The 243,793-nt window shown below is 42.4% G+C and overlaps 1 protein-coding gene across 1 annotated transcript; it reads right to left on the bottom strand.

Moving 5' to 3' along the window:
• Window positions 1-578: 578 nt before the first annotated feature.
• On the bottom strand, window positions 579-167,262 carry MYO10 (myosin X). The gene is given in 42 exon segments (XM_080377795.1): window positions 579-2,015; window positions 2,279-2,470; window positions 2,840-3,292; window positions 5,733-5,853; window positions 6,817-6,953; window positions 7,557-7,764; window positions 9,399-9,696; window positions 11,427-11,550; window positions 12,816-12,973; window positions 14,104-14,298; window positions 14,743-14,885; window positions 17,317-17,372; window positions 18,172-18,265; window positions 21,696-21,791; window positions 24,064-24,307; window positions 25,769-25,892; window positions 27,158-28,060; window positions 28,466-28,505; window positions 28,809-29,018; window positions 30,009-30,115; window positions 31,979-32,093; window positions 32,256-32,380; window positions 56,390-56,470; window positions 59,626-59,734; window positions 61,176-61,258; window positions 61,441-61,509; window positions 62,245-62,337; window positions 63,708-63,774; window positions 64,004-64,104; window positions 64,284-64,430; window positions 65,186-65,304; window positions 66,216-66,345; window positions 68,558-68,661; window positions 69,328-69,412; window positions 69,538-69,551; window positions 70,457-70,581; window positions 71,568-71,702; window positions 78,663-78,850; window positions 95,439-95,597; window positions 132,955-133,053; window positions 166,758-166,781; window positions 166,784-167,262. Coding segments are annotated over 42 exon segments (6,237 nt in total). The 5' UTR covers window positions 166,835-167,262; the 3' UTR covers window positions 579-1,904.
• Window positions 167,263-243,793: the final 76,531 nt, after the last annotated feature.

Here is a 243,793-nt window from a genome sequence, read left to right as displayed (position 1 = left end):
GATATGGAAAAAATCAGAAATGTTACATCTCAGATACTCTCTGTGTGTGTAGCTCTACATATTGGAGTTGTAGTTCTCTCATATTTCTTGTCTTCAATTAAGTTCACCTTTGCTGGGAGGGCAGGGACATGACATTGGTAGTGTGATGTAGCAAGCCTTTAGGGACTGAGGGGCAGTGTCACAGATTAAGGAGGTGGAGGATTCCTCATAGCAAGCCTTGTAGTCTATAAAGGCTATGTACACTTACAAGGGCAGCACGTGCTGCGCTACCATGCTGTGGCTGGCTAGTAAAACCAGGCCATCTTACATCAGAGCTACACAAATAGCAAAAGCTTTACTTGCACATACCTTGTGGAGTGGAATTGCTCAGCAGTCCTTCCTCTCTGTCTTGTTAGTGTAACTGACACACATCACATCATCGAGGAAACCTGTCCCATTACAACGCAAAGCACATGCACCTTTTCGAACAAAAGCATATTATACAGCCTATGCTGTGTTCAGGGCTAGGCTCGGAGAACACAGACAAAATCAGGGCTTTGTTGCAAGTCTAACTCAGCACGAAGTAGAAACACAGCACATCACGTATATTTTTTTATTGCTGGACTTGTTTTTTTTTTCCCAGTAAGTAGGCATGATTCCTTAAAGGCTGAGGTTTTTAATAACAGTACGGTTTTTAAGGTTTCTTTTTTTGCTGTGGATAAAAAGATACCTTTGATCAAAGTCTTGCCTTATATTACAGTATTTCTGTACAAAAATAAAAGTCCAAAATCAGCTTATTATTAGCTGGTATTCCCCAATTTATTTACAGGGTACTGTCAAAAACTTCATCAGGCAACCAGGTAAAATAGAGAACTTTGTATTAAAGCAGTTGCATTGTATAACTTTGCGTTCTCTAGTCCACTCTGAAGGGCTCTGACGTTTGGCAGTCAGTCTGGGTTGGAGAGTCCAGCCAGAATTATAAAAGAGTGATGTCTTTAAAGAAAAAATTAATATTAAGAACTTAAGCTGACATTATGGAGTACTGAACTGATAATTGTATTTCCATATTAGGGTAGTCTATAAATATTCTCAGCTACATCTCTTTATAATACAGCAGATGCAGAATGCAGAATTCTGCTACTTATATGGTAATACATATTTGCAATAGTAAAATCAATGTATGAAAATTTTGGAAATTACTTGTTAATAAAACTGCTTATAAAGTAACCATACAATTGTAACAACTATAACTCTGAACTATTAAAATGTACAGAAAGACTGTTTACACCATTGCACATACTTATTCCCTTTGCTTCAAAAGACTTGTGAAATACAGAATAAAATTAGTCAAATTTGACTGACAGCTCAAATGTGCATGCACAATGTGCACATCTATGGAAGCAAGAGGAAATTTCAAAATGTTGGCATCCATCAGGAAGGCTGCCAGCAGCTCTCCAAACAAATATGCCTTGCTCCTCTTCCCTCTCCCTTCCCACATGTATACAGGCCAGTAGATTAGTGCAGTATGGATGACTATAACTTTGTTTTCAGTGTTCTGAAGGGAAAAAAAAATCCTCTTGACTTTTATCAGCAATTTTAGGTCAATACAAGTTGGGTTTAATATTGTAAGGCACTTATTACTGCTTGTATTGCAGTGGATCAAGTCTTAAGGCATTTGTTACATCAACTGAAGATAATAATGCTTTGGAAAGTTTTGAACGAGCCAGCAGTTCTAGTATGTGACTATTTCAGCTGATTTTCCCCTCCCCGCCCCATGGTCTTTCTAAAACAACGTTTGAAGATATTTTCCATGGAAACTCTGGTTCTTGGTTAGCTTGTCATCAGATGTGATCAGTATCATCAGGTCATTTTGAGGCCAAGCAGCAATATGTTCTATTTAGAGCACAGTAGAACTGGTTTTGTTTTCACCTGGAGCTGCCCTGACTTCCATGACTACTCACGGATCGAGAGGTGCTGTAGCGTTTTTTCACAATCATACTGATGTAAGCTTTCATCAGCTTTGCAATGTCAACCACCTGCCAAGAGAGTATAAAGAGCAAATTCTTGGTAAAGTAACAGCATGCAAATGAGTTTCTTTAGATGCTAACGCTATAAAACTGTCAAACTTTAAACAGAATCCTTTTGTGGTTAAACAAATAAAAATACTTAGCACTTCATCTCATTATGTCTTCCCTTTAGCTTTACAGGGATCTTGAATAAATCTGTAACATTTGCAGCAATTACTAAGTAGCCTGGCTATCGGAACAGGAACAGGAACAAAATTCCTCCTTGCTCTTACCTCAGAAGTTTCAAAAAGAAGTTCTCTCTCATCCACCACAATCTTGTAGGTGTTGGCAAGCGGTGCACCAAATGACAAGATATGTTCATACTGGAACACCTCCAGAGGCCTTCCTTCCCCACGCTTGTAGACAGAAACTGCATCAGCACTGACTCCAAGCCACAACTCTTGTGGGAATCCCCCTTCTTTACACTAGAGGAAAAGATGTAAATTAACAGCAAAGGGAACAGCGGGAGCCACAGAACATTTACTGTTGACATTCTTGTCTGTGACCGTTTTTTAAAAAGCACACGTTGCTTGTTGTCCCTCTTTGAATGTAGCCTTCTACGCTTCGCAAACTTGTTTGCAACCCATCAGGCTAGCATTCTATCCCTCTGTATTTTATGGTTAACGAGTAGATTCGAATAGCTACAGTGCCTGCTAACAGAAGTATGCTTTCAATATCTAACGTTGTATTATATCAGCTGTCTGAGCATTGTGATACCATATTTATGGTTTCACTGGTCTGTAATGAAATGTACGGTACAAAGTGTAGTTTGAATTTCAGGAGGTCTCACTCACCTCTACATCGAAGAGTGTTGAGCCATAGCCAGGCCATTCTTTAATCAAAGCCATATACTTTGCCATCGCCTGCTCCTGGTTCATCCTCTGGAGTTTTTTCCATTTGTCAATAATACTAGTCCTGGCAGCTGAGATTTCCTCTTTGACCCACATGTCTAACATCTGATCCTCCTCAACCTTCTGTTTGCTGACAGAGCCGCTGCGAAAACTCCTTCGCAACGTTCCTTCAAGAAAGCTGGCTCGTTTCTTCTCAGCCTTCTCTGCTGCAGTAAATGTTTTGGTAGACTGTGTAATCCGAGACTTCAGCTTTTGCAGGGGATAGACCTCCTCGATTTCTGGCACGCTGGTGTGCAGGGTGTAATCTCCCTGAAGGTACTGAAGACGCAAAGCTGCAAGGACCTGGAGGGTTTCTTCAGGAGCAGGATAATGTCCTCTAATCAGTGCTTCATGAGCCTACAAATGGGGAAAAAATCAGCTTTTTATGTACAAAACAGCCTTTGAAAGGACTAAGAGAGAAACGGGAAGAAGATTTACTGGCAGGCAAACCCAGGATCTGAAATAAATGATCCATTACATAAATCAAATGCGGTAAATCCCTTGGCAAATTTCTTGAACTGGGTAAGACAGGGTTTACCAGAAGAACTGCAAGGCAATTGAGAAGCTTGCTACATGGGAATTACTGTTTCTAGTACAGCTCTTAGTGAGCTCACATATATAAGAGCAACTGAATTAATAAAGGAAAATAAAATGTGAAGGGGAGAAAATCAGGATCTAAACATCTGATTGGGAGGAAGCATACATGTTCAAGGGCATTAAGAAGAAATGAATACCTAAGTCTTGCTTACTGCTATCAATAACCCAGATGTGAAAACTGACATTTCCACCCAAACAAGCAAAGCTCTAGGGCAGCTTTGTAATAAACCTCACTGAGGGAAAACAGTAACTATCTTCCATGGATCCCACATAAATTAGTAAAATGTTTATGTGTTATAGAGGTCTGTAGCATCAGCTCTGAACCAAGATGACTCTTTCAAATCCTAGCTCTTTTCATACCTATTCAAACCTTTAGAAATGTGCACCAGCTAGGACTCACTTTTTTTTTTTTTTTTTTCCTGCACTAGTACAGGAAACAAACATGCCTCACGTCTGGAGATGCAGGAATTGCAAGCAGTTTAATAAACACACAGAGATAATGCACATGTAAGAGCTAGTTCATTTAGGTGTACGCTTAGGATGGAGATAAAATGTGCCTTTAAACATGCAAGATGGTTTACCTGAGATTGTACACATATGCATGCAGAAGAAAGCGGTGTCTTGTGGAAACAGAAGGACAGTATTTTAATGTGGAAGAACTAAAAGACTTTCTTCAGCGCCTTATGAATTACAGGATTCAGACTTTAAAATAATGGAGCTTACAGAACTAAAACTGATGACAAAAGGGAACTTTCTTAATTGGCTGGTCAATGACTGACATTAAAAGCAGGTAATTCAGAAAAAAGAACAGAACTGATGTTAGAATGTAGTAAATCACAGCTTTAAGGTATTGCTGTAATAATTGCTTTATAACTGAAATACTACTGGCCTTGGCAAGATGTAAAGTATTTGGCTAAACACCAGTCAGAATGCTAAACACTAAACAGAATGCTGCATGAAAACAACCTGCTTCAGTGAACCTGCTTGTTTTAGCTGTTCATATGGAAGACTATCTAAATCTGCCTCTTAAACCAAAAATGTAATGTAAGCTGTCACGGATTTTCTTCTTACTGTCTCAACTTATCCCAAAGCAGAGCCAGTAACTGGCTGACTCCTCTATACGTAGAACCAGACAGACAGAACAGTAATCTACTGCCCAGAACCTTTAGCCGACAGTAAGCGGGTGTGGACTGAGCTACAACAGCAGGCTCTAGAAGGAGACTTTTGGTAGACTCATGATGTAATAGGGCGCCTTAAAACCTAAGCTGTGAACAAGAAGAAACGCTATTACAGTGAAGATGTTTCTGATCCTGTAGAAGGGGAAAAGGCTTCGTATATGCGAAAACTGAAATATGTCAGTTCTCAATTACATCAGGCTTGCTTACCAGCAAGAACGTCAGGTCTTGACAGTGCAAACAGCCTTACATAGAAATCTTTATCATGAAGAAGGTGTCCGCTGGAAGCAGTTTTAGCCATTTGCAATTCAGTAGAAAAGGAGAAGGTTCATAAAACTGCCATCAGTGAGAGTTTCTGAGCAACTACAGGACTTCATATAGTAGAAATCCAACTGCTGACACGTTTGATTTTCATTATAAATAAATTCCACTTATATTGTTTTGCAATATGGCCTCATTCTGAGCTCAGCACATTCATTAAGTGGATTTCTGCTCATCATAGCTGTTCTATGGTTACTGCTGAGGCTGGACAGATTTGTTTTACTATGGTGCCTATGAAATAATCCGTTTTTGAAAAGAGAAAAAGCTATTGTTGGATTACTTCTGTACAGTTGCCAGCATGGGCCTCTAATCATTAACTTGCTTGCCATTTACACATTTTTCACTTTATTTCTTGCACTTCCTTTAGAAAATTGTTTTGTAAGAGCAAAATTAAAAGCGCGTTATCATCCTGTTCTTTTTCATCCAGCTTAGACCCAGTTATCCAGTTTTCTACCACTATACATAAAGCTAATCACAAGTAGTGCAGAAGTAAGAAAAGTTGTAACACTAGGTAATCGTATGTGCTTCACTTATGTCATGATAAGCGTGTTTTGACCACTGAACTGCTTTCTTTGCATTTGATGCTTGAGTAGTGGTGGATTTAGTTAAACAGAAGCATAATCAAAACTCTCTCTGTGCTGCCTAGATCGCTTGCTTTTTTCCTCTTCTTAAAAGTGCTTCGGAATGGAACCTTTGTCCTTTACCTGCTCAAACATAAAGGCAAATTCCACACTATCTTTTGGGACGTTTTCTGTGTCCAGGAAGCAGTAGAGCTTGAAGTAGAACTTCCAGTGCATCTCCCCGGCTTCAGCAGTGGCAGCAAGCCTGCACAATTGTGTGAAGAGGAAAGGAGAGATCAGATCTGTAAAATCAAACTCCTTTCTAAATTGACACCTGAAGAATCTAAGCAAGGCATCAGCTGAGTTTTGCTTTGTTACACCTGCTGTCAGTCTACTGTTGATGGGAGCTGATTTTCAGCAGTATCCCTGACTGGACCGATGTCATTTGGGGAGAGGTGGATGGGTGCGTGTATTCAGAGCCTACAGCAAAATCAAAGAATTACAAATGTTGACTCAGTTCTCAGCCAACTGTTTCTAACCCAAATTCTCTTAATAAACTTTTCCTTGCAGCTCAGTTAGGTGTTGATGAAAGCAACATTCTGAAGTCCTGTTATAAACTGTAATTGCACAACACTTCAGACATTCCTTCTCCCCGCCCCCACTCCCCGTTGTTACATGGATAAAGGAGGCTGATTTCCATGCATACAACATAAGGATGACAAACACTTATTTGAGCTTATATCACATTTTCTTACTACAGTAAGAACCACCTATGGGTGGTTTCAATTTTACTGGTAAGAAAAGTGTTGTGAGCTATACTGTGGTGACTTTCACGTGAAGTTTGGCAACAGGTAATCCAAGTGGCAGTGGCTGCCTGGAGTTCAGTTCTCCCAGTACTGGGGCAGCCACAATGTTAGTAATGGTGGAAAAATCTGTAGCAGTGGAAAAGAAAATGTGGAAATAGTGATGAGAAATAATACTCTACTGGTGTCAAGACAAGAGGAAAATCAAACATAAACGAATAGGTGGCTTATTAATTCCTTTAAAAAAAAAAAAGAAAAAAAGAAAAAAAAAAAAGATGCTTTTCTTCCAGAAATGGTCATGTGTGTAATTCAGCTGCACCATCACAAACAAGCAAGAGAAAGAGAAAATTCAGCATTATCAACATTGAAAATGTATCTAATTGCTACTTATTTGAGTGGTGAGACAGAAGGAGAGGCAGACTCACTTTTCAAACTTTGCCAAGACATCAGCCACAATGGTTCTGCTTTCAATTGCTTTATCAGTAGTTCCATTGTATTCAAACAAAGCAAACATATTTCTACTATCCTCCATGGCCAAGCCACGAATTAACTTCTCAACCACCTAATGAAAAACAGCACATTAAAAACCCATAGCATGGAAAAGCAGCACCACAGAGTAAAACAAATAATTAGAAGAAAATTCAGAGCTCAGTTTTACATTGGGCTAAAAATGTTGCTAACATGTTCTCATTAGCAGTATTAATTGCTGTCAACTTCTACTTTAATTTTTACAGTAAATAATGCTGATTCTTTCAGAATATGTATGTGCTATCATCTGGCCAGATATAAACCCTGTATTTCACTATCTCAGCAAGAGTCTTCCAGTTTTAGGGAGCAAGCTGGCTCTCATATGCACTAAAATCTACTGAAGTTACTCCAATAATGCCTCTACTGAATTGCTTAGTCTTTCCTGTAATTTTTCCTGTAAGAGGGAATTATAGTTGGGTACTCCTCTGCAGAATAAAACCAATTTTTATGGCAGGGATTTCTTCAGAACACACTGGGGAGCTGGAGGGCGAGCTCTGTTAGCCTCCCCTCCCCTGAAATGACAGACTGGTAGAGAAACCCCCAGTGCTTCCAACGCCTAACACTACCACTGTCTGGAACTGGCATGTGAAGGGATGCACTGACTTTGTGCCAAAGCCATTCTGTCACCACTTCTCACCTCTCCGGCTGTAGTGTGCGAGTTGATTGTAATCTTACAGGAGCCACCACCATGGCAATAAACTGTGGATGTCATCTCCTGCCTGCCGATCAGAGCTTCTATTTCGTCCCGTGATGGCACAAACTCTCTGCATTTGGTTTTCTTCAGAGATTCGTAAGTAAAAAGTGCGTATTTCTCCATTTCAGTTCCTGGAAACTGGTCACGAACCCTGTGAGACAAATATTACTACTTTAAGCTTGCCATCTGTGAAATAGAAAGTTTACTTATTTGAGAATGTTTTTTTCCCCTGAAAGTACTTCTGTATCCAGTACACTATTTAATTGACATCCTCAAAGGTTTGTTTTCACTGTCAAGGAAAGTGTTCTAACTTGTGATTTACTGTGGGATAACTTAGATACTTACTTTCTCATTTTGTTCTACAAACCTCCTGTAAAGGAAAAACTGAACTACCTTTATAGCATTAACTACAGGAATCTTGTAATGACTCAGATTTGACAGCAAGATAACTATGAAAAGCTTCTTGTAATCAACTCCCCTTTCTATCAGTAACAGTTGTTGAATGAAGGCTAAACTGCACTAAGGTACTACAGAAAAAAGTAAGAAAACATATTTTGACCGTTTTTGTAGTATTGCCACTTAGGATACTTGATTTCTATTCCTCTTAAAGACTCTCTCTAGATCTTACTGTTCAGCAGCTAGTATTATGCGTATTCGCTAACAACTTCAATGAACTCAACTCTGTAATTATTGAAAACTGTTGAATTTGGGTAGCTTTCAGTACAGAGTGCTTCTGTATTTCCAGTGATAAAATGTCAGCTTCTTAAGAGCTACTGAGGTTTAATTTATGTGAAAAAGTACAGAGATTTGTGATCTACAAGGCAAAAAAAAAAAAAAGATTAATGCAGTATTACAGAAATGCTGTAAGCTGACTATGCATCTACAATCTACAATATTGAAACCAAGCTGCAAATGTTGTATCAGTTGCGTTTTTTTTAACTAGGGGGACAGTTTATGAGCCGAATTAAACTGAGAAAGTGAATCAATGTTGGACTCTTTCGTTTTAATAGTTATATAAAGGGATTGATATTTTTCACTGATCTTACTCTGGTTGAAAGCTGTATCTTCAATACAAGCATTTTAAAAATATTTATAAAATAATTAGACGTAGCAAAGTGATTGACAAAGTCCATGCTCTAGCACAAATAAAGACAAGACTTGTACATTACTGAGAACAGTTTGTTGCCGTTGGACTAACTTTCCTAGTTACACACTGCATTCTTCTGCTGCATCACAGCAAGAGAAACCCCACATTCTGGTTAATGCTGAACTGTAAACAATGATCTATTTTTTTTGAATGGTCACCAATATCTTAAAATTACATCTGCAAACATACATTTTTACCTCCAATACATCTTTAAATATGATGATGGTTTTTTTATATGCATGATGCATACCTCATAAAACTAAGGTAAGGAGGACAAAGAATTTTTAACAGGTTGATTTGGACAGTTGAGAATGGGACCCAGGGGTACAGGCTGCAAGTCATTTAAGCAAGTTTATACAATTACAGAAAGCCACCCTTTTGTCAACACAAACAACTGTGCATTCAATTTTGTGGGATTTTTCTCGATTCTTCAAATGAGAACAATTCCACCTAGATCAGCTCATACACGCTTTTCATACAACGTTTTATTTTTAGATTCGTTGTTTGGCATACATTCACTAAGAGAATGCATGTTCCAATCTCACTTGAAGATATCTAAACACTGCTACAAGTTGTGGTGAAGAAAACAGTAAGTGAAGAAACTTCTTTTCTTGCTTTAGTAGTTCAAAGCTTCTCACCTTTTGAGATGGAACTTGAGATATTTAAGGATGCTGCGACTCGGCAGAAACGTGCAACTCATGCAGGTGAGTATCTGCCAACTATACAGGTTCCCCGCGCTCCCGGGGTTAGGCACTTTATTGGTCTGCTTGATGAGCTGACAGTAGAGCTCATCTCGAAGAGGTCGTAAATCATGTCCTGTTTGGAGGATACCTTGGATTATAGGGATGGGATCAGACATAGACTCCAGCTGCTGTAAGGAATTAAATATCTTGATGGCTTCATCCTGCAGAGTTGTATAGCCTTTGTCTTTCAGCACTAGAAAAGAAAAATATGGAGAAAGGTGCTTAGACGGAGATATGCAAGAGAAAGCACTCAGCCTTAATGTAGGAATTGCTTAATGCTAGTCAGTGACCCTTATGCAGCATATTAGAATGGATCTTTTCCATTCCAAATGTATGATGCAAACTAGTTTTAGGAGCTAATTTGCTGGTAAGTTTTCTTCCAAATTTAATGAAATCCCACTCTGACGTTTTCTGACATCATAACTTGGTAAGTATATCTTGCTTGATTGGTTTTTTTGATGGAGAATCTTCCTTCCAGAGCAATCCACACTGCTGAAGTGTCTTATCACATTTCACTGTCAAAAGTGAAAACCTAATCAGATCATAAGTGAGGTGAAGCACGACCGTGTTATGGAAAGTGACAAAGATACATGGCATCGCTTCTGTTTGCAGCAGTAGCATTTCCATTAAATCCAAACAATATTACTAAACTAAATAATTGCCGTGACACCGCAGCTTGTTTTTTGAGTGCTGGAAAAGGTGGTGATTATTTTTGTACTGCAGGTTATTCAACATGGGCTAACAACTTCTACAATCTACTTAAAAGAACCATGCAGTTCTTGGGTTCAGGAGATGGAAGAGATTGCTCTGATGTCTGAATCAGTTAGCCCTACTAACCATCAAAGCACAAACAGATGTATGTTACGAAGTTTCTAACCTGACATTATACTATTACAGAAAATAACTAGCATCGGTCCATCTGTGGAGCTACATTTATTATGGGAAGATTTTGGCAAGACTTCTGCCTCAGAGGGAACTAGTTGTTCCTGTCCACGGTGGATAGAGAGCAACCGTGCTGCACTCCTGCATGGGACAACCAGCTCAAGTGCCAAGAAGATCAGAACTGTGCCTTGCCACTGTATGGGAGAACGGTGAAGAGAAGGGAAAGGTTTCTCCTAGGATTTTCCTTGTCGTATGAGCAGAAGAGTATCACTTGAGTTGCCAGGAATCCCTGAAATACCTTAGCTTTTAATCAGCTGTGACCTCCCACCCTCCTCCCAAGGATGAAACTTCTGATCTGAGTCATATCTTGTCTAAAATGCAGTTGCAAAATAAGGTAAGCAAATTCATTTAAGGACACCAAATTCACAGCCGTCAATACCTCTGAACCATTCATTCAAAACCAACTTCTAATTTAGTGAACTAATTTAGGGAACAAAGGATATTGGTATATATGATTACATCTGTTTCATGAGTAAATTAACCATTACTTTTTAAAACTGTGTCCACTCAAATATTGTTTCCCACAGATAACACTTCCCACCACAATGGATGAAACTTACACTTGTTAATTGGAAGTTGTGGCTGCTGTCTCTCCCCACATGGGGTAGAAAGCAACACTGATTTGAGAAGGAGAATATGAATCAAGGAGACTGAATGAATTGGGTTTATTTGCTTATTTCAGTGCAAGGCTTTTCAAACTCGGTCTTCTTAGCTGTATTGCTGAGGGTAATAAACTTGTATTAAAGCAGCAAGAGTAACCTTCCCTTCTCTAACATCCACGCGGGAGCACCACAAGTCCATGGCTCTATGCTAGACAAACTGCTATTCTCTAACTCCTGGAAGAGAACAGGGAAACTTGTCTACTTGTATTATGAATATACACTTTGCCTAACGTTAACTTCACTATAGCCCACTGACTAAAAAATCCCGTGCTCTGGTCTAATCTTTCATAAGGAAAAGTGTTTCTATGAAAAAACTTACAGTTGAGATTGATGTCCCCATATGGCAGCGGCAGTAATGGCGAGTGCAAAGGATGATGAGTGTAACGGAGAATAGGGTTTCTTTTATAAATCTGTTCAACCACATCAGCATTCAGGCAGTTTTCCTGTTGGAGTGAGAGAAAAGCAGGATATGGGGTCTGGTGTTAAAAATAACGCAATGCTTTGTGCTCTCAGGCTGGCTGTGAAAAAACTAGTCATCGCTGTTACCAACACTGCTTGGTGCTAAATCCAGTTGTGGGTACTGTGGCTACCCTGGTGCTCTACGGGCTATGAATGCTTAGTACCTGCTAGCCTCCAGCCTTGCATAGCTTACTTTATCTGTGCAGTAAAGAGCAGAGCTGCAGGAGACAGACATGAAGTTTAATAACATTTTTTGAAGTGTGTTTTCATTTTACAATAATTTTTACTCCAGTATTTCATAACTGGAATTAACACATCTATATCCAAGTTTTATATAAAAGTATTTCTCCAGCGTAAGTAATTGGCCTTTTCAGTTAGAATCTACAGATGCTACCACAACAAAATGGTGCAGAAAAACTGCTGCTGTAAACCTTATGCACCCACTCTGATGTCTAAATACTGTTCTTTCTTAGGCCAAGTTTGATTAACGTGTGACCACCGTCTTCTACCAATCCTGAACTTCCACATATGTCTACTGCTCTGAAAACAGCATTCATAGTCTTGGAATTTAGGACTTGATACTACTTTTCCATGAGAGAAGAGGTGGCACTCTCTAAGGGAAAAGATTAGTAGCAGTTCTCCCCTCTTTCCTTTTTTTTTTGGTCTCTTCTGAGAATCATCATCCTCTCTCCAGCAAGCAAAAATCTCCAAGCTGTTCTCTGGCTATGCGCGCAGTGTCTCCAACAGGACTATAAAGCAGTAGAGCATTAACTGAATATGTTTCTCGTTGCGCAGAGACATGAGATGCCTAGCCTATGTTATCATAAAACAAGAAAAGAATCATAATGAAAAAAACACAAGAAGAAATCACAAGAGCTGTCTAGTTCACATACTGGTGTGCTGCCCACTGCAGATGTAGCCAAACAGGTCTGCTGACTCGTGAACTTGCAGGCTGCACTCTACTGCCAGGTATAGCAGTTACATAAACCAGTAAAACTTGTTCCTGTTTTCAGGGAAAAAAGTTACCCCTCTTGCCCTCCAAGTTGCACCTCACACTTTGCTCTTTTACTGTTTAGACAGAAATTCCTTTATCAGGTCAGTGAATACGTTCAGGTCCCACAATTTCAGTCCACATCACTGTATGATTAAAACTTCATTTACTGCTTTAATACTCAACATGGCAAAGCCAACGTGAAAAATATTTAAGCAATCATTCTTTCCCACTCCACGCCCTCCTTTTTGTGCCTACCTTAATATCCTGAATAAGTTGCTGAGTTGGAGTATCAATTGGTGCTTTTGTGTCAATCACATTCTGGATGGCACTTGACCAGCGTGTCGCCTCATTAAGCAATTTTGTATAGAGACGGTAACAATGTTTGCGTCCGTATACAGTTACATTCCAGTAACCTAGCACAACAGTAAAAAGTATTAATCATCGAAAGTGTATCTATGAAAACACCCCAGCTTCTATCTGAAAACAACTGCAGTCCCATCAGACCCCGAGTGCTGCATTCTGCATCACGCTGGCAGTTTCTCAGGACCTAAGAAGCTGTACGAGTAATTATCATAACACAGATACTACGGTACCGAAGGAGATTCTCTCCTTTCAAAAGGCCTAGGTACAGCCACCACCACGCAGCCTCCCATCTCATCCAGTCATCTTGTTAACAGTGACCGTAAGGCTACACTATAGAATACTGTTAGCTATTTGTGGCTTGTGGGCCCTACTTCTCCAGTCCTATCTGTACCAGGAAAATGAGACGGGATTCCTTTATATGCGAGAGTCTTTCATAATCTGTGGCACATGCACAAACAGGTATAAAGCATGAACAACTACTGCTTCTGTAAAAAAGTCATTAATTTCACACCAATGAAATGGCAACTATGGTAGAAAAAGCATTTTAGTTCAAATTCTCTCCCTGTATCACTGTATAAGCTTTTTATGAAGCAGATTCAATTAAAGAAAATCTATTTCATCTTTCACTAGCAAAAGCCTCTTTGAAGTGTCAGTGTCCCCAGTTAGATTGCACAGGACTGTCAACAGTCACTTCTCGTTTGCAAACAGCCACTTCCGAGTTGAAAACCAGTTTTGAAAATGCACAGCGGAGCTGACTCAGGTGTAATATGTAGCTTAGCACAAACTGGACTCTTACTTGAGACCTCACTACACTTGCTCCACCAATGTTAGTCCTTACAGTTCCTCAGCACATAAAATAATGTATGAGGAGAGTGCTATCCCTATGTCCTTCCCCAAGTCTTTGACGTGTAAGCGTAAGCAATCACACATAGCTGCAGTGTCAGCCTATGATAACTTGAATATTAGTGAGAACAAATTTTGCTCTTGTATACATTAGTACCTCTGGTTTTTTGCCAAGTAATTCCCTGTAAAATGGCTCAGAGACTCAGGAACCTGATTTGTTCATCAAACTGCAACCATAATAATCTATTTACAATATTCTTATGCACTGGTTTTTGCATTTCTAGGTAGCAGGACAGAAGGCAACTGAAAGCGTATTTGTACAAAGGCAAACAATTACCTGTCTCTTTGAAGATTTTTTCGTCAGGTGGGACCACTGAGCAGAGGCTGTTCAGGACCAGTGTACCCAATTTCAAAGCATTTTTCTCTGAACTCTTGTAGTAGTCCAAAGAATTGTGCGTCAAAACAAACCAACGCTTCTTTAGTTTTAATGAAGACATCTTTGGGTTGTTCTTTACTTCCTTGTGTAGCCATCCTGTTAAAGACATAATTTGAATCACACTTTTTTTCTTTTAAGAGTTGGACAAAATTAGGTTGCTAAAAGTCATTGTATCGTTTCAACAACAAAAATATGACGTGAATTGTTTAGCTCACGTATTAAACAACGAGTAAAATTGTCAAACAATGAAATGATGAAGATACAATAAAATTAATATGTAAACTTTTCAACTTCAGTTTTTACGTAGAAAAATTCTTTTGTCAGCTTACAAAAATGGTTTTGTCATCATTACTGCATTTTCTTACATGGCACAGCAGGAGTATAATTTCAGCTGTATTTATTTTTGAGTAAACTGCACTGTACAAAGATGAGGCTCCAATACTACCATGCTGGCATATTACCCAGATTGTCTTGTAGGAACAACCTCTTTGAAGCTTAATGGATGTTACTTACTTTGTTACTTCCCCACTCAGTTCTTACCCCTCACAATGAATTCTTGTCCCTCCACTCTAGTGTCCCCCTTTGACCTTTGGAGCAGGGTTATCCAGTGATGCATCTCTTCAGGAGTGTCAGCATTACAGTGAAGAACACGATTAGCAGTGATGATCACAAATGAATTGGGTCTACGAAAATAAATGAAGATTGAAAAAGCCTTTACATTCAACGTACGTGCTGTTTACCTCACTCACCACAACCACAACCACTGTCTGTTGTTTGCATTTTCTATTCTGACAAATACTGTCCACCTCTAAAGCATTTATTTCAACACCGCTATACCTAACCAAAATTAGGCATTTGAAAAGACTCAATTACGTTGGATTCACACCAAAATGCTAGGGCTCTGAACGGTGGGAAAGTTTACATTAAATTGCAACTTGTCCTATCTCAGAATAGATCTGGTGAGAAAAACCTCCAATCTTTAATCAGCTTTGGATGTGAGTCAGAACTCTATTTCAGGGTCAGATCTATTTAGAGTGTCTGCTTCAGTAGTTACATTAGCTAAAACAAACTACAGTTTACAAAGGTCTATAGCGAAGCAGCATGTGAACACAGATTCTTTTATTTTTAACGCACTGCAACCCAATTTGCTGAGAGTACAATCTATTTTTAATGAGAGTCTGGCTTTTACCCAATCCCACACCGGGATTCACTGAAGCATGAAGAACTAGCGCAAGTGAACTGTGCTGATAGCTCTCTGGATTAGAGAGGCAGGTTCTTCAGCCTACAAACACTTGCTTTAACCCTTTAACATTAGTTTTTGTAACTAATTTTTGTAACTAATTTTGTAACTAACCGTAACACACAGTTTTTAAGAACTGTTATCAGATGCAGAAAGTGGGAAAGATGCAGTCAGGGCCGCCCCATGCACGAGAAGCTCATGGGCCTTCTTTTTACAGTTCTTGGAAGAAGGTAACTCGGTAGAAATTAGAACCAATCAAAAAAATCATTTATAGGGATACAGAGGTTCACCCAAATGATACCATTCTCCAAAACCAGGGTGTGCCACATACAAGCTAGATGGATGACAGGATAAAGAAAAAAGTAAATAAAACTATTAGGAGGAAAAATTATAAAACTCTGTGAAGGGAGGTTACAGTAAATCAAGTAACATGAGAAGTGTCTAAGGTATCTTAAAAGTTATCTAAGAGTTATCTACAGCTAGTGCTCACCAGTGCCATAGAAGGGGGTAAGGGAGTGATCAGAATCCAGTGTTTTGGTCACACTCACATGGTGCTGAAGTGCTACGTTATTCAGGAAGTGTGGTGGACGAGGAGACAAGTGGACATGTGAACTGAACAAGAAGAATTTTGTTGACCATGTTTTAAAATGTGTGAGGAGGCGGCAGCTTTAGATTGAGCTACGTGAAGCGCGCTCTAGAAGGCTGGATAATGTGATGTACAGGACAGAAGCTACAGGTGAGCTGTAGCAAGAGAACTGAAAAAGGAGAGTGCTAAGGTATAAACTAAGGGAGATCAAGCCATCAGACAAGATCATTATGAGCAACAGTAGCCAACCTTCCAGGCTTCCCTCTCCTCCTCCCCAGTTCAGGAAAATGACGGAAGCCCTGTTCTTAGGATTCTTTCTGAACACAGATTCAAAGGGCGCTCTGCTCAGTTTCTCTCTTTTGAGCTTTCAGTAGTGGGTTCTTATGTGTCAGGATAAAAATAATCTATTGCCTGTATTAGTAAATTTGTTTCCTAATTGAAAAACCTTCCATCATGGATTTAGATTCAGAGAACTAAAAAAAAAAAAAATACTACAAGGAAAAAAAATATGAGTGAACAATGCTTACAAGACAAGCATATGCTGAAAGCTCTGGATGTTTGTGTTACACTCTTTAGGAAATCTGGGCTTATAATCACTGCTACTTGTGGTATCGGGGTATCGGCAGGCCAAGGACAAACCAGTAACTTAAACCCAGCTGTCTCATATATGTGCAAAGAGGAGACTGGAACGAACTCCTACAGTGCAAGTAACACCACACAGCCAGTAACCTTATAACCAGAGTCATAGCCTGAACCCACATCAGGTTTTATCCCCCCAAAATACTGTTACTAGTTCAAGAACTAAGAAAATGCTGATGGTTATTTTTCACACTGCATCCTCTTCTTTGTTACAAGACATTTTTGTTATGTGAAATAAATCTCATCCCTGCAGAATACAACATTCTTGCATGAGAAGCTGAACAGAAGAATGTTAAAATGATTTTTTCTGCCTAATACATTGTAAAGGACTCAAAAATAAGCTGCTCTTTTTCAGGAGCATTACCTGTATAAATGAAAGAAATATTTAATCTACTTTTGGATCACTTTAGTGGCTGAACAGTTCATATATGAAGCAATGCCAGGAAAGTTAAGAGAAGCCCCCCCAAAGCACACTACCATTCCTGTTCAATGCTTTAACATGTGTTGTTCAGTACTATGAAAAGGGAGGCAACAGTGAATTACTTTAATGCGCAGTTGGTCAGCAGAATATAGAGACTGAAGTATAAAGTATCTGATTTTGGCTAGGTGAAGGAGAAAAAGTCAGTCACAAGGCACGGTTCTGACTTACCTATCTGGATTGTCAGCAGCGCAGACAGAATCAATTAGTCCCACATCTAGTGTTCCCTATAAACAAACATCCAACCAGAAAAGGAGGAAGACATTTACTATTACAATACTCAGAGAACTCTTCTCAGAGACAGGTGAAAGGAGCAGTGGCTTTGATCACGCAAAATGAACTGCAGATTTGGGCATCAGTTTCTTTTAATGATTAAAACTGTTGATGGGAAAACTAAGAGACTCAGGTAAACAGATCCAGTAAAAGATCATATCTACTTAAGCTGGAGGCACCTCAGAACTGCACTTTTTTTCTAAGTTTCCAAACCTGCTTCAATTTTTCACCCAAAAGTGCCATCCCAATATAAATGGCATCCTCTCAGAACAAACACCTGAAGCCATTAAGCAGAAGTTTTTATTTCCCTTTGCTTGATACTAGGTTCCAAATGTATCCCATTTATTCCCAGAGTAGGTTGTACAGAATGATAAATGCAGGACCAAAGAAATCTCAGATTTTCAACTCTTGGGTTTTTAATTTACTCATTAACTGTATCTTTGCAAAATTTCAAACTCAAGCATACACCGTGGTGTGATAGGGAACTGGACCAGAATCCCCCCCCCCCCCCCAAAAAAAAAAAAAAAAAAACAACACTGATTTTTCATCAAGCTGAATGATGGGCCAGGAATCAGAAGTCACACTCTCTTCTTGTACAGCTTCAGGACCGAGGACATGGAGCCTCTAGCCAGTGTCACAGCTACCACTGTGTTTAAGGACATCTAGGTTGTGAGTCTCAGAAGCTGTGACCACCACAGTGCCCCTGTTTTCTAAAAATATTTGCTTTGAAAAGTTCTTTGGATTTACACTTACCACAGCATTCTGTGGATTTGCCTGCTCATCATGCATCTCTCGGATCTCTTGCTCTGTGGACGCATGGACTTGACTCAGTACGCTAAACCACTGGCTGTGGAGAGAAAGGCAGCAGTGTAAGTAAAATGTTGCTTCTGCACATGCCTTCAGTCAGCTTTGTTCTGCAGAGATCTAGCAGGTTCTGCAGGTTTTTGAAATTGCTTAAGATTCTTTTTGTCAACATGCATAAAAGCGGCAGGGCTTTATGTCAGTTCAAGTGACACTGGGTACAAGCGAGCCCCTCCAGACCTCCCCACCCAAGCTCATGCCCGCCCTTCTGCCTGAAGACAAACACCTTGTACACAAAGTGGCATCTCTGAAAAAAACTGGCAGTAAGCACACTGAAACATCTGAGGGCTTAAAGAGAGGATTTGTAACACATTCCACACATCGCATCTGGAAAAAAATACATTACTGGCTACGCACAAGGCCTTTAATGGGAAGCCCAACCTTCAGATTATAAATCCTGCTGCACGGATAGCGTAACAGTTTCTTACAGCGACACTTCTGCAAAGGCTGCCCAAGCCCATCAAGCCCAAGAAGCACAACAGAGAGGGGAGAAAGAATAAAACCCCCACGCGAATACCTCTACAGTTTTTGTTCCCTATGGAGCACTGGAAAACCCAGCTGCTGGAAGGGCCAGTGAAGCTGAAGCAGGGCCCAATCCCTGCGGCTCTGGCGGCCTTGCCTGTACCCACAGCAGGAAAGGTGCCAGGGAGGTCTCCAGCACTTCGGCCCCTAGTGCTGAGCAGCCATTGCAGAAGGATTTCAACCACACCTCCTGCTTCTGGGCAATCTCTACCCTTCCGGCAGTTGGATACCATAAAGCTCAACTGCCCCAAGCAATCCCACTGAAATCCGAGGGCAGAGCCTGGCCTGTTCGGCAGGTTCCTGAATGCCAGTTCTTTGAGATAGGAATTTGCCATTCTAACGAAAACCACCTGGGGCCAAGTTTTCAAAGGGCTCGAAAGCCCAGCCTCTCAAACGGCCTCCTCGCTTTTCTGCAGTCTCCTCCACCACCACCAGGCTGAAGAAACAAATGCAAAACTACTGGATTTAAATATAAAGCTATCTTTAAATGCAATTGCTTATATGCCCAGGACACTGGTTTGATGTCTCCTGACCTCCAGCACCCAGAAGCCAACTGCTGCCCAGAATGCAGGAACCTGGAAACCCAACCGCCAGCGACAGCTTGAGAAAATCTGTGCAGCCTGTCAAACAGTACCATCACCGCCGTATCCTAAATCCTTTCTAACAGCTTATGCTTTCATTACAAACAAGGCAAGGCATGAAGAAAAACAGATTTAAGAGTGCCTGACAATAAAGAAGATGAGAACATAGTTCTCATTCTTTTGTTAAGACTCAGAGATACCCATGGAGGGGTTCTGTGTAATGCTTACGCTGCTGGACGTAAGACAAGGTCACTGAAAACCCCTCTGAACAAGGGGAGGGTCATCTAGACAGAAGGAACCATCAGCTGAAGAAAACTAAAACTCATTTGCCAAAAGATTCTCAAAAATTAAATTCAGCTTTCCTTTTCGGGCTCAGGAATTGTAAATGTATTTAAATGTCAATCTTCTATTTAAAAATGAAAAAAGACTTCACAGCACTGTATGCACAATTAGTAATAATTTATTATTAGATTTTAAAGGACAATTCTGAGTTTTCATTTCATGCAATCTTTGTGTGAACAATGAAAAAGAAATTAACCACGGCACTTTGCAAAAGACAAAGGCAGATTTTACTCTCCTTTTGCCTTCTTCCATGTCGGGACCTCCTTTGTCTTTCAGCTGAGTCCCAGAACCCAGGAAGAAGGAAAAAAGACAGACCAGGGGTTTGAAAGGAATAAACCCTCCGCAACGGCTGCCCACTGAAGCATTTCTTCTTTCCTCAAATACAGTTCTGTGATCAAAACAGTAATTCCTCTTTTTCTCACCCCCCCACCCCCCTTTTTTTTTTTTGGGGGGGGGGAGGGGCAGTAGCTGTTGGGTTTCTCTTCTTTTTTCCCTTCATTTGAATAAAAAGGAACCTCAGATCATGATCTAGCCCATATACAAAATAATTTTTTCAATACCAGATCCACAACCAACACAGCCCAGTAATTCTGCACTTCATTTTTAGCGATGCCAAACTTTACCGAGGCTTTGACTTAAGCCTATCTGCAAATCCTTACACATCTCCCTCATTAAAGTCTGCCGGGGTGACTGAGAAAAAAAAACCCATGAAATACACCGGTAGAAAGTAATTTAATCTGGATGGTATGTTACGTGTACTATACGCAACAATAGCATATAGTGTCTCCTCTTCAACGCTGAAGACAAAAACCGAGAGAGATGCATGACCACAGACAAGTCTTTACGCTGACAATTTCTTACTGTCCGCAGGGCATGTATGCAAATCTAACAGAAGGGACTTTAGCTAAGCCTTCATTTTAAAATATACTCACATCACACAAGAATCTTAACAGCAACTGCTGGAAAGCTCGTAACTTGTTTCAAGGGTAATTTTAAGGATGCTTAAAAAATGAAGAAAGATTCTGCGTTGTAAGCATTGCTAAATTTATACTCGGTGTCCTGTGATATAGGAGGGTATTATACCTTTAAAAAGAACAGAATACGAAGCAACTTTCAAGGCTTCAGAGCAAGGTAGCTCAAGTGGTGTTGACACAGGCATCCTGTATTCTGGCCTTGGGGCAGCAAGACAGTGGGTAATAAGCTTTGATTACTAAGTTCACTTTATTTAAATGCTTGATTTTTATGGGCAAGCATATTATTATCTCGCATGAACTGCAGTGTGGGGATTTTTTTTTATTTTGTTTTTTTTTTAAAAGATGCACTACAACTGATCTGACAAGTCAGGCTTGCTCCTCACGTACCAGCCTCCCCATACAGCTTGACAGGGATAATTTAGCAACAAAAGCAAGACCCTTTTTAAATCAGCAGAAAAGAAAACACTCTCTTGCATGCTCTTCTTATTCATGAACATGCTTTCACCCTAAAATCCAACTTTTATCTGAAAAAAAATTTACAAATTTTATCTGAAAAAAAATCAGGCTGTGCTTAGGCACACAGATTCCAACCGTGAAGAACAGTACTTTATTTCGGACAGATTACAGGGTCTTAAATATTGATTTAATCTATGCAGCTAAACACAGCAGGGTAATGAACAAGACAAGCATCAATGGCTGATCACTGCCACTCTACAGACATACTGTATTTCATAAAGTTGCTAGTAATAAAAGGGTAACAGCCACATTCTAGGCAAATTTTCATTGGCAGTCTTGAGTCTTGCCAGTAATGCTCTGCCTCAAAATTTTCTTCTCAGAAGTCTTTTCGAAAAAGTATTAACATGCAACGTGTTTAGCACAGCTTGAATATTTTCTGACAGCGAGCAAACAAATTAATGAGAAGCACAAGTCAGAATGGCATAGAGGTTAAAAAAAAAAAAAAAGGAAATGAAAAAAAAAGGCGTGATGATTTTCATACCTTGCATCCTCGGGAGACTCAGCAATTAAGTGGTAGGTCCTATCACCCATTATTAGATCAATACCATTTTCTTTGCCTGTATTATCAACGATCTCTCTGAAAAGAAGGAAACACCAAGACGGAGCATTAGAGACTGTCAACATTTTGAAAATTCTGTAATGTTGAGCGGCTCACAACAGCAGTCAACCTTAATCACGTTCATTTGCAAGACTCAGAAGATTTATCAGACAGTGATTTATCAGACAGTATTAATTCACCAAACTTGTGTTTCCTGCCGATACAGTACAAATATTCAAACAAGTATGAATATCACTATACCAAGTTGACTGTTCTGTTATTGTTTTAACAAGAACTAAAGAAGCAGCACTATCAAACCTCAAGAGAGGCAAAGATAACAGAGCTGAGAAATGGATATACTTCTGAACTGGCTGCATACCCAAGTAATTTTTGGAGTGGTAAAAAGAAAGTTCTTGAAGATTAAAACCAAAAAGCAAACAAACCTGGATTAGTAATTCTGTGTGGTTGTGAGTCAGCACAGAGACAATTCCAACCATGACTTCCAGAAAAAGCTGAGCACTCATCTGCTGAAAAATTACATCTTTCCAATTTGTAGTTTGGATATCTAAGTATTGATATATTAATCATGAACCACGAAGTACAAGATTTTTAAGGAGTAATTTGAGTATTCCATCAGGTTTTCCTGAAGCTTAAGAAATCAACTAATTTCCTTTTTGCTGTTTAATATTTGTCTGAAGCTTATTATGTCCTTAACCAGCTATACTTCCTTATCAGCTATACTGTTTTCATCAATGTCTATCCTACAAGCAATATACGCAAGCTCTGCTTATCAGACTCATGACAACAATTTATCTGCTATTAAAACAAAAAGCTGTAATTCTGTACTGTTTCTTTAATTTGGTTTCCTTCCCTCCCAATAACAATGTCCCACACAATACCTCCCTATTCTGTGTTTTAAGTTAATCAGCCTTTATTTAATTTAATTTGAACAGGGTCCCTAATAAGAACTGGTGAAATATGTAAGTTGCACGATTTTAGGAATGCACACAGTGAGTTACCAAGAAAAGCTACTGCTTATTTCTCAAGACATACAGCTCTTTAAGTACAAGTACCCTTTCTTTTAGCTATTTTATACATTTATACAGGAAAAGTAATTGATTGAACCTACAATTCAAGTTAGGCTCAACAACCTTTACCTGACAATTTTAAAGGTACGTTCAGCAAAGTACTTCTATAGGGCACAGTCAGTGAAGAAATGTGGTGACAACAGAAAAAGAAGGTTTAAACGTATTAGAAAAATATGCTAAATGCATGCTATGGTATGTAAGGCAGAGTCAAATTCCGTTTCAACAAAAAAAATCGGGGTAGGAACTTCAGTCTCTGTTCAGAGATTTACTCGACAACCAGCAGCCCACTGGTTTTAGAAGAGCAAGTCAGGATGCTCACTTGAACGGTTTACTTTGTCCTGCTTGAAATCAGGCTCAAGCCAGGACTTCAAAAAAGAGAAGATTAATCTAAGCTTTCGATTTACTCTGTTAAATTAACAAAATAAAATGGATATTGTGGATTACAAGGAGGAGAGCGGAATCAAGTGCTACAGCCATTTCTATTTTTCTTTACCTTGGAAGAAAGCTTAGGTACACTTTTATACAGAAAAAATAAATTTTACACTATCAATACTGGCACACTTTAATTTTTAATTTTGTTAGATAATCCGTGAAGTTCATAAAGCATATTGATGGTTTTAAAGGAAAACCACCACCCCTCAGAGAACTTTTTTGATCCATGCTTCAGGAAGCACAGAATTTTAAGGGGTAAGGAACTTTAGTTAGCAAGACAGAAGTTATTAAGTCAGGTTTAGTAATTCTATTTTTTTGAAATGAAGATAAACATTTTTAAGGCTTTTCTATCGCAATTATTTCAAACATAAAAACCCCTGTAAATGCACACAGAAGATACAGCTGTGACCCACGCTAACTTAAACATATTCAGGACCTATTAATTCCACCCTTTTCATTCAGGGTTTGCCTGCAGCTATGGACTTGGCAACACGCCCCAGATTGCCCTGGGAATCATTACAGACTAAGTAGGGCCTCTGGGAGAATGCATACATGGGTTCATTACAGCAGCACTTTTCTGAAGTATTTGGCACTGGTTAGCTCTGGAGCACTCTGCAGACTTAAAGGAGAGCCAACTGAGGACAACACTCGCTTTCAGTAACTTCATCACACACATTCTCATGCTTGCATTCACACAGTTTGAAGGCAGGGCACTCAACATCTTCCCAGATTAAGCCCCAAGAAGTATTTAGGAGGAACTATGGCCAACATATAAAAAAATATAAACCTACTTGGCTGTTCGGACATCAATGGCACCCTTCAGCTTTTCTTCACTGTCATTTTCAAAGTACATCAACCTGGACTGTCTGAGAACAAACCATCGTTTCTTCCAGTTCCTTCTGGAAAGCGTAGATGATCCACCCCCCTTTTTGTGAAGCCAACCCTGCTTAAGTGCTTCCTGCTTGGAACGAAACCACAGGAAGGTCTCATCTTTCAGGACGCACCAGCGTCGCTTCCATGTGTTTATTAAGCCACCTGGCAAGAGAGACAGATGTGGGTTTAATGTAGTTAAGACAAATAATTACATTATAAATCAGAAGCTGTGACCAAACCAACGCTGGAAGATGCTGACCGACAACGCTGCAGTTAACCTGAGTCTCTGCTGTAAGCCACCAAACCAAAGATCTCATTTTTGCATATCCTTAAGGCCACCAATATCGTTGGCAATCTAACGACCCTTAAAGCATAACAGATCTCTGTATTAAAAATACGTGTAACACATATAATTATATGTGCTTATACCTAATATATATATAATAAAAAATAAATTATTAGAAAGTCTTGCTGCACATAAGAATCAACTTTAATGCTGTTTTCAGTTACATAGAAGAAGGTTAGCATTAAACTCTTTAACTCTCTCTAGCTTATTAGGAGGTAACAATGTTCAACACAAACCCACAAAACCTGAAAAAGCTACACTTTGAGTAGGAAACATACTCAGTCATACCGAAGTGTGGCTATACAGTAAACAACACATCTTGCACTGTAGTTACATCACAGTCAAAAAAAAAATCTTAACCAAACCAATATACATACTCCTGTCATTCCACAAAAACTTACTGCTAATGACGTCAGAAAGTAAAAGGCATGCTAGTGATGACGACTGCATTATTTTTCACACAAAAATAGCTGTGTGCACATTCGTCACTGTTCCTGCTCCAGGAAATAGGTTATGCTAGAGTGATGGGTACCATATAAGGATTCATCTACATTATAATTTACTACCAGTTATCAGAAGGTGATGAAGATGATTGATCATCAACAGGCTGTCCAGGGAGATGATGGAATCACCATCCCTCACAGTGTTTAAAAAAATGTGTAGGTGTGTCCCTTAGGGACACGGTTAGTGATGGATTTGGCAGTGCTGGGTTAATGGTTGGACTTGATGATCTTAAAGGTCTTTTCCAACCTCAATGATCCTATGATTCTATGAAGATAAAGCCAAGAATCTTAACAAGAGAACTCCTGTGTAGTTTCTTTCAGAGTCTCTCACACCCTTTTGCTGCACATACCCTTCTCTGTGTCCGTCAGATCCAAAATCAAAGTTGACTGAGGTCAGTAAAACTGGCCTGCAAGTAGAATGCTGCCTATGTTACAAGGTTTTGGGGGCAGGAATCGGCTCTCCTCAAAATTTCAAAAATTTGACTTGGTGAGTTATTTTGCTATACTTATACTGGATACCCCATTGTTCACGAGCCAGCGGAGATGTAAAATGAAACAGAGGCAGCCCAAAACGCTGGTGTTCCTTTGCAGAGGGGAAAAACACTGCTGGGTGTAAGCCAGTGCAAGTAACGTAACTTGAGCTGCTCTCAATTACTTTTCCATCACCTTTTGAAAAATAAGAAAATAGCTTAACTCTACAGGAACCGGAGTGCGAGGTATAACATACATTTCTGGTTATTTTGTATATTTAGCGGATTCTGATTCACCCAGTACCTTTCATGTACAGAAAGCTGTGAAAGTAGGGCAGGCTGACACAGCTATAGACTGAATCCCTCCGGTAGGAAAGCTCGTCATCTGTATCAAACCTGGAGTCAAAATCTTCTTCACTGTCTTCAAACTACAGAATAAAGGAAATAAAAGTGAAATGATCTCTCAGGAAATAGTTTATATAAACTTGATTTACAGGTCTTTAGCTAAATCATTTTATGATGTATCGGAAGGTGATTCCTCGTCGTTTTTTGTCCAGCTAGCTAAGGAAGGAGGACATCGCAGTAAGTTGCAGCTTGAACCGTTTGCTTACACACTGGCCCTTATGCCACGTAACACGTGAAAACAGATTTGTAGCTGCTCAGGAAAGTTAGCCCTTTGCGAGAGCATGGCCAGGGCGTGCTGCCTCGCACCACATCCCTCCACCACGGAAGTGCTGTGGGTAACAGTTTAGAAAAGTCTTGAAAAAGAAACATATTCCACAAGCTGTGGTAATAGCTTTCCTCTACCCTCACCCCGAATAACCGGAATATCTGTTCTGTATGTGACACACTTCCAGCACCGTGCAACGGGAAGGCGTCCTCAACAGACAGCTAAAAGCGTTTTCCTCTTAGGTAAGTACGGTCAACCTATCCCCATGGTCATGAAGGCTCTTTGACTGGTTTTCACTGCCTCAACTGTAATAGATACTTTAGTGTTCGCATTTTCCTTCTAAATAAATCAGTGTTATTGAAATACTTTTTCACCTTCCCAATCAGACGCTCTCACAGAAGTATTCTGTGAGTGGTAGAGGAAATTATATTGCTCAAAAAAATATTTATAGGAGTAAAGCCCACAGTACACTCAGTAAAAATTACTGAAAAAATGCTCCTGAGTGCCTGCCTCAATAATTTTAACATTTGCCATCAAGCGAAATCTACTCTCCAAGTAATCTTGAAATACACATGGGCATTTCAGGGACTTCTGCAAGCAGCTTATTCCTCCATACGGCTGCAACTTGCACGCATAACTGAATCTGTTCATTCTGAAATCAATTCCCCACCACGCTACCTGATATCCTGACTCCAAACAGACAGACACAGAGGAGAATTTTGCTTATGAATTGCATCCAAGGCCATGCAATGAGCTCCTCACCAAGTAACGTGCACTTCTGCATTAAAACAGAGGCATGTCCTTGCGTAAGCCTAGGACTGCAAGCAGCATCCGAGCTGCCTCGAACTGTAACACACTCACCCCGGCGGCAGCTGGACAGCAGCAGGTAACTGTGCCCGTATGCATTCTGAGCCAGTCAAACTACACAGCGCAGACATTTGTTAAGAACAGAAACTCTGGGGTAAAAAGAATAACCGGAAAGCATGCATCAACTTAATCGATAACAAAACCAACGATACTTACAGAAGACTGAGCTCCTTCGGAGCTAAATCGGTATGCTCCAGAGCTGTTGTACGTCCCCACTGAGCATCGGTAGTCTGGTGACCACTGGCTACTGTGTGAATTGGAAAAGGTAACACTGCTACCAGAAGTAATAGCACCATCTTCATAATCATCTTGGTCGTAATCATAGTCTCCATCAGGAGAAATAGGTTCCACAGAATTTGGAGGTCTACACGATACATTTTCTGGCATGCAGTATGTGGATTCACCACTTGAAGAGTTGTGGAGACTGACTGTATCATGGGTAGGAGGTATAAGCATGGCGTTGCTAGCAGCAGGAATTGTTGGCACCACAGTATCATTCATATACGGATCCTCTTCTGAGGAATCATCGCTTGTCCTGATGCCACTGGTCCTTTGATCAGAATGGCCATGCTCACTTGGGTTGGGCGAATCCTTAAATGCATCATCATCAGCTTCAAAGCCCTCATCTACCTCCTCCTCAGGATATGGTTGGCTGAAGTTAAAATTGGGCTTTTCACTGCAGGCATTTCCAGTCTGTTCAGTCAGCTCAGCAGGATACCCGTTGCCCACAGAGAGGGACCTCTCAATGTTTCGGACGCATTCATCTATCTCATCAAAGTTCAGAGATTCCAGGAACTCCTGGGCTGCTCGACATGCTTCATCCTCGAGCCGCCGGAGTTCCTCGTCTCGAAGCTGCTGCAGCCTCTGTAACGAAGCCTCTGTCAAGGATAGCTCCTGCTGCTTCTTCACGCGCTGCAGGTCCTCAATTTCTTTTTCCAGACGCAGGATTTCTTCTACCTGCCTGCTTTCTTTCTGCTTCTCCACCTCTTGCTTCAGCTCTGCCTCCTTCTGGGCTTTCTGAATGGCTGCCAGTTCCTGTTTCTTTCTCTCTTCTTCAGCCTGCATTCAAAATAAATCATAATAAAATAAAGCCCCTCAATGCAAGTTTCCTTTTCAAAATGTATTTATTTCTAAAGCACTATACTCCCACCACGCTGTTAATTTAAAAGGACCCTTATCCCAACACAAGAAAAAGAAAAATGAAAGCGTGATTACATTTGCTTACAGATACTGCAAAGCTCAAGTATGCGCAGAAAGTTCAATCTTTACCAGAAACTAAATGAAGCATGAGGAGGTGAAAGAAATTTCCATGCAAACAACTGTATCAAGTTTCCTTTGGCTTTATCTGCCAGCTCCTGTAATAACTTTAGTTTAAATGCCACAGATGCCTTTTATTTTTTTTAATGGCTGGGTTTAGATACTCAAATAAACAGGATGGCTGAAAGTATTAAGAACGTAATTTACCTGCTGGGCGAGACGCTCTGCTTCTTGCCTTTGTCTTTCCCTAAAAGTGAGGGAAGAAAAGAAGCTAGTAAATCACGCTCAGCACAAGCTCATCGCATACATTTGCTAGGGCAATAGCTCAACTTACAGACATCATCTGCCACATGGAAAAGACAGCCAAAAGTAAGGTCACCAAGGATATGTTTGTGAATACGAAACTACCACGATAGCTACATTCATCTTGCAGCAAAAGCAGCAAAGGTTTCCAAAATCACTGCATCAAGAATAGCCTGAAACAAAGGGTAGTCAGACCAAAACCTAGTATTGTACAGACGGAGGAGCGATGTAAGACAGCACACTGCACCTTTCTTCCTCCTCCCTTCTTCTTTCCTCCTCTTGTCTCCGCTTCTCCTCTCGTCGCTCCCTGTAAACATGTCGAGCAAGCTGGCCTCGCCACTGCTTCTGAAGGATTATGGCTGCTTTCTTCAGGCACAGGAACTTTTTCCTACCGCTGAACGCTCTGTAGTTCTTCTGTATCACAACCACACAGTAGAGAACCTTTCTATACCGCTTTCTGGGAAAAAAAGAAAAACGCAAATTTCTAAGGAAACAAGGAACTAATGAGCAGCTGCAAGGGGTCTCACCATGGTGACCTGCAATGAGTCCATGGCAGTCAAACAATTTATTACTTCCAGCTCTGTGACGGTTTCCCCATTCTTGTTCAAACTCTCCTCCCTTTAAGAAAGGGATTCTCTCATTTCTATGACAGCACTGTCTGTGTCTTCATTAAGGAAATGCACATTACCCGTCTTACATGTTCTTATGACCCTGACAAGGAGATGCTAAAAGGACGTGCACGCATGCAGAAAAAGAATGTATGTAGATAGTCACCTCACATCTCTGAAAAGAAAGATCGTGAAAAGCAGGATAGCTCTGTCATTAAAAAAGGAATGTAGTTTTTAAGTAACATACTGGTCAGAATATAACACCAGGACTAATATACATGAAGAGAAATTAACTCATATGCAAAAAAAGTTTCCTTAAACTGTCCTCAACTAATTGTAGAAAAAGCAGAGAAATAAACAGATGGGATGAGCAACTCCACCTAATACATAATGTATGAAGCCAGGTAAACAAGTGAAGCATGAATCAGTTACCTAATGTGATGGTGCTTTAACAACCAAACTGAGTAGTTTTATTTGCCTTCTCTTTTCTTGCCGTGACGAAGCAAAGATAAATCTGAATCTCAGCTGGTAACTTGGGGCAGCCTCACTAGGTGCCATTCAGCTAGAGTTCCTACCACGGATCCAATATTATGGATACTGGCTGACCTCCAAAATTCCATGCTGTTCTGTTCATTATATTAAAAAAAATTCGAACTCTATTTTGTTTTATTCATGGGTCTGGCAAAGATACCAGCTGATATTTTCAAAAGCCACTTACAGGATTTGCACACCTGGTCCCTAGGGAAAGTTAAGAATAGTGCCAGAAGGATTTAACTCCATGACACTGCATCCATTTGTTCCAAAGCTTGATTATTAATATTGCTCATCTAGCCACTTACCGGGCTGCATAACCCAAGATGTGCGCTCGGATAATCATTGCTGCCTTGGTGACTTCCACCTCTCGCTGTTTCTCCAACTTGTGTTCCAAGGACTCCCGGAGAAACACCTACACAAGAAAACCTCCAGCTTAACAACTGGCGGAGAACACCGTATCTAAAGGCCAGCCCGGGTGCTGCCGGTGCCAGTCCGAGCAGCACGCCTCAGCTTTGAACCCAGAGACAAACAGACCATTTCATATTGGGGCTGACCTGACTGTGTTGTCCTGCTGTTACACAGGGAGACAGCTGCTGGGGCCAGACATCCCACCAGAGCTGCCCACCTGCCTACAGCCTGCCCACACACCACCCCCCCCGCCTCTCATCCGAGCACTGACCCAGATGTTTGTCCGGACATGGCACTGACATATATTGAGCTAACCCAGCTTATTTTGCCTTAAATGAATGAAACCACTTCCCCAGCCAAGCAGAGGCGCGGAGGATGCAGCCGCCCTCTTCCGACTCCCTTGACGCCTGCTCCTTCCTGCACACCCACAAAGCGACCAGCTACCTGCTGCCAGCACTTTTTCCAGGTCTCCTCAATTTTTCCTTTCTGCAGGCTAAGTCTGCTGGTATCAGCTACAGGAGGCGACAGCCTGGCACGCTGCTGCCTAAGACAGGAGCAGCTGGAAATACCCGGCTCAGTAACACCTTGATCATCCGGGATGCGAGCCGGGCTGCGCACCACAACGTGGCGGTGAGGAAAGTGCACGGGCAGGGTGGGCTCTGCTAAGGGAGCGGGGCTTGAAGACATCTAAAAGCAGGAATGCCTCCTTGAAGAGTTTTGGGTTTTTAGTTGCTGGGGTGGGGGGAGGGAAAAAAGAAAAAAAAAAATAAAAAAAAAATGGACTTTTGGGGGTGTTCAAGTAGAAAAAAGGTAGTTTTCCCTTTTCGTGTTTAAGGTGGTGGTGGAAAAAGGCTGCCATCATCAAAGCCAAAGCAGCAGCTCTCCCGAGGAGAGGCACGGTTGTGAGTTTTGAATGTAGCTAGGAAGGGACTACATTTTACCACAACTTACCCGAAAGTAAGGAACATAGGGAGTCCCACAGAAAGTCTTAAAGTTCCAGTATCAGAGTTGCACTGGGCAGCTCCTTCTGTATAAAGGATTTGCATTTACTCATGGAAAAAGACTTTTCTGTCACTCAGTGGGCAACCTTTCTTTGCTCTGCGCACATAGGCTTTAAAAACACAACAAAATTCTGCTTCAGAAAGGCACTCAGCTACCTCCTGAACAAAAACGGATGTTAAAGACATGCCAAGCCCAGGCTAATGCCTTTTCTGCACACAGCTGTTGTCCAAAATCAAATTTGCAAAAGCAGCATGCAAAACCACCTGGATTGTTTTATTTTTCAAATTAAAATTCCATTATTTTAATTACAATAATTTAATTTTTTTTTTGGAAGAAAAAGAAGTTGTGGGCAAAGTTTAAGTTGTCTGTTAGGACACGTATCAAGGGTTAACTCTGCCACGTGAACACCGGCTAAAATTCCTCTCCCCGATTTCAGCCCCTGAGCAGGTATCATGCATCTGGGTTTACTAGCGTGAGTGGAGCTCTCTAAAGAACAAAGTGCTACCTCACATGCTCGAGACTTCTAAAAATGACAAAATCCAGCTACCGCTTTTTCAATTCTGATCCTTACCAGCACTATCACTTACGGGCAGTGGCAGAAAATCCAAGTGGACTCTTTCTCCATGAGTGAAATCACCAGTCAGTGTCTAGTCTAAGTGCCTCAGACAGCAAATTTCTCAGCCCAATCATTAATTGTTGCTATAAGGTTTTCAAGAGCACCAATAGGCATGCACAGCTTCTTTTAAGGCCAGAAGTAATCACCATTACAACTACATTTCTGCAGCTGCGGAGTCTAAATCTAAAGCTGTCCCCTCATCTTCGTATAAGCACCAGCCCCACAATACGCACAGTCAGGTTATTTTACCTTATTTTTTCCAAGCTGCCATTCAGTGCTTGTGTTGTCATACAGACGAAGCAGGACGGCACATTTCTCATTTAAATCTTCAGGCAGCGTTAAGTTTCTCATGAGGACTTTATACCTGGCAACCAAAAAGTATTTATTACTTTATTGAAGAGACACGTTCTGGTTTTGTCATATGATTTTTTTTGTTGTTGTTATTAGATTTTCACTTTATTCCTCAACATGGGAACACGGATTTGGTACCTGTGATTCATCTGAATGCACAAGTCAGTGTGTTTACCTTTTATAAAAGTCTTGAAAGGGCCTCCGGACTGGGAAACCAGCCCTCCGAATCCTGACCGTCTCCAACATCCCAGAATAGCGCAGCTGGTTAAGCACCACTGTCTGATCAAACTGGTCTGGCATCTAAAACGTGCAGGTGCAAAACAAGGATTTTAATAGCAACAGTTAGAGATGTGAGGGGAAATATACAAAGGGCAAATTATATGAATCTGAAATGCACAAAGGCTAAAAACTGGCTACACAATGCCTCAAAGGCCATTAGCAGTTCTGAGCATATAAAAATGTATCTACAGGATGGATATAAAAAGGTAATTACACAACATCATTTCCATAGACACAACATTTACAGCCATGTAATCCAATCAGCACTCTCTTTCCATTGCTGTACAGGAAGAAATGACAGAAAGCAGAACAGGCAGCTAACAGGTCAACAGCTATTCGCCCAACTAATGTTTTTCTTTAGCAATTGAATTTTCAGTCCCTGTAGGTGACCCCAAATGTTGAAGATACACAAATACAGTGGTTTCAGGGAAAAAAAAAACAAACAAAACCAGAAAGGCAGAAAAGATTTAATTTTTACTGTAGTGATGATGCATCTACTATGGACAGGGATGGAAGATTACCAGTGGTACCTCAAACCTTAAATAAGTGATATTTCAAAGAGTTTCTATTTGCTGCTGTTCTGAATAGCAGAAATATTTTCAGCTCTAAACAAAAATACTCTGCTTATCTGAAATAAGTTCCCTTTAATTTGCATGCAGTTCTTTCAGCATCATTTTTCATTTAGAAAACACATAACCCTACAGATACGCAGTCATGAAAACCTGTGAATACTGATGAGTATGTTCCTGCCCTTCAGAGCTTTGGGAATCCTCTCATCCCATCTCAGAATCCCCTGACTCACCTGTGCTTTCACCACACTTCAAGGCAAACCAGCCACAGCCACGCAAAGCTACTCAGGATAGTGCTAATTGCTGCCTTGCAAAATGCTGCCAACCCCGATACCGAAACAACACCACATGTAAACACACCATTTAATTCATCAGCCTAAACGTCCACTTTAAGCCACCAGCTGACTCTCCTGCACAGTCATTTGCAGGGCTGGAGAGAACAGTGCTGAGTATTTTGCAAGAAGTTCAGAAGATGGGATCTCACAGATACAGTTGATGGTTTATATAAGATCTGAAGATCTTCAGCTGATAGAAATGACAGCAAGATCAAGCCCTGAGCAACTAAATCAGAGAACTCCCTTGGTATTTATTAACTGGCTTTAATCATGCCTCTTGTCCGACTTAGCACATAAATGACTCCCCCAAATTTTAACTTATCAAAAATACTTTCAGGAAAGCACAGGCTCAAAGCTTCATTTAAAATAGCCAGTTTAAATTCTTCCATCAGCACCTTTATCTATAAAACACAATGCTAGTGGTGATACCTCAGAGCTATAAATTAGGTAGCTTCAAAAATACCGATAGATTAGCTTCTACCTCCCCCTCCTTTAAAACAAAACGTCTACACCAAAATGTTGCTATTCTTCCTTTCATTAATTTCTCTTCTGGAGCAGAGGTGAGAGGCTCCTCCGTAGATGCAGCAGCCCTTCTGCACCCAACTGCTGTGGAGCCGCACGGGCAGACGTCTCCTCAGCACCCACTGTTCCCTCAACAGCAAAAGCCTTTCCAACCCCCTCCTTTAGGACAGAGGCTAAAACTCATATGGAAAACCACCACATCATGGCCCTTCCTCCACAGGCAGTAGCACTGAACAAAAATGAAAAAAAAATTGCGTTTTAAACAGTGTCTGGTCACCCTGGTGAGCCCTGTCCGGGCTGGGGTAGGTAGCACTGTGTGTGGGCAGGACCTGATCCCGGTGGGGGCTGCGGAGAAAATCTGCCACCACCAGCAGATGCTTCTGCCTTCCCTTTGAGACGGGTGCTCTGTGTCCCAGGGAGACCCAGGAACTACACCAGCTCTGCACCACTCTGGCTGTGGTTACATTAATGGCCCTGTTACAAATGTGATTTAACATTTTATTTCCATACCCACATGTATAAAAAATTAACGTTCCGGAGGGGAAAAACGCCTCTGCAAATGATGCAAACAGGCTCCTCTTTCTCAACAGTGTGTTTCATTTGGATTTTGCCACCGCCAGTAAAATACACCACCAGCAAAATCTTTGGTGTTTCTGCGACCACGCAGTACGAACGCTTACAATCGAGGTATCGATGCTGTCACGACTGGTGTTGCCTTCCCAAGGCGCCCGCCCCGCGGCAGGCAGGTGTTAGGGAGCTAGCCTTGCAAAGCCACCCTTTGAACGTCGGCCCACACGCCTGCCTGCCTGCCTGCCTGCTTCGGGGCAGGCGGCTGGGGATGTCCTACAGCAAAGGGAGGGAATGAACACAGATGCACACACAAATCCCGAGGAAAAACATACTCACACTTCGACTCATGTAACCCAAGGCTGATGTGTGCCACAAGCGGACGCAGGTCAATGTATCTTCTTTCTTTGCCACTACACCTGCGTTCAGTCCTTTTACCCCACCCATTCACCACTCAGAAGGTGATGCTCTTTACAAGACTTGCACACAAAACTATTTTTGGTGTGTTCAGGTGGGGAGGCAAACGCATGGAGGGGAACGGGGACACGGCAAAGCAGGCAAAATTTTGGTGATGTGACAGGTGACTCTCACCAGGCAGCCTCTCCCTCTGCAAGGGAGCACCTTCTGCTTTGAGAGCCAGATGGCTGCTGCACCACCTCACCTTTTCATTGCCACCCTCAGTCACTTAAAAAGTGAGAAGTCAGCCACGCAGCTGGCTTGAAAGCTCATGTTACTTTTAAAAGAACCCACTTTCTCTTTTTATCCCTGATTTGAGTTGCAGAGGAAGCAACAACGTTTTCCTGACCTTTTTCCTGCAACTACAGAAGTTAGAAACAGCCCTGCTCTGGGGTGGGGGGGATGGACTGTCACACAGTCACCTACTTCAGATACCTACATTTTTAAAGAAAAGCATGAAATGCTGCAAGAGTTGTTAACACGGTATCAAAGCAGGGTAACATAAAGACCATCACAATTTTAATTGCATAAGCCTACTCCTTCACTTTACATTACTGGTTATTTTTAATTACTCACAGACACATGAGGCTATTAAATTGGAGGGTCAAATACTGCCCTGGCGTATCACTGGAATTACGTCTGCAACAAGTCTAGCTGCTTTGAGTAAACCGGGGGTAGTGGTAGAGATGTGCTGGACTCATCTCTTACACTTATCAACATGGAGTATGAGAAGATAGCTCCCGTCACCTGGGGGTCTTTGACTTGAGCCATCACAGCAACTCTTCACCCCTCAGCAAGGAGGAGAGCTGCAGCCAGCCAGAGAGGGAGCTGGAGCCCTAAAATGCATCCAGGGTTTCCTGCATCTAACGAAAAACCCAGAAGAGGTAACACATGCAGTCCTGTGCACACCACAGCATCCAGCATATCCACGTTACAACTCGGCGATACGCTGCACCTCGGGTAGTTCTACTCTGTGGTTGAAGAGGATTTCAGCCTCAGTCGTATAAACATCTACAGGCAGGGACAACCTTAAGCATAACTTCCAGTTGGCAGGCCTCCTCATACATAAACAGATCAACTTTATGTGCATTTATTGAACCAGAGTGCAAGTCCTGTATATACCCCGCTATTAAACGGCAGACCCTTCTGAAATGGAGAATGACGACCACCTCCACTTGAACGATGCTCAGTGCAGCACGAAGGAGTTAAACTTGCAATAGTATAAAACCCCACGCAGATGATACTCAGCCTTTCGTCTTTACTGGTGCTCCTTTAGGCTTCCTGCGGTAAGCAAGCTAACTTTCAGATTTATACCGAAGCGACAGAGGACACGACTCATCTCTGGGGTCTGCTATATTTTCACCAGTGTTGCTGTAAAAACTGGACTTGTTTCACAAATGAACACTTGTGAAGCAATTGTATTCTGTAGGAAAATTTCAGATAGACAACAGACCCACAACTGATTTTAAAACAGTATGTCTTCCAAAGTAAAAACCTGAATTAATTGCTAAAAGTAAGGCTCCTGCGAAATAAGATCAAATTTATAAAAGAGAAGGCAACAGAAAAGGAAGTCAACTGATATCTTCCAAAATTGTCTGAGAGATGCAATCAACTCCAAAACAACTCAATTTTCAATAGATATTTCACTTTTACCAAGGAATGACAGCACTAAACCACTCCAACGTGCAAAATTGCCAAACAACAGCTACACTCACATGGGTCACAGCCACGTTATGGTGCTGAGCAACATCAACGTGAAATTAAGAGCTGTAAGTCAGGTCTGGTTTACTTGATAAAGGTGGTTTTTTGTGGTGTGCTCCTTCATAGCACAACTTGTAATTTACCACTTCCTGAATCCAAAACTCTTCCCTGAATTTGCGCCAGACAGCACCGACCAAGGCTTTCATGCAACATCGAGTCTCTGCTGGCAGAGACTGTGGCTCCTTAAGCTGCTAAATGCTTGCTCTATCTGTTGTGAGCCTCCTAAAGGGCAAAGCTTCTGCCTGCAATCCCAAGAAGCAGCCATGAGGACAGACATCTAACACCTACGCATAATTTTCATGATAAAATAGTTCCTTAGATTACAGTCTGACTAAGGCTCAAAAAAACACCATCCCTTTTCCCTGGACAGCATCCTTAGTGGAGACCCCAAGTATCCAAATAACACACGCACACAGCACAACATTTTTTTTGTTCTGCACATCATTTGCTCCGTTCAAACGCGGAGGATACCTGACTTCCCCCTGGGGAATTCCTTCTCCCCCTGAACTGCTGGCTGCCTCAGAAGAGTACAGGCACAATAATGACAGATTACAGCAGCCTCACAGATTTTATGTAGGCAGGAAGAACTTCACAGGGAGATTGAGGGAAAAAAAAAAAAAAAAAAGAAAATAACCCCAGTCCCTTGTCTCTAGATTTCTCTGTGAGAACTTGATAAGGACTATGCCAGCCTTGCTACTGTGTGTTAAAAGCGTTCCTTTTCCTGGTTTACAAGAGTGTTTTCTGGAAGACAGGTACAGAGCAAGAAAAGATGAAGAACAGGTTAAGAGAATGTGAAAAAGTATTTTTTTATTTAAAAGCCAGTAACTTTTCTCAATGTCTTAGTTTTGGTTTTTTGTTTGTTTTGGGTTTTTTTCGTTTTTTTCTTTTTTTTTTTTTTTATATCGGCTCTTTTACTCCTAAAATGAAGTCTTGGCAATTTTACTTTGGAGAAAAACAGAAATTAAAAAGAAGTCAGTCTTCTCCTGCTTTATAGTGGGTTTTGAACTTGTTTTTACATCTAGACATGTACTGATACTTCTTCAGAAATGGGGGGGCTTACTAAGCCAGATCTTTCTGAAACAGACCCCAGTGTCTTCTGATCTCAAGTCACCAGCTCCACGATTCAAAACCAATGCCAGGCTTTCCTCCCAGATAAATCTGCAAAGCGTAAAACAAATTAACTTCTAACATATAATCTAGCTGAACTGATATGAATATTTCTGCATGCCCATTGTTTGGTTTTTTTAAACCACATTACGCTCAGCGATTCTTATCCATATGTACTGCTCGGCAACCTATACTCGTGCTGAGGATTCAAGACGGACAGTAACCTGAAAGAAATGAAACGCCTGCACCCACAATAAGAAAATGTGCTGGAAACCGAGGACGGGCAGGGCTAGGGCAACCTCCCTGTCAAATCCAGTGCCACGCTGGTCACCTTCCTACCTCCAACAAACCACTTCACCCCCTGCTTTTTCAGCCATCAGTTCTTCGGTCGCTTGCACCGTAAGCTTTGACAGGATGAGCTTATACAAGAGTTTCAACCTCAGAATTGCTGCACTTCCAGCGCAAGGAGCATTAAAACCTGTGCGCATCCTGCCGAAGGACCTGGAACATAAGGTCCCACTGACCTAAGAGCACATTTATTCCAAGGAAGGAAACCACCACGGTCTTTTCCAGCACACAGCTAGCTGTAACTGGAAGAGGTTCAGGTCAAAACGGTTGTGTTTTCTTGTTTTTTTTTTTTTTTTTTTTTTTTTGATGCCTGCTTTGTCTTTGAAGACACTCCCTTACCGTCCCAGAGTATTTGTGTCCACAATTGTACACCCTAAGACTATAGAAGAATAAAACCAAAGAACATGCCACAGCTAAAAAGTTTATTTGGCATTTCTACTGTATGGCACTGCCAAGTCAAGGAAACCTGAAATAACAGCATTTTACACATCCAAAGTTCTCCTGGCCTTTATCCACACACCCACCACAAAAACTCACAAAAAGTCTTTAAAAATTATGAGCACTGCTGGTGGTAACTTGCTAGAGAAAGAGCACGGGTATATTGCAACATTTGTGCCTCAAAAAATTCTGCTGCAAAGTCCAGGCCAGATTTCACTGCAAACTCAGTAATGATATGCTGGCTCTTTTACACAGTCTCTACAGGTCTGAACGTGAAAGTACTGCATTTACCAACAGCAAGTGTTTGCACGATTATCTGATCTTCTCTTAAACTCCAACTACTGCGTATGACCTGCATCGCTCATCTTCCAGACCTAGGTATTTCAGATAAGAGACAGACTTCAGAATTAGCCACTCTCGTGCCACAGGTTAGAGTTGCCTGAGCTAAAAATAATACTGCATAGAAGGACCACTGTAATTTTAGAGTTCTTCCACTGTACCAGAACAGTGAAAGGAGGAGACTCAATAAACGAATGTGAAAATGCTTTGGGATTTATATTCAGCCTGCCACCCAGCTTACTTTACAAGCAAGGGCATCACAAGGATATTTTAAAGACAGCAGCCCATTTAAAAGCTATGAAGCAGCACATGACCACACCGACCATTTGCACTAGTGTTCATAGATTTCAGCTTGGTCAAGACACTGCTGAGTTACATCCATCTACAAAGATGCTGTAGTCATACTTCAGGTCCCGCTTGACTATGTATCGGAAAGATAAGAGCTGGAACCAGCCTCGTTGTTGGAGAAAAGATGCTCAAATGATTCTGACTGGCTTGCTGCGATTTCATGCTCTCATCAACAATGATCAATGCACTCACAGTCCTGGAACTGCTTAATCTACTTTTTATTAGTCATTCTCACCATACCCTTGCATTTCAGAGTAATTTTCTTTTTGTTTGGTTTGTATGGACTAAAAGCTATCCCTGAGTAAGCACACAACAGTCTCTTTATGAACCCTCCTTTCTCAAGGTATACGGAATTTCCTCTCAAGGAAGACAGAATTCGTCCGCCTCTGCCGTCATGTAAGCCCAGAGGAATGTTACCTCCTCAAAATGACACTGCTATTTCTTAGACATAGGTTATAACTTCATGGAATAGGAATGAACTGTTAAAGGCACAGCCTTGAACATCGTTTAAGTTTTGTAAGTGCACATTTAGAGCGCTCTCTGTGACTGCCTGACTTTTCAGCTGAAGCGCTTTAAAGCATTATTCAGGGAGGCCATTGAAATGCATAGCAAGTCTCACTGGCTGTTTGCTCCTGAACAGCAACTGCAGGACCATCCATGTGAGACAGACAATTAAAGAGCATTTAGGAAAAGAGGGATTTAAGGTTTTGAAACCGATCTGGCAGGGTCTCGTGCACTAACAAGGTGGGAGCGGCAGCACGGACCCAGCTGGCACTTCTCATGGGCCCTCCTTCTCCACCTGTGAGTAATCTGTTGCCATCTCATCTGAGGTCATCCTCGCTAAAGCCTCCCGTCCCTGCAGACTAAACCCCAGCCTGGCCTCATTTTCCCCAGCTGTGACAGGTCAGCAGGCTTCTCCTGAAGAAAATCAATCAGGCTGCCTGATAGCCACAGACGTACCATGAAGAAATGTGCTGTGAGGTACCAACTGCAGGGACAGCTGTCCCTCCTTACCAGCCCCATGTCAAGACAGCCCACACCGACGTCACCACTGTGCATCACAACGGCATGAAAACAACCGCACGCACACCTCGGTGTCTGCTGAGGCTGCACGCAGACCAGCTGCAGATGCTGAAACCCTCATCAGCAATGACCAAGTAACTTACATGGACTGAGACCCCATCCTTATTTTTCTCTCTCTCTCCTCCTTTTTTTTTATTTTTCCACTGTACTTTCACTCCTCCATGCAGACTTTTCATCCAGGCCTTACAAGTTTTTTTGCTATTTGACAGTTTATTGGCAGGCTGGGCATATAAATCCACCTCTCTACTAAAAAGCAGTAAATCATGTTTCGAGGATGGCTTCTCTAACATGATTTCTTCAGATAACTGTGTTTAGTATTCAAGCATTTATTCTTGAACGATATTAAGTTTCATCAGGGGATAAAAGATTAGGATGAAAATACCTGAGAGAACCTGTTTAAGATTAATTTAGTCTTGCATCTTAATAGTCTGACACAGTTGTAAAACCTCTTCTTTCAACAATCTGTCTAAGAACCTTCTAATACCTAGTGTAGTGTTACTACAAGTAATCTCACACCTGAATATGTGAAACCTTCCACGTAGCTAGGCCCCACCGAAATGCTAACAGGATCACTTCAGCAGTACACCCTGAAACAGTATTGCAGATAACTTCGATTCACATTATCACAACTATCCTCATTTTCCCTGGTGACACAAAAAACTGAGCAATCTTTTTTTTCAGGCTGCAGCTCCGCTTGGGGGGAAGAGAAGGTAACAGGGATACTGCCTCCTCCCCTCGATTGCAGGTAAGTAGAAAGGAGAAGGTGGAAGAAGCTCATTTCCAGCCACAAGAACCCACGATGCAGGGTTGGAGGGAGCTAGCATTGCACTCCACAGAGGGACAAGAGACATCAACTCGTACAGCACAAGAAGAGCAGAAGAGGACTCTAAATCCAAATCCCACTTTATTCTCTGCTTCAGTCCTGGGCACCCACCTGCTAGTTCTCTAGATCTATAGAGAACAGGTCGCTATTCCTTTAGGACAACACGCCTGGATACCATTAACATCTTGAGACTTTTCTGTTTTGGGGCACTGCTTTAAAGAGAACACTAAAAATTCTCTGATACTTCAGAAGTCAGTTCAGTGATCTGTGGGCAAACCTGTGCTCCTAAGCCATGTGACTGCTAACTGAAGTTTTGCATCCCATTTCAGAGCACAATAAGGGAGACTGCTACGTGGGAAACTACTTTAGGTAAGAGCCGTAAGAACGAACTTCTGAGTAAAAAAAGCGGTAAGGGACTTCACTAAAAGCCCTGAGGAGCTCATCAATGAAAAAGCTGAGAGGCCTTGACAGTAATCTGTGAGTGGCTATAGCAAGAGCATACGTTCCACAACAGTTTCTAGTATACAGCAGATAAAGACATAAAACCCATGAAAATCAAAGCAAGACATATTCAAACCAGAAGGCACACCTTTTAGTCACCGAGTGTATTCATTTGAAGAGCTTACCCATGGTGGTGGGACCATCTAAAGCCACCAGACACTTCAAAGAAAACACGGGATGTCCTCCTTCTTCCAGTAGGCGTTCAGATGGTTTCCTTACAGGTTGCCACACAGCAGGTTAAGACTAAAAGATCTAACTAGTCCCCCTTCAGCACGCCAGTTGTGGAAAAAAATAATTACTTTTATTCATTTGAAGAAGCTTAGGGCTGTATCCTGTAACCTCTGGTACCGGGACTCCCAAAGACAAGCTCTACACCAGAGAGAGGAACAAGACACACAGCTACTGGCCTGCAGTGCATGGTGCAATCCAGAACTGTGCTTCCCACACGCAAGCTTTGCCTTGGCAGGAAGAAAGTTCATTACTTATGCAAGTATTTCATGGTCCACCAAGGGAAATTTGGCCGAGATTTTACTGCTGTTGACTGCCTATGAAGACAGAGGCTGCAGTGCTATGGACTAGCTTAGATGAAGTCATTACAAAGTGTTCACATATTCATCATGAAACAATAAAAAAACCCCTCCGCATTATCAGATCCAATTGTTAATACCGGGAAAAGCCCTGGAACAACCGCGACCTACACCTCTGCAAACTATAAAAAAGTTTGAGTTTGCCTTTAATTAAGTGTGGAGTGTACGTGGAGGGCCAGCGACTTCCTAGCTAAAAGTCAAAATCAGATTCAGGTAAGGTTGACAAGTATTTTATTGTTTATAATAAACGATTAGCAATTGATCGTACCGCTCTTTCAATATCGAGGCCACGAGCAGTTTCTCCTTCTCCAATGCTTTTTGCCCTTGCAGGCGGCTCATTCCCTCAGTGGCCCATAAAAGACGCCTACAAAGCACAAGGCTGATGTAACACGCAGACTTGCTGCTCAGTGCTTTCCCAAGCAAGGAAATCTCCCGGTGCGATTCCTATGCTGAAAAAAATATATGCTTTTATCAAATTATCTCCTAAGGAGCCCTTTCTCCCCTCCTTCCTGTATCGAGCCTTTTGTTTGAAAGCCGTTAACGGGAAATCGGCCAGGCCTATATCACAGCCAATATCTGATACGTGTAAATGAGGAACGCCACAAAATATTCAGCCGAACAGCTTTGGGTTGCTAGGACACTGGAGGTCGGGCAGCACTGAAAGGGCAGATTATTCCCACCCCGGCGTAGGCACAGGGCTCCATTCATGGCAGGGCTGCTGCTGCCTCTGGGCTGCTGCTGCCTGCACGGGTGCCGCTACCCGTCCCTCGCCAGCGCCCCTGCCACCTGGCTCCCCACGCCCACCCCGCCGGAGCGGCCAGCGTGCCGCGCACGCCCCTGCACCAAAAACGCCCCATCGGGCTGCACATGGCCCTTGCTGCTCTTCATCATCTCCGAGGGCTCGTTCCAACCTGGGGGACACCGGCGGGCTGCCCGAGAGCTGCGCTGCAGCAGACTTGCAGCGGGTGGTCTGGAGGTCAGCTTTAAGTTTTAGAAGCGTGAGGAAACCCAGAACACTGCAGTTAAGATACTTTTTACGCCTAAAAAGGGGAAATTCAAGTTTACAGAAGGTGATGGGGATCCCCGTGATCAGCGCAGGTGTCTACCTGGCTGCCAGCGAGAGTTGTGTGATGGCCCAGATAAATGACCCAGCTCAATCCCATGTAAACAGTGTGTTCATTACTCCTACATCTTTTATCTCAGCAAGTCTCAGACAGCGTCTGCCTAACTTTGGCGTTTCTCCTAGAATTTGGTCCTTTCAAGCTGCTGCTCTTGTGTACCTACACATTTTTACATTATAAATTCAGGACCTGCTTTGCAGATCTGCAACTGACTAGACAACAAGACACCAAGACCAGTGAAATGTGTGTGTGTGTTTGCAGGGAAGGGACAGAAAATGAAGGTAGTTGTTTGTTCTTTTGTACATTCATTTCACAGAAAAAGGCAACAAATACCTTCTCCTTGGACTTTGTTATAACACAGCAGTCCCACCCCATCGCCCCATTAAGAGTCAGAAAGTCTCCTGCCGCGGTTCTTTGATGTTTCTGAGAACCACATCAAAATCAAATTTGGTATTTCTGATATACTGAAATTTCCATCGTAACCCAAACAAAAAGCCCCTTTACTGATTTCTTCATATGTTATATAAACACAAGACAGAGGAGCTCTGCACCACGCCAAAGGCACAGGTGAATCAACATCACTTGGCTAGAACAGCAGGTAGCTCCTGTGCTTCCTGCAAGCATTGTAAGTCACTGCATTTAGTAGGTAATAGAAAAAAATAAAAAAAAGGTCATCTTATTGCTATAGACTATATAGTGGCAATCATTAACGCTTGCAATGAAAGTCACCGCATATTTTTCCCCTCACAAAAAACCTGCACAAACTACCGCTTCATTCCAATTCCTATACATCTGTGAAGCAAGAGGTAACTATAGAGCAAATTAACTGTATTAGCCTGGTGCAAGTTACCCAAAACGGATGGCAAGGAACCTCCCTTAACACCAATATGGTTACCAAACTACTAACTGATCTAACGACACACACACATAAACAGAGAGCGAGCGAAACAATGGATTATAATAGATGGTAAAATTACATCAGGACCTAACTAATTTACATTCAACTACCTTCTGAGTGATTTCATTACGATGCCACTGTTCATTTCCACAAAGCCTGCAGAACTGACGGGCAGGGACGCTGGTCAATGGCCCTTTGTTTCACTAAGGCTATTTCCATCTTAGTTATATGACGAACACATTTGGTTGTCTCTATACATTTTTTTTAGATGATCCTGTGGAGAAAAGCTCTGCCCTTACTTCTGGTTTTACAATCTACTGCAGCGCATTTAAGCAAAGATACGGCTCTTCCTGCCCCAGAAGTGGATTTTTCTATCCCTCTTCCCTGTTCTCTGATCACGGTGAAAACAGACCGGTGAGCCTCCATGATCGGTTCCATTGCTGACATACCAGCACTACCTACATTCTCCTGGGACTGGCCAGCAGCATGGACTCCACGCAACTGGAGCGACAGTTGAAACAAGATGACTTGCAACTTCAGGCTGGGTATGCAACTGTAAGGAGCTGCATACATGCCTCACTCCTCTTCAAAGCTGTGGGACAAGAGGCGCTGTGGCTCCAGCTATGCTGGTACGTGCTGGTCAAAGCAGCGTAAAACCAGTAACAACTTAAGCAAAGCATTTAAATGTGTGGTTTGAGCCCATTGAGGCCAATGAGATGTACGTGCCCTCCAAGAATGGGGCCGATTTGAGACATGCTATGTTCTGCACCAGTGGTCACAGAGAAATGGCAATTTTGGATGGCTGAACAGCCACTTCTCCCCTGAGAAATTCCTAGGCTGGCTTAAGTATACAACAAAACATAACCCTTCACGTCTGAATCAGAAAGAGACACTGAAGACAGAATCAACCTTCCTAAACGCAACTTCGTTTGCTATGCAAATTGTTTGCTTATATTAAAAAAATTATGTGAAGTGAATTTAAGCACTAAACCTTTTAACAGAAATAATCATTTCTTCCTTTGAAAGACTACTTAATTTATGAGGCTGGACACTGTTCCTTTTTGGCTAAATATGCACAAATGGTGTGGCTGGCAAGCTGCAGATGGACGTACTCATCCTTTTCATGCTGAATCTGGGGCAGCCATTCATTCGAGAAAGCCAGTATCACAGAGGATTTGGCATTTATCTGGCTTTCTGAAAGTGGATGCCTCTCTCAACCCATCTACTTTATCTCTGCTTGACTATTAGAAGCTTTGAGATCCCCCAAAGCCCCTATGTACCACATACTTCGTGATTATGATGTCTAGATCTACACAGACTGAGTTTCAAAAATGCCATGATAGATTTCATCGTGTAAATGGTGGAAACACAGCACAGCACTATGAGTTAGGTGACAGACTTGTCTTTTCTACACTAAACACTGCACAGTGTTCACAGGTGTATGGGACAATCCAAGGTGGCAGCTACAACAATAAACTTCCCAGTGTCCTGAATGATTTACAGAGCGCATTGGGCTTCCTGGCTCACCAGCAACTTCACAGACCTGAAGAGAGCGTAAGCTCACCCTGTGCTTGGGACTGAACAACAAAAGTAGTAACTGCCCACAGAGCCCGAGGAGTTGTGGTGCTACCACCTCCCTAGCCCAGCTCTCTGTTGCCTGAACACGGAGCGCACATCAGGAACGTGGAGGAGAAAAACCATCAGCAGCAACCTCAAACCTCATCATGCATCAGCCAAAAACCTCCTGTACTTTAGGCTGACTGCCGTCACACAGCTATGACTCAGCTGATGTCCTGAAACATGGACTTTACAGCTACTACATTCCACTCCATACAAATGAAACCACAACCTCACTTCTGTAATTCTAATGACAGTGTTAGGAATGGACCTGTCTTGCTTCCTAGGCTTATAAACTGGCTAAAACCACCAGAAACAGTAAATTCTGGGTGTAAGTTAGACAACAAAGATAAGATGCTTAGATGTGCTTTCAGGAAGCATTTCATGTTTGAAGTTTAATCTTAGGAGGTGATAGCAAATGTTCTGAAGTGTACTTAGTCCTTGCAAATTCATCACAGAGGTTTTCCCCCCATGAAGGCTTTGCTCCTTCTCTGCATCCTGTGACTGAATACAGAAAAGCCACATATATACATATATATATATACATGAACAGACAGATACAGTTAAAAGTAAAAAAAAAATTTAGCAACTGACCCAAACCTACTCTTAGACAATATCACATTCTGCTCTTGACACAGATTCTGTGTTCCGAGGGTAGCTCTGATGAAGATCTGTGAATAGTTGGGACAGTACTGTAACTTTCAGGTAATTCCTATCAGTAATCTAGCTGTATTAGAAAAAAAAATCATTATGCTTCCATTTATGTTACAGCTTGTAAATACATTTTTTGAATATGCGCAAAACAAATTTTACCTTTTTTGAATCTAACAATCTAACCAGTTTTAGCGGAAGAAATACCGAATACGTATATTTGATGTTCCACACAACAAAAATACCTACTTTTTGACCTACTACCACTGTTACCATTAAGGTTTAAGAGGACACCTCTTAACATCAGTGAGGGAAGAACAACTACAAGTTATGAGAACCCCCTTTCCCAGTCCCATAGGCACTTTATCAGATCCTATCTCCTTCATCTAGATTTGCAAGGCAAATCTAGGGTTGCTCTTCTTGAGACCAGAATAAAACTCCCATAGACTTCAATGATTCAGGATCAAGCCCATTCCCTTCATAACAGGTTCTCTCAAGCAATTTTATCCTAATTTTCTACCCTGTGGCTGAATTCTGATGTCTGCAGAGGCAAGCTCTTTAAGTGGGAAAGCAAGAAGTAAAACACAGATCCCAGAAGCAAAGGCAATCAGCGGCGAACAGAGCTATTTTACCTGCTGGGTTGGTTTTGGGGGGTTTATTTCATTAGGGGCAGAAGGGGGGAGCTGACACAGCAAACAAAGTCAAAATATACTTCTGTTGAGGTATCCTTTCCATTACTACTGCAATTATTATTTTTTTCCAGGTGTATTCCATTTCCTGCATTTCTATGGCATAAAAATTACTGTCTCAAATGTGCCCCATCAAGTTTCTCCAGTAAAACTACTAAACTAGTTTAGACTTCTGGGTGCTGCAGGTATCTTGCTGGACTCCCCCCACCCCAAACACACTCATCCCCAGTGTTGCTTTCTTATCATGTAATCAATGCAAAACTACAGCCATGCCTTATGCCTTAATAAATTACAGGAATACTATTGTCTTAAAACTTTACATAGCTGGTTTTCCTGAATCTACACCACAGACTGCTGAACAACAGAAAAGATCTTTCTCCAGAAAGCAGCCCGTCACTGCAACACAGGTCTTCCCCCGGCTCCGCACACACAGCTCTACTTCTGCTGACTTCTTCCCTGCTCTGTGAACAATCGCCCCTTTAACTTTCAAACGGAGTGTGATTTATTAAAGCAGACTGCTTGGCAGCAAAGCTCTCCTGGCATTCGAAAATATGATTAGACCAGTAAATTTTGTCATTTTTTCACAAACTTGATTCTGCGTGCATTTACCCTCTTTAAAAAGAAAATACAAGCCCAGAAACATTTCCAGCACAGCTTCCCTAGCCAAACCCCAGGCACTTTCTTTTCCTACAAGTCCACCACAGCTCCAAGTACGCAAGATTAAAATTATTAAAAAACCTGCATGAATTAAGCCCCTTACCTTTTAAGGCTTTTTCACCCTTCAGCGTTCACCCATTGTGAAAAACTGAATCTTTAGCAGTTGCAGCTATGCACACACACACAGACACACACACAGACACACACAGAACAGGGCTTTCTTCAGCTCACTGGTATTTCAAGTCTTTCATGTGATATCTTTGGCTGTACTTGCTTAATTCATTCCTGCTGCTACTCAAAGGAAGTCAAGCCTAGTGAGGGCTGGCTCTACAGCAATCGCTGTAGATATTCCTGACTAACAGGACACAAGGGCTAATCTCACTTTATAGGCATCAAGAATGTAAATATATTTCACAGCCAACAAATTCCTAAACCTTAAGAGATAAAATACACAAAATGCCCTAAGACACAGTTTAGCAAGGGAGTTACGGACGTTAAAAGTTTTTGCTAGAGAACAATACTCTGTACCCCAGCGATGCTTTTGGAGCTCTAAGGATGTCTATTTATCATGGACTGTGCATATTCCCTTGGAGTAGTTACCATGAGAACACAGCAAACAGGATTTGAATGTAAATTGCCATCTAGAGATGTGGGGGGATTTTTTTTTTTTTTGTAGTTAAAAAAGAAAACTTACAAAGCTTGATAAAGTACACACTGTTTCTGTGCATACATTTGCATGACAATGCTTGCAATTCAAATACTCGGTAGAGTGCACAAGAAGGAAGAAAAGCCAAGTTCTTTGCTCAGTCTTTATAAAAAGCAAAAACTTCAGACTTGGGATCAGTAGCTGCAGTTCTGTGAATGCCCGTCTATGTCACACAATCACACACGAAGGAATTAGTAGAACACAAAAAATCTATCAGGTGGAACAAAATGCAGAATTATTGCAGTACTTGGAAGTCAGCTGGAGGCGGTAAGATCCTCTGCTGCTGACAGTCTGCTGCAGCAGTCAAAATTCTTCTCGCTTCTAAATACTACACCAAACTACATAAATATTGCACTTAGAATGCCTAGGGGTGGGGTATTTTTAATTTTCCCCCAGAATCGTTCTGGTACTTTGCCATTTGGGCCACCTCCTCCCAAGTTCCCCCTGAAGCAGCCTTCGCTCCCCATGCATCCCCCCACCCTGCTCACAAAAGCACACTGCCACAGTTACTACCTGAGATCCAAAAATGACTCCTACCACTTGCGGACAGAGTCCTACCAAACAGTCTTTCTGGGAAACTTGGCCAACTGTGCACGTACGTGCTGCAAAACATGCAAAAATCTGTTTGCTTGCACTGCCTGGAGTTTGATGCAATCTTTACAGCACAGCATCTGCTCCCTCCCCGGCAGCACCCCATCTCAGCTCCATCCCCAGCCTTAAACACCTCAGTTTTAAACTCCTTACTCCACTGAAAGACAAAGGCTAATACACTTAGCAAAGAGATGCCTAGTCAGCCCTGCTTAGTAAACAACAAACCTTGATGAAGAAGAAGAACATGCCTGTCTGGGTGATTGCCTGGAGAGTGGAATGACCTACTTCAGCGCAGCAAGCAGCGACGCTCCGAGGTGGTGACAAAGGGACAACCCAGTGGCTCCCGGGGAGCATAACCGACAGCTGCACTGCAGGAGTGACGGGAGTGATCTTTCGGAGGCGACACCAAAGACAGGCGCTGCCTGTGCAGCATGAAATTCTGTGCAGGAATCGTCTTGTTCTTTCAGCCAGGGATTCAGATTCACACGTAACATTACTGCCGGCACTTTGGGAGCAGGAGCGACTGCTCTCCTCACACCCACTCTCCTTATCACTTTTACCTAAGAAGTCTTCTAGCGCCTGACCTAATTACTCGAGTGATGTGCCAGAAAATGATGCAGCTGGGACATACTCCACAAGTCCCAATTTGAAGCTATGTAATTCTACAAAACCCAAGGCGACAAGATCCAGGTAGCCGAATTAAGCAGCATTGGCCAGGCACGACGCCACACCTTACGACTGCGCCTTCCTGACTACAAACAATAAAGCCTTATGAACTAAAGGGCTAAGGATAAGTAGTTTGCCTTTGGCCCCACGCACTTCTTGGCCTGTGAGATAGGGCCAACACGCTATGTTTTTGGGAAATGGCTGCTCTGCTCCCAAAGGATGAGCCTGAACGGCAGCTCCCGGAGCCTGACCCACACTGCCCCAGCAAGCCCGATCTGTGCTCGGAGCCCGTGGCTCTGCTCCCTCCAGAAGCAACGACAGCAGTAACTGGCAGCCAGAAAGCCTTCTTATAACATGTATTTATTGAGAACAACTGAGATTAAAGAGAGATTTTTCCAACAGGCAAGAAGGATCTCTAATACAGCTTTACAGCTGTAAATGAGCAGTGTTAGACCGTAGCTTTCTACAAACAGCACCAAACACCCCCAGCAGCTGTTCCTGGGCCATATAATCTATTCCCTTCACTTTCGAAGTATGACAGAGTAGCTATTAAAGTGATGATCAGGTTTTCCCTTCCCTTTTTCTTATGGATAGCAAGTCAAATTTACCCTGTGATCTGCTAGCTCCCAGCATCAGAGAACATTTCAGTTTCACTGCAGAAGGGCCACCCCAGGGCTCTGCAACCAAGTGAACAAACCATAAAGGCGCCTCCATTTAGGGCCTGACACTTTTTAGCTTTTAACTGCTGGGCTCAGCATCTTTCAAAACCCACAAAGGCATCTAGTCCCCAGTAAGGAGTCCCAGAGTCTGCCAAGTGACTGAGGCTGGTGTATGAAGCACATACTTGGTATAAACTGCAGTAGGATGTGCATCGAAGTTTGAAGCTGGACTGTTTTATTAAGGATAGTTTTTTAAAATAAAGACACTTAAAAGTAAAGCCTTATCCAGATGCTTAGCAACCCTGTGCTGAAGGTATAGTAAAGTATCCTTGAAGCTCAGTCTCCCTCCCTGCATCTTTTAAGGTCTTACATCGGTGCTGTCCTCAATGCAGCAGCATTAGACTTGCACTGTTCTCATCCATGTATTTCTGCAAAAAAATCTCTCTACAAGTCAAACTCAGTAATTCATACAGTCAGGTCTCAATATGACAATATTGCAATTCCAGCTTGACAACCAGCTCACGTACTGCGTTCACTGAACTCATACCTGCTCCACACCCTGCACACAATCATCCTCACAGATGGGGCCAAGCTGTTTTCTCACTGTTCCTATGTACCCACGTTCCAGAGTTGTACTCCTAAGTGGTGTTTAGGTTGGTATCATGCTATACTTACGTTTGTAATGATTCAGAGCTATTTTAAGAGCACAAGTTTAATTCAGACGCCAAGTGAAATAGGTTTGCATCCTATTTTGTACTAGGGGACATACTGCTTGCTATTCCAGGGCGTCTCATGGCTATTAATGACCTACGCCTCAAAGTACCTTGCAGGTGCCAATAGCCCTGCCTTGATCCCTTTAAACGGCTCTGTCCCCAGAAGCGATGTTAGCAATCTTACTGCCTTGATAGTAATTTTCCCAGAATGAATATGGAGCATGACAGGACTCCTAAGCAGCAGTAAGCCTTACAGGATTTATTACAGATCTTTCTCTACAAGTCTTCCTTTGAATTGCGAAGTTATTACTAGTTTCACTTTTTCTGTTGCTCCCTATAACTCCTACCCTGCAGTAGGTTTAATTTTGTCTTAATTCTTTGCCTTACCTAATTAAATTTTAAGATTAAAACAATTAATATAAAAAAACCCAAACTGCAGAGAAACGAACTGTCCCTTCAGAGTTCACAAGCTTCAGAGACGGCAGCTTTTATCCTGCTCCTGGCAAGACCATCACTGCAACAGAGGAACGAGACAGACAATAAATGAGCAGACAGGGAGGTTAGTAGAGACCTCGTGGTCCTGTTCACGTGGTACACACCAACACAGGTTTCCTAACAAATAAAAAAAAAACACCAAACAACAACAAAAAAGTGACATTCTTGTCTACATCAAACATTTCACGCCAAATCTAACAAAGCCTGGATTTTGCCCGTCATGACCAAACTGGACTTAGATCTGTAACCAAAGAGAAGTGGAAGCACCTATCTACCTGCATGAGAGAACAGTCACGTCTGGACCTGCCAAAGTCTCAAGAACAGGGAATTACAGAAGCAAGCTGTAGTAACTGAGGTTTTAAGAGACCAGCACAGATGAGCCATGCAGATGCTGGAGGCAGGGGCCACTTGCAATGATTATGCCAATGTATTTTCTGAAGAAAAGTCCTAAATGGAGAAGGGACCTTGAGAATGCACTTGAGTCAGTCTGCCTGAGGCTCACTCCTTCTGGTCAACAGGAAAATTTCTGCCTCTGAAACAGCTTGTGTAGGAAGTTCAGATCTCAAATTTACCCTGAACTGTCTCCTGAGCAGCACCAAGGCTTAGCAACTTCATTAATAGCAGCAAGCTGGAAGAAACATCCAGCTAAGCGCTGTAGCAATGCTTGTAGCTTGCTTTAAAAATACAGTCTCTTTTGTTTTGTTGGTGGGGGTTTTTTTGGTTGGTTTTTTTTTGGTTTTTTTTGGGTGGGTGGAGTGGGTGTAGTTGCTGTTATTTTTTGTTTGTTTTCATGTGTTTTTTGGTTTTATTTTATTTTATTAAAGGATAGACGGAGACCAGAAAAGGCAAGGTTGCACGGAGGAATCATCATTGAGTAGAGTAGGAGGCAGGAAAAGAAACATGAGACTAAGAAATAGAGAAAGATGTGTCAAAGTTCAACAGGATGAAACGACACGTTGTTCTGCAAGCTGCACTGAAGATAAGGGGAGCTGAGGAGAAAGACCCTTCATTAGCAGAAAATACTCATTAAGCATACCACGTGGAAAAGTTTCCATGTTATAGCTAGTTCAGAAGAGACTGGAAACTGTGAAAACAGATACACTGATTGTTTGAGGGTCTCCCAAAGATTAATGAGTCCTCTGTTCTTCTGTCTGAGGCCTGCTTGCTGAAATGTCTTGTGACAAAAGGTCATGTACTCTGTGCACTCCCTTTAGGGAACTGCATTAATGAGTGTAGATACTGCTTTGATATGTAGATGTTCAGTGGTTTACTGCGTATGATGAATTGTTTTTGCTTGCCACTGTAACATATTTAAAAATTAAACTTTTGTTCAATTAAAAAATCAAATAATTACTGTAAATCATCACATCTCTTATCCAACATGAATATACTTCAATGCCTAGAAGAGCAGAGAAAGTACTGTCTGATGCATGTTACGCTCTTCAAAGGCTTGAATTTGTCTTCTGTCTGCTCAACCTCATTCACCTACGGAATTCAAACATATTTCCAGAGTAAAACAGCTCTTGAGCACCACCAGCTCCTCCTCTCGAGCTGTTACAGGGTTACAGGGGGTGCTCGATGATAGGTGTGCCACCTATTCGTACCCAACCCAGAGAGCAACGAGTAGCTTCAGTGGCTTTGCTCCTGGTAACACAACTTCAGTGCTCTGCTTACCGAGTCTCTCTGGTCCAGCTCTCCTTTAACACTGCATATTTCAAAAAAACAACTAAAACACCCCTTCCTTTCACACCATCAGAAACAGTGTGGACAGCAGGACAAGGATCATGCCCCTGCACTCGGCACTGGTGAGGCTGCACCTCGAATACTGTTTTCAGGTTTGGGCCCCTCACTGCAAGAGGGACACTGAGGTGCTGGAGTGTGTCCAGAGACGGGCAACAAAGCTGGTGTAGGGTCTGGAGCACCTGAGGGAACTGGGGTTGTTCAGCATGGAGATGAGGAGACTCAGGGGGCACCTTATTGATCTCTACAACTACCAGAAAGGAGGTTGTAGGCAGGTGGGTGTCAGTCTCTTCTCCCAAGTAACAAGCAGTAGGACAAGAAGAAACGGCCTCAAGTTGCACCAGGGGAGGTTTAGATTGGCTATCAGGAAAAATTTCTGCACTGAAAGGGTGGTCAACCATTGGAACTGGCTTCCCAGGGCAGTGGTGGAATCACCATCCCTGGAAGTGTTTAAAAACCATGTAGATGCGGTGCTTAGGGACATGGTTTAATGATGGACTTGGCAGTCCTGGGTTAACGCCTGGACTTGATGATCTGGAAGGTCTTTTCCAACCTAAATGGTTCTATGATTCTATGATTTGTAATTTGGCAAGCACTGCTTTAAGCACTTTTTGAGGAGTGACGTTTTACCATTCTGTATCACCATCACTGCAGAGTAAAACCTATGGACGGAAAACACAGAGGAAAAAGCTCAGTGAACTTTTTTTTTACTTTCTTTCAATCCCAGTTTCTCTGTTTCAGCGGCACATCGAAATTTCTCAAGCAGTTATGCTTCTAACCAACCCTGCACAGTGAGTCACGTACACAGCAATCCCTGGTAGCCCATGCACAGCTAACATGTCTCTGAGCCATGCTGGTTCAGAGCTATGCAAACTGACTCACCTGATTTTCCTGTGTCTAACTGAAAAGAAGCAACAAGTTGTATGACAGGATAAACTATGAAATGTTAAATGTGATGTGCATCCACAGAATGCAGCTGAGCTAGGGAGGAGCCAAATGCCATTCACATGCCTGCTTCTGTACCTGCACTGCTGCAGAAGGAGAAACACCACCAACGTCACAAGACTGGCACTAAAAATCAGTGTCTGTGAGACCTGGGGGGGAACAGAGAGCAGTGTACAGCAGAGGAAACTTAAAATAGTGGATCCCAAAAATGCGCTTTGAGAACACTTTCCTGAGGGAAGAATGCCATCAACAAGTAGTAGATATGCTTTCCTTCTCATTTTCCATCGTCTTCTACTGAATCACCTACGGTAGGTAAGCCGTGTGACCCTTTTCTCTACTCTTGTTCTTCAAACAGGATTTTTTATTTGGTATAGCCACTGAATCAAGTTAAATTTGCAATCATAGTGAAGCAAATGGAAAACAAGGACAAACATTTTTGTGTAAGATTCAGTGACATTTTATAAGTACTTTGAAAGGGATTGTCTACAGGAATTTCCTAATCTGTTCCTGCATGCGCTCCTGCAATTACATGTAGTTTCCTGAGACTGAGGCTGTCTCAAGCTCCTTTTGCTTGCACAGAGCTGCTAATTCTGTGAAAACTTTGTTTTAACGATAGTAAAATGTATGTGGAGATACAGTAGCATATGCCAAATTTGTCAGGGATGGAGCATTCCAGTGGGAATGGACTGGTAAACCAACATAGGGGTGGGAACTCGGTGTTTTCCTTGCTATGGAAATGCAACAAGTGCCTGGTTCTTGCGTCAACTATGGCAAATCCTTGTGACTGGTACTGTGGAGATGAGTCTTACTCGGATGCAAAAGGGCAAATAAGGAAAACGTGAGTTACTGAAGTTCTTCTTCTACTCCAGTGGCAGCAGGTGGGCTTTATAAAGGTCACGGGGCTTCCAGGCAAGAATGGGAGCAGGGAAGACAACAAGCTTTTCAGAAGTGCCCTCCCTCAGTGATCAGGAGCTCTACCACAGACAGACAGGCTCACAGAGAGCAGCTGCTGGCCAAGGCGCTTTGGCGCCTTGTTTGGCGACCAGGTGGCTGCACACCTCAGAGCACTGAACACTCCAGGACACAGAAAGCAGGTCTTATTCGCTTCCAGGCTGTTCCCTCTTGCTAAGGTGTACACAACCTGCATGTTATTTGACACATCACGAGTAACGGTGCAAAAGTGGCGTCAACAGTTACTAACTGAAAACATGTAAAGACAAGGATGTACTGTCCAGATAGCACAAAAATGTGCGATGAAATCTGCCATGTCTGATGTGTTAGTGTCCTGAATAACCAGATGTCCCATACAAACTTAATAAAAACTGGATTTATAGCAGTCACCTATTTCTAAGTTGCCATGTGAAGACCATAAACCAGATCTGTTAGCACCTCTGCCTGTTGCACTTTTGACATAAGTAGACATACCCGAATACCAGCCTATAAAGCCAAAAACAGATGTGCAAACCCCCAAAATATCAGGACCAGGCTAACAATATTAACTTCAGCGACCACTATAGCATTACTGCTTCATTTCTAGAGAGCCCTCCAACATATCTAAGGAAGTCTTGACATTGCCTTTCATTATCTGTGACTCAAAAGGCAAAATTGATACAGTAAGCCTTAGTTTCCAAGTCTGTTTTAAAAAAATAATTCTGTAACAGAACAGCCAGCACGGACACTTAGAATTGTACATAAATGGAAAGACTAAGAGTCTGATTCCCATCAGTTTTGCTATATGCACCACCACTCACTGCCTCTACTGATTTAAAACAAACTGCAGTTTTGACATTTTCTTCCTAAAAAGGCTCTCAGAGTTGTCAAACATGCAGTCCATCCTTTTACCCTCCTCTTATAACCACCCTTAGAACCAGTTATTTATCAGAGTTGTGAGCAATGACTATTAAAGACGTGCCCAAAGACATGAGCCACATGCAAAAAGAAATCAAAAGCTCTTCCCAGTGCCTTCACCTTGCAGAGCCTTTTACAAAGTCAGTGAAGAAAGCTACCCTCTGCTTCACACAGCGGTAAGTAACCAGACAGGCAGCGGACGATTTGGCCTGAGACATACAGAAATGACAGGCACAATTTTAAACCTTACCTTCTGCACGTTGGGTTTGATGCACCGAACAAAGAAAGGATTTGAAGAACTCAGCGTTGCCATTAAAGAATGAAGCGATTCCTAAAACACAGGTAGAAAGAAGACAGCACTTCATAAGCTGACTTACGGTACAAGCAACATAACCCTGGCAAAAGCTCTTGCAGCTTTGCCTTGCAGACAGTATCTAACTGCAACACCTAGTGGTATGCACCAGAAATTACTGTACCATGAACGCTCTTGCATTTCAACATACAGAATGGTTATGTGCACGTTCGTTTCTTCCATCAGCCCCTTTTCTGATCAAAACCATCATCACTGTTTTACAGTGAATGAGATATACAGATTGACATAAAGAAAACTCTTCATAAGGAAACACCAAACTGGGAAGTTGCTGTTTCACAGATCTTTTCAATGACAGCTTAAGACCTAGGATCCACATTCCTAAACTGCTGAACTGAAGCAAGTCAAAAGGAAAGATAAGAGGTCCAAGGTAAAATCGAAATACCCACAAAACCAGATTTCCTCTTTTCATTTCAGCCACCCTGTGTCCACTCATTCACCATTTTCCCTGCCATCAGCAGCATTTTGTGCTCAGGGAGCTCCTTTCTCCTGTGCAGTCTCAAACTTTCTTGCTTAAAAGGACACTCCGATAACATATGCAAGTCAATAAGAGGGTAGAAAAAAATATTACAAAAATCTGAAAAAAGAGTTACTTTAGAATACAGTAGACATTGTTTTATCAGTACTAGATTCTGGAACGCCCCCCTCCTGAAATGAACAAAGATCAAGTAAATGGTAAGAGTGGTACAGAATACACACCTTATTGAATTTTACAATTCTAACAGTGTTTTCAGTTATTTCATGTGACAACTAATTGCATTTAACACAGACTATAAGGTTCAGCTAAAAAAACATAGAAGAAAGCATGGTTTTTTTCTTACTTTTATAACTCTGAATGACCCAATACACATTAGACTATCAGTTATCTGAACCTCAACCTGGAGATAAAAATCACAAAACCCCCTCAGTCCTTTTATGATGATTACTTTAATTACACATCCGCCTCTTTCCCACCTGAGCCATCATTCCATACCTTATTCCAACTTGCCTCATTCTGTATCATTAAGTATGATAAACCTTTTTAAACTTAAGTCTTGTGTTCACTTTGCAGAGATAAAAATGACTGTATAGTGGGGAGCCAAGGCTCTGAAGAGCCCAGAAAGCTAGCAATGGTTACGTCTCACCCCTAAACCATGACACTGTGTGCCAGGCAGCGGACAGAATACAGAGCAGGCTGCTAAAGAGACAGAAAATTCACTTTTAAAAAGGAGCAACACTGTGTGTCCTACCATATGTTTTGGACCAAAACTGCCAATGGCAGTCTGTTACAACAAATTCTTGCTTTAATCTGCAAAATAAGGGCTTTCCTGGTGATTAAACATGAAGTGATAAAGGCAACAGGCAGAGTTGTGGCTGTGCACAGGAGCTGGTATTGAGCAAAGGGAGCAAATGGTGAAGTGACTGGGAACATCAGTGGTAGCTCTTGGTTCGTTGGCCTTTGCCAGCCTACAGACCGAGAGTCAGGAGCAGCAAACATTACACAGCCAGAAGATACAACAACAAATATTTTTGTGTAAAGACAAATATTTACAGCTTCAAAATGTGAAAGCTTCATCTTATTAAACCTGTGTGAACATTACAACATCTACGGACAACTAAGCAAATTCTCTCAGCGCAGGCCGAGACTGTAAAAGTTGATCACTCCAAACAAAACTAATTTCATCTGTTTTCACATCCATCTGTGCTACAGCCAGCCAGAGCCTGCACAGTGTTGCACGCCCCTAAGTCTCTGTCAGGTGACCAGCTAATCTGAAGTTTGCCCTGCTTTAGGCAATAGGCTGAACAGATGGTGTCCAACCTCAGCTGTTCTGCGTGCAACCCCAGGCCCGCGTTAGGCAGGCTGTCAAATGGAAAGAAGAGTTAACCAAACTATCATGAGAATAAAACTGTGAAGTCAAAGTTCTTATCTTCAGTTGAAACGAGATGGACTAATCCCTGGAAGGCTTTAAAACATGGAAAAAAACACCCAACATAATTCTTTGAGGTTGGCATGATGTGAAGGTCAACCTCTTGTAAAGCAGCCCAGCTGGTTAACAGTCATTTACTGCAGCTGCAGATAAGAAGCAACAATGTTTTGAATTCATGTTCTATCATGCTTTACATTGTTCAGGGGCCCTGACGGAGAAGAGAAGGAACTCTATGTTATGTTCTACCCTGCAAAGTGGGCACAATAATAGGGTCACTATATATTTTTATACAGGAACATCTTAAAGGTCTACTTTGCACAGGTCCAAATGACTATGTGGCAACAGTACCTCTGCTGCCCCAGAGAGCTAGCAAATAACACCTCCTCACCACAAGAAATGGGTATTGTCCAAGATGAGAGATGGCAGCACAAAGCAAGTTGTCCAGGGAATATAACGTTAGTGTTTTTTTAATAAAAGACATTCTGTGTATCCCAGCATACACTCCTTGCTGTTCTGTCCAACCCTTAGCAACAGTTTATTAGGATAAAATCTGCCTCAAGGGGTTTGCGTCTGCTCCCTTTTTTAATAAAAAGGGAATGAACAGTACAAATGTATATTAATTCCAAAAAAAATGAAAGACAACTAATCCAGACTTGTACTCATGCAATTTAGAAAAAGTTTTGTGCCAACCCTTCTCTTTCAAATAATTTGCAGATAGACTTTATGCTAGATTTCAATTTCATGCCATTTTTGATGGGAGGGCTATAAAGCCTCATAAAAAGGTGTTTAATAAAAATGCTTTCCAAACTTTAAGTTAAAAACCAAGGCAACACCTTAATGAGGTACTTATTCAGTACTTATTTTTCTTAGCACACAGGCACCACAAAGCTGTAAGGCTTTGTGCAGTTTTGTGGTTGGTTTTAGATTAGAAAGAAACACCAGGACGAGAGAGACCAACTTCATAGATGAGCTTTACAATATGGACAAATACACAAGTGGGAAGCAACAGGAGCCTTGTGTGCACGGTGTGATGCAAAGGTCAGCATCTGCTTGTAGCTAGCTAGCATGGCCCATCAGTTGATAAGAAGTGCAGTTTCATGGCAACAACAGTAATGTTTTGATGTTGAAGTTTTGCCTGTTTTAATCTTTACTGAACAGGGTTTATCTATCACCGATTAGCTACAAAGCAGAGACAACACATTAACTAACCTTGAACTGGAGACTGACAGTGGGTTTTCGGTGCTTGCTTCCACATTTAAGAGTGTCTTGATTGTTGCGACTTGAAACATGTTCAAATAGATCGTAGATGAAATCAAGGCTGGAATGGGAAAGAAAAAGAGTATCTCCAAAGTATTTCTTAACAGACTATGAAGTTTACCACTACAGAAGGCAAAGAAAGCACCGTCTCTTAGAAAGCAGCTCCTCCATCCAAAAAATGCATATTAATTTTCTCAATAACCTTTAATAAGCAATAGATATTGCCTTTGCAGAATGTCTGCAGGGAAGGAAAAAACCCACAAAGCAAAACAAAACAAGGGGGTTCTTTCTTCTCCACTCCCAACACATCATTAGGAAAATGAAGTGTGAAGTCCTAGAGTCTGTACTGCATTTTACTCCACTCACTCAACCAAAACTCCAGCTGACTGTAATGGGAACTGTACCTAAACAAAGACTAAAATACAAGACTTCCAGCTTGTTTGGGGGCATTGCAAACCACCCTCATGAGCGTCATTTTCAGATACCAGCTGTGCGTGCAGTTTTTTCTACCCTATCAGCTGGGTACCCTTGTCTTACACTTCTGCAGAAACCCAGACCTTTTAACTTCAGCTCCAGACAGACGTCGGTGCAAGAGCAAAACCAGGCCCAGCAGCTTTAACTCATTTATTACTTTTACCTACATAGTTCAGTTGACACATGTTATGTCAGACATATCATGAAACTAGAACAGACACAGAGAGGGAAATATTTATTAACCGTTTCCCCTGCACAGAAGGGCTTAAGGAATTTACAAACAAGCAACTTGCACAGCAAGGCAGGATGACAGGACAGGATGGGGGAGGGCAGCAGATGAGATGGCAACACCCGGGCTCAGCTCCTTCCTCTTCAGTCACCCCTCTGTGTGTTCTGCAGTCTCACATATCCCTACGAAAAGGGATGTGGTACTGCTCTGGCTCACAGGGTACCACTGTATATGGATCCTGAGACCTTACACAGCAGAATGACAGGAGGCATGCAGGTACCAAAGATGTCCAAGCTCAGACTTCCAGAAAGATAAATCTTTACAGAAATTCTCCCTTTGAAGCAACTACTATATGGCAATTTGCACTGCAGTAGGTCCCTGGCTCTAAGCTTTCAATCACATCAGGCAATGGCAGAAATACCAGCAAATTGGGCTGTATGTGAAGCAAAAGAACACACATGCACACTGCCTGTGAGACACCCTGAAACAGTTACAAGCCATCACCAGCTTTCAGCATCCTTACCACTGAGTCGCAAGAGAGCACTCTAGCAACCACCTGGACTGAACAGGGGCAAGGTACTGTACGAAAACCTGACTCTGTGAGAACCGATTACAGTCAGATTTGCTTACAGGCACCTCTGGTATTTCCTCCATGCTCATTTCGACTCTGTCAAGGTCTGATGCTATGCAACATCTAACGTATTCAAACCTTGGCAGAATCAGGTGATAAACTCTGGTAGAATTAGGTGATGTGACGCCCCTTAACATCATGCCCTAAATAAAAATTGCAGAAACGTACCTGCTTTCACGTAACAAGTTCAGGAGATCGTCTCTGAAAGTATCTCTGTTCTTCTCCAAGATCCCCCTGACATCATACTGGACCTAGCAGGAAACAGAGCTGTTTCAAACAAGCCAAGCAGTCAGGCACTCCTCACAAGAGCAGTACTTTAAAAAGTGCTGAGGGAACAGAGTTCCTTAGTTAATTTTCAGCAGCCTCAGGGTAAAATTAAGCTAATTAAAACTCCGTTTGGAATAATTTCAGCAAATAAAGAAAAGAAAATTACCTCCCCAGCGTAGTGCTTCACTCCAAAGTTGTGAACGGCAACTCTTGGTTTTACATAAAAAGGATTGTTCTAATTGGAGGGGAAAGAAAAGAGAAAAATATTTGAGGCAGGGGAGTGTCAGGGAGTAGAATGATAAAAAGCATCACATCATCCTCCAAACACAGACCTAAACAAACCATTGTCTTCTAGTGAACTCCCTGAAAGATTAGTGCTCCAAAAGCAAACAACCAACTTATAACGATAATAGGATTTGTTAGTCTGGGCTGCTTCAAATGCAGTAATAACAGATTTACACTATCTAAAAAGGCATTATACTAAACCTGAACCCATCTGGCAGAACCATCTATTACAGGCACTCCGAGAAAAAGGCTCTGTCTTAACCTGGCAGTTATGAAGACTGGTGGGTACGCCTGTATCCCAGAAAATTCTCAAAATTAATTCTAGAATCCCAAACAACAGTAACACTATCTGGACAGAGGAGACAGCAACCTTTCAGTAAATGACATCAAAGTGAATACTTCATTAAATCAAGAGAAACTGATGACCTAAATAATCTGAGTTACTGCAGGCTGTCAGAGCTTTAAGAGCAGAATTTGGTTTATTCACCAATACAGAAATCTTTAACTGGGCAGTAACAAGGGTATGTTCTTCCAGGTAACTGACTCAGACTTGACAGCAAATGATACAGAACACATCCAAAACAGCCTGTACAACTATGCATCCATATATTTGAACCACAAACTGCTACAAAGCAAAGAGACCCTCCATAATTTGCACAGAAAACATGATCAAAATATCACATACAGCATGCTGGGTATTCAGCTTCTCCAGTAAGGTGGAGTCAGTAGCTTGAGGAAAATGGCTCTCTTCGTTGATGAGTGCTAGCAGTCCCAGTTTCTAGAACAGGAAGAAGAGGCAGAAGATGAATTAGTGCCCAGATGGACAGACATTGTCCTCAGTTCGGAAAAATCACCAAGTTCTTAAAACTGTTGTGTGCAGAGAGCCACAAAACCACCCATACATGACTAAAACCCCACTCACAGAGGACTGCAATCCTATTTTTCTGGCAACTCCATTTGACTTATATATAGCATACGACACAGGGGCAAAATAAAGAAGGTACTGGAAGAAGCCACAGTTCTCCTGATGTAGGCAGTTTTTTCGTGCATACAGTGGCACAGTCCCAGAATATATCCCTAGCATCCAAGATCTCCAATAATCAGGAGTCCCTTAAATCTGAGAAGTTTGTGTAAACAACCTTTCAAAATTTTCTCTTCCACAAAATCATCTACTTACTTGTTGAACCAATGCAAACTTTTTGCAGCCACAGTGCCCAGGGGCACAGCAAAAGATACACCATTTAACTACGCACCGCATGAAACACAACCTCCCTTTGCTTTTGCATATGCCTCTGCATGATTTCCTTTGATGTTCCCTACTTCTAATACTAGAAGAGGTGGTGAACAAAGCAAGCTACCCTGCAATTAATGTGTCCAGCAAGCTTCAGGCTGACACAGCCTTTCACAAAAACACAGTTCTCTAAGTGCACATTTTAATAAGCCACTTCCCACCGGGCCGGAGCAGCTCCTGACAAACCACACTATCCTGACTGCAGTCACGTCCTGCCAGCTGGATGCCATCAGCTTCTGTGGCCGTCTAAATTCATGCAGCCATACACCCTGCTACGGAGGTAAACTCACACAGCCTGCTTGCACTGCTGGCATAAGTGAACACGGATGAAACGATAGATAACTTTGGCTTCATCATCCAGTCAGAGTTATCATGTCTGTGCAGTGAACTCAGACTCATCTGCCCCTCACCACTAATGTTCCTACCAGACAGTTGCAGAAACTTCATGACCATCTACATGTTCCTTTAGCACAAATCAGAACGCAAACAAAATTATGGATGAAGCCAAAACTGGCAGGCAACAAATGAAGATTACCTGCATGCCATGAAAAGTCATTACAGGAGCAAGACACTGTCATTCTTTCTGCCCCTCTTTCTATTCCTTTTAATCACCTCTCAACATTGCTTTTGTATATAGCCATACACTGTTAAAAAGTTACTAAAAGATACATATATTGAACTTACAATGTAATCTATAATATATCCACACATGAAAATGATCTGGTTAGAAGTTCACTATTTAAACATGCAAGATCCACCACTCTCTTCACTTGTTCTTTGGGTTGGCAAGTGCTTTATAGACACATTACCTCCCAACAAAAACTAGAAATAGGTACCACTATCAAAACCTTTATTACCTTTTCAATAAGATCCAAGCACTCTCCGTTGTCTGTCCAGTCAATATCCTCCCAAATTAGTCCTTCCCTAAGAAAGATAAGGAGGGCCTTTTTATTGACAACTACAACGAAATTATCTAAATATAGAAATAGAAAGAGCTGATGTATTTTATCAGGCAAATTACAGCAAAACCAGCGTGTTGTAAAAAATACACAGCTCCAGAGAGATTCTCAAAGGAAGCTAAGGTAGCTGGGAACTCAGATTTCAAGTGAATACTGATATTTTAAAAATTTCAAATGTAATCTGTCTCTCTTACCTGCTGTATTCCAGTTGCTCCAAGGAAAAGATGTGCTTGTTGAAATACTCCTGAAGCTTTTCATTTGCATAGTTAATATTGAACTGCTCAAAACGGTTTACCTAAAGAGACAAGACATTTTCAAAAATGCATACACTCCAACTATTTCATTTTGCAAACAAGGCACTGGTTTAATTCGTAACCTGTTCAATAACCAAGTTCCAGTGAAGATGACAAAGCTATGTAGAACAATGAAGCATAAATATCAGACAATGCATTCGAACAAGCTTTTGAAACCTACCTCAAAGTTTTCAAATCCAAATATGTCCAAAATTCCAACAGACTTGAAGTCTTCCTTGCTCCTGATTCTGCTGTTGATTTTCTTAATGACCCAAGCAAAACACTGAGAATAAAGTGCCATAGCCATAGAATCTCTGCTGTCTATTGCCTGCATTAAAGGAGGAATACACAATGGGTCAGTCACCTCTGTAACTGAGAACTTACCAGACTTTGCTGGTCAGCACTCTTGGCACAGCATAAAGCAACGTATAGTGTAAGCAGGTTTGTATTCCTACATACCTTGACAGCAACTGTATTATCAGTTACAGAGCATCACGACTTAAGCTTTAATGGTGTAAGTTGTAACAGGTAGACACCTGTTACATTATATATAATAATACATTATTAAATTTACAATTACGTTTCAAGGCTAATGCACTGAAGAATCAGGAAATGGTAAACTTAAAGTGTGGAGGAAGAAAAGTAGGGTCGGAAATAACACCTTAATTTACCCCTTTCTAGAGGCAAGCATAATGTTATGTATACTTATTTCTAATGCCCTTCTTAATAATAAAATTATTTCTGCTGAAAGTTTTCAAAAATACCCACCTGACACAAATGTCCGTAATAAAAAATATCAGCCTACATGATTAGAAGTTGAAAAAAAATGGTAAGTGATCAGATTTAGTAAGAATAACAAGAGCCAAGCCATAAGCCCTGGCCAGAATGATAGGATAGGATCCACAGAGATTTCTAAAAGTCCAACTATATCCTTCCCCAAAAATGTACACAGTATTTTTGACAGCAACTCAGATGCATGAGCTAAGCTTCTGTTCCTAAGTGACCACTGACTTCCCTGGACTTGAAGACCAAGCCATATATTTTAACAGACCCTAAAAACATGTCAAGACTGAGAAGCCTTACTTGTTGTATACTAAGAGGTGTTAGGATTTCTTCTCCCCTGAGTATCATTGACCTCTGTGTTAATGCTTCAGTTAGCTGTGTAGAGTCCAACCCCAGCAGTTCAGCAGATCTACCCAGAGCTGGCAAAAGAAAGAGACAAATACAAATACATCCTTAAATGTCTAAGGTTACGAAACTAGCTTGTTGTGTTACTATTGTTACTACCACCACCATTTAAGATGCTTCCGAAATTATGGGGATTAGAGATAAAAACACAACTAGAAACCCTAGGATATGTTTTTGCTGCTCATGAAAAGGCACTGTATCATAAATATGCATAACTAAAGGAACTGAGCATTAGAAAGTCATCACAAGTCAGTCACAAATACTTATTTTCTTCTAAATGTTACATGTCAAGGATTCAAACAACCTACTGCTTACACTAACATATTTTTCCAGGTACAAACAGTAATTCACTATTTGTCCACATGAATGCGTTTCAGCTTCCCTCAGGATGCTGAGGATAAAGAAAACCAATGATTTTTTCTTTTTACATGCACACTATAATTTGCAATTTTGCTAGAATACAGTATATAAAGCAGTGTGTAATGCTACTCTTTATTGTCATATTTGAACAAACACTTAAAATGCTTGCCAGCCCAATCTTTACACATACCAGCACATTCACATTTGTAATTGAAGTATTGAAAGCTCTAACAAAAGACACCTTCGGTGGAGATCTGAGTTAAGGAATGTACTTGAGGACTTTTGTTAGAATATTTCAAAGAAAGAATTAGATTAAAATGGAATTTCAGTACTATTAATGGAACAAATGTGTGCCCAAGGTCTTCCCTAATTAAGACTGAGCATCCAGCAGCAGACTAATTTGCCTTATCTGCCAAACCCCTAACATTTTAATCAATATTTACAGATGCTAAAAGGCAGTAAGACCCCTTGACTGTTTGCCTTTGCTATGGTCACGTATACTAGCAATGAATATTGTTTTCGCAACCTCAAGAAACACTTACATTTGGATGCACAGCCTTCTCACCTGTTTTAAAGGACACCTGTGCCCCACCAGCAGTGATGAACTCAACATTTCCTAGATGCAAAATGCCAGCCAACAGCCTCAAAACTTCTCGCACCTCCTCCTTGCTGAACTGCATCACTTCCATTGCAGTCTGGAATGACATGTGAGCTTCTTCAATAACACACACATTGACTCAAAAACGGCGACAAGGACAAACCCACCAAACTGCGTTGTCAGGCCTTAGAAAAACAAGCCAGGACTGACAAGAGGGCTGGCAGGAACAGTTAATTCCTTTGGTTTCATCTCAAATTGAATACACTGGAAGACCTGACGGGGACATCTTGGAACAAGTAAGTATTGCTCTGGTTTTAAGAAATCTCCTCCTTATGCTGTAAGGATGCTGTAATTTGCTTTCAAATTCTTCATTAAAACTGCACAAATATCAGAATGATATGCCCTACTGAGTCGTGCATCAGGCGTGATTTCACTAATTGGCATTAGTAACTGATAACCTCCTCTGTGTTTTTACCAAGTTTTGCCAGTTAGCCTTGTAGGCAACAGGGCACGGGGGAAGAAGCACAGCAACATGTTGGGATTTGCTCATTTGTTGTCTCATCCATGGAGACTTCAGAGCAGCCCTCTGCAGCATATTCTGGGCAAGCTGTGAAGCCCAAACACACACCTTAGTGGTGTGGTCTGACATCTTACAGCAGAATCCAGCAAGCAAAAGAGATCTATATAAAATGTACTGAATTTATGAATAAACAATACGGCAGTGATCAAGGCTCAACTACATAAATGAGAACAGTAATTCTCTGTCTGAAGAAATATTAAAACAAGAGGAGGAACATACATTTTCCTCTTGCACAGAAAGGGTAAGTAATTGTATGCCTCTTGAAATGACCAGAATTTCCCAAATTTGGCTCTAATATGAGCCTGTCTGGGACCAAATCACAGTTTTACCACCCTTACAGTTAGACTCATCACGTTACAGTCACTGCAGGTGTCTGACAGATGACACACGACTCGTTTTATCTTGTACAAATCATCAATCACAAATGGAAAAGCCTCAGACTCATCCCACAATTAAAAGCAGAGAAGAGATAATGGCTGAAGGTTTATTTTGCATAGAAGACCTTTCACAGCAGAGCTCTAAGAAAGGCAGTAGCACTAGGAGTTCTTCTCCACGCTCGCCATTCAGTTCCTCCTTCCTCCCTGCCTCCTACAAAAATTTGCACTTAAATAACGTTTCCGAGACTTAAACCACAATAACAACAGGCAAAGGAGATGACTATAATAGGAAAAGACAGGCGAGGGTGATCGGCGGGGTTTCTGCCCACCTCCTGCTCTGGGAACGCCGCCTGGCAGCCTCAGCCCCTGCTCCAAGCCCCCCGCCGCAGGCAGCACGCAAGCGTCACCTGCCCAGCTGATTTCATGCTCTGCCTACCCTGGGATGATTAGCACAAATTAAATGTCACGCTAATCAACTTAAGCATGTGACTACAATATAGTTAAGTTACCAACTTTTCCAACCTCCTTCCACCACACTAGATGAGTGGGTTTTTACACTAAAAATAACGGTTGCATCCACTATACATTAATTTGTCAATTTGGCAAAGAGATTAACATAGCTAAGCAAAAATAGTCTGGTGAAGGGCATAAAACCAAGTATTTTTTCTGATTTTTAAAATCTAACACGTCACCTCAGTGATATAGTAAGCAAATAGCAATTATCCTAACAGTCAGTATAGACTAATTGCTGTACCTAACTGTTGTGGGTATAAGACAAAGCCATTCAGATAAACATTCCATCAGCATCTATTTTTTAATCTGCGTTTACATTTTCTTCAGCTCAATTGTGAAAGTTACTCCATATAACTGGATTTCCCAGATGCAACATAAAGAGTCACGGAAAGCCAGGTGCTTCACTCCCCATGTGCCGTGCTGCTAACTTGACCCAGTAGATGCTACATTATCTGGACAAAGCTTTAGGATGGAAAAACAACAGAAGTTGACATAGCTCTAATGCAAAGCACTGCAGGGATAGGCAAAGGCATGTAAATGTCTCACTGTCTTCCCAACCGATAATCTTTTCATTCCAAAATGTAATCATTTCAACTAAATTATAGCACAGTTTGATATGATAGAGTAAAAATCAGATATTGGGGGGAGGGTAAAGACATGCTCAAAATGACAGCAAAATTTTACTAGAAAATGTAAGTCCCTGTAAGATTAGTGCCTCAATGAGGGAGCCACACGTGCAGGTAAGCACAAGGGGGCTTTGCCCCCTGCTCTGTCAATGGGCCCCAGCCACCTGAACCTCCAGCATTTTTAAAGCATAAAGAACTAGGGAAACAACTCACAATGACTTCCTTGAAAGAATCTTTGTCACTGATTGTCTTATCCGCTATACATCCAGATTGATTCAGGTAGTGGTAGTTCTCTGGTACAGATAAGTAAAAAGCATCTAACGAGGAGAGAAAAGAGGACGAGTGAAAAAAACCACAACGCATCGCAAAACAAAAGCACTCCACAAGTTACTGTGTCACAGTCTGAAATTTGTTTGCTCAGAAGTTATGAAGATGCACAAAGTTGTATATTAAGATCAGATATGGCATTTCATTTTGCTGGGTTTTGCTTTATTTAGCTGCACAATGGAGTTAACTCTACTTCTTAGCATGCAAAGACAGCAGGCCTAAAGGGAGATGTTGAGACAGCTTTAAGCAATTTTGCAAATATACAAATGTAATTTCCTTTGTTCTGTGGATTTATTCTTTAAGAGAGAGGATTAGAGGAACCAGAATTATTTCTCTTTGTTGCTGTGGAGTTTTTTAGTACCAGCAAAAATATTCAGCTTGAACAGAATGAGGCATGTTTGTCCCCAAATAATTTTTCCAGGGCCAAAGCAGAAGCTGGGAGAAAAATTACCAGCAGCTCAGTGACATTCTTCAACTAAGCAGTTTGCTTTATCAAGTTGAGCTCAAATTCACACACACTGAATCCCAGCTGAATACATAACCTATTTCTCTGCTTGGGTTAGTGGGTTTTGCAGTTAAATTCTCTACGGCTGTCACCATGGCTGACTGCTAACAGAAAGACACTACGGTTGCGCGACTCGCGTTTTGCCACTCACCTTTCTCTCTCTCTTCTATCCCTGCCAGCAGAGCATAGAATATATGATAATTTCTTTCCCCAGGGTTTTGTCTTACTACACGATTCTGTCAAAGTAAAAAATAGTTTCCATTCAAGCAATTGTTTTTAAAGGAGAATTTTTTCATCCGCAATTTCAAAGAAAACATTAAATCAATCAAAATTAACTGAGCAAAAGCAAACGCCAACTTACTTTTTCCAATAAATCTATACCCAGGAAGAAAAAAATTCAGTCAAGGAATAAAGAAGCAATTAACACACGAACTATTCCTAATCTTATTCTTTCATTTGAGACAATAGGAAGAGTGTAATCGTCTTTTCTTACGATGTTCCTACTGCCATAACAAGATGAATAAAGTAGCAACAATGATAATACTGCAGCTGTTCTAATACCAATGCGTTCCCCCACCTCCTTCCCCTCCATCCCAACAAAACTGGGCTTGTCATGTTCTGGATTTTAAACAACATCTGCTTTTCTTTACTTTTTCTTTTCCCTAAAGCTTGGAAACAAGCTTTAAGGATGAAATCTGTCCCACTGCAAAAGCAGCTTATGTTCAAAATGCTAGGTAGGAACCCCTTAGTGTATTCCTCATTCCCACACCTCTGTTGCTCTAGTGGTGCTGGCTCATAATCCAATTTTGCCAAATTCAGGACAAATTCGAGGATTTGTCTCACCAGGCACACTGCAGAAATTCAGCAGCTCTACCCTTCCATGTACTTTTCCAGAAAAGTAAGAGGCTTATCTTCAGACATAATAAATGAGGGAACTAGCTGACAACTGAAGTTATCCCAAAGAACTCAGGCTGTTTTAAGCTCATTATGCGGGAACATGCACATGAGCCACACTAGCAGCAGCAATATAAAATCCTGGTCCTCCAAGAGCATACACACCCCACTTCACCACAAATGCACATGTATGTGTGCATGACCTCATGCAGAATGTGGTGTTACTGCTTCCCTTTCCCACCTGCATCAGCTCAATTTAATTATGTATGTTTCAGAACGGAGGTGAAAGGACAAACAAGACTGAGCCACTTCTCTCCCAGTCCTCCACAGAGGAGGTATGTGGGCGCTGCCCACAAACTGGGGTGAAAATCACTGAATGAGGATACAATCTATAATTCTTCCTCCCTGAATGTTCCCCTTCTGACAGATGTTCAGCTGAATAAACTTCCCAAAGCGACTTGAGTTGTTGTTGTAAACAGTCTTCGCGTTGCCAAAAGCTTCCATTATTGGGCTGTGAAAATACGGAAGAAGAAGAGTGTTAACGTGTGACCAGCATGCCAACGGTTTCACATGGGACTGGTGAATGCAACAGCACTCCAAAAAGTTCATTTCTGGCACCTTCCTCAGCCACAGCCTAAATCCTCAGTATTACCCTCAATTTATTAACAAAGGGCATCTCAATTTTCTATCAAAACACGCAAGTATCCAAACAACAGGAGCACTAATCACATTAAACTACTCTGCAGCTTAATCTCTAAGTGTTCAAAAGATGCACACAATTCTCACTGCAGTACTCAAATTATAGAAATAAGACATCTCAGCACATGCAAATGGCTAGACAGATGTAGGGAAAATAGTCCTTGTCCTACGGCAATTAAAAAAAAATAATTACATCAAGATACAGCAGGTAAAACAGAGATGAAGCATGATAAACAAAAGTAATAGCATCTCTAACTGTCTTTGTTTTCAAATGGTTTAAAACCATGTGCTACTTTATTTGAACATTGATTTTTTTTTTTGCTTGCTTAGTCCAATTTATCTGATGTATGTATTTACTCATCTGTCTTATCAGTTCCCCTTACCCTCCCTTTCCTCAGCATGTTTTTACCACTTGCACACTTTATCTTCACCATGCTGTATCTTGTTCTACCTTATCCCCAGGCTACACAAACCAAAAGCAATCGTTTCTCCCTTCCATCACACATTTCCCTCCCTCTGATTATTTGAATTCAGCCCCAAACAAAAATGAAATCCACCACTAAAGCATCGTCCATTTCAAAACTCTGTATGTTTTTGCTTCATTAAGATATACCACTGCGCTCACAACTCTCTAGAGTAGCCAGGTAATTCTGTTTAATGGAAATTTTCCCCTTTTCCTATTTCATTTTACTGTTTTGTAAATGCACCCACGTCTTTAATTACATTGCAAGCTCTTATTTCAATGACAAGGCTTACGTCTTCTGGAAAAAAATACCTGTGTGCTGAAAGATCTAGTACCTGCTCTCAAGAATAGCTTGCTCCACACAGGAGGTCTTCTCTCTGCAGGACAACTCCAGTGAATGTTGGCTCATTGCAGACAAGAACTTGAGAATCAGCTTTGTGCTTTCTGTCTTACCAGCACCACTTTCACCACTGCAAGACGAGGAAGGAGGAGAAAAGTGTTTGCACAGTTCAAGCTGCCAGTGCAAAAGCTCTCTGTCTGGCCAGCCCTCCATACCCCAAATAACTGGGGGTCAAGAAGATAGGGGTGATTAGAAACGATACTCAAACAGCAGCAGAAGAACCCTTTAAGCTTGCTGAATATGACATTCAACACAAAATGCAAGCTATCTTTAGTCTTCACACCATTGTTCAGACAACACTGCAAGGCATTGATTGCATAAGGATGTACCCAACACCCATGAGGCAACGAAGAGCTCTCTGAATACAAACAGCTATGCAACAATTCTCACCAACATGGAAAAACAAAGTTAGAACAAAGGCATGGCAATGGTCAGGAAGAAAGTCCAGGATATGAATTAAGCTGGGAAAGTTTGTGATTATGTTGCAGCGACCTAGCTAAGGAGGGAGCCCAGCTGTGAGAAGGAGGAGGTCAGAGACATCAGTGCATATTAGAGCACATAAAGGCTACTAATATAATTAATTCTGATATTCTTAGCGAGCTACATATTCTTTAACTAAACTTTTTATATGCTCATCCAAATAAACCAGACTCATGAGTTTGAAATCTACAATTTTCACCTCTCATCACCATCAGAGATGTAAAACCTCTTATCTTCACCCACAGCAGAACAAAGCTATTTGATAATGTTAAATTGACATTTTAAAACCAAACTGTTAATAAGCAATCTTCCTGATACAAACAGGAGGCAATATACTCGCCTTCTCTTCAAAACCAACACTCTAAAAAGGGAAGGTATAGATTTGGCTCATTTCTCCAATGTAATTTCCCTTCAATTATGTAGTCTTATAGCTAAAATCCCACCGTGAGCCATTAAGAAACAAAACCTGTGGTTAAAGTTTGTCTGGCTTGCTTACTTTTCATCTGAAGTCATAGCATTGTATCCTAAGCTGCAGCCTTATTCCTAGTTTTCCTAGTTCTTCATTAAGCTGTGCCTAATTCCAGCTTGCTCCCAAATGAAAGGAGGTACATTTCAGTCTTATCCTACCCTTTTCACTGTAGCAAGTGGGAGTTTTGTCATGGACTTTGATGGAGCACTACCGGGCACATGGAGCAAGTTTAGTGTATTTGACTGTCTTTTGTTGTGCCACTGCGGAGTGGCGAGCCTGGTGATTTTAAGTTATGGCAAAGTATAATGATGCTTTCTAGTAAAAAGTAAAGAAGAAAGGTACAGTCCAAGAAAGCAGCACAACATTTTCCTGCAAATAAATGCCAACGATTAAAAAAAATAATCGGGGAAGAGGCATTCAGAAAACATAACGAGATACAGAGTTTTGTTGCTCAGATTTAAGCATTTCCCAAGAAGAATCAGTGGCTTTAAAATGTTTCATAAAACTTCATACAAGATATGCTATCCACTGATACGTTCCAGCCAGTATGATTCATCCATCATACTTATACCATCTCAAACAAACTCTGTAGTATTTTTAATTTAGTTTTACCTTTGACATCTGGCCTTTTTGGTGTTTGTTCCCATTCTCTTTGCAGGCCCTCACTCATGCTCCTTTGCCAGCAAAGTAAATATTTAATATTCACTGTACGGAATACTTGCTTCTTGTACAAAACACTTCTGCTGCTAGTTTTGAAAGAGCTTCACAAACCCTTGCATCATCCTTGTTTAGTGCAAAAACACTGCAAAAAATCACCAAACGATGCCCGCCTAAATTCTCACCCTCCGAGCAACGTATATGTCAACAGCAAGGATACAGGTGCCAAGGAGAATATGAGCTCTTTCACTGACACCATCCCTCCTCTCCCCCCACTTTCTGTCCCATTTTTATAGAAGCTAAAAGTTACCCCACCATAATCAAGAACAATTCTACAAGTGAGATATTCAAAGCTGATAGAAAAGTATTTCCTGTGCCTATCTCTGGTACAGTTGGTATTATGCACAATTACATGCTCTTGATCTTTTCTTACAACAGGAGAGGCTCAAAACAGGGTCAGGCCAAAGATCTACCTGGTCAGTGTCCTCTGACAGTTGCCACACGGAGATGCCCAGACATGTGATACTTCCCTTCTGTGTTCTTCCAGCTTCCACTTATTTGCTGTTCAGAGGGTTTCTGATCGAAACCTCGTTTACAACCATGTGTCTTGTAACCCTCAATGGATTTATCTTCCATGAGTTTCTAGCCATACTCCCTTTGAAAGCACACAAACACATCGTGGTTTGGATCTGCCTCCTATCGGCTTCATTTGGCGGCTCCCAGCTCTCTTGGAAGGAGAAAACAACAATTCATCCCACTCCTCCCTCTCTCTGTTGCACATGACTTCATGGATAGCTCCCCTAGTTTGAGTTGCCCATCTCCGCTAGCCATTCCCGCGTATGAAACCACACTATTCTTCTGATCGCTCCTTTTTGCTCTCCTCTGAACCACCTCCAGCTCTACAAAGTCCTCCTGGATACCAAGGAATGGAGGGGGAAAGGCTTGTGCAACATACTCAAAATACGAGCGAAGGCTGGATTTGCTCCATGCTCTCTATTAATCTACTAGTAACCTCTCCTATTCTATTCTATTCTGTTCTTTTCACTCCCACAACCACTACTGAGCACTGAGTGGATGGGTTCCCCGAGCCCCCGGCATGACAGTACGGTTTCACCCCTGTACGGTGTGTCTCAGCTCGATGCATGTAAAATTATGGGTCCCAAGTTAGCTCTGCATTTTTCCTTTACAAAAATGCTTTATAAAACCCAGTTACTGATGAGATGAAAATCAAGAACAAGCATGCTAAACTGTAAAGTTGTTTATTTAACCCTACAGCACACATACTAACGGTACACTGAGTGGGATCAGTATTTCAGACTCCGTAGAAAGCCTATGCCTGTAAGAAGTTGCCAAGGTCAGTGCAAGGGTGATTATTTTAGTGCACAGACAACCTTTCCAGCAACCTTTCCACCCTGTGAGTTTAAGTGCCCAGCTCGTTCCACATCGCTACGTTCGGTACTGTGACTATATTAAGTGTGACAGCAACCCACAAGGCCCCCATTTAGGAGATCTTTAGACTTTCTCCGTGACTTGCTCTACGCAGGGCATCTTGCTAAGGGCGCAGCAGCCTAGACTCCAGACTGCTGCAGTGGAAAAAGGGGTCACCCAGACAGACTCCTCATTCTGAAGGACTCTAAATGAGTGAGGCAGTGAGGCACTACTCTAAATCACTTCTCAGTTCCGTCTGCTAGCTTTAAAACCCCAAAGACAGACACACACAGTCCAAACAGGCCTCTTCAGCAAATACAGTCTGTCAAACACACATGTGAATTTTGGTGTGTCAGTCTCATGAGAAGCCTTCCCATCACAGCCTGGGTCTCATCAAAAGAGTACTTTTGGTACTTTTGGTTCACACTGGTTTTCAAGCTGAACAACAACAACAAAAATGCCAGGCCATCTGATGATAACAGAGAGAACAAACTGGTGTCAGACTGTGATTTCCCACTTACGCACCAACTTGAATGTCACTCAGCGTAACTATTGCTGCTCCTTCAAGTGCTTTACACTTCAAGTGCTTAAAGTGCATCAGTTGCTATTGTATCTGAGAGAAGAGCCTGTGTGTGCTTTTACATGGACTAGACCACCTTATAAACAGAGCAGCAACAAATAAACCCCCTACAGATACTCTCCTATTCTTACAATAAGGGGTGGGGGTTTGAACTTGGTCCCAACTTGTGAACACCAGGTAATCGTGGGGGAACTCGGTCCCTTCCCTACATCAGGACAAGCTGTTTGGCTATTCCTTGAGTAACATGGACTCCTTCATGCTCCTGCCAAGGCACCCAGCTGAAGAATCACTAGACGTTAATTATTTAATTTTTTTAATGTGTCTGTTGCAGCATCAAATTTAACTGTGGTAGACTTTTGTGTTGGTTTTTGTTGTGGTTTCCCCCCCCCCCCCCTTCCCCTGTTTTATATGAAACTGGACTTTGCAGTAAGTTCAGCTAAACATGAAACTAAGCACTTGACGTAGATGGTTTTCCCTACATGAAAACTCTAGTTCAGTAGCTAGATGAACCATTTTTAGCATGGGAAAACAAAAATACCATTTCACAATAGTGTAAATATTCTAATGCACAGGTTGTGCACAGCTTCTTCAATGTGTTATTTTGTTGACATTTTAGGCTGCCAAGTCATTTTTATGCAGCACTATCATGAATTAAAATAACCCTATGTAACACAGACTGATAAATAAACATCTCTGGGTGACCCCATTTAATATCATCTTGTCTGTATTTCCTTCCTTTTCACCTCTGGTCCGGGTGGTTACACTGGAAAAATAGTCTCTCATTTATATTACATTTTGAGTCACTACTGATGGCAGTTTTTAATTCAGGTTCTTGCCTTAACCCTCTCATCCTATTCCACCCAGACATCCCAAGCATCTCAAAACAGATTTTTGAACCCGAAGCCTTAAGGAAGCAGCTCCAAAGCCAGGCTGAGCCAGACCCAGGTGCCAGCAGGGGGCACCGCGAGCCCAGAGGATGACAAGGACCCGTTCGGCACCATACGTCTTGGGGGGGGGGGGGGGGGGGGGGGGGAAGGACACACGACAAATTGCTACTGAGCTTTTAGATCCCGAAGTTAGGAGCAGGTAAATCAGAACGTGAAGCCTACACAAACAAGTCACTCGTCTAAACTGGATGTAACTGTTTGTTGTGTTTCGTGATGCAACAACTTTTTCCTTTTTAGCATCTCTTACGTAACATACAAGACCAGGACGTCTACCTGAATCCAGACGCTGCAGAGCTCCACTTGACCTTTTTTTCCAAATGCCGGGAGTAACCAAGAAAGCCTGACAGTGACTTGTTGCAACATCTAATTCTAAGACAGTAAAAGATGCAGGAATAACCAGGATGCCGAATTGGATGAGCACACTGGTATACATCCACTTCTGATGCTCCAAACTAACCGCATGATCACAGGGACCTTCCCAAACCTCGTGAGAGCCATTGAGAACCTTCAGTAATTTAAAAAAAATTCCTGTTCTGAGTCCTTCACAGATACAGCATGTAATACTGTTTTAGGAAAGCAGATTTAACTTTTTATTTTTTTATTTCAATTGCACATTCCCTCAATTTCTGTAGAAACAAGATACCCTTATAAGGTTGCATTGCGGCACTTGTCTGAAACACTGAACTTACACAAATCATTGTTTTAATCTACGACAACAGTAAACAAATTTAAAAGGAACTGCTAATGCAAAACTTCTCCATATTATGGTTTGTCTGTACCAAGGCACATGGTTTACAGAACAGGGACTGCTGGAGACTCCTCTGGAATATCAAGAGAGTTCTGCTTATGTCCTTTTTAGGACACAACCTGCTTTTCTCTTGGCAGCTTGTGGGAAGCTGGAAGGAAAGGTAAAATACTTGGACCAGTACACAATGACAGAAATACCAACAGCCACCTGCTAGGCACTAGAAATTGTTTCCCAATATTTAGGTACAGGGGCTGCTCACAATTAACTACCTGACATTAAAACATGAAATCATGACTCCAGGCCAGCTACCTTCACGTGACAAAGATCTCTGTGCATTTTGGCTTTTTTTTGGAGTGTCACCTGGACTCGGCTATATATGTACAGCACTATGTATTACATAATAAAAAGGAAAAACACAGCTGGAAAAAAAGCTGAAAAACACACTGAATCCCCTCTGCCTTTGTGCCACAGGCAGAACCTGCCTAGAGGCGACGGCAGGCAGGAACCGTGACCTGAGAGCTTGCAGAAAGTTGGAACCAGACCCAGCTGTGTTGCATCTGATCTACATTTCTAACAGCCGTCTGAACAATACTGAACCATGTGTGCCAAATACACCTCTTCGCCAGCAAGCCTTGCAAACTGGCCTGTAATCTTAAATGCCAGTAGAAACTGCCTATTGCTAAAGGTGCTGCCCGCACCCTGAACCACCCCCCCCCCGGCCCACCGGCTGCCCCCATGCTGTGGTTCCACGGCTGTCACAAGGGCTCACATGGAAGTCGGGGGACACCTGAAATTGTGTCACCTTGTTTGAAGAGCTCTCTACACTTAACTTGTGCTGCAAGAAGGCAAGAGCAAACAGGCTTAATCACAAAAACACTGCAAAGGCAGAAGAGGGAGGGGAAACACAAGCTCTCTCACCCCTGCCCGGACCCTGGTGGCTGGTGCCACGCTGCCATTGCCACCGAGCGAGCGGCTGCTCTCGATCCAGCCGGCAAGGCTTCTGCTTCCCTGCCCACATGCGAGCCAAGGCAGCTGAGCTGGCAGGCAGGGGAAAGGGAAAAGAGCTGGCTGTGTTTTCAGCTCTTCTGGAGCAAGAAGGAAGGAGGAGCTGAAAGCAGCGAAAAGCGATTGAAATGCCAACTGCTCTCAACGTACGTTCGGCAGCAGTGAGATCCTGAATACCAGTGACACAGTGGATCAAATGGGAAGCTATTAAATCACCATTAAATTAAACATGATGAGATCAAGCAAGGAAGATGAATCAAGCAGAATTATATGGCTGCAACGTGGAGGGTTTTCTCTTTTGCTATTATTATTTGCCACATTTCTCAAGAGTGGTGTGCTATTTTTTCCTTTCCTCTAGATACAGAGTTCAGGCTCTAGTGGTGACATACTCAGCCGCACGAGGATGTTCAACCGGTGGGGAAAGCACTTGGGGTAACATTTGATAGGCAAGTAGCAAAAAATGCACAAAAACACAATAGATTTTTTCACTTACAGAAATCGTAAGATGCATGAGAAAAATTAACATTTAGTTACAGGTCCACAGAATGATACAGAGTGAGTTCAGAACTCTCTCCCAAAACTCCAATGCTTTAAAGTCTACTTTCTTTTGGAGTTCTGCTCTCCATGTGACCCAAACCTATGGGCCTAAACCATATCTGGAAGGCTCACCAGCAGGGACAGTCAAAGCAGCAGCAGCAGCCACCACCACCATTTACCTGATGAGGATACACTGGTTGTCATGGCGCTTCCAAAGGCAGCGGTAGCACTCGTTCGCCACAGCGAAGATATGAGGTGCAATCTCTCCCATGTGGTGCTTGCTGTATCGCTCCACCGCAGCGCAGTCATACAGTCCCGGGATGCTCTTGTAAGGGTTCACAGAGGCAACTATCGAACCAATGTAGGTCTGCAAAAGCACAGCCCCCCCCCGCCCAGTTTGTTATTACACATGGGGTGGAACAGATTAACACTCTTCCCAAATGAAAGACAACAAATACATTTGCAAAAGCCTAGCAATCCTTTGGATAAAGAAAATCCTTTGGCATTTCCCCCCTGCCTTCTTCCTTTTAACAAAAGCAACAGAAGGGTAAAAGTTGTTTCCACCTCTGCCATGTTTTCAAGCTCACCCCACCTACAGCACAGCTCCTCGGCTGATGCATCGCTGCCTTAAGGCCGCTTACAGCTGCACAGTAATGACTACAAGCACCAGTCTACAGCAGCTTCTCACACGTTCTTAGGGACTCGCTGAAGTTACTAAAAACCTGACTGTCCCCCAGGTATAGGTGCAAAAGTCCATGTTTCTATGTACAGTATTCCAAGTCCATCTTGGCTACTCATTTTTAAAATGGAATTATTATAAATTATGGTATATGCTAGCACGGTTATATAGTAGCAGGCTCTAAGAAAAGCACGTCAACTGGCAGATGCTCCCAAAACACTGGAGTTTTGCAATTTAATTTTTTACTAGTTTGATGCACAATGGCAGCTGACAAGGCATGCCTTTCTATCCCACTGCAATTAGAGAGCACATCAGTTAAAACCACCCAGGTAGCAGCTTATGCCCATTCCCATTCGCCTGAACTCATTAGGCTGTGGTAATGTGATCACTTGCAACAGCCTATTCACACTGCTCTTCACTTTCTGTCACCCTCTCTCTACTTCAATACATTTTTCACATAAAATCAAATTAAGTGAGGTAGGAGATAGTATTAAGCATGGTATCTCCAGAACTTCCAGCACATTTCCTCGGCATGTGAAATTAATTGATTCATCACATGGCGCGTATGGCATTACCACTGTGATGCTAATTTTGTTTTGCTAAGCACCCTTTCTGCAGTTCCAGGCAGGAAGCTGACACCTGGCTTCAACAGCCTCGCTGCGGGCTTGCAAGGAGCCAGGCTGCGAAGCCTCCAGCCTGTAACATGGTCCCCGCGTACAGACAGATGTTTCACCAGCAGCCAACCCCTCTCGCTCCCGACAGCAACCAGCTGTGAAGCTGACAGCAGGACTGAGGCTCTCCTCACCTCCGCAGCACCCTACCCAGAAAGGGCTGGATAAGGCAAGCCACGGGAACACAGCCCCCCCTGCCCCTCCTGCAGCCCCCCTCCGCCCCAGCAAGCCGCCAGCTCCCCTGCGTCTCCTTTCCTCTCTGTCGGTTTCTGCCACAGTGTTCACATTCCACATCTACCTGCCTGCCTCTTCTCCTTAATTAACATGTAATTATCGCTGTGTATCAGCTCTCTGGTCTCACTGTCACCCTGCTGTTACGTTCCCTGTTACCCACCTGTTCCTCCTCCATCAGGCCAATGCAAGCAGCAGCTCTGAGCTCTTGTTAAGGGGGCTGCAGCAGTGTCCTTGAAATTATGATGATTTTATTAGCTGCAAGGGGAATATTCCTCCTCACTGTAACTCAAGTACCTTTTACAGAGCTGTGAAGTTTCGATACATGTGTTTTATAAAAACTCCATGCTGTGGAATAGCTCAGAAGGTTTCATCTAGAGGAAAGATACCATTTCAACACATTTCAACACAAGATCATATCGCAGGGCAATTACAGCACTGAGACAACAGCTTAATTTCCTAGGATCATCCTCTCTTCAGTTCTTAAATAACTAATGAGGAAGTCTCTGAGAACCATATGATATATCAATTAATTTCACATGCCCTGGAAATGTGCTGGAAATTCTGGAGATACCATGCTTAATATTATCTCCTGCCTCACTTAATTTGATTTTATTTGAAAAATGTATTGAAGTGGATAGAGAGTGACTGAGAAAATGAACAAAATTCATCAGTTTGGTGCATATTTCAGCACAGACTGCATGGGCAAAGTTTTAAGATTTTTTTAATTATCTTCTTATATGAATACAGTGCAAGCATGAACAACAAAATAGACTGCTAATCTTCCTCTTTACCTTATTAAAGTTTGACTAAGGCCTTACTAAAATGTAAGAAGAGTAACTTGAGGCATGCCATCACAACAGATGCCATGACAAAGAAGCAAATTTAAAAATCCCTGTGAAACATGATACCATCTAACTTTACAACCGTAAGCATCCACTCTATAGCTTCTGCGTGACCAGGTACCTGACAGAACAACATCACCATGCTCCCCGATCTCCCTGTGATAAAGCAGTGGCAAACCTGCACCACCAACAACTACGGTGTGACTTTTCTTGCTTCTCCTATTTCACACAGTAAATATCATAAAAGGCGACAGCAGCCCACTTCTGCACAGACTTGCTTAACACGAGGCAATCTTTCGCATGACTTAAGCTTATTTTTAAAAAAAAATACATACATGCTTCCAGAATATTAGTCCTTGCTGTGAATAAGAAAAAGGTTTTTATTAAAGAAAGTCAGCTAGCTTAGTTGCCTCATAATTCATGTAAGGCATCTCAGAGGAAAAGGTAGTGTATTATGGCAAGAACAGAAACCCGGTGAATAGCAGAAACAATAGTGGCAAAAACAATTCCTAAATCACCTCATGGAATACCACTTAGAAGACGTCACTATTTTAAAACTTCTTTCTCTCTCTTTTTATTTCAACAAAACCATGAAGAACCACAGCCTCTACTGAAACAGGTCCCATTTTGTGGTTCCAGTCTTCTGGTGCTTTGAGTACGTATCACCTCTTCGCAGAACAAGTTAAATGCGTGCACAAATTGTCACCAAATTACAACGATGCAAGACAGAACAAACTCAGGCCCTCAAAAAACAACTTCCTCATCCCAAGGCAAGGTCACAAAAAAGCTATATTCTTCATACATAAACACAGTGGATCAGATTTACCATCTACCAAGTGTCACAACCCAGCCCAGGTACAACTAGATACCTGCACGGACTAATGGGGAGTTAGCTGGCCCAACCAAGTGGAAGTTCCGCCTTAACCCAAGGCAGTTCAGCAAGGCATCAATGAGCTAAAGCAGCACCGCTGTTAAAAACTATTCCCATTATTAAAACGGTTCCCATTAAAAGACAGATCTTCCCAAAGTCTTTGTAAATTTCCACAGGTCACTCAACAGCAGCAAGATACACTGCAAAAATAATTTCCTACATCACTTCCAAGCTTCTCCCATCCAGTAACTTTCACACGCTCTTACTAGTAGCAGTATGTTACAAACAGTAGATCCTACTTCTGCTAGCCTCTGCCCTGGCACCTCTAAGAGCCACCAAGTCAGGGACCTGAGGTGCAGCATGACCTGCACCCACACACAGAAAAGAACCACCTGACCCTCCCCGTGTGCTGGGCTCCGCTTTTCCACCCCCTGGGGACTGAGCAGCCACCCAACACAACCCCTTTCTTGCAACCCCATTCTCGGAGGGCAGCATTTCCAGTTTCACAAGTGCAAGCATCTTAGCAGCAAGTTAAACCAGTGTAAAGATACACAAAAAGTGCAGGGCTGCTCGGCAGATGGGTATTTTCTCCTGAACGCTGTTTCTGCACCAGGCATCATCACGTGGCAAATTAAAGCAGCTAACAGCCAGAAGTGGGATCTCTGAATTACTTTATTATGCTAACATCACAAGGCAGCCGTTTGGATGAAATTTCATAAAAGGTATTTTCACTTAAGAATGTCACTTCCACTTTGCTTAAAAGAGAGTGCATTACATTTTCTCTTTGTTCTTTGCAGATTCTAATCTGATTCCTGCAGTCAATAATTACTTATTTTAATGAAAGCACTCCAAAGCAGTTATGAATAGGGAAAAATGCTCATACATCTGCTACGGCACTAACAAGCGGACAGGATTTCTGAAGATTTCCAGTTGAAACAGTTTGAGGGGTATTTCAGAGAAAAACTGCGTAGAGCTCCTATCACAAGCCTGATTTTTAAAATCTGTTGCAATGAACCCGACAGTTTACTTTTCTGTTATATGACCAACTCAACACTTCAGAGAGAACCACATAGAAACTCCTGACTTACTTTGTTACAGACTGAACCAGCAACAACTTGTTATCAGATTACTGCTGATACATTTATTTAAACCCAAAAATAAATGAAAGTTGAGTTATTCAGCCTGAATCCAATGTAGTGCTTTGATCACCATATTAGAAGTCCGGGCTTCTTTCCCAATTTCCCAAAATTTTTACTGAAATTTTACATTAACAATGCATCTTCCAAAACACTTTTGGTCATAAACCACAGACAATCCTGCTCCCTGTTCTAGCACAAAAGAGGAAATAAGATTGTTTGCTGATCCTCTAAGAGGACTTTCAAAATTAGAAGTTCAAGCCCTGTCTTCTCAGCTAGACATTCAGTAGGGCAATCGCATCGCAAGAGTCAAAATGAAAGATGTACTTGAGAAAGGAAGGGATTTTTCAACAGTTCTCCTAATGCTTTTTTTGTTTTCCTTGTTGCCTTCTGATAGCAATCAGCTTTCGACCTCTGTAGTGACATCACCCCCTGACTTCTTCAAACACTCAAAACCAATTAGTTCTTTAACAAGGTTCAAGAGCTCAGCTCACAAAGATTTCGGATACCCACAGAAATACTCTAGGAAAACCTGCAATGTCAGAGTAGACCTGTCTAACATGAGAGGGTTTTTTTTTATTTTTTAAGGAAGACACAATCATTTTACTTTGATGCCAAGCAAACGTAAATGATCAAAAAAAAGCGTTACTGATTAAAATACACTTTTTCAAGTTAGCTTAAAAATACAAGAAAGAAGTTTGCAATAGAAGAACTAAATACAGTTTGAAATGTCTGTCTTTCCCATGTAGAAAAGGCTTTCAGACTAGAAGATGAAAAAGTAGAGTAAGAAATTTCCCCTTCAAATCTTTTTTTCAGGTTCAGTACACAGAAAAAGCAACAAAAAAGGAAACTGCCCTAATGCAAGATCACTTAATTAACCCTATAAACCGAACACATTAAACATATCAGGACCACCTTGCTCTCCACCTTCTCCCCTTCACAGGTGCTTTTTTGGGTGTATCCTTTCAGCTTTGCTCCATATCCAGCAACCATCCACCTCCCACTTCTTCCCTTTTACGCCAAGGCTTCTGCACCTCCACAGTAATTGCTCGATTTCTGAGGATCCTTTATGATTTCTGTGGTTTACCCAAGCTTGTTCTTCCCATGTAGGGTCACCAATTTTATCCCACATTGTTTTTCTCATGACCTCCTTACACCCCTCTATGTCAAGGTACCCCTCTGTGCTTCCCAGACTGCTAGCATCTGAGACATCCCATTCCTCCTTCTTTCTTAAATAATTAAATAGGGAACCAAAAGGCGGGAGGGGGGATGAATGGGGAGGACAAAGCCTGTATCTCATGTTACAAGGAGGGTGCAGAGCAGGCTGGAGGACTCTGGAGGACTCAAAGGGCATCATGTGCTGCTCCTGAACTAAGTCTCTGATCAACAATCATAACAGAAAATAAAACTGCACTATTACCACAGGCAGAAGGAGAGTGCATTCCTCAATCTCTATCATTGTGTTTCTTCAGTGATACCAAAAATCAATATATCCTTCAAAACCTCGTATCAGAAATGTTGGAACCAATCAAACATAGAATTAAGATTGTTTTGTTACAGACAGACACATTAATATTGAGAAATACCGTTTTGTCCAACTCTCTTAAGAGCGCTTTTCAGGAAAAGAAAAATCCATCTCATTACAGAAAGAAAAGCATGTTTACAGATGCCTCAAAAAATATGTTTCTGGGTTGTTTTTGAGCGACCCCTGGCTTCCCTGCAGTCAGTCACTTAAGGGACTGATTCTGTGCCAGAAAAGTAAGGGCTTTTTTTTTTTTTTTTTTAAGAGGGTAATAGTATCAATTTAACAATTTATTCAACAAAAACTATTTTCTGGGCTTAGCCTTAATATATGGGAAACTTCAAATCAAACTGCAGTGCAACCGGCTGCCTAGAAAGCCACTTATATGTCACTTTTAGGCAATGTAAGGGAAAATATTTTTACCACTGTTCTACACAACTTACACATCTCCCAGACTTTTAAATCATCACAGCTACAGTAACCTTACTGAATTACACCACCAGCGTTTCCAGAGAACACGCTGAGGACAGGCAAAATTTGAAAGACCACAAAATAGCCACCAAACTTTGTTATACTTTCAACACGAACTTTCAAGGTATCAGGACACAAAACATGGGAACAGAAAAGTTTGCTCCACGCTGCAGATAGAGCTGCTGTTCTCTCCAGGTAAAGAGATTGACAGTAATCATGACCGAGTTTATTCTCAGGCAAAGATAACTAGGTCAACCACCACATGCACATCAGCATAAAAAGGAGAAAGATGGCTGGACCATATTTTGGGGTGCTTTTTATAGGGGAGGCAGCATAAGGGGTAAGGGTATACTATAAACGGGATGATAATTAATGCCCTTGTTCATGGTAGGGCCTGGATTTATCCTCTCTGTGGTAAGCAGACACCATCGTTCAGCTAGTCCCATACTGATTTCAGTGGGATGGAATCCAGTTGTCTCATGTCTGAAGCCAAGCTCCTTTCTTAAAAACCACAATCAAAGTGAAGTACTAAACTACAAGTTTAGATGTTTTCAACCAACCAAGCCATTTCTAAGATGGAAATGTGATACTCTATAATCATCCTTACATGCTTGGGCTTCTGCAGCCCTCAGCATGTTTGGTGACTCATGGTGGGTTTCCAACCACTCAAATTTACATCAGCCTTGCTTTTCTTTATCTCTGTGTTCCTTGCCAATGCGCACAACATTACCCCTAAATCGTCCTTTTTTCTTCTCAAGGTCAGTTGTAGAATTGATTGTAAAATGAGCTGTTTGTAAACGCACAGGTCACACTGCAAATGCGAGAGTTAACATCCACATGAGAAGACCTTCAGAAGGGAACCAGAACACAACAGAGAATGCCATGAAGATGATCAAGTACCAACAGGCAGCTACCTATATCCAAAGCCCACCTGCTGAATGTCCTCCTTGTCATCATTTTTGAAAAGTGTTATCTCAGGCACATTCACACCGCTTAGCTGCACTTTTCCATGTGCATCAGTGCATGATGTAAGCTGCAGCTTACATCTCTTCTACCACCTCCCTCCTTGGTGGTCTTTTCCATTCCCGTCCTTGGCACATATCAGATCCAAGGCGTAACAGACCGAGGCATTTTTAAAGCCAGGCTTTATGCTTGTTTTCACTGGCACAGTTCACAAGATTTTGGAATAATTTTGGATTTTTTTTAAATACATGATTTCAGATGATCAGAGGCAACTTCTGGGCAACAGCATACCCTGCCAGATGCATCCTTGTCTGTTGTATCGACCCTTCAACCCACAACTGTGACCTTAAGCTTTCCTTGGTACAAGAGTATTAAACAACACTGTCCTGTTCCCAAGCCTCTCCAAGTGCAAAGGCTATGGTACCTCTTCCCGAAAAAAAGTGGTACTTTGTAACCCAGCTACCTTCTACATTAGGCAAACCCTTCCCACTCCCTACAGCTTCAACCTTGCACATCCATAGTGCCCTTGTGCTAGGCAGCTAACTGAAGCTGCCTAGATCTATTTCTTGAGCATTAAAAAGTGGGTTTTGGTCACCTTAGTTGCCAGTGTAAATACCCAAAACAGTGCACAGAGGCAGTCAAATCTTTCAGCTTAACCCCACAGAAGGCTGAGAGACGGTGAAGAACCTGTACAAAGCTAAGAGCTCTCCACAGGGTAAGAGAGAAACTCATAATTTAATCTTATTTTATTTCTCCAACAATTTTCCCCTACTGAACAGACTGTTCAATGTGGATGGAGAAACTTAAGGAAACTCTACAAATGTTACCCACAATCTGCACCAAAAGAAAAATCCAGCTGGGAAATATGAAACCAATGTAAAGAAAGGCTGATAAAAGAGCATTGCTATAGCTGAAGGAAAAAAACAAACCAACAGACAGTAACACCGGTGTCAGATAGACATCTTTCGTTACTTAAGAACTTCACAGGTTATGACAGATTTTCTCTTGTACAAAAAGGACTGTGTCTCCTTGGGTTTACTGCACTTTTTTGCTAATACAGTACAATCTCTACCATGTAGAAGCCCTATCCACTGAATGTCAGGATAATGATCTTTTGTGTACGGACTGTTTATATAAACAGTTATGGAAGAGCATGTCTCTTCACCTTGCGAAGTGGAGAGAGGAGGTGACCTCCTGAACAAAAAATGCAATTGATCACAACGAGACATTGATTTTTGTCATTTTCACGGGCTACAATTCAGCATGTGAACGAAGGTTTGCACATCAGACTGCAGCAATCTGTGCGCACAAGTGCACAGCTTAACTCGAACCAGGCAATCTCTAGCTCAAATCAGAAAAAGCCCCACAGAGAGCAGAGACCCCATGGCTCGCCACTTCATTTCAGATGGCCTGTGGCCACACACTAGTTCTTCTTCCTGCTTTGTTATTGCACAGTGCTCAAATGAGTCTTTCAAAGCTGTCTGAAGGTCTAATTCACCCTCCAGCAAGGAAAAAAAAAAAAAAGGTCTTTTTCCTTCCTATAGACTCATCTTGGGAAGATGAAGGGGCTTTTCAGAGAAAACACATGCAAATGAAAACAAAAATGCTGGCAGACGATGCACCAAAAAGCAGTGTTCCTAGAACAGCGGAGAAATACTTTTAACAAGTTTTGGAGATCTGCTTCATTCTCCCTGCGACTATTTTACATACCGATATCCAGATTTTCATAGCTTCCATTTAATGTTTTAAGACCTCTTCTATACAAAGTGCTTTTTTTAGGATGAGAGCAGGAAGAGCAGGAATTACGCTTTAACAGAGCATGAAAACAGAAATAAAAAGCCAGAATAACTGAAATCTAAGTCCATGCCAGGTATTTTCTTGGATGATACCAAACTGCTGCCAAACAGCTGTGGGTCTAGAAATCAGATGACAAATGGTATTAGCAGTCAAAAATCTGCTAAATTGAACTTTTGGACTCCATTTGCTTTTAAAAGGAAAGACTGACAGACATCAAAAGGAAATAGCTGAAACTGCTTGCAAGAGATGGACATCTTTTCAAATAAAAGTAACAGCCTGGCTATGAATCAACAGTCCATTTAGGCAGGTAGACAATAGCTATAAAAGTAATTTAATTCCTTCTCAACTTAAATAGGTTGTCTGTGGTTTTTCTAGTATTAAACTGCTGGAATTTGTGAATAAGGCAGGCGGACAGCGTAGCACAACCAGTAAGTTTTGTGCAGCTCACTTTACAGTCAAAGCCTAACTCATGTTAAGAAAACATGTGCTGGTGAAAGACAAGTGGCTTGAGTTTCGGAGTCCAAATTCCTGCCCTCCTTTAAATGCCTTTGCAGGACTGGGAGCAACAGACCTTACAGAAAGGAGCCAAAACTTACCTATAAGTGAGGCAGAAGAACACGCAGAGACGTTCAGCACCATTTGCAAAAGCTCTGACTGAACAGCACTAAGCTGGTGGCAGTACTTAAGCAACTGACTGAAAAATCTGCCTTTTGATTTTGCACATTTGATTTGCACACAGAACTTTCTGTTCTGAATTCATTGAGTTAGCAGTGACATTGAATGAAAGTGTGGAGAAAATAACATGAAAACAAGCCTTCATATCTGACAAGACATTAGCAATATATACCACCACTGATGACAAAACCTTCACAAGATGATAGATCTCTACATTTTTTATACGAAGTTATCATTAAGTAGGGCTTAGGCATCATTCTAAACTCATGGAAGTCAACGGGAATTGACCCTCTTGACCCTCCATGTATTATTTATTCTCCTACCAATCAACCAAATGAGAAGAAAAATACTATTACAGAGCAGGCAGAAAGAGCAAGTTTACAGAGCAGGCAGAAAGAGCAAGTTTTTTGATGGTTTAATAAAACTTTGACCTGCTCTACCTCCCCATTTGTCTCACTGAAAACAGCCCCCTGATGACAGAGGGTAAGATGCCTACTGCAGCACATACACACAGCAGGCTACCAACAAGTCCCTGATGTGATGCAAACCATAATATAAACTTACGTGTTTGTGCAGCCATTGCATATATGCAGCCACTGCATACATTGCAGTGTGCTTGTGTAGCTGTTGTAAACATGATAGTGTACTCCATTACACAGACCTTTCTGAGCAGCTCCCCTTTTAATGATATCATGTTGATCACACCACCTCAGGCTGAAATATTTGCTAAGATCTGAAAATACACACCTTTAAAATCCCACGTGTTTTCAGTTGTGAGCACAAAATTCAGGCAAACATTCTTTGTTGTTGTTATTATTAGCAGTCCCACAAGTTCTGCAGTACGGAGAAATTCAGAAGCAAAGTCGGTTCACTGGCCAATGGCATTTGTTTACTTCTCATATCATTACACCTATGTTTTTCCTCTAACATATTAAAAAAAACAAATAAAAAATTACGGTAATTGGTCTTTGGCAGTCAACTGTTGATCTATATAACTGACTATCCTTTAGCAATAGCAATCACCAGAAATAAATTCTACTAGATTTCCAATTAAAAGTCTGCTGTGTTTTTACAGATCTTTGTCTTCTGCTCTCTAGTAATAGATGTAAAATGGAAGCTGCAATTAAGGCTTGGAGACAGGAACTCACTTTGAACTGCATTTTGAAAACATTATCTGATGTGTGTAAGCACAACACGCTAATTATGGAGGTAAGTATCTATGTATAGACATCTGCCATGCATTCTTAGCAATGGCGTTCTCTGCTCTCTGCACCACCACTGAAGGAGCTGGTGGAGGGAATCTTCCCCATCTCCCCAGTAGCATAGGAAGGCATGAAAAACACCGTGATTCATCAGCACGCTGTTAGAATTTATTTACTGTAAAAGCAGAGCAATTACACAAACAGCAGTTTCCGCAATGACCATAGAGCAGCTCCTGCAAAGTGGTTATTGGGGCTGCTCTAGAGCACTGGGTGCCTGCGGAGAGGAACTGTGCAACCACAGCTGGGTTGCAGACAAGACCAGGATAAATGTAGTTCGAGGAGCTAGTGTAATAACTAAGGACTTGGCCTAAATGTTCACGTACAATATTTATATATGTTTTATGGTACTAATTAACGACAATTTGTGCGTACCATTGTTTGGTGGGTTTGGGGTTTTTTTAAGTCAATGGCTCACACTTATTTATACTATGAGGCATGACAGGCCAAAGACCAAGGCTGCTGAGCTGTCCAGGATGGCGTATGGGCCCTTGATACACATTCTTTGTATCCAAATGTATCCAAGTTTTTCATTTAAGAAATCAGTCATGACAGCTTTTGTCTTTATAAGCAAACACTTTAGGGCTACTGTTTGCTTCTAATGTTCTTACTTTGTCTCTCTGCCTCCACCTACAACTTCTGTCCATGGTAGATGACATCTGAACAAGAGTGCTTTCTAAGCATATAATGAATTATGTCTGTCTGTATTTAATTAACCATGAATTCAGTGTGCCCTGCTATTTTCTCACTATAACATGCAGCAACATCCACTTCCTGCTGACCAACCTAACGGCACAGAGCAACTGCACCGGTTCCGAAATGAGTTATACTGTACTGAGAAAAAAATGACACGCAAAAACCTAGACAAACAAGTCACAGACAGCAACTGACCCAGATATTAAAGCGTCTGTGTCTGCAAACAGAATTTGAAAAAAACTCGACAGTCATTATTGATTAATACTGCACAAACATCAACTAGTTGCCTCAGGGAACCCTCATGGACTTTGAGGGAGATAAACTATCTAATTACTGCAAGTTTAACAAACTACAACTGAATGTGCTGCTAAAGTAAACAAACACAAATAGATTTAAAAATCGATGCATAAATAACTGAATATGCATTTTAAGAACAGATAGCTGAGCATTCAGTGTAATGAAGTGGCTAGGAGCTCTGCAAGCAACCTCGTCAGGGAAGCGACAACTTTTCCTGTTTAACACCTTTTTTTAAAATCAGAGAAATGTTGTTCTCATCAAAGTTATTCCATGTTTGTTGCTTCAGCTGAAGAGAGAAAGGAAGCCAGCCACAAAAACAGCTCCTAATTACCATCATCCTCCCTCTGATGTGGATGTGGCTGGTACAGCACTACATGTCTACGTGGCTGGTACATAAGGTTTTATACATATGCACATAAATCTAACAGATGGTTACAATTACTGGTGGGCAAGCTGCAGTCCTAACTTGAAAGTGAGCAAAAATAGGTTATGTTCTCTCTCTCCCCCCCTGGCCACCACACCCAACTGCTGGACAACCTGAGGACCACTCTCTTCATCAGGGAAGGGTGGCCAAGGGGCTGCCACAGCCCACCCCATGCAGCATGCCTCTCTAGGCATGGGTACACGTTCTCCACCTAAACAAGGTGGGCACGTGTCAAATCATCACCACTTCAAAGGGGAATGTGCCTACCTGGTACTTTAGAGCTTAATTCAAAATGAAAAACATAATCAGATTTGCTTTGAAACTTGTTTATTGCTTGAACTCAGGCAACCTAGGGTGGATCTGATGATGAAAACCTCCGTATTGACCTGCACAACGTATACTGCAGTTATTTCCACCCTGCCCTTCACCTCAGCAAAAGCTGCTCTCTAATCCTCGTCTGCTCTTTTGAAATTCGCTTGCCTACATCAGTAACTAACCGCTGGCCACAGAGACTCAAACACCATCCATTGGTGTGTCCTGCAGCACAACCCACACCGTGTGGTTTTTACAGCATCCTCTCCAAGGCTAAGCCAGTCTCCTCTGCAATGTGTACTTAACTAAAAGTAAACTGGGATCAACAGCTTTGAGAACAACTTGCCTTTGAACAGGGACAAGAATGGCCACTGCAGCCCTTCCCCTCACCACACTGCGTGCCCTGTGCTGGCCTTGCTTCAGAGGCAACGAAATCCCTCATTCTCATTCACCAAAGGCTCCATTTTCAAATGTGGACGCCTTCCACTTTTAGCACTACTGTTTATCTTTCCATATTCTGCCACATACCAGCCTAGCACACAAGCTAATCTGAGCATTCAAAGATGGGTGTTAAACCTTGTATGCCAATGTCCAGGAGCTGGACCTCCCCTACGAAGTTATTCCTGATGGAGTAAAATGGAGAAGGAAGTAGCAATGAAAACTTTTGCACCACAGGATCACTGCCATCCTAACTCTTCTCCTCCCCTGGACAAAAAAAGTAGTGATAGCCCAGAAGGAAACTTTTAGATAAAAGCAGTATTGATCAAGAAACCTGAAAAAATATCAGACAGGAGCCTGCTTTAAGTAATCCACAAAGAGCTTGTACATCCCATGCTTCTCCCAGGCCAAAAAGGGAAAGCATGCCTGTTTTTCTTTCACAGAAATTCAGACAAAAAGTATCACAAACAGGCGTCAGCAGACTTGACATTGATACAAAAAGATAGTTGCACACAGAGACTAACAATTTTTGTCATTCACCTTCTCCCTAACAGCACAGATTAAGCCAAGAGCTTCAACTCATTGAGTACAGAGCCAGGCATCACTCACACTGCGAACACGGTCTGTATGCTAAACCAGTATTCCTCCATCCCCAAGAAACAGCAAGAAAATACAGAAAATTCTCTGCTGACCCTTTACAGTTGCAGTTGTTGGCAGCAGCAAAGAAAGTCACTGACATGTTTGACACAACTTGGCATTTGTAGCAAGTATCTTTACAGTACTAATTAGGAAGTAGTGAAGAGTTTGGGAACATGGGTATGATTATGCGAGACAAAAATGTTACTAAGTAAAGGAAGATTAAACTGAACTCAAACATCTGAAGGTATTTACTTAAATGCTCACTGCTGGAGAAACAGCTCCTTGAATACAGACAAACGCACAAGTTAACAGTGGAAGATTTGCAAAAATAATTCTCTTCCTGACAAAGCAACTGTTTAAATTTCCTTTTAATTGTTTCTTACATATTTTTGAAATTATATACACTTTACACTACAATTTAGTATACTACGATTCATATAATTTTGCGTGTGTGTGTGAAGAAGCAAGCCCCAAAACTTATGTCCTAATTAAGCACATTCCTCATTAAGGGTACAAAGGTGCTTCCCAGTCTCACTGCCCCTGAAAAAAACTAACAAAAAGCTGCCAGACTCAAGAACCACACTAATATGTTTGTAGTATTACAAGTATTACTCAAAAAATGCCAGCATACACATCTGCATATCTTTTTCCTCTACTCAGGATGTGGACACAGAGCTGAAGTAAAAAGGGACCTGGTAAGCTAAAAGCCAGGACGTGGCAATTATACAGTGGTTTATATTCAGGGATGGCAAGAAGTCTTTCAGTGGGATGATCAGCCCCTAAACTCAGAGGGGAGAGGGGCACACACCTTCCCCATTTATCCTTGATGCAGAAGGGACAGTTACAGCCAAGGTGCCAAGGACACAAGAGACAGTATGTGCACTACACTGATGAAGCAATTCCTAGCCAAGGGAGGGGATTTTTTGGAGGGAAGGGAAAAGGCTAAAGTACAACCTGGGAAGTTTTGATTGCTCCTGGCACAAACTCCAGTGCCTTCTACTGTCCTGTACAAGAACTAACCTGGTCCTGAAACAGAATGAGCAGGAACCCAACTTCTTCACCTGCAAGTGTGCCTTCAACAAAAGTAACCTTAATGCACCTTTCAGTCCTTTTATTATTTTTTTTTAACATCAAACATTAAAATATTGAACTGTTCAACACAGTTAAGAGATTTTGGCTTGAAAAAACGGTTCATATTGCAACGACAACACATCCTCCTATAAGACATGCTCATATATCTATGAAGTTTCATAAAATTAACCAAGCTATTTAATCAGCTTTTCATGGGGTTTCTGTTTCTGGAGCCCTGTCCTGCTAAAACACTACTACTGGCACAGCAGGAGTGGGGTACCAATGAGGAGAAAAGATGCTTCTTACATCAGGTCCTGCTTACATGCAGAGGACAGAGAAGCTTTCATACACATTTCAAAACACTCCTTTTTCCCAACCACCTTCTGCATCATTTTTAAGATGAGGTGGGCTCAAAAGAGTAGGCAGTAAAATCAGCAGAACCGAAGGGACAATGAGTATTCAGCAGCAACTGAAAATCTGTCATCATTAACAGCACACAAACCTGTTTGTCTAGAAACGTATACTGCAGTAAGCACCAAGTATCAGAATACCCTGAACTTGCCTTGACAAGCTAAGGAATAAGCTAAAACATGTCTCCTCAGAACAAAGCTATTCTTTCCCTCTTCAAAAAAATCACTCCCTTTTACACACATGCTTTTTAAAAGGGGGAAGTATCCTCCATCTGAGTACACATAATGGCTCAGAAAACTATTTTTTTTTAATTTTGACTCACATTGAGTATTACATTCCAATCTAATAACACCGATGGAAAACTAAACTCTTATCAAGTAGCTGTTTTTCCCTACACGTGCAGGATTGTTCATATACGCTATTCATCTTTCGTTTACTCATTTTTCTGAAAGGCAAAGTAGTTCATTTGTTTTCAGAAAAATAAATACATAAAGACTTTTATAAAGAGAATATCATCAATTTAGGATTCCCTGTAACAGCCACTTTAAAGGTAATGAGCAAAGGAATGTAATTTCCTTGTATGCTTTTTTGCTTTTTATCATAAATTTCTGAACACAGAGGAAGTTTATTCATACATTAAGATATGTTCATGTTTAAAAATAAAAAGCCAAACTTAATAGATGAAGCATGGAATGAAGCATGTATATGGCCAAATCAAGGGCCTATACAGGTGATGCAAAAAAAACCTATTTATGTTCTGCAGTTATTAATTAAAAAAAACAAACAGAAACCCCAACCCCCCAAACAAATACCAACCATTGAACCACTCAAATATTAGATTTCATAATCTGTAACAGCCACTAATACTCCTTTGTATCTTTCTCACATTTAGGGTAGTTCTAGATCCAGGAAAGATTCCTATCTAGTCAGTTCAAGGTTAATTAAAATATTTAAAGAGCAAGTAATCTAATCCCAAAAACCTTCATTAAAAAGCTGAGAAAAAATAATTTTGTGTGGATTAATTCCTAGTTTTTGAAACAGATGAACAGCTGCCTGTTCTCATACAGCCTGGGCTCCAACTATCTGTATTTAACGGCACACATCCTCAGCTTGATGATCATAATACTTTTTTTGTAATAACCTTTCCACTACAATAGAAAAGAGGAAGCTGATCAGCATTGGATCTTGGCCTGCCAAGATCTCAAACAGCAGGCACAGACTAAGCACCACCACATCCTCTCTGGTGACACACAGAGCACATATTGCTGGGGCAAAGGGAAAGAGTCTAAAGGAAAAGAGAAAAATGAGAGCCCTTTACACAAGACTGCCACTGGACGTGTAAAAGTAGCAAGGTTTTCAAGGTTTCCATGGGACTGCCTGGTCAGCCCTGAGCTCCCTGTTGGTGAGAAGTCACTAGATGAGGCATGCTCACACAAAGAACTGGAGAACATTAGGAGAGATACCACAGAACAGCAAAACACACACAGAATTTATACATTCAAAAACATTCCCTCTGGATATTTTTCTTCATTTTAGAAGAAACTTACATAGATTTTATCTTGCTGATATCGTTGGAATAAGTTGTGCATAATGGAGCCTTCATGGAGATCTACGAGTGCTGCCATGTCTTCCACACTCTCCACGCTTGTTTGATGCATAGGCGTTACTTTTTGGTGTGTGATCGTGCTCTGTTTATAAGTGAATACCTGAAAGAGGGGAAACAAAGAAAATATAATAATCAGAGCACACATTCAAAAACTCCTAGCTGAGAATGGCGTTTTCACACCCATTCATATTCCCTACCCAGTTTAACAATGTGCAGACTTACTTGTGAAATACAATAGCCTGCCAGTCATACCTTCTTCTAAAGCTTCTCTGACAGTAACCGAAGCCCCAAATACGTATGCCAGGGGTCATATGAAATTATCCCATACTGACAATGCATGGAGGACTATAAGGTCTTTTCCTTTTTAAGGGCAAATGTAATTGCATTTCACACTGGACTACTATTAGATGTCATCAGGAGAAAAATAAACCAAGCAATAATCGTTCCCAAAAAGTCCAAAACCAGCCAACTGGAAAAAAAAAAAACCCGACTAAACCCACACCCTTAGAGTAAACCCCAGTTATACTCAAATTACTCTGGAAGAAAATGTTTTACAGTGCAAAACAGCAAATGAAAGTTATTGCTCTAACAGGCTGCAAACATTTTGTATGTTTGATCTGAAATCCACTTAAACTTTGCATTCAGTTCTCAGGCCAGGACTGCTGTTGGGTTAGGTCATTACTCCTAATGTAAAGTAGCACGCTAAGTTCAGTGTGCTGCAGATATTTGGAAATGAATAGGTGAACTGATTTCTAATTAATGAACTTTCGGGACAAATTTCTGAAGCCTGTTCCAAACAGACAGTAAAAGCTCTAAAGAAGAGATAATTTAAATAGTCACAAAACACTTCTACATATCTTCTGTAAAACTGTCACAAGTAAGCTCAAAAGATGTACACATCCCCCATCTAGTTAAAACTTTTCTGAATACTAATGACATCACTAAAGACTATAAAACAATAGCTTTGGAATTCAGATTCCCATTTCCTTTTAATTTACATCTTGGCAGCTTATCCTTATAGACATATACCGGCATCTCACAGCCAATGCCACGCGGACATCATTAGTTCCTGCTAACAGCACTGTTTCAGCGTAAGAAAGTCAAACATGGGGTGAATGCAAATACTTTAATGATGTGGATCATTTAAGAAAAAAAAAAAAACCAAAAACAACACCACCAAAACACCCAAACCTTTTAAGATCCTTTGCAATAATATTTACGAAGCAGATGGAGTAAGTGCAGTAATGGGCAGCCCGAATGCACCACAGGGCTGCCGTTGCGGGCTGGGGATCGCGCAGCACTGCCCGATGGACGGGCAGCCTGCGGGGCTGTGCCTGCACAGAAGGAGAAAAAACCCTTGGAGGTTTTCTGCATAAAAACATATGTATGCTCCTGGTGATGAAAGACTGAACCAGTGCCATTGTAGGAGGCCACTCAGGAAAACAGTGATGTTGTCTGTCTTGCTGAGACAAGTGAGAAAAAGAAGCTGAAGAAGCAAGAGGCTGCAGGCAGACCGGACTTAACACCGAAGCTCTGTACTCAGATATCCCACCAGCTGACAGAGAATTGCCTGATGATATCTGTTGATTAAAATCTTATCCCAGGCATAACAACTGCCGGCACAGGCCACTACACCATTACAGCTGTCACTGGCACTAGCACAAAGCATACTGGGGGAAGGCTGGGCGAGAAAGGAGGTCCAGGAAACAAATTTCTAACAGGTGCTGGAAAGCAGCACAGATGTCAACAGGATATGTGAGTAAACCATCAGAAAGCTCCTACAGATCCAGAGCATCCAAAGCACAATCCCTGCAGGAAAAAGACACTGAGAGACCTGAGCCTTATTTTGTGGCAACCAACCATCAAGATGACAGGACAAGCATTTGTACAGGGCAGAGAGATGCTGACTAGGATGGAGAAAGCAGCCACTTGCCCATGATCCAGGGGTATGCGGTCCAGATATCTAAGAGACAGAACAAATGTGACCAGCATCTACTGATAGCAAAACTGTTGGGACTGAAAACAGTGTTAGTAGTCCTAAGACTAACCACACAAAGTGCAAGTGGAATTAGAGGTAATTACATATGAAGAGCAATAAACCGCAGTTCCTAGTCAGAAGAACCATGCTGAAAAACCCAAAGGTCATACTGCAAAATAAAAATATAAACTGGAAGATCTGGAAACAAAAGGGATTTAAGGAGAGCAAAGCCTAGAAAAGTAAGTAACTCAGAGGCCATGTATCAGCTTGGAATTAAAACAGAAAAATAGACTCGGTAAGGGAATGCGGATACCAAAAAGGGATGGCACATACCCTATGAGTACATCTGGCGAACATGGAGAGGAAACAAAGCATCGCTGCTAGGAGGACAATCTTCATATTTGTTCTTTGTGATACACAGGTTAGTACGGTAGGCAGAGCACCCCATACATCACTTAAACATGTTTATTAACATAAAGAGTTCACAGAAATGCACCAAGAAAAACAATGTGCTGACTGACTACCACATGGCAGGACTGTCGAAGATGGTCTCTGCAGATTCATCCTTCCCACTCAAACTCACTATTTTCTTTTCTTCAGGCTAGCTGTTCTCACACTTCCAGCTCTCCCATACACTGGCTTCTTGTTCGGGTGAGGAGACGGGTCTGTGAGCTGACTCAGAGACAGGCCTGAGTGTCGACCAGCTAGAAAACACACCAACCAGTCATAACGTCTGCCACTCAAATCAGAAAAGAGGACAACCCCTTCCCCAACACTGGGGAGTTATTTTTCTTTTAATTTGAATTTTTACTGGAACCATGCATCCCTCAGGTTTCGTAAACCCACTGTAAAATTGGTCAAAAATCATCGAACAAGATCAAAGTCATCAGACAGGGCAGCAGGATCACATGTGCAGACCTCATTTCTTTAAAATGGGGTGTTTGCAGTCCTGCTGCTCAAGCCCTGAAAGGCCTGCTTTGTTTTATTTCATCTTGACTCACGCCTTTATTAGGATAAGGATGTGAAAAATCTACCTTGAACTTTATTGCTACTAATTAAGATGATCACGTTATGAAATATCACAGCAGTTGAATCCTCAGGAAATGGGACCGAGCCACTCTGCGGGGTCAGCAGGGAGAGGAGGAAGATGAACAAGTTAGCTCCTGAACTTCAAGAGGAGCCTGCTGGCAGAGCACAGGAGTGTCCATCCTCAAGGATCTTCCAGCATGTCTGGAAGGTCAAGTAAAACATGCAGGAAACTTGGAATAAGATTTAAGACAGCCTGAATTAGAATTCAGCAAAAACTTCTTTCCTCTCAAGATATAAATGGTCCAAGATAACAAACATGCTGAATACATGGAAAACTATAAATTAAACCCTGAAAAGCACGCAAAATAAGAACTCGCAAAGTTATTATGGAAGTGAAAATTAGAGGTCGAGATAGGAAGGCACAATGCAAAGAACAACAACAAAAAGAACAAGCTCAAGATACACAAGACAAAACAGCAAACTCAGCTAGATAACAGTAAAGAGCATTTCAGCGGGCAAGGAGAACAACCCTTCAGAACCGCTTACTGTCTGTACCATGGCTTACTACTACTGTCATGAACACACCAAAAAGGGACTCAAATGAGGAGGCAACCTGAAAAGCCAGGGGACCAATCCCCAGGTAACACAGGAAAAAGCTGTAGCAGGCACTCTGGGGTTCGAAAATAACATAGGAAGGAACTATGGGATGGCCAAATGTTAACAGCCTGCTGAAACAGAGAACCCACACCCAAGGGCTGGAGAAGCGTTGTTTAGTGTCAGTCTTGAAGAAGAAAGCAAGTATGACTACAAGAAAGTTAATCACATGCTGCTGAGTCAGATTTCTTTCTCTAGTCAAAAAGGAAAGATTGAAGAGATAGGTACGTGAGGACAGGAATATCTGAATGAACATTAAAACTGGGGTGACATGCAGGAACTGAAAACGAACCATACTGGTGCATTTTTGCCAACCTGGTTCAAAGCTTTGGTGATATGACTCTATGTCCTGATTCACGTCTGTTCAGAAATCCAACAGGATTATTAGCCCTATTCTGTTCTCTCCAGAGCCAGATAAAATTCATCAGTCTTTCTGTGACGGGAACATACTCAAGAGCAGTGTCAATGGCCACCTGCTCAACAACCACACTACCCACCGCACTTGCCAGATCTGCGTTAGGACACAACATCAAACTCTAGACACTGACAGTGAGATCTACACTCATACTTCCCAAAAATGTTACCCAGATGAGAAAGAAGGACACGTAGAGAAACTGAACTCATCATCTCACAACGAGAACATTAGCCTTGGACATGGAACAACGGAAAAAGAAGCTGAAGGGAAGCCTGCGGCAGCACACCAGCATGTGGGCAGGACTGCACTGCACAGACGGGACAGACCCCCATGTCACCCTCTGAAACACCATCCAGGTCCCCAGCCACTGCTGCAGGGAGCACCTTCTCCTTGCAGAAGATGCCAGTCGGACGCTCTCTCACACGCTGTAGGAAGCTGGGTAACCTAAAGCAGCATGCACTGAGATTAAAGGTGAAACTGCAGACGGGCATTGGCTAAACAGGTTTTGGGCAGCTGACCTTTTGTGAAGGGGTTTGCTCTGAAACAGTGAAGCATCATATATAAATAAATAAATAAGTTTATATCAGACTCTATTTGGAACGCCAACAACCCCTAAATCACATACTAGGTCAAAGGCATATAATGAAAATGATGACTTCAGAAAAAAAAGTACGATTTCCCCTATTCATAAATACCATTCTTATTCATAAATATTACTGCATGAGCAGTGCAATATTGTACTCCAAAACGTACAACTATTTGTTAGGTGAGTCTGTATCTGTGTATTTGATTAAGAAAAGCATTTTTTTGTATGCCATGCAATTTAGAATAACTAGTATTTTACATGAATATACACTTTTAAATAGACTAGGGAGCATGTAAAGAAAACAACCCACCAACAATTCAGGAGTTTGAGTCATATGATTGCAATTAAATTCATTTCACTGATGCTTTTAAAAGATCATGAAAACTACCAGCATGAAGATCTTAATATTCCCCAGTTCTTTATATTGAAAATTAAATTTTTAATCTGCATAATTAATCTGGCATAAGAAAAAAAAATGTTTTTTAAGCATTCCGTTTAAGAAGGGTATCACAAAACAATGTCTAATTAATTTCTGCACTGACAAATTATCTCTAAGCTCAAGATCTCATGGAAATTATGTATTAACAAAAGATTTCATTAGTAATACAATTTATTAACACCAGGAAAGAACATCAGAGTGGGCTCTCAATGGCAGGACCACACATGCTTTCTCTCCTACTGTATCATTTTGTGACATGATGCCAAGTGACAAAAACCCTGCTTAAGTAAGGTCATTAAACAGTATCAAGAGATTTCACAACAGCCGAGTCAAGTGAGTTTAGCAGAATACTGAATTAAGTGCTTAGGTAAAGCACATCAAAAAACCCACATAATCCCCACTTCTTGCGAAAGCTAGACGTTACATTCAGTCTTTCCAGTCTGTGCGGAGCCCATGTACAACTGAGTATCTCAGGGTGTTTTTCACAAGGAGATGAGTTTTTGGTCTGATGCTGATGATCCACATTGGATGGGAGGAAGGCAGAAGGTACTCCAAAAGTTTCTTGATCAACTTGATTCAGTGTTTGAATTACAACAATCTTCATAGTGAGATTTCCATGAGATTTTTATTTAAAGGCAGAAACAGGCTTGTCTGCATCTCAGAAGACCTGACCCAAGCTAGATCGTTACTGAACCTGCTCTCTGAAAACGTGCAAGGGTGTCTACTGAGAAGTTTATATATTGTAAGCATTTTTTAAAACAGCCCTTTTATACAGTGACCTGAATGCGCGTCCCTCCCAAACACAACTCCCAGCCAGGGCAGGCTCAGGTCTTTTTCTTTAATCTGAAGATTGAGATTTGAATCAGAGCAAAGGGTGGCAGCAGGCACTGGCTTCCTACCCCTGCTGCTTCCAGACAGGGATGAGATGCCTGCCCATGGCCTCGAGCTGGACCATCCCTCACGGCCATCGCTGACCACGTGGGCAGCAACTGTTTCAGTCAGTCACATGGCATCAGTTTCACCATCAAAAACACACACCAGACACGGCGGCGTCTGACCGATGCCAAGTACTGCGTGCTGTGGTGCTCAGGAATGCTTACATAGATTAGCATGTCCCTGGCCAGTGTTGTTGCAATAAATCAAGAAGAGTTTTTGGTAGCGCTAACAGGAAAGGAGCAACCAACCTCCATCCGCTGCCCTTTTCTACGGAAGGGACTTTTTTATCGACCTTAGGTGTACTTCACAAACTGCAGGTCTTGCAGAAGATAATACTGCTTTGTACAGGGAAAACAGAAATATCAAAGTCCTGTCACCCACTCGATTTAAGTGAAGTTGCTCAATTCCACATGACCAGAGAGATAATGTAAAATATGGTAGTTTAAACATAAAAATCGGTAAGGCTGGGAAAGTTAAGGCAAAGAGGTATTGTGCAGAAGTCATCTGAGAGACTAAGAGGTTTACAAACAAACAACAAATAATATTATATATACAACCAAACTTTTTTTCAATAATGCCTATGATACTAGCCAACCAACTGCTACAGCGTCTGGCCAGCTCACACACACCAGAAAGCAAATTTAATTCTGACCCAACAAGTGAAGCCTATACCCTTGCTGCTGTTGCCCCAGGGACTGCTCTACTTGAGTTTTTCACAGGGTTAATCCCTACGGCTGCTATGGTGATGCCCACGAAAATCCACGACTCAACAGCAACTCCAGAGGACTTGGCTCGTATGTTCAAGGCATCAGCACCCTCAGTTTTCTACGGCATCTTTTTGCTTATGGTCAGTGACCCCACAGTGGAGAAATGAGCACAGCCCAGCAAAGCACACAGGACTGTACAGAGACACATCCACTTCAAAATACCCATATTTTTTTTTTCATTCTCTGCTGTTGGTCTGAACTGAGGATCACCATTTGTGTCTCCCTTGTGTTTAGAAGTTAAAAGAATGCAGTAAATCTTATAAAATGTCTTCATACATGAGTCCAAGCAGAAAAAAGAGGCCTTGGGCTCACATTACAAGCTGTGGAATGCGGCGTTCCAGGGTGAAAAATAAATCACAACAAGCCCAAGGACCCAGAGATTAAAAACAAAAATAAAAATCTACGATTTTACTCTTTTTTTTTTCCTGAAGAGATCTACTGTCTAAGTAAATACTTTAAAAATGGGACAAGGAGGCTCTGTTATAACTCAAAAGCAATTTAAGACCAAAACCAGATGAACTACCAGCATTTCAAATTCTATGGTTAATCATGACAAGAGTAAGACCCAAGTAACTCTTCTGTCCAGTAATTTACTATTTCTCTGTTACAGTTGCCCTTAGATATCCATTCCGTTGTCCCAAAACAGTATTTCAGGCAACAAGATTTACCAGGGACCAAGGCTTGCTTTGATGCAGTTTAATTTAATCTTTTTCAAAGCAACCAAAAAAACCCCCAAAAACCCCAACAAACCAAAAAATCCAACCCCCCCAAAAAACACCCAACAAAACCCGCAGTGAAGTTTCTTATCTATTAAACTATGGAGGAAAACAAAATTAATTTTATGTAAGGCATTTATTGATGTCAAGAAAAAAGTATTACCAACTAAACTGGTATAATTACTACTGTGACTAACGCGGGCCTTCAAGCAAATATCCCATACCCACATCAACCGAGAACCAGCTTATTTCCCACCCGTTTTGTAAAATTCCTCCCCTTTCAGCCCGGCTATCACCCCACTCCCCAGCCTCCCTTCCCAGTTAGATAGTAATCGGCCTCTAACGCAAAACATCTAAATGTCCACTCTGTACGTTAACTGTACCTACCAAATCAGTCGGGTAACGCACGGCCCATACATTGTGTATAACGCTCTATTTCGTCCTTACCCTCTGCTCGCTTTGGTTCCTGCCATTTTCAGTCTTCGTCCCTCCTATCAATCAACCCCCTTCCAAACCCTTCCCCTCAGTCCCCCTTTCCTAACGCTTCCCAGACTTGCCAGCACTTGGGACATCTGAGCTGCTCCCAGGTTCAAGCGTTGGGAGCCTGTCGCGGTGCCTCTCCCCACCCCGTCCCCAGCCTCCAGCAGGGACAGCACCAGCCATAGCTTGCAGCACCTCCTCCTCACGCCTTTCCTACCACACCTTTCAGGCTGTCACACCAACAACTAATAATATCCCTCTTTGCCCCGAGCTCCAGGGTGCGGGGAGGCAGGCTGCCGCGATGGCAATCCTGGCCAGGCCGCAGCAGGGCTCAGCAAACCCACGACTTCACAGCGCTTTGTTGTTCCCCTACGCGCTGACCGCTGTCAGTAAGCTTGTCTGACAAAGACTTCCCACTTAACGCCCATTCCACAAAGAGGTATTTCAAGGAAGTTTATTCCACACACTGGCCTGTTTCTGTTTGTAGACAAGCTCTATCATCAAGTAGGAACAAGCTTCCAATTACAGGTTCAGCACTTATGACCCTTCAATTGTGCTTGCCTGCACAGACAATAAAGAAATTTAATTCAAATTAAGCACATCAGTGTTACCCAGATTATACTACAGTATAATACAGTATATAATAATATAATAATATAATACAGTAAGCCTCTAGGCAGTCCATGCTAATTCTTACAAGAAAAAAAAAAAAAAGTGCATCTTTAATTTAACTTTCTTTGCAAGCGACACTGCATACCATAGTTATACAGCACCTGAAGACACCACAAAGCTCGATTTTTAAGAAGCTCACCTATAAATACCATGACTGCACCTCATTCCCACTGTCAGTTGACTGGTTCCCTGTCCACCCTACCCATGCCCAAGGGAGGACCTGATGTTACAGCGAACACGCAAGTGCTGTCAGACAGCCAAGTAGAGCTACTACTGAAAACAGGAAAGTAAACGTTACATGAGATGTCCTGAACACCTCAGCACAATAAAATAACATAAAGAAAGGGGTACTGGCAGGCGTTACTCATGAATCCAGTGCTGAAGGCCAAAAACACTCACTGCACGGAACATTTTTAAAGCTGTTTGTGAAATAAAGACGTAACAACTTGCATGTATGTAGAGGAAGTTCATATACATGCAATCTCAGCTTTCAGATCTCCTGACAACATTTAACTACAAAACTCTCATAAATTAAGTATGCTCCCCTCCCCCCATCCCCCCCTTTTTTTTTTTTTTTTTAAGTTTCACCAAATCTTGGCTTGGTTTCTCCTAGTGTAGTACTACACACCTCACAGCAGCAATATTCAGTCGTACCTAAATAACTTTTCAATCAAACTTTTTCTTCACAATGGCATTGTTTCTGCTTCAGCAGGACCTTCCTGCCTTAATTTAAAAAACACCTTTTAGATCTTTCCATATTGACAAGTTTACAGAGAAGCAGAATAGACAAAAGGTTAACATGAGAGTGAACTGGTAGAGCTCTGAAATTATCTTTGAGGGACTAATTTCCAAGATCATTTGAGGTAACTCCGGTGAAATTTAGATAGGCATCTACTACAACCTTCGCTTGTTTAAAAAAACAAAAAAAAGTTTTAGGTTTTTTTCTCTTTATGTTACAAGATACACTGAAACAGCTATCAAGCATTGGAACAAGCTGCCCAGGGAAGTGGTTGAGTCACCATCCCAGGAGTTATTTACAGATACGGTACTTAGGGACATGATTTAGTGGTGGACTTAGTGTCAATGGTTAGACTCTATGATCTTAAAGGTTTTTTCCAACCTAAATGATTCTAAAAATAGAAAACCTGAATATGAGAGATTGGTTCAAAGCTCTGTATGAGTTTGCAGAGATCGCAGAGTCACAGCATACCTCAAGTTGGAAGAGACCCATAAGGATAATCGAGTTGCTGCTCACAGGACTACCTAAAACTAAACCATATGACTCACAGCGTCTCTCAGACACTCCTCGAACAGGCTTGGTACCATGACCACCTTCCCTGGGGAGCCTCTTTCAGTGACTGACCACCCTCTCAGTGAAGAACCTTTTCCTTAATGTCCAATCTGAATTTCCCCTGACGCAGCTTCAAGCCACTCCCGATCCTGAAAATGCAAGCCTGAATTGAAGCACGAGCTATTCGCTTGAATAGACAACAAGAGCCAGAGTCACTTTATAGTCTTTTAACTAACTTCTTTTTTTCCTTACAATATCACAGAACAGTATTTCTACAGTATCACTAATTGCCTTGTAAAGACAATCCAACCCCCCTGCCCCTTGATGGGCAACCTGCACGCCACGCTCCTACCCATACCCCCCCCCCCCCCCCAGCACTACTTAGTGTTGCTCGAACCCTGAAAATAGGAACGGGGTAACACGTGATCCCAGCACTGTGCAAACACCTCGGCTTGAACATCAGTCCCTCACTTGCTCTTTTCTAGTTTTTTAAAGGATCAGAGGAGCTCTTCATTAAGCCAGTGTTGTTTTTGCAGGTTGCCTGTGGTGTGAGGTTTTGACACAGTTACATTGCTAACAAGACAGCCAAGAACATAATTTATTTACAGCTCAAAACGTCTTCATTGAAGCAGCCCTTTAATGATGTAACTGTCTATTCAACTCCTGTTTCCCCAAAAATTGTAGGTATATAATGGTAACTTACACCAGGGGGTGGGAGGTAGAAAAAGGAGGAAGTGAAGCCCTGAGTACAGTAAACTCCTCAGGACAACTATCTACGAGAACAAGTAAGAACATGATGACACGTAACACACAATGGAGAATGCTCAAAGCAGAACTGTGGGCAGGTGAACATGAAACATTGGGCATTTTCCCCAAGCCTAAGCATACAGTACAGTTTCTATGGTAGCCTTGTTAACAAGGCTATGCTATTTCAAAGTTAACTTTTATCGTGTGTGCTGATCTCAGAACAATTCATCAGCCTTTCAGGAAAGGACTACCTGAGGAGAAACAGTAGGGCCACTCCCTCTGTCGCTCCAGCTATTAATTCAGTTAAAGAGCAATTGGGATTCTTTTCAGCTCTGACTGAAGGTAACTGGAAGATGCCCTTAGATGACAGTGGAAGGGGTGACCCCTCCTTACCTATGTGCCTGGTTCTGACATGCAGAGGTAATTATAGTGTAGGCAGCAGCATACCAGCACTCCGCAGGTCTCCAAAGCTGCCTTTCAACCTACCCAAGTTAGCGCCAGGTCCCACAACAGCATAGTTTCCCCTGCCCAAGAACACACCTCAAATATCAACAACTTTTTTTTTTTTTTTTTTTTTTTTTCTAATGTGGAAGCAATGTCAGATAAAAAAATAGGTGCAGGTGATTTATCCGCACTCAGAATTAGCCAGTGCCATTTCTGTGGCATGGGGAACCTGTATCAGCATTGGCAGGAGCAGCCCAGTCTAGGGACAGCAGATGCTTTAGCCTTATTTCACAGTCTAGGCTGGAGTTAAGTCCCAGCTGGGTCCACACAGCACAGGTATAGTTTCCTCCCACCAAAATGTGTGAAGCAGGACCCCAGTACATGCGGTCCAGAGACACAGGATAGCCCATGTGTGGAACTAGCCTGGGTCTAGAAAGGGATCAGTCGTTCACTCAGCCTCACTGCCCTTGTCCCTGGTCCCAGCAGTAAAGCTCACTACAGCCTGTGGCAGCACCACAGCAAGGAGGCTGTGACAGAAGGTGGCTTCATGCAGCATGCTGGAAGGATTTCCTGGCTTTGACACAGCACAGCAGACATGAAAAGCTGCTCAGCTTCAGCTCTGCACCCCAGTGAACCAGTCTTGCTGGAGGCTGCGACACTGAACCTCAACACCCCAGCCCACAGTGCTGCTGTCTCCGTGGTTAGGTAGGGCTAACACTGCTCGTCCCGGCACAACCTGCACAAACTTGGGGTGCCTCACACTCCTGCTTCTCCCAGAAGATGCGGAGCTGGCTGTAAACCAGATTTTCAGCTTCAGTCTAGAAATAAAAAGAACCAGACATCCCAGCTTCCACATGCTGGAGACAAACCTGCCAGCGTATGATTACTGCAGGGATGGCTGCCCAAGTCTGCAAATCCTCTAAAATAATAATTATGCAATAATCCTTCCCGAGGGGCACGGCTCTCGCATGCCCTGCTAGCAAGGCCGTGAGAAAGGACTCTGTGTCTGCAGAGGGAAGACACAAGGGACCCTGCTTCCCGGCCAGCGGGCAACCATGGGCCGCTGCGCCAGCCCTGCAGGCAGCATCCACCCTCCCCAGGAGGGCAGGGGTCCCTCCGCTGTTACCGCTGCTCAGGTGACTTGGCAGAAACAACAGATGACAGGTGAAATATGAGGGTAGGGAGCAAGAAGCTGGAGTAATTCTGAATTTCTATACAGCAAGCAAAAAGTTGGGGTTTTTTTAATAACAATTCTGACAGGTTAACTATTTGAGGAGGTTTCATCAAAAATCAGTATAAACGTTATATTCAAAAAGCACAAAGCCATCTTATTTTAAAGTCTTACAGAGTATATTTCACCCTTAGAGCCTTGCTTTTCTCCAGGAGTAGTGTGGTTAGACAACAGCGGCAGGTTCCAGCAGAGAACCATAGGCAGCTCCTGGAAAAGTGCCACCCGTCAGTTAGTATTGCTGCACACCTCAGCCTGTTGCAGCAGGGCCTTTGCTTTCTTCCACCCCAAGGTCCTCCTAAAAAGCTCCCGAGGCACTTTGCTAGCTGTGGCACAGCTGTGGCAAAGGTTAAAGCTTCAACGCAGCCAGGGCTCTCACACTTACACAACATTCTCACAACAAGGCGCCCACCAACACGACTGGTCACGCCGAACTGCCGTTGCCCAAGGACAGCTCTGGTTCAAGTTCAGCAAAAACAACTGAATATTCCACAATGGTTCAATCATCATGAAACCATGGTGAAGAAAAAGGGAAGTAGTGGAGTAAAAAGAAAAGGACAGACACATCCATAAATAAATAAATCCCCCTACCTTATCTTGTTGTGAAAAGGTGTAGAAAGGAAGAGAGCAGACTTGAAATGTGTAAAGTTACAAAAAACTGAGATTTTTCTGTATTTGTTTGGACTGCAAGCCCCCAAGCAACTTCCATTTGCAAGAAGATACTGCTGTAGGCATGAATGCATACTTCTGCTGAAATCCAAAAATCTTTTAAGTTTAGACTAGGAAAAAGAGAAACTGCTTAGTTACAAGCAACGCATCACAGTCATCTTCTAATTTGCACCAAACAGGAGCATTAGTCAGACTGATTACATAGTCAGGCACTAATTATTTAGGTTCTCTCAAATGCATGCTAGTAAATTTGATGATTAGTCAGATAAAGTATACATTGTTAGGTACACCAGAGTGAGCTCTTTATTTGACTGAAAGCTTTTTAGGAAATAAAGCTACCTCTTTGCTATAAAATTTTACTGTGTCTGGCACAAAGACGGAAAGACCTCTTGGAGATACTGAAGTACAAATATGAAAACACTCCTATTTTAATATGTCTGGTTTGGGGGAAAACACTATTATATTCTTTTGCTTGTTTCCATTACAAGGAGCATGGATAAATATACCAGTCACAGGAGCCACAAGAATTCACCAAGCAGCTTAAAACAAGTTTTTATTCTGTCTTAGACTGACTATGAGTTCCCCTTTTTACATCCTTAGAGATAATCCTCCACATATTACCACTTATTTTTTGTTACTGTGCAGGTAAGAACCTCTTTTCATTGCACTCATGAAAAGCCTGTGGATGTTAAATACCTTAAAGCTCTAAAAAAAGAACTGGTAGAAGGTTTGAATATGCCCAGTCTTAGCTATACGCCTGTAGTAGGCTTTTTTTAAGAAAGAGGTAAGTACGTGGCACTGCTAGAACTTGCTGAGGAGACTGGAGCACCCATCAGTCATTGCAGGACATGAATCCACAGGTATGGGCAGATGGAGTGGTCAAGAGATGCAATACTTTTCAAAGCTATGTCATAAGTGTTATTGTATGGCATGGATATCACTTCGATACGTGTGAGAACATGCATTATACACAGATAAGGAAAAGAACTTGCTCTTGGCTGTAAAGGTTTGATAGATCGTTCTGTAAGTTACTCCCATAAAATCAGCACATAAACCAGCTGGTTTGCATTTGACCTATGAATCTCCTGCCTTACAGAAGCAAACAAGCAAATTTAACACATATGAAGGTGGCCTGCTTATTAAAACGTGTGTATGCAATTTAATTTTCCATAGCAAGCCTGTGTTTCCATTTGGAAACCACAGCTGTATTGCTACCAGATAGCGTGTACGTGTGTGTCCTGGAGAAGCCCAACTATAACTGGTTCCCATGATACAAGCAAAGAGCAACTCATAGCATCTTCCCTCTGTCCCTGTCCGTTCCACGTGTGTCCCATCCCCCGCGAATGCAGACAGTATTTCTTCAGCAGTTGTGTCAGAATTATGAAGGAGGACAGACAAGAAAGATGTCTTAAATTCTTATGAGAATTACTTGGTAGCTTTACACATAACCATGAAGTCTGCAGTCCCAGAAAGTAAAACCTAACCTTTTGCTGCAAAGAAAAACACACCAGTATTTTCCTGTCTTTGTAAGGATACTGTTTGTTCTTCAATTTACTTTGACGAACCTCAAGCACATGAAATTGTAAAAACTCTGGTCTATATTCTTCAAAATGAGAGTAAGATATTAGTTCAACATGAAATATGGTGAGATTACCCTGACATGTTACTAAAAAATAATTAGAAGACACAGATTAAAATTGGACCACCTTTTCTGATTGCTTGCACAGGAGGAAAGGTTGTGAGAGAGATACATGGACACCACAGACTACTGTACTGTAAGGCTCCCCTCCACTGACCTTCCCAGGCAACTCTCAACTATCCAAACAGGTCTATTTTACTGTGTTTTCTGATAAACATCACATCCTAAAACTCAGTTTTACAGATCAGTGGGAAAAACCCTCCTGCAAGTGACAAAAGGCTGCCTTTTCCCATACCAAAACCAGTGTTTTCTTCCCCTAAAGATATGACCCCTTCCACCTCCCAAAACAGGCTCAGTTTATTCCATGCACAGTTCTTGCCAAGGGTACAGTCTTCCTGTTAGCACACCAACTACTTGTCATTATTACAGACACTTACAGTGATTAGGGCTTAACGTGAAACAGGCTCAGAGAGTAAGGAATAAAGCAGCATGTCCACCTGGGACAGAGCTGACTGATGGCAAATGAGCCCAGCTGCAAGACCCTGGAGAATGCAGGGGCTGCCTGTCTTTACGCATTCCACCCCCTGTCCCTCTAAATGCCACAATTCACCGTAGATTTCAAGTAGTCTGCAAAGTTTACTGTGTTGTTCATTATGATTTCTGGTGGAATGCAAGATGAGCAAGGATTTTTATTTTTCTCATCTCTCATTTTCTTATTTTTCTCGCCTCATTAGAAGGGAAGCAACTTCTGCTGCAAGCAATGTAGAAGAAAAAAAATACAGCATTGGTCTAAGCATTTTTATCCACGTAACTTACAAGCTGATGGGTATATTTGCCCAAATCTATTGCAGTACAGCAAACAATCTATAACTCTGAAAATTTCTCCTACAGAACAACCAGCACCAGATTAGAAGAAAAAGGATGTATTAAATAACCGTTTTGTTTCGCTACCTGGGGCTTGAGCTAATGTCACCTTATCCTGAGAGTATATACCTAACATTATTCAAGCAATTTCTCTCTGCTCTTCTGTCTCACCTGTGTATGCCAAGACCTTAGCTTAGACTCACTGGCAAAATCCAGTGACTTGGTTCCACACAAACTCCCTTCTGCTCTGATAACGTGATGATTTTTGTTACCTGTAACTTCAGCCTGGCAGTTTAAATTAGAAGTTTCTAGAAACAGAGGCATATTTCAATCCTACAGACAAAGGTTATGAAGTTGGAGAGACCATTTCTATCTTTTAATCTGAGCAGCTGTGTAACACAGAAAACAGACATACCTACATTCAGTATCTATTTAGCAAGTCTCAGCCTGAAATACTGCCATGTCTTTCCTTCCCCCTTAAAGTATCTTGCATTTACTACCATCTGTTTGGATACTGCGTTTTGTTATGCACAGTATTAACTTAAACTAGTTGTAGAAACTTTTCTGCAGGCACAGGCGTTTCTTCTACAAGATTTATGGCTGCCAACTCTTGTCTGACTGATTTTTAAAACCCAGAGGTTAGTGATGTTCTGTGTGGTACCCAGCCTCACCTGTCCTCATCCCAAAGCCATTAAACCCATGACACCAACAATGTACTACAGTATGTATAGTGCAGGAAAATCCACTGTCAGTGGCGTGGAAAGTAAAGATCACAGGGTGGGCATATCTCGACAATTACATAAAGCTGCTGGGACAGAGCTACCACCTAATAACCAAGTCTGAGTGTGGCCGTAGGACTGCAGTTCTTACTATCAAGGGCATCACAGAAACACAACCTCAGCAGTAAAGAAAGATGTTCCATGAAGCTGCAAATGAGCATAGTATATCGGCAGACAGACCACTGTAAGACTGGCTCCCACTATGCCAACACGTGCTGCACTGGTGGACTCTAAAAAAAAGACATCATCTTATCTCAAAACTCAAGTGCTCTGGATTGAAGGTCAGACTTGTGCTTTCAAGTTTACGCTCGCCACAGCTAGGACAAAAAGGTAAAGAAGGAAAACCAATGTGCATCCCATTAGTAGGGCTTCTGTATACTAACATCTCCAACAAGTATTTTATTTGGAGTAATTTTATTGCCCAAACACCGCCTGAAGGTATGGAACTGAGGTGTAATGAGCCAATTCAACAGAGGGTCATACTTCCCGTTAATGAGAAAGCGACAGCAATCAGTGACTTCAGAGTTGCAGTACCAACTATCATTTCAACAGATTATAGAAGAAAAAAAAAGATAACATGACAAATTAGTCATGCAGTATGGAGCTGACTCACCACCAGGTGACACATAAGTAATGACTGACTAAGTCAACTGCAAAATACGGAAAATGCTGTGATCTTACAAAAAAAGAGCCTTAATGTTTGTTTTGCAAGCTCTTTCATCATCAAAACCCACAGCAGCATCACCACTAAAAGCAGGTTTCTTCCACTGCAACAAAAATATACATGAAGTATTTGATCTGTAAAAGAAGAGATTATTTCCTAAAAGAGTCCATTGAGATATATATACATATATTCCTTCCTTTCAGCGTAATAGAACTCTTGCCAGCTATTCAAATAAGAGATCCACTATTTATCTGTCATTCTGCATCACCATAGCTTCAAATACGTATCTTTATACTGGTATGTTCACACATTTTTGTTAACATGCACACTGACAAAGTAGAGGTGATGAGGCAAAGCACACAAAGACCTTCAACATTCAGTTATATTCACAGAAGTTCAACATCAGTGAGGAATCATCCAATGCCTCATTTATTTCAAGACAGGCAGGTACAAGAAAATCATACTTGTTTCTGGTATGATTTGAAAATGTATATAAAGTTATTCTCATGAGACCCCTGTACTGTAGAGAATATAAAAACTACTGCTATATTGGAAGTGCTCAATTCTGGGATTCACCCATCTGAAAAGCTCAGTTAACAAATTTGCTGACAACACCACAAAACCCTGCATGCCCAGTAGATGCCATGGAAATACAAATTCTTGTGCTTCTATGTACAAATACTACTATACTATGGGGAGAAAAAAACACCCCACAGGAGCATACCTGTAGAATGCCCACTTAAAATAACTCCACAGGCATAAATGTGAGTTTCCAATGTACCACATCAAAAGACAGGCCTCATGATTTTTCATTAGCTAGATTCCTTTGTAGCTGAAATATTCAGAGAAGGAAACGGATCGAAAAAGAGAAGGAAGGCTCAAACTCAGGTGCTGGACGTCAAGCACAAGATCTTAGTACGAAATACTGAGCAACTATAAGCTGTTGGGAAGAAACTTAGCATTCGTAAAAACAGGCTATGCAGGTTCCTATCATTATGCAAATTAGAGCACCTGATTTCAATTACCACTATTTATAGGTTTTGATTTAACTGATCTGCCAAGAACAAAATAGGCACCCTTACAAGACATTGAACAAACCCAGAAAATTCCCACCCCACCACAACAGCAGGACCATCAAACACACTTCACATTCCCAGGCAGGGAAAGACAGCACAGGCAGCCCAGGCACCAGTGGAAGAAGTCTGCTGGTGAGGGGAAGGTTTAACCCTGACTACCAGGATGCACTTCTGGAGAAGTCAAGTCAAAGAAAGTGCATAGCAGGCATACAACTCATCAACTGGATTAAGTCAGATAACAAAGCCGAGAAAGCACTCCTTTTGATCCCCTTGGCCTGCTCCAGCTCAGAGCAAGGTAACTCAAGCATCCAGGTATACTGGGTTGCTGACAAAGTATAAGCAAGCACTGGTCTCCAACAAATCCACTTCTCAACAAAAAGAGGCTTTTCCCATTAAGACAAGTCTGCACTAGATCCTGCTGATGCAGCCCTGTGAATCATGAACACAAGGGGTTTTACTAGCAGAGGCCCTTGACCTCAGCACCATTACACTGATGGTGCTTTTCCAGTGAATTTTCTTTTGCTCACAGGGTACTGGGGTTACTTGTTTCAGGGTTAGCAGGCTGTCCCTGCAGCCAGGAAGCGCTAGCCCATCTGCCAATTTTTTTTTTTTCCAGGCCCCTTGGGGCAGAGTTCAATCCAATTAAAACACGAACAAAAGTAATAAAACTCAAAAACTACTCCCTTGGTGCTGTGGCCTCCAGCTGTCCAAAGGCCCTTCACTCTACTATAGCACCAGCAACCGAAGTCAAACTCTTTCCAACAAAGGTTTCACTAACAGCTGAAGCAACACTTGAACCTTAGCCTTTTCTATGTGCATCTGAGATGCAAGCCATGCTGACCAGCCTGGGGTTTTTGGACCTAAACTGGATTTTTATGCCCAGCTGCAAAGGAACTGAGAATGCCTTTGCCTCCACAAAATTCAGTGCTTAACTTCAAGCATGTCCTTCTACTGATACAGCTGCAGCACCGCAGTGAAACCACTCCGCTTCATCAGCTGAAGCTGCAGTGGTATCAGTGCCTACACAAGTACTTTTTATTTTGACTTTGCACAAACCGCTTCCTAGAAAGTGAAAAGTGCAGGGAAGAAAAGGGTGGGTGAGGGGTGTTACATCAAAGTAAAACGCTAATGTCAGAATTTGCATCACTATAGCTAAAACCTTCACAGCCACAATTTGGCTTACAGCTTTCTTCAGACATGCCTCTGGTGTTCAGCAGTTACTCTGTAAAGCATCCCTCCAAAGGAGGTACTTGCGGTTGGCAGCAGCTACCATTCCTCCAGAGAATCAGAGAAAGGGGTGTGTTTCCCTCAGAGATGATGATCGGCCACAAAGGACCAAGAACATGGACGTGTGTTTACCTATCTGATTTGGTGAGAAAGATAAGGTCATTTCCAAACAATGGTGCAAAAACGTGAGTTAGTACACGAAGCCGCCTCAACCCAGTGATCTGAAAGATGTTTTGCACCGTTGGAGAGATGTCTCCCTGGCGCACAGCACTACGGGCAGATGCTTCAAATGGGACACAGACCATGGGGAACAGAGATCTCCCGGTTCAAGCTATTCATACACACAGCAACCTGCCACATAGGAAGGGCGCAGGATGGGCTCCCAAAACACAAGGGAGTTTTAAATGCTAGTAAGACACTGCCATCTCTAGTTAAAGGTTGCAGATGATAACACTGCTGAGGCAAGTTCAAGCAAGCTCATGAATGAATACAAGGGGTTTCACACAACCACAAGCTCTGCCAGATCGTAGGGCGAAGAAGCGCTTTCAGATCAGCCATCAGCAAATCTTTATTGCCAGTGGGAAGCGGCCATCAGGAGCGCAGATTCTGGCTACTCCAGCAACCACACTCCACAAGCTGCGCTCAGATCAGACACACGACTTTCATCCTGGCCGGCTGCTCAACTTCACAAACCGCGGGCTAGACCCGACCTGACCCGCAGGGACGGCCATGGGAGTCTCTGGCTAAACCCAACACACACACCTGAAAACACAGCACAGGTACTGCCCGGGGAACTGCTTGCACATACAGCTGCTAAACTTACCGGGAACTGACAGTTTGTAATGGGGTGCATTTGTCACTATTTTCTATTAAGAAAAATGCTTACGCTCCCCTGATTATAGCCCTGACAAATAGTTTCAGACCATCTGCAACATGAAAAGCTGCAATAATTCTCAAGCAGAACGTAAAAGCAAAGAGCACAGGTTGGATATGGTTTGGGTATTTTTCTCTTTTTACCCATAGGCCTATTTTCAAACGCAAAGCAAGAAGTGAATAACAGGCCTTTTAATACTAACTTTCTAGTCCCAGAAACTAAGTTTTCCATGAGCTCAGAGACCAAAACTCAGACACTTACCACTACCATGTAGTTCAAAATACTTGTAACGGATTCAAGATCTTTTAAAAAGAAAGTTCAAACTCCATTTGTACTCCAACAGTAAGAGGTGACTTTTCTTCCAAACCTCTTCACAAACCTGTTTTTCAATAATGAGCTTTCAAAACTATGTCTTAATAGTAAATTTCACTGGTCCCTTTATATTCATCTCATTAGCCTGGACTCTTGCTGTGCTTGCTCCTTTTAACGGAAGGAGCAAGTATTAGCTTGATTTCCTACCACACATCAAGTTTTCAGCTGAGCTTAGCAATATACATCTGTAACAGCTGATAAGATCTCTATTAATTTACTATTAAATGCATAAAGCCAGAGATTTTATTTTTGCCTTGCATCTGACAGATGGTGGGAGCATACCTTACTTTCCTGACATGCTGTAACTTTTGCGCGCAGACACGACTGATAAGAGGAATTCAAATCAAGGCCAAAACTCAGTTATTATAAAAGAAGTGAAATGAATATATCCATTTGCATTCATACATAGAGGACAAAAAAAAAAAAATCAGAACAAAGTGCCCCAGAAATACTGTAGTTGACGCATAACAAAAGAAAGCTTTAACGCTTGAAGTTAGCAATAGCACTTTTTGATGAGAAAATTAAGTTAAAGCACATGCCTGTTTATAATGCAGCTTGCTGAGAAAGTAAAGAAAAAAAACTCCATTAAAAAATAATTGCATTGCTAAATCTCGCAGGTTATATTCCTGAAACTGTGCACATTCAGACAGGGACAGCCAGGTGCGAGTTCAGGTGAAGCAGCATAAAGGAAAATGTGGAAGGAAGCTGGATGTGGTGCTGACAGATCTGGGAAGTCCCACCACTCCAGGTGACTTCGAACTCGGCAGACGTGCCAGGACTTTGCTAGATGCTTTGCTGTTGGCAAGCCTGTGCCAACACAGACACTGAATGTTTCTCAACTGATAGAGTGGTGTATTTTTTTCCATCACAGAAATGCAGATCACTTCTGAAGTTTCATAACTGGCAATCAGAAGATAGCATTCACAAACTCATTTCTACCTCAGTCACTAAGTGTTCTGCGGTGCCCTCGGCTGAAGGCACCAGTGAGAACCTGCCACCAATGTAAAACCTGGAAAAAGTTAAAATCTCAAGCATGAAAAACCTGGTATTTTCTCTCTAAGGCTAAGGAATCCCTCTCCTGCAAGTCCACCAGAGCAAGAGCTAGCCCCTCTGACAATACGTATACCATACAGCATATAGCATGTTCCCTTAAAGGAAAACGCAAAGGAGGAACTTGCTCCTTATGAGCATGGCTAACGCCAGGGCTGGCTGCCGGAGCCCCAGCCATCCTCACTGCTACAGCTCACCTTCCCAACTGCAACACAGGGAGACGCTGGCCCAAATCTGCCATCGCTTTTCCAGTTCATCTGGCACTATGAGTTTCTCACTTCTGCCATTTGCCTTTATGCACTACTCAGTATAACTGTGTAATAAATGGATGAAGACCTGCAGACTACTGCTCTGCAGTAAATGCAAAGCAGCAGTAGCTGATGCACACATTTACCTGTATTAAAGATGTATTTTTAAGCACCCAAATCTTTTTGAAGAGCGAAAAAGAATCACCACAATCATTTTCAGAATTCCTCCCTACTGCAAGGACAAGTCTGAGCCTATCAGTACCCATCAACCTCATTTTAAATAAACATAACAGCCCCCACAAAATTTGTTTATTTAAATTAACCGTGGGGCTGGGGCTAAGTTTGGTTTATTTGCTGCGGTAATTTGCAAAGACAAAGCTGTATGCTGGAACTTTTAAACAAAGTGCTGCAGTCAGCAGGACCCAAGGTTCTACTCCACCACCAAATCACCATCTGACCTTGAAAAAGTCCATCACCTCGCCATAAATCTGTCCATCCAGCTGCGAAACTGGATGAAAGCACAACTTCCCTGCAAAATGCATGCTGCGTCTAGTTGGCCTTTTGTTAAATAAATATAATGCCCCCTCAAAACAAAACCAAAGAACTAAACAATGTGGGTTTTTTCTATATACAAAGCGCTTTGTACTGTACAGTAATGGAGTACTTTACCAAGTGGGAGGGAAACAGATGTAAATATTTACACATGTACTGCAAAGAGCTGTTACTCACTCTAGGGGTGTGTATGCTGGTAGCTGTATAATTCAAGAACCACATCAGCATACTGGGGGTGCCCTTGACGGCCAGAAATAATGCGTTGGTCTCCGGAAATCATGTGCTGTGTTAAGAAGGCTAAAGAAAAAACCCTGACATTAAGGGGACAGTTCCTGCCAGACTGGAAACTAAATTAGCTTCAAACAAACAGAGATTCAACTAAGCTACAAGTACTCAGAGCTTAATTACAGGAGTAGGTGAAACTACTGGGTTAGCATCCAGATTTTTTTCTCCCCACTTTTCCATCATCTCACAAAGCGTATTTTGGACTGGTAAGTGAGCCTGGAAGCACAGAGGATTGTTATTTCTCCTTATCCAATTTATGCTCGATTGCCCCTTATACCTCCTAAGGAGAAAAGTTCATGCAAAGATCTGAAAGCGAAGGGCCACCTCAGCCAGTAACTCGGCTGCTTCAGCTGTGTCCCGGTGCAAACACAGGACTCTGCCACTATACATCCCTCCATACCTGAGCTCCTATGGAGGTTACAGGACACTGTTTTCAGACTGACACCTCTACTACAGGATTTAGACTGGTGACACCTAAGTACAAATGCAAATTAAAAATGGATTTAAAATCTGTGCTATGCAAGGGAATGAGCTTGACAGGATTCCCTTTCACACGGCAAAGTCTGGCTCCATTAACTCATGGGTACTAACTGCTCAAGACGGCAACTTACAAGTGATGAAAAAAAACCTGGAACAAAGTTCCAAAAGCTTCCTTGTAAGTTAATTTCACCTTCCATGAAAAAATAAATCTGTCTATTCAGAAAATTCTCAAGAGAAGTCGCTAATGTCTTCTGTTGCTATCACTTCAAAGGTGAGCTTGTTTTAAAAGCACCAGTGTGATAACGTTTTCTTCCTAGTTTGCTAATCAGCTGCTCATTTCTAATCAGCCATTTCTTTCAATTTTCATACATAAATAGAGGAAGCATTGCTTGAACCACATCTGATAAACTGCTTAGTATTTACATAACATCCACACTGAAACCAGTAAGTACATCACGTTGCACACAGGTTAAAAGTCATGCAAAAAATGCATGACTCTAGAGCAGCTTCAGCAACTCCGAACCTTTCTGGTGTCTGAATCTTTGTCTACTTCAAGCTGCTCAATCTGCTCTAAGGACATCAGGTACAGTAAACAGTTCCGTTTGTGGGGAGTCAGATCTATCTAAGGATTTCATACTCAAACAGCACTGACTCAAGGTGCAATGTTCAAGGGCTTTTCAAAGTGCAGCTGCGGAGCTTATCAATACCACAAGGTGAATGCTGGTCTACCTAACCGTGTTTTCTTTAGCCAAGGCCTGGCGCTGTGCTTCAGCGTGGCATCAGCACGACATCATCACTGAAAAATCAAGCCTTCGTTTAGAAAACTTCTGTAGGCTACCACTGACTAGGATTTCTTCTACAGAAAAGGACAGGCATGTGATGCAGATTATTGAGTCCAGTGTTTTTGGGAAGCAGTATATGTATACATCTGCGTGAGCTCCTACACGTACATTTCCCCACCTTACTATCTACACAGCATATGTACACATGACTTAATACTTTCCGTAACAGCCATATTAACCTATTAGGGGCATTATGATACTGCATAGCAACAGCTCTGCTCATTTCTGAACGCATTTGAACAAATGCATTTGATACATGCATGTGGACATGCTTGGGATTAACAGATATCTGCAATGATTCAGAGTGACTGAATATGCACAGCAGTGTCTGGTCTGATCCGTTAACATCATCATACATCTGGAATATAAGGCAAGCATGTTACAAAATGGCCAGAGAAGCAACCCAAAAGAAAACAGAGGGTGATGCTTCAGAAAAAGTGGACCCCTAGCAGTCTTCTGCTTCTTGGCCTCCCTTTTGCCTTCTGCAGAGGCTTTGCTGGGTGCAGCCCCTGCCCACATCAAGGGCTTTGTTCATGTAAAAACTCAGTGCAGTAGTCACATTCTCCTTAGAAGTACACATTTGTATGCTGTACTTATCAACCCTTTGTCACACTTCTGTTGCTTTCCTGATGATGCAGAATTACTGCTCCCTCTTCCCCCACCCACCGAGGACATGTGAAAAACATTAACATATCTCAAATGCCTAGCAGTCCTTGAAGTATCCTTGTCAGAACTTTACATTTCCTGGGCAAACCTTGGGGTGACAGAAACCCTGTGTAATTGCATCAAAGCCAATAATGATGCACAGATAATGCCAATGAAGTCTGGCCATCAGATTTCAATGTATATTAAATGTCTGCCTGAAAGCAGCATTAATAATGGATTTTATTATTTACTTCTAATTAGGACTCCTTGCTGATGCTAGTGAAAAAGTGCACTTTCAAAAAGAAATAATCAGCAGCAAAAGACATATCATTATTTTCATGATAGGCTCGTGACACTTCGAGCTATTAAGATTGCTCCCTTCCCAAGTCTGTCTTCAATAGCTTACAATTCTGCTACACATCGAAAGCTTCAGATGAAGCCTTCAATGGCAGGTACACATCTTACTAACTATGCCTGTATTTTCAAATTAGCTTATTTTATCCCCGAAGGCAAAACAGTACTTTTGTCTTGTTCAGGTCTACAATAACTCTGGTGATTTGATCCGTGAACACTCTACCAGACCGTTCTTTAAGGAACGTAAGTTTAATTTAAAAAGGGAATTAATTGTTTCCAAGAAGCAAGATTTTATCTTTCCTGTAAAAGTCATAGTTTTGACTAAGTTGCAAATCACTGGAGAAAAATCCCACAGTGAGTGTTCAGTAAAGCCTCAGAGGTACAGCAGCCAAACACCTTGGGAAAGCCCCTCTGCCCCTGGTGTGCTCCAGCAGCTGCTGCTGAGCGAGACCTCCCCGTGCTCCCCCCTGCAGCTCTGGGATGCCACTATCCATACTAGCCCAGACAGAAGCCATGCGAAAGGAGGCTGAGGAGACCCTCCGACCCTCTGCTGCTCACAAGCCAAAGGAGGCCTGATGTGGTTTTGTGCTCTGCTGAGGTTTGCTGGGTTTACAGGGAGGTGCTCAGTGCCAGGGCTGGGGCTGCCCCTGTGCCCCCCAGCTGCCCTGACCCTGGCTGGGGGTGGGATGGACCCTGGATGCCGGACCCTGCCATCACCCACCCAGGGAGCTATGAGCTACACCTGACAGGGTGCATGCAGCATGTGTGTGTGCACACTGGTGTGTCAGGGAGAAAAGCAGGTAACAGCTGCCAGGCTGTGACGCCGAATGAGCCAGGACATGCTATAGGAACTGAAGCTAAAGCAGAAGCTTGGAGAGACCAAGCATGTAAAAGTGAAGGAGGTCATGCATGGAAGACAGGACAAAGGGCAGGTAGGAGGCATTAAAAAAAAAAAAAAAAGAAAAGAAAAAACTAAACAAAGCAGCACACATCACAAAAGGAAGGACTGTTAGGATGCTTTGAACGAGCAATCCTTACTTCCATTCTCATACATGCTCATCCCCACCACCCTAAAACACCAGAAGTCACTCAGAGCTGACTGGTACTGCTTCCCCTGGCACAGGTCCCTCTCCTCTCCCATGTGTGCCCACCCACCCAGCTGAAGGGGGGCAGCGGCTGCCGCTCCTGCCGTGCAGAAAGAGGCCCCGCAGCATTTCCTAACTCTCCAGGGTTTGACTTCGCAACACAGTGGATTTTTTTCCATGTACATTTTATGATTCTCCTTAGCTAAGTCAGCTTGGATAGATAAATCTCCCTAAATCATCTCTCAGCTTCATCATGTGTATGCTAAACAGGACGTGGCTTGTTTTACAAAAAAAATAAAGTGTGCTGATGAGGAAGAGACACATGACCTACACTAACATTTTCTTCCCCTGGCTTAGCAAACATAAAAGCACCACTATGAAAGTGGCTTTTGCAACTAATATTGAAAGAGTTTATCATCACATTGCAGAAAGGCTTTAGGGGAAATCTCACTCCCATAGCGTTCTCATGAGAAATCTTGATGCTTTCCGACAAGTTGCTTTGAAATGTTCAAGAAGGCAAATGTCACGTGGCTCCTGAAGGTGCAACGACACATTTTATCCCACCGGGAAACTCCCGCGTTCCCTGCTAAAAGAATCTGAAATTCTGCCAGAAGTACGCATCTTTCAAACACAGAGATTATGGACATCAAGCCCTGAAGTACTCTGGCATCAGAACATTAAAGTTAACTTGTGCAGTGACAGACCTGGAGATGCAGAGTACCCCCCTTCATTTCTGTATTTCTCAGGTACACAGGGAAAATGCAGACCTCAAGAACTGCTCGAGCAACCACTGGGGAAAGATCAAACGAGCTTTCCACCTACAGAACTGGTACCGCAGAGCCAAAGGCACCGCAGCCTTCCCCAGAGGACCTGCCAGCAGACACTGCCCGCTTCCCTACACAGTGATCACCCCCACCACACGATACCTGCTAGCCGGCACGTGGGCTGGGACCACCAGCACACCTAACGCAGTACCCTACACACCTGTCAGATGACTGCATTTTTTAAACTAGTCACTTGAAATAGTAACCTAAAAGGATTTTTCACAGCTCACACCCCTGAGCCCAGGTCTCTGTCCCTGATGGGCAGCAGGGTGGGGGCGAGACATGGCTCTTGTGTAAAATTCCACCCAGAATTACCCAGTCATTTCTTTGACTTCTTAATTTTAAAAATAAATAATAGTAATTAGTAAAATAATTAATCTATAATAATAATAAAATAGGGCAGTCTATATTGCTTTGCTCTTGCTCAGCTCCTAATGGGGATAAATTCACACACAAGTTAAGTTGATGGGAGCCTTCTCCGAGTAAAAATCTCAGTGACCATCCACCACTTACCTGCACTGTAAGGTACAAAATCTCACTACAGCAGAACTGAGCAATGCCCTGTCGCAGAGCGAAGTATCTTGGCGTGTAATCGAGCTTAACCTAAACCACGTGTTCCTGAAAACACTGGCAGCACTGAACAATGAGACCGGCCCCACATCCAAGGGAATTTAGGAACAAGGAAACAACTGAAGTGACAAGCTTGCTCGTCATGAAGCTACAGATTCATCGTTGTCGTCGTTTTTTGGCACGATGCAGTCTGAATTCCTTCCCATGTTTTGTGAACAGCTGAACTGTGTTCCCTTACAAAAGAAATTAATATGGCAGTCTGTGTACATCTGCTTTAATCTTAAAACAAAAGCAGTTTTGCTATCTTTAGTACAAGCATAATAAAAGCACCAAAAAAGCACAGATGGTTTGGATTTTCTTTGCAGAAAGCAAGGGAGAAGACTGACATCTCAACTGTTTACGCAGCCACAACCCATTATGTGGCCACAGCAAACCGATGGGACACAAAGTAAGTACCTCTTTGTCAGCATCTCAGATACGGACTGCTTTCAGTCAGGTCTTACAGAAAGCATAGAGAAATGCTTTTGTTCATACAGATTTAATTTATATTGTTAGTAAAACACTTAACAACAGCCACTCTAACGCCAAACAAATGAATTTCAGGAAAGCTAAAGCAAACACTACCATTATGTTTAGGCAACGCAGAACAAAACTCTTGAAAACCCAACATTAAAGGAGTTATTTATGGTCATTTGCTCAGCCCTTCTGCCCCCATCATTTGTACATTAGAAATCTCCGGGCTGCTCACTTGCAAACTCCCTGACTTCTGACAAAATGTGGCTATGCATTGGTAGCCAGAAGGTTCATTTTGCAGGAGTAGTACAGTCAATTTGGTCTGCCACGCACGGACGGTTTCTTTGGTTTGGTGTTTAAGGGTTGGGGTTTTTTGGGGGAGGTTTTTTTGTTTTGGTTTGGGTTTTGTTTTGGGTTTTTTGAGGTAGTTTTGTTTTGGTTGGGTTTGGGTTTGGTTTTTTTGTTTGTTTGTTTGGTTTGGGTTTGGTTTTTGGACTTTTTTTTTTTTTTACAATTCAGCTTTTCTTTTAAAATATCTCACTCTAGGATTAAAATTTTCCCCTTCCTGAATTAATCAAGCTGATAGTGTTTTTTGCAGAAAGGCGAGTAACAGGAAAAAAGTGAAGACAGCACATGTGCAACATATCCACAAAGTACTTCATAACCTGATCTGTATTTTTTATGTAATAAATACACAGTAGTTCAGAGAAAAACACATAGAAAAATGCTTTTCCATATTACTCTTTAACAAATATTCAAAGAATGGCAGTCATGTAAAAATAACACTCGATATAAAACAGCTAAACAGGCAAGCTGAATTAGCTGCTGAATCAGGAAAAAAAGAAAGTTTTCTGTCACAGATTTTACTTCCTTCAGCATTATGAAATGTCTTTCTAATATTTCTATGCTATAGCAATCAGTATTTGGAGAATTTGAGAGACCCAAAGTAATGACTTTTCCAATTAGCAAGTACTTAAAAAGCAAAAAAAGACGGCACATCAGATGAAAAAACTTGTTCAATTTATGAGTGCTTCCACCTGAACCAGTGATCACACATCACACTTTTAAGTAACATTTGGGGTTTTGAAGCAGCATTTCCATCAAGGAAAATGTCTCCTGCCAGGTCCTACAATGGCATGAAATCCTTACTAGGTGCAGGAGGCTTTCACGCATTGCAGTTACGCTCCATTAAACGCTTCACAGGAGAGATGGGACGATGCAGCTCAGTGGGCTTGCAGGACACCTACCGGCTCTGCAGCTTTGTCTGGTTCACTGAAAGCCCTTTCTGAAGGGCACGGGACAGAGAAAGCAGGGGTGAGCAGGGCACAGCCCTCCCTCCTTGCAATCCCTCCCAGGCAATGCCCCACGGGCTGAGGTCCCAAATGCCACCTCCCCAAGCTGGGCAGCACCTGGGACAAGCGTGGCCCGTGCGAGTCACTGAGGCCAGTCTGCCCGCAGATGCTCCCGACGGACGCTCCTGGAGCCCAGCTTGTATCTGTCACCGGCTCTGTTTATGGGTGCCTCAACAGATGCCTGCAGCAAGAGTTGCTGAACTTCGACATCCTGCATAAAGATGTAAATACTTCTGTGCAGAAGATAAATCCCAACTCTGTCTGACTTCTGGCCCTCCCCAACCCCAAAATTCCCATACACATCCCCTAAAAATAGCAATAAAAGAGACCCAAAACATAAAAAAAGAAAACAAGAAGCCAACATGCAAACAGCCACAGCACCAAGCCTTTATAGCCGTACTAGAAATAATTGGGAGAATTATTACAAGCCAAATATAACTCACTGTAGAATAAAATTAACTTTACAGTGTTTAGACAGACGGAATCCAGTTTCCTGGCATAAAGTCGCTGAATTTGGTATTGACCCTGAGCCTCAAAGGCAGGGGATCTGCTGCCCAAAACACGCACAAGCTACCCAGCGGCCAGTCAGTAGTCACTACTCTTCATAAGCATCGTTAAATTAAAAAGCATGAACGTCTTCATAAATAAAGCTTGCAGAAAGAGATGGATTCATTTAATACTAAGAGCAGCCAAGACCAAAGCCCACCGCATGTATCTGTGTATTTTCTTAAGAGGCTGCATATACAAGGGAGCTCACACAGGGCTTCTTTAAAATGCTCCCTTGTAAGGGTGTATTTCCAGGGTAATAGATACTGCATTCAGGGAGAAGTCCAAAAAAACACTACTTGGAAATACTGTCGAGTCTTTACAGGGAAGAGCTAGAAGCAAGCATGACACTTTTCAATGATAACTAAGAAAATCCTTGCCCAGAAGGATTTACTTCTGCGATGCCTGATCCCATGAACCGATGCGGCCAAACACAGCATTTACTGATAAACAGTCCTACTGACTTCAGTAACTTAAGCCAAGTAACTTCAGTGGTGTTATTCATGCCCTGTGAATATGAACGGAAGACTCTTGTTTAAAAGGGCTCCTCACAGTAGCAAAGGCTAGCATGAGACAGTCCCAAGCGAGAGTGAGAAAGGACACAAGGCAAAGGAAAACGTCCTTATATGAAGTGCTTAACCATTGCCTGCAGGTTAGGGATTTTATTTTTCTTTTAAACCAAAAATGAGGAAAACATGAAGTCTCCTGGTATAACCACATGGTATCTTCAACATAATCCTACTGCTAACTCAAAAATCAAACAAAAGGAACCCCCCAAACCAGGCAAAAAGAGAACAAACAAACCCCAAACCTCAAATAAAGCCCATGTCTAACTTTTCTGAATAAGGTCATGATGAGAAACTGTCCCAGCCTTCAAACAAGGGGGGGGGGGGGGGGGGGGGGGGAGATGAAAACCTCCATGGAAAACATACTTGAGTTGTGTTTAACAAGGAACATCTGTAGCCTTCCAATTCTTTAGATGCATAAATGCCTTCAGAAAAGCCACAGTAAGTTAAAATCACAGGAAAAAATACTTTCGTTGCTGAACAAACCATTTACAGGTGCCTCTGATTTGAAGCTAAAGATACTGAGCAGCACTCTGTTTGCTGACATAACACCATGCCGTGAGGACTTCTTTGTAAAGAAAGTTCACAGAAAGCTGGTTTAACTGACAAGAGTCTTCACTGGTGAAATGTGACATCTGTTTTTAAAGAGCCTACATTTTTGGGATATTATTGCTTAGCTGCTTCTATTTAGAACATATTTGATTTAAAAGTTCCTCTCAGTCAACTAAGCGAGCAGGTATGCAATTAAGTATCTTCAAATTTCAGACTCAGGACAGTTTGCAGCAATCGATTCAACTTTTAAATTTCCCTGGATTAACTTCTCCAGAGCAGGTTACTCCTATACAAACTATGTCTTACATTTATGGAAGCTTTCCTTGCACGGGAATAGGCGCTGTTAAAAATGTGTGCTCTTAGGCGCTGTTCTCAAAGTCCCCAACGCTCAAAGGCTTAAACACAGTGCTACTTACACAAACCACCATGACTACATTAATAAATAAATAAATAAGGAAGGGACACACGCCAACTATACATTTATTGGCATTATTTTTATACATATTTGGATGTACAAATGGAAAAAAAAAAGTAGAGTCCTAATTAGCAGACAAGAGAGACGTTCTTGAAATTAATGCCACACAGCTTAAGACCATCTTCTGCAAGATTTTACTCCCCCCCCAGGTTTTTCTATTTGCAATCTATGCTTTCACTGGGGGCGGTTTAAAGTGTGTCTGTGCAAGTCCAGAGCACAAAGCAGTCCTCTTTCATGCATGAGGAAAGTTTACTCTTTTATCTGAAATAGAGTTCACATTATTCAGAAAAGGAGAGAAACTGGAAAGAGACGACTTCTCAACTGAACCACTGATTACCAAACACACACATATCAGTCATTTCAAACAAAGCACACAGTGACAGCAGGGCTTTTAGCATTTTATTAAAACATTCACTTGAATACTTCATAAGCTCACACAACTTCATTAAAAATTTATAGAATATGATGAGGAGGAAATATCTGCTTTACTGTAAATAAAACCCTTAAGGAAGAAATCATTTTAACCCTAAAAACAGAGGCAGCAAAAATACCCTCAAAACAAGAAAAAAAAGATGCAGTAACTGTGATACCAGCTTTTTTATATATATATATATATTTGTGTATATATATGTCTATACACACAAGGAAAGATTAGGACTTTTTTTTTAAGTCTGAGTATCCATAGACTGCACTGACATATTTTATATGTATATTCACAGACACAGTGTTTCCAAAACGTCAGGCACAGCGTCCTTCACCAGCTCCGTGCACACTAATGGAACAAAAGCCAAACCAACCAAGCAACCGACCCACCAACCACCAGAAGAGTACAGCATCTTCTCTTCTGGAAAGCATCTGAGGCACTTACAAAGGGAAACATTTACAATAGGAATTGTCTGCTCATCACAGCTTCTTGAGTCATTGCAGACCCTTGGCTTTGAAGGCCAGCCTGCAGAAGGCTTTTGAAAGGCTCTCCAGAGCCAGCTGCAGCCCAACACCGGGAACACGTGCTGACAGAGATGTTACACCTTTCATCTCCCACTCCTCTGTCGTGAGCTCGGGTGGTGACACATGGCCCTGACGTTCTCTTCCCCTCCCTGTATTTAATGAGATTTTCATCTACCCCCACACAGCGCCACACTTTACTTCATGAAGAGTTAAGATAGTTTCATAGCTATTTGCTCAGGGAAACCCAAACGTACAACCTGAAATTCCCTTTTTTTAGCATACCATATGTACCAGATAACCCACACAGCTTATCAAATTAGCTAGTTTTACAACAATCTCACACAGAGGGTGACAACAGCAGAAGGCAGTACTGCGGTTGTCTTTAATGACAGTTAACTAATGGACTGCTTAATTGAAACATTCAGGACAACAAGAATATTCGAGAAAATTATATCACCACCAGAATGGATTCAATGCCTGATAAGCAACTTGTTAAAATATTAAAAGGTATTCTTGCAAGAATACTGGCTTTGGGTAGGATTCCCTACAACCAATACCCCTTCAGCATATATATGTTGCCGCAGGTTTTTGTGGCAAATTTATTTCCACCCCTCAGAACATAACAGCAAGAAGAAATTAGGAAGTAATGTACTGTGCTATGATATTTCCAATATTCTGCAAACTAATGCTGCCAACAACTTGATAGCCAAACTCATAAAAGTAAAACCTGAGCACAACTCCAGCAAACACTACTTCCTCATCCCACTGCCCCGTTAAGCACATCTTGAGAAGTCACGCAAAATGCTCAGTAGAAAGGTGAGAAGTGCAAAGTCAAGTAGAAACTGTCGAATCAGAGATGAACAGCAATGCTGTGCAATGCTTGATAAGGCCCCCATATTTTCATCAGTTTGTCACCAGACTTGAACACGGGCTGCAGCTGTCAAAAGGGTCTGGGAATCAATAACACTGGCCATGCTTCAAAAGCCATCATCACCCCATACTTCTGCAATCTCACCCCTTGCTTGCCCTGCCTTGGTTTTCGAAGCAATACACAGCATTGCAGGGATCTCCAAGCCATCACAGTTAATTGTTGGGTATTACCTTAGTTCCACTTCACCCACCTGCAACCTTCTGCAGCCTGTAGGTAACCAAAGAGCAAGGGCAGGGGTGGTCTAAAAGTGCATCAGGAAAAGCAATGGGAGAAAAAACATTAATTGGCCAATGTCAGCTGGCACGGTTCTTTTACACGCAAAGTGCACTCCTGAAAACGTAAGCCTTGGAAGGATTAGTTATCAAGCGCGGTGAGTTGCTAGTATGCCTTTGGCTGTGCGGCAGCCAGCTCAGGCCTGCCAAGGAGACAAACCCACATCACGGGTCCGAAGGCTGCTCCCTTCCCATTTTGCACCACCTGCTTTTAACACGCGCTGACCAAACCGAAAGAGGTTTTTTTCCCCAGTGATGTTGATAGCACCAAGGTTTTCTAAGGAAGTGTCATCAGTCAGATGGTATCACAGTAACAACACGAGGCTTTTTCCATATTACCTTAAGTCTCAGCTTGCATTACGTACACCACAGAAAGGCAGCAACATCACATGGAACACGCTCACGTAAGACCACCAGCAAGCAGCCTTTCTGCTGGCGGATGCCAACATTAGCTCTGCCATCCTTTCCCAGGGCACCACAGCAAGCTGTCCATTTACAACAGCGTCTGTGGTTCCTCTAAGGATAAGGGTTCTGAAGCTCAAAACACTTCTAAAAGTCAGGTTCTTCACAGATGTGTCCAATTACAAAATCCTGTAAAAACAATGGGTAGCCCCTCCTATAAGCATGTGGGTCACTCCTACTAGGCACTGGAGAGGGTTTACGTTTAAATGAAAGGCCAGTGCTGGATGCTGCTTGGAGCAGGTTAGTACAACACCACACATGGCAGCCTTCCTACTCCGCACCTCAAATGTAACAGTGATGCTTTAACATGATGGATCCTCCTTTTTACAGCTGCAAAGAGCCAACAGAGTAGACAGTCTCAGCCTCTCCACTTCAATGGACCCCAAATTTCAGTAGGACAGGTCAACCTCCCTGATCCGAGCAACGCTAAACACACAATTTAACATGCAACCCACAGAAAACACACCAGCACATAGGTGGCCTTGTTTCTCTTGTGAGGAGGCTTTACACCTAGTGGTAGTTGCTCTCAGTCTAGTTTTGTTGCTGTCTTCCCCCATACCATGTGTATTAAAGGTCATCTAGTCGAGTCCCCCTGCAGTGAGCAAGGACATCTTCAACTAGATCCAGCTGCTCAAATCCCCATCCAAGCTGGCCTTGAACACTTCCAGGGATGAGGCATCTACCAGCTCTTTGGGCAACCTGTCCCAGTGTTTCACCACCTTCATTGTAAAAAACTTCTCCCTTATATCTATCTGAATCTACCCTTTTTCTGTTGAAAACCATTCCCCCTTGTGCTATCGCTACACACCCTTGTAAAACAAATCCCTCTCCAGCTTTCCTGTAGGTGCCCTTTAGGTACTGGAGGGCTGCTATAAGGTCTCCCCAGAACCTTCTCTTCTCAAGGCTGAACAACCCCGACTCTCTCAGCTTTTCCACAGAGGGGAGGTGCTCCAGCCTGCTGACCATCTTTGTGGCCCTTCTCTGGACTCATTCCAACGGGTCCATGTCCTTTTTATGTTGGGGACCCCAGAGCTGAACACAGTACTGCAGTTGGGCTCTCACAAGAGTGGGTAGAGGGGGACAATCACCTCCCTCGACCTGCTGGCCACGCTTCTTTTGATGCGGCCCAGGATATGGTTGGCTTTCTGGGCTACGAGCACACACCGTCAGGCCACGTTGAGCTTTTTGTCCACCAGAACCCCCAAGTCCTTCTCGTCAGGGCTGTTATAAATCCCTTGACCCCCCAGCTTGTGTTGATACCGGGGCTGCCCCGACCCATGTGCAGGACCCTGCTCTTGGCCTTGTTGAACTTCATGAGGTTCCCATGGGCCCACTTCTCCAGCTTGTCAAGATCCCTCTGGATGGCATCCAGTCTCTCCGGCCTGTCAACCACACCACTGAGCTTGGTGTCATCTGCAAACTTGTTGACGGTTCACTCAATCCCACTGTCTATGCCACTAATGAAGATACTAAACAGTACCGGTCCTATTACAGACCCCTGTGGAACACTGCCCATCACTGATTTCCATCTGGACATTAAGCCCTTAACCACTACCTTCTGAGTGTGACCGTCCAACCAATTCCTCATTCACTGACCAGCCCATCCATCAAATCCCTATCTCTACAATTTAGAGAGAAGGATGTTGCGGGGGACTGTGCCAAAGGCCTGACAGAAATCCAGATAGATGACATGCACAGCTCTTCCCTTGTCCACTGATGTAGTCATTCCATGATAGAAAGCCACTAGGTTGGTCAGGCAAGACTTGCCCTTGGTGAAGCCATGCTGTCTCTAATCCACTCCCTGTCCTCCATGTGTCTTAGGTGTTGGCCTAAGAACCAACCAGTGACGTTAGGAAGGCAGTGGGAGTAGAAACACAACAGCTATCGGGGAGTTGGGCTCCCTGACTACCTCTGAGGACAGCAGTGACTTTCACCCATCTCTCTGCCTCCCCAAGGATGTAAAGCACAACTAAGTTTTGCCACTAGAGACTTGACCAGACAGAGATGCTTGGATGTGACCTCCTCTCTGTCACTCCGCTTCCTTTGCCACATGCCCAGGGACTCTGAAGAGAAGGAAGACATTGTTTTCTTTGCCTCAGACGCTGGTTGTTTCATCCTTGTTTTCATGCCTCACTGCCAGGATAACAGCAATTTAACTTCAAGTAGGTTATATCTTTCCCATCAAAAACCACTTTGCAACTCTATCTGGTTCCTTTCCTGCCTGGAGAAAGGCACACAAGGTAAAGTAAGGGATCCCTGGCTCTCAAAGACGTGCTTTTCCACCAGGCTTACCCAGAAAGACATTAAGCGAAGGCAGCAAGAACAGGCAACATGTTTTCCAGTCTACCATGCTTTTCTCAGCCTTGTTCACTACCTGAAGCTTCCTTCATCTGGTGCAAATAACTAAGAAAAGGAAGCAAAACTGAGGGAACAAACATCCTCCAAAAGTCAAAGGGAGTGTCCTCCAGAGGTTGCCTCAGCATAACTTATACCTGACTCAAGACTGAAATTTCTTCACGGAAGCTGCAAGAAGCTAAGTCTGCATAAACTGTGGCCTAATGGAGAATAGAATAAATAGATAAAGAAAAAGTAAGTGTGTGATGAAACAGAGCACTTCCAAGCCATCAGCAGCTTCAAGGTAACCCAAGCAGACACTGGGACCCACCTCCATCGCTACAGGCAGGCAGGAGGCAGGAGCATGTGACAGCCAGGAAGCAGTTAAAATAATAAATAAAATAACAAGCTTGCAGAAAACCCCGAAGTTAAAATAATAAATAAAATAAATAAAAATAATTTTAAAAGCAGTTAAAATAATAAATAACAAGCTTGCAAAAAAACCCAAAACCCCAAAACCAAAACAAAACCCAAACCAAAACAAACAATGAGAGAGGAGTAACGGTTCCCTTCTTTCACAACCCTCTTTTCAACAGAAGCTGTTGGAGCTGCCCTGATTTTGCTCTGGGAGGTGTGCCTTGCTGCCTCCCATTGAAGCAGTGACATTCCACTACCATCGTACTGCGGTCCCACATGCCAGACCCCCCTTTCCATTACTGTAGGGGAATACAACCGTGGAGAGGCCACCCACCTCCAATAAACTACATAACCACCAACCCACATGGAACCAGCCGCTCACACCTGGCAGGATTGCTTCAGCTCTGTCATGCACCATCACAGCAACGGGCTGGAGAGGCAACGGGAAGAGCTACTAAAACAGAGTTGTGCATTCAGGTCACACAAAGCTAATACTTTATTCACAAACCTAAGGCTTTTCGTTTCCCCTATGCCCTCCCCACAAGGAGAACAGCTTCTTTTCCACAGAGCAGCAAAAAGGAGAAAACACAGAGGAGCAATGCCCATACCTGACCATAGTCTGTCCTGAATACGATGACTCCTTCCGCACATGAATGCACAGTACTGGGATAATGCTGATTATTTTCTCGCAGCCAGACCCGAGACCCCTACAATAAACAAAACAGAGTTACAGATGGCATAACTGAAAACAGAAAAAAGATTTTCACTATTTTTATCTAGAAATACTTATGAAGTAAAAGCAGAGAAAGTTAGAGCAAAATCCAAATATGCAAGTGAAAGAAATAAAATAATCTCTCAGCAAGTATTTGTTGTTTTCTGCTGCAACAGTAAAGACAGGCCTACTCGAAGTTCTGCCTTTTTTTTTTCTTTTTTTTTTTAAAAGTAGAAGTTCCTAACTGCTGGCACGACCGGCTGGAGCCTGAGTCATGTGCCTCATGTTAGCACATGTAAAATTACAAAGCAGTGTTTGAATTTACACTCCATTTAAAGGCTCCTCCTCAAAGCTGGCTGGGGCTGGCTCCCTACCTATTTATTTTCAACCTCTGTTAGGCACTCACAGTACTTCCCCCATCACCACCATCATCTTTCACCTTTTTTTCTAAACCACCTTGCGTTTTATACAGTCCTCTCTTAGTTGCACACCACCACAAAGAATTAAAAAAAAAAATCAAACCAAACAAAAAACCAAACAAAAACTACTAGCAATCAAGGTCACAAAGAAAATGGCATTTGTTTTTTAGAGGTGAGGGAGCAACTTAGACGCTATCAGTGAGACACCTAAGTCAGTCTAGTAAGGCTGGATAGGCACAGACTATTTACATTTTCACCTGGCTGGTAGATCCAGCCCCAGGAAAACAGTAATATCCAGCACTGAGAACAAGGGAGGAGGATGTGGGAGGAGGAACCACAGCTGATGCTGCAGCTGCAACAAAAGCCATGCCATTAACCATAGCCACTCAAGTTGCTCCAGCACAGGAGAAGGCTTCATGGCATGAAAACACTGAGCAGCAGCACCCTGTGGTCTGACCTCCAACCCAAGCTATACTCCTATTCTCTACACACAGACAGCAGGCTCCATATCAAAAATCTGAGTTCTATTTAGAGACAGTATTTCAGTGGTATTTAGAGAACAGAGATTTTTTTCACCTAACAGCCAAATCCTCTCCTAAAGAAAAAGTAAAGCGGTGGCAGAAAAGGGCTAGGGTATTCCCCGATAATCGTAAGGTTGTGACTCGGGTGTATGATCACTGGAAAAAACAATTCAAATAATTAATTTTGCACACCAGCATCCAAAGACCGTCCTTGCCTGAATTTGAATACACAGAAATTAGACTTGTTAAAATTGGTGGTGCCAGGACCCTGATTAACCATTACAAATACAGATTTTAATTTCTGCTACGTATTTAAGGTCAGTGGCCCATGAGTCTACAACAGACTTCAGTCATGTCATGAGTTGCTACGCTTTAGCTTATGTTGAATAAACATTATTCTTGCTTCTACGACGGGAGAACAGCAGCACTGAGACACAAGATAATGTTCACACAGAATGTAAGAATTCTTGCTGCTTGGTTTCTCCGAGTGGTAAGAGCTCAGCTGCACACAGAGGACCACATAAGAGCATCCATCATTATTTTTTCCCCTCCACGTTCTAACAAACTGCTTTCCATTTTAAATGCTGCAAATGCCTGGGGAGGTGTTTGCCCTTTTACCTCCGAAACCTTGAGCCAGATGGTTTCCAGGTTTACAGCAAGTCCAAGGCATTTCAAGTGCAGGATGTGTCAACTCAAAAGCACATGGTGAGGGTAGAGGGGAGCAGAAAGGAGAGTGCTGGTACCTGAGGTGGGCAGGGGGAACAGGGGACTGGGAAACAGCAGGGAGAGTACCCACCAGAAGTGGTAAAAGCAATAAAGAGGATTTGAACATTTAATTCAAAACTCAGTGACAGCAGCAGGAAGAATTCCACCCCTTCCCTTGGGTCTGCATCAGACTCTGGCCATCAGAAAACCCAGGACACTGCTCTGTTTTCAAGCCCCTTGTGTGGCACGAACACCTCCACACTGAGGGGTCCGAGGGCACCTCTCACCCCGCGCTTTCCAGGGGGAGGAAGACCGATGTGAGGGCATCGCTCTTGGGCTTCCTCTGGTACCTCCCCACCAGAGCCAGCAAACAGAAATGTCCTGTGTACACGCCCTTAGCTACAGGCATGATGACAACTTTGAGGGCAACATCCTCTGTATTAAGGAGTATCTACCACAACTTGTGGGGTGGGTTCTTTCCCGTTAACGCAGCTGCTGCCATCAGGTGAGCCCATCATCCCCAAGAGTGCCTGAGAGTGAAAACTCGAGGGTCGGAGCTTCCCGGCAGCCCCAGCAGGGCAGTGCAATGCAGTGCTTGGCTACAGCTGCCACCTGCCCCACCGAGTCCACCGTGCCACAGGTCTGAAGCCATGGGTCCGTACAGCACCAGCACACAGCACTGCATCAGAGAGATGGCATACCCACGCTACACCACGCGATGCACTCCGAGCAAGGTGAGCCGAGTCCTTCCCCTTGGATCCCTGTATGTCCTCAACCACCTCACTTCACCTGTGCATCACAAAAGGCTGAGGTTGGAAGGGACCTGTGGAGGGCATCTAGTCCAACCCTCCTGCTCAAAGCGAGTCACCTAGGGCTGGCTTCCCAGGACCATGTCCAGATGGGTGTTAAATATCCCCAAGGGCAGAGACTCCACAACCTCTCTGGGCAGCCTGTGCCAGTACTGTCACCTTCACAACAAGCACTGTTTCCTGATGCTCAGTGGGAACCTCCTGTGTTTAAGTTTGTGCCCACTGTCTCCAGTTCTGTCACCGGGCACCACTGGGATTTATATGCAGTGATGAGATCTCTCCTGAGCCCTCTCCAGGCTGAACAATCCCAGCTCTCTCAGCCTTTTCCTCATAGGAGAGATGCTCCAGTGCCTTCATCACCTCCATGACCCTTTGTTGGACTTTATGTCAAATGTCCCTCCTGTACTAGGGAGCCCAGAAATGGACACAGCGCTTCAGGTGCTCCAGGCATAGCAAAGCTTCCCACCAACAGTAAATAACCATAGTTTTGTTCACAACTTTTAACAGATATAATGTCAGTGGCTACTGCACCACCATGCTCTGGAGACCTGCTGGCTTGAGGGGTGGAAGCATGTACTACAGTCACCCCAAGCAGTAGAGGTAATTTGGCTCCAGACTTCCCACCACCCAGAGAAATGCTTTTGTCAGCCTGCTGCTGGGCATCAAGCATCTGTACTGGCCCGTCTCCACCTCCTTGTCCTAGACGAACTAAATCCATTTCATCTAAATGCATACATAAACAGCAAAAAAAACTTATTTGTCAAAATGCGGTCAAGTTCAAGTGCTTCAGGACAACCATACCCCTGTTGTTCTGCTGGTTTATTATTTGCCAAAATCTCCATGCTCAAGTAACACGAAGTTTATGCTTTCAAGGGCAATGAAAAGCTTATAAACATTAAGCTGCAATAAAATTTGCCAAAACCTCAGCATTCAAAATAGCCTCTCACAAGGAGGAGAATGTTTTCCATCTTGAAATTAAATTATTCATTCTGCAATTTTTTTTCTGGCTACGAAAGGGAAAAAAAAGGGGGCCCGCACAGAAGCCTTTGCTTGGTTGGGCTGTCCTAAAAGAAGCTTTTTAAAGCACCAAAGGGTTTGCTTTAAACAAACCTACATTGTTAGAGGTCAATAGCTGCTATTCAGGGGAGGCTGGAACAATGCAGTTCACAAAGCCCGAGGCATCTGAAATGCAAATACAACGTGCTCCCTGGCAAGGTAGCTCAACAATATGGTATCTGTCCATGGCCTGGGTGCACTGCGAGGCCTTCCCGTCTGGGGGAGGGAAAAAAACAAAAAAATCTTGGCAAAAGATACCTCACAAGATATGCAAGTTACAGCCACCTCCTGTGCCCAGCTAGCTCTGCAACTGGGCTGCAGTCTCGCGGCAACGTATTAGCTATGCACAAGTGATAGTTTTGAGAACATCGTCTTCACTGGGAGTTAATTCATGGACGAGACTTGTCATACGGGACCCACCTGGAGGAGGACTCCAATCGGCATACACGGTGGCACGTTATATTGATCTGAACCTGCTGGGGGGGTGGGGGGGAGAAGCCTGCTGACTTGGGTTACTCCAGGGCTCCCTGACATGTCACCCTTCTGTGGTAAGGGGGCAAATAAAGCCACGGAGCACTTACTAAAACCCAATGTTGTTTTATTTCTGTAAAGCAAGGTCATAAAAATACTTGGAATAGCATTTGCAGAAGGGCCGTACGCCATCATTTCCACAGCAAATAAGCTTCTCCTAACTGCAAAAGGGAAAGGAAACAGGTTTGCAAATCTCACAGCTGTAAGACCACCTGGAGAAGTCCCTAGTCCTTCTACCTTGCAGATTCTGCTGCTGAAAATGCAAACACTATCTCTTACCTTCCTCCTGCATTCTGTTCTTTGATGATAAAAATCCATTAACTTTTACTTTCTATTGGACATATATGCTGGAAATGACAAAATTAATTAAGAACCTTGCCTCAACTAAGTAAAAATGCTGGAGCATTTGTTGCAAAATAATTAACATGCTACATCGTGTATGCGTACAGGTTGTATGCTAAATGAAATAACTGTCCATACATTAATTACATTTATATATATATTGCACATATATATATGAAAAAGCAGATATTGTATACTAACTGTGCTCTCATCCAAGTGAAAATGCTACTCATTCACATGTTATAAGAGAAAATCCAGTCAACTCATCAATGCAGTTGATTCAAAGCAGTTAAAAGTGCTTTAAATTAAGGGCAACGAACATAGGTTACACTGCATCTGCATTCAAAAAGCATTTCACTACTAGGGCTTGGCACAGCAAAAGGAACAATAAACATTATGGATTTAGAGAACCTTTCATTTACCTACCTCAGTAGCTTGGCTCCAAATACAAAGTATGAGAGACAGGAAGAGATGCTATTAACTAGATCAAGGTGGACATGCCTTTTTAATGCAAAAGATAACCAAAATGACATTTGCCCTCATTCCTCCTCTTTATTAATTCACGCACTGACAAAAAACAACGAAGGTCACAGCAAGAATGAAGCTATCCAGAAAAAAAAAAAAAAACCACAACACAACACACACAAACCAAAACTTTGCTAATTCCGTATTAATGAACAGGTTTTATTCTGAAAACTCAGCCTTTACTGTTAGCTTAGTTTAGGTACTCAAAAACCTTAACATGCCAAGCACATGCCTGGCCAGGCTACTCAGTGGCAAACTCATGAAGTTCACTGGAAGCTGGATATCCCTCACAACTTCAACCCCAAAATGAAACATTCAGCCTCTTAAGCAGAAGATCAGACCTGTTTTTCCAGATTGAAGTCCAGGGAAACAAACAAGTACTAATGTCCATTTGCCTGACTTACTACTCTGTAATTCAGAGTATTGATCTAGATCCGCTCCTTTGCGGCACGCAGCCTCCACAGCACAGCCTTCCTGTGCTCATCGACAAAAGGCTTCCACAACAGCCACCTGTCAGCGGTGCCTGAATATGAAAGCTACTACAGGAGTCTGTGTACACTATTGTCACATAACATACAAAAGGGATACTCCAGAAATCACTCCAAGACAATGCCATACTGCTGGGCTCCTCTCCTCCCCAGCCAGCCTGCCTCCCCTCTGTCAACAGGTGGGAACAGGCAGCTTTTGTCTGGGGATGGTGGGGTTGGAAGGGATGGACAAAGAAGGACTAGTTAAACCCTAAGGCTCTGTAGATAGTGAGAGAAAGCAGAGCTCTGGAAGGTATTTGAGCATGTAATCTAGATTTCAGTACCTTAAACTGAACTTCATGAACTGACTTCATACTTAAATCTAGGCACATACTTAATCCAGCTAAATCAGGTTAAAATCCTTTTCAAAACACAACACCAATCACAATTTCATCAGAGAGCACAGGAGTAAACGACTAACACCGTTCTATCAACAAATCTCATTCCATCTCCTGAACAATATCACTTTGCTTTGCTGTTTTAAATCAGAACAAAGCCATGAAGATGTTTCCATGGGATATAAAGTCAGTTTAGGGGGCTTAGTTTCCTGTAGAACAAAACATCCTTGAAAAGATGTTTCTGTTGTCTGTCCATCCCCCACACCAGATCAAAGCACCAGCTCTCCTGCTCCTGAGGTCTGTGCAACAGCTGCTGATTAACCTTGAACAGGCTCCATCTCCTTCTGTTTCAGTAACTGCAGATAGCGCAGCACCAGCAATGGCATAACACTTTAAAAACAAGAAATCTGATTAAAGCATATATTATTACTACTGCCAACTTGAGAGGGAACGGGAATAAGTTTGTACCTTCCCCAGCCCTTTGAAAGCACCAGCGCTTCTTACAAGACTGATGCTTCATATAATACGGCCTTTTTTTAATAATCAAAAAGAAATCAAACCCAAAACATTTTCTCTTCCAGTTGCGCAACACAGCACACAGAGATTACCCTCTCTATATGCAGGTGGACGCGCACACCCCTCCCCATCTTCTGCTGCTGCTTGTGAAGACACACAGCACTAACAGACCTTGCCAAAAAACCAAAAAGCAATCGCACTTTTCTGCTAGAGCTCTGAAGATGCAGTTGCCAGCTGCTGAGGATGACGAGGTTTCCGCACTGTTAAAAACCAACAGCTTCATCATACCCTCAGAAGCAAATCCAGCAATGAAATGCCATCAGATCTTTTCAGAAGAGTAACTGGTATTGCTACAGTCTGAATTATGACTTTCATGAGAGATTCAAGGGTCACCTTTCTCTTTTGACAAGTTTTGCAAAATACCTTTTTCCCTTTCAAGACTGCGCAACCTATACCATGGCATTGTGGCTGCAAAAACATGACAGTACAGGAATTTGGAAAGCCTATTGTAATTATGGGTTGCAGTCAAGCTAGACAGGCTGCTAGTGGACAACAGCTCTTTCTTGTGCCTGCAAATCTAGGTAAAGAAATAGTTTCTCTGCAGTCAAAGCATTTCTGATTAATTCTGAAACTAAAAGTCTTGGCAACCACCCATGAATAAAACTGCAAAAATGAGAAATGCCCTGGGAAGCAGGGAACACACACACACAGAGCAACTTTTTTCTGTATACTGGATCTCTGCCTACTGGATCCACAGTTTCGGGTCCCACTGTACATCATCAACAGGTACCACAGACTTGCCCCGCACGCCGTATCACCTCCACCACTCTGCTCCTGACACCTTAGCTTGGGGCAGGGGGATTTTAATCTGTTAAAACTCAGTAAGGAAGGTAAGTATTTCAAAAAGACAACACATGTGTGAGGAGGAGGAAGAGGGGGCAGTTACTGATAACAGTGGGGAAATGCAAGGAATACAGGAGGAAAGAGCTTGGGGCCACTATACACCTTTCCATTGGGGCGGGGGCTAGGCAAATGACAGACCTGGTAATCTTCAAAGTAACATGTAATTCTCTCTCCTTATTTGAATTTCTAAAGAAGAATATATAAGATCCTCACAAAAACCTTTAAACTTACCCTAAGAACCAAACAAGCCTTAACTCTGACTTCACAGATTTCAATAGGAGTTGCAGTTCTTTTTTCGGTGACAGCATAGTTTGCCAAGCACTCATATTTTTCCAAAAACACATTTATTAAATACAGTCATGAATGCAAGTGTAAAAACACACCCAAACCCCAACCAAACAACAACCAAAAAAACCCAAACACAAAACTACAAAAAAAAAATCCAAAACCTTTGTTTCCTTTCCTTAAAACCAGCTGAATTTAACCAATTTGTATACATGCACGCACCCCAGTTCTTCACCCATGGGAGTTAATCTCAACATGTATTTTAAGAAAGAACCAAGGGAAAGACAGTGTACATAAAAGCATTCACCAAAGCCTACAGCAGTATAGCAAGAGTCGTTATCTCAGCATGACTGCTCAAACAAGCCAACCGAAATCACCAATAGCTTCTGCTAACGTAGTATTTTCCATATTGTCTAGTAAGCTGTGACACTGCCGTGCAGCTCTACCACTGACTCGGGGACCAGAGGACAGCCTGCCAAATGCCTGTAGCTCATCCACCACGCTCAGCTGGGCTTGGCAGTCCCCAATCCTAAAACTACCAGTTGGCAACTTTCTGCTTATGCTACATGACAAGCTTATAAACTCACATCAAGGTGGAGAAGGATTTCTAAAACCACGTGTGTGAAGTCATGCTAGCACCCTCTTCGCATTCCCTCCTTCACTTACCTCCTGGAACTGGTGTCTTAAAGCCCAATGAGGCAAAGTGGAAACATCATCTTGTCCACCACCCTCTTTACTGGGGCTCAGCCACACAACTGCTCTTCTTGAGAAGCTTTGCCCTTAAAAACTCCCGGGTGCCAAATTAGTCACCTGTCACAAGTTGTAAGGGTCTCAGACTCATTTTTCACAAGTGTTGTAAAACACCCTAGCGTTTTCTTTCACTTTCCTCTTGCCTCTCCTGCCTAAGCAGAACACAAAGCAATGGCCATGGGAGCTGACTCGCAAGCCACCAGACACGTAGTATGCCAGAGACTGACCACTCTGAAACAAGATTTAGTTTGAGACTGAACTTGAAAGATGTTTCTCATTCACCACCTGCAAAGCCCATGGAGAGTCTTGTTTGCAAAATGGAAACTCCTGCTTGCAAAGATCTTATGTTAGGTCTCATTTCAAAACATTCAGTGCAAAAAAAGATGTTTAGGAGAAACATCTTTGAGTCCTTTAAAGCTGATTAAGTGGAAAAAACCCAAAAAAATATTCCTTTGACACATGGGTCCTGAAAAGAGGCATTTACCACTTACTTTCATGAGACATGGTCTATTAGGCTCATCAGTCAAGGAACGTGTTCAGTTCTTACACTGTTCTACATGTACCTGGACATGGACTTATCAGAAGAAAATGTAATACAGGAAAACTATACAGTACTAGCTTTCCCACAGATACTAGTAGTGCTACACAAGCATGGATATGCCTTGTCTAGAGGGACATTTTATTGGTTCAGCCTGATCCGAATTTGAAAAGCAGATGGAATTTCCAATTAAGACACATTTTCTACCATTGACCGCTCTTTGCCAACCATCTGATACTATTCTGGTAGTATTTATCAAAGCCTTCTTGCCTCAAGAAGGATCATGGATAAAATGCTAGTGTTGCACCTGAAGGCTAACAAGGGGAATTGAATTTAGCAAGGCAAAAAACTATTCTTGGTTTCTAGGAAGCTCAGTGCTGTCTTTTTCTCCGCCTCATGCCAACAAAGCAAGCAATTCCAGGAAAACTTACCTCTAGTTAAGTGGGATTCATGTGTGAAAAGGATAATCCATGTTAAGCAGCAGACTGTGCAATGTAACAAGCATACTTAAAAATTACTCCCAAGAATTAATACCACAGCTTTCACTTTGCAAGTTACTGGCATCAAGGCATAAAAGGTTCCATTTTAGCCCTTAACTTCCATATCATCAATTTTCACGATCTTTTTACAGGTGTGACAACATTAGAGGGATTTTTTTTTGTCTCGTTTATGTCTCCCTGCAACTCAAAAATATCAGTTTGCACATGAATCACTACCCTGGCTTAGAGGAGGGATGGGCAAGAAGGGGAAGTATTTCCAGCCTTAACTGTTGCAAAAAACAGCTATAAGATCAGAGCCTTAAGACAAAAACAAACCAGCCCACATTCTTTAGAAGTGTCCTTTCCTGTCCCGTGCCCCATCCCCCCTTATTCCAAGCTCCGTCTTTTCTTGAAATTAAAACTCAGGATCTGGGAGAGACACAATTCACACTTTGATGCCATCAGTATTAGCAAGAATGCATTCCAAAGCTAAAAGACTAAGCGTGAAAAGGAAAGAGAAAAATGGAACCAGCCAGTCCACAGTTCTTTCATTCATTTATTTCACTAATACAAACATTGATTATTGCAAACAGGAGCATTTTAAATACCAGGTCATAACTCTTTTCCTAAGCTGTATTGATTCCCTCACATTAAATTTACAACTGATGATTCAGCAGGCATTTGTCTTTGCAGCTTCACTTTCACAATGTGATCACTACAGATCTCTACTTCACCACAGGAACACAAGTATTTCAAAGCACGTAATTGCACTGAATTATTTCTTTCCATTACTAGTTCATGCTTCAAGGTATTTTTAGCTTTTGGTTAGTTGGTGGGGTTTTTTAATCAATCTTACTTGGCAAGCTACATGGGGTTTGTCCTACAAACACCAGAAAACTCTTCGTTTTGTCCAACTACCGTGTCCTACAGATGTCAACAGGACCCTGCATATGGGTGAACATCCATGGAATAAGGACTTAGATGGTTAACACCTAATGGAATACAGAAACCAGGAGGAGCAGATGAAAAACACTGGATAGTTGGTAAATCAGGATGCACTATTGGACCTTTCAGTAGCATTTCCAACAACTGTTTCAGCCTTGCCTTTCTGAAGGCCCACGTGGACAGTCTGACCGCATGCTGAGGAACAAGTCTCAGTTATGCTTGGACCACAAGCAGTTGACAGGTTTGGGCTGCACCAAGCTTAGCAGATGGAGCTCAGGTCCTCCATTGCCATGAGCCACAGAGATTCCCCAGCAGCTTTCAACAACAGCACCCACTCCACCCTGTTTGCAGGCCTTGTTACAAATCAGGGGCAATATCCTGAACCCAGGACAAGCACTCCTTTGCCACATCACTTCCAACAGCTGAGACTGCTCCGCAGCCCAGCAGCCTGTCCTTTGCACATGTGGTGGGTGCGAGGCAGCACACCACAGCTCAAAGGCAGGGACAGGAGCCCAGAGAAACTCAATGAAGAATAAACACATGCTGTGTCTACACCTAGCCAGGAAAATTTGGTTTTCTGGCCTGGAACAAGTGGCTGCAGCAGCACTGAGGCTGATCTGGGAAGCTCAGGCAGATGTTACCAGACTTGCAGCATCACAAAGAACGAGTCCAACGTGCTACAAAACTTGAGGCAGTGAGGAACCAGTACTACATACCCAAGGCCTGACCATCCTTAAAAATTAATAAAAACTAATTAATCCTAAAAATCCAGGATGTAAGCAACCTGCCTTGGAGAAGTACACCCCTCTACACCCAAAGCCCACCTGTGGTGCCTGGCTTCTACAATCGGGTTTGGAAGATGGGATGATCCTTTGCCAGCGCATGGATGTCCCAGTGAACGGCAGGTAGCACAGCAGCCGTCCATGCTCTCCCTCCTTACCTTTTGCACTTTAGGCAAGCGCAGAAAAAGCCGATCCTGCCACTGAAGTCCTAAAATACAAGGCTAGCATTAGCAACTTCCCACACCAATTTGTACACTGCAAACCACACTAATCACCGAGCAACTCCAAATTGCCTGTCTGGAGATCAGCTGACGAAAACACAACCAATTAAGCGAAACATAATGGCACACTTTATCATTAAAGGGCAGAGCGCTGGCTTATTCCCACGCACCTGAGGCCGAAAGGCTGGCAGGCACAGCTCACGCAGCGCAGGGGATGCAGAGGTGCAGCTCCGTGCCCAGCGAGCATCGCCTGAGCTCAGCCTAGCTCCTCACACAGCACACGTGCGGTCAGCCCCACGGCAGGTGTCCTGGTGGTGCTCAGACAGGGAGGACGCGCAGTCCAGACAACACCTCCACAGAATGGAAAGATTTTGTAACTCAGAAGCACATCTGCACTTTTTATGGTGCGTGATATCCAGTACCTTTTGCCCTCCAACTTCCTGCAACTCACTGCCTTGCACGCAGCAATGAAACACACATCTTAAAGAACAAAAGCAAGCAGACAACAGTATTCTAATTAAATCCCAGCTGCGTAATAAAGCACTCACAGCCCACTAAGTAACAGGTGTTAGAGCTCTACACAGAAAGCGGCAAGCATGTTTATGTTTGCTGGACACTTACGGGAATTTCAACCAACGGGACAGAAGTAAGCACCTAAAGAAAACAGTAGTCAGGGTATATACATTGTTTAAGTAGGTATCCTCTGTTTTCAGAAAGGGGGAGGGGTAGGAAAAGAGCTGAAGGGTGACCCTCGGTTAGGCTCCCTGGCAGACCTGTAAAGAGGCCCGCAGGTCTACACAGATAGAAAAAAAATGTTTATTCCACTTCCCATTTGTTTTAGAATAAAGTATCGTTTTTTTTCAACTGCTGTGAACGCAAACAACAGGACCCTGTGAAATTACTGCACCTGTCTATAACCCTGAAGAGGTGTCTCTTCTTCTGGATTCTGAAGTCCTCTTTTCATTTGTCCTACCTACCCCCACTGACAGCCCGGGATGCTTGGGAGGAACCACCCTCTGAGACTTTGGTGGGCACTTCCTTTGCGTCTGGAGCAGGCAGGAGGCCTGGCTGGCAGCTCTTCCCATCTCCTCCTTCTCCAGTAATTACCTTCTTCTCTTTCCCAGGTCAGACACTCAAGAAAGACTCCCAGCGAATTTTAACGCTCAGCTATGAACTGAGATGTACAACAGATTTGATCACTGTCATATTTTAATGTAAAAGGACCTCCCCAGCACCTTGAAATATGAAAAGAGTGTATTAAAGTGTGAAGGATAAAAACCTATAATCTTAAATAATTTGTTACTCAAGTCAATATCGATTCAGTTTGTAAACTGCTCATCAATAAAATCTAACCTGCCAACCCTGAAACAAACACCCAAGCGTCAGCAAATACAAAATAGCTGCTCATGGGTTACTTCTCAAACCTGAATTAAATGTTTTCAAACAAAAATCAGTTGCAGCAAGCATTTGAAAACACCTAATTCACTTCCCCAACATGGGGAATGAGGAAAATCAGGTGGCAGTAGTGGAAGAGAAACTTAATCCCAGCCCAGTCTCTCCCTCAGCTGTTGGATGGTGTGAGCAGAAGACTGTTGATCAGGGTTAACCTCCACTTTCTCAGAGGCTATGTGACATCAAAGCAGGCTGAAGGGCTGGCTGGCATTTGACACCGCTGTAATGCAAACAGAAGGTGCAACTTAGTAGAAAACAAGTTTGGGATCCATACTGAAGGCGATTTTAGCAACGAAGCTTGTATTTTAGGTAAAGTTAGGAAGCCATGAAGTTCAGATAAAAGGCAGCATTTCCTGCATGCGCTTTGAAGTTCTGTACTTTATCAGCTTTAAACTCCTCTCACAGACCAGGTGATGCCTTGCAAGGCTTCCCACTGCAGAGCCCCGTCAGTGCTGATGAATACCAATGGTATGCAGCGGTTGCAAGGTAAAAAGCCAGCCTGAAACACTACATTCATTATATTCAGCCCCTCAAGGTCACAACCCTCTGAAAAGCAATCTCCTGCTTTTGCTTAGTCCGCTTCTCCCTGACCAGATACATTTCCTTCCAGTAATGCTACTCTTATTAGCATATCTGCTTTGATTTTTCTGCACTTGTGCAACTATAAAATGAAGCATCTACAAGGCGAGTCCCCTGAGCATTATGGCAACTAATATTTTTTTTCTTTTTGGGGGGATTTTTTCATATATAGATTACATATAATAAAAATTTACTCCTTTTAAGTTCATTCACCACTAACCTGCCAGAAGGGAACACCTTTAATACAAAACCCAGAAACAGAGCAGATATTTGTACCAGCAAACCTTCTCTTCTCCCGTCATAGATGCTTTCATGCCATATGCTGGACTAACTCTGTAATTTCACACTGCTTCCCATCTCACATCTATAGACAAATCCCCGAGGCAGGCCATGCAAAACAGCTCACAGATTCCTTGGATTTACAACACCACACCTTTCCTCATGGCTTGTAGCATCTTTCCAAAGCAGCTTAAGTTCTGCACTGCACCTTTCAACAAAAAGGTGTGGCACATTTCCTCACTTGTGGGCATAGCTAGAGATTTGACTCATTCCCATTCTGCATCCTTGTTTTCGTGACAGGGATGAACATTTCCTGCCTCACTTTGGCACTGATATCCACCCCTGCCCCCAGTGCATGTTTACATAGGCTGGTAATTGTTAAAAGGAAGAATGACTACCCTTAACCTAGTACTTATGGCAGGAGCAGAAAAAGCAGAAACACAGAGCAGTTGCTTCTGTAATATCTTTTTTTTTGCATGCATGCATGTTTTATTTTCCTGCAGATTGATAGATTTATTTCGAAACTGAACCACAAAGCAATTAGAAGAACTTAACCAAACAGAAGTGACTTAAAGCATTAATACCTGACAAAAATGGGCATTGGTCTCTGGGATAAACGAGTACAAGGAAATGCATCTGGGCTGAGACTCTTCTAGTTTACAACATCCAGCATGCAAAAGCATAATAAAACCAGGGTTGAACAGCTGCATGGTCTCAGCAGGCAAAGGACCTTCTCAGCCAAGCAATTTTTACTATACATAGTAATCTCCCAGAGGTGCACCATTCATACATCAAGGTGAGAACCCCTTGCACTCAAAACTCTTCCCATGAGCCAAGGGGATTAGCTCAAACTAGAAGCAGAGCATCACCGCAGCAGAGAGGGAGATTCCCCCCACCTCTCCCCACCCACCCACCCACACTTCTCCAGGATCAGGTCTGAAATCAGACCACTCTCTTTACTACCGTGACCTACTTGGGCTGAGATGCTAAACTCAACCCTTTTGGTTTAAATCCAGGGAGGAGATCCTGTTTCCTTCACACAAAGACCTGCCAGCTGTGACTGGCAGCCGCATCACCCCAGCCTGGAACTGCCCACAAGTGCCAGCTGTGGAGAGCTATACCTCCCCAGATTAGAAAATGTGATGCGACACCAGAGATACACCCAGCAAGAACACAGCTGCTTTGAGACAGAAATATTAACAAGTGAAACCCAGCAGACTTTAAGGTCGGTTAAATTAATGAAACAACGGCAGAGACCGAGGGCGTGTGAAATGTGCTTCACACGCAAATACAAGTACCTTTGTGGAGAGCTCAGGATGCAGCAACAGGCAGGGGATCATGCTGCTAGCAGGAGCATACCCAGGAGCAGGCATCTTTTTCCGCTCTGGCCATCTTGTCTTCAAGAAGAGGTCATAAACCACACTACCCAATCCCTTAGGCTACCCATAGACATACCCATACGCATCTATCAGGCAACAGACAGACAACAAAGAGACCATGCAGCAGCTTTACGTCTGACAAAAGCATACTTTTCTCCTGTGAGGAAACTACTCCAGTAGGTTTACATACCCTTGCTCTGCATTCCCCAGCTACCCGCCTCACCCCGCCACCCAAAGCTATGCTGGAAGCTACAAGTCAACACAGTGGACAGCAAGTTTTCACGACGAACCCTTGTTGACCCTAAAGCCCAGGGAGCCATGACTTTTCTCTTAGCTACCTCTGAAAGTATGTCTACTTAGGAGCACAAACCTTCATGGCAATTTATTTTACTTGGCAATGAAATGACAACCAACTCTTTTGCAAAAAATGTCAGCCCAGGTAATTCCATAAATAGCTGCTTCCCACAGCGTGGTGCAAATCCCCAGCCCATGAAACCTGGGAGGACTTTATAGGCTTTCCATCACAAGCCTGTTCCTTTAAATTATTTATAAAAGAAGGTGACTGCACAGTAAGCCCAAGTCATATTATTAAGGTGCCTAAATTAAAATGCAAGTGTAGCACTCAAAATGCAGTATTACTGATTCTTCCCTGTCTGGAGAGGTGCTTTTTCTTAAATACTAAATAAATAAATAAATAACCCTAAAAAACAGGGGTGGAAGGCCAAAAAAACAAACCCCAAAGTATACGTACATCATAGTATTCAAATGCCTGCACGAGCTCAGACTGTGATTTTCCATGACAGCTTGACATAGTGCTATTAAAACACATTAAACTTATTTACTGATAATCAGATTTCTATGGCACTAAAGAATGCAGAAATGTAAACGTCTTCCTCTGCCTAAACACTGCCAGTATCTTTTGCTGCTTTTCACACTAGTAATAAAGTCATCCTGTGAGTCAACAAACAGGTATCTGTTGGGTTTGGGTGGTAGCTTGTTTGGTTTTTTTTTAATAACTCTTAGGTAAAATGAAATGACCTAAACACTGTTGAAAAAACAACTTTTCCACAGACGTTGACACATGGAATTGTGCGAAGTGAAGCATTATTGGCAAATTACTGTAGAACAGAAGAGGATTTAGAAAAGCCTCCTTAGTCAGAAAGAACACACACTTGATTTCAGCTGATATGAATGTGATGTACACCCAAGAATGAATGAGTGCTTCTTCAGTCCAGACCTCCTTTGGGAAGAATACTCAAACTTGGTCACCTGGAGGGATACCTAGCTGCACTGAATTACTTTCAGAAGTGTCAAATAAAAAAAAGTGAATGTTTTTAAGCGTGTTACTAATTATTCAGACTGCTTTAGCCAAAATGGTATTTTTACTCTTCAAAAAAGTCAAAACACCTGCCTGTTATCATTAATCTCAGAGCAACAGAACATCTGAGAAGCATCTTGCTCATTATTACCTGAAAACTCAACCCCATACAACAGTTCTGTGGAAGCTGGTGCCCCTGCAGCACTCCTTAACTCTAGGACAGCAGGAATCACGAAAGGCCACTTAATGCTTTACTGTAAATAGATGTTGCAGTAGCAATGCATTCCTCCATTGCCAGCTCCATATTACCTTCTTCCAAGCTTGGACTTGGCTGGTCAAAAAGACTTGGCCTTAAATAGAACCCCATTTTCTTTTCAAAGTAGTAATAAATAATCTCAAAATGGAACAATATTTTTCTGCTTACTGCACATACTACCTTTAACCCCCTACGCTGCATGTAAAATGCTTCATTCTGCAGGGAGGAACAGAGTTCTCCTCACCTGTAAGGAAATTAATTTTGAGTCCTTGGAGCTCCACACCACTTTCACACATAGAGCCAAAAATACTGCAGACCACGAGGACTACGTGCCTGCTCCTTCTACAAGGAAGTCACCCAGAATCTGGCCCCTTGCTTAGCACGGGCAGTAGATCTGGTTTTATTCACACTGGCGCAAGGACCCAGGGAGAACAAGAGCATTATGCACTACACCTCTACCCAGGACAAGGGAAAAAGATGTTAGAAACTGAAAATCCTTTAGTATTTTGCAACTAGAGAACCAAGGCAAAAGCAGACTGAATTACTTATTGAGGCCTCCAAGTCTCTGGCAGATGCAGCGATGTCATTTGAATCATCCAAATCCCACGACAGCGTTCACATGACATCACCTTCCCTCTTGCTCACGGGCCAGTCTTCCCACAATCTCCCTGTTGTTTCAAGTATCAACTTGTCCTTGTTTTGAAGAAGTTACAGTCACTTCTTCAAAATTCTAGCTGCTCACGCATAGGATGAGCGCAGCTAAACTGTGGCAGTGCTTTTATCACCAGACTGAGATGTTCTGAAGAGAGCCCCTATACAACACTGTTTTGGTCATGTTTTCAGATCCCTTTCATCTTCAGACAGCCACAAGCATGTTTGTTTATGCACAAATGTGACCATCAGAACTTCTGCTTATATTTTCAGATATGTGCGTGCTTTCATAATGTTTTCTTCTCCTAGGAGTTAAATGCCCACCTCATATTCACGTAAGCAAGATCCCATTTATACAGGATATCTACAAAATCTAAGCCCATAGCGAGAAGTATGCAGAGGTACATGCTTCATTTTAATTCCTCCAAATCACGTTAAGACCCATCCTAAACATACCCAACTTTCAGAGATAATACATAACTTCAGCCAACCTGCAAGAAGTTTGTATGTTGGGGTTTTTTTAACCCAACATACTGTACAAATCTCTCCCTCGGATAAAATTGTATCCATTTATTTTTTATCTGAAAATAGTTTATGGACACGTTTACAGCAATAAAAGACGTGATTACATTCAATGGTCCTTCTGTTGCAAAAAAAAAAGCTTCCAGCAGAAATTTTTCCTAGCAAGTTGACTCTAGAACATGTGAGTGATGAACCACCGGCAGTACACACACATCCCCACCCGCTGCTCCTGAGGCAGCTGGGCAAGACAGACAGTGCTGTGCCATAGGTCCTCAACATGACTCGCCCTGTAGAACTCAGTCACTGCTTTACACAGTAACACATAATAGCATGCACAGCTTCTTCCTGCTCGCTTCAAGGAAAGCACAATCTCCATTTCTTTAAGTCTATTTTCTACACACCTCCAGCCTGAGACTTATTTTTTTCCTCCTAACAGCAGCTCTCATGATACCATGTGAGAAGCACACAGGCTGGCGCGTAATTACTCCATACTATGCAGTCCTGATGTAATTCAGTTTCTTCAGCAAAGTTAGGATCTACGAGACAGCCTCTCCTTTACTCTGGATTTCATACACTGCTCTGCCTCCCTTCTGCTAAAGGAAGCATCACGGTAACTCAGCCTTCTGTGGGCCAATATGGTAGCAACAACTGCACTTTTGCCAAGCCAATTGTCTCTTAAGGACAGCTTCCTAAAAAGCAAAAAATACCTCCTACAGAACTTCAGAGTCATTTCTGAACATCTCCACTGCAAAAGTCACCACTGGCAAATATTCTTCCCTCAACGCATGTCATGCGCTGCATCAGTAAGGAGATGGCTTGACGGCTTCATTAAAAAAAAAATAATTAGAAATAAAAACCTCATTTATAGCTTTCCAGGAACGTGTCTGCAATAAAGTCAATGTAGAAATCAATGTTAACAATGATCCCGAGATGGCTTAAAAAAAGGTATGTTAGACAAGCCGTTTGTTAACAAAGCTGCAACTGTGCAGTGCGCACAGAGAGGTGACTGTAGCAGAGGCTCCCTGCCCTTGTCCTTGACAGTACGGACACAGCTGCAGAGGCCGCGCCAGTGCTCCTGAGCACAGGGGTATCGTGGCAGCATGCTTCACGGGGGGCTGTTTCACCCACCGTTACCCACGGGGAACACACAGCAGCAGCGCAGGAGGGCACTCCAGCAAGTAGATTTGCAGAAGCTACGCCTGAACCATGGCCACTACTACTTAAACATAATTTGTACCAAGGCCAGCAGTAGTTACCTATTGGATTTTAGTCATTTTGACTGGTTACTGTTGAGTGGAGTTTTGCCCAAGTCCCAACAGGGATAGCGTTCACAGACTCACAGACTGGTTTGGGTTGGAAGGAACCTTTAAAGACCACCTAGTTCAACCCCCACTCCTCATGGTCAGGGACATCTTTCCCTAGAGGTTTGTTAATTCTCCCATAGCAAGCTGGGGCTGTGATGTCAGCCCCTCACTTCAAGAGGGACGCAGAGGTGCTGGAGCATGCCCAGAGTAGGGCAATTGAGCTAGAAGGGTCTGGAGCACAAGTCTTGTGAGGAGCAGCTGAGGGAACTGGGGTTGTTCAGCCTGGAGAGCGGGTGACTCAGGGGAGACCTTACTGCTCTCTACAGCGCCCTGAAAAGAGGTTGTAGGCAGGTGGAGGCAGGCCTTTCCTCCCAGATAACAAGTGATAGGACAAGAGGAGAAGGCCTCAAGTTATGCCAGGGGAGGTTTAGATTGGATATTAGGAAAAAATTCTTCACAGAAAGGGTGGTCAGGCATTGGAACAGGCTGCCCGGAGAGGCGGCTGATTCACCATCCCTGGAAGTGTTTAAAAACCATGTAGATGCGATGCTTAGGGACATGGTTTAGTGGTGGACTTGGCAGTCCTGGGTTAACACCTGGACATGATAATCTTACAGGTCTTTTCCAAACTAAATGATTCTATGTGTAAGCCAAGTGACTTGTACCCCCCAGCTAGAAGTCAAAACCACAAGATATTTCAGAACTTGCTTGATTTTAAATACATTACCACTCTTGGTAACTCGGGTGGAACCATGTCCCCTATTCATCCTGTGATTACCAGCCTTGCTGAATCAAGATGTCTTTGCTTATTTTAAGCAGAGCAACATCAGCAGCTACACTTCCATTGAAAAAATTACACATCCCAGTATTACGCAAGTCAAGGCACCAAATTTTAGAAACCCAAGCCTCAACACTTTCTCTCAGTGCTTGTTTTGGGTTCATTATCTTTAGCCATAATCACATAGCTTAGCTGTAGATCACCAAACCCCTAAAACTGTCCTGCACCTTTAAACCTACCCACCCACACACCCTTCCTTCCCCAACGGCTTCCCTGTGTCCTGCCCAGCCAGAAGCAGCTATCGCAGCCGCTTGTTTGGAAACTGCCAACATCTGCTGATAAGAGAAGCAAAGCTCACAGATCAGGAACGGTCTGCTCACCTGCATTACCTGTGGCTCCGTAAAGACCTTTGTAACAGCCCTCTCAGCTCCCGGAGAGCTGCTGGGCAAAATGCATGCAGGGAGCTGCAACGAGTAGGACACTCAGCACCACACTTCTGACCCAGGATAAGCCCAAGAGCATTACATCTTTATTACTGCTTTCCAAAGGAGCCTGAGAAGTATGATGTATCCACAAGCACACTCGGCACTAATGGGGAAAAAGGAAATAAGAAGCGTTGATACTTGGTTAGTCAAGGCCAAGGCAAAAGAAATCCAGGTCTGAAGACGAACATCCTAGTTTAGCACCAGTGAGGTCAAAGAGAGATTAATTATTAACTATTTGTGCAAGCCCCCAACTGACTGAGTTAGGCTGAAACACAGCTAAGCATAAAAGGTAGCTGCTTCTTTAAACAAAGACTTTAAACTAAAAATGTAATTTGTGGGATCAAAGGCTGCACAAGGCGCCTCTCTGGAGAAGGTTAATCCCAACACCTGGAGACTAGAACTAGCCTCCCCTCCCCAGTCACTTCCAAACCCCGTGGGAAGACCCTAGGGTCTTCAGGGCTTTTTCAGGGTCCCACCAGGGCAGTCTCAGAGCATCGCTACTTCAAGCTGGTCCACAGCATCCTCATCACCAGAGCCATTGCCCCCAAGGAAGAAAATCAGCCTGCTCCTTTGCAAGGCTGCAAAGCAGATTTTATTTTCCAAAAGACAAGAACCTAGTGACCCACTGGGCACACATTAGTTACTCCCTACGTTGTTTCCATATTGTTCACATGATTACAGATATTAATATTTTTTTCTAAACCAGTGTTTTATCAAAACTGTAAATGTACTGACAAAATAGAGACGCTGCCCTGCAGGGAACACAACTTAATGAGAGTGAAATTATTAATAAATTCATGTATTTATTTCAGACTGGGGCTAAACAGCTTCTGCCATTTATGTAAGTACACTTGAAGACCTTTCTTGAAGCAGAAAACCTCATAAGTGTAGCTAATTTTCAAAGCTATCTAAAAAATGGCAGGGCATGACATACCTTACTTTTTACGACACGATAAAGATGAAAAACTGGAACAACCTCTCTTTCATCCATCTGAGTCTCTAAATGAGTAAACTCTTTATTTATAGCCACTAATGGTTACCGCTTATTTTTTCTCCTCAACAAACTACCTTTCCAGCAGGGAATTTAAGCTTTCAACTATTCAGACTTCTGTGTTATTTTTGCTCCCTATGGCTTTTGAGCTGTCAACAAACTTCCCACGTCACTGAAAAGTAAACAAGCAAATGGCAATTTTTTTTTTAATGTTTCAGTTAATTTCCAACTACGAAAGTCATAAGGATGGAGCAGATACACAAACGAATTGCAATTTATTTGCTTTTAAATAATCCTGGAACAATTTATTGTCATATTTCTTCCTATGCAGGCATTCCCCCAGCTGTGCCAAATCATTTACTTAAATTTAAGAAATGGAAAAAAGCACATGCAATATACAAGAATGTTAGGTAACATCAGCATTAGCACGGAACAACAGGTTAATATAAAAAGGCGGCACAAATATCATATTTAGATCTGTACTGGCAAAGAGTACAAGGTATTATTTTTCTCCACCCTTCTCTGCATTGGTATATAGGGAAAGGAAGCGACAGTGTACAGCATTGCAGCTGGAGGACAATAAAATACAGCAATCTAAATAAATACACATCCCCAAAAAAGAAGCAACAGCTTATACAGCCATACCTTTGAGCTTATTGATATAGCCTTTTCTTTTTTAAAGCACATACAAGAAGCATCCTAGCTTGCAGGTGGTCTTGGACCATTCCATGAGTGAAGATGTAAAAAGTGGACTTCCCAGCTGTCCCAAGCACAGGCTACCTCTGGCAGCCTTGGAAGTAAAGCACTCGCCATGTGACAGGGATCTCTTGAAATTTCTCCCTCTTCTAACAATTACAAAGATCTGACAAAAGTCCAGCAATAGCAAGGAGCAAGTGGTAGCACCACAACTGCTTTTCTGGAGAGCAAGAGCCACTCGCTGATTACTAGTTACTTTGGTACAGCGTCTGGAACAAAATTAGGGGAAAAGATGGGTCACGTGACAAAAGTAGAGATTTCAGTGTCAATAAAACTAAAAGGGGCAATTTTTACTACAATCCTATTGCCACCAACAGAGCAATAGTAACAAATGCTGAAGTCCTGTTTTTTAGGACATACTCTACCACAGCTTTCCTGAGAACAACCCTAAATTTCTCCAATAAACCTATGTGAAACTATCCAGAAGCATGTCATTGCTCAATAATGCCAAAAAACCCATATTAAAAAGACAACCCTAAAAAGCAAAGACTTCCCAAAATGTTAGCATTTATAATCCCAGAGATCTAATGAGAAAAAAAAACACCACACTCAAAACCTACAGCTAGGAAAACTCCAGCCAGCCTCAGTACAGCAACAGAAGGTTATTCTCCCAACTTTGACAGGAATTGCAAAAAAAAAAAAAAAAAAAAAAGCTTCATCTATGCATTTTAAAGCAGTAGCTATCAGACATAGTTGTCCTGTCTGATAAGGAGAGCCCTTTGGGAACCCGTTGTGCTAAAGCATCTGCTCCTGCTCAGAGCCTGACGCCAGCCCCTCTCCTCTGCTTCCCCAGGAGTGCCTCGGGCAATCCCTGCAGCAGCCTGACCCTTGATCTGTTGCTGCAGGTGTCCTGACCTTTGCTGCTTCTTGACCCTTCAATTCAGCCACCGATTAACGTGCACCCACTCTTCTTTCCTGACAAGAGATAACCTCCATCTACATGCAGAGCAGGAGGCACATGCCTGTGCTCTGGGACAGCTGCAGCTCATGCTGCCTACCAAAAATTCTGATGCCTTCCAGCAGCAAAAACAAAAATCCCAGAAAAACAGCAAAGCTTTTGTGGCCTCTCTGACTGCATAAAGCAACTGTGCACTTTTCAAATCAAATATCTGCAAGCAATATAAAAGAGTGCTTCTGTAAGCTGCACGCAAGTTCAAGAAATCAAAAATTCAGGATTACAGTCTGTACTTGCCTGACTCCAGAGCACCTGGAACACAGCAAATGCTGAATCCCACTACCCAAAGGAAAAGGATGCCATGAGTATGAGTATTTTCCCTTTGCACTCACTAAGGACTGCTAAGAACAAGCCACCGGCAAAAGGCCACTGGGCGCTCACAAGCAAACGCACAGACTTGGGTATCACCATCTGTCCTCCACCAGCTACTGATGGCATCTCCACCTTAACTGCAAGGTATGAAGGCATTCTACTGACAAAGGTGTAACTACGCAGTGAAAGTTTAATACAACTAGTTCATTACATTGCTATTACATTTATTCATGGGCTTCCATACAAAAAAACCCTGGGGAGTTTACTACTGCACCAGGGCTGTAGTCATTTAAGGTACTAAATCACCACAGGAAAATGATGGCAGAAATGGTGTGACAGAAACAGAAATTAGGAACAGAGACTCAAAAATAACACAAAACAAGAGAATCACTCTTTTGCTGCGAGCCCTGCACAACTTTATGCCAAAATCCCATCTACCATCTGCTAAAACTCTCAGTTTTGGTGCGCAAAATATTAGAAATGTAATGGCAAGGGGGGGGGGGGGGGGGAGGCTGCTGCACAAATTATATTTGCTAGCTCAGATTTGCTGCGTTTGTTTATTCCTTGAAATAGCTTATCAAGTATCACATGGCAGAATTTGACTCTGGAGTTTCAACAAAGAGCTTGCTTCATCAGACACTGCTCCTGGTACACAGTCTGAAAAGCAGCAGGAAATACCACCCTTCCAAGCCCTGCTCTAAATGCCGCTCTCATTTTCTTCTGATCGCACACACCAAACAAACCTATCCATCGTACCCATCACCAGAAAGCTGTAATGAGGAGATAAATCCTAATCACAAAACCACAGTCTGTATTTAATAAGGGGAAGAGATCCAAGAAGACAACCAACAAAGCAAGAAGTCTGACCTACGGAATCAGCATCTATTCCTTGTCCCGATGTGAACTCCAGCATCCTGCCAATTTGGCTCCTTTCTGAAGCAAATAAAAATATACCCTAACCAAGATACAGTTGTTCTTTGACCCACTAAAGTGGTCAAACAGAAATGATCTCCATTGCTTCTGTAAACCAGATGGGGACATTAAACAAAAGGATTTGACTTTTCCTCAAGATAAACAGCTTCATAAGAAAAACAATTCCATTCTCTTAACAAATATATTTAACTTCATCTAAGTAAACACTTTAATGTCATGCTAAACAACAGCAACTAAAATAGGACCAAATAATCCATTTCCGATAATGCTATAAACATCAATACTTTTTCAAAACAAGGAATAAACTTCTCTTATCTCCTGTCTCCAAAACCAGGGCCAGTTTGGCTGTACACGAAGGGGACGTGTGACCATCTTTCCAGAGAAATCTTACATTACTGTTAGCAAGGTCAGCAAGGAGAACAGACGCATGCAGAGCACAACATCAAAACCATGCAAGGGTTTGCCAGTAATACCACTTTCACAGTCCAACAACCTTTCAAGAACTACAGAAATGTCTACTTCAGATGCTGGAAAGTTCATCAAAATGAGTTTTTTAAAGCCATTTGAAGGTTTGTAAGAGAAAGAGGGCCAAGGGGTTTGGGCATTAACATTGACGACAACTTTCAGAAATCCTCTGCTTTGTAATTCCACCTGCAGTTAATGGCAGCTAGCATTCATCAAATAGAAGAGCCTCAGGCCTCTCCCCGAGGTTACGCTACAGGTACCAAAATCAATCCTGACTTTGAGACTACGATAGCAGGCTTGGGCAGCAGGGTGCCATTCTGCCAGCATTACCATGTCAAGAAGTTAAGAACATAAAAGACAAACAAAAAACCCCCTCGGTTCTTTTTAATGACTACCCCAGTATGGAGGCAGATGTGCCATGATAAAAAGCCCTTGGGTGTACTTGCTCAGGGTGGAAATGTAGTTTTGCCCCCAGGGGAAAAAGCAACAACAATTTTCCTCTTCTAAGGTGTCCTTAGGGCATCTCCAACACAAAAAAGAAACTTCTATTAACACATCCTTGTATCACTGACCTATAATAAAGGTTTATAAATAGTTTCCCAAGAATATATAGGAAAAGGCAACATTAACGCATCAAAGTGCCCTTAGCCTTATATTTATTTATTTATATAGTCTTCCAACACAGCCGTTCACCCTGTGCATGCCATCGGCCAGGATCACATGTGAAAGCACAGCTTGGCTCCTGAAGTCTGCTGCTGAGCTCCCTTCTCTTCCTTCCTCTTTCCCTCATTTGGAACAAACGAAACCAAAACTCAAATAATTTCACACTAAGACACAGGTTAAAGAGAATATTGATTCCTTCAATATTCATCTTTGCTTAATATTCACTCAAAAAATCTCTAGCGAGGCTCACCACAGTTTTACACTTTCAAAGAAAAGAAAGCCTGGTACCACAAACCAGGTGAAGTGTCCCACTGAAGCAATTTAAGTATTTGCTAAAAAGTATTGACATAAAAACATGGGATCCCTATTCAATTCTGAAGTCTGGCAGGCCACTGGATGGTGCGGGAGATTGATAAAGTCTATCCTCCAGGATGTTTTCCTTCAGCATGCCATTAACCCTACTAGGAGTAAAAGGTATTACACCGAGTCCCACATTTGGACTATGCTCCAACACGCCTGTATTTACCCACTGGGGGCAGGACCACTGAGACACATAGGAAATCCAGCTTAAGATACACTGGATCTGAATTTTCAGTGCAAGCTCAGAAAGCCATACGAGTGACCAGTAAGTACCTTTCACTTCTGAAGACTTCCTTCCACACACAGAGGTAAACTGCAGAGTTTCCCTCAGAGCCTTAAAAGGGCTGACATGCTCTTTGGGGTTTTTTCCAGTTACTGACTGGTGGCTGCTCCTCCTTAGTGAAAAATAACTAAGCACAATTGCTCACTAGGCAAAATTTATATATATATATATATATATAGTATACCCATATAGAAACCATGAGCTAAACCCCTCTACAGAAGAGTTTACACAAAATGGAAATGTTAACTTTGGTCAGTATAATGAAATACACACCAGTTTCTGCCATTCTTCAAATACGAAACAAAACAGGGTCTGTTCCTAGTAAGTTACTCAACAAGGTAAAACATGTATTATTAAATTCCTCCATTATCGCTCACATTTGAGATTTCAGTGAAAAAAAAAACAAAACCCAACCCTCTAAACTTTCTACCAAATAATAAGGCTTTTACAGGCTAGACTGAAAAACAGCCATTTGGCCACAAAAGGAAAACAGCACCTAAATAGAGAGCAAGTATTTACATTTATCAGTAAGACAAGCACAGGTGTGACATCCGAAACAACAGCCTTCCCCAGTCACTCACCAGTTTGTAGTGGGAAAGTGTCCTGCCTGTCACAATGTCCATGGAACATTCCCCTGCAGGGAAGCCACCAGACACCCCCATGATCCAGCTCTATACTGGCTGTCCAGCTGAGGACATCAAGCATGGACAACACCTGGACACCTGAGGTACCAGTCTTGCTCACTGACTGCAAAAATGAGTGCAGGAGTGGACAGTACATTCTTCCCCAATATCTTCCTACTTTAGAAATACTAGTAATCTTTACTCATTTCTTCTGTCCTAACGAAACTTTCCCAGTATACTTCTCTAACATAATGCTCGTATTTTCCATGTAACAAAGCAGCAGTTTCTTCTTCAGCACAGATTTAGTTCGTTCACTTCACAAGGCAGATCTGGAGGATAGTTAATATTAGCTCCCGTTCTGCATCCAAACCTTGAAAAGTCCCATCTTTAAAAGAATGGAGTGCTTGTGCTACTTAATGGACTTCTAACCAAAAAGATAATCCTCTTAACCTCTCTTAATTAGGGGGTTGTCCAAACCAAAGTTGCATTACAGTACTTATGACCCATGGGTAATGTTCAAATTTCAGACATACATAGGACGTCCTAGAAAATTTTAAATAAGGGGGGGATCAAAAAACCAATCACTAAGCAAAATTTGAACCAGTAATACCCAAACAACAGTAAACCAGTAACTTGCCCTGAACTGCTGCCCCAGCACCAAGCCACCCTCCTTCATTCCTGCTAATGGTTTAAACGTCACTTGATGACAAGTAACAGGAAGATCAAGAGAAATAAGAACACCAAAGCCATGACCCCCTCACACAAGCCTGAAGACACAATCATCTAGCAAGTTTTGAACTCACATCCCCAAATTTGTAAAGTAGCCACAATTACTGACTTAAGGCTGGTAATTCTCCCCGCACACCTCCTCAGCAAAAGTCTTAATTCACAGTGACTATTTACCTCCTGCCCTTCTGCCAGCACCCCACCCAAAACTATGTTCCTGGCTCTAACCACAGCTGGGGACTGTAATTCACTAAGGAAAAATACCAGCCCTACAGCTGAAGACATTGGTGGGATCAAACTACCCAGAAGACATGGTGCCCTCCAGCACTGCGACAGGCATGCAGTCACACCACCAGGCACGTAAGGATGGAGCTGCTGCTCCTGCCCCTCACAGGAGGCTACAGCACCTTCCACTGGGGCTGCATCCACCCAAGAGTCACAAAAAGACGTTTCTCTTGCTAGTTTTGGGTTGTATTTTTTTTTAAAGTTACATAAATATTCACTCCCTCTATTAAAAAAAAAAAAAAAAAAAAAGAAAAATTGAAAAAACAGCAGGCATGTTAATTCACTTGCTAGGGATTAGGTCTGGATTCATTCTGTGCAAACACAGTGACACTATATAAATACAGGCACATATGCACCCACACACAGAGCCAAGGACCTACCAATTTTCCTTCAGCTGTCTTCTAAAGCAAAAAAACCAGATTCATGAGACTATACTGGTCTTACCAAGCTGAAACCCAAGATTCAGCTAAAATTACCACACCAGAAGTGCCATGTGGTACAACAGAGCAAACTGACAGCATAATTATTGACAAGGGGCCCCAAACCTTACCTTCCATCCTTAGAGGCACACTGGGGTAACAAGAGCACTGAAAGTTTGCAGGGTTTCTCCAGTTACTCACAGGACTAGCACACTAAACTCTCCACATGAACCACAAAGCTCAAGGTCCCCTCTCTCCTCCAAAGTAGTGCTCTCCTGCCTCCACAGAATCACAGCAAAAAATTATGGAGCATTTCTGATAAAAGCCCGTGCCACCTGGCTTCAAAAATAAGTTTAGACCAGCCACGCTTTCAAACACAATTCCCTTTTACTGGGCAGCAGGCTGTGCAACAGGTCCAAAACCAAAAAAGAGCCAAAAAGGTTCACAGCCTTCAGATACACCCATGGCACAGGGCTCACCAAATGAAAATACATATAAAGAAGAAAATCTGGTTAGAGCAAAATAGCTTACACAGAACATGCTGACACAAACATACAATTAGGGGAAAGACAAAAAGAAGAAAAAAAAGTAGCATTTCAGTGAGGTGTCACTAGAAGGTTAAAAAGCAGCCAAGACTCAGAAGCAGCCAGGACTTCTGTAATAGTAGGGGTTTCACAGCACTTCTTTGGTTCGAGTCTGACTGAACATACCTAAAAAAACCACGAGCAGACCCTGCACAATGTAGAGCCTCTACTGCCAATTCCAATAGTTATGTGTTTTTCAGCTTTAAGAGAATTCTTGTGTCATTTTTACGATATTCATGGTGCCAGCAGGGCTGCTAGGCTCCAGCCCAGTGACGACAACTATGCTTCAGTTGCACCGATCTATCTTACAAAAGGCACACGTGAAGCACCTGTAGTAGGCAGCTAAGATGACATGCTACTGATGAGCTGAATGTGATTTCCCGACTTACAGAAATAAACCTGCAAAAACTTTCTTTCCATTCCGACACAGTAAGGTAGTCCTGAGCCTCCATGGAAGTCTTTTCTACTCAAAATGTAATGCTCCCTAATTAACCTAAAAATAACTGTTGACAAAACAAACATCAGCTTTTAAAAAAACCTAAATATGAGGAGTCACAGCTCAGAACCATTGGAAAATAGCCAATGCCAACAGCCAAAAGAGGCGCTGTTGGTGCTTGGCATGGCTTTGGTGCTCAGAAGCCCTCCAGAAATTTAACCTTTATGCCATCACTCATAGGACAACAGTTTTACCCCGCCAGTCTGAAATGCAACCTTGCTGGTGTAAACTACACCGCTTACACCAACATCTCAAGCTGGAACATCAGACCCATACTCATGCTATCAGTAAAACACTTCTAAAGGAAAGCTGGGAAAGTTCCAAGATTGTCCTAAACATGCATGCTATGCTGCACAACACAGCCAGAACCCACGTCCACCAATGCAGGTATTTATTAGCATCACCAGATTTTCACTTTAGAAGCAGAAACTTGACTGTGCCAAGGTCACTTGGTTGCCGGAGATGGTGAACCTTTCAAAGGTCTACATGAAGGACTCTGCACTGGAAGGCAAAGATCTTCCTAACACTGCAGCACGGGAACACCAAGGAAAAGTTTGCCACAATCTGTGTATCCAAAGTAAGAGCTTCCAGGCTCAGCAGATACCGCTCCTTTGGAGAACTCCCTAAAGCAAAGTTCAAAGCCTCAGAATTAATTTTTGCCCCGTATCCTTCCCACAGAGTGAGGTTCAACACTTGTTCCTTCAAGACATATGCTGGGAACCCAGCCCTTAAAATAGGGCACACAGGCAAGCATGCGCAACTGTGGAAAGCAGAAATAAAGGAAACCATTCTGAACTTGAGGTACCAGCAGTACTGCTAAAAATAAAAGCGTCCTGGGCACAAGAGTATCGGCTGTGCCTCAAAGGAGGCTGTCCCATAGTTCCCAATAAACCTCTCTGCAACGTTAGTGAAACATCAGTGGGACCTCTATGATGCTTTTATAACACTCTCCTTCGAGGTCATCAACCCAGACGCACTAGCAAGAAGGCAGGAGACAGAGTTGCTCTCCCCGCTTCTCTCCCAATTGTGGAAACTAAGGCAGGGGTGGGGGAATCCTTTCTCTTTTCAGCTTGGCAGCGGTTAAATGCAATCTATCCCTGGAGCCACTGCTACGCACGCTGTGCTCCAAGCTCCCAGGAGCTGAGCACCAGCTCAGAGGGCAGGTTTGGACAAGATGACTTCCAAAAGTCCCTCCCAACCTCAACCACTCTGACCTCAGCTGGGCCAGTAACTGCCACACTTCTCCCGTGACAAGGACGACCAAGGTTCAGGGCAACACGCAGTATATGCTGGGCACAGTGACTCCCTGTGTGAAGATGAACTTGACTTCTGCAGGCACTTCACCTGCTGCCCTGGTAAACAGCATCTGAAGTTCCCAAGCAGTGAAGAGGCAGTTTGAGCTTCTCTCTCCTGCCTTTTTAATGCAAAGTTTCCTTGTGTTCCTTCTCATCTTGAAATGACCCTTCTCCTTCCCTTATGGCATACATCCCCTTTTAGCAGGGACGCATTCTCACTGGAAAAAAAAAGTCTGACCTCAGCTACCACAGGAGACTGCTCCCTTGTGAGCAGCCTAGCTGTTGGTAAAATATACGGGAACAATTTTATCAGGCTGTTTTGAGCAACATAGTCAAATGGCTCTACTGCACACATCCATACTTTTGAGTATGGATCTCCAGGATTTCTACAGGTTTTAGTTGTTTTTCATGTATAAATGGCTATGTAAATATACTGAAAATGTTACGATTCCACCACTAATCTTCCTTCAAACATCAAAAGTTAGCACGGTTCAATTAACAGCCTGAAATAGTTTTAAAGTGTCTTGGAAAACACTTCTCTGTATTTAGAATGCAGCTTTGTAATTACTTCAATATCTTCCAGCAATAAAAGTATTTTGGGGAGTAAGTTCCAGAGCTGACTCTTCTAGCCCAATAGCCCAATTCTTTACTCAGAGCTTTTTTTTTTTTTTTTTTTTAAAAGAAAAAACCAAAAAAAACCAAAAAAACCAACTGGCTGAGTTAGAAAACTGGGGCAGGGACAGAAATCAAGGCTCCTCTGGAGACGGGTACAACCACTTGTCATCTTGTAAGAATAAAACCTAACTATACTAAGAAATAGTAAAGGAAGGAAACCGGGCAATAAGATGGAGAAGTCAAAAACCTGTTAAGTCACAGTCGACAGCAGCTTCAGCTGATCGGCAGGAGTCTCGTGTTATCCCACACCTCACTTAACCTGGCAAGTCCCAGCAGGAACACCTCCTCTGAGACGCGCGTGTTTCTGCACTCCTCATTTTGTTCCAATGAGTATCATCCTGTACTGAGAGCAGGTTACAATCAGCATCTAGCTAGCTATGGGAAAATATGGGAGAAATACCAATGCAGGGTTTATTTTTCCCTGTTAACACCTTTCAGTGGCATAGTATTTTTCTGCAACGGTCAGACGGAAGACACCCCTGCCTCCTGCGCAGTGAACAGGGGCTTCTTGATGATGTTGAGGAACAACCCCTACAAAGTGCCAGCATATTCCCTTCTCACCTACCAGCTTTTCTCCCAGACCATAATTGTATCCGTGGACTTAAATCCCTGACAAATGACAGCTGAGCAGAACAGGCTTTTTACCTGTGCCTTTCATCCAGCTTCCTCTTTCTTTCACGCACTACAACTTATTTTAATGAGAATAGTAATTCTCTCAGATAAGTCAGCAAATATTTTCATAAAGAGCAGCTGCAGGATGTCTGCCTCACACAAATTAAATTACCCAGCTAGTGGCTCAATCCAGTGCCTTCAACAGACATTTTCCTGTGGTAGCTGGGTCAGACCCTGTGCATTTCTGCTATTGCGCTTTACGTTCCCTATACGCAATTTACATGTGCTCCAGTGTGAGGAAAGGAAAATGTTTATACTTATGGGTGGGACTTTGGATGCAGATTAAAGCCAGGGTGCTATATTTACTGATCTTTTAAAGTAATATCAACATGTTGAAAGGGAGTAAGAGTTCTTAAGAAAGATCAAAGTCTGCATGCAGCAACCACAAATTAACACAAATACATGCTGAAATACTAACACAGACTGGCAAAATTTACTTGCATTTCCCCTGGAGCAAGTAATTTTGGCTAATAGAAGAGTCAAAACCATTAAAACTCTTTTTCACCTTTATGTAGGGCACGCTACAGTACTTTGTGTCAGAGTGAATGACTCTTCAGGTTAATTTTGCAAGGCTAGGCTAATACTACCTATTGCTCATGGCTTGCAAGCTTTTGAAAGGCAAGGGCCACATTCTCTACAGGGGAAAAAAAAAAAAAAGCAATATTATTAACTCAGACTTTTCCAAAGTTAATCCTGTATTTCTTCCTTCTTATTGCACTTGACAGAACTTTTGTTGTCTGACAAATGAAAAGCTAACAAGCCGTAAGGTGTATGACCTTCTTTTGTTTGACTAATTACTCTTCCCATAAACAGATCGCTTATTTTTCTTGTGGGAGCATCAACAGCAGCACCCAGAACGCGAAGGAAGTTTTTCATGAGGGCAAAGGACTGTTTTGCAGCTTAATCACAGTCCTGGAAAACAGATGCCTGGCCTATATTTACAGCCCTGACCGTGCAACTGCTTCAGCAAGGCGTGCGATTAAAGCAATCGTGCAGTCACCAGGAGTCACAACCCCGGTGCAAGCTCTGCCAGCCACCTACAAGCACAACACACACACACACAAGTCACTGCATTAATTACGGACACCTTAGACTCGTAAGGCTGTGTCGCCACGAGGCCAGCTGAACCGATGTGATAAAATACCGCTGCACAAAATTCAGCCAACTTAGACCAGAAGAGCACCCAAGTTTTGACTTTTAGCATGTACCCCGAGTGAGCGGCGAGGTGTCTTTAATGTTGTTTCCCCAGAGGGAGTTGTCAAGATGCACGAGGTAATGGCAAAGCTCAAACCGCTTCCAAGGCTGAGGGCTCCTTACCCTGCATTTTCTATCGGAAGGTTTTGTCTGTATTTAATAACATACACTCAACAAACAAACCTTCAAACGGCCTGCCTAACAGCAGCTCGGGTCCTGGCACCCCCATCACCCGAAGCCGCGCAAGCCCACGCGAGGTGGAGAAAGCAGACCCCCGGGCTCCGCGCAGAGAACCCGTGCGGGGGGAGCCCCCCGCCGCCCCCGGGACGCGGCTCGGAGGCTGCCACGCCGCGGCAGCAGGCGCGGGGGCGGGAGGCCGGGCAGGGGCCGCAGCGGAGCCCCGCAGCCCGCCTCCCGCGGGGCCGACGCAGCGCTGCCGCCGGCGGGCGCGGGGCGGCGGCAGCGGGGGCCCGGCGGGCAGAGCCGCGGCACCGGCGCCTGCAGCCCGGCCCCTGCCCGCCCCGACGAGCCCCGGCCGGGGGCAGCCTCCGCTTCAGCTCGGCGGCCTCCGGTTGCGCCGCCGGCCAGAGCCCCGAAGGCCGGCCGGCGATGCGGGGAGGGGGCGCCGCTCCCTCCCTCCCGCTCCCGGAGCCCCGATCCCCGAGGGGCCGCTCCCGCAAACCCCCCGCAAGCCGGGGCGCTGCGGGGAGCACGCGACACGCGGGCAGCACCCGCCGCCGGCTCCTGCCCCGCACAGCCGCCCCGCGCCGGGGCTGCGGGACGAAGCGGGCAGCCAGACCCACCGGCCCGCGCTCACCTCCGCCAAGAAGTTGTCCATGGCGGCCCCTCGGCCCGCCCGCGGGTGCGCAGCGCCGGGCCCCAGCCGCGCACCATGTGCCGCTGCCGCCTGGCCCGGCCCGGCTCGGCCCCTGCGAGCCGCCTCAGCCGCCGCGCCGCTCCATCGCGCCCCAGCGCCGGCACCAGCCCGCAGCCTTTGTCCGCCCGCCCCCTCAGAGCCGCTCGCCCGGGCGGTCCCGGCAGCGCATAGCCGCCGCTGGGAGCCGGGGGAGGGGGCACGGAGGAGGAGGAGGAGGAAAGCTCCCGCCGCCGCACGCTCCTGCCCGGGGCCGTCCCGTCCCGGCGGGGCAGGGGCAGAGGCGGAGCCGGGGCCGCGCCGCTCCCTGCGCCTCGCCCCCGCCCCGCCCCGCCCCGAGCGCGGGCTGCGACCCCGGCCCGCCCCGGCCGGAGGAGGCAAAGACGGTGACCCCCCCGCCGGGCCGGCGCTGCCCCGGGGGCGCGGGGCGGGGCGGCCGCTCGGGGCACGGGGAGCCACGTCGGAGCGCGGGGCCGCCGGGGCGCGGGGAGCGAGGTGCTCGGCGCCGCTCGGGGCGTGCGCTCCGCTCCCTGTTCGCGACACAAAGCCGTGCAAAGCACCGCCGCCCAGCGCGGCCGGCCGGCAGGTTACGTGTCGTTTGAAGAATATGTACCTGCAGGCTTCCGCTGCGTGCGACAAGCTCCTGCGTAAGTTTGTGGCAAACTTGTGCACGGGCTCCTGCCGGCCGTGCCTTGTTCCTTTAGTCAGTGCACGCTGCAACAGCCATTACTTGGTACTGAGAGAACAGTGCAGGGAGCTGCCCGCGGGCCACCTCCGAGGGGTGCGCTGGGCTCCCCTCAGCACCTGGCTCTATAGCTTTTCCAATCCTTTCCATTTCTGCAAAGCAGGTGTAAAGTGCTTGGTTTTGGAAAAATTTCTGGTTCGTAGTTTTTTGCACTCACCCTACGGTAAGTAACAGCACAAGGAACACGGCAAAGGGGAGCCACATCTTGCAGATACAGGCCTGTGTCATTCACGTTATAGAAAGAAACATACAGAAGGTAAATCACAGCCATGAAGAAAATGAATGCAGTATTCAGTCTTTCGTCCGCAGGCAGAATCCTAATGTTGCTTTGGGAGCTTGGGCATGTGAGGAGTGGTGTGGGAGACCAGCTCTTGATATCAGAAATAGTCACAAGTGTGCGATTCTCACTTTTTTAAGGTGTCACGGGACGTAATGTGTAGCGCAGAACGAGCACCGCTAAGAAAGCAAGTTTAAGAATACATATGCTACACAAGGAAAAACATTCTTCCTTCATCTTTGTGTCCAAAAATATAAAACCTGAATAAAGAGGAGAGCAAGTAAGTGTGGTTTGGCTTTGAGATACATGATGTCCAAAATGGCCTTCTGCTGGTCTTGGAGGGTCACGTGGTGACATCCCAGCAAGCTGCTGTGCCATCAAGGTCAGAACTGGGACAGACCAACACAAGAGGGACTTTCTGTTGAACAGGTACCTGTTAGAGCCTGTGTGGGGGCTGTGGCTGCCCGCCCCATCAGACAGAAACAAGGGAGAGAGAAGCCTTCAGAAAGATGGCATCTGCCTCGGACATGGCCATCTTCTGTGGCTCAGCAGCTCCCCTCAACTCACCTTACCGTGGCCAGCCACAACTACTGGCAGCAAAAGCAAACACTTCCCACCTTACTTGCAGCTCAGCACAGCGTGCCCCAGGCAGCACCCCTGTTGCAGCTTGCCAAGCCCAGCCAGGAGACAACGCAGAAGGGTGCCCTGCAGCCTCCCGGGGGCTGCCGGTGTGTGTGTGGCGTCACTCCTCTTGCCAGCCCCTCCTAGGTCTCCCTCCTCTAGTCTCCAGCTCTACAGGTCGTATCTTCCTACGGTTGCTTTGAAACTCAAGGTTTGCAGAGGATTTCACCTGAATTCACCTGTCCACGCAGTACCAACTTGCAGCGAAGTTAGCTTAAATAGTTATTCCACTGTAGATTATATGGTATAAATGCTGATGTGGAAGCTCTGTAACTCTATTCCAAACTGCCATGCTTCCAAAGTTACTCCAGGGGAATAGTTTTTTTCCACAGTCAGTGTGCCAGAAAACTTCCCCACTCAGACAAGCCCTAATTTGGGGAGGGCTGACTCAGATCAGAGGTATTTATTAAGTTATTTTGACTTCTGATTGAGTACTTTGTTTGACACCACATTATTGGAATGTAACGCGCATGTCTGGCTACTGCATTGCACACGTACTCAGGTCTATGAAGCACAACGCAGGAATTCATTAAAACTTCGAATCCATCATCCAATAAAAGCTGCCTGTGTTTTTTTAAATGGGAATTTCAGTAAATTACAAGAAACCATTACCAATAGAACAGGACCAGATTTATGCAGCCTAAAAATACATTGCAGAAAGAATGAGTATTCTCTTGTGGTGTGGATATATTGCAAAGGACTGTAAAGCTCTTAAGACTTTTCTTAGGGTTTAGAACAACTGCAAAGAAGTATGAGCAGGAATGTTGTAGGAAGAGAGATTTGGGGAGCAGAGGGGAAGGGAAGAGCAGTTTGTACAGCCATTCCAACAAGCGTCTTCCTTTTCTCCTTCTTTGTCTTCTTGTGTCAGTCCCGCTCACAGTTTATAAGTGCTAGCATCTGTGTTTCATAGGAAAGGGGGTTTGAAACATGGTGTTTCCTTTTCCCGCTCTGAAAATGACCCCAAACTAGTTTCTTACTCATTTTATGCAATTGTTTTGGAATTTGGAAACCCCCACAGATACGCTCTACAAAGCCCCATACATCTATGAACATCTGGGGACTTGGCCAGTTCTGTACAGCTCCAATTTTCTTTTAATCGGTAGAAATTCCTTCACTGATTGTGTGCCTAAGGTAAATTACTTCCTTTTGAAGCTGCTCGCATGCATGCCGGCTCAGTTTTCAGCCCAGCTGAGGACCAGGAATGGACCAAAGACTCAGTTCCACTTCCCCAGTGAGACACCCCCTCGCTGGCCATGAAGGTCTTCCCACCTTGTGCGGGTGGTTGGCGGTGGGGTTGCTGGTCAGCAAGCCCCTTTGCCCCAGCCTCTCTCCTGTCCCATGCAGAACAGCTTTGGCATCTGCTAGATTGGCTTTGCCAGTCTCTTAGACCATTTCGATATTCCTCACTGAAATTCACTGCGTTGCATGGGCCAAGCCACACCTTCACCCCGCTTTTCTGACCTTTCTCCCCTCTACCAGCAGTTGCTGAAGTCCGTATTTGACCATAATGTCTGACAAAGGATAGACATCTTTTCCTTCCTTAGCTCCAAAGTAACTGTAGCACCTGCAACTTTCACGAGACCCTGGACTTTCAAGACAGATTTTAACCACTCCTGTCTCTATCAACGACTGGAAACCTCCCACAGCATGCAGCTCTCTCCATTTCTGCTCTGGAGGCCAAACCAACTTACTGACTGAAGCCCACTTATCTATAAATCACGTATTTCACCTGAGCCGTGTTTCTTCACAGGGAATTTCTGCAGACCAAATTTGTAGGACGTTTTTTTAAGATTTATTGCCCCTGCATTTATGACAAATTTCATAGACATGATTGCATCCCAATGAACCATTAACTCATTGAGTACCTCAGGCATGCTTGGCCAAATTCTAGACATCCATTTTTTCAGAGTAACTCTTCCCCCATTCTCATCTACCAAAACTGCTGGGGCGCTGCAGGTGCTGGTGACTCCCCAGGGCCGGGGGTGTCAGGGGCTCCCCGGGTGGGTGATGGCAGGTCTAGCAGCCAGGGCCAGTCCCACCCCCAGCCAGGAGCAGGGAACCTGGGGGCACATGGGGGGAGCCCTCACGGTGGGCAGTGATGGTCAGGGACACAGCGGTATCATTGAACTGAGTGATTTCAGCTTTTGCATGCCTGACATGTATTGCACAAAAACTCTCCCTGTGCGTCACCCTCCGGAGGAGCTTTCCTTTCCCTGCTGGCTGCGCTGAAGCAGGTTATCTGCTTTACCCCATGGCACCACTACCTCTTCTCGGACTTGTGGGTTGTTTTAAGTCAAACAATTAAATGATATATTCAGTTAATTCAATCTTATTCATTAAAAGGAGCCTAAATTGAAGTTCTCTTCTCAACTAAAATGAGGCAACATGTTTCTTTGCTCGCAGCTCAAGGCCTCATTTCATCCAGTGCCATCTCTAAAATTTACTCTCAGATTTTTCCCTTTGGGGTCTTTGTCCATGGCATGCTGAATTTTCAGAGTGGCTTTGCATATGGTCTACATTTCTGGTAAGAATTCCTGTTTCTTTAAACTTATCCTAAAAGAGATTAACAACTACTTGTGTTTATTTTCCAGGGCTGCTATTGCACTTGTGGGCTCCAGTCGGGTTTCAGCTAACTAACATTTTGGTAGACAAAACTCTTGGCATTGACATTGCCCAACCAAATCTCAGAGCTCAAGTGCTAGGCGCTATTGGAGAAGAAAGTATTTCTGCAGTGGGTGACAGTGCACAGGCAGACTGCTAGCACAGAGCACAACTTGCTACCACACAAGTTTTGAAGGATACAATGAAAGAAAAGATTACTGCAGCCAAAACTGTCATGATCTGTGCAGAGCAAAAATCCCAGATTCCTCACGTTCTTGTCCATTGTAACCCCGCAAGGATGTACTCGGGTTTCAAAGCCAGTTCCAGTTCCAGGTGGTGGTCCTAGCTTTCAAAGTAATTAATGGCTGCTCGTCAAAGGAATACCCAACAACAGGGCTGGACAGCCTTTCTCCTTTTCTGAATCTTGCTTGTAGCAAGCCAGCTCTCCCTGGGCATTGTACTGGGAATGAAGCGCCTGACTAGCAGTTGTGAACACCGTGACATAGGAGGCACTTCAGCATTAGGTCCTGTTATGATGAACTACGTCTTGCTGGGATGAGCCCAGCCCTTAAACATGACAAACAATGGATCAAATTAATTATTCATACTCACAGATGAACTCTAATTATTAACTGCTAGGAGTAATAAATAAATAAAAGTGAAGAGCCGGCAGATTTTTGTAACAGCTTCTTTATAGCTTCTGTAACGTAAAGTCATTGCAATGTTTTCTTTTTATGTAAACAACTTCCTGATAGGAATGAAGAAAAAAATCTGGGAGACATTTTCTTGGCTTCTTCAGCCTCCCTCTGTTTCCTGAATCACAACAGCTTCTTCCATCACTTTGACCTCCTTACGCACTAATTCCCCTGACTGTAGTTTCTGTGCAAGTACTTTCATGGAGTCCTGGATGAGAAAAAAATAACAACTGTGAAAGTCCCATGCAAGTCACAGACACCACGGATGTGATACCTTCCATGCTGCTGGGCAGACCACGTATCCAAAACAGCAGGCCTGTTCCTTTTTTAGGATGTACAGATCCAAAACTGTTATTACGGAGCTGAATCACTACATGACAGTGCATTTAACCCTGTCAGCTTGGAGTCTGGTGAAGGCCATTAATTATGTGTTGTTACACTCAGTTTCTGACCAGAACCTCTACCTGGGAGACATCATTTTCCACGTAAGAAAATGGTTTCTATTGCAAGATTTCAAAATATGATTTCACAGACTCCAGCCTTTTTTCCCCCAATGACACAAAGCCACCTCTTGATTTAACAGCTGGCAGCACGCATATGAAGATGAACAACTTTCTAACTCCCCACATATTTTTTCTGTTCCCTGGATTCTACTCAACACCCAGTCATTGCCTTTGCAGAGACTCACTCTCCCTTGCTTATGATCCTTAGGCTGCCTGTTCACTCCATCTCTCATATCGTGAAGCAACCTGCTTCTTTATAAGCCCTTCCAGCAGCATCGCTGCTCATGGTGTCAGGCTAATCCCTGCGTGCAGCTTCTGTCACCCTTGGCTGTCTGAGCCTCACTGACCCTTCATCTCATTTACAATTGCGGCTGCATTTCTTCCTCGCCAGCATCTTTTAATCCAGCTCTTACATTCTCTTCCAATCTCACTCACAACCTATACATTTTAATCCTGTTTATCAGCTTGGAATATAGTTTTTAGAGAAGGTGCCAACAGAGAAAGCTGTATGGTACAAGGGCATTGGTTTATCACATAAGGATATCTGCTGGAAGAAAAACAGAGGAGTGACAGACAAAAACTATCAAAAAAGCTTAAAATCAGTTAAGGGATGAAGACCGTGGGAAAGTGTAACAAAAAGCATAAAAAGAAACAAAAGCGTTTCTCATCTTCTTTGGAATCAGATTGTGAATGTGTTTTCCTTGCCTTCGCCCAGGAAGCCTGTTTAAAGACATGCGTTTAAGGGCAACTTACAGTTGCAAACCCTGCAGTCACAGTTTATGCACGTGTTCATTTCTCAGGTAGTTAGACCTGTGCAAAACATCGCTGTCCTCTCTGAAGGTCCCCACCCCCAGAGCGGAGCCCAGAGGGGAGCCCACCAGGGCACCTTCTGCTGCCTTGGTGCCACGCAAGCCAGGTTAGTTCAAAACACTTCCCCTAGCAATTTGAACTAGGTCATCCTCATTTCTACCAAGGCAAACAAGGAACACCCACACTTTCCTTGCCACTGGCAGTGCTGTGGAAGGAAAAATCTTCAGTATAAGGGCAGCAAACTCCAGCAAGGGCCATTTATATCTTAAGCCACTGCAGCTGTTCAGTCAGCAAACGTAAATCAAAGGCTGCCTTCTCACTTGGGGTGTCAGGCCGGTTTAAACAATGTCCTTGCTCCTTCCCCACCATTTATCACTCCCTCAGCTGTGGATGTGCACAGGGTAAGTCTACCTTGGCACTGTAGCTTGGTGCCTTAGCAGTGAGTTTCCAGGTCTCTCCCACTCCTCACGCTTCAGCTCACGTTGGGGAGCTGTCCCAGAGCCTGCAAACTGCGTGCCCTCCATAGGAAATAAAGCCAAAATATACGCTCCAGAAATGCTCTCACTAGCTAGAGGGTAATTAGGACATAGGGCCAGGTCAGCTAGCCTGACATACAGCCTCCTGAAGTGTGCTTAGGATGGACAATGGATCCCCAGCATGATGTTTCACTCTGCGGATACGCTCCTATTTCCCTGCACTATTCACTTGTGCAGTGTAGCTATTATGTCTCCATGGGTCAGTGCAGCAAATGGGATGGGGGAACTGATCCAACCATTTTGTTTTGGTTTGAGTTCTGGTTTTCTCTAGCAGAAAAAAGTTTTGAATCTGACCCATTCCCTGAGGAGGTTCAGATAAATCCTTGCAAACAAATATTGTCACAACAGAGAGAGGTACATGGACAAGGGTGGTCTGCATCGCTGCTGGCATTTATTCCTCATACCAGGTCACAACTTCAAAGAGCCAGGAGGAACAACCTTCACAGTCTCTTGTGCTTCAGAGAAAGTTTATGCCTTACAGTTATTTAGACTTTATCAGCCTGAGGGATAATTAATACTGTCGGTCAGTGCTTTTCTGTTAGAAGTTTCTTTCCACGCATCTGCTGTGGTAAAAAATATTTTTCCCCTTTGCCTCTAGATTCCTTCCTGTGTTTGAAATCAAGAAATCCCATCATAGCACAGGAGAGCAAAATATTCATTTCAAAGCAGACAGAATTTCCCACAAAATCTGGGAGGGCTTAAATGACAGACACACAGTCTGAGTGAGACAGAATGCTGCAAACCTGCACATTATAGAGGAGGATGCTTTTAAGAAGTGTGTTAAAAACTGCATCTAATAATACAAAAATGAAATGTGGTTGTTGTATCCTTTCATAATCACATTTACAACTTAGTAAATCTTGCCTGAAATCCTCTCAAAACATTTTCTGGTGTTGCATGGATGTCATATGTTCAATTTGGTAGCTTAATTTTTTGCCCAAATACACTTGTATCGCTATAATATCTTACTCATGCATAATTTTAGGATGTGTTTAGGTCTTGGTTGACCTATAACTTTATAGGTTTGCTTATTTACTGAATGCATTCAAGTGAATAAACATGCCATTTCTTTGGTACAAACAAAAGAAAAGTTCCTGGCTTACAACAGCTTGTAGTTCCAGAATAGAATCAAAGGCTGCTGAGGTGGTTTATGTCCCTATTTAGAAATAGGAAAACCTTTGTTTTGTGTACACAGATACTCAGAACTTCAGCTTAAGATGTTAGAGGAAGCTGGGGAAGTTAGCAGGCCCGGTGCTACCTACATTCTTGGCAAGCAGTCTGCCTGTGGCAGTGTTTGGTATTTGTGTTTACTTGCAGCATATGACAATTAGTAGACTGCAAAGACTTGGTAGTGATGTTTAGTGCCAGGCTCGTTAAAGGGTATATGAGACCGTGTGTTCTATTTCCCTTGATTCTTACACCAGCTGCTCTATCGTATACCGTTCCCCTAACACCCATAAAACTAGCAATGCTCATTCTTTTCTTATTCTATGAATTACAGGATTTGCACAGGATGCAGCAGCGAACTGTAAACAGAAAATAAGAGAACAATTCCATAAATACAGTTGTTAGCATTTGAGTAACAAACACGGTAGCAAAACATATTTTTCAACAACGTGACAGTACTGAGCCCCCTAATTCCAATGGGCTTTCAAAGGGAAACTGCGAAATAACTTCATTTGGATCTTGCAAATGCTATCTTGGAACAGTTAACACCTGTGGGAATGCATCCAAGCAAGTGCACTACCAGAACCTCATGCCTTTTCTGTCCAGCTGCAACAAATAGGTAGAAGTCCAGATACAGTGAAACGTAATGACCAGTGACCCTTATTTTCTCTTCCCCTTCCACGCCCCCCCCCCCAACTACTTCAGAATTACACAGCTGGAAAATTTTTTGTGTGTGTTTGTGGGCAGAAGTTTGAATACAACAGTGTGGTACACGTGGGGTTGCCGTTCAGTTGTTGTCATTTTTCCATTAGAAAACTACTGAATCTTTGTGAGAGATTTTTACTGGAAAACATTTCAAAGCCTTCTAGAAACCCTGCAACACAGCTAATCCCTTCTTCTGCATCTAGCGCAAATTCTTCTCCACGTTTAACAGCTTCAAAAGGAAGTGGAAACCTCTTCAGAGAGGAAGCCAAGACCAACGTAGACGACCAAGACATCTGGACGGTGAGCAGAATAGTGGTGTTCTTCCTAGTCACAGTTATCAGGCTAAAAACCGCAGGACATGAAGCTCTTGCTCTGTGCATGGGTAAAGCACTTCAGCTGCTGCTCATCTGCGGGCAGAATGACTCTGCCTTGGCTGGGAGAGGCAATCTCTGAGACTAAATTTCTTGGTGACAACAAATCTGAAGGATATTGTTTCCTGACTAAAAATAAAATTGCCTGGTTGAATTCAGAGCAGCCTTTGCTGCTGAGTGACCTAAATAAACTTTACTCTTTGAAAAGGGACAAGTAGTTCAGCTTTGTAGGTTCATTTAGGGAATCAATTTTTGTCTAGAAGAACTGGGACAAGGTTTCCTCTTATCTGCAGAAAAATAGGTGAATCCCCTCTTGGGGAAAAAGCCAACATAAAAAAATAAACACCAAAATATGAAGGTGAGTATGGTTAAGAACAAAATATGTTCTAAATTAGGGTGTGCATTTTGTCTTTCCTGTTATTAATGGCATCCTCAAAGGATACTGACTCACTCGATGACTGAACTGCTTGTGGTTTGGGACCCATTCTGAGCCAATAAACTTAGAACTAGGGACGCTCTTCCCTTTTCTTTACATAAGGAAGCTTCCAGATCCAGTTGTTATCTGTTGCAACACCAAGAAACATGGGCAGCAAAGCACTCAAGTTAGAACTCTCTGAAAGGGACCAAGTTACCATCTCATGAGGTTATCCAGCTACCAGTGAGATTTTCTAACAGGGAACAAGCAGGGTTTCAGCAGGTTCCGAGTGCTCTTCCCTTCACACCCAGTCAGACCAAGGATTGGTTTTGCAAGTTGTCACTTCATCCTGTCCCTGCAAGGAGGGATTTGTTAGTCCCGGGCACAGACAGACCTCACCCGTGGTCCGAGGAGCAGAGCTGAGGAGCCAGAGGGGTGATTGGTTTGCAGCTATCTAGCCTGCCTTCAGATTCTCCCTCTGACATAAATTCCACTTCTCTTTGTCACTTCTCTTTGCACAATGCTAACACACTTGCGGTTGATTTTCTTTTGTTCCCAGGAAGTGATAGATAAAAGCGCTGCACATCTCAGCCTCGGCACTGTGTTTACACTTGGGTGTTTTAGCTTAATTAAAAATTCAACTCTTCCTATCGCTCAGGTGGCAGGATTACTGCTGTGGAAAGCGCCTGCCTTTAGGGAGAGGAGATAAATAATTCAAACCTTGTACTGAAAGTCACCTTCTTGTACCACTGTGCTTGATGTTTGCCGGGACCCTTGAGCAGTCACAATCATTGCAACACCTCCACCACGTGACCCTGGCACTGTTGAAGCGAGGTGGCATTTGTAAGGCCTTTCTCTTGCCTTCATGCTGCACTAAGCATGTCGCCTGTAGGAAATGGACCTCCCAACAGTAAGATGATAAAGGATTCCCCTTGTCAGAATACTTCCATCAGAATTGTCATTTTACGTTTCTCCAATACTTAGCCTGACCTCAGCAAGATAGCAATCCAGCTTAAAAAGCATAACTAATCCTACAGAAAAAGTAGTTTAATTTTACAGTTAATCATTCTTAATAGACTAAGTGATTTTAAAAGGATGCAAGGTGAAGAAACTTCAGAAACAGAAAACGTTTCCATATTTAGAAGTAAAATGCTAATGCAGTTTGAAAGGTCTGGCCAGGGTTCTGTTGTGCAAATTAGTTACACATGCAGTGAAAGGATGCCCTCACCATGCTCTCAAGCTAGAAACCTGGTGAAGAGCTCATAGGGTTTTCTTCTTATTCCTCACATATTCACCTCTGCCTGTTTGTTACTGTTGCTAATAGGTGCCTTTGGTTTCAGAGTTATTGCTGTGTGAGTGGGCTTTTTGAACTGCCTGGAGTGTTTCCAAGGCAGGGATTCCTGTGAGTATGGAACAGCAGGCAGTCCCAGCAGTGGTTCACAGGCTCACACTTCACCCTACACCTCTGGCTTAGCATGATGCCTCAGCTGCATGAGGATGAGCTTGTGCTCGTCTTCAATGAACTGGACTGAGCGACAGTAATCTTGCCTAAGGTGGCCCTTAAAACACCTACCTACCATTTAGCAATAAAACCCGTGAACCTGAAGTGATGTGTGAGCAATTTAAAATGTTAATTTTCAAATCCTTCCTGTTTTAAACATTTACAGTAGATAACAATGTTTATGGAATACACCCAATGCTATTTTTATCTAATTGGAAGTTACTCCCCCAGTCTCACTAGAAATGTGCTGGGATTTACAGCTGTGTAACTGGAAGACAAATTACACTCAAGCAGTTGGAGTGCACTCTGAACAGCAATGCAGTGGGGAAGTAGCTCCAGTTTCAGCTGAGTAACGGCTGCTTAAGCCTCAGTCTGCAACTGCTCGTTACTACACGCTGCTTCATGGACAGCGCGAATCCATAAATCCTTGCACTTCTGGCTAAACCATGCCTATCTTCTGTGCTGCAGCTTGGAGCCCCTGAAAAGGGAGGGTTTGTGCTACACTCTGGGGTCCTGCAGGTATTCTGGTGTTCTTCTGCATCTATCTGAGCACCGAGAGCTGCTCCCTAACCTGTGCAGTGTGACACTGGGGTGCCACTGCAAAGCGCGATGCTGTGCTGGCACAGCAAGGGAGTGGGTTGCTCTGCAAGCACATACATTTGATGTAAGGCTTCCCAGTTCATATGTATCAAGACTGTTTTCCAATTGAGAGGTCTCTAGTGCTTTAAAACTGCCAGTCAAAATGGGTTTCTTTTCGGTTTGGGGGGAGTGTGTGATTTTGTTTTCTGAGTGACCTTAAATTACCCAGACTATACAATGGGTGGCATGATAAGGGCACTCACAGTGACCACTTCTTCCTCTGTAGTCCTCCCCCAGCATCTTTTGTCCAAACTACATCAGATCCATTCATGAGGTTTTCTTCTTCCAGTCTTACGCTATTCCTAAAAAATTCACAAAGGCAGAATTGATATTCCAAAAAATAATGCCAGCAGGAAACAGAATGGAGACTGGAGCATTCTCATCTTGAGAAACAGGCCAACAAAGAGAATATTGTCTTCATTTTGTAAAAGTTTATTGTCAAATTGCTTTGACCTCAGCTTTAGACTTATCTATATGTTGCTCTGTAGCAAAACTTGAAATGCTGACAGAACAGCATCAGTGTTCACAGTGCAGTAATCTCATGGCATCTTTTGCAGTTGGTCTTTATGTTCACCATGATAAAACAGCAGCCAAAAGGGGCACATTATGTCTAATTACCCTGACTCAAACTTGGATGTTACGCAATAGAAAAATACAAATCAGCAAACGTTTTCTTGACTCAACTGCTGGCAGTATTCAGCTTTTGAAATCTTTCATAATAAAAGTATTTATGAAGCTTTTTCACTTAACCAGGTGCAACCCAGCTTCTAAATATAATCCAGTTTTTGCTTGGAAGCCTGCCATGAAGGGTCAGTACCGAATGTTCCTGATAGCAGTGCCTAAGTACACATGTAGCTTGTGAAGCAGCTAGTATTTCTTTAGAAAGCTCTGTTTTGTCAGGAATGTCACAGTCTGCAAGGATGGCAATGCCAGTGAGGTCTGCAGACATGAATAGGTCATCCAAGCAGCGCCAGTCAAAAATTAGATTTTTAAAGTCTGTAAGTACAGACTTTACATAAGATCAGCAAATGGTCTCTGTTTCTACTGAACTAGGGTGAAATGAAGAAAACACTGCCAATATAGAAATTCTGAAACAGCCCTTAAACACTCACATCTCAAAACTGGTACCACTATACATATACCTAATGACTTGGAGTCCAAATAATTCTGAAGGTAAACTAGGTTTTAAAAGGTCTCTCAAAATCAATAGCTTTAGATACTTTAGTTATGCAGTGATGGAAAATGTGCACTTCAAAGCTGCTTCCTGGGCTGAAACCTACGCAGTGAGAATGGGAGAAGTAGTCTCTGAATATGACTTTTTATGATCATCTAATTTTACTTAAAAAGAAAAGTGATGATGTACAACATGGACCTAGTTTTCTTTCAGTTACACTTTTTTTTCCCTGATGATGATAATAAATCCATTCGGTTGAAGAAGTCATGAAAATAAAAGACACAAGCAAACAGGATTCAATTTATTGAAGATCAAAACTGACACTGGGAGAAACACCACTCTATAGGAAAGCTACAAGATGAACCTCATATAAAATTCTGTGGTAGTTCATAATCTTGTGACATACCTAATGACGGTGTCCTGGGGGACAGGGCAGAATGAACATAACTCTATACACAGGACAGCATGACAGATAAACTATCAGATTTTCATTACAGAACACAGTTATTTTTTTTCTACTGGATTTATTATAGTGGCTAATAAGGTCAATAAAGCACATCATCGACTCCAGGGAAGATGACAAGAGATACACCAAACAAGCTGTTATTGATTTGGCTCAGGGACAATGAAATACCCACTGACCCCTTCCCAGATCAGTTATTTACTACTTTTGCTTATTGCTAGATGACAGCTAGCGTGGCAGATGTACCTTATGTTTGTTATATACATATATATAGTCTAGTCTGCTGGAATACCTAAGTTTGTGATGCTTCATGATGCATAGATGAGATGCCATCATCTGTGCAATGAGATGCACAGACATAGATCTTCAAAAAATAATTAAAGACTCTTTTGGTTAGCACAGAATTATCTTAATAAATGATACTCACCATCAAAGGAATATACCAGGCATGTATGTTTATATGCCTGCCTAATAACTAAATACAAGTTTTCATCTTCCCCATATATTATGAAAATAAATGGATGCCAGTACCTTGTCCAATTGTAAACAATGTCAAGATTGTTATTTTAAATTTTGAACAGTGCTGTTATAGTTCATGGTATCATAGAAAGCCCCTGACAGATTTATATTATGCATTAATTACAACCAGCTGTGAATTATAGCATTGCAGTTCTATCAAAAGCTTCAGGTAATGTCATAAACCACAGGAGAGAAGCCCGATTCACTAAAATCCCAATGTAATCACAGATCTGTAACTCCCACCGCACTTGCAGTTTTGTTTGTTCCAAGTTTGGCTTGGAAGGGACCTTAAAGATCAAGTAGTTGCAACCCCCCTGCCATGGGCAGGGACACCCTCCACCAGACCAGGTTGCTCAAAGCCCCATCCAGCCTGGCCTGAACACTTCCAGGGATGGGGCATCCACAGCTTCTCTGAGAAACCTGGTCCAGTATCTCATCACCCTCACAGTAAAGATTTCTTCCTCATGTCTAGTCTAAATCTACCCTCTTTTTGTTTAAAACCATTCCCCCTTATCCTATCTCTATATGTTCCTGTAAAAAAGTCCCTCTCCAGCTTTCCTGTAGGCCCTCTTTAGGTACTGGAGGGCTGCTATAAGGTCTCTCCAGAACCTTCTCTTCTCAAGGCTGAACAACCCCGACTCTCTCAGCTTTTCCCCATAGGAGAGGTGCTCCAGCCTGCTGACCATCTTTGTGGCCCTTCTCTGGACTCATTCCAACAGGCCCATGTCCTTTTTATGTTGGGGACCCCAGAGCTGAACACAATACTGCAGTTGGGCTCTCACAAGAGTGGGTAGAGGGGGACAATCACCTCCCTCGACCTGCTGGCCACGCTTCTTTTGATGTGGCCCAGGATGTGGTTGGCTTTCTGGGCTGCAAGCCCACATCGTCGGGCCACGTTGAGCTTTTCATCCACGAGTACCCTCAAGTCCTTCTTGGCAGGGTGGCTTTTAATCCCTTCATCCCCCAGTCTGTATGATACTGGGGGCTGCCCCGACCCATGTGCAGGACCTTGCACTTGGCCTTGTTGAACTTCATGAGGTTCCCATGGGCCCGCCTCTCAAGACTGTCAAGGTCCCTCTGGATGGAATCCCTTCCCTCCAGTGTGTTGACTGCACCACCAGCTTGGTGTCATCGGCAAAACTGCTGAGGGTGCACTTGATCCCAGTGTCCATGTCAGCGACAAAGATGTTGAACAGCACTCATCCCAGTGCAGACCCCTGAGGAGTGCCACTCATCACCAGTGTCCACTTGGACATTGAGCATTGAGACATTAACCAGAACTCTTTGAGTGCAGCCATCCAGCCAATTTGTTATCCACCAAGTTGGCAACCCATCAAATTAATGTCTCTCCAGTTTAGAGACAAGGATGTTATGTGTGACAGTGTCAAATCCTTTGCACAAGTCCAGGTAGATGATGTCACTTGCTCTTCCCTGATCCATCAGTGCTGTAACCCCATCATAGAAGGCCACCAAATTTTTCAGGCACGACTTGCCCTTAGTGAAGCAATGCTGGCTGTCACCAATCACCTCCTTATTTCCCGTGTGCCTTAGTGTAGTTTCCAGAGGGATCTGCTCCATGATCTTGCTGGGTACAGAGTTGAGACTGACTGTCCTGTAGTTTCCTGGGTCTTCCTTATTCTCCTTTAAAAAATGGTGGTTACGTTTCCACTTTTACACTCCATGCGAACTTCGTCAGACTGCCATGACTTCTCAAATATGATGGATAGCGGCTTAGCCACTTCATCCGCCAGTTCCCTCAGGACCTAAGGGCGCATCTCATCAGGTCCCATGGACTATACACCTCCTTGCCCAGATTTCCCTCTCTCAACTCATCCTGCTTCATCCTTCCCTCCTTTTTGTGACTCCTCACATCCCTTCATACTGGGCTGTATTTCTTCAAATGGCGACTATAATCACTGGCTCAGCTGGAGTTTTAAGGCTCATGAGTCCTAACCTCTGTTTATTCTATTTCACATTATTACTGAACTGCCCCCCTGCAGAAAAGTCAGCAAAAGCAGATGTGGGACAGTTCATGATACAAGTTTACAGGCCAGTGAACTGGCTTAACCCACCAGTGAAGGTGTCTGTGCTAACCTTCTGAGTGGAGAAAAGATGTATCTAATTGGGATGTGGTATAACCCTTGTCCTGATACTCACACTGATGCAGATTTCCAGGAGGCACTGTCAGTCTGTCTCTGCCCCACCTTGGTCACCACAGCCCTGAGAGAAAGGATTTCTACCTTCTTTAAAGGAGGAGGCAAGCCAGGTCAGTCATAAATCTGGGCCTTTTGATCTAATTTGCATTTTCCTGCCTAATTTGTACTGCATAACACAGCACAGAAGGGAATTTTTCTTCTCAGCAAGGATATATCAGAGTAAGTCTGGACAGTTACCTGCATTCTGACTGTGACATTGGCATCCAGCGTGCCCATGGCTCTGTAGCTTGTGCTTGACAACTTACAAACACGTGGTTCCTTCCATTTGTAACACGGAAAGGAAAGATACCTAACGTACTACTTTTTGTTCACATAGAGTCAGGGGACCTGGAAGCCAAGAGGAAGGACCAGCTAGGTGTCACCACCAGTAGTCTGGTAGGTGCAGCCCAGTGCCAGCAAGTCACCAGGATGCCAGGACTCCAGCTCCTAACCAGCGAAACGGTTTCAAAGGACCACACACTCTTGTCGGTGCAACTCAGTAGTATCACTTAATGCCCACCCACACTTTAACAAAATGTCAACAAATAAAATTGTATGGTTTACATAATGCACACCTGGATGAACTACACCTCAGCTTGTCTTCCCCAATGCTCACAATTTAAGATTTTTGTAGCTTTCTGACCAAGTCATATTGAAAAGGTTAAGTAAATCTAATAGCTAGTAAGGGTTAAATAAATCTAATATCTAGCAATGAAACCCTGGAATCCAGAGCTGCAGAAAGCCAGGACTTGCAGAATTTGGCACTTGAAAAACGCTTGTACAGGTGCAGAAGCATGACAGCTGTGTGTGATCACAGCCAAGGAGCACATTAAAACTGCTCTTGAAATTCCCTTGCAATTAGTGCAGGGACACTGCACATCATCAAAGTCTGTGCTCGCAATTCCAGGATTTCACCAAGTGAAATGAATGCTCATGACACTAGCTGTGTTTCGGTGTGATTAGCAGTAATTAAACTGTGGGGAAAGTCTCTGCAGACAGGAAGATCTTGGACTCCATTTTGAAGTCTGATGTGGAGAAGCATTTCAGAGAACCTTCAGGCCACCACTTTAAGATGGAAGTCACATCAGCCTGATTTACAATTGTAACCTTTCATAGGAAGCACTTTTTGAGACTGTAAACAGCTTGTTGGATGTACCACCTTAGTCCAAGTGGATTAGCAAAGCTGAGATAATTTCCCCCTACTGATAATACACCTTTTTTACCACCAGCTTATCTGGAGATGATTTTTTAAGAGAAAGAACACAAACCGGCATAAGAATAACATAATTTCCGTGAATTAGTTCCTCTGGAGTGTAATAATAAAATAAATAAAAAATAGAATAATAAAAAACCCCAATAAATCTACATTAAAAAATGATCATTTTTATTCTTTGATTTTTTTAGTGTAAACATACATTTGGTGTTAAGCACGTGAACAGTCCCATTTATGGCAATGGGAAATTAAAAAAAATAAAATAATCATGATGCAATTTATGTCAAGCCTTTACAACAATGCTGAAAATTGTGAGCTTTTTTAAGATTTGGTTTTTTTTGAAAATTCAGCTTTTTTGAAAGGATGTCCTTGATGTATCATATACAAAACCTAGACTAATTTATTTTTAAAATAACCAAGTAAGTCAAATCAGAAAATGCAATAATAAAGCTCCCACCCAGATGGTTGTGTGCCATATTAACTTTATTTTTTCTTTAATATAACACTAATCCCATTTATCCAAGAGAAGAAATCAGGAAGATAAAATTTGGAAACTGTATCTATCAAAAATCATTGTATACTGGCATAGACAAGATGAAACACCTCTGAGTGATCACTGTGTCAAGGCAGCATGATAAACACAAATTATGGTAACATTCACAAAATGCATGTTGGAAAAAATCTGTCAGCCTTCTTCCTGCTTCCTGCTTTTTATTTCACGCATTGCAAAGATGTGTAAAATACATATATGAATAGCAAATATGATCTTCAGGTCACAAAAAACTGAAACAAAAGGTTAATTGGTTTGTTGTGTGCAGTTCATAATCTTAAGTTTTCTATGACGGTGCAGAGATTTATGTCCATGCTTAATGTTACACATTGCTCATAATAACATCTACAACACGTCTAATTGAGCATAGTACATGTATTTTTATCAAGATCAGAGACCTACTGTGCTTTTTGAATGGCCTAACCCTAACAGTGCATCTGCATCACCAAAACGAAGCATGCCTACGCGACGTGGGATGTGACCTGAATTCTGCACGCAAATTTACCGGTGATTTTCTTCTTGACCTTAGGCAACTCACTAAGAAGGTCTACTTGCACACTGCCAGACACGCTTGAGTCCTAGGGGACTTAGTAAGATGTGTGGGAGGATTAGGCCTTCAGTGCTGTGTCCCTGCATCCATTTACATAGTCGGATCCTCAAAGAAAAGATCACCTTGTTAGCAAAGGTGTCCCTGATGAACATTTAAGTCCTAATATTTTAGCTGATACTCTTTCCTTCAATTCATCCTAAGCAAAGAAAGACAGAAAAACAACTTCTTTCACTGATAGGCCCTAATCCTTTATTGAATCTTCTCCATAGACTGAGCTTCCCAACACAGCTGCTTTCTGCAGCGCTGGCTCCCCATCTGTGGTGAGAACAGCTGGGAAACTGCTACATGAAAAAAAGACGGGGAGAATTATCTTCGGGGCCTGTGGCGAGACCTTTCACTTCAGGACATAGTTCTGTTTGCAGTGTTAAAGTCCTGAAGCTTACCTACATCCAAGCGCCATATCAAAATGGACAAACGGCAGGGCTGCAGCGCGAAGCAGGCAGCGGGCAGGAAATGCCTGAGGGTAACCCCAGCAACCTTCGTGTTCTCCGTTCCAGCAGCCTTTCATTTTGTCATCACGCAGTAACCACTCTCCTTCAGCAGATTTCTATGCCAGATGTTTATACCAGCACCAGCAGCCACCAAGTTTAAGGTACCTAGGTAGTCTGTGATGGAAAAATAACAAAGAAAACAGTGGTAAAGCCCACACGGAAATGTACTGATCTTCCAGCTCTGACAAGAACCCCATAGTTCCTATGCATTCAGTTTTCACTTGTAAGACAGGGGAAAAACTGAGGCAAAGGAAGCACAAAAACCTCCATAACCAGTCTATCTTATACAGAAATGATACTTTAAGGATGTTGACATGAGTTCATCCAACTTCCCAACACATCTGAAAGCAGCTAGGTTGCCAGAAGCCCCCTCCTGACCACTGCCAAGCTCCATCTCCCAAGGTTTCCTAGCCACTAAGTTTATCAGTCTACAGCTTGTTCACTTAACTGAAAAAAAGAATCATTGTATTAAAATTTTATTTTCAATACACAGCAAAATGTTTTTTTTAATATATAACATCTTCAGAGACAAATCAAATGCCTTCATGAAGTCCCTTTTGGGGGAAATTGTTCCCCTGGAACTCTCACAAACACAGAGGCAGCAGAGGAACAGAAGCTGTTACGCTGTTTGTATAGCTGCTGTTTACAGCAAACGCCATTGCTGATTTTGGATTTTATAGAGAGACTGCAGCTGGAAATGCAGTAAAATTGTTCTCCCCACCCCCACTGGATTAGCTATGCTAGGATTTTGTGTTGAGGAGACTAGCAACTGGAGTTTCCCCCAGTATTAAAACTATAAATGATAATCCCCTCCTCTTTAGCCAGTGGAGCCAGTAATCAGGCTAAGAAGAGCTTCCAGAGCAATTGAGGAATATATGCATTAGCGGTCATGAAATAATAAGTCCTAAAGAGCCAATTGGCTACTAACTTATCTATGATATATACTTCCACATGAAATTACAAAAGTAAAGATAGTGCAGTGGAAAAAAAAGTTTACTCGTGATGTCTAAATGTTAACATTTACTGTGTTCGGGCTGAGTAATCAGCCACCTTATTATTTATTTGTGATCAAATTCACTATTTTTCGGTTATAGGTGTACCAGAGTTGTAAAGCAGAGATCTGTGTTTAACTCAAAAGGCAGTAGGAGGCTGTGGTCTATTACTGTTGAAACAAGCAAAAGGATTGCCTTTGAAAAATGAAACTGGGGTATCTGCCATAGTAAGAAAATGCAAAAGCAGACAAACAAGAGTAATAAGCAAAATAGAAAAGATGAAGTAATAATAAATCAAGTGTAGAAGTCATCTAAGAACCTTGCAAGCTGATGTGCAACTACTGCAACATCTGCAAAATTCCTCTGAATTTCAGTCTCTGGACTTGAAGGCTCTGAAGAACGAGGCAAGCAGACCACAAGCATCCATTAATAATCCTTCACGTCTCTTCTAGGGCCAGTCATCCCTTGCAACAGACCTCATGTTAAAAATGTACCATATTATCCTCAAAACTAAAATCAGGTTATTAAACAGTTTCAGAAGTATTTATGACGATCTCTTTCCCCTATTTTATCTCCCTTACAACAGGATCGATCCAAAGGCTTTCATACCCAAGGGCAAATACAGTCTTGCTGCTTTGAAATAAGAATTTCAGTGTGGGATTTAAAATCAATTGAAAACATCAGTCCGGTCCAAAGCTATTGCATCCATTTAATTAAAACCGTAGGACAGGGGTTATGCATCACCTGATACTGAAGATTTGGTTTGTTGGTTTTTGTGTTTGCAATGTTTGTTTCTAAGTTTTCCAGTAAGGCCAGGGACCTCCCCTGTACAGGGAGGACAAAGGTCTCTCAACTCTCTGCTCCTACTTTTTCTCTTTTAAAATTATGATATGGGCTGGTGTGAGGTGATCATAGATGGGAAGAGGATGGCAAAAAGCATCTTGTGGAGTTTCCCCAGGGTGGGTCTGCCACCACTCACAGAGGTGGTGTTTCCCCTGCCCCACAGTGTCAGGACTGGGGCTGTTACAGATGCCCACTGACCACTCTTGCTCCTCACGCTTTGCCTTCTGCCAGGTCTGGGCTGAAAGAGGCCAGGGGGGATAAGGGCAAGGGGAGAGACCAAGAGGAAGCCAGAAATGTTGGGATTTGAAGGTGAACAGGAGGAACAGCTTGGAGACTGTGGCAGAGACCACAGTGGGGACCTCTGCTGAGGGCTGTGATGGAGCAGATGTGGAGCCCACAGTGCCTGAAGAAGGTGCTTTATGGAGACTGCTGAGCAGCTCCTAGATGATTGCCTTGCCAAAAGGACCCCCCCCCCCAGGCCAAAGGTGTGGCCCCATCTCCAGGTGGGCCTAAGCAAAGCACAGGTAATGGCTGGCATATGGTGGTGTGTTGCTCATCACCGCACACCAGGCATGGGGCAACGCTCCGACAGGGACCCAGGGCAGAGAGCAAATTATGCGCCTTCCCCTGGCCACCAGCTCCATGGGTGGCAGGCTGCTGGGAGCAGACTCTGGACTGGACTTGGTATGGGCATCCTCATGCTCTAACTAGATCTCTGAAGAGGTCATATCTAACTTTGAATTATGATGCACAATTCTTGGAAGAATCCATTATCAGGGTTCCTCTAGAACCCAGATGCCATCTCCATTGGCAGGCACTGCTTCAGCAAGAAGACAGAGTTACTCTGGAAGTATTTCTGGTAGTTTCTATTAAGTACAAGGAAGTGCTAGGGGCTTTGCATTAAAAACAAACAAACAAACCAACCAACCAACAAAGAAACAAACAAACAAACAGATATTTTGCCCAGAGCCACCTAAAAGCATAACTACTCCACTTTTGACGTCTGGTCGGGAAGATGCAGAGTGTTAAATCCAGCTGACCCAATCCATGTCTAGCAGTAGAATGAGGTAGGGGGAGGCTGTGCATTTTCTATGCCCCCAGCCGCTCTCCCAAGTGCTGGTGAGCAGCAGGGGACCTCCCATGGCCGTGTGAAAAACACTGTGCATTTGGGACAGAGGCAAAATCCAGGAAATCGGGATTCGCTTAAGTAGTTCTATTCACAGGATTAGAAACTGGTAAGAGGCTTTAAAAAATATTCTTTGGAGAAAATACTTTTTCTAAAGTGTACAATAAAGGAAAAAGTGTAATGTATTTAATTACATTTTCAGTCCAGAATGAAGTGTCAGTGGAAATGAGGAAGGCGTGCCAAAGAACCAACAGTTTGGTGGTTAAAGCAACTCATCTGCTGTGTGGGATAATAAAGTCCAGATCCTGCTTTAAATTAGGGAATGTGATTTTCTTGTTATTAATTTAATTGTTTTCTTATTCATGCCAGGAGCAAATTCAAATTTACTTTTGGGAGGTCAAAATTTGCTTCATATTCTTGCAGATGGGCTGAATTATTTATAGTGCATAATGTTAGTTAAAAAAAATGGTAAAAAGATGCTTTTTTTGGGGATATTCTAGGTTTGTATTAGCTAACCACCTTTGGGTTTGATCTATCTGGAAACAGATAAATCCAGAAACAATAAGAAATCATTTACTGTCAAGTAGTAATTCTACCCACATTTTTCCAGAGCTATAAGTGCTTGAATAATATTTCCCAGATATGAAATGGCAAAAAAGAACATGGGAAAGTGAATTACCTTCACCATCAAATTTACATCCATATGCATAGCCATCATTTATGTTTCTGCATTCTTCTCATTTCCTCATGAGAATGCAGTAATCCTGCTATTCCCATTCAGGTAAATACATTTTTTTCTTTCTTTATTGTGAAAATAGCAACAGGATTTGGCCCGTAGGGAAATAAAACTTCAGCTATTTTATGCATTCTATCATTAATATATTCTAATAAATAGCTTTAATAGTGGATCTCCCATCCCCACTGCTCCTTCAGGTTCTTGATCTGAACTTGTTCTCCAGATTAGCAATTCAACGTGTCAACACTTTACAGTCTTCATTAACTTTGCTGTTATATGCATTGTTGGTATTTTCATACTCTTACATATCTTAAAGATTTCTCCAAACTTAAATTAAAGCTTAATGGTACTATAAAGCACTTGAATTGGTTTACAACTAGCATAATGGAGTTCTGCTTGTAAGAACAAGGTGATGTTCAGTGGTATGGCATACAAACCAGTTAATACAGGCTAAACACCACATCTCAGCATTTTAGAGAACTGCTTCAATACAAGTTCTCCCTGAAGTTAGCTAGGATTTTAAATTGAGTGTAACTCAATAGCTTGAAGGCAGGGGCTGAAAAAGCCAGTGCTCATCCCCATTTCTGCAGGTCCCACTGGAAGCAACAGGTCATAAACCCCAGCGGGGAGCCAGCGTGGGCACCTGTGTGAGCAGCTCACCAGATACCTGCATGTGTGCACTGCAAGAATGCACTCCAGAGCTGTGGGAAACAGCATGCCACATCCCTGGGGCTCTCTGCCTGGACTGATTTACATGGGCTTCCCAGTGTCTAGCATCAGTTCAGTTATCTCTACATCTCTAACCGTATCTCTGTATAAAACCCCTTTTAATTCAAAACACTTTTAATTCAAAACCATGAAAACCCCTTTTAATTCAAAACCAAGTTTAGCATAAGCTTGGGTAGAGTTGATGATGTATTCAAGGAGACTTAGGGTTGTTTTTTAATTTCAGTTTATAAAATATACTGAAATCAAGGGCTTGTAGTGATGTGACAAGGGAATGGCTTTAAACTGAAAGAGGGTAGATTTAGAGATGAAGAAGAAATTCTTTACTGTGAGAGTGGTCAGGCACTGGAACAGGTTGCCCAGAGAAGCTGTGGCTGCCCCATCCCTGGAAGCGTTCATGCCAGGCTGGATGGGGCTTTGAGCAACCTGGTCTAGTGGGAGGTGTCTCTGCCCATGGTAGGGGGTTGGAACTACTCGATTTATAAGGTCCCTTCCCAGCCAAACCATTCTATGGCTCTATGACATACACAGGTACCTGGAACTCTACAGTATTTTTGGAAATAAACCACTCATGGATAACAACCTATAAAGTGTAATGTTTATAATTTCCTATATCATCTTTCATGCAAGGATCTCAAAACCTTTCCCTAATATTAATATGCCTAACCACTCCATGTGTTATTCCCATTTTAAGGAAAAAGTGACACACACAGAGGTTAAGTAATTTGGCAAAAAGGAACACATAACCCAGACATCCTGGACTCATGCCTTAGTCAGAGAACAATTCTGTTGGGACTAGGTATTTGTCCTGCCCTGCTAAAATTAGCTAATTAATAGGATTATGAAGTGAAAGACTTAATATTCCAGTAAGAGCAGTAAAATGGCTATAGTTTCTGATACTTGAAATACTTGAAACAGTGCTTGGATTGTGATACCATGTGAAGGAGAATATGTTCACCACTCACCAATACAATACCACTGACAACAACAAAAAAAAAAAAAAAAAAAAAAAGAGTAATTTTTTTTATAGTGAACAAATGGACAATAAATAACAAAAAAAAATCATAAATGTTAATCACCAGGGAATCAGAAGAGTTCAGGGAATCCATCTTCCAAAATGTAAGCTTTTATAACAACGTATTTTTTAAGTTAAATTTTCAAATGTGCCTACATTGGATAAATAAAAAATAATATGAACTGATGCATCATGAGAGGTTTACAATAATAGAGATTTACAGCAATACTGACATTTAAGTTTAATAATTAAGTGAATAAAAAGTGTTCAAATTTTAAAACTTGAAAACTAGAATATTATTTAAAAACCCAACAGGTAGCTAACCCATTATAAAAGTTAGGAAAAACGTGCTTCTGTAAATTCAGAGATTAATTTTCAAAGAAGATTTTAAGTTAATAGCAGGTCAAAATACAGCTTAACAATATCTAGAAAAGCATCTCTTCTTTTACTGTGCTATTAACAATGTAAAATTATCCTAACTTACACAAAATACTATTCTGATAAGGTAAATAAACATATTTACTGATAATATTGATTGTCCTGCCTTGCATAAAGTTATTTATTTGTAGATTAGCAATCAAAATGGCTCTGACTTCTGCCTCTGGAAAACCTCTCTCTATTTCTCAGTTCTCTTCAGCAGTGACTTCTAGACATTTTCATTTTTTGTGGCATAAGTGAAATTAAACTAAACATAGCCTTTCTTATGATTACTTTTCATACATACTAAGTTACTCTCCATACTATTGTATTCTGCTCTCTGTACTACCATATTTTTCTATTTCTTATGTTTATCCTATGCTATTTCCTATATTTCCTTGTGCTAAGTACAGTTAAGTGTAAAGGACTGAAGAGTAAACAACAGGTCTACATGAAAGTCTAAAGCTATAAAGCTGTAAAGCCATGGGTTCCTCTATCAATATGAAATGCTTTGCACTTGCTGTTTTTGTGCATCTTGTATTGTTATGCGCAATATACGAAATAATGTGTCTAACTATGCCGTTTGTGCTTTTGAAAGAAAAAGCAAATTACTTACTGAAGAGAATGACATTTGCATGCGTGTCAGCTTTCAAGCCATTTCCTTCTACAAAATATTGCTTTCTACACTTAGAAAATGCATCCATCCATCAGTTACAAACCATTTCAAAGCACTTTATGAATCTACAGAGCAAAATGTACTTATCTTACATTGGCAGTGTCCCAGCTGTTACAAAATTGCTATTGTCCTAATACTTACAAGGCAATTTTAGCAAAGTTATCCTGGATCCAATAAAATCACAGGATGAGGGTAAATTTGCATCTCTGGAAGTGTTCTGATTGCCAGACAGCATACTTTCCACCTAGGTGACTGTACAGCCAAACTTGAATATTGTCTGTGACAAGGCTTAAACGGGTCATCAGGAACTTGAAGGTTGTCCTCCATGGTCAAGGTTTGCCTGAACGCGTCTGCTGGGCTAGCCCTATGGCTGATTCCCTTAGGTCACCGCCAGGCAAAGAATCTTCTATTTTTTTTCCTGTAGCCTGAGCAAACCTCTGTTAAAATTAGGAGGTAGGTTCAGTTACCCTCAGGCTTGCAATTTTGAGGAAATTTAGGATGCTCTTCATTCTAGGAGTCCTTTTGCATAATCAAAACGGAGCAAACAGGCAGTGGGAGGTGACGGGTAAATACAGGCCTGCCAGGCAATACCTTACAGGAAAAGGGTTCTGTAGGAGATGCAAAGCCACCAGTACGGTCTGCTAGTTCTCCCTATCAGAAGGTCCATGAATAGCACAACTCCTTTTCTTCAGCTCTTATTAATCTCAGCTGGCCCTGTGAGTCTTTGGCTATTTTTACACCTCATCATAATTAACATCCAGTACAGGTGACTGGGAATTCTCCAACCAAACTGTGATACCAATGAATAAGAACGGGTTGTGGGAATGTGTTAATATCGATGGAAATTTCATTTGGGAAGACTTCTGATCCAAATTATATACCTTACAATACCTTACAATGGCCAACAAGCTAGGCTTAGGTTTAAGTTACTCCTTGGTCTGCCTCAGCTCTGCAACCTAACCACCAGGCTGCAGGGGAATGCCGAGTGGATTTCCCAGTCCCTGCTGTTGGAACGAATCACTTGTCATGATTTTCATGATATTCTGTGGAGCAAGGACATGAACCTTAGTTCCCACCATCCCAAGTCATAGTCTTCACAGCTGGGCTTGCCAAAATATTCAATGATTAATACGGAAAAGCTTCAAAGGGAGAAATTGAAACATCCTGCCCATTTCTACTCTTTCCAAGAAAAGTCAGCCTGAGGGGGATAACATGTTCCTGTATAAATGAAGACACAAGAACAAGGAGTTAACCCGAGTGGCCTAGAGGATCACCCAGGCACATTAGCTATTCTGGAGCAACTTCCTTCACCATCTTGGTGGACTTGGAATAGTTTTTAACACACAGATTTGTGTGGTATAAGAAAAAAAACATTCCCACCCAGTTCTAGCCCTGTGGCTATATGGAGCTGCACCAAAAGCTCATCTGGCTCCCAGGCCTCTGAATCTAGGCAAATATAAAGTTAGCTTGAAATTGTTTCCTGCACTGAGATTACCCTGAGTTGGTTCTGACCCTTTAAAAATTCTCTTCTGCATCTGCAGTAGAAACTATTCAACTACACGTTTTACTTGATACTAGTTGCTTTGCCCACCTTTGCATGATCCAGGTACAGAATTTTATATATGGCTCTCACACTGCCTATACGTGCAAGAAGGTGTGTACAGCCATAATGCCCAGGAGTGGTGATCTGAGTACAGTCCTACCGTCCTACCCAATGCTGGCCTGTAAAGAAGGTCCCAGTCTGAAAAGCATCCTCCCTCACCTGCATCCTCCAGTACTTACTGTGCCTTCTAAGGGGTTGGGTTTGGGTTTTGTTTTGCTTGTTCATTTGTTTTTAAAGTAGATAAGCTGGGAGACAGCGGAAAAACAGCAACCAGTCAAAAGCACAGTTCTGCATGTTTGGGGGGCTTCTGTGTGGAAATCTGGGCAGGAAGCAATGTCTTTGTGAACCGTAACAGCTCTGCAAGCTTCCTATTCAGCTGTTACCCAGGTGGACCTTGGAGGAATTTCCTTTTAGAAATGAAATAAAAACATATGGTAGTATCTGCATACGCTGCTGAAGAACCTGAATATAAACACAGCATCCTGAATTATCTTTTTATTTAGAACAGATGGTATTTAAAAAGGGAACACAAAGGAAGTGCTTGAAACAGGAGGTACACGGTACAAAACAGGTGAGTCGGAAGAAGGGTTCCAGTCTTGTTTTGCAAATTAAATCTCTTGCTGGAAAAAGAAGGCTACTCACATTCTTAATAGAACAGCAGCAAAAATAATAATAGGTGCCTCATTTCCACCCCTTTGTGCACGTGTCAAACATTGACATTGTTTTTAATTCAGAAACGTGATAGGCAGGACTTGCAGTGATGATGCAAATCATGACTGAAGTGTACTGGCAAAGAGCTGCAGGGGCTGAAGGAAATATGCATAATGACTGTTGAGTCTAGATCTGCTCTGTACTATTAGTTCTGCAAGAACTACTGCTGTAAACTGTCAAAGGATGGGGGATATTGACCTCCTGCAACACTGGCTGGAGGTGGGAGGATGGTTAAGCCTATCTTTCTCGTTTGCTGACACATCATTGCTTCACAGGTCTGTTGTGACAAGTCATCGATAGCTTCTTTTAAATTATCAACTCTTCTAATGTCATCAACTTCCTAAATGTAAAGGCACTCCCTCACTTTTCTTGAGCAACCCAAAAGGGATTGCTATGTTTGCAGTGCAGAACCAGAGGTCTAGTGGTCTGTCTTCTACTTGTAATACTGCTGAGTTCTTGTCTGACCTTGGCTTAGGATATGACCAAGCTATGAGTCGGTTACCTTGTATTTAAAAGAAACTAAAGCTTCCCAGCACCCATACGACTTGTCAATTCTATTTAGTTATGATGACAGAAATGATTATTTTTGTTGCAAATATTTTATACGTCATTATGTTAAAGTCATAACCACAAACGTGACGTGTTGCCCAATACCAGAAGGTAATCAGAAAATGTTTCAACAGAACAGTTCTTAATGGTGCTTCAGCAAAGATACCTCTGCTTCATAATTTTCCTTTTGCAGCAGATGTCACAACAACTAATAAGAGCTTGTCCATTGATATAATCCAGATTTGCATCAGACAATTCAAACTGTTCATCAAAAATATTAATTTGATCCTCAAAGTCCAGGTGATGACCTTATCTTTCAAGAATTCTATAATATTTTTGGACTCCTTTTCCTTTTAGTTTCCTGTTCTTCAGGTTTTTTTCTAATGTTTTCAAGTTTTTTTCTGTAGTTACAAAGACATGCAGTACTTAATTTGAAAACATTTTTTTTTAATTTCTAGTGTTGTCTTTAAAAAGCACCTATCAATTCACCTATGCTTTATAATACCACAAGATTAACCTAATACTAGTCTTAAAACCTGCATGACCTTCAGAATTAAAATTCCAGTGAGCAAAGAGTCACATGATAAAAACATATGTATCATATGCCAGCACATCCTCATCTATGTATCAATAACATGTATTATTGAGATTTAATGGGTTAAGATTTGGGTTTTTTAATTCAGGATATATGAGTGATTTCTGAATTTCCATTCTTGCTGCCATGAAATCAAGAGCCTTGCTCATCAGTTAGCCCACATCTCCTTGTCTGTTTTTTTGCTGCTTATGCAGAGTCTGAAGCTTTTGTCTTGCCCTTGACATCCCTGTCAGTTCAAGTTGAGCTTTGTCTTTCCTAGCCCCACCCCTGCATGCAGGGGCGATATTTCTAAACCCTTCCTTTGTAGTCTGGCCCCACTTCCACCTCCTGTGCACGGCCCTTTTGCAGTGCAGTTGCACCATGAATCATAGAGCCATAGAAGTCAATCAGCTAGCCTAGCACTGCCAAATCCACCACTAAGCCATGTCCCTAAGCACCACACCTACAAATCTTTTGAAAACCTCCACGGACGGTGACTCAACCATCTCCCTGAGTGGCCTGTTCCAATGCTTGACAACCTTTTCAATGAAGAAATTTTTCCTAATACCCAATGTAAACCTCCCCTGGTGCAGCTTTGAGGCCATTTCCTTTTGTTCTATCACTCCTTACTTGGAAGAAAAGACTGATCCCCACCTGTCTACAAGCTCCTCTCAGGCAGTTGAAGAGCAATAAGATCCCCCCTGAGCCTCCTGGAGAGAACCAGACTAAAGAAACACAGTTCCCTTAGCAGCTCCTCACAAGGCTTGTGCTCCAGACCCTTCACCAGCTCCATTGCCCATCTCTGGACACGCTCCAGCGCCTCAGTGTCCCTCTTGCAGTGAGGGGCCCAAAACTGAACACAGTATTCGAGGTGCAGCCTCACCAGTGCCGAGTACAGGGGACAATCCCTTCCCTTGTCCTGCTGGCCACACTGTCTCTGATACCAGCCAGGGTGCTGTTGGCCTTCTTGGCCACCTGGGCACTGCTGGCTCATGTCCCCCCAGCCATCAGCCAGCACCCCCAGGGCCTTTTCCCCCAGGCAGCTTTCCAGCCGCTCTGCCCCAGGCCTGTCACATTGCATGGGGCTGTTGTGACCCAAGGGCAGGACCCGGCACTTCTCCTTATTGAACCTCATACAATTGGCCTTGGTCCATCGGTCCAGCCTGTCCAGACCCCTCTGCAGAGCCTTCCTGCCCTCAGGCAGATCAACACCTCTGCTCAGCTTGGTGTTGTCTGTCAATCCCCTTGTCTGGATCATTGATAAAGATATTAAACAGAGTTCCTGGTTTAGCTGAGCCAGGCAGCTGACGTGTCTGCTTGTTTTCCTAGGTATCAGGATGGACCATTCTCACACTTGGAGGATGCAGTCTGTATAGTCGGGGCAGTCCTCCTCATCTCCACCACCCTTCAGAGATGCTCTCTGTACTAGCCACAAGCTGCTTGCCCGGTGCCCCACATCTGGGCTCTGTGATGCTTCCCCCTCCCTTCCTCCTCTTGGGATCTTCGTCTCTACTCTTTGATGCTCACTACAGCCAAGGCTGCCATGGGTCACAACCTCCTCTGCCAGTGTCTCCTTGGCAAGGACAGCAGATCCATCAGTGTGACCCCTTGGACTGGCTCAGCCAGACCCCAATAAGACGTTGACCCTGACATCCTCCAGAAATCTCTGGGACTGTGTGTGTCCCACTGTGCTGCCCTTCCAACAGGTGACGAGGTTCACAGTCCCCAGGAATGCCTTGCTCAGCCCTCCCCAGACTTCCTTGAGGGGTTTAAAGGAAGGTTTTGTCCCCTCCCTCACCTTATGGTTGGTAACATGGTCCTCGCCCCTACCTACTGCCTGCCCGGGCCTTCCCTTGGTTCTGACCTGTGAGATCTCACCAGACCCTTGTCTGTCCCATAAGAGAACCCCAAAAATCCCAGCTGCTCCTTCACACTGAGGGTATCCTCCCTTTGCTCCTTCCCTGCCTGTCTTTCCTGATGAGTTTGTACCCTCCACTGAGGCACTCCTGCCATACACGCTGTCTTGCATGCTCAAAGGCACATTATTTGATGCATTAGGTGTTCAAGTTCAGCAGTTGTTTCTTCTACATTTTGACCCTACCACATGGTATCAAAAGAACAACAGATTCAACGACCTGTTTATCTGCTGTAGACACAATCACTTCTCACAGATACGTAAGTATTTAGTCTCACTATGGGTCATTTGGATTTGGAGAAAAGCTGGGGCAGTCATACCTGCTCACACTTTAAGAGGCTAATCAGAATGAAGCCCATATAGAACAAGATGCAGTTAGATCCCAAATAGAACCCCAGGGTTCATTTGTTTGTTTGTTTGTTCATTCATTCATTTGTTTGTTCCTTCCTCCCTTCCTTCTTTCCTTCCCTCCCTCTCTCTTTGCCTTTCTCTGCTTTTCCTTTCCTTTCTTTATTTTTTTACTTCCTTTCCTTTTCTCTTTTCTTCTAATTTTCTGCATATACTAAGAAAACAGTACAAATAAAGCTAGGTTTTCCTTGGTGCTGTGAATGGTTTGCTATTTCTGCCAGGGAAAAATCTCTAAATTTTGCAACTGAAACCCATTAGTTTTTCCTTACAGAAGAGATTTTAAAGTAAATTCATATAGACTGGCGATGAACCTAAATTGAAAAATGGTCAAGTCTTGTGCAGAACAACTAGTGTCAGAGTTCTCAGTCTTCCTTAAAGGCTATTAAACCTTCAGTCATCTTGTGAAGAAAAGGCTAACCATAACTAATTTTTGTGCTAACGTGAGTGCAGCAGGAAATAGAAACCTTCACAGAAGCCAGCCATTTTCATTTTCCTGGAGAAATGTATCAACGAACTGGTATTTGCTCATATGTTCAGTAGACACACATAAAAAAGAAAAGAAAAAGAAAAGAGCCAACCTCAGAGAAGAGCCAAAATGATAATATATTTTAATAAATTTCAGTACACAGTTTCCCCAGTAATTTAAATTCCTTGTTCCATGACTTGAAAGTCATGAAAAAGTGTTCAGATCCACAATATTTTTTGAACTCTGTACCTTATGTTCCACACCAGGATTTTGTACTGTCTCAAATTTTTTCTCTCAGCTTTGGCTATGTTGGAAGTCATCTTTTGCTACTGTTGAGTCCAACACACTTGTAACCAAGAAATGAATTATGTAGTAACTACACAAGCTCTACAGCTTTTAATTTATCAGGGTAATACTATGAATGCTTATGAAAAGTTGAGTAACACGAGAGTCAAAGTATTGCTTTTGATTGAAACTACCTAGAAAAGAAGTGAAATTGCAGTGAATGGTAAATTTCCATCATGATGATGGGAGGGTAGCAGAGAGGTCTCAGATACTACAGTTAGTTTCCTAATAGTATCACTGTGTGGGTGGAGAGGAGAAAACAACTAAACTGACATAGTGACGTTTTTCAGGTGTTATGAAAGAAGTCAAGAAGAGACATGTAAGAAAATTTAGGATGGTATCAATAAATGAATGGACTACATGCTGACGAGCGGACTCCAGTACTGACTGGTGGGCAACATTTAGGCTACTCACACCTGCCTCGTGATTTCTGCAAGGACAAGATACATTGCCATTATCATTCAAGCACTGTTTCAGACGTACCTTGCTCCCTGCTGCTACCACACAACCCCTTCCTCCAGAAAATGCTGCCTGAGCTGGTCTTAGGCAACATGAGCTTTCCCCCACCAAGGTTCAAGCGGAAAGCCAGCTATCTCACCCTGCAGGGGAAGGAGACCGCCCCTGTGCCTCTCCCGCTTCCCTTCTCGCAGGGAATGACACACAATTTCCACAGCTGCCCCCCTGCCTACAGCTTTGTAAATCACTGCAGAAAGGGAGCCGGCTGTCACTTGGGCTTCGAGGACAGCATGGTACAGCCTGCACCTGATGGAAGGTATTGGCGGGGCAGTCAGATGTGCAAGGAGCAGGGCAAGCAGTGCCAGGGAGACACGGCTGCCCATAAACTGGGGGTGCAACCTCACCTGGTCATCCTCTCTGAAAAAGAATGCTATTCAACTGGAAGGCTGGAAAACCTTTCAAGGAGCAATATGAGGTGAACATGACAAGAAGTATTTTTAATGAAGTTCTGCAGAAGGCAGATAAGGAGTTCATGTTGTCCCCGATTCCCTTTACTGTGGCAGGGATGGGAAATGTCTGCCAAGATATTCTTGTATTACACTTGACAAGGATCTGGAGGAAATCAACATTTGTTATTTTCATGCCTTTAAGCTAATGTAAAGCAAGGACTGAGGGGACTGCAATTTTGTACAAAAGTTCTCTGAGGGCATGCAACTATATGATGGAGTGGGGCCTGCATATCCGAGAGGCAGTCTCCAGAAAAGGAAGCAGCACTTATGGGTCAGAAAATGTCTATGCTTGAGGTCCAAGAACTTCATGTCCAAGAGGCAGGATTGCTTTGCTTCCAGTCGGTGCAGCTCCAGAGAAGTTACACTGCTCCCAGAGCTTCTTCACTGCATTGCATGGATACATTTGTCTGCTCAGCTAGTTCAGGGCTCCGTATACCTTACCTCATTGTGTGATGAAGGCATTAGCTCTGTGTTCATTACACAGTGGACTTCTGTGTCAAACAAAATAGTTTTAGACTTGGGATTACTCAACAAAAAGCTAAAAGGACATCTTCACTGTGAATACTGCTGCAACTTACTATGCTAGCCTCGTCAAAATGAACAGTGGTATACTGTAAGGCTTGTCCTGCGTAGGAACGCTTACTTGAAAAACTATTTAAGTAATGGGACAATTAATGTGTTCTATGCCCAGTGCAGTCCCAAGCTGCTGTGGTACTCTCGAGCCATACTTCATAGCTATTTCAGTCAGGTCTACATTATACTGTATTCACAGAAGTGGCTGCAACATAGCCTATGAGAAAGGAACCCTCAAAAGGCATTAATGATTTGTCGTTTTCCTTCTGCCATTCAAATTTTGAAAGAGAACACCACATGGGTAAGGCTGGAGGAACAGAACATGCTCACAGACTTCTACAGACCTAGATGTAGGTGCATGTTCAGCACCTGGAGTCGGCAGTTTACGGTCTTCATGACAATTTGGTAATATTAATGACATTTGAGTAAACTTTCCTATCAAAAAGACAACTCACCTATGCTATCAGCAGTTGGTAAATGATTTATAGGATCTGAATCCAATAACTAGGTGCAAAAAACCCCTGGAGTATATTCTGCTGTTAACACTGTCACAGGCAATGTCATATCTAAAATAGATCTTGTCAGTTTTGGTAAAACAAGTGCTCTAGTGAGTAATTTTACCCTTAACTTCTCAATGCAAACACGAATTACAGTTCATAGGAACTTCACAGGATTTTACCATTTTACAAAATACACGGTTAGAAACACACTTCCCTCACCCTCAGGTGAGGGTGTACTTTAACCTCTAAAAAGCTTCACTGGAAAGACACAGCAATTTGCCAGGATTAGTATTTCCAAAATAAGACTTCACTATATATGAATTATGAGTGTTGAAAAGGACCAAGACATACAGAGACATAACCACAGGAAAATATTTGCTCATCCTTTAAAGTCCCAGCTATTGCATAAATTATTTTCTTCCTTTACTCAGCTAATTTAGATTTGGAGGTAAAGTTCATATACATGTTTAATCTAGCATTAGGAAAGCCAATAGAAGAGACCTGTGCTTCAGGACTGAAAATCAGGTAGGACCCATGCTAAAACAAACCAAAACTCAAACTTGTGGAGAACTTTGAAAAACCACACACCATATGTATTTATGCTAATAACAGAGCAGTGGCATTAAAATTCATGTTGGGTTATGCAACATGATGTATTCTAATAGTGAAAACTTGATGCTATCTAGCAGTGCTAATACATGGCATCAGGTAAAAAGAGTTCCTGATGGGAGTTTACGAGCTAAAGTGGACTGATAACATAAAAGTCATAAGCACTGGAAGAAGCTGCTAAAGGTGAGAAAAGGAGAGTCTGACAAACAAGTAGATGCCAGTGGGAAAAAAAAAAAAAAAGATGAGTTCTGTGGTTGTTTCTGGTTAGTTTATTTGCAGCAAGGTTAAGAGGAATCTTGATCCTAGTCAGAAGTGCTGGGATGGAGAGATTTCATGGAGAGCTCATTATTGAGGAAAGGATGTCCAAGATTCAGTGGCCAGAGATGAAGCTCTCAGTAGTGAAGTTCAAGCCACAAACTAGGTACAAGCTTTAAAGTCAGTTTAGCTGTTCATAGTGTTCACTCTTTGTGAACACACGTACAAAGAATGCTGTGCTTTTACAGTATGTTACAGTTTACATAAATTACGGTGCTGGATGGAAATTTCTTGGTGAAGTTGCATGACCTCTTTTAAATGGATAATACAGAAAATAGTAAACACTGACTGCACGAAGTTCAGTCTTGCTTACCAAGATTCGTTTTTGTTTACTTCATTTCCAAAACTGTTTTCTGCAGCTATTAGGAGCTCAGGGCTGGAAGTCCTGCTCTTGCAATCTCCACCAGTGATGAACAGTTGTTTGATCCATACAGGCATGTTTGAATCCCTTCCCACTCCTTCTTTAAAACTGCACATGGCAAATTAGGAATTTTCAGATACCAAGTCAAGAGGTACATAGACGGTTTGGCAGAGAGATGTCATCCCTAATTCCATTTTCCTCTTACCAAACAGGCAGCGGTTCTGAAATGGGGCTCTGTGTGAAATGTCTGGTACAGTGGCGTCCCCAGTGTGCACAGAAGTGGTATAATTTCACACATCCAGGACTCAAAAATGGCGGTGCTGGGCATATTGCAAGAGATTTGGCAGTTTGGGTCAGGACTAGAAGCTTCATAGAAATTGTCAGATTTGTGTTCACTGCTCCAGCCTCTCCTTGCTTTTACAGGTATCTTCTTTACACCCGTGGGTGCAATTGCATCTAAGCATTACTTCTAGGTTTTCCTTCCTGGTTGTGAAATTCTGCTCAAAGGATGAAAGGACAAATCCAAAGGATAGATTTACCACTTTAATTGGTGGTCAAGCATTGGAACAGGCTGCCCAGGGAGATGGTGGAATCGACATCCCTGGAAGTGTTTAAAAAGTGCGTAGATGCGGTGCTCAGGGACACGGTTTAGTGATGCACTTGGCAGTCTCGGGTTAATGGTTGCACTTGATGATCTCAAAGATCTTTTCCAACCTAAATGATTCTATCATTCTATGATTCTAAAACTATGTTTTGTTCATCAGCAAGTAAATTCCAGTACTTAACAAATGAGACTTGCCCACTATCATGTATAACTTCTCTATAATGCGGGCAATTCATCCAGTGTGGCACCATGAAACATTGGCAGAAGCAGAAGAAAAGTAGGAATCTGAGTTCCCTTTTCCCTGACTAATCATGAAACTATACTTCCTTTAGTTTTTCTTTATGATGTCAAGTCTATCACTCTTCACGGAGATTGCATTTATCTTCCCTGGATTGATGAAATAATCCTGTCTTCACTATGCTTGCATCACAGCACAGTGCTAATGCACAAATCTTATTCTTGGGCTATTTAAATGCTGACTGACACAACTTTTAAACAGGTAGCTTTAATAAAAAGCCTTCGGTTTTACAGTTCCCCATTACCTGTGATGTCAGGATTTAAGGCCAGGCTGCAGGTATAAAGGAGCAAAATTCTACAGCCTAAAAAAAGAGGCTAAACAGTGTGACTGTATCATGAATCATCTAAATTCCTTTCTGCTCATGCTCTTTGAAGTTATTTATGACAAATTCAACAAGCTCAACAACAGGAAGAATGAAACAAACAGATGGTGTTGTGTTTAAGCTCTGGCTACTGTCAAACTAGGCTTTTAACCAAGGTGGACCTGCTCTATTCCTCCTTACAGATCGTCAGTGATCTGAGAGTGTGCAGTACCTACAAGTGCAATTGCTCTCCCTTTATTTGCAAGTTATACCTTTGCAAGGCAGAACCATCAAAATGGGAGTTAGGCTTCTTGCGATTACTGTTCTTTAAAATAGAATATATACTGCTTACAAAAGTGAGTAGCATAAAGGAAAATCCATCCAAGTTAATGAAGTTTTTTTTACTTTTACAGGTGGTAAAGTACAGCGTTAAGTCCTTGCTTATGTACAAATTTGAGAAATGACTTTGTCAGAATGTGATTTTGGTAGCGTTTAGTGCTATGACCTACTGACAAGATCAGAAATATTCTCTTGGCAATTTCAAATCAATTGCAGAAGGAAGAAAGCTACCAAAGTAAAAACACTCTTGCAATCATGCAATATATGTCAAGAACATGTTGAGAAAAGAACATATTACAGACTGTCAACTACTGTGAGTGCCCACTTCTCCAGCCATGTGTTCCCAGTCCCCTTCCTGTACAATCTTATGCTAATTTGATCTGGCAGTAAACCAGTCCACAGCAAAAAAGAATACATCCTTTAACTTTTTTGCCAAGTTGGTTTTTAATTGCTTTCATGCCCTAGAACTGTTTTACCAAGAAATCACCAAGTGATATTGTTGTTGCAGATGAGGGGATTGTGGCAGTGCTGGTTTAGATAAATTTGGGCTGCCTTGAAGCCACAACCTGCAGCTAATGTCCCAAATATAGATGACAATATTTCAACTGTGTGCAATCTTAGCTGCCAAGCTCCATTTGATTCTATGTTTAGTTTTGCTTTGCACCAGCATTTATTTTCCTCTGATGGTATCAAAAGCCACCTACCATAAAAGTTTCTGGAGGAGAATAACAAACATGGTATGTATTATTTTCTTCTCTGAGTTCACTATGATGCACAATGGCATGTTATCATGCGATGAGAAACACAGTACTGAGCAGCACCCAGTTCATTTCAATTGTATTGCAGTCCTGAAGGGTTCTACCCAACAATGCCTTTAAAAAAAGTATTTAACTTCTGTGGAAAATGTCACAGACTTCCATTGAAGCTTTTCCTTCCTTAATACAGCAGTCACAAGCTTAATAACTTTAAGCAATACAGCCCTCAAGTTCCCACAAAGGAAGTATTTCAGAGGACTTGCTGGTATGCTGTAGACAAGTATAGCATGAAACCAATGGTAAATGGTATTGTTTTACATTACATGTGTACTTATTGTTTCATAGCACAATGTTCAAAAAGGAAATACCTGACAGCACGCTATGAAATCATGGGATTAGCAGCAGAGTCAGGACTAAATCACATAAAGCAGGATTCTAAACATGTATTCTCTCTTCGGAGGCATCTTTCATTGCAGGTCACTGTGAAGGGACACAAAAGCATAAGACAATTGTCTTATCAGACAAGTTGTTAAATATAGAGAAGAGAAATGTCTAACTGAAAGATGTTATGAGGTTTAGTGGGTGACAAAATAACATGAAATTAAGATTAATGTAAAGCAATCCTAACTTTATATACCCATCAGTATAGAATCAGAACTCAATGCTTCCACCCAGAAATAAGATCTACGGGTTATACTTTCCTGAAAACCTTGGCTCAGGGTCCAGTAGCAAACACAAAACCAACCACATATTAGGAAATTTTAAGTAAGTAATAGAGAACAATGCAGAAGATATCATGTCTATATATAAAATCCTATATATAAATACTCCTACTAAATGTGCTCCTACATTTTAAATAGTTCATACAGCTCTCTTAACATCTCAAAACATATGCAGGACACCTGGAAAAGGTGTAGAGAAGGGAAAACATCTGGAGCAGTTTCCATATGGGCAGAGATTAAATGGGCTAGAATTCTTCAGGCTCAAAGAGAGATGATGGAGGAGTAACAATACTAGTAGATGGCATGTTCAAAACGGGAAGATACGGTCCTCACACAACATGCAGTTAAGCTGTGCAACTATTCCCAGCTTTGCTGTTGATACAGAATTGCAGATAGAATCAAAAAGCCCTGGACATTCCACCCGGGGACAGACCTGGATACTTCAGGAAGGTGTCCCTTATGCCTAGTTATTTTCTCTCCTGGGCATCTACTGTTGGCCTCCATCACAGGCAAGATACTAGATGGACTTCTAGTACGAATCAGCATATTTGTCCTTATGTTCTTAACTAGATCCTGAATCAGATAAAGCTGTCTGCTGCCATGTAGTTGATCCAATTTCGCCCGTGATTGAAGAATGATGGGGTTTTTTTTTGCAGCAATAGGCAATTGTGCAAGGGTTAAATAATGAAGATCTTTTCTACTTTGGAGTATTAGACACCCATAACTGTTTCAAACCCTAGGCACCCTTAGACCATGATAAAGCATGTTGTCTGAATGATTCTCTAATTTTAAGTATATCCTTCATAAACCACAGACTAAATTTGTTTCAGTGCAGATCATTCATTCAAGTCTCCAGACAAGTGCGGTTGATCACAATGATTTATTTTTTTCCTCCTAGAATAACCACAGCGGAAAGCACACAGTGAAGCATGCTCATTGAGAATCCAATACAGACCAAGTGTCCTTCTCCTTCATAACCTCTTCAACAATGGCAATAGACAGATTGCAGTGAAAAGTAAGTATAGGGCATGATGTTTATCTCAAATACTCTTCTAGCTGCCACATATTTTCAGATTGGTGTAGTCTAGGTCTAACATGATTTGTCTGTTTAGCAACCCTGAACAGATCTTTGCTCCAAATACTTATTCTTTTCAACTCATGTAAACTTTCAGTATCCACAAAGTCCTTTGGAAAGGAGTTCTACAAGCCTCCCAGCCACTGTGCCAAAACCACCTTCTTTCATTTGTTTTGGATCCAGTTCCTACTAGAAGCCTCTCCTACACTGCAAGAGACAGCAAACAGTCAATCCTCACCATTACCTCTACAGAATGTCTGATTCTGAAGACCTCTACCGTAGTGCCTTGTAAGCCCTTTCTTTTCCAAACTGAGAAGTCCTACCCTGGTCATTCTTGTGGCATATACTTGATCATGCTTGTTTATCTTCTTTTTTTTTTTATGCTAAGGGAGGCAGAACTGCACGCAGTATTAATGCTGAGGGCAAACAATGCAGTTATGCATGCAAAACAATGGGTTTGCTCTTCATTCCTTTCTAAATCATACCTAACTTTTATTTTGCTTTTTTTTTTTTTTTTACCATTACTGAATAGACATCGAATTGACATTTTCCGTTGAATTGCTGCTCATGATCCAAAGGCTTCATTCCTGAATGTCATTGGTCAGCACAGAGCCCATTATTTTATTTTTCCTCCTTACCTTTACCTGCATTGAATTTTATTTAACTTTTTATTGTCCAGTCACTATTCTCAAAAAGTCCTCTTACATTTTTTAACTGTGCGTCTTCATCCTTACTATCACAACAACTTCATATCCTCTGTAAATTATTTCACTTATCATTCACTCTTCCCTCCCCAGCCATTTCAGCTGCACAGGTTTGGGCATGGAACCCCACAGGCTTCTGTGACTTCTCTCAAATGCTGTAACTGACCTTTTCCTTCCATCACCTGCATTTTACCTTATAGATAATCCATGTCTTACCCCACGGCTCTTTGGATTCATAAGAGCTTTGAAAAAACCCTAGCTTGACTATTGCCAACCAGACATTTTGTCTCTTCCCACATAGATCCCATATGTTGGTATGTCCACTATTTCATTTCTCAGAGTTTTACTGACTTGTGGGTATAAATCTCATGCTATGTACAGATTTGTAGTTTCCTTGACTCTCCCTGGAACCTGATTTGAAGACTGGCATAACATTTGCCATTGATCTAGTCCTCATGTACCAAAGAAGTTAAACTGAGAGGTTACACACTACCCTTGGCAATTCAGCTATTTCATCCTTGACTTCTCTTAAAGCATTTATGTCGACACTGTTCGTCACCGGTTAGTATTTGCATTGTCAATGTTTCCACAACCTCTTTAGCCACTTCAGTCAGGCATACTCTCTGAGGGACATCCTCCCTCTCCAAAGGGATCCAACATGGATCTACAATTTAGTCCATAGTGAAAGCTTATATAAAGAATTCTTTTGGCTTCTCAGCAGTGGTCTTGTCATCTCAGTGCTCCTTTAGTGCCAGGAGTACCATTTGGCTCTACAGCCTCTCTGGTACGCTTCCTGCTTTTGATATGTCAGAAGGGATGTTTAGTATTCATCTCATCCTTTTTGCTCATTGTTCCTTGAGCTCTATTTTGACATGCACTGTTGCATTTATACAATTAATCTGCCAGAGTTTACAATCCTTTGTCTTTTCCTCGTTTGGATACAATTTCAGCTTTTTGAAAGATGCCTTCTTATTCTAATAACCTACTTATTGTGCTGATTAGACACACTTGCTTCCTTTTTACCCTCATTCAAGCCCTTCTTAACAGGTGGTACACACTAGTGCTGGGCTTCCAGTATGCTGTCCTTCAGTAACCTCCTTGAAGCCTGCAAAGATTTACTCCCTTTAGGTTCAGTTTAACAAATCCCTAATTTTCACGTATTTCCCTTTTTTGAAGTTGTGTACCACTGGGGTATTAATGGTGGGGAGGTGAGGCTGACCTTTTTACTTCTTTAAGTATGCTGAATTTGAATTCAGAACATGTTTACACTCCCATTAAAATCAACACTGGTTGTATCTATGGAGGGATAGGTTAAGAACTACAGGTCACGATCTACTGGGTTTTAAAGGAGTAATTTCTTTTGGTGTCTCAAAGCTGCTTAAAAAATGGTAACATAATTAAGACCTACTCAAGGATTTTGGCCTAATGAAAGCCAGAGGTACTAAAAACTTCAAAGCAGGAATGAATTCAACAATGGGCTACATTAGCAGCATTAGCAGCCTTTAAGATAGAGAATAATTTATATAACTAAGAGCAGTGTCCTTTTGACATTCATTTAGTAGTGCCATTTTTAAACTATAATCAACAATCCCCTCTTTATTAATTTTAATATGCCACATATGTTATTCAAAGTATGTCCACCGTAGTTTTAATTAGTTAAAAGATAGGGAGCCACTAAAAATACACAGTAATCAGTGAGAAAGCTGAGACATTAAGCATTCTTTAGCTCATTTTTAAGCTGGTGCTTTACTAAATCCCTACAAGCTCTCTAGATCTTCTGATGTGCTTGCAGAACATGGTAGTTTGAAAGCATCACATTAACTTTTGTAAGAGCCATTTTATGAGATACATTTATGTTTTTATGGGTGACTTCCCTTTTTAAAATCTGAATCCTGTAAGGAAAACAAAGCAATTCTGATTTATTTCACACAGTTAACCCCTTCTTGTGGTTCAATTCAAGATACTATTCTGTAAAGAAATTGGTTACAAATCTGGCTCAGATTTGCATTATGGCATAAGAAATCATTAGTTCTCTAAAGATACTTGTAGTGCCTCCAAAAGGTTTTGCTAATACTTCTCAATATACTGAATAAACCTAAAGTCACTGAAGGTGACATAATTCAAGTTAGGCAAACCTTTGAAGCCATTGCGGGAGAAAAAAAGTCATACTATGCTCTATTTAGAAACTATGTGTCTTGGTTTAACCCCGGCCGGCAACCAAGCCCCGTGCAGCCACTTGCTCACTGCCCCCTCACCCAGAGGGATGGGAAGGAGGATCAGAAGGGAATGTAAAACTCAAGGGTTGGGATAAGAACAATTTAATAGATAAAACAAAAGCTGCACACTCAAGCAAAGCAAAGCAAGGAATCCATTCACCACTCCCCATGGGCAGGCAGGTCCTCGGCCATCCCCAGGACAGCAGGGCTCCAGCACACATAACGGTTACTTGGGAAGACAAATGCCATAATGTTGGATGTCCCCACCTTCCTTCTCTTTCCCCGTTTATATACTGAGCATGACGTCACATGGTATGGAACATCCCTTTGGCCAGTTGGGGTCACCTGCCCTGGCTGTGTCCCCTCCCAATTTCCCGTGCCCCTCCAGCCCTCTCGCTGGCAGGGCCCAAGGAACTGAAAAGTCCTTGATTTACTATAAACATCACCCAGCAACAACTAAAACCATCAGTGTCCTATCAACATTGTTCTCACATCATAGCCAAAACACAGCACTGTAGTAGCTACTAAGAAAGTTAACTCCATCCCAACTGAAACCAGGACACTATAATAACATGATTTAAGATCCACTTAAAACAGTACAGGTAACAATATTTCTGGCATGGTTGAAGAAAGCTTGATTTTACAGACTAATATTCTTCACGTGCAGTATTTTGCATGTCATTTTCCAGGCCTTATGAAAGACAATCCTAGCAATGCCTATCAGCAGAGCTGGAATTTTAATATCATGGCACAGACCTCTGTCATTTGAACCAACGGTTGTATTCACAGCAGACTGTTCAGGCAGATCACTGGAGGAGACACATGTGGCTTTTGTTGAGCCTTTTCAGACAGTGGAGTCCACTCACTAGTTCCTCACAGTCCCTACTGTCTACCTTCTTTTATCCTACTTTTGTAGACCTTTGCTGTTTCTGCCTGCCCACATCAGTCCTTGTCCTCATCCTATCATCTTCACTCTTGTCTCCTTACTATTCCCCAGTTTGCTTTATTTCTCTTGACAAAACTATGTCTTTTTCTCTGGTATTGGTCATAAAAATAACTGCAATATTTAAGCTGATGTTCAAAAACCTTTTCTTCTTAGACAAATACCCAAAGGAAGTTCAATCTCGGTTGCATTTGGATTAATGCAAATATAAGCATTTGGTAAATAGGAGCTTATATAAAACCCTAGCTACCAAGCTGTCTGTAACGGCTAACTAACCTTTTGGCAGTGTCAGAAAAGCCTGTAATCAAGAAGGCTGTCTGAATTTAGCTTGGAATCCAATCATTAAAAATGAAATCTAGGAGCTAACCTTCCCCCTCGCTGTCATGTCTGCATCCCAGCTCTGCCTTCACCCAGCGATGTCTGTGCAATGCATTAGCTTTTGTGGAGAAAGTGGCAATTTGATATTTTTTTCTGAAAATTTCAAAAGGCAAGGACAAACCGTGGCACTCTGCAGGCATACGTTTGCTTGTATGTGCTTCTATTTTCATATCAAAACCACCTCCCAAACCCAAAGCCAATGAATGGCAATTAGATACATGGATAAGGAAACCCACAATTCATGATTATTGCTCTGAATTGAGCATTGCATGACACTGAACATTGCAAAGTCAAAATAGTCATGGACACCCTCCACTCTGGGCAGGCAGCATGAATAACCCAGACTAATGTTGTCTTGGGAAAAAATACTTTGAGAACAAACATGTGACCAATCACATTATCACCCCTTATTAGTTTCTTTCACAACCTCTGGCAACCTGAACATTTCAAATTCTTTCCTAGTGACATCTGTATTCATGAGTCTAACTCAGATTAAAACCCACAGCAACAACACTGCCCTTGTGTAAGTAAACATCACTGTCAGCCCTGTCCCTGTACGGACTGAAACCCATTGCCCTTTGGAGCTCTGCTATCAGCTCTTTCCTATTGATCCACTTTGCGTGAGCAGATACAAAGGATATCCCACAGCCACCTGTAAACCCTGCACCTTCTAGTTTCCAACTGAAAACAGTCCTGCTCCTCATTATTTCTCTGCTCTTTCCTCATCAACTCCTAATACCTATCAAGCGCCCCATTTTCATCATTTGGGAGATGGCTTAAAAACTGCAAGACAAGCAACAAACACAAATGGATGGGAAAGGTTTACTTGCAGTTATACGTACTCCATCTGCACTCTACCTAGGCTGAACAGCACAGTCTGCTTAAAGCGTCTTACACAGCATGGCAAGGAAAATGGGAGAATGAACATCAGCATCTCAGTTATACGGAATGTGTTCCCATCACGCTGACCGACATGTGAATACATTTTCTGTCTGAACTAATACGTTTTTGCCGCAAAGTTAAAATCTTTTTCATATTACACTGACCAACATGCTTAATTTAAATGTTTTATTTGGGTCAGGATTTTAAACTGTCAGCTTTTTTTAGTTGAGACATATCCTTTGGACTTGGTCCAATTAATATTGAAGTAAAGTGTTTTCACCAGCACTTAACCTGAATATCAACTGCAAAATAAAACCACTTGTCAGGAACAAAAGTGCAGACTATGCAAACAAATCCACAAATTTCATCAATTTTTGCAAGAGCAAAATAGCTGTACTGAAGATCACTGGAACTGTTCCAAGAAAAAGGGGATATTTATACTCATTTAAATTCACACTTAACTTCAGAGGTTGAACTTCCCTGGGTAGACTGCATTTTGAAAGTACGATGGAGAAGAACATCAAAGCTAGCAAACCTGCACAGGAAAAGAGGTTTCACAGACTGCTCTGAGGTACTCGGCAGCAAACCTAATTTATCATAATATTCAACAAATAGAAGCACTTGAAGTATGATACAGCTCCGTTCTCCAGCTCTTACGAACATGCCCACATGCCTATTTCATCAGTCGTATGTCAGAGACTATAGCTCTTTTGTCTTCCATGTGGCAGTTTTCAGAAGCTGCCAAAGGTCATAAAAGTAAGAAGGATAGGCAAACAAAGGGAAAACATGTTTTTCTTTTAGGGAAAGGCAGATTCAGAACTCTAGTTTTGAGCTGAGTGACTGGTGGAAAAAAAGAAAAAAAAGAAACGGGAGTGCAACAATTATTACAATTCAGTTTGACTTACCAGATTTAGCAATATTTCCTATTCTTTTCAGTGGCATGGCCACATGCAATCCTAAGTAAATTTTCTAAAATAACTGCTATGAATTATGGCTTTTTGGTATGAGTTCAAAGCTCTCCGTTACAGATCTACAGCCTGACTCATTGTTTTTGGACTAATGATTATCCTGTATAACCTACAAAAACTTTCTCCTTGGGAGATACAATGGAAGGTTTCTCAAGTGCTTAAACCTACTACTGTCACCACTTAAGGATTCACAGAATTAGTTAGTGGGACTTTCTGAAAGTACCCAAAACCTAAACTATTCCTGGAATAAAAGTTCCCCTCAGTATTGACATATAGATGCTCTACCAGGCAACATCCTGCCTTAATTCACTCAGACCTGACCACTCACATACCTTTAAACACAAATACAAATTTTTTTGTATTTCTCTCCATTGCTTTGTGTATTCAGAGGATATTCAAGAAACCTGCCAAGCCACACACTTAAAACGTAAAGTATATTCTTACACCTCAGCAGCTGACTACCTTTTGCTGCTATCTGATCCCTCTAAGTCTTCCTCCTCTCCTTTCATGAAGCTCATTTCCATACGGATTTATCATTCTTCAGACTGAGTCACCATCTCCATTAGGCTTCCTGGTCTTTAGGCTATGTTAGCACTGGAAAGGCCAGAGGCTCTTTTGCAGTGGTAGAAGTATAGATGCGCCTCTTTTAGATTTTTAGTCTGTCCTGTGTTTCTTCCCTGCCCTGAGCTAGTAAGAGAAATTTATGGTCTTTACATGACATGGTATGAAATCCATTTTAGGACAATGGTCCTTGTTCCCTGCCAAATCTGGAATTGGAAAACTTTCCTAGGGATGGGAGGCTTTGAAGAATATGACCATCTACCAGTAAACTTCAGTTAGGCTTTTTTCCTAAAAAAAGAAAAAAAGAAAAAAAGAGTAGATTTCACTTTTTTAGATGTAGATTATTTGCAGAAATGTCAACGTCTAAATAAGATAAACTGTATCTGGCAAAGCAGAACACACACTGCTGAAGCTGCTTTATCTCAGTGGAACAGGGGCAGCTTTGTATTCGTGAAAGTGACCATCAGAAAGGGTGCTGCTCTCTTATTATTTAGTCTAACAACTGAAGGAAGCAAAAGACCAAGCTTTTTTTTTTATTATTTTTTTTTTTAAAGCAACTCTTACACAGATTGTGACGGGAGTATTTTGTGAAAGACACTCTCACATCTCAGTTGAAATCAGGTCTAGTCAGGGAAGGAAGCTTTTGCTTCCTTTTGCTACTGATTAAGAGTCTAGGGCTTAAAGGGCAATTCCAGACAAGGAAGGAGATCTTTATCGCTGCTCTTGGAACAGTTCCCACTGTTGTGCTCATTTTCCCCCTTCTTTTAATTACAATTTACAGCTGAAAAACCCATCTCAGAGAATGGTACCGGTATACCAGCTGTTCTATGAAGATGCTAGATCATTCGGCATTGTTACGTTTTCAATACTTATGTTTCTAATAATATTACATGGTTTCAATCAGTAAACGGTACTTAAGAACTACCACAGCTGTTTTCTGAGTAGCTAAAGTAGATCAGCTTGTAAGAAAGCAACACAGGAAAGTCCTCCTCTAAAGAATACAGTGTGGGCTGAAGCCATCTGGCAAGTATTACAGGTCACCTTCTCCACTCAGCAATATTCACCTAGGGTCTGGTCCACACAGGAGAAATATTTGACAATGCAAACCAGGAGAGCTTAGCATCAGCTCTCAGAATTCAGATATAACACCTCTCCTTAATCAATCAGCAAAGTCACATGGACGTGGTTTCCATGCTAAATTAGAGAGACATGACAAATGGCAGAACTTCAGTTCGCAGTGACCCGAGAAACCCAGGGACTGGGGCAACAGAAAACTTGTGGGATTCAGTAGGAAGAAGTATACCTGGGGCAGAATAATCCCAGGCATCAGTATGGGCCGTGAACTGGCTGGCACAGCAGCAGCCTCAGTGAAAAGGACCCAGTGGATGCCAAGTTGAACATGTGCCGACTGTGTGCTCCCATCATGAGTAAACCACTAAGGGTTACTTTAGGGGAACATGGCCAGCAGATTAAGGGAGGTTATTCCTTGCTTGATCTGTTAGCTGGGGGAGTGGGGCATAGCTGGTTTACTGTGTTCACTTCTGGGAACCCACATACACTTCAGGAGGGATGTTAAAACTTGGGTCTATAAAGTGTTAAAGAGTTTGTTACAGACCACCCAACGAGGACAAGAGACAGATGAAACGTTCTTTAAGCAGATGGAGAAGTTTCAAGATCACTAGCCCTTGTTCTTTTGAGGGACTTCAACCTACTGGATGTCTGCTGGAAATATAAAACAGCAGTGAGGAAACAGCCTAGGAAGTTTCTGCAGTGCATGGAAGAGCTTCCTGACACAGCTGGTCAGAGAGCCACCGAAGGGAGATTCCCCACTGGACCTGCTGTTTGCAAACAGGGAAGGACTGGTGGGGTGATGCGGTGCTCCCAGGATGTCTTGGGCATACAGATCATGAGATGACAGAGTTTTCTATTCTCAGAGAAGTAAGGAGGGGGGCCAGCAGAACCACTACCTTGGACTTCCAGAGGGCTGACTTTGGCCTGTTTAAGAGTCCCTTGGGAGAGAGTCCTCAAAGGCCAAAGGGTCCAGGAAGTCTGGACATTCTTCAAGAAGGTGGTCTTAACGGCACAGGAGCAGGCTGGCCTCATTTGATGAAAGACGAGCCGGCGGGGGAGAAGACCAGCTGGACTGAAGAGAGAGCTTCGACTGGAATTCAGGGAGAAAAGGGGAGCTTACCACTTTTGGAAGAAGGGGCAGGCCACTCTGGAGGACTGTAAAGATGTCACGGGGTTATTCAGGGTGAAGATTAGAAAGGCAAAAGCCCAGCTAGAACTCAGGCTGGCCACTGCCATAAAAAATAACAAAAAAGGCTTTTAAAAATACATTAGAAACAAAAGGAGGGCCAAAGATAATCTTTATCTTTATTGGATGTGGCAGAGCACATTGCTACAAAGGATGAGGAAAAGGCTGAGGTACACAATGGCTTCTTTGTCTCAGTCTTTAATAGCAAGACCAGCTTCCCTCTGGGTACTCAGCCCCCTGAGCAGGAAGACAGGGATGAGAAGGAGCAGAACGAAGTCCTCACAGCCCAGGAGGGAACAGTTAGTGACCTGCTGCTCCAGTTAGACATGCACAAGTCTGTGGGGTCAGCTGGGATCTGCCCGAGGATACTGAGGGAGCTGGTGGAAGAGCTTGCCAAGCCACTCTCCATCATTTATCAGCAGTCCTGGCAAGCTGACTAGGTCCCAGAAAACTGGAGGTTAGCCAATGTGATGCACATCTATGAGAAGGGCAGGAAGGAGGATCTGGGGACCTACAGACCTGTCAGCCTGGCCTCAGTGCCAGGGAAGGTTATGGAGCAGATCATCCTGAGCGCCATCACACAACATATGCAGGACAGCCAGGGGATCAGGCCCAGCCAGCATGGGTTTATGAAAGGCAGGTCCTGCTTGACGAACCTGATCTCCTTCTATGACAAGATGACCTGCCTAGTGGATGAGAAAAAGGCTGTGGATGTTGTCTATCTGGACCTTAGTAAAGCCTTTGACACCATCTCCCACAGCATTCTCCCGGAGAAACTGGCTGCTCATGGCTTGGGCAGGTGTACTTTACATTGGGTGAAAAGCTGGCTGGCTGGCCAGGTCCAAAGAGTGGTGGTGAATGGAGTTACATCCAATTGGTGGCCAGTCACAAGTGGTGTTCCCCAGGGCTCAGTATCGGGGGCAGTTCTGTTTAATACTTTTATCAATGATCTGGATGAGGGGATCCAGTGCATCCTCAGTAAGTCTGCAGACAGCACCAAGCTGAGCAGAGGTGTTGATCTGCTTGAGGGCAGGAAGGCTCTGCAGAGGGGTCTGGACAGGCTGGACCGATGGACCAAGGCCAATTGTATGAGGTTCAATAAGGAGAAGTGCCGGGTCCTGCCCTTGGGTCACAACAGCCCCATGCAATGTGACAGGCCTGGGGCAGAGCGGCTGGAAAGCTGCCTGGGGGAAAAGGCCCTGGGGGTGCTGGCTGATGGCTGGGGGGACATGAGCCAGCAGTGCCCAGGTGGCCAAGAAGGCCAACAGCACCCTGGCTGGTATCAGAGACAGTGTGGCCAGCAGGACAAGGGAAGGGATTGTCCCCTGTACTCGGCACTGGTGAGGCTGCACCTCGAATACTGTGATCAGTTTTGGGTCCCTCACTGAAAAAAAGACATGGAGGTGCTGGAGCATGTCCAGAGAAGAGCAGCAAAGGTGAAGGTATCTGGAGCACAAGCCTTGTGAGGAGCAGCTGAAGGAACTGGGGTTTAGTCTGGAGAAAAGGAGCCTCAGGGGGAAATCTTAATTGCTCTCTACAGCTCCCTGAAAGGAAGTTGTAGGCAGGTGGGGGTAGGTCTCTTTTTCCAGATAACAAGCAATAGGACAAAGGAAATGGCCTCAAGTTGCACCGGGAGGTTTAGATTGGATATTAGGAAATATTTCTTCATTGAAAGGGTGGTCAAGCACTGGAACAGGCTGCCCAGGGAGATGGTTGAGTCACAATCCTTGGAGGTTTTTAAAAGATACGTAGATGTGGTGCGATGTGGACACAGTTTAGTGATGGACTTGGCAATCCCGGGTAAAGCATTGGACTTGATGATTTTAAAGGTCCTTTCCAACCTAAACGATCCTATAATTCTATGGTTCTATAGCTGATGATATATGTAATGATCTAGTGATGGTGATAGTTCTTGTTTTAAATAGAAGAATGGACTGAATGACATCCAGATGCCCATTCCAGCCAGTGCTTCTGTGACTGTGTGAGAATTTCTGCAAGAGAACTGGAAAACAATGCAGCTGAGGCTCCCTGAGCTCCCACAACTCAGATCTACTTCATTGCTTTCTTTCATTGCTGAAGGAAAAAACAAAATGATTGAAATGTCTTTGTTGATGAGGAAGTTCACATAGGCAAGTTCACTCAGGGGTGACAGTGTTATGACTTACCTCCCAGCTTAACTCCAACTCAAGCCTTACAAAACAGACTTCTTTCTAAGTCTTCCTACAGCCAGCTTCATATAACTTACAGTTGATAGCTCTTAAGTGGTCTGTACTATGCCATAAAGCTAGAAGAAAGGGTTCTCTTCTCCTAATTCTTGCTGACTTGTGCAGTTTGAGAATGACTGCCGTGACTGCCACACCAAGACATAGGAATCTGAGGTTCCTATTCGTGCTTTGTACTTGGCAGCGCTTTTTGTTTGTTTGTTTGCTGACAGTGATGGTCAGGCTGTCGAAGGCCTGCAGTATGATACTAGCTGCCTCATTGATTTTCCCCAAATAGTAGAGGTGCATGTCTCAGCGCAGATGATTCCAGCCATAAATATTTTTCTTGCTCTGTGACACAAAATAACCTAATTTAGGCCAAAAAACATGTGTGATTGGAGAGGAACTGTTCTCCATTGAGAAATTTTCAAAGTCACAGAAGCACAGGGTCAAAGCATTCCTGGGAGGGCGAATGTATTTTAGCATGCAAGGAAAAAACAACTTGAGAACCACTAGAGCCCACGCTCAGCCTGCCACCTGTGCTAACGAGGTCAAAAAGCATAACCGGTGCTTGTGGGGTACTATGTGAAATTATCAAAGCCAAAATGTTTGTTATTACCAAAGTTGAAAGCTGCATAATCCTTACATTTTATGCAATTTGCCTTATTCAGTCCTACCTGGATGTACTTGCCATCAGTTCACGAATTTGCCTACCGCCTCTCTACTAACTTCACCTACCACATCAAAGCAGGAGAGCCCTCTGCCCTTTGGCAGCATGCAACCAAGCATTGTGAATTAAGACCTTGCCACACTGGGATCATGTCTCATTGTCGAGCAGTTTCCCAGAAACACAAAAGAATGCAGATGGTTGCAAAACCAAAATTGTCTAGACTCTGACACTTGGAGGCTGGTTTCTAGCCCACAACACTGAACTTATATGAACTCCTCAAAGTGCAGCATGCTTGACTGCACAGTGCAGATGTTTGCTCAAGGTTAAGATATAGCCATCTTTAACAGAAGTGTTCCAAATATAACAGATCATCCATGAAAATGAAGCCTGCCTAAGCTTGGACTATTCCAGTTATTTTCCTTTATTCTCCAAAGCTGCTGGTAAGTCACTCTTTCAACCATAGGACTGAAACCTGTGTTAATACAGGGCTCTGTTAGTTGGAGGTTTTGGGCAAAGACAGCTCTTGTCTCTGCTAGGCAGCAGTTATCAATACCTTGATCATCAGGTTTGCACAAATACCTATTTTTGGATAATCAAAAAAGCTTCTCTTAGATGTCTCCAGATCTAGATGTCGATGTTTTGATGATTATTTTCCCACCATCTCCTATTGCATATTGGGGAAAAAAACAGCAGATTTTTTTTGCATTCAATGTTTGTAATCTTCATATTACAAAAGAGCTAGGAGTCACTCTCAGCAGGACTGATTATCTGGGAATGATATGGCAGTCAAAAGCATCCAAGCCTGTCCTTAATGTTTCAGCAGGTGAAACGCTGATTGTTAAACTGGGGACAGATGACGGATTCTGGAATTCAAACGTACCTTAGAGCAGTGTGTCTGTGAGGTGCTATAGTGAGAGATGGGTAGCAGACAGCTGTCTCAGCCACTAGTACAACTGTTGTTCTGGAGGTGGTTGCTTTCTCCACCACAACTCCATGCTGTTTGGGTTTTCCAAATCCAATTTGTCCTCTGTCCCAGCACTAAGACCAAATGTGATATGAAATATTTTGCTAATAAGCTATCAGGCATGTGGTCTAAGGGGTGATCAGAATTTCCTGACGCACCCAAGAAAAGGTACATATTTAAAGACAGTCCTCTTCTTCCAGAGTCCAACTCATTTCCAGATTTGACGTCATTGTTTTTATCTGTGATAACTTCTAACTGGGTTTGTGTTAAAAATTAATTTCTCTCCAAGGAGAGCAACAGCTCCAGCATCTTAATCCAAATCCTCTGACACAACTATATGAAATAATATTTATTGTTTACTTTTTACAGGGAAAGACTAATGGACAAACAATGTTAGGCATGCCTAGATTTTTTTGGTCTTCAGCATAAGATGTGATATATATGGGATATATAAGCTTATTTTCTTAATGGTATGAGTTCAGCACTTCATTTTACTATGTGCTACTTTCACATCTTTCTAGTCTTTGTACAAAAAGAATGCTAAATTAAAGAAAACTTAAATCACAAGTTCCAGCTTCAGTCATAAAGAAGAGAAAGGCAATTGATTAGTTCATGACTGTAGAAGTTAATTTGATTTTAGGGCTATGAAACATACTGCAGATTCTCTCACTGATATTTATTTCCCTTTTTTTAACTACCGCCAGGACTACAGCACTGCAAAAATGCATCAACAGAAAGGAAATAGATGGAAAAAAAAGAAAATCTTACTATTCACAATGTCACATATACAAAGCAGAGCTGTGGGCCTGATCTCTAGCCAGTATTAACTTTATTCCTGAGAATGGGATTGTCATCTAAGATTTTGGTTTGGTTCAGAACCAAAATTTGGATATGAATTTCCACTCAGTTCAAGAATACTTGGATCCACACTTAGTCTTGGACTATATTAATGAAGGGTATGTTTAATTTAAGAGATCTTAAAGGAAAAGACTGTAGAAAAATCTAAGGTACTCTGGGTAGAAATTGCATAGCGCTGGGAGAAGGGAGGGGGGTAGAAAGCGTGCTTGCTGAAGTAATGCTTAGAGCATTAGACTCATTTTGAAGTAGGACTAATATAGTTGCAGAACTGAAGGTACAATTGTAAGATTCAAACAAGTAAATTATAAATTCATAGATTCTCTGCACCTCTACTACAGCAAAAAAAGTTATCCAAAGGGGATATCAAGTGGCTGCTGGAAGTCTGGAAGGTGTTTTCTAGGGCTGTTTATATTGGACTGCACAATGATGAAAGCTATTTTTGTGCTAGGATTGTGTCAAAGCCATTTGGGAAAGCTATCATGCTAAACTCAGCATTAGAAATCTTGCATAGTTTGAAGGGGAAATACCCCGCACCCCCCGGTTTAGGACAGAGTCCCCTGCCCTGGGAATTCTGCTATGTGACTTAACCCATCAAGAAACTTCTCACAAAACGAAGGAAAATAGTTTTGGTGAGAAGAAAACCATCTTACACTCTCAGAGTGTACAGTTCACCTCTTTGCTCACTTTATTTTGAAGTGATACATTTCTGAAAATCTAGATCTCTTTACACATTAACCGTAAATTTAATGGGGAATGGGATGATGACCATAGTTTTCGGCAAGACAAGAAACTCCCCTCAGCTGTTCTGCTTGTTCCTTGCTAGCTCTGATCTTACTGCAGGAGCGAACAAGAACAAATATTGCTCCCGGCTTCATTCCTCCTCTCTTTGTTTCCTTGCCTTACAGGAATAATGAGATACATAACCGAGAAAAGGAAGAGTATCAGATCTGCAGCATCTACTACTAGCTGTTGCAGAGCAACCTTAGGAACCAGTGGTGCTGTGAGCATGGGTACTAATGAAGTCTGCTTTCCTAAAGGTGTGCTCCTGGTCCTCTCAGCTCTGAGTATTCCTTCTGGATGAGGTTCCTGATGTCTTACAAAGAAATAAAAGAATTTGTAGTAGGTATCCAAGTAGACACTTTTGAGTCAGTTTTTTTTTTAAATGAAGCTTACAGTAATTATTGTAGACTTTTTAATCTCTGGTAAATTTGATTGAAATCTGTCAAAGAAACAGAGGGAGAATAGGGACACCACTGGCTGGGGACAGTGTGATCACCTATGGCTTATTCTCTCAGGAAACTAAACAGGACATGCTTTCAGCGGGTGAGAAATTAAAGTACAAATTATCACTGTAGAGTGGGACAGTCATAGCAGACCTGAGCTGACAGAATGACTGAGGGTACAGAATGATCCCTTATGACTTGTAATGTTGGCAAGCATTTGGTTTCCTCTACTGACCTTTATCTAATGTTGGTAACTACAGAAAGACTCCTGAAGACTAGCCAAATAAAGTAAAAGCCCTCCCTTCCCCAAGCCCTTTGAAACATAAAATGTTTTAATAAGATAAGCCAAAACCTAAAATTATCCAGTATCAGTAGATAATAGAAACAGGTGAAAACTATTTGGCTTTGTAAAAGCATACTTACCATTATCCAGCGTTATAGAGGACCTAACAACTGACAATGGCTGATACTCCGTAACACCATTCTAAAAGAGGAAAAGCTTTTCCACTGATTCAGGTTTGCTGTAACTGACATTTAATGCTATTTCTTCTATACTGAATAGTGTGGATGGAAATATATCTCATCTTGCTGTCAGGAGTACTGTCTTGTCGTTAGTGGATAAGCAAATCCAGAAGAGCAGAGCTTGGTGTGAGCGTGTATATAATATAACAACAGAAGCAAATGCTGACTCTCAGCTTAAGAGCATGGTTCCAAATAAAGTGACTTGATATAGCTTACAACTGCAATTTTTTCGGCCTAGATTTTTATTCCAAGATAACTTTCAAGCTAATCTGAATTTCAGTTATTGTTTGGCCAAAATAATTAGTGGCATTATTCACAGATTATCATGATGCGGCATATATGTATGACACAGACAAGAACTGTTTGTCTGGAAATAGTTTTATTTACAAGGTAATTTGTGACCTGAATCTAAAGTAGTATGGCTTTTCAGTCTCCAGTCTCTCAACCAAATGGACTGCTATCTAAAAGACTGAAATTTTGTGCACCATATTGGCCTAGTTTAGTCGCTTTATACTGTTGATCTGAAATAAGCTCTGGGAAGGAATACTTTTTTTCCCATTGCTTACCATAAAGCAGCAGACTTCTCGTATCCAAGAATAATATTGAAAAAGGTAGTCCATCTGAGGCCTTGTTACAAGCCCAAGGAAACTTCACTGTGACATGCCATCAGTAGATCCCCACTCTACACAGAAATATTGGTTCAAAACCAGCATTACAGGCTAAGATGCAGAGCCATCGTATTTTCTCACAGAGTGAAGCACCTAAGTCCAAAGAAAGCCTGTTAATGACTGTAGGGATGTGGCTGGTTGTGCTCTTGAATAAGTGAACAGACACTCAAGACAAACCTAGAGAAAGCAAGCATGTGGAGGACATGAAAGGTGTACCCATGTTAAGGAAGAAAAGCAGAGGCTGAATATATTTGTCCTCAGAATCTTTACTTAAAGTACTCATAATGAGCAACTGTACTGCAACTATACTAATGCTTAAAGATACAGTTCAAAGCACATCAAAGACAATAGGGACATTGCCACCACCTTAAGAGGGAAAGAAACTTATTTAGATAGTATAGGAACCAGTTTGAATTTTTCCTGAGGCTTAAATCCCATCATTATTTTTCTGCCTAAAAATGTTTAAAGTTCTTCATCTTTTCCAATTCCCTTTTAGCAAACACCTCATCATGTTCTGTGCTGCTGGCTCCAACCAAAATTTACTACTTAAATGTCCATGAAAAGACTGTTCTCATGGTATTTCCTCCCAAGCCAAAAATCACATATTACCGGAAATCTTGCAAGATTTCTAGCTTAATTAGACTTGGATAAAGAAAACACACCAATTTCTGCTGATCTTGACTCCCACAGTTCATCAGTTCAGGTGTATCTACAGCTATACCAGCCCTACAGTTCAGATTTTCTTCACTGTCTCTGCTATGCAGAGAATTTGGGTTTTGTCTTACACTGGGCTGCAACCATGGCCACAGAAATGTTGTGTTCTTTGCCACATGATTATCCAAAATTCATGGCTACGAGCACAGCTTACATGTTTAGGTGCAGCATTGGGCTATCGCAGTTATTCCATATTAAAGTAATTTTCATATACTCAATTTTCAGTAAGTTGCCACTATGAAAAAAATGTTAACTCCACTTCGCAAGAAATCATGCAATATTTTAATTAATCTTCAGTCTCTCCATAGAAGAATCAATTTTTAGCTAGTTGGCTGGCTTTTGAAGGGTTGCTAGAGGTAAATATGCTTGTAGGACACAAAGCAGCAGAACAAACAAGGCTGTGCTGGTTCTTTTTTTCTTGAGCAAAAGCTCCCATCCTACCAGAAAAAACCCACCCACCTCTCCTTAGAGCTACTCGGAAAATATATTGGAAATTTTATTCTTGTAGCATGGACTGACACAGTGCACAAGTCCTTAATAAAACCTGAGACTGCTCCTCTCCTTGAGCAGTTCCACAGTTCAGAGAAAAAGTTCTCTTGACCACATGATTAGTGGATACAGCTGTACTAATCATCTCCAGAAGAGCCGGGCAAGTTGAAACAAACTTCCTAAATATACATCAGCTGTCAGGTTTTTATTGCTCACTTGCTGTAAGGTGCAGTCATAACACCCAAATACAAAATCTGTCATTAGCAGTAACTACATGCATTTGACTTTTTGGAGACTACCCGAACACAACACACATGGCTCCTGAAACACTGAAAAGAGCAGAAATCTTTGAATCTCTTCCTCATCCTTGCCTGGAAACTTGACAGAAATAAGTTCATCTGTTAAGAAGCCATACCTGAGAATTTTAATGCTGAGTTTCAAGAGACCGAAAAAAACAGGAGGAGGCATCCAAATGGCATGTGCCAAATGTCCCAGCTACGTGGTTGGCCCAGTGACGGTAAGAGGTGTCCAGTAAGGGTTGAACAAAGCCAGCTTGATCCAGCATGATTTTGGCTTTGTCAGGCAGACATATACAACCTCTAGAACATTGTTATTGCATGTGCATAAACTTACTGGGAAAATCCCGTAGCTGGGAATAAATAATTAAGAACAAAAGACTTACAAAAAATTCTTCAAAAGAAGAGCTTGTTTATGAAGGAACACAACACAATCTTTTTTTAAGCATGGATAATTTCCTGTTAAGCAAAGAAGTTCTTAGTGCTGTGAGGCTTACTTGCACATTTTACTGTTATTTTACACTGCTGAGGGGCACTTCTATATCATCTCTGAGCTGTTTAACCTCAAGACCTGACCCGAGGGCATGAGGGGCTACTCCATGAGGAAGAAGCTGGAGTCCTTAGCACCCTTATCAGCAGGTGTTATCTCACAGGGTACAAATACCTTGGGCTGGTATTGGGGTCCATTGGCAGTCCCAGGCACAGCAAGCAACAAACCAGGGTCAGAATCCATCAAGGGAGCCCAGTCTGGAGCACAAAAGGGGCAAAGACCAAGACAGGGCTGGAGTCCATGAGGCAGGGCTGGAGACCAGCACTCCTCCAGTGTTGCTCCAGCCAAGCCTGGGTGCCCTAGGCTGTTACAGCCCAAACAAACTAGTAGGCTGCAACAAGGCTTTACTGTTGATCAGCTTCTACTGTCTGTGCTGTATCACCTTCCTCCAGAGCTCAGACCACACCCCTCTTCCCACACTGCTCAGGGCTATTTAACCACTTAGTGGGAACGAGCTACACCTGCACATCATCCATGCCAACCAACCCACTGCCTCTGGGGCAAGGCCACAGCTCATGTTATCAATGCTGATCAACCCACTGCCTTCATTCCTCTACACGAGACTAAGCTGAAATGGGGTCCTGGGCCATGTGTGGGTGGCCTCAGGGGAGGGTCAGGACTGGTAGTGCCCTTGAGGCCATGACACTGAGCTAACTGGGTATCTTTTGTAAGTCTGAGGGCTTGAGACCCAGTAACCAGTGTAAAATGTTTTCATCACTTTCAATAAAGGCTTTGGAACCTGTTCATGTTTCTATACATTAATGATCATTAACACATATATACTAGAAGCTTGGCTTTCCCAATGTAATCTTAAAGCTATTTCTGGGCTGTATATATCCAAACTTTTTGCAACATTTACCACTGCAAATTTCATGCTAACGATCAGTTTAGGAGTACTGGCTCTTACTTGCCCAGCCCAAATACCAAAAGCAACTGAGGGAGAAAACAGAATCCACTAGGATTTCTTCAGCACAACATGATCCTGAAAAATATGTCACTTCTTTTTTTTCACTTGCCAGAGCTACACTAGGTACTTGAAACACAAAATTTATGACTTGCTTGAACTCTCCAGTCTCCACACACAATGAGGTCAAATTCTGTCTCAAAACCAGCTTACTTTCATGATAAAGCAACTAGAGGAATACTGCTTGTCTAAACTTCTCCTATGATTCTTTCCACACAAACATGGCTGAGAAAATCCTTCCCTCATCTGGCACTGTTCATACCTGTGAAACTTGTATCATTCTCTTGGAGGAATGGTATGTCTGGATCATGCATTCCCAACATGTTAATGAAGGTACGAGACGCTGCAGGACGATCTCATTTTCACCAAGATAAACGCATGAAAATCAGACATCTACCATTCCACTGAGTGAGACAAGGTAACAGGATAAACACGATGTAGAAATGCCCAGGAAAGATGGTCTTTCTGACCATCAAGCGTGGGCTGAAAAACAGAATCCTTATGCTGTCCATTACTCCAGAACTTCAGGTCCAACACCTGATTCACCCTGAACATGAGAACCAAAACAATATTTGACTGCCTTGTTTTTGTAGTTGTAATAGCAGAATGTTTTGAACTCAATGCTCTTTTTTATTTTGAAGTCAATTTCAACATAACCTTTCACTCTGCGTAAGCAGGACCATCAGCCTTTAGCTCCACGTAGGTGCTGTGCACAGCACTCCAGTGTGTAACAGCACATCTCCCAGGGATGTACAAAGGGAGGCAACCCTGCCTCCCCCGAGGCTCAGTAAGGAGTCATCCTGTTAACCAGAAGCTACTGTACTTTTCTACCTTTGAACTCAAGTTGTCCGGCAATTTTTCTCACAATAATTATATCCGCAGAGACCTTGGAAATCCCCAGCTCACGCATTTTCTCAGACTAAATAGTTATCCATTCTTTTATCTCCATTATTGTATTTATTGCCAATAGCATTCTTCACGGTCTATATTAAGACAAACTAAGTCCCACCTACTTTGATGTCAGCGAAGCCTGCTCACCTCCTTTAAAGCCAGCTTTGTTCACCATGAAACATGTGTTACATTCCTTGTGCTGTGGAAGAGGGATAACCTAGTAGAAAGGAACTAAAATTGCTGGGTTTGGCAAGGTAAGGATTTGCTTGGGGAACGTAAGCCACAGGAGTTTTTGTGGGCCTCCTGCTCCTTGCCTGGTGCCTTGGTACAACATACTGGAGTAGAATGAAATCAAGTAATAAAATATTTCTATATTTTGATCTTTATATTAATAAAAAAAATGATTTTGGCCTTACACTTTGGGGATATAATTATGGTCCTATGAAGAATATTTGTCAAGAAATACTTCCCTGTACATATATTCTAAAAGAGTGTTCAAGACCAGGCTGGATGGGGCTTTGAGCAACCTGGTCTAGTGGAAGGCGCCCCTGCCCATGGCAGAGGGGTTGGAATAATCTTTAAGGTCCCTTCCAACCAAAACCATTCTGTGATTGTACGATTCTATGATAATGTCTTTTCTTTTTTACATATGTGAAGATACAAAGTCCTTTAACAGGCTAGGGGGAGTAGGGATCTATCACTACTCCAGTGGAGGAGCATTTGTGGTGGGAGATCCAAGAGCTGAATGCTCACCATGCTGGAAAGAAAAACTTAACTGTGTCACCAGATGTTAATTTCCATTTTTTTGCCACTAGAAAAATGGACACAGTGCTTGCTAGTATAAACAACACGCTTGAGATGTACAAATCCAAATTTCCTTAACAATATTTTTGTTACGTCACACAGATGCTGTGACGCTAAGTTCCTGCCTGTATCAACTTTAAAAGTTAAAAACACACTGCATGTCGTATTAAGTTTATTATTAAAGAAAGGTAAATATTAGGCACTGTTTACAGCCATCTACTGACATGTGGCAATCGTGGCTCCTTCAGAAAAATAAAGGAAGCTGCCCTCAGGAAGGCTAATAATGCAGTATCCTGTTGACTCCAAACTAATATACAAAGAGATAGAGATTCAAATCAAAAAGGAAAGGATGGAGAACCTGGCACCACTACAAGCCTTCTGGACAAAAGTTTGCCTTTTGTTATAACTATATATATACCAGGAGTGTATAAAGAAGACAACACATGTTATAAAGGACAAGGACATGTCTTCTGCAAACCAAGAGTGCTTTCACTTCTATGTATCATTAGTTAATACTCCCAACTAGGGACAAAGATAGCAAGAAAAGAAAAGAATAGGAACACTAATGCCCCATACATCTTTAAACTCCACTCACATGTTAAAGCTTTCATCAAAGGGGAAAATGTCATTATTTCTTCAGAGCCTTCTAATACTGACAACTTGCTGTCAGCTCTCCTTCTGCGTTCATTCAGTTTTAGTGAAATAATCCAGAGGAAATACCTATCAGCAATTCAAAGTATCAAGGAGCTTGCTAAAAAGGAGCAAAACGTATGTGCAAAAGATATTTAATCCTTCTCAAGGGCTTATAAACATTGGATTTTCCAGCTTAAGACAGTGCATGCAAGCTTTCTGCAACTAGTTTCCCATCAATTTCTCATTTAAAGACCAGTAATAGGTACTTATTCTCAGAAGCTCCAAATCTGGATGCAATCATCGTGCTGCCATGTGGAAGTCAGCGGTGAAATGCAACTGCACTTGGAGCTGAGGAGCAGGAAATAAACTAGGGGTTTGGGTTAGGATATCTAACCTGTTCTCAAAACTGGTAAGTACTCTGCCTTTAATTTCCAAAATGAAAAATTACTGACAGTCTCTCCATCTTCAGAAAGTCAATCTCCAAAGCCTCTGTCAAGGGATTGCTACTAATATTTGGTTAGCTTAAAACCCAGCTTTTGCCTTAAAGATATGGGTCTGTGATTCCAGACTGCATGGTCTTGTCCTACCCACATGTGTCGGTGGCAGTTCCTATCCGTTTGCAATGGTTTTACATTTAAGAGTGATTACTAACAGTCCCTATTCCCAATTACAATGACGTACTGCTGTAGCATGTTTTCTTTTAACAGAAACTGCTACTTACTAACACACATGTACATCCTTGGGAGGAGAAGTGCTCCCTGCTCCTCAGTGTGGGACAACTCCTCATCTTTTACTACGTACTGTTGGCAATGCTCCCTCCTGTCAGCACAGGCAGCTCTTGCCATCCAGTGCAGAAACTCTTCAAGGCCTGAGAATAATGAATCATATTTTTTTCCCCACTAAGTTTCAGTTCAAAATGCAAACTTTACAGTGTGCTATAACGCTTGGAAAAGCAGGCTGCAGCATTGACAAAATCAATTAAGCGCTGTGTTTTCACAGAGCAGAGAACTAGGACTGTTTGAAAAGGGCTGCTCTGTCTTGGCAACGACAGTGCATGTCAGACACCAGCCAGAAAAAGGAGATCTTAATTCCCTGCTCTTCACGATGAGAAATGGAGGTGAGCCCAGGAGACAAAAGCTAGATGTGAAGCTGGGACAAAGCAGCAGGCAGAGGAGAGCAGCGGGGTGGCAGAGCCCAGGGCAGGAAGATTGGCTTGCTGGGGGCACTGGGCCCTTTTCCAGTTGCTTTTATTCTGTCGATAAGGTCCCCACAGAGCAGACAGGTAGACCTGGGCTCCCTTCCATGATCTTTTGCTTTGAAAGAAAAATCTCACTAGTCTTCCTGGTCTGCAACAGTAGATGGTTGTGGGATGCCAACCAGATTGCAGGCTGGCTGGAGCTACACGGCATATTTGGTGCTGACTTCTCCTCCTGCCAAGTTCCTGCAAACCCGCTATACCATGGAAACTGCCTGCATGTATTCTTTGATTCTACAGCACAAACAAAGCATTCTTTATTCATGCAGAGAAGGAAAGTGAGCTCATATGAACCACTGGCTGAGAATGATCATATGGTCCAGTGCCCGTAGCAGCCCCCATCTCACACATCTGCTCCTCTGCACCCTGGGTAGGGGCTGTGTGGGTCAGGCTTCCCAGTGAGAGACACACCACAGCTGTGGTGACATGTAAGGATTCAGGTTTGAAGTCAGAGAGAATGAACACTAGGTCTTGATTGAGGGAAAGGAGAAAGAGGAGAGCTGACCTCCAAACTGATGCATTTCTCAGGTGCATGCGTTCAGCCCAACTCATACGTTCAGGGTCAAAGATAACAGATGATGCTAAATTTAGATTCTGAACTGCCAACACTTCCAGTATTTGCAGCCACTCAGACTCAACTTTAATTGGAATTCGTCTCTATTTTATGTCATTTCCTGAAAACGACAGTTTTGGTAACATTGGGGAGGCAATATTATTTTAGCTGTTCTTTTCAGCCTATCAGGAACGTTATGTTAAACTGAAATATAGTGACCTAAATTAAGACTGAAATTTAGCCAACCAGCTCAAAGAGTTTCTCAGCAATATGCTGAAGAAGCAGTTAATTCTATCATTTACATCTAAGGGCAGAGCTAATATCCATATACGGAAGAGTTCCCAAGATGCAACTTCTTATTGTTTCCAATAGTGTTGCCTTGTAAATGCAGGCACATACTCACCAAAAAGGGGATGAATTCACGAGGCGATGCTGTCAGAATGAAGAAGGCTAAGCAGACAAAGCTACAACAAATGCAGCCTTATTTCTAAAAATAAATTTGGGTTTTATTGCCACTTTCAAATAAGGAAGTGAAAGCTCTATAGTATACTAAAAGGTATTTTGATCTCTTGGTGTTATAAACATTTCAATAATAAAGAACTGGATAAAGTAATACCTACCGTTTCAACATTGTTGGTTGTTATAAACATTTCAATAGCAAAGAATTGGGATAAAGCAGTACCTACCGCTTCAAATTTTTTCTGTCAAGAAATCCAGAAGTGCTTTACAAATATTAACAAAGCAACCTTCACAATACTCGAGAGACACAGGAGTGCCAGGACAGGCAGAACTTTAATAAAAATAATTTTGACTGGATGCTCAACCACAGCAACATTAAGATAGCTTTACAGCTAACACAAATAGCCCATATGTCACAATTTATACACCAGGAACATATATCTTCTGTGTTTCTTAAGTCACTGTAACCAAGTGCTTTCAAAAGAGCTTCCTTCTACCTTCTGTGACTGGAAAAGGCACTCTGTAGTTTGGAGCATTGTCTTGGACAATTTTTTCAAGGTTATTAAACTAAAGTTTTTCATTATTGGATTTGTGATTTGGGGTACTAGAATATGACATACTTTTGATATATGTTTCTCTACAGGTCAAAGAGCTGTAATATGTAATACGTCATGCAAAACTGAACACGTGCCACTGTGCTCTGAAAAATCAGTGAAAAAATTATTCCTTGCCCTTTTCGAAATCTGGCATTATTACATAGTAGTGTGTATGCATCTCTACCTCAACTTAAGAGATCTGGAGGTTGTGGGAAAAATTGTGTTTGGCCAAAACCTGGAGCTATGGAACACCATACTGGGTTCATAACGTGCAATACAGTGCAGTGGTAGTATCTTGAGTGTGGATATCTGAAGCATTGCATTGTATTAGTTTTTTTGAGAATTAGCTTAATTTTAAGAATTAGCACTCAGACCGTGATATTTATGGCTTTGCCAGTGGAAGTATTAGCTATAAATGTAAGAACAGCCATTCCAGTTGAAACCAAAGCAGTGCTTAGCAGGGATCTAAGTTGAAAGCTCAGCCTCAGAGTGACAGGCATGGCTGTGCTGTCCGATTCATAGCAATGCAGAGGCAAAGGAGAAATTCCACTGTGCAGTATATTGAGTGCCTCAGGCTGTAGTCTTTCCTCTGACTCCAAACCCTGTTGCTGAGGTTCTGGCTGCACTTGTGCCCCTCATCTTTTTGACCCCTGCCCCTTTCCCATGCCTACCAAGTCCCAAGACATCCTCATCCATGCCCTCCTTGTCCTGAACAAGCTGACCACCCACCACAGTGGAAAAAAGCAGCATGATAAGGGGAGACTTCAGCAACTGCAGATCCTATTGCTGTTCCCTTGTCCTGTCATGTCCCCAAGAACAGCACCCTGGCAGCATCCATTGGTTCCACAGACATTTTCATGGATCAATGGGCGCTGTCGGACATCTCAGCTAAGCACCTCCTCTGGCTATTTTGCATTTTTGATTCTTTAATCCTTTACCCCATCCTTTTCCCACTTATCTCCTGTGGGATCACTTGTGCTTTTTCCTGAGCTTGCTCTCTCTGCTTCTCCCTTTTGGTGTTTCTCTGCCCTCAGCTGGTATTCTGGGGGGACTGGTTCCTGTGCTTAAGGGAAAAGCAATAGCCCACAGCAGGCATAGGGGGAATACAAGAGTCAGGCCATCACGTAATGACGTGTCTTCTAAACACTCTCCCAGCCTCCAGCATCACTCACGCTCACTCACTCACTGAGCAGGAAGACGTATCTTTTTGTTTAATAGAATTTGACAGATTTGTTTTCCATTTGCTTGTCTAGAAATATGCTTTATCCTCATTAGTCGAGCTGTGGCCACACACAAAGAAAGAAAAGTTCCTGCATACATGCAGTGTAAACCCTGAGTGTGTAGCATCTAGTTCTCTTTGGCAATAACTGCATAGCTACTCTCAGTCCCCTCAGGAAGATTTTAAACCATGCTTTGGAAAATCTCCACTCTTAAAGAAATATTTTTCTTAATTCTAACATTTGTCACTGTAGTTTAGAAGATGAATATGCACAGGCTAGTTTCAGACAGGAGCTTAAGTGACCAGTGGATAACAATAATGGTTAGATCTCCATTTGGTGGGGTGATATATTTAGATTGCCTGGAAATCTTTTTACATTTGGCAGTTTGTCCCTGACCATATTCATTCCCAGAACAACAGCGGCAGATATTCATTGCTCCAGTGTATCAGAAGAGTACAACAAAGACCTTGCTGAGATTAAAGCTTCCATTCCCCACTGTAAATCATGCTGAAAGGTGAGAGTTAGTTATGTATTAGTTACACACCACAGTTTATGTAGTCATGCCCCATTGGTCGACTGCCCCTGCAGCACTGAGGTCACTTGGCATTCATTTTTTGCAGCAGTATTACAATGTATGCAAATGTAAAAACATATAGGGCGCTTTTCAAAATAGTCACAGTAAAATGTAATTTCATGTTGCAGTATATTCCAGGTTGTCAGTGGCAACAATAAATATTCTAATCGAAATATTTAAGTAATGAGGAGGATCTCTAAGTAACTATGCTTTAAAAAAAGTGTAGACATGTAACAATCCTCTTTTCAGAATGGGGTGCTTAGGAAAGCTCTTGCAGTCTTTAGTCAGCATTTTTGCAAATGTTCACAAAGCCCAGTTCGCAGGGTACTGAAACATCTGAAATACCGCCTGATCAGGGGTGGTGGGATCTTGCGACCTCTAACAATCTGTCCTCAATGCTTTGTTTTCTAGTATTATATTTGTAATACAAGATGAAACAGATTTCCTTTATCAGTCCAATTACCACTTTATGGTGCCTTGTGTCCTCGCTTGGCTCAGGGGTATCACAGGATCTCCATGTGCTGAAGCATTAATGATTATTATTTTTTTTCTCACAGTGAGGATGTGAGATAACATAGGAGTTGTCATCCCCAGCTGACATACCTTTTTAGAAAATACTGGTTCTGGAGGAATACACATACCTAACGTGTCTGTTAACATTACTATAGACAAAGCCATATTTCCTGGAACCATGTATTGGCCTCTAAGAGTCTTTTATCCCTTTTCCATCAGCTTTTTCTTCATTTTCCCCTTCTGCATATAGTACTATCATGAATTAATGAAAGACAACGCAAAAGAATTTGCATGCTAGTGTATTGTTTTCTTGAATACAATCTGTAGAAGATTTCAGCAAGAAACCTATAAATACCTTGATTTGTTTTAGCTAGCGTGCAGATTTTTCCTAACACATTATCTGGATAAACTTCCTTGATGCTTTTGCTAAAAAGAATTCTATGGGAGATTCAGGAAACTCGATCAGTGAGTTGGCGGCTGCTGCAGAGCTATGTTTGTAGAACCAGTAGAATGAGTGCACGTATAGATAAATTACACACTTCAGAGAATCAACATGGTGTTTCTTGTAAAGGAAGTTCCGTCTCATAAATCTCTTGGAACTTTTTGAAGGTGCAGTCGAGTACGTGGCTGATTTAGTCTTCCTGGATTTTCAGAAAGCTCTTAAGGAAATGAGGCAGCCTTTGCCTGAAAGGGAAGAACATTCCATAGATAATTAAATAGTTAATGTAGGAGGGTGGGAGAAAAAGGCTAATTTTAGCTGTGGAGGGAGGACATCAGCAGCACATGGTGAAATGTGGTAAGGCTGATGCGATTACATCTGCTGTTCAGCACAGTCATAAAAAAATTGGAAGGGCACAAGCAGCAAGGTGAGTAAGTCTTCCAATTACATCAGTTTATACAGGATGGGAAGAATGAATTGCATGTAGCCCTTATTGGACCGAGTGACTGGAATTTCAAATTCAGTTGTAGATCAATATGAAGTGTTGTTCATGGAAATATGCACCCCCAATTTAACTACTAATGATAGATTCTGAACAAACTGTTATAACTCACAAATGAGAATTTACTTCTTAATGTGTGGATACATCAGCTCAATAGCAATCAGAAAGCAAGGACAGTGTTGAGAGTTATTAGGAAAGATACAGAAGACAGACGATGTAACACGTCACTGAATACCCCCAGCATGAATATAATGTGCAGTTCTTCTCTGTCACCTCAAAAAGGATAAAAGAAAACTAGAAGAGGTCTAGTGAAATCCAGCAAGGTATGGAAGAGCTTCCCTACTAAGACCAGGACTCTTCAGTTTGGAAAAGAGATAACCAGAGATACGACTGAGTGCTACAAAATCATGAGCGGCCTGTAGATGCTGAGAGGGAAATGGCTGTTTGACAGTTCTTCCAAGAGAAGAAGAGTTGGCCATCATGCCAAATTAGAAGTGGGGAGGTTCCAAATAAAAGGAAAAGGAAGATTTACCCATTGTAAAGTTAAACTGTTGCAAGAAATCCCTTGCCAAGGAGTGGTGTAGATATTGGTAGTGTACATATGCATTAAAAAAGCAACCGAACATTCCTAGAAGAGTATCCATCAAGGGTTATCATATACAAAGCCTGTGACATTTGTCTCTGGAAGCCAACAAACTGTAAATTGCTAAAGAACGGTAAAGTATTCTGGGAACATATCACAACATGAGTGCTCCGCCACACTCCTTCCTAGGCGTTAGCTGTTAGGCCGGTTGTACCTTCGGTATAACTCTGCAGAACTGTTCCACACTTTTCTGTCTTGGCAGCCATGAGGATGGCCCCTTAAAAACGTTTCTCTAAGGATATCACAAAGTTCTTCCTCTTACTCCTTTGTTTCAGTTTTACACCACAATGCAGAGCAGAATACCAATCAAACAGCAAACTCCTGTTTTGGGTTTAGTATAAAATAGATAATTTCAAAGTTGTTAAGCTCCACTTTCCCCAGTATATCTGCAGTGCCAAAAGCTCTGTTCTGCAAACACAGCATCACTCATTAGCCACACATTGGCTTTCTCCACTGTGCAATTCTGCACTGTTTGTGTATGCAGCACACAAACTATGCACAGCAGGTGTCATGTTAAGCCCTTTTCTAATGTGTTTGGATGAGCTGCTTCTAATTAGTTATCCTTGCAAACAAAGTAAGAAAATTGTGGTAAATATGGTCATGCAGGCTGTCTACCTAATATCCTAATTAACTCGTCGTTCTGTGGGGTCTGCCTGGAATTTGTTGCCACACGTGAAATAGAAATGGGCTATGCACACCTTTTTAAGGACAGTCCATCGTGGCTTCTACAAAGAAGTATAATGATAGTTCAGGCATTAATGTGCAGACTGCTGTGTGTTTTGCATCTACAGCTAATCTTTATTTGTTGTATAAAATATTTGGTATTGCTTATTGGCGCCAGAGCTCCAGCTGGATGCATCGTAGTCTGACGACTCACTCTAAAAGGTGTAGCTCTGAACATCTAAAAGATTCGGCCAATATACTTTGGATCAATCTTAGAGGTCAACGGTGGACACTGATCGTATGAATACTGATTAAGTTTCCCAACACAAAACATTTTCATCTACATGGAGTTTATTGTCCTCATTAAATTTCTTGTAACACAGCTCTCACACACCAGGCTGTTTCTCTAGAGACCTGACCGGCAAGTCCCTGCTCATGAGTAAGCATGACTCAGCATTGTGAATACCAGAAAACTGGCCTAGTAGTCTCATTTAAATAAGATGACAGCTCATTTAAAGCTCTTCAGTCCATAATTTAGATAAATGCAGGTAAACAGAGAACAAATGCCTGATCTTCAGCTGATGCTAGCCTCAATGCCACGTATTAGATACTGGCAAACTGTGATCTGCTCTAGCGCTAGACCTGCAGTGACCTAGCTGCAGCTAGAGTTGAATTCACACCTGCTTGAAACAGTGCTAAGCTCTCCTGGTGCCACAGAGAGCTGCAGTTTTTAACCCTGGGGGTTTGTGCTGATGCAGTTATGCCAGATGGTGGCTATGTATAGCATGGAGAAAGCTGACGCGGCATCTGCCTTGAGCTACTAAAACCCTAAATACGCTCCACTTTAAAATAAACTTCTGATATAAGTAACATCTAAATTGAGGGAGTTATCCAAACAGTATCAAATGATGGTCTAATCCTATGGCTATTCTCAATTACTGAAAATTCAGGGTACATCCTTGTCTGGGATGCTATAATGGAAAGTCTAGGATTCCTTTTGTAACCCCTGAGACTAGATAGCTACAGGCTAAGGAGCTTTAAAATAGCAACTCTAAAATTGCCAAAAGCATACTATTGCTAGCTAGCTTTACTGGAGTCTATAAAAGCAGTGATGACCTAGCTTGTGGCTTGGCATAATTTTAGAGAACACGGCAGACAATAGGGGAAACTCTGCCAACACTAATACCGCATTTCTAAGAACAGTCCAAGTAATCTTAGTTCAAATTAATTATATGGGATAAATGACAGTTTACCTAATAAGTACCATTTTCATGAAAGCAACGCTGAATTAAAAATGAACTAGTAGAAGCTATGTTGAATTTTAGAAAGTTCATGCTGCTACATTCTCCGCCTCCATTCAACTGAAGTTGATGGGATCTCCCCAGAGTAAAACAAAATAGATGTGACTTAGTGGAGAGAGAACAAGTCTCATTCACGTGTGCAAAGCTTTCACTTCAGACTAAATTGGTGCAGGAACTCCTGTTTTCTTCAGTCAGGCTATCCTAGATGTCATCCAGAAGTGCCTACATGAAAAAATGTATTTGTTAAACAAGATATTTTGAGCCCTATGTGTGCACCTTTGTGCACGCTCCTTCTGCCCACCTGCACTCAAGTGCCAGGCTTTGGGCTGCACTGCATGCTGAAAGACTTACTCTTATTTGCTTTTTAATTCTAACCCTTTTGTGGAAAAGTATCTTGGTGTGGGATATTCTACTTCAAAGGCTTAGTCATTGCACTTTGTGATACAGTGGCTACAGGTTTTAAGAATGCCCCTTAACAATTAGATAAAAGCCAAGAAGTGCCTTTATGATCATGAACCTAAAGCAAAATTTTGTGCTACTACATAAGGAAATGACAAGATTAACACAATTCACCAAAAAAATTAAAAATTCCACAATGCAAATGCCATTCAAAAGTAAGGATTTAAGTTCACGTTTGTTCTGAGAAGTATGAAGTCAGTGTTCATGCAGTATGAACTCTGTTCCTGTTGGTTATGAATTCTCTTGTACAAACAGCTATTTAAGATACACAAGGCAGTGAAATATTCTGATGAAAATGTGAAATGCTGAGGAACTGAATAGCTCTCTAAAGACTCTTTCTTTGCAGGGCTTTGGTGTAATGCACAGACTTTTCATTATAAATCTGGGAAGACAAATTTTGCTTCCCTGTCCGCAGCTAATGGCTTCCTGCCAGCAGTCATGGTATTTCTAACATATTTAAAATACCAATTATCTGAAGTAATAGTGACCCTCTGCCCTTCTAAAATTTTTAGTTTTGCACATAGGGAGTGAAGTTAAAAAGCAGATGGTGAAACTGGGAAACTGAACGCTGCTACTTACCTGACTATAATGTTGTCTAACTCTACTCCCAGTGCTTTCTGCTGAATGCTGTGGGGGTTGCTTTTTTTTTTCCATGTAATTCACCTGGAGTCTGTATTTTTGCTTAAAGGAGAAACCAAAAGAGCTGTAAATCAACACAGTCCATGTTTTCTTAAAACATAAAGAGTATGCAGTGTGCTCCAGTTCCTGCTGGAAGTCTCTTAAACTAACAAGCCATTTGAGTCAATCACTGTAACAGCTTAAGGGAAGTGCACGGCTTGCACAGTCCTTCTGTTTTCCTGTGGAGTCACTGGTCTTTTACAAACGAGTTTTTGGCACCCAGGACACTTCTAGAGAAGTAAACCTGTTTTCTTGGAAAACACTTATTCAGTACTAAATTCTCCTTTTGTTTGATGGCCTTCAAAATTATGTACCTACTTGTTGTCAAGTTTACGTTATTTTTGTGTTTACCTAGTGGAAGTACCCAAAGTAAATCAACATGTGATTAAGGATGTAGAAACACACTTCTTCATATGTAAAATGGCTTTAGCTACATTGCCCTGAGATGATTTCACATTTACCTGGCTGAGCATTCTTGTGTTTCTATTTCTGCATCTGGAAAGAAATTGGCCTAAGTGTAAGAGCACATGAGGAGCACAGGAGTAAGATGAGCTCAATCCTAATGACCCTGCTAATGTGCTCAGTTCACTGTGAGTCTCAGACCCTGACAGATAACTTCACTGAAGAACCTGCAGGCATGAAGATGTGTCACTGAAAGCTCAAATCTCAGTCTGTTGCTCATGCACAGACTGTACACGTCTCAGTCAGAACTCTGTGCTGTTTTTCTTTCCTGGTGAACAAGATAGTGACTGTTTCAGCCTTCTGTATTAGGGACAAAACTGAATTTGCTACGTAGGGAAAACTGGGGACAGCAAAGGGACATGAGCAACTCAAAAAAGGGTAGTTAAGCTTTTGGGGAATGCTGTCTCCAGGTGAGTTGAACTGTCATCCTTCCCCTTATGCTGTTTGTATGGGAGATCCATTCATCGACCATACCTACTTATGGACTAGGTCTATCAATACCCACTGTATAAGAAGGCACAGAAAAGTCTTATAAAAAACTAAATGGACTGTTGTAGCTTCCAGTAGTGTTCACAAGGTTTTCCCTTCTTTTTCAAAATACTTGCCATGTTTCTTTCAAAAAAAGCTTAGTTCTAGTTTTTATTCTCAGTAAATGTCTTAAGGCTTTATGCCCTGGAGGTAACATTTTAGATTTAATACCATATTTCAAGATAAGTGATAAGTAAATTCTTTAAAGTAAACTAAGAAGTAAAGGACAGGAGCTCTGCAGTATTCATTCCCTCCTGTTTTCTCTTGGGGTACCTGAAGTCAAGTCCTACATATTGATATATTCAGTGACTATTTTTTGATTATTTCAGGGGAAACTGATTTTCTGTTGAGCTTTTCCTAGCTCAGTCTCATTCCAGTGCTATAAACCTGGAAAAAAACCCCAACCAAACCCCTTACAAATCCAGGGTCAGGAACAACATCAGAAAAATGTGAGTATGAATTCTGACACTAAGCAAAATATATCACATTACTCTTATTGCAATTTTGTTTGCAAGTTTCGCTACACTGGAGTTCATTTATGTGTGAATGAGACAGTGATTACATTCTGTAGACTTCAATCCACTAAACAGGCTGAATTTACTCTTCTCATTCCTAGACAGGGCTTTCAGACTTCAAATCATGCATCTAGATATCACTTTCCAAGTCAAAATTCCATTTTCAAAAGCATTCAAACAGGTCTGACAACAGCAAACCCCAAAGTAATATAATCTTACTTGTTTGTGCTTTTTTTCTCTCAGTTGTAGCATCTCACTACTTAGCATTCATTGCTAATATACTGTGACTAATGATACTGAGGAGGACCTATATGCTAAGGTAAATTCATGTAAGAGTAAGCATCTTTTAGTACTAGCAAATGTAAAAATCAAACATATTTTCCACTTGATGGTGCATTCACATTTTTTTTTTCACTTTTCTTGCTTTTATCATTAAAAAGTCTTGTATTTAAGTACAGGATAACTGAAGAAGAAGAACTAAGAAAAAAGAAATTGTTATTCCAGCTACAGAGATTTTATCACTATTAACTGCCCTGTGATGTTCTTGGGTTAAGGAAAAGTAGGTAAGATTGACACCACCTAATCATTACATCATATACCACCATTATGAATCAATAATTTTGGACTGTATGACAGTAGTAAAACTTAGTACGTGCTGTAGATGGCTTTGTGCTAAGCAGGTTATTTCAAAAATGTTGTTACTTCTACTTGTAAATATACCTCTTACTGAAAGTAATTTTTTTCTAAACCTCATTTTGAAGATGAAACCATTGATCCTACACTATTGCTAAGTAAAGTGCTTAACTTTCCTTGTTAGCCATCTAAATCCTCTCTTATTCTCCAGTTTTTTTCTCGTTACTGAAAAAGATCTTGTCCTGCTCCCTTGAGATCTAGCTTTTCCACCTTCCATTGCTGCTTCCAGCCATTAATTCGCATTACCTTCCCACATAAACTGCCTGACTTGTCCTGATATCACATTCTGTCACTCGTACAGAAACTTTGGTTTCCTTTTCCTCCCTCACAATCCTTCATTATTACAGTCTTTCGTTATCCACTCTGCCTCACATGCCTGGGAACTAATCTTTACAACCATATCCACTGCTTCTCTAATACAAGATGATCTATTGTTATGACTGAAATATGACTTACACCTACCGGTCTTACTTCCACTACTGTACGTTAAGTCTGATTCAGTGCCAGCTGGCAGTGGATGAGAAAACCCAATTACTTTCTTGAGCTTCTGAATGAGTCTGGAAAATGATGATTGGCTCACACAGAATCACAGAATCATTTAGGTTGGAAAAGAACTTTGAGATCAAGTCCAACTGTCAACCCAGGACTGCCAAGTCCATCACTAAACACTTAGGGCCATCCCTAAGCACCACATCTACATGTTTTTTAAACACCTCCAGGGGTGGTGACTCCACCACTTCCCTGGGCAGCTTGACAAGCTTTTCAGTGAAGAAATTGTTCCTAATATCCAATGTAAAACTCCCCTGGTGCAACTCGAGGCTATTTCCTCTTGTCCTGTTGCTTGTTACTTGGGAGGAGAGACTGACACCCACCTGCCTACAACCTCCTTTCAGGGTGTTATAGAGGGCGATAAGGTGTGCCCCCCCCCCCCAGGTCTCCTTTACTCCACACTAAAAAACCCCAGTTCCCTCAGCCCCCAGGTCCCTTCCACAGACCTTCTCCCAGCCGGGCAGGGACCAGCCTGTGTCCTTGCGCCAGAGCTTCCTGAGCAGGGGCAGCACCTGATGTTTGTCCTTGATGAATTTCAGCTGATCTCTGCTGGCTCATTCCACCAAGCTGTTTAGGTCCCTGCAGTTGGCAGCCCTGACCTTGAGTATATCAACAATTTTCCCCCAACTTGGTGTCCTTTACAAACTGGATGGAAGTGTAGTCAGGCCACTGATAAAGGTGTTAAGCAGGACAGGTTGCAGGAAAAGCCTCACAGTACTCCACTTGTTGCCAGCTTACAGATCATGAGCCTAATGATTGAGTTTTTAAATGACTGGTTGTCCATCCATCCAAATTGTAACCTCCTAACTCAGATACAAGAATATCGCATGAGACTGTTGAAAGCCTTGCTGAAATCAGGGTAAATGACATGCAGTGCTCTGCCTTTGTCCAGACAACTGAGATCCTGATCACAGGAGGCAATCAGATGGATCAGGCATAATTTACCCTTGGTAAATCCATGCTTAATTATCATCCCAAGGACCACCAAATTAGGACCACCTGTAGTTCTTCAGGTTGACCTTTTGGCCTTTTTTTTTTTTTTTTTTTTCCTTAAGATGCATAGAACTTTTGCCTTTCTTTAGCCATTAAGAACCTCCTCTGTATCTCCAGGGGTACAGCTCTAGATAGGCCTTCAGAGGGAGGCCTTGCCAGGTAGCATCATGGCTCCGTCTTCCCTTCAGACATTTTGTTTGGATGAAGAGTTCACTTGGAACAGAAAACAGCACATTGCTTTGGTTTTCCTTTTTAACACAGTGGTAAACTTCCATCAGGCAGGGAGGAAATCGAAATTCTGCTGCTGTTAGCCCAGAGAGCACAGATTGAATGATGCCCTTTGTGTGTATGTCCACATGCACTTACGGGTAAAATTTTGGAGCCCTGCTGTAGAACCAGGGAAAAGTATGGGTTTTGAGGCTGGGCTGGGGAGCTGTACCAAAATATCCCATTCTAAACTTCTGCATCAAGCTGAAAAGGCTTGAGAAACTTTCTTCAGTGACCTATACTGAAAAAAAAAAAAAGAAAAAAAAAAAGAAAAGCTCTAATTTTCCCCTCTGTTTATTTATATTTGGTCAGAGCATATGGCAGTGTTTTTTCACAGTTGAATCATTTAAAAATGGCTCAACAGATTTTACTCAGACATCCAAAGTAATCACTTTTGGGCTGAGGTTGAGTGTGGAAAATTGAAGCCAAAAGGAATTTGAATTATGAGCAATGGGAAAAGAGATAGGGAGGCAGGAGAGCAGCTGGATTTCTAACTATGTAATTCTATTACATCACAAAGAGCCTCACAGCTTCCACATCTTTTTCCTGTTCTAATTCCAGATGAACGAACACCATGTATTTGTATAGGTAATACGGAAAGTGGTTTCCAAAGTTGCAAGGGGAAGTAGCCTGCAAACATCAAAACATCAGACAGTGTTTTGCTTGTGTGTAACTAATCACTTAGAGGAAGGGAAGGGGAAAATAAAGTCTTTTGAGGCAGTTGACTTAACGAGTAGATGCAGGAAGTTTATATGATTCATAGACTGGAGCAAATGGTATCACCTAGCTATTTACCAAGGTCTACTGAGAAAGGAGAGTTGAGGATGTTGCATGGTATGGGTTAGCTCAGCAACAGTCCATGGAGTGATGACACGGCTGACGCCACACCAAAGTGAAAATTTACCCTCCAAAATACCGGATGGATTTTTGAGAAAAAAACAACTAAGAATGAGGGAAAGCTGCCTTTTCTGTGAGTGTTTCAGTACATGCTGAAGCATGCTACTTCACAAGTATTCCGGATTCCCTGTGTGAACAGAGAAGACAGCGTGAACACAGGTAAATATGTGTAGCAAAGCAAGCACTGATGTGGCTCCATAAAAACTGCTGCCCCCTGTTTCTGTGGTGGTCAGTCTCTCCACGTCTAGCAGGGAATACCTGGTGATATGTAAATTATCTCTGCTAACAAAAACCAGCTGCCTTCCCCTTCTGTCTCAGCAAGTCTCAGACTCGCTATTGCTTAAAAGAGCTTCTCAACAGCTGTCTGCAGGAATTTGAAGGACAGCTTGGAGAGCAGAACTTGAGCATTTTCTGAAACAGTACTGGCAGACAGCCTGGGACAGTAGCTCAGATAAGTGTGATATGCTCAGTTTTGTGTTTGGGTCCCAGAGACAGGCCAGGGTGGATTTTCCTATTGAAAATGGAAAGTCTTACGACTTCCACAGGAGCCTTTGGGAAGTTCATCCTTTCTGCTAACACAAAAAAAAAAAAAAAAAACCCAAAACCAACCCAAAATCCTCAGCACTTTTTATGTATAAACACAAATGAAAATGTTGTTACAAATGAAAACCTGAAGAGCCTACTGACTTACCCCAGTGGGACTGCTGCAAAAACATACCACTTGCTAGCATTCAGTTAAGTCCAGAGCAACAGGGGGGCAGGAACTTCACTTTACCCAAGTACTGCCTCTAAGGAAAGCGATGAAAGTAGCACAAACACCCAGGTAAAGACAAAAGGGATGGAAAAGCAGATGTAATTTCTATCCAAGCTGAGTGAGGTATGACCTAGTGCACTGGTTCAGTCTTGAAGAGTGCTCATTCAAAAATATAGATGGTTAATTGAGAATGTAATCCTGGGGAAATTCAAATTTCCTGTAGACTAAATCTTTAAATTTATTTCTGAAACATTGCAGTGACTTTTAATTAGTGAATTTTATATAATCTTTTCTATAAAAATACACATGAAATGCATACACACATAAACATAACCAGAGTCAGAGTACCATCTCTCGCAACAAAATACTGTTTCAAGCTCAACCAAAAACTGAAATATCGTTTTTCATTTTGAAAAGAGCTTTTTATTTAAAAAAAACAAAAAACCCAAAAACAAACCCCAAAAAACAGAAGAATAAGAAAATAAAACTATTGAACTTTTCCCAGAGAAAATATGTGTTCAAATGTGAGAACGGGAATCAATGTATATAAATATCACAACTTCTTTCTACTTCTGTGCACTTTGGGCGTTACTAAGAAAACAACACGCTAGATACAGAGAAAAAAAGCCATCGTTTGTCATGCTGAGACAAGGATGTTCCTGAAAAGTTGTTTATTCCCTTTCCACAGTGTTATTTCCAACATCAATCACACCTGCACCTTCTGAAGATG

The sequence above is a fragment of the Falco punctatus genome (assembly GCF_963210335.1).
Source record: "Falco punctatus genome assembly, chromosome: 3".
NCBI classification, from domain to species: domain Eukaryota; kingdom Metazoa; phylum Chordata; class Aves; order Falconiformes; family Falconidae; genus Falco; species Falco punctatus.
This window is presented reverse-complemented; position numbering and strand designations above follow the sequence as displayed.